This window comes from Ictalurus punctatus, chromosome 9, assembly GCF_001660625.3.
Source record: "Ictalurus punctatus breed USDA103 chromosome 9, Coco_2.0, whole genome shotgun sequence".
Lineage (NCBI taxonomy): Eukaryota > Metazoa > Chordata > Actinopteri > Siluriformes > Ictaluridae > Ictalurus > Ictalurus punctatus.
In genome coordinates, this window is record NC_030424.2 from 14,617,623 (window position 1) to 14,905,980 (window position 288,358).

The window sequence follows — 288,358 nt, forward strand, 5'->3', positions numbered from 1 at the left end:
GCCGGTGGATGAAGTGTGATGGTCTGGGCAATGTTCTGCTGGGAAGCCTTGGATCCTGACATTCATATGGATGTTACTTTGACACGTACCACCTACCTAAACATTGGTGCAGACCAAGTACACCCCTTCATGGCAACAGTGTTCCCTAATGGCAGTGGCCGCTTTCAGCAGGATAATGCACTATACCACAGAGCAAAAAATGTACAGGAATGGTTTGAGGAACATGAAAACAAGTTCACTGTGTTGACTTGGCCTCCAAATTCCCCAGATCTCAATCTGATCAAGCATCTGACGGATGTGCCGGACAAACAAGTCTGATCCATTGAGGCCCCACCTCGGAACTTGCAGGACTTAAAGGATCTGCTGATAACGTCTCGGTGCCAGATACCACAGCACACCTTCAGAGGTCTTGTGGAGTCCATGTCTCGACAGGTCAGAGCTGTTTTGGCAGCACAAGGGGGACTTGCACAATATTAAGCAGCTGGTTTTAATTGCTGATCAGTGTAGATTTTAAAGGGCTAGCTTAAAAAGACCAAGCCAATTGATTAAGACAATGTAAGTAACATGACCTGTTCATCTCAGTAGAAAGAAAATGGAAGAGATGGTTTCTCATTTATAAGAAGTTTACAGTCTAGTATATACTACCTGTTAATGCATGTTTTGAAATATATGCATTGTACTCTGTGTACACAAGAAATGTGTGTATATTCTCTCTTTGTTTTCAAACATTTATACATGTTCAGAGATCAGGTATACTGTGTTTTTATTTTTAATTTTTTAAATATTTAATGTCTTTATTGTGGTGCTGACATCATTAAATATTATGAGTGTGTCTCTATCTACAATATCTACACATTTTGAAATTTGAAATAAATGTCTTGACACTGTCTCATGTATGTGCATTAAAGTATGTGCCTCCGTCAGTAACCTTTTGGTTCTTCCCTTACCTTATTGAAATTGCATACATGTTTGAAGGAAATGATATATATATATATATATATATATATATATATATATATATATATATATATATATATATATATATCTTGAATATTATTTATGAGCGAGAACTCCTACCCTTCTTTAAATCAGCTAACAGCATGATTGCTAAGTTTGATGTGATAATACCAGCAGTGACTGGTACAGACCGATCTCCCAGATTAAGAGATTGTATATTAACTTCAAAGTCTCGGTCACCTTATTTTTATAATTAGCTTCTTATTAATAGTTGTAGCTTCTGTGGTGAGTTTATTTTATTGTCTTCTGTGCAACTGCATCTATCTATCTATCTGTCTAGCTAAATGTATTTAATGTAATATAAATAATATAACATTTTATATACAAGTCCTCCCCACACAAAAACAAAATGTTCATAGAGCAAGCATGGTGTAGAATGATTCATACCCCACTATGTGCAATAACAACTTTATGAAAGCTAAATGGTGCAGTGAGGTCACTGATCCACTAGATTAGATTAGATTTTAAAATTAAAATAGATTAGATTCTAAAATGAGATTTTAGTGGATCTAGATCCACTAGATCCATTAGATTTTAAACAATCTAATCTTATGTCTGTCAAAACTTTTTTTTAAAATGTCTCGTCACTCAAATGATATCCTTAGTATTTAACGGGAATTTAATATGTATGGAGCTGTGATTGAGGACTAGCATTCATTAAATTAAGCAATCTCACACAAGCAAGAGAGAATGGTTATCCTGAATATTGCAGGTAATCACAGCCATGCCAATATTCGGAATAACCGCACAATTTCAAATGCGATATTGCTTTTATACTACAGTTTTATAAACAAAGAAATTAATATCAGGTAAGTGACCTGTTTGACACAATCTGGCCAAATGTTCTGGGGTTTTTTTTTTCCTGCTCTGCTAGTGGAAATGGACGCCAATGAAGCCAGATTCACTTTAAACCATGTGGGCTAACTGACTAGCTAGCTCACAATGATTTGTACATTCCCATTAAAGATGCATCCAGTAAAATTGACATCCCTCTACCTTTTCATCTTCATCAGACGAGCTCTCATATTTGAAGTCAAAAGTTTAATTCCTGATGATTTCGCTAACACTACTGTAGGAAGCATTTTGAACTAGGAATTGGAATTTTATGTAGCAAACACAGAAGTGTGGAGTGATGAAACATCGCCGAGAGGTTACAGGAAATATAGACACTCTTGGAATGCTGCTCAACCAATCAAATTAAGAGGACAGGAACTCTCTGTTGTATAAATGTGTGATATATTGTTATATTCATGTGTACACCACTTGGCACTATGAAAAACTGTCTTAGTAACTTTATATACTCAGCAGAAAAAGAAACATCCCTTTTTATCCCTTTTTCAGGAACCTGTATTTTAAAGATCATTTGGTAAAATCCACATAAGCTTTACAGATCTTTATTGGAAAGGGTTTAAACAATGTTTTGCTCGTTCAATGAACCATAAACAATTATTGCACATGCACCTGTTTAACAGTCTTTAAGACACAAACAGTGTCACAATGACTTAGGACAATAAAGAGACCTTTCTACTGACTCTAGAAAAACACCAGAAGTAAGATGTCTAGGGTTCCTGCTCACCTGCGTGAACATGCCATAGGCCTGCTGCAGAGAGACATGCAGATGTGGCCAAAGCATTAAATTACAATGACTGTAATGTAAGACACCTTAGACAGTGCTCCAGGGAGACAGGAAGGAAAGCCGGTGGTCCTTACTGTGGAAAATTACATGTAACCATGTGTCCCCCAAGATGTGATCGAGAACTTGCAAATACCTTGGTGGAAGAATGGAGTAACATCTCGCAGCATAAGCTCGTACTCATACTCACACTCACAATCACACCGCGAGAGAGTTCAGGCAGGAGCAAGGACACAACACTCAGTGAGGAAACTCTCACCACCAAAGGACAGGGACCGCTAGTGTCCCTACCCTGGGGCCAGTCGGCTCCTTAAAAAAAAACAACCCATACATGCACATTAATCACAGTCAATGAAAAAACACTTTACCTCAAACACAATTTAAAAAAATAATAAACTGAACAACGTCAATAACTTCAAATCAATACACAATCATTAATAACAAAAGGAAACAAAAGTAAATAAGGAGATCATTGAAACACAAAATACAATGACATACAAAAAAAGATCAAAACACAAAAGGAAAGAACAAAATAAAATAGTCCTAAAATATCTTTATCTAGATTTAAAATAATCTGTCTTCCAAATCAAAGATTAATGTTAGACCTGAAGTAAATGTGAAATTTAAATGAAACTTCTGAGAAGACAAGTTTAATTTAAATGGAATGCTGTCAGATTAAGGACAGCCATTATTTATATTGTGTTAAGAGCATATTTGAAGAAGAGCAGACATAAGCACACAGACAATTGTTCACGGACAGGAGGGACCTACTACATGATTTGGAGGACATTATCTTTCGGGATTTTTCCATACATTCAAATGCATAGTGTAAATGCAGTGGAGCTTGTTTTTCTTTTGTGGCCCATACGATCGTGGCATGTGGCACCATTTATCATGAAACTGGAGATTCAGGTGGAGTGAGTGAATCAATAGTTTGTTTAATTCAGAAAGGCAATTTCTAAATGTTAGGCAATTACATCGAGTTATCTGATGCTCCAGCCTAGTCTACTCACAAGCTACAAACTACCTAGGAGGGACATGCCATATTCATGTCCCTTTGTATCAGACTCTGGTAAAGGAATTATATGGACTGGTTTTCCATTAATGTTCATGGTGTATGCACTCCAGAATTACATTTTTTCACTTATGATTACCTAAACTGTCTCTACTTGCTCAATTAGAACCTTTGCCACTGGCACTACATCCAGGTTGATATTTGTACAATTTCAGTGTCAATTTCAGTGCTTTCAATGCAAAAACATTATTAGTGGATAAATAAGTAATTTAATTGAATATAGGCAAATTTATATTTTTATGTTTTATTGTAATAAAACATCAGATTATGATAAAACAAGTATAAGATTATTAAGCCTATTTCTAGATAGTTTTAATAGTTTAAAGATTTTGTTTTTTTTATCAGTAGATCTTTCACAAGTCATCTTCTCATATAATAAGAAAATGTCAAGAAATACTTGGAATAATCCTATACACATTTTAAAGGGTATAATTTAAGGATTGGATTATGTATCATGGTTATGAAACTACATGAGAACCATTATGGGGAACATTTCTCTCACATTCAATAGCTTTAGGCAATATCTGGATTTTGAAATGCAGTCCCCTTTTTAACTATTGGAAGACATTTGGGTTTGAGATCTAAAGATGAATATGAGAAGAGAGTTTAGAATTTGAACTTTTATTTCCTGGTATTTATATTTAGATGTGTTAAAAACATAACACATTTTATATCTGACCACCCAATAGGTAGGTGAGCAAAAATATTGGAACGTGTCTGAGAGGTGTTTCTTGTTACCCAGGTGTGTCCTGTTAGACTGATTGTTTAAACAATAGCTCTGAACATCAACTCTTGGTTTTAGCCTTCAGTTTTAGAGTGCATTTGTTGTTAGAAAGGATAAGTCATGAAGATCGGAGCCGTCTATGAGAAAAAAGCAAGCCATTTTAAAGCTGCGAAAAGAGGGAAAATCAATCAGAGGCATTGCACAAGCATTGGACATAGCCAATACAACAATTCAGAATGTCCTGAAAAAGAAAGAAACCATCGATAAACTGAGCAACAGGCACTGAATGGGTCGGCCAAGGAAAACAACAACAGCTGAGAGAATCACTGTGAGAGCTGTGAAGAAAAACCCAAAAATAACAGGCAGTGACATCACCAACAACCTCCATAGGGCAGGGTTGAAGGTATCACAAGCCAACAATCGAATAAAACTGTGAGAGCAGAAATTTAGAGGCTATACCACAAGATGCAAACCACTCATCAGCACTAAGAATCGGAAAGCCAGATTGGAATTTTCAAAGAAATACAGAGATGAGCCACAAAAGTTCTGAAACCAGGATTAACCTCTACCAAAGTGATGGAAAGGCCAAAGTGTGGAGAAATAAAGGATCTGCTCACCTGTGAAACATGGTGGAGGTAGTGTCATGGCTTGGGTTTGAATGGCTGCTTTTGGAATGGGCTCATCTTTTTTTGGTGATGTAACACATGGTAACAGCAGAATTTCAGAAGTTTACAGGAACATTTTGTCTGACTATTTACAGAGAAATGCATTAAAAATTAATTGGGAGGAACTTCATCATGCAGCCAGACAACAATCCAAAACACACTGCCAACATAACAAATTACTTTATCGAGAGGGGGAGGGGGGAGTGGATGATTTTAGACTGGCCAAGTCAATCACCAGACCGTTACCCAATTGAGCATGTATTTCACCTCCTGAAGAGGAGACTGAAAGGAGAAACCCCCCAAAACAAACAACAACTGAAAGAAGCTGCAGTCAGGAAAAACTTCAGAAAAGAACAACCAACAATGTGGTGATGTCAGAGAGTCGCAGGCTTGATGCAGATATTGCAAGCAAGGAATATGTAACCAAATATTAAGTGTTATTTACTTTAAATTACTTCAAGACTTGTCTGCTCCTATACTTTTGTTCACCTAAAAATTGTATGGTCTGATACAAAAGATTACATGTTTTGTGCTGTTTAACACATCTAAATGTAAATACCAGGAAATAAAAGATTAAACCCTAAACTCTCCTATCTTTTTATCTCAAACCCAAATGTCTTTGGTGTGTAGCACAAACAAATAAATTGGCCTTGCTGTTCCAATAGTTTTGGAGGGGACTGTATCTGGCAGTTGATGCATTAGCTTTGCTTTAACTTAATGTTTGAGAATTCATTTGGACAGAGGGTGGTCCTGTTTTATTTACAGTCAAATATGTCTCTAGGGATTATTACTGTTTTTCAAGAAAATCACTGGTTTATAATGTATCCCCTGGAAGGCATACCTAAAAGTAAAATTTCATTTTATTGCTCATCTCCTCCACAGACATGTTGTTAATAAGATTTATTGAGCAAGATCATACATGTTGCAAACTAACTCACTCCCCAAAGTGGAAAAAAGTGCTGTTGCATCATTTCCTCTGCTTTTCATCAGAGGAAGTTGATAGAACGTGGTGTAAAATCATGCATGCATTGCTGCCTCCACTGATTTTAACTAGGACACTTACCCTACATTTTCACTTATCAGGTCATAGTTTAGTGCATAAGGGCTCTGGTCGTCTCTGTTTCTCTTCTATAATGAAAGGGTCTATTAGACAGTGCATAAAACTTTCTGAGTGGGTGACGGGAAAGATTTACTATGTACTGCAGTGGAGGTCATAATTTAACAGAGCATGTACACTCACTATTTAATTTAATGAGAACATCTGTACATCTTTATGCAGTTATCTAATCAGCCAATCAGGTGGCAGCAGCACAGTGAGTAAAAATCATGCCGATATAGGGCATGAGCTTCAGGTAATGTTCACATCACATCAGAATTGTCAGAGATTTTCACACACAACTAAAGTTGAGTAGATCTAGAGTTTACACAGAATGGTGTGAAAAAAATCCATCCTGTTTGTGAAGAGTTTGCAGGTTGAAACCTTGTTGATGAAAGCTGACAGGAAATCTATAGATCTCTATAAGCATTCTTTACAAACAGAGTGAGCAGAAAACGTCTCAGAATGCGCATCAAACCCTGAGGCGGGTGGGCTACAACAGCAGAAGACACATTGGGTTCCACCCCTGTCAGCCAAGAACAGGAATCCGATGCTAACATGAGCATAGACTCACCCAAACTGGACAGTTGAAGACTGGAAAAAGACAAGGTGATTTTTTTTCCCCTAATCTTCAACTGTCCAGTTTGGGTGAGTCTCTTCCCATGATAGCATCGGATCCCTGTTCTTGGCTGACTGGAGTAGAACCCAATGTGGTCTTCTGCTGTTGTAGCCTATCTACCTCAAGGTTTGATGTTTTGTGCACGCTGAGATGCTTTTCTGATCATCACAGTTGTAAAGACTGATTATATGAGTTATTATATCCTTCTTGGCAGCTGAAACTGATCTGGCCATTTTCCTCTGACCTCTCTTAACAAGGCGTTTCCACCCACAGAACTGTCGCTCACTCAGTGTTTTATGTTTTTTGATGTTCAAATCCCAGGAGATCAACAGTTTCTGAGATACTCAAACCAGCCCTTCTGGCACCAACAACCTTGCCATGATCAAAGTCACAGAGATCACACTTTTTCTTCATTCCGATGTTTGATCTGAACATTAACTGAAACTCTTGACCTGTACCTGCATTATTTTATACACTGTGCTGCTGCCACATGATTGGCTGATTAGATAACTGCAGAAATGAGCAGATGTACAGGTATTCCTATTAAAGTGGACAGTGAGTGTATATCTTATCGCACAATGAGCACCGCTACAGCACTACCACTCATAACATTTAACAAGTTTGGTATTTTGTTCTTATTCTGAATGCAATTGTGTTAAGTCTAATGGTAATTGTCTTGAATTGTGCAAGGCATGCATGTGGAAAGAAACAGAAGAAGCAGTAAACTGTGACAGCTACTGAAATGACATAGGCAGACTGAAAAAAATGAAAAAGGAGGATGTGAATGTTAGGTTAACATTATGGTATTTCAGTGATGACTTCTAGTGGCTATGGTGATTATATCTTTGCTTGGGGCAAGGTTTGAAGTGGGCAACTAAAAAAATATAGAAGACCTACAGTCATGTGAAAAAATAAGTACAACCCATGGAAATTGTTGCCTTTTTGGACATATTTGGACAAGCAAACATTTGTTTGAATCAATTCCTACTAATAAAGTGGACACACTCTATCAAATGACATGTAAAATCGACATTTTGTAGTAACTTTCACAATTTAAATGAACAAAAAACAAAGAAACAAAGAAACAAACAGATCAGTCACATGGAAAAAGTAATTATAAAGCTACATTTATCACACTTTCACATCCCTAGAATTAGAATCAGGTGTTCGAGATTGTGTGCCAGTGATTAGAACCTACTTAGGGAGTGCAGGTGGAACCTGTCTTATTTATACCCCTCTCATATCTAGTGTCTGGTGTTCCTTTTGTTATTAAGGTATGGCACAGATTTCAAATGGCAATTTGTCCAGGACCAGCCGTCCCAGGAAATTTAGCCCAAGAGCAGACCATCTGATGCAAAAAGAAATATCAGAGAACTCCAAAATTTTATCACAGGATCTGCTAGCAAGTCTTGAAACTGTTGGTGTCAAAGTGCATGCTTCTACAATCAGAAAGAGACTGCACAAATTTGACCTGCATGTGAGGCATGCCAGGAAAAAGCTTTGCAAGACTACAGTTTGCCAATGAGCATATAGGCAAAGACCAGGCCTTTTGGAATAATGTGCTCTGGACAGACGAACCAAAGATAGAGTTGTCTGGCCAAAGTAACAGCAGATATGTTTATTTCAGACCAAAGACAGCTTTTCAGGAGAAGAACCTCATACCAACTGTGTAGCACCATGGTGGGAATAATATAGTTTGCAGTTGCTTCACTTCCTCAGGGACTGGACAGCTTGCATTCATTGATTCAAATATGAATTCTGCCTCATATCAAAGAGCGTTTGAAGATAATGTGAGGCCATCTGTCTGAAATTTGAAGTTGAACTGAATGTGGCACTGAAAAAAACAAAACGTTTCTTTTTATTATTACATCATTTCATTGCAATTAGTTTAAATAACCAGACTGGTTAAATTGTGAAAATAAATAAGCAAACAAACAAATAAATAATACATATAAATAAGTATATAAATATATAATTTATATATATATTAAAAATTAAAAGAGTTATCCAGAAATGGCACTATAGTGCCTGTAATCTAGTGAAGTGGCAGTGATGTCTTGTGTACTGCTGGCTGTGAAAAAGAGGCCATCTATAGCAGTGGTTCTCCATTTCAATCAATAGAAATCAATGTGATGTTTTCTTAAATTTCACCCAGCTCATCCACTAGTTACAGTATCAAGCTCTCCAAGAGTCAGGTGTGCTAGAACAGGGTATACATGAATATATAGCATATTACATGTGTGATGTACTGCAGAAATTTGTGAGTTCTGGTTCCTAAAAAGCCAAAATATGCAAAGAAATCCATTGTATGGTGTTTTTGTGACAGTAAAGGTTATCTTCTAATGTTGTTATAGGATGGATTATCGAATGTTAAACAATATAACTTTTAAAAATTCATTTACAGTTGGTGCTTGTGAATGATGTATTTCTACTTACTTTCTTTTTAATAATGAAAATAACATTACAGGAAAATTGACTAAAAGTATGGCTTTATTCTGTTTTTAAATGAAACTTTATTAAATAATTTTAACACTTATTACAATCACTCATACATAAATATCATACTCATACATACAAAATAGAAATACACATATCTGTAACATTCCAACACAGAATATACATATATTGCACATACATTCATATATATATATATATATATATATATATATATATATATATATATATATATATATATATATATATATATATATATGATATATATATTTACAGAACATTTTAAAAATATTTACACAAAGTAAATAGACACAAACTCCCCAGCAAAGTATGCATGAAGAAAAAAGGTGTTATTCCTCCCCAACAACACCCCCATGTACAAAAATACCTCAAGTTGCACTAGTGAAAGAGTCTTGTGCTATCCTGCCATCAAGTGGTCAAATAGTACAAACAAAATGTTGTAAAAGCAAACAAACAAACAAACAAACAAATAAATAAATGTGTATACACTTTATGCATGTGTAGAAATAAAACTATAGGTTTAATTCAGGAAAACTGGTACAGTTTAAATCTGCAGCATTTATTTTCTTTCCTGAGAAGTGAAAGTGTAAATTAATGTTACTAAGCTCTTGCAGTTTTGCAGTGCTTCATAGAACATGACTTAATTCATGTAACATGATTTAATAGGGTATGGTATGTGGTAAGCATCAAACAGGGAGTTGCCCCTCAAAAAATCTGAATTTTAAATTGAATAAATATAAATTTTCCATCCATCCATCCATCCATACCTCTTGTCCTTCAGGGTCACGGGGAAACCTGGAGAATATCTCCGGAGCATCGGGCACAAGGGGGGCACACCCTGGACAGGGTGCCAATCCATCGCAGGGCACACTCACACACACATTCACACACTATAGACACTTTGGACATGCCGATTAGCCTAGCATGCATGTCTTTGGATTGGGGGAGGAAACCGGAGTAGCAGGAGGAAAACCCCGCAGCAGTGGAAAACATGTCAACTCCACATACACAGGCCAGCGGCAGGAATCAAACCCACAACCCTGGCAGTGTGAGGCAAACGTGCTAACCACTAAGCCACTTTGCACCATATATGATGATGATGATGATGATGATGATGATGATGATGATGATGATGATGATGATGATGATGATGATGATGATGATGATGATGATGATGATGATGATTATTATTATTATTTAACCAAACATGGGTTGGTAATTTGATATATCATGGTTATTTTTATGACAGTATTAAAATGCGATACGTAGAGAGAGGAAAAATTAGGAAACACCCCACAGCTATGGTTAAATGGTGATGGAGTCTATGTATATTAAATTGTGTTTTTAGGAAGCATCTTAATAAGCAGGGGAATAAGGTAGTCTGGGAATTATATAGTGTTTCTTAGGCCTGCTACTTACGATGCAGAGATTTTTATTTCATTTGATAAAGGATTGATCTTGAATTTGGAAACGATTGTTTCTAAACCCTGCCATTGTCGTTACTGCTGAAGTGAATTATAAGAAATCAATAATCCTTAATGTTTAAATGTGATTCACCGGTGACATGAACAAGTATGCTACTGTATTTTCTTTTAATTGTCATTGTGTTTCAAAGAAAATGCCTAAACCACTGAAACTCCATGTTACAAATGACCAAACATACCATCCTAAACTACCATATCACTTTAGTCAGTCTTGATAAAAAGGTAAGCCATATCTGTTCCTGTTTTTCCCATACAAAGTATATTCAGGTGTAAGTCGATAATTATGTTTGCTCTCACTCTTCATTCATATTTTTTTTTTTCGTAATAATGTGACACAAATACCACATTAGCACTTTTTAATGCTCTCAGCCAACGAGAGACTGGAGATCCAGGCCCATTTCCATATTTATTATAGGAATGAATTCAGTGTTTACAATCCAAATGACCCTATTTGCAGACAGAAATGATCTAGAACACCGAAATACTTATTAAAGCTACCTTGTCCAGGAGAAAATGGAAAAGCAGCAATGGTCTGACTGGCTAATTTCCATGTTTTAAAAGAATTATGACTATGTACTATCCTTGGAATTGTACATTTGTACTTGGAATTGTACTTGGAATTGGAATTGTACATTTGTACACATTCACATATGTGAATTTCCTATAGGGAATTTCACTATCCCAACTAGAATTTAAAGTTTGCATAGTTAAAAAATAACTATGCATACTAGAATTTTACGAATACTAAAAAATTCTAGTCTGCATACTTATTTTTTAAGTATGCATACTTAAAATTCTAGTATGCATACTTAAAATTCTAGTATGCATACTTATTTTTTAAGTATGCATACTTAAAGTTCTAGCATGCATACTTAAAAAATAAGTATGCAAACTTAAAATTCTAGTATGCATACTTATTGTTAAGTATGCATACTTAAAAAATAAGTATGCAAACTTAAAATTCTAGTAAAATTCTAGTATGCATACCTATTTTTTAAGTATGCATACTTAAAATTCTAGTATGCATACATATTTTTTAAGTATGCATACTTAAAATTCTAGTATGCATACTTAAAATTCTAGTATGCATACTTATTTTTTAAGTATGCATACTTAAAGTTCTAGCATGCATACTTAAAAAATAAGTATGCATACTTAAATTCTAGTATACTTAAAATTCTAGTATGCATACTTATTTTTTTAAGTATGCATAATTTTTTTAAGTATGTATACTTAAAATTCTAGTATGCATACTTATTTTTTAAGTATGCATACTTAAAATTCTAGTATGCATACTTATTTTTTAAGTATGCATACTTAAAATTCTAGCATGCATACTTAAAATTCTAGTATGCATACTTATTTTTTAAGTATGCATACTTATTTTTTAAGTATGCATACTTAAAATTCTAGTATGCATACTTATTTTTTAAGTATGCATACTTAAAATTCTAGTATGCATACTTATTTTTTAAGTATGCATACTTAAAATTCTAGCATGCATACTTAAAATTCTAGTATGCATACTTATTTTTTAAGTATGCATACTTAAAATTCTAGTATGCATACTTATTTTTTAAGTATGCATACTTAAAATTCTAGTATGCATACTTAAAATTCTAGTATGCATACTTATTTTTTAAGTATGCATACTTAAAATTCTAGTATGCATACATAAAATTCTAGTATGCATACTTATTTTTTAAGTATGCATACTTATTTTTTAAGTATGCATACTTAAAATTCTAGTATGCATACTTAAAATTCTACTATGCATACTTATTTTTTAAGTATGCATACTTAAAATTCTAGTATGCATACTTAAAATTCTAGTATGCATACTTATTTTTTAAGTATGCATACTTAAAATTCTAGTATGCATACATAAAATTCTAGTATGCATACTTATTTTTTAAGTATGCATACTTATTTTTTAAGTATGCATACTTAAAATTCTAGTATGCATACTTAAAATTCTACTATGCATACTTATTTTTTAAGTATGCATACTTAAAATTCTAGTATGCATACTTAAAATTCTAGTATGCATACTTATTTTTTAAGTATGCATACTTAAAATTCTAGTATGCATACTTAAAATTCTAGTATGCATACTTATTTTTTAAGTATGCATACTTAAAATTCTAGTATGCATACTTATTTTTTAAGTATGCATGCTTAAAATTCTAGTATGCATACTTAAAATTCTAGTATGCATACTTATTTTTTAAGTATGCGTACTTAAAATTTTAGTATGCATACTTATTTTTTAAGTATGCATACTTAAAATTCTAGTATGCATACTTAAAATTCTAGTATGCATACTTATTTTTTAAGTATGCGTACTTAAAATTCTAGTATGCATACTTAAAATTCTAGTATGCATACTTAAAATTCTAGTATGCATACTTATTTTTTAAGTATGCATACTTAAAATTCTAGTATGCATACTTAAAATTCTAGTATGCATACTTATTTTTTAAGTATGCATGCTTAAAATTCTAGTATGCATACTTAAAATTCTAGTATGCATACTTATTTTTTAAGTATGCGTACTTAAAATTTTAGTATGCATACTTATTTTTTAAGTATGCATACTTAAAATTCTAGTATGCATACTTAAAATTCTAGTATGCATACTTATTTTTTAAGTATGCGTACTTAAAATTCTAGTATGCATACTTATTTTTTAAGTATGCATACTTAAAATTCTAGTATGCATACTTAAAATTCTAGTATGCATACTTATTTTTTAAGTATGCATACTTAAAATTCTAGTATGCATACTTAAAATTCTAGTATGCATACTTATTTTTTAAGTATGCATACTTAAAATTCTAGTATGCATACTTAAAATTCTAGTACGCATACTTATTTTTTAAGTATGCATACTTAAAAAATAAGTATGCATACTTAAAAAATAAGTATGCATACTTAAAATTCTAGTATGCATACTTAAAATTCTAGTATGCATACTTATTTTTTAAGTATGCATACTTATTTTTTAAGTATGCATACTTAAAATTCTAGTATGCATACTTAAAATTCTAGTATGCATACTTATTTTTTAATATTCTTATAGGATGGATTATCGAATGTTCAACGATATAACTTTAAAAAATTCATTTACAGTTTGTGCTTGTGAATGATGTATTTCTACTTACTTTCTTTTTAATAATAAAAATAACATTACAGGAAAATTGACTAAATGGCTTTATTCTGTTTTTAAATGAAACTTTATTAAATAATTTTAACACTTATTACAATCACTCATACATACATATCATACTCATACATACAAAATAGAAATACACATATCTGTAACATTCCAACACAGAATATACATATATTGCACATACATTCATATATATATATATATATATATATATATATATATATATATATATATATATATATATATATATATATATATGATATATATATTTACAGAACATTTTAAAAATATTTACACAAAGTAAATAGACACAAACTCCCCAGCAAAGTATGCATGAAGAAAAAAGGTGTTATTCCTCCCCAACAACACCCCCATGTACAAAAATACCTCAAGTTGCACTAGTGAAAGAGTCTTGTGCTATCCTGCCATCAAGTGGTCAAATAGTACGAACAAAATGTTGTAAAAGCAAACAAACAAACAAACAAACAAATAAATAAATGTGTATACACTTTATGCATGTGTAGAAATAAAACTATAGGTTTAATTCAGGAAAACTGGTACAGTTTAAATCTGCAGCATTTATTTTCTTTCCTGAGAAGTGAAAGTGTAAATTAATGTTACTAAGCTCTTGCAGTTTTGCAGTGCTTCATAGAACATGACTTAATTCATGTAACATGATTTAATAGGGTATGGTATGTGGTAAGCATCAAACAGGGAGTTGCCCCTCAAAAAATCTGAATTTTAAATTGAATAAATATAAATTTTCCATCCATCCATCCATACCTCTTGTCCTTCAGGGTCACGGGGAAACCTGGAGAATATCTCCGGAGCATCGGGCACAAGGGGGGCACACCCTGGACAGGGTGCCAATCCATCGCAGGGCACACTCACACACACATTCACACACTATAGACACTTTGGACATGCCGATTAGCCTAGCATGCATGTCTTTGGATTGGGGAGGAAACCGGAGTACCAGGAGGAAAACCCCGCAGCAGTGGAAAACATGTAAACTCCACATACACAGGCCAGCGGCAGGAATCAAACCCACAACCCTGGCAGTGTGAGGCAAACGTGCTAACCACTAAGCCACTTTGCACCCTAACCCTAACCCATATATATACATTTTATTTTATTAATTTATGATGATGATGATGATGATGATGATTATTATTATTATTATTATTTAACCAAACATGGGTTGGTAATTTGATATATCATGGTTATTTTTATGACAGTATTAAAATGCGATACGTAGAGAGAGGAAAAATTAGGAAACACCCCACAGCTATGGTTAAATGGTGATGGAGTCTATGTATATTAAATTGTGTTTTTAGGAAGCATCTTAATAAGCAGGGGAATAAGGTAGTCTGGGAATTATATAGTGTTTCTTAGGCCTGCTACTTACGATGCAGAGATTTTTATTTCATTTGATAAAGGATTGATCTTGAATTTGGAAACGATTGTTTCTAAACCCTGCCATTGTCGTTACTGCTGAAGTGAATTATAAGAAATCAATAATCCTTAATGTTTAAATGTGATTCACCGGTGACATGAACAAGTATGCTACTGTATTTTCTTTTAATTGTCATTGTGTTTCAAAGAAAATGCCTAAACCACTGAAACTCCATGTTACAAATGACCAAACATACCATCCTAAACTACCATATCACTTTAGTCAGTCTTGATAAAAAGGTAAGCCATATCTGTTCCTGTTTTTCCCATACAAAGTATATTCAGGTGTAAGTCGATAATTATGTTTGCTCTCACTCTTCATTCATATTTTTTTTTTTCGTAATGTGACACAAATACCACATTAGCACTTTTTAATGCTCTCAGCCAACGAGAGACTGGAGATCCAGGCCCATTTCCATATTTATTATAGGAATGAATTCAGTGTTTACAATCCAAATGACCCTATTTGCAGACAGAAATGATCTAGAACACCGAAATACTTATTAAAGCTACCTTGTCCAGGAGAAAATGGAAAAGCAGCAATGGTCTGACTGGCTAATTTCCATGTTTTAAAAGAATTATGACTATGTACTATCCTTGGAATTGTACATTTGTACTTGGAATTGTACTTGGAATTGGAATTGTACATTTGTACACATTCACATATGTGAATTTCCTATAGGGAATTTCACTATCCCAACTAGAATTTAAAGTTTGCATAATTAAAAAATAACTAAAATTCTAGTATGCATACTTATTTTTTAAGTATGCATACTTAAAATTCTAGTATGCATACTTATTTTTTAAGCATGCATACTTAAAATTCTAGTATGCATACCTATTTTTTAAGTATGCATACTTAAAATTCTAGTATGCATACTTAAAATTCTAGTATGCATACTTATTTTTTAAGTATGCATACTTAAAATTCTAGTATGCATACTTATTTTTTAAGTATGCATACTTAAAATTCTAGTATGCATACTTAAAATTCTAGTATGCATACTTATTTTTTAAGTATGCATACTTAAAAAATAAGTATGCATACTTAAAATTCTAGTATGCATACTTATTTTTTAAGTATGCATACTTAAAATTCTAGTATGCATACTTATTTTTTAAGTATGCATAAAAATTCTAGTAGGCATACTTATTTTTTAAGTATGCATAAAAATTCTAGTAGGCATACTTATTTTTTAAGTATGCATAAAAATTCTAGTAGGCATACTTATTTTTTAAGTATGCATACTTAAAATTCTAGTATGCATACTTTAAATTCTAGTATGTATACTTATTTTTTAAGTATGCGTGTAATCTTTGTGTCCATACTTAATTTGTGTACAACTTTTAAAAAATCATACATATTTTGCATACTTATTGTTTAGTATTTGTACATTTGCTTAAAGACTTCAATGTATCAATAAATTAGGTAAACGTTCTTAGTTAACTAATCCAAATGGTAAGCTAGTTAAACTTTAGCTGGCTTATGCAACTCTGACCAGGATGAATAAATTGGATGAATTAAGCATTTCAGCATGATTCAGATGCTCAAACTGCATTATTTTTTCACTATATAAGAATAAGTAAAAACCTACGGCTTGATAAATGACTGCAATGGTGAGTCGGCATAATGGGCAGTGTAATGGGTTCAGTTTCCAAGGATTGTAGGTTCAATTCTGAACTGTAGTCACTTCTATAGTGTTTTGCGGTTCTTCCTGACCCTGTGTGGGTTTCCTACAGGTTCTCTAGTTTTCTCCCACGTCTAAAAATTTTTGTATGCATACTTATGTTTTATGTATGATGCATATAAACTTTGTGTATATATTTAGTTTGTGTATAAATACTAAACAATAAGAATGCAAAATATGTATGCTTTTTAAAAAAGTTGTACACAAATTGAGTATGGACAGAAAGTTTATATGCATACTTAAAAATAAGTATGCATACTAGAATTTTAAGTATGCATATAAATTTGTTTCCATATTCAATTGGTGTACAACTTTTAAAAACGCATACATATTTTGCACACTTATTGTACAAATCACACTTGATTTATAGTATATATAAATCATGGTACAGTAAAAAGAAATATAACTAATTGATGATGTACGATCATGTGCAAACCACCAGTCTGTATCTAATCGACACTTAGCCTTAGTTATCATCAACTAACATTACAATGATCAACCTCCTATGCTTTATATGACGGTGTTCGCTGTTTTGAAAATCAATTTAGTTTCAAAGACTTTGATTCACGGTATTTGTATGAGTTTCTGTTGTGGAGTAAAATTCGGTATTATGTTTAAAACATTGGTTGGAAAAATATTGTGGTGATCTCTTATAGACATATGATACATTCCCCAGTTAACAAGGTTGATTTCTTTGCAGACAAAGACTGAAATCAATTTGATGTAAAGTACAATTAAATAAGACCAGAAGAAAAGCCAACACAATGCCACAAAATACAACACATATAGTAATGGCCTGTGAGTGCACTACAATTATTAAACACACAGGGGCGTTAGAAGAGCACAATGCACACCATCAAATATTTATAAACTGTAGAAGTTTAATTTGTGTTCATACAATTTTCTTATGATTCAAATATGAATGATAATATTTTGAATAGTTTATTGCTTCACAATAAAATGCGGTGGTTGGATACATCCATTTATAGCAAGACAATACATTCAAGTTAAACACTGTTGTCATACAGTATCTTTTACATTATTATCATTTTCATCAGTGGCTTGGAAAGCGATCCAGCACACCTTTTACCTCCCACAGTGCAGCAGGTCACAGTCTATGCTACAATAAGATTGCACATGTATGTGCCAACAAAAGTGAGTGCATGTGCCCTGTATGTGCGCACCTTCATGCAGGAAAATAGATGTACTGTAGATTTTAAGCATCTTCATTCACCTTAAAATGTTTATCCTGAAGAAGTATACAGTGGGTTTTTCTGTGCATACAGAAACTTCGGTTCATGTCAGAATGCCACCACTTGTAACAAAGATGCAACCTCCTGAGTGATCCTTATCCCCGAAAGGAAGAAAACAATAATCCGGTCACTCAGGTGGCTGTGCACAATTTATAAAATACAGCTAGAGTCAAAAATACTTGATTTTCTGTTCAAATGTAGTAATAATAGCCATTATAATAACAGACATGCCACAGGAACAACTGGCTTCAGATTAGATCATAGAAATGGCTTATTTACAGTGATTTGGTATGATTTGTGTTTATTAATTTATTATATGTACTATAGTAGTCTATTTATGTTACAATAACATAAACTAAATCTTGGCCCAATAACAAAATAGGAAAATATTTGCATATATGTGAAACACTTAATTCCATTATAGAAATTGAAACAACGTAAACAAACAAGTAAATCTTGTAATTTCTTCGCTTTCTTGAAACAGACTATGTGTTACTAGCAAACTGATGAGTCACCTCCAGTGACATTCATTAACCTTGAAACAATCTAAACACATTATCCCATCTGAACACTGATCAACTACCATCAGGGGAAAAAACCCCAAAAAACAACATCACACCACCATACCGCACAGCACACAGCCATGTAAAAAGAAGGTGCATTCCTCATAGCACTAATAATGTAAGGTATTATGAATATTTGCATGCATGAGCAACAAGGGTATTTAAATATAACCAGCCTTTCTGATTACAGCCTACTGGTTACAATTTTCACTTATGGAGATTGCATATGTCCTTATATACTGCACACATTGAAACACTGCACACAGCTGCCTTTCCACATGGACAACAGCGACGGCAAACTTTTAGCACTGAACGACAACACCTGACATTTCCACAACTGGCACAGACACAAACACATCTGCCCTTTACTTGGATTAAGATCTCCTGAGCCTCTTGGATTTGGTGCAGGATGGAGTGCTAGCTGCCATTTTGGGAGATTAACAGTGATTCTTCGACCCTGCTGTGTCAAATCATGCGTCACAGACAAACAGTACAGAGACCCAGAAAGGGGAGCTGGAGTGAACGTCCCAAAAAGAAAAAAATAAAGTAATCGTTCCAGTCATGGATGTACATCCACTCCCCCTCCTCTACACCTATAAGGAAGCACTGGTTCAAACAAGAGGACTGTTACCGTTATATTTATGCATAAACAGTAAATGTAACATCAAGATCTGTGTTTGTGGTCTTGTCAGTAAATTAAATTCTGAAATTTGTCTTCCATACCATTAAAGAGCTTGGACCCAGTTTTTAAAGTTTCAATTGGTCCTTTCTAATTTAATAAAGTCCTCGACTGTCAGTTTGGGTGTACAGAAGCCATGAGCAGACAGGAAATCTTATCATTTCAGAATAGATCTTCCACAGCAGGAGTCTCTGAGGAACTGTACAGTATATTTATCTCTTGTTCTCACAGTCCTTCTGTATCGCATTGCTGCCTTCACAAAAATCTCATATTCCTTCACGCTTCAAAAATAAAAAAGGATCTCTCATGAATTAATTGACATTAAACACTGCTTCTGTTTATATTGCTCCTTTATTGCATTACAGCAGAAAAGAGCTGATGTCTTTCCTTACTGCAATCATAGTGTGACCTAGAGTCTTCACCTGATATGTCTAAAGTGCATTTTTGTTTGATTTTATTTTTCTCCAGGGAAGAACAGATGAAAGCGTGTAAATGTGATGCATTCATTTTGTTTCACTGAGTAGCATTCCTCTTTTTTCCTGTGTGTATATATATATTCGGGCTGCGCCCATGCAGAGCCAATTTAGACATGCTATGCTGCTAAGTTGAGAAGGTCCAGTCAGAGCGAGTGTTGCCAAAGACATAAGTCTAATTGTCTGAGATCATGGACAGAGAACTGAATCCTCATTTCCATGGACAGATGGAGCAGAATGTAATGTCTTTGATTGCAATGAACAACTGATGTGGGACATGGTGGGTTTCAGTAACAATAAAATGCTGAAAAAAATGTTGTAAATCTGATAGGGATTGTGGGTGGTAGGTCCAGTTTGGAAGTGATTCAGAAACTAAATGTTTCAGACCTCTTGACACATGGGCAGATTGACAAAGGTAAAAATGTTGTACTCGATCAAGATGGAGAAGCACAGGAAGATGGTGTACAGCAGGAGCACGTACACACCCAGCTTTTTGTCCAGCTTCCAGCTGTTAACATGGATCCCCAGGACCTGTGCAGAAAGAAAGAGTATAAATGTACACAAACATGATAAATGGCCTGCACTTATATAGCGCTTTTATCCAAAGCACTTTACACTGTGTCTCATTCACCCATTCACACACACACTCACACACCAGTGGTAGCAGAGCTGCCATGCAAGGCGCTAACTTGCCATCGGGAACAACTTGGTGTTCAACGTCTTGCCCAAGGACACTTCGGCATGTGGAATCATGTGGGCCAGGAATCGAACCGCCAACCCTATGATTAGTGGACAACCCGCGCTACCACCAGGGCCACAGCCGCCCGTACAAACATGTAACGTGTACTCAGATGTCTGTTCATAAAGGTCATTCAGTTATAAAAAGGTAAGGCAACTAAACTTGTGGTATTTGAAGGTATTTTGTGACTCATCCAAGGGCGACATCACTACTTCATGAGCTTTGCAATTCCCTTGAATGAGTGGCAAAACATCCTCGAGATTATACAAGTTCAGTCACCTTTTCATTCCACACTGGGGAAGACCAAGGAAGCTGTGGGATGGGCGGCCAAGGAAGTTTAGCAGTCCACTGGTATGTAGATGAAATCCAATGGATCATTTTCAACTTGCCAAATGAGTTAATATTTTCTTTATTTTGCTAAATAGTTTGGTCTGCTGCATTTTTGTGGCCATATTTAACACTTATAACACTACATGAATAATCACGTACAAATACCTGAATTAATACTTACTTAAATATGAACTAAAGATGAGTTAAGGCATGTACTAATTATGAACTAATTAAGAGCTAACCTTAACTACGATGCGAGTCTTATGAATTCATGAGTAAATAACGACCACCTAAAGTACAAGTTAGTACATGTTTGTTAATGTACTGTATTAATTAACTCATAGGGGTAAACTAAATCAAATATTAATCAAACATATAATAAAGAATATGAATTAAGCATGCATAATTTAAAATTGTTTATATAATTTGCCATATGCAGCGGCACACACAAACATCATAGGATGGCACTAGATTACTTTCATAATTTACATTGATCCTCCTTATTGAATGTAGAAAGACGCCCTAATAATAAACACCAGTAATTTCATCTCAACCCATTTTGCATCATTCTCCATCCATTTCTCTTCAAAATCCCACTGTAGTACTAGTACTTGACTGAGGTGGATAGGGCCTGGGGCACTGCACCTTTGCCCACAAGTGTGAAATGAATACAGTAACATTTATTAATTTAACAGACACTATTATCTATTAACATCTATTATCATTTAAAATCAGTGTTTTATAAAATTATTTTCCGCTTTTAGTCGTAGATGTCGTTGTGTTTATTTTGGCTGCTTTACTGCATCTATGTCAACTAGCTCAACTCTCCTGGCTTTAAATCGTTATGAACAGTTGTGAACCCATTTCTCTCTTGTGCTCTTGCTCATGTTTTGGGCCACTGCCCCTAAAAATGGGTGAAATTATTGGTGTTTATTATTAATGCATCTTTCTACGTTCGATAATAAACAAGTTGAAATTATTCACATTTAATTCATATTCTTTCTAATAGAGCATGTTTGATTTAGTTTACCCCTACATGTTAATTAATACATTAACTAACAAACATGTATTAACATACACTTAAGGTGGTCGTTATTTACACATGAATTCATAAGACTCACGTCGTAGTTAAGGTTAACTCCATGATTGTAAAGTACATTTTGTGGGTCTCTGGCTATTAGTTACTTTCATGCAAGTTTGTGTGTTTCATTGGGGGCCCTTATAAAATGGTTTGTTCCAGGCCTTGGAAATAAGCATGGTGGACCTGCACACTGTAGTATACATTACATTAACTTACAGTCAAAGCCACTGAGCCCAGAAGCAGCACCACAGAATACACCAATCCTCTACTGTTGATTTTCACCTGAGACAAGAGTAGAGAACTAGAATTTACCATTGCAGTTTTTCACATTTACAATGTCAGCATTGCTGCACTCCATCCAGTTCTCCTCTTTGAATATGTGTGGGTGTGAGTATATTCGTAAGGGAGAGAGAGAGTGACAGATACCACAGATCCGTAGTTGACAGCCATCGTCTGGAGACCCCAGGGAACACCGAGCCCAACCAGGATATCAAAGACATTACTGCCGATTGTATTGGAGACAGCCATATCGCCCAGGCCTGTGGAGGTAAACACATAATACATCATAGATAAACAGATACCAAAACCTGGAAAGATTTTGTAGTAATTGTCAAAAATGGTCCGCTCCTAAATTGAGTATGAATTCACACAAATGATACCTTGTCGAGCGACTATAAGGCTAGCTATACAGTCTGGAACACTAGTGCCGGCTGCAAGAAAAGTGATGCCCATTATAACATCAGGTATTCCCAGTGTGTATCCGATAATCGTCACCTGCACAAAATAATAAACAAACACTATTAATTAAACATGTCAGAATATTATCAGTGACATTGTATACATTCTTTCACAACGAAATTGCAAAAACTATGTTCTTTGCTCCAGAGCTGCTCAAGTGCTGTATTAAATAGACAGGTGATGCTAAAACTCAAATACACTCACCATCCACACCATGAAGTATGAGAAGACAGCTATCCACAGAGTGGAAAGAAAAAAGGAGAGCATAAAGAAATTCTCCCAGCGTGGTTTCGCACAGTTCGGCACGGTTAAGTACAGCAACAACAGTATAGGCCATGAAATGATGAACTTCACTCTGTTCATAGCGCCCCCTGCAGGTACAAGGAAATAACACTGCACCTCATTCACTGTGTCATTATGGCAATAGGCTCACTGGTGAGATTTGCTTGCACAGAAATACTTTTAATCAAAAAGTTTGATACATGCCCTGTGGACTGTGCAATAGCTTTAATGAATGTCTGGCTCACAAGAAAACACATACAATGTCCATATTAAACGTGACTGGTGCCTCCAGAAAAGGTCCACGAATGTTAAGCTGATAATCTTTAACAATAAGTCCTAGGTTCCTTTTCCAAAAGGATTTTGTTCTTCTGCTAACAAGAGAAAATTAGACAGGCATTACCTTCTTGTGTGTATTTTTTTAAAATACTTATGCAAGAGCTTTAATACTAATTTACATACTAATAGTAATTTATTTATCAGCAGATTTTTGAATGCATAGCTGAAGCACCATTACTAGCCAGCCATATATTTTAGAAAAAATTATAAGATTGTTCTCCTAAGTCATAGTCCCTCTGTATTTTGTAAGCAAGATTTCTTTAGCTGTACATATCACTGAAAGTAAATAAGAATTTTTTTCTTTCACAGGAAAGAGGCAGCCAACTGTCAACTGTCAGGAAAGAGGCACCCAACTGTTAGCTGTTCGTTGCAGTCAACCAACCACAGGCTTTTTTTTGGAACCAGTGATTTTCACATTTAGTTGCCATCAAAATCTTGAACCCCCCCCCCCCCCCCCCCCTCGAAAAAAAAAAAAAACCTGAAATGATGCCATGAACTTTCTGTGACCATACCTTGCTCAGAAAATCGATTAAAACTTTGTTTACCTCTTGGAAACTGGTGGATGTACAGTATGTGTGCTTATACAGAAGTGTGGATAGCCAGTAAGAGTGCAACCTTTGAGATTCTGAAGTGTACCCTATACCCTGTACAGGTGCTCAATCACACCTGACTCTAATAACTCAATCCCAGTGATTGAAAACACCTGACTCTAATTTCACCTGTATTATACTGCTAATCCTAGGCGTTCACATACTTTTGCCACTTACAGATATGTCATATTTGCTCATTTTCTTCAACAAATAAAAGACCAAGAATATTTATTTTTGCCTCGTTTGTTTAATTGGGATCTCTTCATAAGATTTGTAAACAGTCCTAAAAATAGATAATGTTTTAGGTCATATTTATGCAGAAATATAGAAAAATCTAAAGGCATCACAAATTTTCAAGCAGCACTGTATGATTGTGAGATTCTCTAACCAGGTATGGTGAAGGGTGAGGACATCTCATTATCCTCCTCCTCTGTTAGTTTGTCCTCTGGTACGCTGCCGTTCTCCATTGTTTCTGCTTTCCCATCAGCCACTAGTGTGCCATCCACCCCATTAGATGCCTGCATTAGCCGCTGTTGCTACAAAAAAACGAAATTTTAGTAAATGTAAAGGAGTTAGTATCTCACAGCTACCGAGTCCATAGTAAGATTTGAACCATAAAAGTAATTATTCTGTTTTTATTGAATGTGGTTTTGTGGAATGTACTTTCTATCCTTTTTAAAGTAGCTCAATCAGATTCACATTCAAGAGTGTATGTTTGCCAAACAAGTATCCTTATTTTTACACATATTTATAAGTACACTATATGACCAAAGGTTTGTGGGCAGCTGACCATCAAACTCTTATGTGCTTATTAAATATCGCATCAGTCACAATGGCATTAGTGAGGTCAGGCACTAACGTCACATGAGAAGGTCTGGAGGGCAGTCAGCATTCCCGTTCATCCCAAAGGTGTTCAGTGTGGTTGAGGTCAGGGCTCTGTGCAAATCAACCAAGTTCTTACACTGCTACCTTGGCAAATCATGTCTTTGTGGCACTCCCTTTGTGCACAGTTGTGTTCTTCCAATTTTGTGGCAACAGTTTAGGATAGGCCTATATATGGCTGTGATGGTCAGGTGTCTACAAACATTTGGCCATATAATGTATGTCTGTGCATATTTCAGTATTATTATTAAGTACAGAAGAATTTAATAAATTGAACTGGTCAGCCTCTCACACGTGCAAGGTGTTTCCTTAGTGAAAACACGGAAAATACTGAAAGAGCTCAGCTCATTGGACTGAGGAAGCCTAACAGGTGATTTCTAAATCCCAGTGGAAAATCCGCAGTGAATGGAAAAAGCCCCTTTTAATGCACTCTACTTCTGCTGTTTCTGCGTCAGTCTTAAATTCCATTCTTTTACTGCCAGTCAGTGGAAAATCACAGCAACCAGTTAAATCCCTTTTTATCTCACGCTTAAGACTCCTGCTGGCAAACTCTGGCAACTCCACTTCTTAACAATGACATGCCCATTAGTAGATTTGAAGGCTGCACACCTCATTAATGATGAGTCGGCTCGCCATGCGCAGACGGGTTTTAGGCCCAAAATGGTTGGTGATCATGACTCTGAGGCCGGCCTCCGGGAAGCGGTAGTTTGGAGGACTAGAGTTCATCATCTCATCCACCATCACAACTGAACCACGAGTGTACATCTTACTGGGTTTTACTAGAAACAGATGAGAGATATGATGAGAGAGATGACAATATGCATTGAATTTGTAAACTAAGTTCACATTTGTAAACAAAACACAGAAATCTGGACAAATAGTAGAATGACACTGACCTTTCTAAACTCTACTAGTACTAGTAGCCTCTTTTTATGCCAGTATACTCACCACTGTCACCATTCAGACTTTTTGTATTAAATATTAGAATTGGAAAGTAAAATGCTTGGTGTTGGATCATAGCATATATAGTCACAACTCTAACTCTGCTTTTCTTTCTCTCCATAAACTAAATTAAAAAGCTGGTCAATTGAGTATTTTGTGCTACACTACACACTCAACAGCTTTAATCATGTAGAAAGCATGTGGTCATTTAATGCAAACCCCAAAGGGTCATGCTGTCCTATCTTGACAACTCATCTGAAACACTTATCTTAAGTTCAAAGTGGTGATGCAATTCGGCCTGCAAATGTGAAATCTAAATCTCAAAATTTTGATTCAGAGCACCCTGGGTAAATACACTGTTATACACGCACTCTTAAACACAACAATAGTAATAATAAGTGGAAGCTTAGTAGATAAGGATTTGGCCTACTAATCAGAAGGTTGTAAGTTGAAATCCCAGCACCAAGCTGCCATGACTGGATCCCTGAGCAAGACCCTTAACACTCAACTGATCAGTTTTATCTTGGGCCAAACGTAAGTCACTCTGGATAAAAGAATTAGCCACATGAACATGTACATCCAAAGTCTGGCAAATGATAAAGTATATTATACACACATTATCTGTGACAGGACACCCAACTATTTTTGGTGCACTCTGCAGAACCACCGACTAAGTAGTTGATCTGATGTTGGGAAAAGTTTAATATTATAGCCATTTGTGGTCAAGAAGTCTAGGAGCATATAACTGGCCTGGCTGTCTCGATGAGAAGGATGTCATTCTCACTAGTAAACAGTTAGCCTATATGGAGGGAAGAGGGCACGTAGCACTCTCTTCTCCAAGTGCTTTCAGCTTCCCTATGACATTGCATGAACAGCAGCTGGTAAAGTTGCAGTGGAATTGGCCACAATTAAATTGGGAGCAAATGGGATGGAATAATGGAGGAATGAATAAAAAAATAAATAAATGACGACCCATCATCACCTCCTAAAAGCACATCACCACTGTTAAGGACACTGTGACACAAAAGTGGCCTATGTAGAGTAAGAAAAACTCCTACAACATACACCATGACATCAGGGGAACCACACAGCAAAACAGTTTAGCACGGTAGGTCAAGGCTATTTAACAATACACACTTTGATGAACATTACTCATTGATATTTATGCCTTTTAGGCCTTATTACTTGAGCATACACACACATATCACTCGCATGCACAAAAATATTAAAATACTATATGCACACACTACAAAGCAAACAAAAATCCTCTTTACAGAACACACAAAACATGTGGTAAGGTTCATAGTACATCACACTCTCGCTCTCTCTCACACACACAAAGGGCTCTGGAGGTAGAAGGAGAAGGTAGTAAGTATTTAGTAAGGCTAAGCAGACAGGCTTCACAGTAAATGTTAGAGGGTTTCTAATGGCACATTCTGAAATAAAGATACATAATCTATGCAGAAGGCAAGCAGTGACTCCCTCTCTACTTTACACACTATTAGCATTAGCAGCTAGTTTGCACATCTACTAAGAGGAAAAGCTCCAACGTGACAGGAAAGAGGCAAGAACATGTTGTTAGTCTCAGCTGTAATCATTGTGAGTGTTTGTTGATTTGAGCAGAGGCAGAGCAGAAGGGACGAGCTGAGCTGGCGCAGAGAGAAGCCTGTCTAATTACCCTTACCTGAGCTGAGTAATGGCCAAGAGGGATCATCCCAAAACTGCTCATAATATGCATTACCGTCCTCCAGCTCGCTGAGCACTGCATTACCGTTGGCAACACCCTTATCTTCTGTCCCAGAAAAGTAGTTCTGTATGCTGGTGTTAAACCTGAGACAAGGAGAAATCTCCAGCTGAGCCTTGCTATTTATAATAATTCAATATTTATTCAGTAAAAATGTTTTCTCTCTCTCAATAATATATACTGACATCTCTATTTTCTAAAAACATAAATATATTTCATAAAAATTATATTTAAAATGTAGGTTAATTACTGACCTTGCCTTGGTGTCAAAGATTCCATCAGTAAAGGAGCCATTTTAATAAACAATACTGTAAATTGTAAAAAAAAAAACACTCTTCCTGCAATCTTGCTAGCTTAGTGTGCTTTTCTCATACGATGGGCCTCATTTATCAATCTTTTATTTGTAAATGTTTGCATAAGCCATACTAAACAGTAACACCGCATTGAGAAATGTTTTGGATCCTTTGATTTTCTTTATACTCGTGTGAATATGTTGATCAGTGACACCCACAAATCTCCATAAAAAGCAAAGCTCACACAGCTGAAATGATGAGCGAAAGGCAAAAATATACTTTCTCAGATGTAGAAGTGAAAGTGATTTTGACTCTTATCTTTGCCAGTAAAAAATATAGAATATTTAACAGCATCAAGTGAGGTGAAACGAAAATGATCTGACATAAAAAATGGAGGGAAAAATATATCAAGTGTACCCAGATGATAGTGGACACCAAGCACATTATACAGAGAAACAATGTTTAATTGTTTCTTATTCAAAACAAAGTGTCTTGACGACTCTCGGCCTGACAACATGTTAAAAAAGAAGAAGGGCATGCGTCCACAGCAAGCAAATGGTCTGAAGCACACTAGAGAGAATACGACAAACTGTAGCTCGAGACCAGATCAGACACTTATTGCTGGCTGTAATAAAGTGTTACACAGCATTAAAAAAAACATGCCGTGGCAAACAGAACTGACTTATACACCTCTTGAGCCCATCCTCCATTTACACAGTGGCATTTCTAATTGAATGACAATGAAAATTTATGGATTTATTATGGCTTGCTTTCTTTTTTTTTTTCATATTTAATATTTATTTAATTAATGACATTAATATAAATGACTGGGTTTAAATTTGTGTGTGTAACTAAAAGTACACAAACTATTTAAACTTGACACAGTAATCCATTTATAAGAGTGCAGTAACTCATTACGATTTATCTCGTTTTTAGCCGATCAGTCAAGGTTCATATTAGTTAGCTTTTTTATATGTAAATTTAGGATACAAATGTTTTTCCAAAAGTATGGGATCTACATTCATTTACATACAGGATTTACATTCATTACCAGCTTGATAAAGAATACATTAACAGATTGGATAGCCATGGCGAAATGAACATAAGCATATTAAATTTATTTCGTAATCAGATAACGGCTGTCCGAATGTCAGCGACGTCATATAATCTAATTGTGTATTTTGTCAAATTCATATTATTGCTTTTTTCTCGTTACTTCTCATGACAGTCATTTTCTGCTATGTTTACATAATGTGTTTATGATATTTGTATATGCACCAAGGATTCTATAAATGCACCTGCGTTGACTGCCTGTAATGTCTCAATAACCAGAGAATTACAAAACATCTCTACTGTGTGGAAGAACTCACTTCATAATGATTATGTAGCCAACATACATGAGCATGAGCACCAGACTCTCCCACCTGTAGGCAGAGAGGAGTAGTCAGTATGTCATGATTCTGCAGCTGAAAACAAAACACAAACACTGTTTTTAATAGTACTGGGACACTTACCATATAATCTGCCCATCATAGATGAACTATAAAAGGAGACACACTAAAGTGAACAATCATTAAATAAGTCCTTTTTTCTCAGAACATAAGAATCATCCTTTGTGTGATCATGTGTTTTTGTGAAGCTGATCCTGACAAATATGCTTAAGTATTACACAGAGGACACCCTTGCAAATATAACATCATTGTACCTGTTTGCTCACAATATTACATCTTCTGCCTAAATTACTTTTTTCTTTTTGCAATTATAAAATTTTGTCATATGATATTAAAATGCATTTGCTTTCACAGCTGTCTTGAAATGATTTAGGGTTTACAATATACTGAAAGCATTCCTTTCAGAAAAACACAATAAACACATATTTATTATCACTAATAATATCATACTTACTACTATAAGTGCTACAACAGACAGTGTGTAGTAAAGGGAGTCCCGAAACACAGAAAACTTGGTGAGAAAGACAACCTTCAGAAAAGAGAAAAGAGCTTTCTAAAGGCAGTCGTTAAATTTAACATTGCATTAGATTCATTGTTCATCACTATGTTTTACTTTAAATATTTTTTTCCTTTTCCCTTAATTTGGTCACCTACCAATTCCCACCCACCAGCCATAGCTTCCCTATCCACTGCTACCAATTGGGGAGGGTGAAGGCTAACATGTGAATCCTCTGAACCAGATGAAAGGAGCCAAATGCATCATTTCCAACTGCTGCTCATGTGTAACACACTCAGAGGTATGCATTATCTGCTCTGTTCTGCATACATATGCTCGTACTGTAGATGCCCATAATTGGCTAGTGTCTCTGTGATTGACAAGGGTGAGAGAGTACGCCATCCCTCTCACCCAGAGATCACGGCCGGTTTTGCTCCCTTGGTGCTGGCCCCATGATGGCTGTGGCATCGTCAGGATTCAAACTCCGAAGTCTTCGAACTCTTGCGATTTCCCCAAATATAGGGCAAATGCTTTCTGTTGTGCCACTCGACAGTCCTTAACAGATATTTTTTATTACAAGCAAACCAATTTTAAAGAGTAATAGCACAGCACAATATTGTTACTCTCCCATTATGTCATTAGTAGGTAGGGCATAGTTTAACATGCTGTTGAGTTTGTTACACGTTTTTCACAAGATCTAATCCATAAAGATCAAACCAGCTTTTATTTTCAATTAGTGAGAATTACAGGGTAATATCTGCCACATATCATGAATCACATAAAAAACATTGATAACACAGGTAGATGTTGACCTGCTATGGCATTACTGCCCATCGCACCTCCTCCAGTGCCCACAGGATTACCACTCTTCCTTCATCCTTCTCACCATGCCTAACGCAACCAAAACCACACAGGCCTCCCCAGTGACTAAGGCTGTAGCAAGCCCCACTGGCACCGTTAATGTATGCTCAGTGCCACTTGTTTCATATGGTTTTCTGTTACACCTAATACCACTCAGGCATGCTTGCCTAACACAAGCAGAGCCACACAGACCTTCCCAGTGGCTAAGGCTGTGACCGGCACAGTTAGTGCATGCTCAGTACAACTGGTTCCATACGGCATGGTCAGCTGTAGGGTCGTCAGCCTGGTACTACCGCTCAACAACTTATAACGAAAGTGAAAGCAATGGTACTGTTCAGCAACTGAAAATCGTTTCATTCATTTACTTCGAGCTAAGGCAGTTTAATGTGTAACATACCTCCAAAATTGTAAAAAAGTAAACATAAAAAAGTAAAAGGCGAGAGAACAACTGAAATAGACAAATAATGCAGTTACTATTTCAGAGGGAGGTTCACACACACCTGTCCAGCGAATATTCCACACACACCAATGATACAGAGAATGTTGAACACAGCTGACCCCACGATCGTACCCACACCCACATCTCCGTGTGTTATGAACACACCTGCAAAAAAACACAATATTTATTCCCTACAGTAATTCACAGGAGCTTACATGAATGTGTGTGTGTGTCTCACCAATGATGGAGGCAAAAAGCTCTGGAGCTGAGCTTCCAGCAGCCATAAATGTTGCACCAGCTACATCCTCACTCAGATGCAGTTTCTGACAGATGACAAGAGAAGACAGAATAGAGCATGCAATATCAGAGCAGGGGTGAGGTGATGGGAGTGAGCTTGATGGAGTGATTCTAAGTGGAGGCTGGTTTCAGAGCTTGAGCTTGAGTTTAGAGTTAAAGCTTCTATAATCCCACTTACTTCACAGATCTTCTCTAGAGACATAACAAAGTAGTCATCACACACGATAGCTAGAGCCAGGAACATGTAGACAGCCTAAAGCAAAAAATATATATATTTAATGTCATACAAACATTGAGGCCATTAAAAATTTTATATCATTTCTATTTTATATTTAATGAAGCAGAACTGTGCCTAATATAAATGTAATGTGCTTATGGGTCCTCTAGAGTCACTGTAGGCTTGTTTGTGTTTTTATTCATTTATAGATTTAGGCACTATAGACACATAGGGTTTTCAGGACAACCGGTCACATGGCACAATGAACGGCTGACAAACAATTTATTATGATCATAAAGTTGTCAGAGCGGCTTCATGTATTCTGAATGACAGGGTCAATTGTGGAGAGCAGCCAGGCTTTGACAGCACAGTCACAGACACTGAGTTTACCTACAGCAAATATGTGTAGCAGGACAGCTCCTCGTGTTCGCTCTCGGTTTGTGAACATATCCTCAGGGAACTCATGGATGGCTGAAATGAGAATACATGTTAGATGCAACATTCACTTCTTTTCATGGGATTATAAGCACAATTATGTTTCCTTGAAGATGGGTTTCCTTTTGAGTCTGGTTCCTCTCAAGGTTTCTTCCTCATAGCGTCTAAAGGAGTTTCTTCCTTTTCACCGTCACTTCTGGCTTGCTCATAAGGGATAAATTCATACATTTAAAATGTATATCCTGAATGTATTTATGTCTGCAAAGCTGCTTTGTGACATTGTCCATTGTTAAAAGTGCTATACAAATAAAGTTTAACTGAATTGAATATATATATATAAATATATATATATATATATATATATATATATATATTATATTATATATATATATATATATATATATATATATATATATATATATATATATATATATATATATATATATATAGTATCTCACAAAAGTGAGTACACCCCTCACATTTTTGTAAATATTTGATTATATCATTTCATGTGACAACACTGAATAAATGACACTTTGCTACAATGTAAAGTAGTGAGTGTACAGCTTATGTAACAGTGTAAATTTGCTGTCCCCTCAAAATAACTCGACACACAGCCATTAATGTCTAAACCACTGGCAACAAAAGTGAGTACACCCCTAAGTGAAAATGCCAAATTGGGCCCAATTAGCCATTTTCCCTCCCCGGTGTCATGTGACTTGTTAGTGTTACAAGGTCTCAGGTGTGAATGGGGAGCAAGTGTGTTAAATTTGGTGTCATCACTCTCACACTCCCTCATACTGGTCACTGGAAGTTCAACATGGCACCGCATGACAAATAACTCTCTGAGGAGCTGAAAAAAAGAAATGTTCCTCTACATAATGATGGCCTAGGCTATAAGAAGATTGTCAAGACCCTGACCCTGAGCTGCAGCACGGTGGCCAAGACCATACAGCGGTTTAACGGGACAGGTTCCACTCAGAACAGGTCTCACCATGATCGACCAAAGAAGTTGAGTGCACGTGCTCAGTGTCATATCCAGAGGTTGTCTTTGGGAAATAGATGTATGAGTGCTGCCAGCATTGCTGCAGAGGTTGAAGGGGTGGGGGGTCAGCCTGTCAGTGCTCAGACCATACAGCACACACTGCATCAAATTGGTCTGCATGGCTGTCGTCCCAGAAGGAAGCCTCTTCTAAAGATGATGCACAAGAAAACCGGCAAACAGTTTGCTGAAGACAAGCAGACTAAGGGCATGGATTACTGGAACCATGTCCTGTGGTCTGATGAGACCAAAATAAACTTATTTGGTTCAGATGGTGTCAAGCGTGTGTGGCGGCAACCAGGTGAGGAGTACAAAGACAAGTGTGTCTTGCCTACAGTCAGCATGGTGGTGGGAGTGTCATGGTCTGGGGCTGCATGAGTGCTGCCGGCACTGGGAAACTACAGTTCATTGAGGGAACCATGAATGCCAACATGTACTGTGACATACCGAAGCCGAGCATGATCCCCTCCTTTCGTAGACTGGGCAGCAGGGCAGTATTCCAGCATGATAACGACCCCAAACACACCTCCAAGACGACCACTGCCTTGCTAAAGAAGCTGAGGGTGAAGGTGATGGACTGGCCAAGCATGCCTCCAGACCTAAACCCTATTGAGCATCTGTGGGGCATCCTAACATCCACCAGCTCCGTGATGTTGTCATGGAGGAGTTGAAGAGGACTCCAGTGGCAACCTGTGAGGCTCTGGTGAACTCCATGCCCAAGAGGGTTAAGGCAGTGCTGGAAAATAATGGTGGCCACACAAAATATTGACACTTTCGGCCGAATTTGGACATTTTCACTTAGAGGTGTACTCACTTTTGTTGCCAGCGGTTTAGACATTAATGGCTGTGTGTTATTTTGAGGGGACAGCAAATTTACACTGTTACACAAGCTGTACACTCACTACTTTACATTGTAGCAAAGTATCATTTCTTCAGTGTTGCCACATGAAAAGGTATAATCAAATATTTACAAAAATGTGAGGGGTGTACTCACTTTTGTGAGATACTGTATATAAGTTAATATTCATTTTAAAAATATTTTTTTCAAGCTTAATATCTTTCATCAGTAGATTTTTCCACAATTTATATTTTCTGAAGCCTTCCTTGGAGGGACAAACTACACTAATGTCTACCATGACTGATGTCCTTTAATGTCTAACATGGTTGTACAGCAGCCTAATTTAAAATCTATATGAAATGTAAAAAATCTAATTTTTAATTGTAATTCTAAATTAAGTTCAATTTGTTGGAAGTAACTGTAATAACAGTTTCAAATAAGATTTGAGAAAAAAAGTGATAGTCTTGTTATTCCACTAGTGCACAGGCATTTTTCCTGCAATAACACACCTCACTTAGGAAGGACTAATTGAGCTAGATGTGCTGAAGCAGGGAAAACACTAAAAAGTGCAATGCAGGGGGCAGGACCAGGGTTGCGAACCTGTGTACTAAGGGGCAAAATATGACATATAATTAAATTCATTTGTAGGTTGTAACATAAAATGTGGAAAAGTTCAAGGAAGTGAAAATTACACAAGGCCCTGTATAATTTGGAACCATCATGTGAACCATGATTTTCTTTTCGTAATGAACTGCAGTCTGTTCACCTGTCTTATACGTCAGTGGTTCCCAAACTTTTCCAGAGCAAGGCCCCCAAATGGCATTAACATTTGACCGAGGCCCCCCTTTTCCAAGATGTCTTTAAAACACATTAAAAATTCAGACTTCTGAATATACCCCCCCCCCCCCCCCCCCCCTTTTTATTATTAATAATGACATCTTTCATAATTACATTAGATTAGATTTGGAATTGATTGTGTCTGTGTGTGGTTGTCCGAGAGTGACACAATCATGTATTTATTTATTTTTCACACAAAATTGTTGAGGCCCCCCCGGCGGCCCCCACTTTGAAAACCACTGTTATAGGTGATATATCCATTTGTATCCTCAAAATGCAGCTTTCAGATAAATGCTAATAAATGAACACATTACAAAGGAGTTGTTGATGTGTTACTGTTCATTAAGCTGTTTTTTTTTTTTTTTTTTTGTCTGGCCCACTTGACACTGCATTAACTTTAATGATAAAATGAGCAATGATGTAAAATGAGTTAGACATCCCTGTTGTAGAGGGACCTTTTCCACTTTCATACATAACATTTCAAACATTGTTATTCTTAGGTTTGTGCATGTAGTCTGTCCTGTTCATTTCACCGGGATGATTTTTCGCAGCATGCAAAACGGTCCGTTTAACGCCCCAATGGCTGTCAATGGGAGTGCTCACACCCAGGCGTAAACAGTGTGGCCTCAAAGCATCAATTTTTTTAATATCGAGAGGTACGGGTTTTTTTTTGACGCGCCACGTTAAAAACTGGCCGACCAATGAGATTCACACTTTTGTTCACTTGCCTGGAGCCGCTGACGTTACATAAAAGTATAACTTGAAGTACAAAAGTGTCTTACCAATGAAGAAGAAGCCGAAAAAGAAGAGGAGGAAGAAGAAGCAAGCACCCACCATTTTAGTGAGAGTGCATAAGTGACATACCTGAAATAAAATGCTCACTGCTAATAAATCCTTCTGCCTACACACATAAACAAGGTGTCCTTTGAAAGCACCAGATTCAGAATTATACACTAAACACTATATAAGTGTATTTATTATGCTGTGGCTATTTTTTTTGACGACACTGAAATGCAAACATATATTCTACATGATCCATTTAATTATTTCAGTATTGTTTTCTACATTAAATAGCATCATTTGTTTCTTTGTCTTTTCCCTGCAAATGATAATCCGCTGCTTGATAGTCCATCGTATGTATTTTGCACCTGGCATATATATGCATATAAGCATTCTTGAACTCTCATTCAAATAGCGAAGTGCCCCATTGAGGCATTGTATTATCATATTGACCACAAGAAAGACTCATATTCAACACTTCATCAATCTGCAGGATCATTAACATTTTTGGTCATAATAATAGTTGCTTTATACCCCCCACCAAAAAAACCCCCAACAACAACAAAAACAATTTGATAAAAAAATAAAATAATAATAATAAAAAAACATAATCTGGGTCTTCCCATAAGTGTGTGAATGCTATTGCTATGACTGACATAATTCAAATCATTACTTTTTTAAAATAGTATAGTGTTTAAAATTAGAATTTTATTGATTTAGCTTTAAAGAAGTATTTGTTGCAGTAACCAAATCACCAAAGACCATTTCATAAAAATCTATACATGCTTTAGCGAGTTTGTAAAAAGTGTGTTAACGGCTTAAAGACGTAAATACGGCTCTTTTCTTTTTCTTCGGCCTCTTCTTCTTCTTCTTCTCAGTGATGAGCGGGTGTCAGAAACGGAAAGCTGTGCAGCGCCACCTTATGTACCGGGGTATTTCTGCTTTTCAATAAGCGCCATCTAAATGAATTTACACTTTCATTCATTGAGTTTAATAACTGGGTGTGAACACAAAAAAAGCGTTGAAAACGGACCGTTTAAAGCCTTGTTTATACTTCCGCCTGCTCCGCACCGCGAGTCTCCGCTGACTGCGCGCGCACCTCCCCAAACGGACGAGGCGTTTATACTTGACGCGCTCTCCGTTGTAATATTATTTGAAACGAAAGGGGGCGACTCAGAGTAATCTTCCTATAAACCAACAGGAAGTAGCTGAGAGAAGAAGTAGTTTGTCAGAACAACCATAGCAACGCTTACAAACAAGGCGTCTCTTGTGTACAGTAGTTGCTGAATGCTGAGAAGGAATTGCTGTGTTTGTTGTGGATGTTTGTTTTCAGTAAACTTCACAAAATCCCACAGCATGAAAAAAGCAAAGAATCATATAAGAATTATATAAAACTCAACAAACCTTGAGATTATCACTTGACACATTACAGCAAAATACAGTTATAAACATGAGAACATGTATTAAACTAAATTGAACAACCTAAATTGTTTTATTTTATTCATTTCGTTAAGATTTTTTTTATTAAACATGGACCTTTACTTTCATTAAATAGACTTATTATTTATTGTAGGTTCATTTTGTAAATGTTAGCAATTACCATAGACATAAATAAAAAGTGGGTGCTTCCTGCAAATGTTATTTTTCACATTTACAAAATCAGGTGATTATGTTCGCCCATCAATGCAAATGTCACTTTATGTTTAGAGACAAAAGAAAGTTAATACAGAATGATCACTCTGTATGGCCGCCCATCCATGTAAACGTCTCTATGTATAAAGACAAAAGAATGAGGTTTAATCACTGTGTCTGATAGTGTAGTGTAGTGACTGGGTTTATTTGTAAAGATACTGATGAATGAAAACATGGTGAACCGCCCAAAAGACGTTCAGCTTTGGCTTTATTATTTCAACAGTATGTACAAAGCAAATCAAAATAACTATTTTTAAAAACCTTTCCATGAACGTTGTGCCATCTGGCTATCTCTATGGTCCCGCATGGATGGATCATAGAGATGACTGTACAATTGTACCTTTCGCCAAGAGTCGCCTCGAAGTCATTCATTTTTGGATGTGGTGCCGCGCAGCAAGTTACAAAAAATGCCGTGCACTCTGCCACGCGGAATGAGACCTCGCGCACTCAACATGCTCGACCGCCCACTCCGCGATGATGTCATGATGCGGACGCATCGGGTATAAACCAGGCTTAACGCACTGCGAAAAACGTCCCGGTGTGAACAGGCCCTTAGAGTTCAAATCCAAAGTGTATTTTGTAAGAATTCTGCTAGAAAAATCGACATGATCATAAATTAGAACAAAGACAGGAATATTTGAAAAGACAATGTTAACCACAAAACCTTGATTTCCAAATGGTGTAAAAGCTGATAGTTATATGTGATGATGTTGATATATATACAGCATACATGAGCAACATTATGAATTATTCACAAGAAATACGTGAATTCAGTTTTTGGAAAGAAAGGAAAAAATGAGCAAAAGTTATAAACTACAATTTTTGGCACCATTAGTAAAGAAGGGAAAAATGTGACAGATATGTATTTTTAACAGTTGTGGGGATATTGGCAGCAACACATATTGTCATGTGTTGTTCAAGTTTAATCTGGTGGATGACATCCTGATGTCTCAGACCTATAGACCCAACCCAACTTTTCCCTGCTGGTGCTCTGTCAGGCATATAACGCAAACATTTTCAGTTCCTCCTGGTTTTGGCCATTTTGTTTGTTTGTTAACTGAAGCAATAACTTCATGGTTAAATGGATGAGGTTAAATAACTGACATTGCCAGTTGACATTCCTTGCTTGTGAGCTTTAATGTATTTCCTAGGATTTAACCAGTTAACAGACCTCTGAAAACATCAAAAATACTCTATAAAATTATGTGGCTGAGCTGCTGTGAGTTACCATGCATACATCATATGCTAGTCCAGACACGACAAATACTGTATCATCACACCTGAACTTCCCCTATAAGAGTCCGTTATAATCAATTTAAAAAAGTGACTGAGAGACAACAGCAGCACATGTGCAATGTCACATCTAGAATCAACACTAGATAGTTTCTTAGCTCTCTCGTGCAATGATGTGCAAAGACACAGCTGGCTAAGAACCACCTGAGCATATATCTGAGCAATTATTTTTGGTCTCCTGAAATGAGGACATTGTAAAAAAAAAAAAAAAAAAAAAAGTAAAAATAAATACACAAAAAAGGAACAAACAAATAAAAGTTTTATGCTGTTTACCCTATATGGAACTACACAGGCTTGAAATAAAGCAGATATTATGCACTTTAATATCTTGGCTATTAAGCGTTTTTATGTTTGCTTTTTAATCTAATAGGCCAAGTGATTTCCCTAAAAATATCTAAAGAGAAAAAAAAGACTCATATGATGTAACTATAAAGCACAAATAAAGGAACAATTCATGTATCAGTGAGAAACTGAACACAGCATTCTTTCATTCATTGGGATGCCAGTCCATCACAGGACAGCATGCACACACATTCATGCATAGAGGGGTGATTTTTACCAAATGAATCCCACATGAACATGCAAAACAGCACAAACAATAACTGTGGAGCTATGAGGCAGCAAAGTTTCCTGTTGTGCTATCAAAACTGAATGGAAAGTACATAATACATTTTTACACACAGAAAAATATATCACAGAGCTTCATGTGGTTCCTGCCTGTTCCAAAATAATACAGTTTTTTAAAACCTAATGTTGAGTATCACTTTAAAAAAATAAAATAGCTAATATAACACAAGCACAAGTCCACATACACCTGAGATTTTTGAGCTAATACACTAAGTGGTGCAGAAATAATACAGTCTCAGGAGGATGATTTTTAGGAATAACTCCAGCCTGAGGTTGTCCCTATTGGCCACTGACAGCCTCAATTGCACTGAACCAAATTTGGATGCCTCCACTGTCCATCTGTCACCCATGGTTCTGGCCCTCTGAGCCCTGGAACCCCATGTGACACTGTGACTATCTGCCTCATCCCGTTCTGACAAAGACACCACTGGCCCAAGTAGCTTTGTAGTGCACAATCAACATCCAATGCTTGGATGACAAAGCTACACTGTACACAAAGCTACACTGCCCATCCCTAAGTACAATGAACGCTATCCACATTGCCATCTGCTGGAGTGTGGATTCAGTTCAATATGATCTGTAGGTTCTAGTTCTACACAATTTTTTTGTGAAAAAAATGTCTATATGTACTTCAATACCAGATGACCTTTCATATTCCTGTACAATTATGAGTCCTAAAATAGTGCTAGTGAATTTTGGGATGTTTCTTCACTGTTTTCATCTGCCTCTTCCTGACTGCCATGAGCAACAGGGGGAAGTACAACAGAACATCGATCACATTTCTCTATTCACAGACAGCCCCCACCTTATCATACTAAGGGAATAGGAGATGATATGGATTGGAGGACAGCCTCAAGGTCATGTGTGGGAAAAAGGATCTCATACATCAACACAATTTATTTGTGCACAAATGCACGCTTATAAACATTTGCATATCCATAGCTGTTAAACACACAATTATGGACTAACACCATTCTCCTGCTGGTAAATGGATTTCATACAGTAGCATCTTATATTCTAGGTGCTAATTATTGTTTTATGTAAAAAAGGAAAACATGTTTGGAGCACAAAACAGTGTTTGGCATATAAATATGTTCCTTGAGGAACATAATTTATTACAACAAAAACTCTGTAGAAGACATAATCATACGATATCACCTGAGCACTTGCAGTCAGAGATCCTGAAGTTCTCTGTATGCAGTTTGCATCATTCCTTATGGAGCCATGGGTGAGCAGGTGTCTGACAATAAGGCATTTCAATTAGACCTTCAAGCGCCATCACAGGAGCTGACATGAGCATCCTTGCCACTGAGCTCCTGGTTTCAGCCTCCTATATTTTTACTGTTGGAACTTCTTCCCTCCACACTGAACAGATTACTCAAACTCCAGCTGGTGAATCATTAAAAGTGTTCACAAGCTCTGGCATGCAAGTTTAATAATTAATAGCAGTACCATTACAACGTCCCAATGTCTCCTTGGCTTTTTTAAGTCCTCTATGTGAGAATGTACCACGTACTTTTCCCATACGAATCTGTGACTGGGTGATTATCATTTGTTTCTACAGCATATGTCAGGACCATTGCTTAGGCTTATAAGTCTTTATACTAGTAGAAATTCAGACACTGTGAGTCACTATGAATAATTATCCCTGAACCTGGCTAGACTTCACAGTGAAACTTCTGCCATTTTATGCTTTGAGACCCATGCTCAGGTCCAATTCACTCAATTTTAACAGTAAATTAAAGGTTTGGTCAGTCCCTCCAGGATTTTTCGATTTTGCAATCGCAGAAATGAATACAAAATCAAGCAAACGCTGCAATATTTGGAGGAGCTTGCCATTTATTTTGCAAAATTAACACAGATATTTCACAGGTTTGAGCCAAAAGGCATCATGTGACATCATCACAATGCACTTTCAGCCAAAGTATTCTCTGATTTACGTACGTTGAACATGAGTACAGCTAAAAGGTCTAATTTACAAACAAACACCACTGCAAAAGACCTGCAATTGCAATTTTGCTAATTCAAGCAGTTTTTCACAACCCCCCTCCACAAACAACTCTGCTTAGCCGGCTTTAGTTGGGGCAAGAACAGGGGTTGGGAGCCTATTGCTCACGAGCCATATATGTCTCTTTCAGTAATTAATTATGGCTCAACAGCAGCAAACCACATGAAAACAATGAAATACATCAAATAAAAAAATAAAAACAATCACGAATCATGAAAGCTAGTGTGTCAATTCAATTAAAACACTACATGTTACACATTTTAAAATATTACATAATTCATAATCAATGCCTGTTTGTCATGTATACACCAACCAATTGTGATGTGGCACAATGAGCTCAAGTTTCATTGAACAATGTGGAGCAGAGTGGTAATTTCCCAGTCTAATTCATAAATCCTTTTTTTAACAAACGTGAAATGGCTAAAAGAAAAAAAAAAACAAATGTTATTCTTTCCAGGCCAAACGGACAGACAAAGTTTTGGAAGTCGCATTAATAAGTAGTGTTCAATTTAATCTTACTTACATGCTGCATTTTGTATTTATTTACCATTTGATGAAACTATTATAGATGGTTAAATGAAGTCCAAATGCCACACAGACAAATTGCTAGACTCTCAAAGATCCCAATCACAAACACTGGGTAGTTCTGCACCACATATCGGAGCACTTACAGCATCTCACAGATGATGAAAGCTCTTTACAAGAGAGCATCAGCAATTTCTGACTCCACTACACACTGCAAAATATCCTAAAGCACATCACAAGCCCTATTAGCCTGTGTAATTACTCCTCTACACAAACCTCCAGGCTTTTCTTTTACGTTATTTTTGATGAGTATGTGAGAAACAGTCATTCGATACTGTTAGGGTCACTGCTGAGATGGAAAACATGACTAAAAATAGCTTCCAATACCTCCAGTTATACTATGCATGAGGCAGTTTCAGCTCCAGAAGATTTCTTTGCCCCATGACTGCAAATCTTTCATAATCGCATTCCCTCAGCACACTGGCTCTTTAACAGTAGGGAATAATACCCGAGATCAGGATTCAACAGGCAATGGCTTAATTTGCCATTTGAATGCTTCAGAAGGAAATGGTACAATTGACATAGGACTGAGTTTATCTGAATGATGCACTGACATGAAGGTTACAGTTTAAATGTACCTGTAAATTTCTCAACAGAGACCCATTCTGTTCAACTGAATTTGAACCAAAATATGATCAGCTCTCCCTTGGTGGCAAGAATGACATGGAATTCACCCATTACTAAATCAAGACAATTACCACACTGTGGCACAATTACTGAAATAAATTATGTTCTTTTAGAGCTAAAGGAGAGAATAATGCATGTCCAATTTTACCTGGTTTTGAGCAGTTCTTTTCTGCAGTCTCATTGTCTATCACGGTGGCCATCAGCCTACGGCCCAGGTGGTCTGTGGGTCCAGCAAAGTGCTCCTGCAACATAATCCCATGACCTGATGTGGACACACACACACACATCAAAATCAAAACTTAAAAGTCAAAATCACAGTTTTCAGTACATCACAGATTTAATTCCTAAACATTATTTAAAAGTACAGTCATGGAGCACTTTATTAGGAATTAAAAAATTACAGAACACCTTTGGGACATGGTAGAATGAGAGATTTACAGCATGAAAGTACACCTGAAAAATCTGCAGGAACTGCATAATGCAGTCAAGTCAACATGGACCAGAATCTCAAAGGAATGTTTCCAGCAGCTTGTGGAACCCATGCCATGAATTTAAGTAAATTAAATTCATGAGAGTATATTTAGAGCCATAGAGCTTTCTGTCCCTGAATTGCCACTGACAGAACACATTATGTCCAAGTTGAAATTATTTGTAGGCCTATTTGTAGACATTGTTTGCTCACAGCTCCAGGCTCCGGGGTTCATTCCTGAACTCAGGTTACTGTCTGGTGCAGAGTTTCTGTGCACCACACCTGGAAATATTGACTTTTGTGGTGTCACTATAACAGTGTGATTTTAGATTAAGTAACATAAACTTAACTTTATATTAACTAGCATCAAGTTAGAGACTCAGACTTAAGGTACCTGCCTGATAACCTGATGACTAAAAATTGAAGAATATTAATGGCTTAATTTACTAATTCAAAATCCACTGAGAGGTTTAGGGTCACCTAACAACATGAAATGAAAGAAAACCTTATTTTATTGGGCATTTTATTTCATAGTTAAAGTGCATAAAAAGAAATGGTTAATACAGAAGGTTTGGAGGATGGTTTGGGGATTTCCAAGAAATCTAAGCTCTAAGAAATTACCTGACATTTGTAAAACTCAATAAAGCTGAAATGTACAGTATATAAGGCCAATTCTTTGTAAATATGAAAGTGTGTAGAGTGCAGAGTACAAAATGTTTCACCAGTAACAAACAAATCTTATAATCAAACCTACTACTTTTCATGTTGGTTAGTAATTATTTATTTTGACTTTACAGAAACTGACATTCATATAAACTATGTACAGTTACAGATCATTTACATTCAGCAAAATTATCCAAGTTATATGTTTAACTATAATGCTTCAAGTTAAATTATTATTTATACCCCCCCCCCCCCCCATTTATTTTTTCCAATCCATGAGGAAAACTCTATTTTTACTAAATGAAGTTACAACAAATATTGCTAATGACCCTGGTTTATTTTTTTCTCATTATGCACTGATTTTTTAGATTTAATAAATAAGGCATGATTAGTAGATGTGTCATAAGTGATCATGTACCTACTGTAAAAGCAAGGTGCATTCTTCTGCTTAAGCAACTTTCTGGGAAAATCCTTCCATAGTAGGGGATCTGCTTACAGGCATACTTTTTAAATTAGCCAAGTACAACCTCACTGGCAGGGCTCCTTGTGAGCATGTGCAGTTTTTTAGGCTTTGACTCAGCTGGTTTGAAAATGTCCGCTGTCTCAGGAAATCGAAAAATCCTGTACACATTTAAACCTAGTCCACCATCAGGCCAGAAACACAGGCAGAAGCATCTACACTGTTTATAACTCAGCAGGACCAATGGTCAACCTTGTCCACATGATATGACACCATAATGATATGAGATCTCACAAGATTCATTATTACCTCACTTTTTTAAAGTTTAAGTAATTTTTAGTGGCATACCAAAAAAACAAAACAAAAACAAAAAAACAACTAACCACCACCTACTGAAAATATAGAACTGTATATAGACATGATTTCCCCATTTATCAATAGGAATTGTTTCAATAGGACTCAATCAATAGGACTATTGTTTCAGTTCAATTTTCAGTACTTTTTATATATATATATATATATATATATATATATATATATATATATATATATATATATATATATATATATATATTAAAGCAGTTCAGTAATGGTATAAATAGAAATCTATTTAAAAAAATCACTTGGTATAATGTGTAACACTATAATTAAGATTGGGAATGTACATAGGGTTAAAGTCTGTAAGTCTGATTATTGTTCTTCAATTGCAATTCAAATTTATTGCTTTCTTTCACGTTACAAACTATCCTACTGTTCTCTACAAACATTTTGGTTTTGTTGCAAATCCTGTAACAGTATATGCCCCCTCACCCACTTTGTACAGATGGGTTACAAATAATTTTGACTCCACTTGTTTCTTAAAAGGGAAGGGTCAAGGAAAATCAATACAAAGTTATTCTGACTGATCACTTTTATCCTATGATGAAACATTCTTAATCCTGCTAGGAGTGGTCTCTTCCAGGATGGCAATGCCCCTATCAGCGGGGAACAATTGTTCACTGAATGGTTTGATCAAGAAGAAAATTATGTCAGTTATATGCTATGGCATTCACAGTTAGCAGAGATTTTGGTCTGACATGTTAGACAGCTCTCTCCATCATCAGAACACCAACTGTGGGAATATCTTTTGGAAGAATGGCGTTAATCTTTCCAGTACAGTTCCAGAGACTTGTAAAATTCTGGTGGCTTGTGGTAGCCCAACACCTTACTAAGATGGTTTGTTGTTTGTTTCCTTTAAAGTGAAATGCAACCCCTATCCGTTCCCATGTACTACGTCATTGTGTGTGTGTGTGTGTGTGTGTGTGTGTGTGTGTGTATATATATATATATATATATATATATATATATATATATATATATATATATATATATATATATATATATATATATATATATATATATATATGTGCACACACACACACATATACACATATATACACACACACACGCGCGCACACACACACACACACACACACACATATATATATATATATATATATATATATATATATATATATATATATATATATATATATATATAGCAGCACATAATATAAAACGCTTTATGTGTAGCCTATATAAAATGTACATGCATTATGTTGTTTGTATGAGTGAGTTGAAGAGCATTCATCTACTATATACAAGACAAAAAAACCCTTAGGGATTTGAGGACTTGCTTACAGCTGTCTCAGTCTCAGCTCTATCTAACTCCGTTTAGGCCAGCGAATGGAAAAGGGACTTGTAAAAACAAATTGATGAATGCACAGAGATCGTATACATGTAGACATATAGACTGGGCAGGATGTGTAATATGTCCTATAGGAGTTCCAGCAGGTCTGCTGTGTACACACTGCGACACCGGTCAGACAGGCGCGCGCACGCAGCCAACATACAATCTAATGTCCACATCCGATGATGCTGAATTATACAAGACAGCCAGAGCATTTCTCCGCAAAGTACGGCTAAATAAACGGTCCTCTCCCAGCAACAAAACCACGTGTATTGATTTGCATCCAATCCCCTTCAGTCGAAATCTTCCGAAATGGGATGAGCGTCCCACACAGACACGGTTCCACACCAGTACTAATAACTCGCCACTGTCCCGAAACGGTAACAGAGATCATACATTTCTGCCTAAACTGTGAATATGCAGTTTGAATCTGCAGATGCGTGTGAAATGTGATGAGTGAAAAACACTCCATCACTGAGTGACCGGAAGATGTCGGCCATCCCCATCTCCATGCACTCACCTGTTTTGGTGAGGAGCGCTGACATGCACCAGGCCGCCAGCAGCACTCCGCACACTACACACACTTGCGCCAGGAGCATCTCCCTCCGCTTGCGCACTCTGAAATGCTCGGTTATCATAGTCTTTTTGGATATGGAGCAACTCCGCTCCAGGTCCGACATGGTGGCCATCGTCCGTGCGCCTTTAGCTCCAAAAAACACAGCCGCAGATGGCAGCGATCAGTGGGATATCGGTGATTTGTGGTGTCACGCCGTGCAGGATCTGTCTGCGCTCCTCATTTCGCGTGCAATTAAACTCTGCCGTAACCGGGGTGTGTGTGTGTTTGTGTGCGTGTGTGTGTGTGTGCGCGCGCGTGATCGTTTTGTCCCAGTCGCTGCTCTAATGCAGAGCTACGGTTCAGATGTCAGATCGTTAAATAGCCTGTGAGAACGATGCCCGCGGTGACACAACCAGGTAAAATGTTCATCTGCGATTTCAGTCAAGTCTGCACCAGCGCCCCTGCCCGAGAGCTTCCTATGGGCTATTCCTATACATCTTTTTATTTTTTAATAATGGCTAAATAAAATTCAGTAATGCCTACAAATATAGCCTACTTCCATGCATTTTTATAAATGCTGCCCGTCACGATCTATTACAGCGGTCACAGATAAACACGAATGCACATCACTGACAGGAAGCTTTTTACTCTGCCCCCTCTCGCTCGGATCTTCCACGTGACTGGTTGTTCCGATTGAACACGTGACCTGGGCGCGAGATTGTCCCTTGTAGTGCTTTGAAATGTCAGGCGCGTTTACTGCCGTACTCCGTGTGACCAAATTAGTACGCTGTTTATTATAATACTACATTTATAAGAGGAATAATGAAGGTGTAATATAAAAGTTATAATAAAAGGTACTATGGTGTATAGTACGTTAGTAAGCGCTTCCGATGTTGCCAAAGCACAGATTAGGTCTTTTAATCGTTATCGCGATATTGGTGTTATCATGAAAATGTGAAATATGAATACAGCTAGATTACATCATTAAGTAGGCAAACACATGCACTGTGTGAAACGGTATGCTTAAACATGTAAGGCTGCTATATATATTTTATTTCCAACAAATTTAAGTGATGCAATTTTTCTTCAAAAACCAGCTTCAAAATTATCCCCCACAAATATTTGGTGAAGCTTCAGAGTCTTGTAAAGTCTACCAAGTTTTGAGACAATTGTAAGGGATTTTTCAAGCACAATTGTTTATATGCAGAACAATTCAAGCTCCTTCCTATTCTTACCTTTGTATGTGTGTAATACCCCTTCAAAGTTTTCAATAGGGTTCAAAGGTGGAAACTGAGATGGCCTTTACAATTGTCTGTGTTCCCACACTCATTCCTGTGTTGATTTGGATGTAAGTCTTGTATGAAAGTTCCATCTATGATCAAGTCTTGATCTCTTGGCAGACACAACCAAGTTTGAGCTACAATATCCTGGTACTTAGTAGAATTCATAAATCTTGAGATCCCCAGATCTACTAAAAAACTGCCTCAAAACAACAGTAATCTCCAGCCAGCGGGTAAAAAGGTTTCAGCAAAATCTCAAAAGCCACCCAAAAACTAGGCCAAAAATTTCTCTCAGCCTTTGCATGGAGAAACAAGTATTTTACATGTACTGTAATTCAGACATTGTCCACTGCATAATTCTCCTTTCCCTCTCGCTATCGTTGCAATATATCTTACACTAGGAGTCTGTACATTATAGACACTTACATATTGCCATTTTTTGGACATTAATTAGAATAAATTCAGATTATTTTCTTTAAAACATAAGTTTATTTTTAAACTCATCCAATCTGGCAACCCTGCTATTAACTCATTAACAGTTCTGTCCTGGCCAACTACACCTCTGTTAATGCTTGTTGCAGTTCCTATTTTCAACCAATAATAACTCTATGGATGCTAAGTGGGGAAGTGAGCATGCTGCTCTACAGTTTCATGTGACATAGAAAGGTGAGCCATTTAATCGAATTATATATATATATATATATATATATATATATATATATATATATATATATATATATATATATATATATATATATATGTAAAATCATTGGTTACTTAAAAGAGATAATTAGTATTTAAACAGATTAAAACAAATTAAAATGTCAGTGATTTGTAGAGGAGGTGGCTGCAAGTGCAGATATTTAAATAAAGTACAGCCAGATAACCAAAACCATAAAACAAGAACCAGAATTAGAACAGAGAATACAAGGCAAAAACATCCAGGCAATAAATGGAACTGTGACACCCACAACAACAGATCAACATGACAACAACAGAAGCTTGACAGTGAAACACATAGAAACCAGAACTTAAATAAGGGTGAACTTTAATAATATTAGGAGTAACACAGAACAGGTGTGAGTGATCAGCTAGACGACATGGTCAGATGATGTGCTGGGGCTGATGGGTAATGTAGTTAAATGCCAATATCGGCATAACCGTGACAGCCCCTATGGAAGAACCACTGCTCACTACTGTATTTTACAGTTGGTATTGGTGTTTTAGCAGTTCACAGTCCCCTCCTTTCACTAAACATAGGTATGTTCTGTAAGGCTAAAACAATTTAGTCCAATCTGAGTGCAACACAATACAGTAACATTTATGCTTGTAGTAGATGTCTAAGAGTTTATTTAGGAGTCAAGTAAATTGTGCAACCCTAAAACTGATCCTTACAAAGTTAAAATAACAACAACAACAGCATCAACAACTGTGTTTAATGCTTTTGTAAACTTATTATTAGGGGGCCAAGCACTGAAGGTGCTTAGGCACCCTAGTGTTATTCTACCTTTTCTTCTTCTTCTTCTTCTTCTTCTTCTTCTTCTTCTTCTTCTTCTCTTCTTCTTCTTCTTCTTCAAAGTTGTGAAATTTGAGCCTAATTTCCAAGTACCTTTATTGTCATAACTTTTCTTTTGAATGTGTCCAAAATGTAAAAGCCAGGCATCCCTGGATTCCCTTGGTTCAGACGAGTTCAACACACTCTATAACGTCAATTTCTGCCTAAATAGATTCTCTGCCGTCTTGGATTTTGTCAAAAAACTGTTTTTTTTGCTACTCCTCCAATAAATTTTGTCCAATCGTCATTAAATTTGGCAGACAAAATCTTCAGAGTAATAGATATCAAAAGAATTTTGAATATTCCAAACATTTGGACATTTGGACACTCCAAGACCATGCCCTGAGGCTATGCATAAAATTTCGTGACAGCGTCACTTACTGGTCAAAAGTTATAATAACATGCTTCCATCTAAGTGCTGTTTTTGATAGTCCCCCAATCTTCACCAAATTTGGCTCAGATCATCTTGAGACCCGTTTAAAGTTGCACAAAGTGGGGAAAAAAGCCCAAACTGATGAGGGAAAAATCCCATAAATACCTTAGATGTTTTTAAATTAAAAGAAGAAAAGAAATCTCGACCACAGGTTAAAGTAGCAACAGACAACACCACAGGTCACAGCAGTAGTGGCAGCTGCAGCAGAAATGCCACCCTGCTTATCATTTGTTCATCTAGACTTTTTCTCCTACAGGGAGAGAATTCCTCAATTCAAAACCTACATATACTGAGTGAAACTACAAATCAGTGGATACCTTTGCCAAAAAATTATGGCTCTGCTTTCCTGTGATTGCTAAGGCAACAATTGTAGCGTATCTGTAAAAGGTTGGGTGATTTTGGGGGGTGAAAACGCTGCTTGCAACTTTTCTTCTTCTTCTTCTTCTTCTTCTTCTTCTTCTTCTTCTTCTTCTTATTATTATTATTATTATTATTATTATTATTATTATTATTATTATTATTTTTACTGATTATGTATCTATTTTTATCCATTGCTTGATTTGTACTGCTCAACAATCATCTTATGTTTGTATTGAAATTCCTTTGATTTTCCTTTGCCACAAGTTGTTTGATGTGAATCACTGTAACATTTACAAGGCATACTTCAACATCTATCACTGTATTTTAAATATTGCATATTCTTCCTATTTGTGCAGCTGCACTGTGCCTATAAGCTTTTTATGAAAGATTAAACCATTACTCTTTTGTTTGAGATTTATTTTGGCAATAAGGCTTTGCCTGACAATATTTTTAAATAATGCCAGATTGAAATATTCAGTCTAACTATTATGCAGATTTGCTATTGACTCCAAATAATGTTGAAGCTTAAGTACCTTTTTAAGAATCAAGGCATGCCTAGTCAGCAGTCGGAGCTCTGATTCCAGTAAATCATGGCAGTGAAAAGTGCTTGTCATCTTAATGATTTTGTGTACAAAAAATAACCCTCCCTTTGTTGAAGAGGCTGGCAACCCACCAATCTAATGAAAAAAAGTATATAAACTGAGAAAAATACAGAAGTAATACAGCAATCATGTTGTTAGGAGTCCCTAGATATCAAGCAAATCATGTGCACTAGCTACACTCAAGTGGACAAGTGCTCCTGTAAACTCCAGATCAGAATAGAGCCTACACTCTCAGAAAGGATGTGTTAATATCCTACACACTTTTTGTATTATTGATATTACAACACATGGTATATTAAATTATCAAATAAACATGTAAAAAAAAAATATTCACACGAGTGACCATCACAATGTATTAAATTATTGTCCAATCATGTTGCAGACTGCGACATGACTTGTAGACTTGACTTGTGTTTAAACAAAAATGTATAAAGACAAGGTATTTGATGTTTTACCTAATCAACTGCATAGTTTTTGAAGATAAATGTTTATTTTGAAATTGATGCATGCAGCATGTTCCAAAAAAAGTTGGGACTGGGGCGATGTAGGACTAATAGTGATGTGACAAGTTGAAATAAGAAGGTGATGTGAAACAGGTGAGGCAATCATCTAATCATAGTATATAATGACCCTCCAAAAAAGGCCCAGTCCTTCAAGAGCAAAGATGGGTCGAGGCTCGCCAATCTGCCAACAGATGCGTCAGCGAATAATCCAAAACTTTGAGAACAACATTCCCCAAAGACAAATCGGTAGGATTTTGGGCATTTCACCTTCTACAGAGTACAATATAATTAAAAGATTCAAGGAATCCAAATCTTGGTGCGTAAAGGGCAAGGCCGAACACCAGTTCTGAATGTACGTGATCTCCAATCCCTCAGATGTCGCTGTCTTAAAAACTGTCATGAGTCTGTAGTGGATATCCTGACATGGTCTCGGGAATACTTTGGTGGACCTTTGTCAGTCAACACCATTCGCCGTTGCAACCACAGATGCAAGTTAAGGCTTTTCTATGCAAAGCAGAAGCCGTCCAGAAGCGCCACCGACTTCTCTGGGCTCGGTCTCACCTGAGATGGACAGTAGCACAGTGGAATGGATGAATGGAGGAAAATTAAGCTTGCTAAACTTAAGCAACTGGTGTCTTTAGTGCCCAAATGCTTAATAAGTGTTATAAAGATGATGTTACACAGTGGTAAACAGTCGACTGTCCCAACTTTTTTGGAGTGTGTTGCAGTCATCATATTTGAAATGAGTGTATATATTTCAAAAATAAATAAAATTCACAATGTAAATCATCAAATAATGTGTTGTCAATATAGTACAGGGTGAAATTAATTTTCAAATGACTCTTTTTTGTTAGTTTTTTTGCATTTGCCATACTGTCCCAACTTTTTCGGAATTGGGGTTGTAGACACAGAGGTGTGTTAAAAATGAACACATGATGTGTTAAATATTTCCACACAAAGATGTGTTAAAAATAACACACAGCATGTGTTAAATGTACTAACACACCGATTGTGTTGCTTTCAACACAAAATATGTTGTCCTTAACTGGACACGCAGATGTGTTAAAAATTACAGTAACACATCTGTTTTGAGTGTACCTTTTCTTAATTTGCACTGATTCTTATTTCACATTTGAAAAATGTGGTAGACCTCAGTAGGTTTGAGTCTTTGGGTCTTCACATTCAGACATTCTCAGGGCTGGGTGTTTTCTGATTTCAGACATGAGTTCAGATACATTACAGTGTGATTTCCATGGTATTTACCTGTGTGATAAAGATGTGCAAAATTCATGGATTCTATTTATTTCCTTTTTGGTGTGTTACCAAGGGTGGCGATATTAGTGGAGGGCACTATACGTATTTGCTTAGAATAATCAACATACAGACATGTCCACTTGTTAACTCTAAAACATTGACTCTACTTTGCTGTCTGAGGAAGAAAATATACATTATATAAAACTAGCCACATTTAGCTGGATAGCTTGTTGCTAGAAAGTAGTCATGTGCAGATAGATTTTGCAATGTGGACAGTAATAAGAATATTTAAGAATACCTGGGCTATGTATTCTCTAAATGTCCTCCAAACCACAATGTGACATGTATTGTTTAATTGTTATTGGTGACTGTTGAATTAAACAATGTAGTTACAAGGGTCCTGGGAGTTTGAGGGATTAAACAAAAGGATTACCTCTGGTAGTTTGCAACAACCAAATCACATGTTTACAATATTTGAACAAAACTTAAAGCTAAACCCCTTGAAGGCTTTTTCAGAAGTCTTAAAGGTTCTATGTAGAATTCTAAATGAGAGTGTTTCCATTTCACTGAGTTAAGAAACCTTACTGTCCAAATAACCTTGATTATCCCCCTTTAAACTAATGACACAATATTAGCCTAAGCATTTTAATGCTAAGCAATATAGCATTTATATAACTTTGGGTGTGGGGGAGAAGGGTGGCTTAGTGGTTAGCCTGTTTGCCTCACACCTACGTTGTTGGGGGTTAGAATTCCACCTCTGCCCTGTCTGCACGGAGTTTGCATCTCCTCCCTGTTCTTTCAGGGTTTCCTCCGGGTATTCTGGTTTCTTCTCACAGTCAAAAGAAATATGTTGATTGACATTTCCAATGTGACTGTAGTTTGGGAATATGTGTGTGATTGTGCCATGCGATAGGTTGGCACCCTGCCCTGTGCCCCGAGTTCCAAGTGATAGGCTCCAAGCTCCCCTGTGTAGGATAAGTGGTATGGAAAATGGATGGATAACTTTGGGCATGTTTTATAAAATGTTAAAAAATGGACAAAGTTTATAATTGTTGATGATAGTGTGGAAAGCCATAATATAAATATATAGATATATATACAGTATCTCACAAAAGTGAGTACACCCCTCACATTTTTGTAAATAATTGATTATATCTTTTAATGTGACAACACTGAAGAAATGACAGTTTGCTACAATGTAAAGTAGTGAGTGTACAGCTTGTGTAACAGTGAAAATTTGCTGTCCCCTCAAAATAACTCAACACACAGCCATTAATGTTTAATTAACCATGATTGCTATATATATATATATATATATATATATATATATATATATATATATATATATATATATATATATATATATATATATATATATGGTATAGCAATCATGGTGCTTTTGTCTGACAGGGTTGGAATCTCATTGAACACTATACCCTCTTGAATCTTCATTGCCCTGAAACCCATTGCACATATCAATTGTTATTGTGCACTTATAGACTTGAGGAAACAACCGCAACACTGTCTCTTTGTCATTTTGTAATCCCAAGGTCGACCTCTGTAGTTAGGTTCAGACATTAATTGCCTTTTTGAGCGGTGTAAAATTGCAGTTATTTCACTGTTTCCACTTGAATCCCTTCTATTCTTGTATTATTGTGAAGAAGTGAGGGATGAAGTCCTTTCAGGAGCTTTTCATTAGGGCTGGGATCCAGACAACAAGCTCAAGTATTGCTGTGTTACTATGGGGAAAGTGTGTCTGAGACCAGAACGTAGCAGCTCAGCGAGGCCTGCTGACCGGCTGCCTGTGTTCACGTGAATAGTCTGAATTCTCCTGGAGCATGTAAGAGTACATGTGATTAAGAAGTGTAGTGGAAATGCTCTGAGTCATTCTCAGTGGGAAAGGTCAGTTGACAGGGATTTGGAGTGTGAGTCAGCAGGCAAGATGGTCAGCTGAGGAGTGAAGAATGATCACTTGTTAATGTTTATGCATATGTGTGTGTGACTAAGTAACGCCTAATAATTCCAGCACAATTAAAAAGAGAATACTTTAAAACAACAACAACAACAACAACAACAACAACAACAACAACATTCCAGTGTTATAATAAGACCTGAATGGAAATTGCACTGAAATTGCACTGAAAGCTCAGACTTGGGTAGACTAGATGTTTTAGTTTTCTTCCCACATGCCCAATTCTCAAGCATATACAGTAATTGAGGTTATTTAATAACAAATGTAACGCAGATAAATGATTAAGTTCCACACAGTCTCCTCTAGCTCTACATACCATACATCAAAAACCAGCCGTTACATTAGCAACATCAGCTGCCCCCCGGAGCCCCATTCATGTTAGTAATTATTAAAAATAAAATGTTATGTTTAAAAATTTAAAGGCTGGCTAACTGAATCAGATGTAATGTGATGTGGTGGAACAAGTATGCTTCTACAGACAGAAAGTGTGGGTCCTTTGGCTCACTCTCTCTCACTTTTTTGTCAGAACTGAGTCACTTGTTATTAAGGAGTAAGTAAGCAGATTAAGATGATGGATGTTTCGGACATGCTTAGTCAATTAGGAAATTGAAAATGGTCAAAAGGGTAAACGCCAGGAGCCTTGTATATAATATATATATATATATATATATATATATATATATATATATATATATATATATATATATATATATATATATATATATATATATATATATATATATATAAATCTACTCCTGTTTAACAAGTATACATGCAAGCATGCAGACTCACACATATTGTAATTCACCACTGGAGTAAATGGGCAGATATGGAGAAATATTGTAGGGAGTGTTTTTATTTGATTCTAAAATTCGTAGACATTTTGATGCTCAGACTTGCACACCTGGGTAGAACTCACAGAATTAATTTTTTTTTATCCCTTTGAGTTTGGAATGTATACACATTTAATGAGCAGTTTATGGGCTGATATGTATTCCCCCTGCCCATGCATGCAGCATTTCCCCTTGCAAATTAGGAATATATCAAATAATATCAACACTATAGTACTTTGAAATGGAAGGGACATTGCACTGGACACAAATTAGAGGGTGCATCCTCCCCATGATTGTATTATTTTGGCCCATTATTTTCTGTACCAAGGCCTATTTTTCAACAATAGTGCTGTGTGACAAGGAGAAATGGAATGAGAAAACAAATCTAACTAACCCTGAAACACCTGCACACAGAGACAGCAGAACACTGCACATCTGCACGGTCAATGCTCACCTATCCCTATGATGGGCCTCCTCTATTATAACTGCACACACATGTCTATGGATTAGCACACTGCTGAATGTCATATGGCATTAAATTTGACCAACTGTGTTGTTAGTAATATGGATGAGACCAGTATACTGTACATCACACATGCATATTCAAATTTTGATACACAAAAAAGCCACCAATCTTCTCTTCCTTATACTGGAGGTAAGTGAAGCAATAAATGATGCAGGTGTGAAAGGTCACACACTTTCAGATGGTACTATTTATATACAATATATGGCCAAAAGCTTGTGGACACCTGACCAACACATTCATGTGCTTCTGAAAATCCTGTTCTAAATCTAGTCTTCCTTTGCTGTTATAATAACCTTCACTCATCTGGGAATGCTTTCCTCTAGGTTGTGGGGATTTGCCCAATAAGCCACAAGATCATTAGTGAGGTCAGGCACTGATGGAGGAGGAGGCCTTGTATGCAGTCAGCATTCCAATTGACCCAAAAAGTTATAAAGAGCTCTGTGCACACCACTCACATTCTTTCACATCACCCTTCTGAAACCCTGTCTTTATGGACCTTTATTCGTGCACAGGGGCACTGTCATGCTGGAACAGGTTTAGGTTAGGCTCTTTAGTTCCAATGAAGAGAAATTTGTATGCTACAGCATGCAAAGACATTCCAGAAATTTCTGTGCTTCCAACTTAGTGGAAACAGTTAGGGGAATGCTCATATATCAGTGTGAAGGTCAGGTATCCACATACTTTTGGTCATATAGTGTACATTACATCTTATAGCCGTACTGTAGGTCTCTTGCCAGCCTCCCTGATAAGTTTTCGTCTTGTCCTTTCGTCAATTTTTGAGGAACTCCTGTTCTTGTGAATGGTTAATTCTGAGCACAGTCATGTCACACGCCCAATTATAAAAAATATTGTAAGTTGTTTTTCCCCTGAAACTTTTTTGAAAATCTGTATTTCACTTGAATTTGGTTGGTTGCTATATCACATTAAAGGTGGAAAAGATCTGACATGATTTATCTTCTTTTTTTTATTTTAAAACCTGCTATTTTAACAGGGGTGTATAGACTTTATTTTTATATCTACTGTATGTCTTAGTTAACATTTACAGAAATCCTGATTTCATTCTTTGATTATACCATTTGGGCAAAAAAAAAACAACAAAAAAAAAACAACAACAACAACAACAAAAACTCAAACATCATAGCTCTGTCTCCCCTCTGTGGTTATGTTGGGTATTTGTCAGAAGGTTGTACAGTATATTACCAACCCAAGAGACAGTAGGGAGATTTACCAATCATTTTACCAAAAAAAACCTCCAAGGTGCTACTTTTGTTCCAGAGCTGAAAGCCTGGAACGAAGGCAAGTAGAATTTTTTGTTTTTTGTTTTTTTCCTAAAAAGGATGGTTTCCTTTTTCCACTAGGGTTTATTCCTGTTTGCTTGTTTCCAGGTTCTCATGACCATGACCACATGTGGGTATCCAATGCCACACTCATGATTTTTCCTATTCCTGTTTTATTGAGGAGCTGAAGAAGTGGATTCAAAGATGTTAAGTATAGTAGTCTAATCCTTGCTAATCTTATTACTGCTATTGTTAAAACCTGCACCAACAGATAGAATGTAGTTCTAATATTTGAATAATTATTAATCTCTTCACAACTGAATGTTACTGAACAAAACATGTGGTCTGTTTGAGTTTCCATGTATATTCATAACAAGTCAATAAACCAATGTTTTGTATGAATTCTGGAAACTTTATAAACATTCCCTCTTGCATATTTCAGGGTTGTGAACTGTTTGTTCTCTGATGGAGTTGGATGATTGACATGATCAAAGTGTTTGTGACCTGAACATCTGTCACAGGCACTTGGAGAGCCTTTTCCTATCTGGAGCATAATGCAGTTAGTGATGTCTGACTGGCTCTTCATCACTTCTGGAGCTATGCTGATGGAGCAAGGAGTGAAGTAAGCAGAAGATATAGTTTCAGTGCCTGCTGGGAAATAAACGGAAAGCTCCTTCACTGCATTTCAGGAACAGTAACAGAATCAGGTAGAAGACTCAGCTAATCAGTCCTATGGAGAAGGAAGAGGGAGTGCAATTACTAGAGGAGCTTGCAGATGGCATGGGCCAAATACAAGAGTAGTTAGTGGGAATGCAACAGCACAGGGCCACCTTGCCCTGATGTGCTATCAAGGTCTGAATCTCATCCTTTGAACTTGAGGTTCACTTTGGTGAGGATTGCTGATAGCTCCTCCTCAATGTATCAATGTCAAAAATGCAATATCTTCTTAAAATAATGGTCAATCTATATGCTATGCATAAAATACACAATGCAAGTGGTGAACAAACATGACTCAGTTGTAGATCTGATGGATGTGCATTTTGCCATCCCAACTGCTGAGGAGCACAGGCAATTCCTCTGCTTCCACACAAGTGGACTTATATCAGTTCAACGTCCTTCCCTTTGAGTTAACTTTAGCACCCAGGGTGTTCAGAAAATGTGTGTGAGTTGCCCTAGAGCCCCTGCAATGCTAGGGTCTGTGCACAACTGATTGGTGTGTGAACAGTGCCAACAACAAAGGACAAGCCAGACTGTTCTGTTTTGACCCTTGCTATTGGACTTACAGTTGGAAGTTTTATGTTTGAAAGTCAGTTATGAGAAGACTCCCCTGACAGCTGCATATACAGTACTGTGCAATTCATATTCATAAAACTTGACTAGAGGGTGCACGGTGGCTTAGTGGTTAGCACGTTCGCCTCACAGGGTCCGGGGTTTGATTTCTGCCGGGGCCATGTGTGTGTGGAGTTTGCATGTTCTCCCCGTGCTGCGGGGGTTTCCTCCTGGTACTCCGGTTTTCTCCCCCAGTCCAAAGACATGCGTGGTAGGCTGATTGGCGTGTCTAAAGTGTCCGTAGTGTATGAATGGGTGTGAGAATGTGTATGTGATTGTGCCCTGCGATGGAGTGGCACCCTGTCCAGGGTGTACCCCGCCTTGTGCCCAATGCTCCCTGGGATTGGCCCCAGGTTCCCCCGTGACCCTGAAGAAGGAGTAAGCAGTAGAAGATGGATGGATGGATGGAAAACTTGATAGTGGGCCTTAGAAACTTTTTTGACGGAACATCACAAATGTCTTTATCACAAATGCAGTCTGAAAATGATGAGTGGCCGCACACTGCCCATGTACTGTACAGACTTTCCTCGTCTGGCAGGTTGTTGACTGCTGCTTTACCAAAATTCATGTGCTCTTTGAGTTTGAGTAATACTTAACTCACTTATGAACTTGGTTGTTTCACTAGATAAAGATTGATGATTTTAATAATCATTTTGATAACCCAAAAGAGAACAGTGGTTGTGTCCATTCTAGATTCAGTTGGGGTCAATCAGAATGTAATAGGACCCACTCTTAGTGGTGGTCATACTCTTGACCTTATACTAACATATGGATTAAATATAGAGACTATAGACACACTTCCGCAGTCTGAATCTATCTCAGACCATTATCTCATCTCATTTAAATTGCTTATTGATCAAAATATTTGCACCTTGCCAGGCTACCGCATCAACTGTACTTTGACGTCATCTACTGCACAGAGTTTCATCAATAACCTCCCAGAGACATCAACTATAATTGGATCACCGATTAAAAGAAAGAACTTAATCAGGCGACTGAATGCTTAGAGTTGTTCCGCTACACGCTAGATAAGGTAGCCCCACTTAAAAGGAAAATAATTATAGAGAAAAAGCTAGCACTCTGATATAACGATCACACACGCACCTTAAAACAGACCACTCGACAATTAGAACGTAAATGGTGTCAAACCAAATTGGTAATATTTCAAACAGCTTGGAAGGAGAGCCTTCTGAACTATAGAAAATCTCTTAGTGCTGTTAGAAAAGTATATCTCTCCACCCTAATTGAAAATAACAAAAATAATCCTAGTTTTTTATTCAATACTGTAGCAAAATTAACTAGGAATAAGCCCACCACAGAAACATTCACACAATCATTCTATAGCAGCAATGATTTCATGAATTTTTTTCATTAGCAAAATTGAAAATATTAGACATTCAGAAATTCAGACTATTAATTTAAAACCAGACAAGTCTTATAACTAACCCTGTACATAATAATATAGCAATATAAGATCAATTATTAGAATGTTTCTTCAACAAAATCATCAACATGTATACTAGATCCCTTACCTACACGTTTCTTCAAACAGATTATTCCTGACGTAATCAAACCCCTTCTAAAATTAATCAATTCTTCCCTTAGCACTGGGTTTGTACCTGAATCACTTAAATTCGCAGTTATTAAACTCCTGATTAAAAAAACTGACCTCAACCCTTGTCAATTCTCCAGCTACAGGCCAATATCAAATCTCCCGTTTATCTCCAAGATTTTAGAAAAGGTTGTAGCACAGCAGCTATGCTCATACCTACATAGGAATAACATTCATGAAATGTATCAGTCGGGGTTTAGACCTCATCATCGCACAGAGACAGCGCTGGCTAAAGTGATAAATGACCTTAGTGCAGCATTTGATACCATTGATCATGCTATTCTCCATGATAGACTAGAAAATGTTGTTGGCATTAAGGGAAATGGCCCTCTCCTGGCTCAGGTCTTATTTGACTGAGCGCTATCAGTTCATATATATGTAAATGGCAACTTCTCCACGCATACCGAGGTTAAATTTGGTGTTCCGCAAGATTCTGTTTTAGGCCCACTGTTTTTTAATTTATATATGCTACCTCTGGGTCAAATTATTCATAAACATGGAATTAGCTTCCACTGTTATGCTGATTATACACAGCTGTATGTTTCAGCAAAGCCAGATGACAGACAGCAGCTTAATAAAGTTCAGGAATGTGACAATAGACACTGGATTCTTATTAACTTTTTCTTTCTTAGCTCTAACAAGACAGAAGTACTTGTACCAGGACCACACGCAGCTAGAAGTAAGGTTTCAGATCACATAGTAACTCTGGATGGCCTTTCTGTTTCATCATGTGCAGCAGTAAAAGACCTTGGTGTGATTATTGTCTCCAGTCTTTCATTTGACATTCATGTAGATAATATTACTAAGATAGCCTTCTTTCATCTCAGAAATATTGCTAAGATAAGAAATATAATGTCACTATCCGATGCAGAAATATTAGTTCATGCTTTCGTCATCTCTAGGTTGGATTATTGTAATGCCTTACTATCTGGATGTTTCGGTAGGTGCATAAACAAGCTCCAGTTAGTCCAGAATGCAGCCGCAAGAGTCCTTACTAGAACCAGAAAACATGACCACATCACCCCTATCTTATTCACACCGCATTGGCACCCAGTAAAATTTCGCACTCATTATAAAATACTACTATTGAGCTATAAAGCACCGAATGGTCTTGCGCCACAGTACCTGAGTGAACTTCTGGTCTTTTATGATCCGCCACGCCTACTTCAATCAAAAGGTGCAGGCTATTTGTTGGTACCTCGAATAGTGAAGGCTACAGCACCAGGGAAGAGCTTTCTCTTACAAAGCCCCACAGTTGTGGAACTGCCTTACAATTAGTGTTCGGGACTCAGAGACAGTCTCAGTATTTAAGCCCAGGCTGAAAACACATTTGTTTATTCAAGCTTTCCATGAATAGACGTTTTTAACGCAAAAAAGTACACTGTCTTATCCAATATGGGACAATAAGCATACCTAACAATCTCTCCTCTCTTTCCCTCCCCCTCCCTCTCTCCTTTTGTCGAGCTACACACTGACTCTTTCTGCTCTTCGGACCTGCCTGATCCATCCTGATGTTTTACTTCTGGTTGGAGTTCTCATCAACTGGAAGCTACATTCTGCTACTAAGGATGGCCCCATGTGGTGCAGCTTCGAGATTGCTGAGATTGCTGAGGATAGCGCCACTTGAAGTACCATGGAATGGTTTTGGACCTCAATTTCACATGGAAAATTTGAATGTGGTCGCTGGGACTACAGTTACTTCTATGGCCTTAGGACTGCTATTACCACATACAGTTTTGAACTCAAGTCTCCTTTAGTGAACAGTAGATCAGTTCAACAAAACAGACGTCATATAAAAATTATAATGAACTTCCCTTTACTTTCACACTATCCGTTGTTACCGGATAGATGAGGATGGGTTCCCTCTTGAGTCTGGTTCCTCTCAAGCTTTCTTCCTCATATCGTCCTAGGGAGTTTTTCCTCACCACCAGCTTGCTCATTAGGGATACATTAAAAAATTTAAAATCTGTATCCTGTGTTTATATGTTTCTGTAAAGCTGCTTTGAGACAATGTCCATTGTAAAAAAAAAAAAAATTTGAAAAATTGAATTGAACTCATACAGTATTAAGACTCTGCATGATTGGTATTCTACATAGAGAGAAGTATCAGAATGTTGATTGTTTCTTATCCTAAAGTAAAGAACAATATCAGCACTAGAGTTGTATAGGAAGTTGTATTAACACTTTGCTTCTCATCCTCAATAAAGTATGGTACTGACACCATTTGAGTCCTCTGCTATTCTCTGGTGAAGTGTAACATCAGGACATGTTATGATCCCTTGTGACTTTAATATATATCAGTCACTAGTTGTGAAGAAAAGGTATGTCTTGAAGGTAAGGAATAAGAACGGATTGGTTACGTATGTAACGGCACTTCTATGGCCACCAGGCCACTTGGGGCACTCAGGATGACAAGAATGGATGAAGTAGTGGGCACCATTTATAAGCTACTAACATGAGGTCACAAGATAAAAACTTGGTACTCAGCAAAGAAAACAGCAAACAGGAATACTTCACTAGTTCAAGTGGAATGCTCCCTGGAGGTTGTCTGCTCGGTCATAGGGCCACCGTTACATAAATAGACTTTGGTTTGTCAGGTTCTTTAATACATTATAAATTATATATGCATTTCCACCACTGTTTTTGATATCTAAAGAATCGAATGCCAGCAGAATTCAACCATCTACTACTGCAATGCAATTATAGCAAGAAAAGTTATTTTCAATTTTTGGATTATTCATTGTCACACAGCTCCTCAAACCAATTGTTTTTTCTGTACTTTATGTACCTTGAACTGCTTTGAGCAACAACACATAAAAAGAAAAATAAATAAAAAAATACAAGCAAGAATGACATGAGGATGAAAAACACACCTGTTTTCCCAAATCAACACAAAAGGCTTCAACTATTTAAAAAGTATTTATTGTGCTGCGAAGAAACAAACAAAATAATACAAGAAATTGAAAAGATCTGCTGTGCTACAGGAATTCTGAGTCAAATCTTCATCTACCCTCTTTAGAAATCTGCAATATCATTACCAATATCGACAATTCTTACTCTTATTATTATTATTTTTTTTTACATGAGCATACAACACCAGTAGTATACAAAGTTAAAAAAGGCTCTGTGTGTGTTTTCTGTGGACAGACTGGGTAGGAAGGAAGAGATCAGGAGAGAAATGTCTCCAAATTTATTCAGCTTACTTAGTGGAACAGAGGACCAGGCCTGCCTGCTTTTCCCACATGGAAAGAGCAGTGTTCCAGGAGAAGAATAAAATGGGGAGAGGGGGGAAACAGCCTAACAGTAGAGGATAAGTTGTGTCCCGTATCATCAAGTCTAACCATTCTTAAAACCTTCTTTGAGAGACCAAGACAACACCAAAACTGTCGCAAGATTTCAGCTGTGTCTTTGATTCAAATTCCTATATGCTCAATTGTTCTGCTTGTAAATAAATTACTAAGGTATTTAAAACAATAAATTAAATCTTTAAATTTTTTTACCTCTTTCCAAACTTTTTGTCTTTTTTTTAAAAATATGTTTTGGCGAGTGACACTCAAGTATTTACAACAATACTTGAAGGATGCACTGAAAAAATATTTAATAAAAATAAAGATCCTGCGAGACCCTTTGAACAGGCAGAACTGCTGGAAGAGGAATCAGTCAATGGTTCTCTTCAGTCATTAGATCCCAAAGCCACATCCCAAAGTCAATATGTCTGCACTAAAACAGATTTGGAAATGATAGGTAGTAGTGGTGTAGCCAAAACCTGTTCAGGAGTACTAAAAAGTAAATGTTGCTTTGTAACAGGCAGTGTTGAATTTGAACTTGAGTTGCATATTGATGCATACTGATGAATAATGCATATTGATGAATAATGCAAACAATTTTAATACTCACTAAAAATGGTCATATCAAGTTGTTATTCAGCTTTGTGGTTTTAGTCTACAAAACAATTGTTTATGTCGCGCTGTACCGCTGCTTGTTTATCTCGAGTCTCTTCACTGGCCGTGACTGAGACTCAGAAGGTTCAATAAGCTGCAGTGTTTACACGGTAAAGAGAATGCTGTGATTTGACCAGAGGGAAGCTGGTCTATAGCCCTCTCTCTGTCTACTCTGTGAAGATAAAAAGTAAATATTCCCATTTTGTTCAGTGAATTCCCCATCACAGTAATCCCAGGTACAAATATAACCACATGCTTCCATAAAGTTTGAGAGCTAGTGTGTGTGTGTGTGTGTGTGTATGTGTGTATGTGTGTGTGTGTGTATATATATAGACACACACACACACACACATACACACACACACACACACACACAACACATGACACACAGCTCATTGCTGCAAAGGGTCCCGCAAGGTTTTAAGAACACAAAAGGGCAACTTTTTCTATGAAAAGCATTTGTTAGAAAGAAAAAAAAGAAAAACCCAGAGGTTACTCGTTAAACTATATAAAAGTGCCAAAAGTATAGTTCTACAAACATTATCAGACAAGATATTTTAGACACAACCAACAAGAACTAGTCCTAAGCCCTGCCCCTCCCCCTCTGTTCAACAGCTTATGGTTCAATCCTGATTGGCCCCCAACTGCACAAGGTACGAACCAGTGGCTTTGCACCCTATCTAACAAGGGGCCTTGTTTGGGATTCAACATGTTTTCCAAGGTTCCAGTAGTTCTGACGCATGAAGGGTCCTGTGACTGAGAAAACAATGGAGCTGCAAACCAACAACTCACACTATCAGATCAAAACACAGAACAAGGAAAGAGCAAAGAGACATGACCTGCAGTACAAAACTGTTTTCAACATGCCCTTGTTGACTTGCACTTACCTACATCAGAGGTGGTATGCGAGTGTCCACTTGTAGCACAAGGGTTGGAAGTATATTGTTTAATTAAAAAGCACTTGGCCTTGTCAGGGAGCACAGTGCTGTTCAAGCAATTTACATAGTCATAATAGCTTGCCAAGTAATAGTGGAGTAAAGTACTGTAATTATGCACATTGTCATGTATAGATGGATTATCTGGCTACCATAATAGCCTATTTAAAGACTACAAATATAATGTCCTACTTCCTTACATTCAGGACTGCCAGGGTTTCCTTTGGGACTAGTGGAGCATTTCTATGTGCTTGTTTACTTGCCATGTACCAACAGCAAAGTCAACAACTTATGACTGTGACACTTGCGCTCTAAAAAAAAAAAGTATAAGTAAAACTATGTCCTGCTATGCCATGCTTGCCATCTTTCTCATTTTCATTTGGAGTACTCGAGGAAATGGACTTGTTATTGTTAAATCTGCACCATCAAATGAGTGTGTATTACTGCACAACCTGACTGCACACGTGACAGTAATCCTAGTGGTTGAATTTTTAGTATTCCAAAAAGTCAACTATGGTTGTCATACCATGGATGTTTGTTGTGCCAGGCACTGATGGTATTGGAATTATGGGCAACGATCTGTACCCAAATTGTTTGAAATTAAAGCATAGTCCACAACCACTAACAAAGCCTAACTGCAAAATCATACCAATAGAAATGCATGAAGTTCATAGTCTATGTCTCTGTGAATACTGATGACCATTCTTTACCTTTATAGAATATAAACAAGAAACACAGCTGCTGATGTGTCTAGAATGAAAAGGTAAGCTCCTTTGCTCTGTTTTTGATGCAAGACCAGAAACAGGCAGAAGGCTTGTTTTCTCAGACCCCTAGAACCAGCAGATGCAGAGATAGTGTATTTCAGCTTTTTTACTGGCCATCACTATGGCCAGATCATTCAGTGAATTGCATACATTATCGGTTAGAATGTGGCTGAATCCAGCAGAAATGTGCATTGACACCACAGCATATTAATAATCCTATCAATCTATTTGCTCAAGACAGGTTAGTATGCATATTCAAAAGCAGGCCAAGAATCGACAAGTGCCACTTTTGGACAGTTATGAAGCCGTGGCATGGTGCTCACGTATACGCCTTTGCCAGATTTTGCTGTTGAGCCTACTGTCAATAAAAAACACAATCAGCACCTCAGCAAGTGAGCAAGTACATCCCGGCAGTCTTGCATTTACTCATAGGACCATCGTTACATATGTAATTTTTTCCCCCTGGCTCATTAAGATGGGCAAATCAATGAGGGCCTGTTTAAAACAGTATGGGGCTGGGTCAGCTGAGGACCACTCCATTCAAAACAAAACAAAGCAAAACAAAACAGAGGAAGGAAGAGAGAAAAGCCACTGGAAAACAAACCAACAAAACAGGAAACAACAAATAGAATGAGATGTTTGTCTTTTCTTTCTGCCTTTTTTCTCTGTGGGTCCGTCTTTCGACTTACTATCATACAAACTAGGCAATGGAATGCCTGTTATGATCAGATTTCTGTAGATAGAAATCTCTCTTTTTTAAACTCAGTCATAAATACATTCAGTAAGAAAAATGAAACAGAGAACTTTACAGGTGAAGCAGAGTCAATGTGCGCATGCATGTGCGTTTGTGTGCACACACGTACATACATGCTAACACAAACATACACACACATATATACTCACACAATATCTCATGTCTATTCATTATAGCGTTAATATGTACATAAAATGTTCCTATAAGGTGTGTAGGATTTTCAAGCCAATTTGGAAGCAGAGTTTTTTCTTTTTTCTTTCAAGCAAGGATTAACAAAATATGCTTCCACAGCATTTCAAAGCTTCCAGAGAAGGAAGCTGTTTCATAATCTGTAAGAAACAAGGGGAATTAATTAGAGAGCATTTTTGGCCTCAAACAAAAGTCCTCTAGCAAAAGTCTTTTTATCGTAATGTTTGATTGTGTTTCCTTGCACGTTTCCCAAGGATGTGATTGATACTACAGCTCAACCTGTAGAAACCAAGGCCTACAGCATCAAAGCAAAAAAGCAGCACTTTTAGCACAGTCTCATCAAACCAGTATAACTACCTCTTATATTTATCCCATTAACAACCCTTTATTCTCCCTTTATCACAATGTATATTGTTGCTGGGAGGGTGAGAAAGTGTCTATTTGCTCTGTCATAGAATAAAATAATAAAATAAAAAGACTGTAATGTGAAAGGGGGAAAAAGCTTATAATTGTAAGCAGAGGGACCAACACCATTCCACCTAAGCAGGAACATCTAATTTCCACTGAGCTGCTTTCTCAGTTGTCCTCCATTCCTCTTTTAAAGGGGCTAAAAAGAGTTGAGCCCTGTCATTGTAAGAAGAGGAAAACGTCCTAGCAGGTCTGCTCTCTCATTCTTTTTCACCATGTTTGTGTGTCTTTCTCTTCTCACGTTTTGCCTCATAGTCCAGTATCTTCTCTACTATGGAGACTCATCTCTCTCAGAGAAGCTTTGGTTCAACATTCACACCAAGCACTTGATTCGAGTCTCTCTCTTTTTTCAAATAGCTTTTTTTTCTGTGTAAAAAAAACAGGAATGCACAAAAAATATCACTTTTGAAAACACCCCAGTCTGCCCTAATTCCAAATATGTATGTTTGAGCTCATTAACCTCCAACCACAGACACACACACACACACACACACACACACACACACACACACACACACACACACATTCTCACTATAACACACACAAAAATATCCCAGGAAATGCATTCAGCATCTCCCATTCAAATAAATACACTCCTGCAGTGACTGACTTGGCAACATGATCACGTCCTGATGAGACCTTTAGTCGTCTGCGTGCGTTTTGGAGTGGCGTTTGATTAATGTGGGTATTATGATTATTGTGTTTTACCAGGATCTCAACTCTCTTCTCTGGTTGCACTGTCCATCACTGGATTTTCTTAGCCATGATAATAGCTTTTTAATTATAGTTCTCTGTTAATGTGCTCTCTAGGCATGGCGGCTGACCCCAGTCTCTCTGTCTCTCTCTAAATCTCTTTCACTCATCGCAGGCTGCTCTCGCTCACGCAGTCTGGTAGAAGTTGTCTGCCTCCAGGTTGTTATGTTTCTGCATGCTGTAATAACCACTGTAGCGTGAGTCAGGGTCGGCGATGCGCAGCATGCGCTGGGAGCTGTCCACTTGTACCTTCGTCCCTTTCTGGCAGTCAACGTACACCAGTTGGTTATTCAGACATGTGGGCTATACCAAGAACACAAACAGACACAAAAATAGTGGGTTTTCTCACAAGTATATACAAACATCCTGTTTACAACCATTTCCTAAATTGAACAGTTAAATAATTGCATACTCATACTATGTAATAATGAACAGATATGCCTATAGAGGCACTCTCAGAGATGGACAAATCGCTCACTGGGCACCAAGAACAAGCAGACATGTCAGTTTTTTATTCACAGTTGCCCAGCAGACAGGCAGGTTCACTAGGCTGTCGTATAATAATCACCAGTGTTTTTCATTTCACATATTCAACAACTAGAGTTTTTTTTGAGATGGATAGAACGTAACATTTGAGATGGATAAAACGTAACATGCTTTGACTTGTCCATATAGCTTCTCAGTAGCACAAAGTAGTAAATAAATGCTTTGCAGCTGCACTATGCACATGAGCCGTAGTAGAAACTCTTTTTATTATGCATATTAATTAGCATGAGGAAATGCTGGGCTCTCTTTACAGAATCAGGAATACACTTCAGAATGTAGATTCAGTTACCATGCTGAGCAAAATACAGATTATGGGGAAAAAAATATTTCAGGAAAGATTATGGGGATCCCAAGGATTCAAGTACTGGCTAATTTTCCATAGTCACTGTGTACAATTGAGATAAATTATGCTGCTTTTTAGCCTAGTTAATTGAGTTTCTGGGTAAACATTACATGAGATGGGACAGCACACTGGATATCTCACTCACTGCCTGGTAGACTAGCTAATATATTTATGATTTGTTCACCCCTGTGTCTTCTAGTACTTTATTCTTGCACTCCTACCTTAGAGGGTGCGTGGTAGCAAGGTACATGCATCCACTGCTTCCTCTGGTTGACTAGCAGCAGAGTGGTGATAATGAGCACCATCATGAGGATGGGCAATGCTACCCAGGCCCAATGAAGGCTGGCATCCTCACTGAGCATCGGTGTCTTCCCATCTAGATACGGCATCTGCAGGCTGCCAAAGTTACCTGCTACAAGCACATGCCGATTAGACACAAATATGCTCTCATCATACCCATTAATGTTTGAAATGAATGTACATCACAGTATGTAAGCAAACTATTTTTAAAATTTGAAAACAGAACATATTTTACACCAAATAAGTTTTTTTTGTATCCTATTGGTTTTAAGTGAGTATAAAATGTCCTAATTTATTACAACTGATTTAATTAATCACACCAAGTTAATAATCAAGTATACGTATTTGAATAGAATTGTTAAACCCCCCCCCCCCCCCCCCACACACACACCTGGTTTATGCAAAAACAAATGAAGAACGAGTTGTACACTATAGCTTCAGACCTCATTTGTTCTACACTATATGACCATAACGTCCTAATCTGTCCTCGCTCATCCCATTCCAAAATCATAGGTATTGTGGATTTAGTCCCCCCTTTGATGCTATAATAACCTCCACTCTACTGGGAAGGCTTTCCACTAGATTTTGTAATGTGGCTGTGGGGATTTGCCCATTCAACCATAAGAGTGTTACTGAGGGAATGCTCTAATGTTGGGTGAGAAGGCAGGATGTGCAAAAGGAATTCCTGTTCATCCCAAAGGTGTTTAGTTGGATTTAGGTCAAGGCTCTGTGTAGACCACTCATGTTCTTATACACCAAGCTTGGCACAACTTGCCTTTATGGAACTTGCTTTGCACACAGGGGCACTGTCACGCTGGAACAGGGTAAGGGACGCACGTTAGTTCCAGTGTAGGGAAATCTTAATGCTACAACATACAAGGACATTCTAGACAATCGTGTGCTTCCAACTTCGTGGCAACAATTTGGGGGAAGATGCACATATGGGTGTAAAGGTCAGGTGTGCACATACTTTAGGCAATGCTAATAGGCTTATTCATGTATTGATTATCACATAAAGTGTATGTTTATTTTTTTGTAAGTTAATGTCGGTTTCACATTTGTAACATATATCAACTTAGGATTCACTTAATCACCCGGTATGGTGTCAGTGCAGGATGTTATTTAAGCTGCAATCCGATAAAGTTCTCTTCAATATATTTTCATCTTAAATAATAAGATAAATTATGGTTTATGATTAAGGAGGTCCTTCAAATAATACAATAGGTAATGCACTTCTAATGCATGTTAGTCACAATCGTCTTTCAAGTGGAGCTATTTGGTTAAAAATGCAAACATTGTTGACATTTGCATCATACACTTTGGTCATCAAGTCTGTAAATAATGAAGAAAAACCCCTGACTGCCACAAATGTAGGAATATGTGAGGACAATTCCTTCATAATGATGGTAAAATGTGTTTTGAACTCTGACCTCTGAACTGGGGCATGATGTCGTTCTCACTGTGAGTAGGCCAAGCAGGTCGTTGTTTCAGTCTGTCTCCATGCTGGTCTGTCTTCTCTATAGGCACATTAGTGGGGACAATCTCTATAATGGAAATGCACATTGTTTTATATCCAGTTTCCAAAACCATACGATCTAAGTACAAATTTCTTTAGCGCTTATACGTACTCTGCTACCTAACTAACTGTTTATAATAATGAAATATTTCCACACATGATGCAATAAAATGTGATAATGCTATATCAGTGAAGTACATGTTCAGCGTCAGATGGACTATCAGAATGAGAGAGAGAGAGAAGCACAATGTGTGCTTTTTATGAAATGGCTTGAAGTAGATTTGGGGCTCTAAAACCTGCGTGACTGCAAGGTCACAAACACATTAAAAGCTCTGTTTCAGTGATCCAGTCCAGCCGTATTTCTAATGCTTTTAAATTATTCACCAAACCAAGTCCATGCTCAGTAAAGCCTGACTCAATTAGAGTAAACACGTCTTTATGAAAGACGGAGCGAGACACAGAGAAAAACTGAGAGTTGTATGAATGACAAACAGAAGATTGTAGCTACAGGACACCAAGTCATACATGCCTTAGCCTCATACATGCCTTAGTCTCAGCCTCAGACATGCACTGTTTTTTATCAGTCTGAATAGGAGACATCATCCTTACCACAACGGCGTGAGATATAGTCACTGGATTGAAAAAAGTTTGAGTCTAAGAATCCAAGTAGCTCAGTCTCAGATTCTCTGGATGAATGGCTTGCGAGACTAAGCCTTAGTAAACAATTCTGTTCTCCTATATGTCTTTTTGAGTCTTTTTCAGTGTCAGTAAAATGCCCTCGTCCTGTAAAAATAGGCTACGCTGGCCACGTTAAGTGACCAAAATGACCAGTGTCACGGTTTGCCTTATGCTTAGACGTTTTAGACACTCCAGCAAATCTGAATTAAGAGCTATGTGCCCACATTTGGACTGTTTTACAGTGACAATATTATAGTACACAGCAAACTCTGCACCTGATAAATGTGTGGCATGTGGACAGTATTCTTTTCATCTGGTTTTACTTTATCGAACTCTGCATGGCATTCCTGGGATAGGTGAGGTATAAGATCTTTACTCAAAGGCTCATCCGTCTAGCAGTGCTGGGAGTGAACCCACAACCTATTCCTGACTCTCACAGAACCTTAACCACTGGGTTAACTGTGAATTTCAAGATTCAAAAGCTCTTTAAAAACTTATCTTTTCAGGCTTGCATATTCTCTGTGACATAATAATATTGTATAATGTGTGTGTATATATATATATATATATATATATATATATATATATATATATATATATACATAAAAATTGTGTTTTAGTGTTTTGTGAATTGTATTTGCATGTTATATTTGTGAAGTGATCTTGGGTATTGTGAAAGGCGCTTTAAATTTTTTTTTGTTTTATTAATATTGTTATTAACTCCAGCCTAAGATGAATGCATCTACATATGAAACAGGTGTGTCTATAAAGTGCATATGACAGGCCATACTGGTCTCTGGTATCATAAAGATTTTAATGAGATGTAGCTGACCTGGGCACAAGGGACAGCAGCTGCCCTCCACTGTGATTGGCTGGTGGCAGGGGAGGGCAGGGCAACTGACTGTGGAGCAAAGCGTCTGGCCTTGCAAGCAGTAGCAATGTGTGCAGCTGTCAATGTCCCAGCGCTCCTCATCCACGTATGTTTTCCCATTGAAGTGGCACACAGCTCTCGGTGTGGCATCTACCAGCAAGAAACAGATGTTAAGAACTCCCATGTATGATCGGCCTGAAGCCAATTAACGTCACAGCTCTATTTGCTCTACAGTGTTAATACATACAAACAGTCATGAAAGCATGTGGTGTAAGATACAAAGCTTGGCATATCTGATTAGTACCTAGACAATAGGGGCAGCACTGGCCCTTGCGCAGGACAGGCCGGGCACAGTTGACCGGAGGGCAGGATTCTGAGAAACAGCTGATGACTCCATCCACACACACACAGCTGGAGCAAACGTTTGGCTTCCAGGACTCGGCTGCCAGAAAGATGTCTCCCTCCTCGTTGCGGCAGTAGCTGGGCATGCTGTTGTTGCTGGGGGCCGGCGGAGTGAGCAGTTCATCTGGAAAACAACAACAACAATGATGTAGAAAATAAATTATTGTTTATAAAAACACAAATCAGTGACCTTTAGGTAAATTATCTGCATTGTGTAAAGCATAAATCATAAATAACACGGTTTTAAACAAATATGAAATATGGCACAATTATACAGAGATCAGCCTTTGAACCCACTGCGCCATAGCCAGAAGGATGCACATATTGAGTGACCTTTAAGAAGCAGCTCCTGTTTACTGATAAGCATGTTGTATACGCGTTTGCAGCTCCTTTGCAGATATAGAGCTTATCTCCCGTTAAAGCACACAATTCATATCTTATTTTTTACATCTTATGTTTATGAAAGATCACTTATTGGATTATGAAGTGTAATTAGAAAAAGCACCAGGACACGAACAAGATAGATACACAGCAGTTAAGATCTGAGATTTATTGTGTTACCCAGTGAGGACAAATGTTCATGTAATGACCAACACGTACAACTCTTTTCTCTCTTCTTAACATAAATGTGTTTTGCTAAATTATAGTTTGATCTACAAATGTGACAAATGGCTGAAAATGATAATAACAACTGTTTTGCTCAAAAGAGAATTCATGAATATTTATCATAATTATTCAGCCAATTTAGGGACAAAATATTATTTGCATATTATTGAGAAAAAAAACAACCCAGCCTGCTCTTCTGCATTGTGCATGATAATACTATATTCATTCATATGCCTGCATAGAAATAAGACTTTCAGATTACACTCTAAATAAATACATTAATAATTAGATAAACAAACATTTGCGTCATGATTTAACACACCAGTCACAAAAAAAAACAACACATAACATCAGCTAATTAGATCCCTTCTGATAGTAACATATAATTAAGAGTACATCTCTAAAGGTATGCAGGCATGCTGGTGAATGTAAGCCTGCCTCTGCCTCTCAGCTTGCCACCTAGACGAGTGCAGTAACACTAAATAAAGAACATGTAAAGGTTGTTAGCCCACGAGTGAGTGCGAATATGTTTCCTAAACAAAGCCACGACCCTTCGTCATTCAGTTCCCTCTTGTCACTCACGCTCCACCTGCCTCCACGCGTCTGACTCAAGCACATCAATATTCATGAGCCCTCAGTGAGTGCATCACCTTCCTGCGGATCTTTATTCTCTCGTTTCGGCTGGAGAGCACTGGCTTATCTCAGCACAAGGAACGATGTTGAACAGAATGGCCAGACTGGAGGAAATTAATCTGTTTGTGCGTTTTCCAGCTCCTCTCCTGCAAGCTGCTGTATTATCACACTGCATCGCGATGAAGCATCTGTATGTCTGACATGTACCACTTCCTCCAGGTAGTAATCTTAAGTACTTCGCTTATGCATTATGCACACTCATCTTTTTCACAATCTTTTTTTCAGACCATGGCTTACTGTGTGACATCACCGCAGCTGTCAAAAAAACAGCTTAAAAGGATATGTTGCCGTTTGACTACTCAAAAATGTAATATTTACTTCTGCCCTCTCAAAAATACATGAAGCTGGACACTGATATAAAATCCTGCTAGCTTTAATAATGAAATAGGACAGGACAGGAGCAGGGGTTGTGGAAAATCTCACCTGGGCAGTGTGGGCAGCAGGAGTCCTGTGTTCTGATTGGGCTCTGGCAGAGCAGAGGAGGACACACCTCGGTCTCGCACAACACGCGGCCGCTGTGGCAGGTGCACTGTGTACATGAGTCAATGTTCCACGTCTCTCCTTCCACAAAGTACTCTCCACCCGGGGCGAGACACACAGACGCCTCGCTCAGCTCTGGCCTGTGAGAGCCAGACTCATCTAGACAAGAGGTAATGCATTTTAGCACGTTATACAGAATTGTTTCCAGACACCCAGTCACAGACCAAAAATATTTGCTGCAATGGAAAAGATCTTTAGGCAGTTTGAATTCGTGACTGTAAAAATAATGCAGTACTGCAGAATGCTGTACTTAGATTTATGGGTAGACTTGTGCGATATAACAATATCATTCTCCACATATACTCTTACACTATCATTGACCCTGATTATATTATGTTACTGAATTATGATCTGTTATGGTTAAAATTCAAGTCAAGTAGTAGCTTTATTGTTATTTCAAACATTTACAGTTGGTATATAATTGGGGGAAGAAAATAGCGGACCGCCACTGTCATCTATTGTGCATGGCGGCAGCTGAACGTAACATACTTCTGGGAAAAAGTCATCCATGGTGAGGAAAATCCACTAGTTTACTAGTTTTACAGGAAGACTTTTCAGCACGGTGGGCAATATAAGTAGTGTTCTTAAACCTGAAAGGGTGAAGAACTGCCTAAGAACCGTATATCAAGACTTGGATGCATAGCAAAACATTTTTGATGCCATGTAGCCTATAAAAACAAAACTGTCAAACATAACTATGGTATGAATAGTCTATAGCTCATATTTAGCTTGCATTTGTTTTAATATTTGAGGTATGCCAGCTTATAAAAGCCTGTATATTTTGTTTTAAAAAGCATGTAATACCTGAATAAATTATCCATAATTGACTGTTGAAACATTCGCATTCATTTATATTCAAACTGATTGTAGATGACACTCTACTGTGCCACTCAGTGGGCTGTAGGTCAATTTTTCATGTTTTGTTGGCATTTCAGACAATTAGACCATTTAAAGGTCACCAGCAGAAAAAAGTCAACATCATACAAGCTAGCTTATAAGACACACTTACAGCAGTAAAATAGCAAATACATACTGTCATAACAAGGTAATAAAAAGAGAGTGAATGTAGGGTTAAACCTGGGCAGGAGGGACAGCACTGGCTGGCGCGGATGCTCGGGTTGTCACAGTTAGGCACAGGGCAGGATATTAGGGCACACATCTCTCGGCCATTGTGGCAGTAGCACTCTCTGCAGCCATCGTGCCAGCTTTGGCCATTCTCATGTCTCCGACCATTCATAGAGAGACATGAGCCCAGCTTAACGGAGGGGCCAAGAGAAGACGAACCCTGGTCTAGAAGGACAAAGAAAAATACCTGCTAACCCACCAAGCTATTAAGAGTCACTCATTAGTGTGATTTAAGTGTGCACCTGATTTTATGATCTAACTTTCTTGGAATAAAAGTATAACTTGGTCACAGTAAAAGCAGTTAGCGCACATCTCAATAAGTCTTTCACATCCTTCAAACACATGAACATGATCGCACACACTTTTTCTGCCAGCTCTATCTATATTTAAATTTGTACCATTTGACCTAATCAGTGAGGTGCTTTCTAGACCCACTCTAATGGCTGTGGACCACAATGCAGTGTGCACTGCCTTACACCCGGGTCCCCGGTTCCCCTTGCACTCGTCTAACCTCATTATATCTGCCAGAAGATACACTTTTCATGAAATCAGTGGCAACAGACAGCTGAGCCCAAATCATTACCATGGAGAGAACTCACTTTGATTAAAATCCTGTCATTAGATATGAGGCGGAGATGCATTTTCAGAATTTTAAAGAAAATTGGATCGTAAAAAAAAGAAAAGAAAATTGTGTTTCTTGTTAATCAGATCGCAGCTTGAGGCTGCTCATGAATATTTCACGTGCAGGAACCCGTTATTTGGGGCACATCAAATGAAAACGCAAGACACATAAGTGCGTACAGAGACTGGGAAGGAATATGCACTTTATGAGCAACAGGTTGGTTTGTAAATAAAAATGAATGAGTTGTGTGTGTGTGTGGATGTGTGTGTAATGTACAATACACTCAGCAATAGTTCGGACTGCAGCAGTCTCACCAATCAAAGGTGTACAGCGATGACCTCAGTATGTGAGGATACATAAGGTCACCGCTATTCTCTGGATAATGTGAACTGGACATTACAAGGTTCACTTAATGCCTGTTTTATTGGATTCTTGTAAGCTTAGATAAATCTCTGAGGAGTGATTTAGACACCGCCCTTAAGAACAGTCTTTTTTGTGTTGAGGATTTACATCATTTATGTTACATGAAGAAGAAGTAACACAAAGAAGAAGTGTCTCAGATTCATACTGAGCTGTACACAGAGAACGGTTCTTGCTGTCTTTAAAGAGCCTTTTTTTTTTTTTTTTAGGATGCCTTTACTTGAGCAGATCTTTTGGAACATTTGGAATGCACTTTGGACAAATTTTACTCCATATTTTGTTTATCTACATATTTTGCTAAATTACAAGAATGTCTTTTTACAAAAAGTCTACAATTTTGTGGCCAATTTTAGGGACTTGTCTGCACTGAATGCTGATGTGTACATTAATGATGTTTAGTTTCATCAGTGTAAATTCTAAAGGAAATTATTTAGAATAATATGTGAGTGGACATTGTCACTGCTAATGTATATACTGATGCATGCGTACTATGCATGTGTACCACAACAGGTGAAAAAAACTGAACTCTAGAGCCCATAACTGCTGGTAGATAAACAAAATAAAAATGAAATAAATAAAATTATTAATGCTTAGTTTCACTCTCCAAGCAGTAATTAAAACAGAAGCTTACCTCTGCACTGGCAAATCAGACAACCCTGCTCATCCTGCTGGAAGCCCACTGGACAGGATTTGTCACATGGCAGTTCAGGGCATTTTTTACAGCGACAGGTATCACAGCCATGCTTGTTTTTACTGTTAGAGGAAGAAGGAAAGACTACACTTACACAACAGAAATACTGTGAGGTATTTGAAGTCACTAGGAAATATACACTATATGGCCAAAAGTATGCATTAAGACTTTCTTTCACTGGAAAAATAGAACCCTGATCTAAGCTGCACTGAACACCTTTGGGATGACTTGTAATAACGGCATTTTTGTTGCTGAATACGCACAAATCTCCAGAGCCATATTCCAAACTCTAGTGGAAAACCTTCTCAGAGAACAGTGGAGCAGCAAAGAAGGAACAAGGTAATAGTAATGTATGGTTTGGAATGGGATGCTCAAAACACGGGTGTCCACATACTTTTGGCCATATAGTATATCTATCAATGTATGTGTATACATACACATACACACATACATACATACATACATTTAACCTCCAGCTGTTTCTTTTCAGTAACACTTACTTTTCCAGCCATTTGGTGCCCCCGTCCCAACTTTTTTGAGACATGTTGCGGCCATCAAATTCAAAATTACCCATATTATTTTCTTAAAATTGTACAGTTTAAACATTTGATAGGTTTTCTATATTCTATTGTGAATAACATATGGGTTTATGAGATTTGCAAATCATTGCATTCCGTTTTTTTTGACATTTCACACAGAGTTCCAACTTTTTTGGAATTGGGGTTATAGTACCGTGAATAGTATTGTAGCATTAGCTAGTAATAGGAGTGGGTCATATTACATATGAATATATATATACACACACACACACACACATATATATATATATATATATATATATATATATATATTACAAATATGAACATATCAGTGATTGATTTTTGAAAGGATGGACATAAAGATCTGACAGAGAGAGAGCGAGAGAGAGAGAGAGAGAGAGAGAGAGAGAGAGAGAGAAAGAGGGGTTGTGGTTGCTGAGATGGAGATCAGTGATGAGATCAAGGTATGAATTATAATAAGCTAATATAACCTTTAAGTTAGACTTTGTCATTGCTTACGTATATACTAATACATTCATATTGTGCATGCGTAACACACCAGGTGCTGAAGACAAAGCCCAATGTCATCAGTTAACACAGGGCAGAGAGGGAAACAGAGAAAAGAAGAAGGGTTGGACCCTTCATGAAGGCATGTCAGCAGATGGCACATTAAAATTGACTAACCAAAGAAACATACTGAACATTCACTTCATCCAGGCATCTTTGTTCAGCACATACTCTCGGCCGTCAGTTTATTGGCTAGAAGCGCCACAGCCCTCGGCACATACACGCTATTCACTTGTCCATCCTTCCTCTTATCTCACAAATAATAGCCATGAAGAACAGCCATATGCAATGCACATTTGGTTTGGTGATAAGGAGCTATCAGGTGTGATTTCCCTGCTGTGGAGTAGCAATAGATTGTGAGAGAAATGTGAGGTAGATTGCATGTCTCTTCATGCATTATTCACACCTGGTGCTGTGCAGGCCCGAACAACTGCCATCACTTTGAAGGAGCATAAATAGATATCTAAAATTAGAATCTTCGAAGTGAGCATGCTAGCACAGGGGATCCTATATGGCAGCAGAATTGACAGAGTGCCAATGACGACACTTGGATGATCAGAGGAAGCAGTTTTACACTACGACACGGCTGAGAAACTCATTCTGTGGAAGCTTATATAGACACTCTGCCTCCTTTGTGATCTCTGGCTTTGGGTGGTTGCTAATTCATCATCCCAAGAAAGATGTCATGACGTGAATCAATAAAACTGCTCTGTGTCTGCCATCTGAAATTTAGCTGATCTTGGGTCAGGAGGCTTTCTCTCTATATGATAGCTTTCTAAATGATTCCGCAAAAAATTGCCACTATATCAGTTGTCATGTTTCATATCTGAGGTGTTTGATGGCTTTAAGAAAAAAGTACAATAGCAATGTAGGAGCTTCGACAAACCTCTTGACTTTTTAAGACATTGTGGATTACCACCATTTCGGATTGATCAAACAGCAGTTTGTGTGTAAACAGTCAAGCCAGGGGAACTGGCTTTAACCCTAAACAGAACCAAAGAGAAGGAAAGTTCCTTCTGTCAATCAATCATTTATTGTGTTGCTTATATGAAGGACAAATATATGAATATGTGAATGACAAAAATACACCTCTGATCAGCTATACTGCTACGTTGCTAACTTATGAGAGCCGATAGAATCATCAGTTTTTTAGATTACCAATAAAATGGTACAGGAAATATGCTAAAATAAAAAGTTTTTCCTAAAATGTCTTGCCATAGCTGATGTGGGTATATGCTCTCACACTCATTGAACATTGGGTTTATTTGCAGTGGAGTGTGAACTCGCTGTCATGGGGATTAGGCCTTCAGTTCCACTATTCAAGACTGTCCTTTAAGTGGACCAATTGCCTGCGCTGATCTCAACCTAGCCTAATGAGCTGTCAGTCGTGTACCTGCAGCTGCCCGCACCCTGAATGAGCATTTAGCTAGTCAAAAACCAAACTGAGCATTCAGGAAATTCACAGGGAGGCCATTTAGCTTGTTCTGGTAGCAGCTGCAAACGACACAGGAGCTCGAAAATGAAGCTGTGGTAATAGTGGAAAGTAGGAGAACAGATTGTCTCCTAGATGAGGATATTAGAAATAGACTGGGGTTGATGAGGAGACAGAGATGTAGGAAGGAAAGTTTTAGAGGGAGGACGAAAGCACTTTCTACTGAGTCTTACACAAAGCCGAAGGGGCAGTACTTGGCGCAGGCTACTGGCTTGCACTTCTTGTGGCGATGCCGGCACTGACACATGGGACAGCCATTGCTGTCTATCTGGAAGCCGAGTGAACACTTCAAGGAGCAGCCCGAGATAAGAGCACTGCACAGCTCCTCTCCTAGAGACAAAAGAATCAGACAGGATTATTTTTTCCTCATTGGATAAATCACTGATAGCCAGGTTTAAGCTTTATAAGAATGAATCACAAATCAATATTTGGAAGAACTAGCCTATAAAGTAAAGTAAAGTGAGAAATTGGCAAACTCCAGACCCAAATATCTCTACTTACACTGAAAACAAACTACTTTCCCAAACACTCTAGCAACAATAAGGATTTCATCCACTGGAAAGACAAGCAGTCTAATGGGGTTAATTGCATTTGTGCCATTGACAATCTCATTAGACCCAGTTGTCACATCTATCCTTACAAGCTCAGCAGTGAAACTAGTTTGAATAAGTCTTATAGTCCTGAACAAAAAAATAAATTCAAGTCTCCTAAGTTCACATTTGACATCCCTGACCTATGAAACCAAGGTACAACAGCAAAAAGAATGGTCAGCAAACACACCCCACTAGCATTTTCTTCTTAATATCTTCTCATATGGCCCTTGATGTGGCTCAAGAACATCAAATAAAGTCTTTTGCACTTCCCCTCCATCAGCTAAAAGAGCATTACCCTTCTTTTCCCTTTGATATGCATCAGCCTCAAATATCCATTCCGCCCTTTTAGCATACTAAGCACAGCACTATTCCTGCAGCACTGACTGCATTCTCCTCTCAACTACTCTCTTGAATCCACTTTTGCCTGGAAAGCTTCCAGCTAAATGCTCAGTGACAGCTGGCTGTCCTGATCTGGAAATGAGGATCTGAGCGACGATGCTCTGTTTAATGCTCACTTGTTTTGCAGCTGCAGGTGCGGCATCCGTGCGAGTTGAGCCGGAAGCCGAAGGCACAATCTTTCTCCGTCAGCGTGCAGTTCTCCAGCAAGCTGCAGCCAGGGGGCGCCATGGTGATATAGGTGGGCTCTGGAAAAAAAAAAACACACACACATTCCCCTGGCAGAGGTGAGTCAGGCTGAGTAACTCAGAGTGAGTTAGTGAGTGATTGTGTGCGTGCGTATGTGTTTTTGAGAGATGGTAAAAGAAAGGCAGAATGTGAAGACTCGTCCGGGACTGGGTTTGTGAGTCATGGGAGTTGAAAGCAATTTAAACAGAACCCTACTTCCTAGCTTCTGTTAATGGCCGACAGTGAGACGACACAGAGCATGACAGCAGGACAATGTAAAAGAAAGGAAGAGCAGAGTGAGAGTAAGAGACACACAGACAGACACAACATAAGTGGATAGCCCCTTCTGTACCCTCATCTAATTTTAAAAGAAATTCTTAGTGCTTATAATTTATTTGTTGCAGTCCATTAAAAGATTATAGGGCTTTTTAATATAGCACAGTGTGTTGTATATCAGTGGCGTGCACACCGCTGTGTGGTTTAGGTTATGACAGCTCTGACATGCTGCAGCGCCATCGCTGTCATTCCTGCTTTAAATCAAGCCACCCTCTGAGCTCAAGAAACAGAGTATCGTTAAAAAAAAAAGAAAAAAAAGTTGAGATCACCATTCCTGAGATCCTTTAGTGGACTTGCCATGAACACATAACACTTACTGCAAGAAACAGAGGAAAAGCTTATAGGACACAGCCCTGTACGCAGAGTTATAACAGGACACTTTTAAGCAAACATGGGGAGAAAAAGGGGCGGCGGTCTGTAGTGGCATGTCTTGGGATGACAAAAGGCTTATGTCATGCGTCTGCTGTGGCCAAGAGGCTGCTGAAGCATTGCAGCTATTTCAGTTTTGGTCAGAGGTCGTTTTTTGTTGATAATTCCCACGGCTCGCTCACGCAGAATGAGAAGCAGGGCTGAAGGCAGATCAATGCCTATTATTTTTAGGGTGAGAAATTTAATTAAGCCAGATCAGATACAAGCTGAATACAAGCATTCTTCCATTCTTTCTACCTCACTTTTTCCCAATGTCTACCACCTTCTCTCATTTCATCTTCCTGTGCCCAAGGTTATTTTGTCTGAATATATGGTTATTATGAATTAAAAATGAGCTTCCTTTGATATGGACAATCCTACGGCAAGTCTTCATTTTCTAATTCATTAAGAAATCTGCTTCACATCGTGGCGTCAGGAGTACTGAATGCCCTTTTCATGCTGGAGCCTATCCATCTTTGTATGAAAAAACAGGGAGAAAAATCCTGAACAAAACACACATGCACCCAAATAAATGCAAGCAAAGACTGATATTTTGCTAGAAATACAAGAATAGTAGGAATAAATACACATAATTCAGGAGTGGATCCCTCAGAAGCCCGGGGCTGAGCTTCACTAAACATGCTGCAAGCTCACAGTGGCTCGTCCTAGTCTGACAGACTTCATTTACTTAATTACACACTCAGCATCTGGCACAAGAACCTCCCCTGGCCTGAGAGAGTGTGTCACCTTGAACAAACATAATGATCAGGGAATAAAACTGCACTGACCACTGAGGAGAAGCTGTGGAGCTTTAGTGGCTCTTAAACAGAATATTTATGAAGCATTTCTTGTTCGGCTCTATGTTAAATCAAGCACAAACACATGATGCCAAATTCATCTAATACACAAAACTGATCAAAATTAATAATATATATATTTGCCAACAAATTTCATCAGCACTTATTCTGTCTGTTATGAAGAACTACGTCACGTCACTTTAAGTCGCACAACTATTCAAATCGACTTAGCTTATAACAAGTTAAACTTGATTTTTCAACATTTTTGTCAACCCAATAGTGTTGACAAGAGTTTATTGTTATTAACATGGATAATATATTTGTACTATACATTGTTTATCAAGTCATCAAGTCCTTTTGATATATATTACCCATATTCCATATACTTTTATGTCCATATTGAAGTTACTGGGAGTTGATGCCAAAAAAAGTAGATTTCCTGACTCAAGGCATTAACCTAAGACTCTCAACCCTGAAGCTTTGGAGTCAATGTCACACACTGAAATTGATTCAATTTGCACAAATATGGCAAGCAAAATGAAGCTGAGTGTTTCAGTTAGCAAGAAAGACTGTGGATATTTGCCTTTGTTTTGAATTTGAATGGAGCAAATTGTACAAATCAAGGTTTAAAATGCAGGTGAAAACTTTTATTAGTGATTGAGGCCACTGTTCTATAGTGTAAAAAGAATTCCCAACATGCTGCTACTTTATGGTGTATTTGGTGACCTTGGGTGTCCGATTTGATATATGGTCAACATAAGTGCTTGATAATAGTCTTATGCCATAACAGATTGTCTAATAAATATCAGCATTATTGCACTGCAGTTAGTGACCTGTTACTTAATTAAGCCTACTTAAGAGTCTGTAGTTGTATTTAAAAATATATATATATTTTTAATCAAAACTATATTATCAAAATAATCATTAGTTGATTATACAAAAAATTGTGAACACACTGTGTATTGTTGTTATTCCATCACAGATGCTTCTACATAATAAGAACTTACCAATTTAAAAAGCCTACCTTGTCAAAAGCCTGAGGCTGTGAAACAAAAACAGACTGAAACACAGATTCTTAAGTGCCTTTGTGGATGCAATTTTGACCAAACTATCATTTCTCTCATTGTCCTCTCTCACCAGCTAATGTACAGAGCCGCTAAAAGCCTGTGGCGATCTCACCACCTCCTTCCATGGCGTAGTCTCACACAGATGCCTTATGGAAATGAGCGAATGGAATGGACAAAGAGTTCTCTAGTCCTTGCCAACAGGTATGGCTATTTTTAAAAGACATCTGTCTGGGTGGGAGAGGGGATATCGCTACACCATGGCTTTATTACTCACTGCCTTGTGCTATAATGGGCTCACGAATGGGAGGCCTACATGCACGGGGGCTTATAGCAAAACATAGCCTTTCCCCGACCTCCTCTCCTCTGGGACCACACAATAAATGGCTCTCCCTCTGTTTGTCTGCGTTACTATGAACAAAATAATCGAAGAGCCAGGTCAGTAGAGCACGCCATAGCACCATGGCGCATTCAATACACAGGTAACATAATACCACCAACGCCCAACAAAATCAATATACCCCACCTTCTATATGAAAGACTTCTTCAAAATTTGAGTGCACAGACCTGCGCCTGGAGTGGAGAATATGGTCTTTAAATTCAATGAGGGTTATCATTATTTAAACAGCTGTCTTTAGCTCCACACAAGATCTACCCAAATACAAGCTGTCTAAACGGACTGTGAAATATAGGGTAGCATGCTCACATCAAATTACTGAGCAGCACAGGTACGACTGGAGTCAGATGAGCGGTGTAGAGGCCCGCAAAGCATGATGGATCTAACTTTCCACCGAGGACAATGACTCAGAGCTAGCCTGACATTCTTTGATCTGAGCCAGATGGTAAGGAAAAAGAGAGAGAGAGAAAGAGAGAGAGAGAGAGAGAGAGAGAGAGAGAGAGAGAGAGAGAGAGAGAGAGAGAGAGAGAGATACAGAAAGGTATATAGATTATAATGCAATTCTAGGACTGTATGTATGAATTGTCCTGTGGTCTGACTGCCAATCTGTGTGTGTGTGCTCATATCGTATATGTGAAGGTGCACTACACAGTCAGTAAGTCCCACATCTCTAATTGCTTCACGAATGGACAGCCGCATAAAAGATTAATTGAAAAGTGGTTTGAGTGAGAGAGAGAGAGAGAGAGAGAGAGAGAGAGAGAGAGAGAGAATCGATGCTGCCCACGCACATAAAAGAGGACGCCTGTGGCCATGCTGCTGCCTCCTTTCCTCCTTTCATTCATCCTTCTCTTCTACTCTCATATCCCTTCTGCCAACTGGAGTTCTTCTCAGTAGACCAGTGCATTTCTAATTGGACCCTTTGCATTCTGATTATAATGGAAGGATATGAACAAGCGTAACATTTTGCTGATGTGTTCTGCGAGTGTAATATTAATTTCCAGGATTTCTTCATAATATATTGATCTGCACAGTAGCCTAGTGAATTTGCACAGATCTTTAATTGGAAGAAGTAGACAGCAGAACAGACAGACAAGAACCCTATTACATACACCTGCCCAGAGACATTTAGGTAGGAGCAGGGCTTATAATGAGATGGATCCCAGTAGCTGTTAGAGGAGGTTTAAATACACCACCAGACCCCTCCAGACACAAAGCATTATAGTCTTTATTATTGCTTATAGTCTCAGCTGAAATGTCTTATTTTTAAAACAATATTACGCCTAATTTTCCCTTCTTCAGAATCAATATGAGAAACCCCAAGCACTGCACAATTGCATTTTTTTTTTTTTTGCCAGACACATCTCATGGGCTAATAAATAGCATTGTTTGTGTGTTTATCCTGCTGAAAGAGTAAGGTGAGAAATGCACAGGGAAAATGCAAGTTGTCCTCATAATCAGAACTGAGGACGGCTGCATTAAATAAGAACTGATTAGAGTTTAGTCACACTCCTAAATCACGGTGAGGAACTGTGATTGTGACCGTGCGGAGAATAAAGTGGAAACAAGCCACTGAAGCTCCAGGTAGCACATCTCGCTTATATCAAATCTATATTCTCCAGCTTGACCTGAGAGACGATGTTTCTGGGACTGTGGTGCAAGCCAATCCCAGAAGAGATTCATCATCTGACGGAGCTGTCACTCATCCGTCACCTGTCTCTCCGTGATTTGCGTGTGGTGTCTGTGGCGTAGCATCATCAGCGAGTACAGTCTGTCTGAAACCTTGCCTTCAGCACTCACCAAAATAAGACCCTAGATTCAAAGAATTCAAGCAATCCCAAATGTCTGGGTGGAAATCTATACACAGATCTGCTTGATCAAAGCTTACCATTTGCTGGAAAAACAACGCAAAGCTCTCACTTGTAGCCTTCACTTAACAGGCAGACAAGATCGGTGCGGCGTAAGCATCAGGGACGTGCAGGGGTTCTGGGGGCTCGAGCCCCTGCCCTTTTTCTAAATTATTTAACAGTGTCCCTCTCAAGATTAATTAAACAAGTATATTATGTAAAAAGCATTTAATTCATATTAACACGAGAGCGTGCACAAAATAGTGGCAAATTAAATCACAAGAAAGTCTCCCATCAGATAGTGATTGCTTCAACTGCTTCAACATGCAGACAGGTATGTTGAGAATACTAGCTCTTCTGCTAACCTTTTCGCAATATTAGCAGCATTTTATATGCTTATCGCCAGTAGTTTTCAAACTGATTGAGAGGGAATGTGTTGGTAAGTACTAGCTACTCAAATTCGTTAAATTTCCAGACATGAAAGTAACCTTCTTCTATCATATGTATGTTATATAGTCAGTAAATGCCAAACAGGCAGAGACGGCAAAAAATTAAAGAAAAACTGAAGAAGGAGGCAGCGAAAAGGACAGCTTCCTTATCAACATGGGTGAAAAATGGTGAGCTAATATGAGAGAGATAGTTGCAAAAAAGGCACCATATGTTTACAAAGAGTTAGGCTTGCTGCGATAGTCGGTGTTAGTCGGCCCCTGCCCCTGAGGAACTCTCTGCACGTCCTTGGTAAGCATGTGCACTTCAGGCCTGCATTGCTGTAGCTAATACAGATCAGTGGCAATAACCACATGCTGTGGTGTGAACACTGAGAGTCATTATTTCATTACAGAGACAAATAGATGTACAGAGAGAAAATTAGCAGGGTAAAACTAGTCTTAGTGTTTTGTATGAATATTTTAGCTGATGTAATTAGATTTGCGTGGATTTTATAACAACCACTACTTTTAGTGTCTGTTAAATCTTTACATAAAGAGTTTCAAAAAGCACTATTTGGTACAAACTAGTTGCAAATTCCCCACATATATGAACACACGCTGACCTACATACAAGTATATTAGGAACAATGAACAACAGAGAAGAGGGAAGGTGGGATGGAAAGACACAACAAATAAACACACACACACACACTCACTCTGTCCTTACCCTCACACACAGGACAGCATTCTCCAGGCACTGTGACCGGATGGAGGCAGTTATGGCCGCAGGCAGCAGCTACACAGCGGGCCTCGCCACTCACACACTGGCAGAATGTGCAGTCGTCCTCTCGCCAGTGATCCCCATGTGCCAGGATCTGGCCATTCACATAGCAGCCGGCAAAATTCAGCGCAGGGAAGATAGGATCTGCAGAGAAACAGAGAGAGGGAGGAATTAAAGGAATTAATCCCTGACGTTGCCCTTGCTCTTTTTATGGATCAGCCTTGTTACTCTTACTCATATACTGTCACTAATTCTTGCCAAACTATTACACTGGAGGCACAGATTTACTAAAGTTGTAAAACAACCACAATGCATTGCACTAATCCTGAAAACCACTGTTGGAAAGGTAATTGTGTGCACAAGTCAGTATGACCAAAGGGCAGGTATTATATTTGCAGAAGTCTGTTCCCACTAGTTGAAGACAAAATGAAACCAGGTTTTAATATTTGGAACATTTAGCATAAGTATGCCTCATGATCTGAAAATGTTAAGAAAGTTTTTCAAATATCATCATGGAAAAATTGGTTTCATATAAGATATTCACTGCATATTTCACACCACCAGTGCTAAAGCATTTAAACAGAGATTGTTAGACAGAATAAATTTTTATTCACGCCTATCTTAGGAACAAATCATACACGCTTTACAGTAATTTTGCATTCATACTGCATTTTGAACAGTTTTTCACCATTTAATTTGTGGGGAGATCTTGACTTGCCTCGACTATCAAGAATAAAAAGATGCTTTTCCTACTACTTTGCATATGATGTAATTTGCACACTTGTTCTTTGTAAATCACCCACAACATATGTATACCATTGCAGCTGCTAATTAGCACTCATTACTCATGATCTTACATGTGGATAAAAAAAAAAGTGAAGTAATACAGTTGTATAGAAACAGCACCTCTAATTTGAATAAATTTGAATAAATTATCAGAGGTAGCAACTAAGTGATGGAAGACTGTTTGATTTATTTAAAACAATCATCAGATCCATTTGTATACACACCATACGCTTTGCCGGAAATATAACTGCCTTAGATGTATAGAAATCCAGCTTTCCACATGCATCAACATTTCGCTCACTTATAAATTTCATAGCAATGAAATTACCCAGACTAATATTGTGGCATGTAATGGGGACTTCATCTTAATTAAGCATAGTGCTGGAAAAACATTACAAAACTAATCTGCACATAAAAATAATCCGATAATTCTAATAGTAGCAGTCAAAAGTAAGGAGCTAATATGAGGCAGTAATATGGTGGGATGAAGGTCTACCCAAGAGACATGCAAAACAATCCAAATTACATGCTCCCAGGCACACTGTGTTTGGTTTGTCTATAAAGTAAAACAACAAGCAGTTCCCTGAACTAATTAACCCAGGATGCCTGCTTAATTGGGAGAATAAAAATTAGGCAAAGAATTCATCATGTCCCTGTGAAAAGTTCAGATGATAGGGTCTTCCCTCATGATCCATTTTAATGTATTTCATTTTTTGAAAAATTCCTGCTGCCATCTAATTGCCCTACCAGCTTGTTCCAGGGGTGCGGGCATTTATTAGCATTCTTGCTTGGGTAATCATCATCTGATTTAATTTCAAACAGACATTAAATAGAAGATGCAAAAAAGCCCCTGAGTTAAATTGTTCATTACAATTCTATGACTGCAGATTGATAAGTGAATATTTTTTTTAAATAAAAATGTCAGTACTAATTTGCTCTTCTTTGCTTTTTTTGCTTCTTTGCTTCTTTGGAAGTGGCCATTCAGTCTAATATTGCATGCGGATCCAATGAAAACTCTTTACACAAACTCAACCTGCTATTTATGGAGTTACTGGTTCAAGAGCCTGTTAAATGGCTGTTGTGTTGCTGCTAATAACATGTAGTTAGAGGTAGGGCTGGGTCACTTTGATCACACTGTACATCTAATGACTGTGCTTTGAGTGTGTAGACTTGCGGCTTTGCTGTGTGTGGTTTCAGTACAGTATGAGTATTACTTTACCTTAAAATATGCAAAATATCACCAACTTGACAATGTGAGTATCTGGGTCATATTTATCAATTCACTGGTTCATTAGCTCCTAATTACAATATTCCCCATTCATTCTTAGTAACGTTAGCAATTCTTCAAGTACTATAATAGCCACGTGATTGTGGTCACCTTCACAGACAGGACAGCACTCTCCCTCTGGTACATAGTAGCGTTCGCAGTGGAGGACACCGCACTGTGCCGTGAAGCACACTGATACACCGCCCTGGCAGCGGCAGAAATGACAGGCATCCATCCTGAACATGTCACCATCATGATACTCCACTCCATTGAACATACAGGCTGGCTTAGTCTCTGTAAAACATAATCTTAATCATAATCATAATTTTAGATTTCTAGATGTAGCACATGCATATCACCTACAAAATGGAAAAAAAAGGAAAAACAAAGACTGTAGAAAAAAAAATACAAGGGTCTAATTAGTATACAAGGGTCTAATTAGTAGTTTAAATATACAAAACAATATGTAACATACTGTATATAACATATACAATATATACAACAGCATTGTTCAATTAAAAAAATCTGATTAGTCACAATGTATAACAGCAGAGTGCCGGCTGCAAGGACAATCACATCTACTGTAATACATTATCATAATACATTATCACAGGCACTAAAAATGTGTTGTTATTTAACAAAAAAAATTATAATCGTTCATATGGTGAAGCTTTCTGTAAAGGGAGGTTTATTTACTGTAACATTTATGGAAGGAGTCTCCACTGTTAGCACGTTGCAAGAGTCAGTAGGTTTTTCTGTCACAGGAAATTCTCAGTACAGACTTTGTACTTTTCAGTTTCACAGTAACATGACAAGCTGTACTTTTTGTATTATTAATACAATAAAAACAGAGAAAAAGATAAGCTGATGGGGGAGCAACCGATTAAACTGTCCCCTCCGAAACTACTGGCAAGGCGAATTCATTTGTTTGTGCTATACACCAGAGACATTTGGGTTTGAGATCAAAAGACAGATATGAGACAAGAGTTTAAGATTTAAGCTCTATTTCCTGGTGTAAAAAAACATAAATATAAAACATTGAATCTTTGGTATTAGACCACCAAATTTTTAGGTGAGCAAAAGTATAGGAACAGATAAGTATTAAAGAAAATTAAAGTAAATAAAACTTAATATTTGATTGCATGTCCCTTGTGGATTGTGATACCTTCACCCCTGCCAAGGTTGTTGATGTCACTGTTGTTTTTGGGTTTTTCTTCACAGCTCTCACAATGTTTCTGTCTTCAGCTGTTGTTGTTTTCCTTGGTCATTCGGTGTCTGTTGCGCAGTACACCAGTGGTTTCTGGTGGCTTCATTCCAAATTGTTGTATTGCCTCACTGTTGGCCTCACAAGACAGTATTGCCCCCTTTAGCAGAAATAACTTCATGTAGGCATTTTGCATAATTGTCCACCAGGCTTCTGGAATTTTTGACCACTCTTCCATACAATATTCTTTCAGCTGCAAGATGTTTGAGGATTTTCTTGCATGTACTGCCTGTTTCAAATCCCCCCACATTTCAATGGGATTAAAATCCGGGCCTTGACTAGGCCATTCCATAACCCTCTATTTCTTCTTTTTGAGCCATTCCTTGGTGGATTTGCTCATGTGTGCTTAGGATCATTATCCTGTTGAAAGGTCCACCTTTCGGTTCAACTTCAACTTTCGGACAGATGGCCTCACATTATCTTCAAACACTCTTTGATATGATGCAGAATTCATAGTTGAATCAATGAATGCAAGCTGTCCAGTCCCTGAGGCAGCAAAGCAACCCCAAACCATAACATATCCACTACCGTGCTTCACAGTTGGTATGAGGTGCTTCTCCTGAAAAGCTATCTTTGGTCTGCACCAAACATGTCTGCTGTTACTGTGAACAAACAACACTATCTTTGATTCATCTTTCCAGAGCACATTACTCCAAAAAGTCTGGTCTTTGCCTATATGCTCACTGACAAACTGTCATCTTGCAAAGGCTTTTTCCTATCATGCCTCCCATGCAGATTAAATTTGTGCATCTCTTTCTGATTGTAGAAGCATGCACATTGACACCAACAGTTGCAAGATTTACTAGCAGATCCTGTGATGAAATTTTAGGGTTCTTGGAGACTTCTTTTTGCATCAAACAGCCTGCTCTTGGGCTGAATTTGCAGGGACAGCCAGTTCTGAACAAATTGGCATTTGAGATCTTTTTAAATCCTTTGCCTCATAGGCATCCACAACCTTTTTTCTGAAGGCCTTATAGATCTTTTTAGATCTTGACATGATGACACCACACACCTTAATACCAAAGGAAACACCAGACACTAGATATGAGAGGGGTATAAATATGACATGTTCCACCTGCACTCCCTAAGCAGGTTCTAATCACTGGCACCCAATTTTGAACACCTGATTCTAATTTTATAAATTTGAAAATGTGATAAATATAGGGGTGTACTTACTTTTTCCATGTGACTTATCTGTTTTTTATTAATTTAAATTGTGAACATTACTACAAGTTGTAAATTGTATGTGTCAATTGATAGAGTGTATCCCCTTTAGTAATAGACACTGTTTCAAATAGGATCAAATGTTTGCTTGTTCAACTATGTCAAAAAAGCCATCAACTTCCATGGGGTGTACTTATTTTTTCACAGGACTGTATTTATTACTTCATCAAACAATCTAATAGGACACACCTGGGTAGCAAGAAACACCGGTCACCTACTCGCCTACACACTGGGTGGTCTGACATAATATGTTCTGTCATTTACCACATCTACAAATAAATATCAGGAAATAAAAGCTGAAATTCTAAGCCGTCTTCTCATATTCATCTTTTGATTTCAAACCCAAATATCTTCAGTCTACAACAAAAACCAAATGAATTGGCCTTGCCGTACCAATAGTTTCAGAGGGGACTGTAGCTGATATAACATAAGTGATAACAGGCACTAACTTGTCTTACAGATGTTCCACAATATTAAATATAATTATAAACTGATAGAATGACATTCCATACTTTTTAATTACTAAGGAATGTAATCGCTCGAAATGCTATAGTATAAGAATACTTAACACACACAGGGTGTGCTGTCATTCGAAAAGAATCAACTTCAGGTTGGTGACTGTAACTATGCTTCAACATGATCACATAAGGAACTGAAACTTACAGTAACAAAAGTCGAGTGAAATGTACAGTCATTTTTTTTTCATCTGGAAATTTAAATGTTACAGTGGAAGCAGATGATAATTTTTTTTCAAAATGCATAGTAAAATTGTTGTTTAAAAGAAGGTGCAGAGTAAGTCTTCCAAGATGATTCCCAAAATGATGTCCTAGTTCATCCTGCTGCAACACTGTGATGCATCATCTACTATCTCTAACACCTTCGGGGGCCCTTCTAACAGGGATTATGTACAGAAATTGCAGACTGGAGTTTTTCTTACATAATTATTAAATCGATTCCTTTCATCTATTTTGGCTGTGTGGTTTATATCTCTGTGTGGCTGTATTCCTCCGGTTCAGACAGAGATGGGCTACGTGGAGAACCTCTCCATCATGTATATGTCTCCATTGGCTTTTAGAGCATAAGGGGATTGGTGTGCTGGTCACCATGGCAACGCTAGGTGCAAAATTCAACTCTCAGCCAATGTGTTACGATGTCTGCCATTTGTACTAAACTCAAGAGGTGCACATTCATGCTTGGGAAATAAAGCGATTATGTTCTCCAGCATGCACCTCAAAAGAAATTTGCACCACTATGTAGTACCAGCAGCAACTGAATTTAAAGATCATTGGTGGAACCGAAATAATGTTAGTAAACAAAATTCTTTAAAATAATTGTTGTCAGTTCATTTCCTTTAGCTCCCTGGGCTGATGAAAAAACAACAACAACAACAACAATATCCTGCGCATCAGGAATCATACATTTCTGTATAACACTGTGCCTCTGTGCATTCAGCACATTTCACATTTCAAACAAGTTCAATGTGAGTAGTATTATTAGAAACTTGTTATAAATAAAAAGCTCAGCTCAATTCCATGTGAGAATAAGCATTGACATGGTTTCAGACTAAACAGTGTCTATCTTTATTTCCAAAGACTTGTTTGCCACTTAGTGAGGACTTAATGAATTACAATCACAACTCCAAAATAGTTGGGTCCCTGTGTAAAATGTAAGCCCATATGTTATTCACAATAGAACATAGAAAACATGTCAAATGTTTCAACTGAGGAAGGAAAAAAAAAGGTCATTTTGAATTTGATGGCCACAGCACATCTCAAATAATTTGGTATGGGGGCACCAAAGGCTGGAAAAGTAAGTGTTACTAAAAAGAAACAGCTGGAGGTTAACTGTCAACAAGTCAGTAATATGATTGGGTATAAAAAGAGTAACTTAGGGAGGCAGAGTCTTTCAGAAGTAAAGATGGGATGAAATCTGGATGGAAGCATATGTTGCTCTAAAATCTGTATATACCTTTCAGCATTGGTGGTGCCTTTCCAGATTTGCAAGCTGCCCATTTCATAGGCACTAATGCACCTTAAAATTGAATGCACCTAAAACTACCTTATTTTATCCTTAAAATGCTACATTTCCTCAGTTTAAACATTTGATATGTTTTCTCTGTTCTATTGTGAATAACATATGGGTTTATGAGATTTGCAAATCATTGCATCCTGTTTTTATTTACATTTATTTACATGTTACAAAGCGTCCCAACTTTTTTGGAATTGGGGTTGTACACAAAGAACCTGTGAGCCTGCACAACTGTCACACCAGCCAGGTACCAAACATCAGGGTAGGGATTTGCTACAATTTATAATCAAAACGTTGTATTTTTCATCGGCTTGCACTTCTCTTTCTGTCTCTGTCTTATTTTCTTGTCAAAATGACAATTGGCATGAATTACAGGAAAGTGCAGACAAAGCTATTATTAGCCAGACAGCTGTTGTGTAACAGGCAGACTGCGACTGATGTGTGTTAAAATCCATCATGTACTTCAGAGGAGAGGTTTGTTACTAACAGTAACAGATCAATTCACAATGAATTAATATGTACAGTTGCATTGAGGAAAAGCAAGACTTTATAAACCAGGTAGGAATATAAAACTGATGCACATTACAAACTTCTGGAATACTGTAAACCTGCACGTTTTTGTGAACGACAATATGTAGCACAAGATGTCTTAATGATAAACTACTGCAAGGTAGAGCGCTCCTAATGAGTTTAGTGCTGGGGGCAGTCCAGCATGGCCAGTGTGTGATAAAGGGTCAGGTCAATTAGAAGGATCCTGAGCAGTGCCAATGCAGTTATCCCAAACCATCCAGATGTTCACCATGTGAGTTCCAAGCTCGCTGGTGTAATTATTCATATACTCCATTATTCAAGTCTCCACCATGCAGCACAAAGGCTTCTATTAGACCTTAATAGTAACCAGTGAAAAGATACATTTTTAACACAACTCAGAGGTTCCATGTTTAGAAAGCAGACATTTCTCAGAGAACAAATAGTATCATGGGTCCCATCTGCTTTATCACTTGTTTTGACCTATCCATTAGACATGGGGAAGCTCTGGCCTCAGCATTTCTCTAGCTGCATTCCTGTTTCTAAAGGACTTAACATTAACAGTTGCTCATAAATGATAAGCTCAAAACCATGCCTGGTTTCTGACTTATTATTTCCAGCACATAGATGACCATCTTGGTAAACAATTATTCTACATGTGTTCAAACTGCAGATTACTTTTTATCCACTCTTTATACAAAGTAGCTATGTGAACTTGAAAGAGTTTTAGAACTAATTGCGTCATTGTTTTAACTCTCTGCCTTGGTCATGAATCTTCTTTCTCTACAGATAGTGCTTCATTTAGAGAATTTTTTTTTTTAATACACTCCGGCCAAAACCTTTATGAAGGTTTTCAGTTATTTTGAAAAACTAGTCGTAGTAAGCCAAGATCACTCATTAACCTTTACAACCCAGAGAATGTATTTTGCTGGTATTTTCACGCACTGTGCACAATGTTTCAGTTTTAATGTATATCTGAGTAAACTTTTAGCCTTGAGATGAAATACCATTCCAAATAACTTCAGAATTATTTAAAGGGGAAATTGACATATTGTATGCACATATTTGGCATACTTCACTCACTGAGAAATAAACAAAGCCATGTATGATAATTTGTAGAACAAATACACTCATAAATGAGTGTAAGCAACTATACTAATACTGGGTAGGGCTTCCCTTTGCTTTCAAAACAGCCTGAATTCTTTGTGGCATGAATTCCACAATATGTTGCAAACATTACTTTGAGATTCTGGTCTATGTTGACATGATGGTAATTTCAGGCGCACTTTCATGATGCGAATCTTTCGTTCTACCACGTCCGACAGGTGTTCAATTGGATTCAGATCTGGTGACTGTGAAGACCCCTGAAGAACACTCTACTCATTATCATGTTCATGAAACCAGTTTGAGATGACTTTTGCTTTGTGACATGGTGCATTTTCATGCTGGAAGTAGATATTAGAAGATATGTAAATTGTGCCCATTTACCAAGGGATGCAAAAATATTCAGATAGGCTGTGGCATTTAAGTGAAGACTGACTCGCATAAATGGGCCCAAAATGTGCCGAGAAAACATTCCCCACACCATTACACCACCTCCACCAGCCTGGACTGTTGACACAAGGCATATTAAGTTCGTGGATTCATGCTGTTGGCACCAAATTCTGATCCTACCATCTGCAGAAGACCATGTCAGGTTCCACTTCTGTCAGCCAAGAACAGAAAGCTGAGCCTGCAGTGGGCAGAAGTGCTGCAGTTACTGTAGCCTTTCTGTCATCTCGAACAAGTTTGGTCATTCTCCACTGACCTCTCTCATCAACAAGGCATTTCTGTCTGCAGAACTGCCACTCACTGGATGTCTTTTCTTTTTTGCACCAGTAAACTTTAGAGACTGTTGTGTGTGAAAATCCCAGGAGATTACAGAAATACTCAAACCAGCCCTTCTGACACCAACAATCATGCCATGGTCAAAATCACTGAGATCACATTTTTTCCTCCATTCTGATGGTTGATGCTAACATTACCCGCAGCTGCTGCCCTGTAAATGTATGATTTTATGCATTGCACTGCTGTCACACAATTGGTTGATTAGATAATTGCATGAATGAGTAGGTGTACAGGTGTTCCTGATAAGTGTTCAGTCAGTGTAGATTAATTGAAAAGAAATGCTACAGTTAGTACAGGAATTTTAATAAGATAATGCTGAAATTGCAATAAATACATTAAATATATATATATATATATATATATATATATATATATATATATATATATATATATATATATGTATTTTGTTTTTGCTAGTCTACTCTGCTTCAAACCACACACACACACTAAGATGCTCCTACTATGTCTCTATCGATAAGGTGCTGTAAATAATCCATTACTCAAATAATATCTGGTCAGTAGGGATCCTACAGAGGTCCATTTTCACTAAGAGACTGGACAGAGGCAGGTGGACAAATGAACAGATGGGTTATAATCATTAACTATACACCTACAATGGGACGTACTGTATATGGCAAGTGGACCTGATAAAAGGGCCAAGGTCTAGTATTTTTAAAAATATATACATTTCCACTACAATATACATTTAAGGCTTTTCCTGACATTTATTGTGATAAGAAATAATGTGTTTGCATTAGAAAAAATGTTTGTGAACACAATAGTCTATTTATAACTCAGGAAATACCCCTGAGAATTGCATTTTGTTTAATATGTTGATATCTATACTTCTCAGCATGCAAACAGAGGATGACAAAATTTAATCAAAGTATGAATGCCTTTTAGAATTATAATTCTAATTTACACGGGTTTACAACCTCTACACCTGAATGCTACCATCTTACCTTAGAACATTCTCCAGTAAGCTCTGGGAAATCACTACTATCTGATTTCTTTATTTCTTTTTTCTCAAGGACATCATAAATCGGCTTGATAACTTAGCTTGTGCTTTTCAAAATAAACTGACCCTAACATTCCAGAGATATGATGACCTAAATTTATGGAAAATCAAGGGTAAGACATGCAATCTGCTGTAAGCAGAGACAGATTTGAACAGATTTGCACTTGAAGGGTTAGTAGGATAGTGAAAACAGAACAGTTGTATTAGCAGAAGACCACTATATGTCCAATCAACACCTGCAGAAGGCTAGTTCTATGTGTGATGGATGCTGTGGAGTGCGGCGTCTCCAAGGGGCTCAGCTGTAATCACATAACTGGTGCACTACAGTGGCCAAAGGCAGGTGTCCAACCTAACACACAATTTTGGCTACAGAGTGGATCTGGCGTGATTTAATTAAACGCAAAATCACCTTTATAAACACCTTTATAATCAATTTTGCAGTTTCAGCATTTGGCATTGCTGATCAACCAAGACTGCCAAAGGCAAGTGTTCTCAAAATTTGGTCTCATTCTGCCATCTGACTTTAGTCCAGTGAGAGGAACCATTATTGTAATGTAATAGTGAGGGGTTCTAGTTTGAAATACACCTTGCTTTGTAGTCTATCTCTAACATTTAATGGCTGATGTATATCTTTACCTATTATTCAGTTGCTCTACAAGCCTTATCTGCTGCTGGAGAATGTTAATGTTAATGTAATCTTATAGTAGTAAGCTTTTCTTTAAACATAAAAAATTCTGCTTCATTGTCAATTATGAGGGGTGTCCATAATTTGAGTACTGCAGACTTTTTTTTCTCCAGCTATACAAATGTACAGTCCTTTCTAATTCACATATTTGTTTGTGTGAAAGAATTGCAGGTGAGGCAAATGAACTATGTGACTCGTTACTCTTCTTTTGCAATGTCATTCATATGGAGAAACAGACACAGCCACCCACACACAGACAGAGCTTATCTACAGACAGAAGGTATCTGAAGCAAAAGGAAGCCTGTCTCATTGGTGTTGGTTCACAGGGCTGTGTTGAAGCAGCCTCAGCCTGTGAAATTCTTTAGCTAGAGATTAAAAGCACCTTTAGACCACAGCCACATAGCCACAAAGCACAGGTTCAAAATAACACTGATTGTGACCCAGAAGCCACTAACCTTCACAAGGGAGCAGATTTATATAATATTACCTATAATGTAATTAGGAAAATGTTGCTTAAAATCATTTAAACACACCTTGTAGAGTGGAAACATACAGAAACTAAACTGGAGTTAAGGGTCGTGAATTACACTTAGATTCAAACAATGAACCTGTAAAGGAAGCCTTTTTAAGATGCAAGCAAACCTTCATACAACTTCAAGCAGTATGCCCACACACTTTCTTAGCACCAGGTCCAAATTTGTCTGTAGACACTGATGACTATACAAAGCTTAAAGTGACCGTTATTTTGAGCTCTTTAATAGCCAGCGATTTTCCAACAGCCCTGTGTTTTTCTATCCTCCTCTGTGGTTCGGGCAGCAAGCAGCCCATCAGACACTGCCTCCCAGTCGCCTGCTTCCCTCCCCTATGCTGGAGCCTCTCTTGTTTTGGCTGCAGCTGCCGTGAGACAGACTAAATAATGTGATAAGACGCACAGAGCTGCAGGTGTGCTTCGCCTTGGCAGGCCCAAGACAACTATGACCATGCAAATCATTCCCCCCCTGCAAAACAATACCAATTGTACTAAAATGCCCTGTGCAAATGTTTTAGCAGTCCTAATTATGTGTAACATAGCAGCTACTGAACATAGCTAGTTTTGCTGAAATAAAGAAAACACCACAAAAAAAACAAACAAACAAAAAATGTTAGGGAAATTATGCAGCTGGAGAAATGAAAAGTGGAGAACCACTTTATAGAGCTGTCAATCATGGCAGGATTTATACTACAGCTGTAATACTGTTAGCCCCCTATGTGACTTGTAAACTAGAAGAGCCTTAATATCGCTCTTCACTTCCAATAGAGGAAAATTTCCTTTGCCGTTCTCTGAAAAAACAAACAAACAAAATAAAGAGAGGGCAGGTAGGTGAAGGGACACAATTTTCTATACACAGCATGATCTCTTTAAACTGCCAATCAAACATGCCATGCACACCATCCAATAGCAGTCCATGTGGTTTAAGGTTGATAATCTCTGGGCTGTTTAAGCCCAGAGTGCTTAAGCCCAGCACTTCACAATATCTTGTGGGTTTTAATCAGAGTCCAGCCTCTGAAAGAGGTTCACTTGTTCTCGAATTTCCACGTCTCTTGAATGCGACAGAACAACAGGCATTTAAAGGACTAATCTCAGCACTTACTGCTTAGAAGCCACCAAGTTGGGGATCCTTCAATCCTACAAGATCACTCTCCCCTCAATGGGAAGTGGAAAAAAAGAAATTTTGTGCTATGGCTGCAGCATGAAATTAGGACTTCTGAGGTCTCTATACTGTATCTTTTGCCCAAAGCTTTTCAAGTGGCTTACATAACCGCCAATCATCCTCTTGACAATGACAGCCTTTCTCTGAGCAAAAACTAGTGTAATGACTGTGTATGGTTGGGCTGGGGGGTGCACACACTGACAAATGGAATGGTTGGTGGGGTGGGTGGGGGTGGGTGTGTGTGTATGTGTGTGTGTGTGTGTGTGTGTGTGTGTGTGTGTGTGTGTGTGAGTGCAGAACAGTAATCAGAGCCCTAAAAATATTATTATTGACACTGAAATCAGAGTGCAACAGAGAGAGGCTCGAATTCAGCAGCACTCATGGACCTGTTTGTGTATTCACTTGTAAATAACATTATCTCCCTTCCTCTGAAATGGAGTGATTCTAAGATAAGTGGATAAAGACAGCCAGAATGACAAAAGTGGAATGCAGTGATTTTTATGAGCAAACAAATGAAAAGAAAAAGCTCTATTATTAAACAGAAAGGATGTGAGTTATCGGGGATAGCAAACAGGCCTAGCGTAGACATGTGCACTGCTTGTTTACACCAGGTAGAGGCTTGTGAAGACATAATTATGAGGCAGGAGAAACTCATATAAAGAAGAAACAGCGTGGCATTTAAGCGTTTGTGTTCAGTGCGCAAACATACACACAAGGTTGTTTTTGTCACATACGATTATAGATGCGGTATCTCATATATGTAATAAGAATTTACTACACCCAATCCGAAATCAAAACCTCACACTGAACATAACCTCATTAACCAGAAATGTTTTTACCATTTCAGTTTAAAAAAAAACAGTGCAGCTTTTATAAACAGCCATTTTATGCTGTCAAGATTTCAAAGCTTTTTTTTTTTTTTTAAAAACAAAAGAAGCACATTTACTCATGTGGACAAAGCTGTCAGATATTCCTATTCTAGTGGGGACAACACACATACACACAGACACAAGCTAATCAGCCCCTTATCTATCTCCAGCTGGGTGACATCATCGTCTGAATGAGAAATCTGGTGAACAAACACACTGTCTGAGAATGCTTTCTCCCTCACTGTCCCAAACACACATCCTCCTGTGCCAGAGTGCGCAAAACTGTGCTCTGTCTCAAGCAAACAACTGCCGTCGATGGAGTAATCTAGCCGCCAGTTTGTTTGCAGATGGCGCAGCTGATCCAGACACCATGTGGTAGGGTGCTCGGAGCCTGCACGTCCTTCCTGATGATGGAAGGTAACAACAAGGGTTTGTTCAAACCCCATCAGCCCCATCACAACACAGAGAGATACACACTTTCTTAACCCTCGTGCTGTGTTCGCTAATTAGCAATGGATGTGCTAGTGAACCATGCCATCTCTTTTCGTTTTATAGCAATATACACTAACCAAGCACTTTATTAGGAACACCTGTACACCTACTCATTAATGCAATTATCTAATCAGCCAATCGTGTGACAGCAGTGCAATGCATAAAATCATGCAGATACAGGACAGCAGCTTTGGGTAATATTCACATCAATCATCAGAATGGGGGAAAATGTGATTGCAGTGATTTTGACAGTGGCATGATTGTTGGTGCCAGACGAGCTGGTTTGATTATTTCAATAACTGCTGATCTCTTGGGATTATCATGCAAAGCAGTCTCTAGTTTACTCAGAATGGTGCAGGAAAGAAAAAAACAGAGAGAGAGAAAAAGAGAGAGGTCAGATTGGTTTGAGCTGACAGAAAGGCTACAGCAACTAAGATAACAACTCTGTACAACTGTGGTAAGAAGAAAACCATCTCAGAATGCAAAGCATGTCGAATCTTGAGGCGGATGGACTACAAAGAGCAGAGAACCACGCCGGGTTCCACTTCTGTCAGCCAATAACAGAAAGCTGTAGCTACAGTGGGCTCAGACTCACCAAAACTAGACAATTGAAGCCGTGAATCATGTAGCCTGATCTGATGAATCTCAGTTAATACCAATAAATCATTGCTCGAATGCTACAGCATATTTGAGTACTGTTGCTGACCATGTGCATCCCTTCATGGCCACAATTTACCCATCTTCTAATGGCTACTTCCAGCATGATAATGCACCATGTCACAAAGCAAAAGTTGTCTCAAACTGGAAATTATCATTTGGAAATCCTACCTTTAATATTGCCCTAGTTAAAAATGACATGAAAAATGAAAAGGCAATGCTTATTTACACCAGGGTGAAAACGGGAATGTATACCATTTGCACAAAAATCTAGTCATTACTGAAAGGGTGATGGCTAGCACACTTAGCTACGGGTTTTTATCATACAATGCTCAGTGTCATCTTCCTCACTAGAACTGTTACTTGCAGTTACACAGTTTAGCTAAAGTTAGCTAGCACTTGTACTATAATGTTAGCTAGCTTTCTACTGAAATAAAGATATATATATTTAAATAACAAAATATGTTTTCCCGTTCTAATGTTATTTAGCTTGCCAGCAAAACGTGCTACTAGTTTTCATTTCCCAGTATAATACTTAGCCTAATGTTAGTTAGCTTACTAGTACAAGTTAATTACACAGACTGTATAGTTAGCTGAGCATTAGCTGGCTTATTAGACTACTATTAAAATCTGAAGTAATAACATTAGCTAAATTAGCTCCAACATCAGCGCAGTGCTAAATCAGGATATGGCACTTCTTTTACACATTCTTGTACAGTTTTTTGGTGTCTAAAGGTCAAATAGCTGTATTGCCTGGGTGCAAATAAGACACTCTGAAATCAAAATGAATGATTTTAATCTGAACAAAACACTACGGTTAGTGACACTAGTCACAAGACAGAAGGGCAAAATGTGTTGCAATATTATCAGAGCCATCCTCACATTTGGCCGTTTCACTTATTAACTCAAGTGTGTGTAACACCTTGCAGTTCAGTGTGGGCTCACGAGTGGATGTATCATGCAATGCTCTTCATTTCTTTTGTAAGCTGCATTTTCATGTGCTGATGTGATGAAAGTATCTTCAGATGGGAAAGTGGGATGCCAGGGGTTGCAACACACAACTAATGATGTAAGCAGGACAGCTGTTTCTTATTGATTGTGTAGGTTCACACCCACAGAGATGAGTTCATCCTTCCTCTTTTGTGCTCTCTCTCGCTCTCTCTCTCTCTCTCTCTCTCTCTCCCTCTCTCTCTCTCTCCCCTTAGGCCGTGTGATATTAATACAGGCTTGGTGCCCAAACGTAGCCACCAGTGGCCAGATGTTCAATCAAAGTGTTCCTGTTTCCGGGGCTTTGATGCTCCCCTGAGCTGATCTTGAGCCCTGCCTCTTTGTTCTCTAATCAGCCGCCAGACACAGAGCTACTTCACAGCGCGCCACTGAGATGACACACACCCTGGCTCCTCATCATAGCACAGATGTTTGCGCTTGCTGTGTTGCGTTTGCGTGTCTCTGTCTGTTAATATATGTATTGTGTGTTCATCATTTTCTTATCCTCCAAACAACAAGCACGGGAGGCTCTTATTAAATGCTCTCTCAAGTGCAGCATGTGCCTCAGGCTTTACTGTAGGATAAACAGGAAACAAATAAACACCTGCCAGGAAGGTGCAATCATTTTAAAACATACCTCTATCTTGTTTCTCTCTATATTGATGCTTGTGATGCTCATTTTTCTTTAGTTTTTATTTGATCTGGCCTCTTCATGCTGCCTTCCACTATCTCAGGAAGGTATTCTTCCTACTTTATTCATCTTCCCTCGATCGTTAAATATAATAATAATAATAATAATAACAATAATAGGAGTAGTAATAATAATAACAATAATAATAATGACAATAATAATAATAATAATAATAATAATAATAATAATAATAATAAGGATGACACCTAATTCTGCAAATGCAAGCTTTGTCCTGTAAATACAGTCAGGTCCATAAATATTTGGACAAAGTTCTTGTTAAAGTATTTTAGCTGTGTATTGAAGCTCAAAGTGCAAACAAAGTGATTTGCTGGCAAAACTGAAATCAGAACATCCAAAGAACAAGTCTTGCAGTCTTGTCATTGACTGCAAACAACTGAATTGGACAATTTAATTTATGATTGTTAATTTGTCCAATGACCTTCGGTTCCTTGAAAGGAAAAAAGTCCTGTAAATCCTACATTGTTCACCCAATTTGGATGTAAAAACACTGAAATGTAATTAAAGTCTCTAGCCAACAGCAAAAACAACAATAACTTTGTCAATGTCCAAATATTTTTTGGACCTGACTGTATCTGTGTAGCAGTCTACTTAAAACTGTCAGATATCACTGTGCCAGAATTCTGGAAAACAACCAAAAAAAGAGGGGAAAATTGAGGGTTTTTTCCTTTCTTTTCTTTCTACAATAATCTTTGACATACCCCTCTGAAAGTATTGGAATGGCAAGGCCAATTCTTTTTCGTTTTTGATATACACTGAAAACAATTTTGGGTTTGAAATCAAAAGATCAATTTGAGACGATAGACCAGAATTTCATCTTTCATTTCATGATATTTATATCTGGCTGTGTTAGACAACTTAGAACATGGCAGCTTTTGTTTAAACCTACCCATTTATCAAGTGATCAAACATATTGGAACATGTGACTGACAGGTGTATGTTGTCCAGCTGTACCCTGTTAGATTGAATGTTTATACAATTAATAGCTCTGCATGTCTACTCTTGGTTTGAGCCCTGGGTTTCATCTGTGAAGACAGTAATACAGTCAGTCTGCCTAAAGATGGCTAAAACCTTGGATAGTTACATACCATAGTGAAATGGATATAAGCCTACTCAGTGAAATCTGTAATCGGATACTGACTGTCAAATGAATTTTATGCTCTTGCACCATTACATCATCATCAAAACACAGAAGAATGCTTACACACTCTGTACAGATGAGAGCTGACGGTTTAAAATGTTTAAATGACCTAATAAAAAAATAATTAATAACAATAAAATTAGTCATCAGATCTGAATGAATGAATCAGCCAGCCATTATTTCACCACTCATGTTAGTTTGAACAGAGATCACTTGAGGGAAGAGACAATTTTCATGTTTAAATGCTGTGAGTGACTTTTACCTAAGATCTTAAGACAGAGCCTGATGTGGATGATTCTGATAACTCATTTCCTATTGTCTTACAAATTTGGCAGTAATATTTTTTTCCATAAGTAGATTAGGTTATAAATGTATATGTAGGTGGGGAGGCTTTCAGTGTAATTGGAAAGGAATCTTTAAATGTGCTTCCTCCATTTTTACTTTTTGGGGGTGACCAATCTTTAAAATGCTGTGCCTTTATTTCTGGTTGAGATACATGCAAATGAGAAACATACAGTATCTCACATTTTTGTAAATATTTGATCATATCTTTTCATGTGACAACACTGAAGAAATGACACTTTGCTACAATGTAAAGTAGTGAGTGTATAGCTTGTAAAACAGTGTAAATTTGCTGTCCCCTCAAAATAACTCAACACACAGCCATTAATGTCTAAACCGCTGGCAACAAAAGTGAGTACACCCCTAAGTGAAAATGTCCAAATTGGGCTCAATTAGCCATTTTCCCTCCCCGGTTTCATGTGAGTTGTGAGGTCTCAGGTGTGAATGGGGAGCAGGTGTGTTAAATTTGGTGTCATCGCTCTCACACTCCATCATACTGGTCACTGGAAATTCAACATGGCATCTCATGGCAAAGAACTCTCTGAGGATCTGAAAAAAAGAAATGTTGCTCTACATAAAGATGGCCTAGGCTATAAGAAGATTGCCAAGACCCTGACACTGAGCTGCAGCATCTTGGCCAAGACCATACAGTGGTTTAACAGGACAGGTTCCACTCAGAACAGGCCTCGCCATGGTCAACCATGGAAGTTGAATACACGTGCTCAGCGTCATATCCAGAGGTTGTCATTGGGAAATAGACGTATGAGTGCTGCCAGCATTGCTGCAGAGGTTGAAGGGGTGGGGGGTCAGCCTGTCAGTGCTCAGACCATATGACGCACACTGCATCAAATTGGTCTGCATGGCTGTCGTTCCAGAAGGAAGCCTCTTCTAAAGATGATGCACAAGAAAGCCTGCAAACAGTTTGCTGAAGACAAGCAGACTAAGGACATGGATTACTGGAACCATGTCCTGTGGTCTGATGAGACCAAGATAAACTTATTTGGTTCAAATGGTGTCGAGCAGGTGAGGAGTACAGAGCCAAGTGTGTCTTGTCTACAGTCAAGAATGGTGGTGGGAGTGTCATGGTCTGGGGCTGCATGAGTGCTGCCAGCACTGGGAGCTACAGTTCATTGAGGGAAGCACGAATGCCGAAATGTACTGTGACATACTGAAGTAGAGCATGATCCCCTCCCTTCTGAGACTGGGCCGCAGGGCAGTATTCCAGCATGATAACGACCCCAAACACACCTCCAAGATGACCACTGCCTTGCTAAAGAAGCCGAGGGTGAAGGTGATGGACTGGCCAAGCATGTCTCCAGACCTAAACCCTATTGAGCATCTGTGGGGCATCCTCATACGGAAGGTGGAGGAGCACAAGGTCTCTATCATCCACCAGCTCCGTGATGTCATCATGGAGGAGTGGAAGAGAACTCCAGTGGCAACCTGTGAGGCTCTGGTGAACTCCATGCCCAAGAGGGTTAAGGCAGTGCTGGAAAATAATGGTGGCCACACAAAATATTGACACTTTGGGCCCAATTTGGACATTTTCACTTAGGGGTGTACTCACTTTTGTTGCCAGCGGTTTAGACATTAATGGCTTTGTGTTGAGTTATTTTGAGGGGACAGCAAATTTACACTGTTACACAAGCTGTACACTCACTATTTACATTGTAGCAAAGTGTCATTTCTTCAGTGTTGACACATTAAAAGATACAATCAAATATTTACAAAAATGTGAGGGGTGTACTCACTTTTGTGAGATACTGTGCGTGTATATATATATATATATATATATATATATATATATATATATATATATATATATATCTTTGACCACAATGACAAAAAAATTACATATTAGCAAGTGAAAATATCTTGAATATAGTCATATTTATCTAATACTTCCTATTACAGGATTATAATACACTAAATATATGAATATTAAATCTATTTCTACATTTTAATTTCTAGCTTTGGATAGTCTTATTCTATTGGAAGATCATTTTCTCATTTCTAGCATATATTTGTAGGGAGAAAGATGATCTGCCAATAAAATAAGACAATTTTAATGAGTAAACACATCTAAAACAGGCTAAATTTGCCCATATTCAAAGAGTTTCACTTTATAAGATAACATTTTTTGCAGTGAACTTAAAGGGTTTTCCCAGGCTAACAAACTTATGTTTTGGTGACAAAGCAAATGGCCACATAACAACAGTGGTTTTATTGTTGCTAATACTTAAGGGATGGGATCAAAATACCTACAGTGCTAAAATCAACATGAGCTAGATATGATTTATTAAGACTGCATGGATTGCACAGGAGTAACAGACCTCTCAGAGACTGAGAGTGATTTGAGGTTAGTTGGGCTAGCAATTGAAGAGGCAAGGTCATGCCCCTGCCTGTCTGTTTCCATTTCACTCACCACATAATTGTACAAACAAAATCTAACTGCATTAATTCCAGAGTTCGCCATAAAAGCCACGACTGCAAAAAGACTAGTGTGTTTTCCTCAGTCAGGTACAGGAGTTCAGCTCATCACCTCTCGTTAAAGGACATACTGTATTCCTTCAAGGATAACATGGTATAACTTAAAGCAACTCTGTGACTCTTTGTTTCCTTTAAATAAATATACAGCGGGCTTTTCTGAGCTGTCTAAATGAGCTTGCTGCTGTGTGTTTACACTCCTTAAGAAGCTCATTATTAGGGACAGCATTAGTATGTTTGCATACACACATCACACACTCTGTCCTCTCACTGCAACTCAGTCAACAGACTCTGCTCTTGGCCTCTTGTCCAAGCTCAGTAACATTCTATGTGCACTCTTCACCTGTGAACCTCTCCTACACATACACACAGCCACACACACACAAACACTGAGCTAACAAGACCTACCATTGACACACTCGTACACATCACAGCACCGTCCCGGTGTTCCATCACCACGGGAGACCAAGTGGGGCTGTGTTCCTGCTGAGCACTGTGGGAAGGTGCAGACACCAGGCAAACACTCACACCTAACAGCGAGAAAAAAGCAAGACAGAGGAGATGAGAAAAAATATAAAAATATAAAAAGTAGACAGGGGTGTCAATAACAATTCAAGGTACAGTTCAGAATGTAATCCCATCACTCATTTCTGGCAATTTATAGGCATGTGTTTCACTAAGCACTATAAAGCTTGAGTAAATAAGAGTATTTTAAAGCAGCATAAAGACACTGTTACAGCACAGCCAAGCATAATCGAGATAAATGAATAGTGAAGTAAAGGATCATTGTCCTGGCTGTGAGAGCTGTGCTGATGAGACAGAGAGGTATGACAGAGATGTGATGTGTGTGTGTGTGCGTGTGTGTGTCTCACCTGGTGGGTAGTGTGCAGCATCCGTCGGCTGTGAGCCTGACCTGCGTTTCGTAGCTGTCTGCTGGACACTGCATGGGCTGTATGGGAGGACATTCCACCGTGCTGCAGTCCACACTGAAAACTGCCCACACAAACACACAATCACTAAACGCGTTAACACAATTTGTCAAATCCTCATGTAGGATTGCAAATAATTTGCCTTTGATTTCACTCTCAGAGCAGCTCAATGCTGTTTAAACCAGAATACACAGAGGCACAAGGCTAAGTGCTGAAAACACACACACACACACACACACACACACACACACACACACACACACAAACAAAAGGAAACAATTCCAGCACCTGTCACTTTGTTTACTGCAGCTGCCAACGTGCGTTGTCAAGAAAACAAACAGGGGCCACTATCAACTGCTTTATGTGTATATATTCAAGTTGATACACTCTCCTTCATGTTTTACTTCAGGGGTGGACAAATCAGCAGCCTAGTCACCCAAGTAGGTTTAACAACCAGGAAAAAACCTACTCCTTATTGACTTTCGCAAAACAAAAATGTTCATATTCAAACTTAATTCACTACACAATGGTGTGATTTGCATCAATACTGTAATTACAGAGTGAGCTACTCATTCCAAATCCTGCCACCTGCTGCACTAGACACATTGGCCAAGGCATGATCTGTTTGATGGTGGAATGATTTTTACTAGGTGGATTAATTAGCATGCATGTAAGACAGACTATCCTGTCAGAATCAGGAATAAGAATACACTTCAGCACAAAACTACATACACACACAGTATACTGCAATACATATAGAATTTACTACACAGTCACCTAGCAGCAGCACGTCAACAGATGCTTGCCACACTCTGAGATTATTTTTTCCGTGTGATGTCACACCACAGCGCATTTGGTGAGGTCACAAACATAATGAGTTACATTAGCAACTTTGTTAGAAGATGTTAATAATCATAAACTTTTTTGTTTCTCTTAGCACATACTAATGCACTTAACTAGCTAACTCTATATATGTTATTACATTATGTTGCTACCGTTTTTACCTGGTTGGTTTTCTGGGCAAATAAAACATGAGATTGGACAGCACACTGTAAATTTTAACTGATCAATGTATCATTTGCCCTCTCCTGTATATGTCAATTGTGAAATGTGTATGCTCTGGTATCTTTCGGAGGAGTTTTGCATTCTTACCTGGTTTGCACTCGTACAGGTCGCAGCATTCTCCAGGTTTGCCAGAGCTTTTGGATACGAGGATGTTGAGATAGCCAGGTTGGCATACTTTTCTCAGACACCCAGAAGGACTGCACACACAGCGACTGGGCAGAGGGCAGCATTCGCCAGGTGGAGCGTAACCTTCAATCAGCACTGAGTCCTCAGGACAACGGGGAGAGAACTGTACCTCACACCTGGCTTTAGAACAGTCCGGCCTCTCCTCTATAAATTGACAGAGAGATAAATGTGGTCTGAATGAGGTTGATACAGATTATTTAATCTTGATTTAAACATATTTTGAAATCACTGACCTCAGCTATGTTCTTGCATTGGTTATTTGTGGTCATTTATATTTACATTTAGTCATTTGCAAACACACTGATGGACTTGATGCAGTTAGGTTTGGTTAGACAAATGCATGGCCTTGCCACCTCACTTGCACCTCTCCAACTGAACTCGAATCATACTGTACCTCTAAGGGATTGCCAAATGACAAAAACCAGAGAGACAAAAACTGTAAACAATTCAAGATGCAACGCAAATACAAAGCGACCAGCAAATTCCTGTAATCCAGTGTAGACTAGAGCTTGTATGAGAATTTTTTGGCAGTGAGAAATGTTGTCTTCCTCTGATGTTGTGAAGAAACAAATCTGCCCGGTCTGATGGCTGATGTAATGTTGCAACACTAGCTGGTCACTCTCTCCCATGAAAGCAAATGCACAGTGTGGTATGGTATGGTTACTAATCTAGAGCGATCCAGAGCCTGACCAAATATCTGTGTACCATTTTTCACCGCATAATGGTACATGTGAAAGTAGGAGGAGCTTTCTGGACAATAGTATTGTGCTAATCTCCCATGCCACATTATTGTTAACAGTATACACTAACAACAATACGAATGGACAACCTTAAAGGTCTGCATTTGGTTATAAGTGGACCCAGCAGACCAAACAGAACTTTTCAGGTTTTCAGTTGTACACAGCAGGAATATTATCACACAAAAACAATTCTAGTCAGCTAGTGTTTTTCAGAATGGCAGACCTGATTGAGTCATATGGCAATAAAATTAGCAACAAAATGTGGGTCCATGGGTGGCATGATGGCAGCATCTCCTTCACAGCTCCAGGGTTCCTGGTTCGGTCCCGAATTCTTGTTACTGTCTGTGTGGAGTTTCTGTGCATGTTTTCCCTGTGTTCATCTGGGTTTCCTCTGACTGTCCAAAAACATGCAGGTAGACAAATTGGCTATACTGAATTGCCCCTATGTATAAATGTGTGTTACCCTGCAAAGGTCTGACTTCCCATGCAGTGTGCTTTCTCCCAACTAGTGCCAGTGTTGCCAGGATTGGCTCCATCACGACGCTGATCTGGATAAAGCAGCTACTGAACATGAAAGAATAAATGCGGGTTCATGGATTTGTTACTGTACTGTACCACACTCTCTGGTGAAAAAGTGCTTTATTGTCCTCTGGGGTCAAAGTGCACCTCTTTTATAAACACATTCTTGACATTCAGGAGACTGCTTCCACACATTCAATCTAAAGGTAGGAGGAATGAAGGACTAATAAAAACAAAACATGGAAAGAAAAAGAAAGGTAAAAACAAATGTCAGTAGGACAAGAGAAAACACCAGGCATTTTTTTAAATGATTTTTTTATGTAGGAAGTTATGAAGTTCTTCTGTGTGGAGCAGACAGCCTCACAAAATACCACATCGTTTTGTATCCCTCAAACACTCAGAAAAACAAAACAAAACAACAACTAAAGGAACTGGGAACACAAGGGTGTTGATGCTGAACAAAATCAAATTGCAAAACTTTCATCACTTGTTGTAGTCTTAAACTGCAACATCAGTTCATAACATATAATGCTAGGTCTAAGTTCTGCTGTTTGTTTGATATAAACCATGCAGAAAGACAATTGCATCTAATGTACCTATTATGTAGAGACAATATGGCCCATTACTCCCTTTTGATGTGTGAGGAGAGAGAAGTCCTTACTGGAGCTGCTCCTTTCCTAAGCAAGAAAGTGTAATTACCTCCAATGAAGGGTAGCAAGAGAAAGGAGAGTAGAGGGAGAGCATAATGCCCGCAAATACACAAAAAGAATAGCAAAGAGACAGCTATTTAAAAAGCAGCTCATATTTAAGTGCAGTGTTTATGTGTCATTATGCGAGAGCATGTCACTGCGTTTTTGTTTTGTTTTTTTTTGTTCGGGAAGAGAAAGCGGAGAAAATGACGATAGAATTATGACTTGAATTTGAAATGACTCAACAGGCAGAGAAATAGCATGCAAAGATGAAGAGTGGCGTGATTAAAAGTCAGCTCTGAGAAAAGAATAAATGTCCAACTTCGTTAAAATTGCAAGAACAAGCAAGTGAAATAAAGCGGTGTCTAACATGGTGAGAAAATGAGACCTGCATAAATTTAGTCAGTTACAGCCTACTGAAGAAGATGTGCTCCGATAAAGTGCACCAAACCAGGCAGAAAAGCCGACCACATGCACCATTTTGCACTCAGAGGAAACCATTCAGAAGTGCTTCTATGTTTGAACGATGAATTCGGGAGTACGTTTGAAATGGGTTTTTTTTTTTTTGGTGAATAAAATGAGCGCCTATGTTGAGGCTATAAATCTTTTCTAAGTCCTTCTTTCTCTATCTCACTCCTTCTCTCTCAAACCTTCACGATCCCTTTTCCATCTGCTCTTTCTGCCTGCCAAAACCCATCATAATGTGCTCAAAAGCTACACATGACCATCAGTGGACAAATTCACTTTGTACGTTCCATTTCTTGCTGATGTACCAGCTTGGACTGACTTTTAATAAATTTGATCAATTTTCTCTTGGGCACATGAACAACAGCTCCAGGACATGGCAATGACCTGCAAGAGCCTCTCAACATTTCATAGCCACGTCTGCTCGTGCTCCTGCTTACCATGGAAGGATTGTGGGTAATGCCCTGAGCAAATTTTCCCCATTTATTTGGAGCAGAGTATGGGCTCAGAAGAGCAGGAATATGGAAACCTTAATAAGCAGACATTATGACACAGAAATGGCTGTGCCCGGGTCATTTTCGGTGCTGGAAAGTCAGGGGGAATGAGCACCGTTAATGGAGTATTCGTGAAAACATGGAGCATGTCAACAAAAAGAGAATGATAGTAGTCCACGGTAGTAACCCAGATGCAAGAGGAGGTTTTTTTAAAGCTTGTTTTTCTCTTTCACAACATTTTTTTTGTAATGGCCAATGTTTGCCACTATTGCCATCATTCCAGGGATCTGCGAGCAGCTGGAGTGACACACGTTCAGCCGGCAGAGAGGAGCCGCTGCCTGCACAGTAATGCACAGTCCAGACACACCTGGCACTACTGCCGCATGAGACACAAATAGACCTGGCACTTCTGCTTCAATTTATAACTTATGGTAAAAAAAAAAAAAGAAGTCTGACCTGTTTATCCAATATATAAAGTAAAATTGACAAAGATGTCACACACTTGCCTATTATTGTCCAACTAAATGATCCAGTAAGTCCTCAAATGCATCATCTTAGGGGCAGTCATTATGAGAGGCACACTTCTGGCAAGGAATGATTAGTTTTACACAATAAAGTCATTATTTGATATTCCAATGTGCCAATGCAGGTCACACAGACAAACCTAAATAATGAAGAGATTGAGGCTGAAAGGAAACAAAAAGTGAGAGACCCTCATGAGCTAAATGTACAAAAACACACACTTTTCCTGGCCTCTGTATTTGTACTTAAAGCTTAAAAGGGGCTTACTTTATGGGCTTATTTCAGGTTATGACATGAATTTGTGCTGTGCCAATCAAACTGATCATGTGAGGGGCAAATAAAGAAAAGTGCATAGAACAAAAAAGACAAGATTGGGCCAGCGGATTTATGTATCAAGTGATACCAAGCAGAAATCACATTCAAGATGCATAAAGCAAAATGACTTGTATCAAATAGGCCCAGATGTGAGACCATGTAAGAAATACTATAAGCAAGAGTGTTTAAGCTGCTGGTTAAAAGGAAATCATTGGTAGGCTCGACAGATACGGATGTAGCTAAAGATGCAAAAAAAACATTGACTATATTCTTAGCCTTCTCATGCATAGCATCACTTTTATAGATAAACTAATAAATGATGCAGATTATTTCTTCAATATTCATTGAAATAAAAAATGAAACACGAACCCACAACCCAAAGCAAATTACTATGTACCTAATAACGGCTACAAGTAGGCTCTCTTTGCATTTTTCTTGCACTATAGAGCAACACAGTAAGAGAAATCATGCTGGCTGCTGTGAAACATGACTCCTAAGCGTGAGAATTGCTCAGAGCCAAGCTGCTGTAATAAAATGGCTCTCTTCTCCCATTCCCCTCCTCGTATTTCAGCCAGCTGTGGACGCGCCATGCAGACGGAGGCAGCGGAGGGTATCCATGGCGAAGGATGGGATTAAAATGAGCAGGCATCGATATGATCCTCCATTGACTCATTAACAACCATGCTTAATCTAGTCTGTCAGAGAGAACATGCTGCAGCCCAGCACACACAAACACACATTTCACTGAACAAAAGGCTCTACAGGGCCTCAGATGAATTACAATGGTACAGACATTTACGGTAAAGGCACAGACATTCAATAAACTTTCTAGAGGGCAAAATTCTCCACTGACCAATCACTACCTGCTTACAACACAGTAAAGCCAGATTTATCGAGTCACTCTAACGGTTTATGGAAAACAACTGCCTTAATACATCTGACTTGCCTTTACTTAGCTGTGTAAAATTGGTACAAATAAGTACCATACATACATGCATTTAGTTAAAGTGATCAATACCCAATTTCCATTAAACATCTGAATGAACTCAGGTTTTACCATGAATTGTCTTTAAAAAATAGGAAGCTGGTATGAGTTATCACTCAATTTCTCCCAATAAAATGGGGCATGAGTCAATCAACATATGAATCTGGAATGATTTGCGCAGGTATTTTGAACTCTGCAATAATAACCTGCACTTCCTGGAAGCCACGCCCACTTCCTCTATCTTATGTACTCACAACTCATGGACTTCCTAGCTTTCTGCAAACATGGCACTTTCGGTTTTCAGCCGAAAGAGAAAAATGGAGGAAGATTTTGCTCTAAAGATGTTAAATAGGCCTAACAGATCTACCAGTTTTTTATTGATGGTGATAAATAGAAAGTGATTAAAACGTGCTTTTTTTGACCAGCCCTCTCCTGCTCTGTCCTGGGTCAGTCACTGTAGATGCTCAAAAACTCAAAGTAGAATCAACAGTGAAAATGTCGGCCATGTGAGCACTAGACTGCCAATTTGTAAAAGGATTATATAGAAAATATACTGTTGCCATGATATTTCCTTTTCCACTTGTTTCTCTGCTAGCCAAAATGGAGTGTTCTTGCTCATCTTTCCAGTACAGGCTCCTACAATGGCTCCTCCAAATGGCTTTGTGCAGTTGAGAGACTGGAGCACGAGGCCAGTGAAAGTGGCCTAGAGAGAGATCTGTACTGAACACAGAATCATTAGACAATGATGGACTGTCCTTTCGTACCTTATTCAGATACACATCCACCACAGGAACTACAGCCGCTTTAACGACTGCATTATCAATATGTCTGAGATGACTTTCTACTGCTTACATCTGAGATTAGAATGTAGGCTAGAGTATTACATTAGTGCACATTTATTATTAATACACAGAAATTCCAGCCACTATATATTTTAAGTTGTAAATTGCCAAAAACATCACTTTAGATTGTTTACCCTGTTTTGTCCAAGGACTTTTCCACCACAGTTGGAAATCACCTGAAAACAGTCCCAGCCAATATGTTAACCACATATAATTAGATTTTTTTAAAAACTTTATTTTATTAACGTTATTTTATTTTAGCATTAATAGGTGAATGATTGCTAATGTTTTATTAACTTTTTTCAGTTAAACATTGCTTCTTAATAATAATAATAATAATAATAATAATAATAATAATAATACATGGTGGCTTAGTGGTTAACATGTTTGCCTTGCACCTCCGGGGTTAGGGGTTTGATTCCTGCCTCCACCCTGTGCACGGAGTTAGCATGTTCTCCTCATGCTTTAGGGGTTTTCTCATCCAGTCCAAAGGTTTGCATTGTAGTCTGATTGACATTTACTAAATTGTCCATAGTGTGTGAATGTGTGCACACTTGTGCACTGACATGGGTTGGCACCCAGTCCAGAGTGTCCCACCACCTTGTGCCCCAAGCCCCCTGAGATAGGCTCCAGGCTCCCCGTGACCCTGCTTAGGATAAGCAGTAAAGAAAATGGATGGATGGATGGATGGAGTGTGGGGTTAAAGCACCCTTTTTAAATAGCAAAGGTGTGGGGTTAAAGCACCCTTTGTAAATAGCACCCCAGTGTCCAGTTCTTACCAACTTAAATAAAAATAAAATTTCTGTTCAAGGTTTGAGTCAGTAGTTCAGTGCTTATGTCATGAAATGCCTAGTGATTGGCTGATGGCATCCGTGTTTTTAAGTAAAACACTCACCATTAGAAATACACTTTTAAAAACGCCGTTTCTGTGTCATAAAAACGACATTAGTACACCAAATTTTGGCTGGATCTGACTTAATGTTACTAAGAAATATCTATTCAAACTTAACCCTGCCTCCCACTTACGACAATGGCAAAAAAAAATTGCACATAGCCTTGGAATCTTGTCTTGAACATGTCTTCCATGTTTCATTAAAGTTTCATTAAAATTCAAGCACTCACTTATGAGTTACAGCTGCTCGAGGAAATTAAACTCTGCCCTCAAAGGATTGATTCCCATGGGTGAAGAATTTTTTTGTGTCTGCCCCTTTTGGTCAGAAATTTTAATTGATTCATTTAGTAGATATAATTGTGATGCATAATTGTCATTTATACCTAGAAATTTCCTCTAGAATTATACACAAATATTTCACTGGAAATGATCCTTGACAAGCATTATGACAGTGCATCATTCCACCCACCATATTATTTATTGAGCACACAAGATAACAACATACCTGCTGGGCATTTAAAGAATGCATTTGGGTTCCCTGTGGAGGGAATATGTTCTCCAAAGCATCTTTAATAAACCACACGAAGAACTAGACTACATCTAAACCAAAATAGAAAGCATCTTGGTTAATATGGAAAGATAAAAAAGAATGAAATGAAGAGTCTTAGAACATTTCCTGAAGGACATATTGAGATTGGAGGGATCACCAGATCCTCCACCACCTGCTCCAGAGGGTCAAGCAACCACTACAAACCATTTTTATCCATTTTCTTCTCTGCCATGCTAGTATAATTCAGTTTAGACTAACTTTATTGTGCCTCCTCAACAGAAGCATGTATATCTGCCACCATTAAGCACTCATTAGCTCTTTCAGTAGCTCTCTTAGTGGAGAAGTGTTATATTAGCCCTGGGAGCCTGGGTTTTGTTCAATAAAGGCCCCTCCACACTGCCATCAGTGCATGGAAGAAGCCTTAAGCATGAAAGGAAAGATAGAATAGCTTGATGAAGAGATGTATACAATTTCATGACAACCCAAGGGCATATAGTATGATTCAATAGCTTATAAACAGAGTCAGTATAAATGTTAATTTCAAGGAAAGAGATTATCAGGTCACCATTGAGCACCAGCTCTTGTAACTGTGATTATTGGATTTGACGATTATTGGATTTAACTCAGAGACTGACAATGTACGAGTTTTCTTTCTCCACATCTAGCCTGTCTGTTAAATATAGTAACAGACAGACCTAGGAAGACAGACCTGCGGGGGAAAAAATACAGATGAGCTTAAAAAATGTTTAAAACACGTGACTAAAAGAGAACCTCTGGAAGGCCACCATGTCGAGATGCCCATGGTGAAAGGGACGTTCTCTGATGCACTGATAGCTGTGCATGTCATTATAGAGTCAGTATAGCCTGCAGGTAAAGCTACAACTTCATCTCATTCAGTTAACACTGTCATCCAGTTGACAGCTGAGCGACTGTCTGCATGACAAGTCAAAGAGAAAGTGTGTGTGAAAAAGATATGAAAAGAAGAAAACGAGCATAAGGCAAGATGAAATCTGAAAAGCATAAACCATGGTTAGAGGTGAAAGCTAAGGGAAGCACAGAAGAAAATAGAGATGGACAGACGAAACAAAAGAGTGAAAGTCAAAAAGATTTTTAAAAATACCAACAAAGTAAGGTGAACTCGTGAGAGAGTTAGAGAGTGCAAACCGCTGACCCGTAGCCAGGAAGGTTGAGGATCGATGTGTTTCGGGTTAGGAGTCAGATGCATGAGTTTGCATGAATAATGCGTCTTTCTCTTTCTTGTATTCTGGGATCTGCATATGGAGATGTGCTCAAACACACACTGCATTATTTAGGTATTTATTTGCTTTATTTCACAGCAGTCGTGTGTGTGTGTGTGTGTGTGTGTGTGTGTGTGTGTGTGTGTAGCGTACTGATTGGTTATATAAAGGAGGGAAATGAGTAAAAGCAGGCTGTAACTGTGCTCATTCTCTGAAAGCATTACAGAGAGAGAGAGAGAGAGAGAGAGAGAGAGAGAGAGAGAGAGAGAGAGAGAGAGAGAGAGACGTCTAGCTAATTAAAAGCCTGCTAAAACACCAGCAGGAATTAAAAGTTGCTCTGTCCGCTCACCATGCTGGCGGCACACAGCCCCAGTGTGAGTTTACTCATTCTCTAAAGATTCATGTGGCTCTGAGCTTAAAAGTATTGAGCTAGCTGCTAATTTTAGCTGGCTAGCTAAAAATTAGGAAAAGAAAACCCTGCCGAAAAAATCAAGCTTATTCTGTCCAGCTAGGTCAAGCTAGTAGAAAAGAAATCGCTTCTGAATAACCACTACTACTGCTACACTATATGGCCAAAATTATGTGGACACATGAGTTCTAAACATCCCATTTCCAAAACCATGGGCATTAATACTGAGTTGTTCCTCCTTTGCTGTTGTAACAGCCTGCACTCTTCTGAGAAGAATTTCCTCTAGACTGGCGAGAAGTTCAAAATCCAGTTCCAGAAGCGAACCTATATTATATAGAGGCCCCAGGTAAAATAAATACATGAGGCCCATCTGCCAGATTTGTGTTATTTTGTCTTTGTGTTACCTAGAGATGTAATTATACAATGTACATTTAAAAGTAGCCATAACACATCTAACAGAACATAAAGTATTTATTTTTAGCTGCTCCTATTTTACAAAAAGGAGGTTAAATATCAGTGTGGAAGCAAATTGTCAATGTTTAACTAATATTAACTAATATCAATTAAGCATTAAATAATGTAAAGTATTGGTTCACGGAAGCAGCAGACATAGTACCGGTACTTGCCAAGCGGTGCTGCCGGTGTTGTGAACATCAATTCCGGTACCTATTGCATTTCAGCGCATATTAAAAAATTTTGTAGGATTTTTTTCTCTCATGACCCAATTAAGAACTGCTAACCCTATCTAACTCTTCCCAATAATTAATCTTATAATAAGAGGAAATTGGATTTGTTTGTATTTAATCTTTAATTCATTCATCACTATCTCTATCACTTACAACTGTCCTGTTTCCTCTTTTCCTCCTCTTCTTGTTTTCTCTTACCCTTCTGCCAGCTAGGTATGTCCTCTTCATTTTCAGGAATTAAAGCTTGCACAAGTCGAGTGTGAAGGGGTGGCACAGGAGCATAAACAAAGTCTTCAAATGAGATAGGCCCCCTGTGCTGAGCATTATTTTAAGATGAGAATTTTAGATTATTTAAATGATCAGCCCTCAGGGGCCCCTCACAGAAAGCGGGGCCCCAGGCAATTGCCTGCCCTGTAGATATGCCTCTGTCCAGTTCATCCCAAAGGTGTTCAGTGGGGTTGAGGACAGGGCTCTGTGCAGGCCACTCGGGTTCTTCCACCCCAACCTTGGTAAACCGTATCTTTATGGACCTCACTTTGTGCACAGGGGCATTGGAACTGCTGGAACATGTCTGGGCCTCTTAGTTCCAGTCAAAGGATTATGCTTTATAACAGTTAATGCTACAGAATACAAAAATATTCTAGACAATTAAGTGTTTCCAAGTTTGTGCAAGACTCTCATATAGGTGTGATGGTCAGATGTGAACATGCTTTAGACCACATAGTGTACATTGTAAATAAATCATTTTTAATTGGATGGTGGATTTTTAAATTAATCTGCGGTTATGGCCAAGAAAACCATGAAAAACACAACACGGTACATTTTCTATATATCCTTTTTTAAAAGCTATCTAATGTCCACATGTCCGACAATTATGATCTGCTCTTTGGAGTAGGAAGTAGCTTGGGAACTCAATATTTTGTAGGAGTTTTTCTCTCATGACCCAATTTTTAACCAAAAAACTTTAAACTAACATGATTTGTCATTTTCCCTTTTATTTAGACACAGTGTTCAAATATGACCCCCCCCCCCCCCCCCCCCCCACCGGCAAAACATAAACGGAAACAAGCAGCCTGTCAAACCAAGCGCCCAGTCCTTCCCACTTCACCAGTCTAGCATCTTTGTCTGATTTGGAGCCAGGAAGAACCCTGGTGTTTGTGTGTGCATGTTACAAATGAGATTCCTGCACCTCGTGCTGACTCTCTGCCTGACAAATAAACACGAGCCCCAATGACACAGCGAGAGAATGAGCTCATGAAGAAGGAACCCTTGCTTCAGAACACAGTGTTAGTGATCCACCCTTTATCTGTTACACACTGATACACAGTTACACACATTGAAGCACTTCTGTTGTTTGCTATACAGACGTGTAACTGCCTTCTTTTTTTCACTTTTCATCATTGTGTGCATTTTGCAAATAATGGAACATTTGCTATGAACAGGAAAATCCATGCCAAGTGACCGGGGCCATACATCAACTTATTTCTGTCAATAGCCACGAAAAAACCCAATAGAGCAAAATCAGGGAGAGTTACAGCTCAACAATTCTGCTGAGCTGAAATCTGTAGGCACGTCTACCAAGTCTGAGGATTATTGAGAGCTTCGGAAAAGGAAAAAATTTAAATCAGAATAAACTAAAACAACACCTAAGACTCTGTCTACCTCATTCTGTACCCAACTATATAACATTCACTTTCACTGTCTTTCATGCTTTTGTTTTATTTACTGTGACCTTGCTTTTGTGTGTGTGTGTGTGTGTGTGTGTGTGTGTGTGTGTGTGTGTGTGTGTGTGTGTGTGTGTGTGCGTGCCTGCAAGGGTGGGGCTCATCAGGAGACAGAAGGATTAGAGCACTGCTATCTTATTAAAAACCTTCAGTTTCTGGAAAAATGTGCCGTGTGTGAGTCTCCACCTATAGCAAACACGAATGCTGGATTAGGCTAGATGTGCAGTGAGTAATTTCATCAGCAGCTAAAAATGTCTTTCATCACGTTCTCAATGTTACTCTCTTCAGCGAACAGATAAAACACCTGCAATGTTTCCTCACAAACATCAAAAAACAGCATTCCCCAGAAACAGTGGTTTTCAAAATTCGCAGATTACAATTCACAAATCAAGAACAATGGAAAAGTAGAACAATCAAATTCACCCCCAAATGTCTAATCCATGTTCATGGACAAGTCCATGATATAAAACATGATTAGTGTGAGTTCAAAGCCAAATTCTTTGGAGGATTAAGTATGTCTGGTGTGAAAAAACAAAGGTGATGATGAATGATGGACTTGATTTTTACACTGCCTGAAACACTGCAGAGGGAAACAATTTGAAACCAAAAGCTAAAGCTTATGTACATCATCATTTTATCTTTTGCAGATTTCACAGTGCATCACAGCTTGTCTTATTAAACACCGCATATATTCTCAGCCTTTACAGCTTTAAAGTGCATCTATTCATTGATCACAGCTGTAGGGTCAGTGCAACACCGACAAGTTGATGGAAATCTCAGCATTATAGATGTTGTTTGGTTTTCAGCCTGAATAACCCCAGCCATATGATGAATAACTGAGGATAAAAACACAAGGTGCAGCGGTTTTGTCACAAAAAAATGTAAACACATCTTTCTCTACAAGGATTCCCACAAACACAGTTTCCAGGTTATTTTGCCCACTTTTGTGCAACACATACTTCTCTCTCTCTCTCATGGTATCTCACCATGGGGTCATTAGATGGATTAGGATTAGAGTGCTTCCAGCGGAAACACTGTAATTGGTGCCCGTTTGGACTGTTCGCATCTCTCCTTCTGCTGAGCATTGGAAAAAAGTGGCCATTCTCACACACCTCCGCATCCCTCCATCAGACAGACAGACAAACAGGAGGGGAGGGAGGGAGAGAAGAAGGAAAAGCAGGAAAGGAGGAATTCTTACTGAGTGACTCGGTCCTCAGCTATGCACTCCACCCACACAGGCTGGAAATGGCTAGATTTCGAGTGTTTAGGCCAGGCTAACACCCACCTACTCTCGCTGTCTCATATCCTCCTAACCAGCCTGCCTCGTGTGCGTTTCAGTAAGCTTTGAGGACCAGTCTTCCAGAAGAGAAACAGAGAGAAAGAGAGTGTGAGCGAGGGAGCCGTCTGAGCTGAAATGAGCTGGTGTAAGATGAGTGCTTCAGATGGAATGGCAAATGAAAGCGCCCGTCCAAGCGAGCGAAATAAATAACAAGGATGTGGTCCAGATGAAATTGCCACCAAGTGTGGAGAAATGACTTGAAAGATTAGTGTGTTTCTAACATGAAAAACAGGCAGGGGCGATGAGAGGAAACGAAAAGAAGCTCAGGCATAATGACTTCATCTCCATGCTCCATGCTTCCCTAAGGAAGGTCCGTAAACGCAATATGAATAATGACTCGGCTTGTGCTTCACTTGTACTTTGAGAGAAAATCTTCGGTTTCATCTTAGAATCTGGCATTTAATCCATTGCGAATGCTTTTTACTAGTAATACTGCAACAAGAACAAAAATAAAATTTCAACAAACTGACCACTAATGATGTGACAGATGCAGTGTAGACAAAAATGCAGTCTCAGACATCTCACCTCCAGGTAGTTAGTAAATGATAAGGACAGTGCAGTTATGAAGTGTGTCTGATCATTTTTGTGTGAAAGTTAACAGGAGCATCGGCTTCATCGAATGCCGTTCGGGTTCCAGCGCTCCCCTTATCCAATAATCTCAAAGACAAATACCATTAGTCAAAGATGTGCTGTGACGTGAGCCTTCAAAATTCCAATCTGCCACCTCGAACAATCTGCACTTTCTCTCTTTCGTAGCCTTGTGCTCTCCTCCCTCTCGCTCTGTCCGTTTTTCAGGCTGTCCTTGAGGCACTGGAGGAGTGCGACATTCCGCTGTAGAGTCGCGCTTCCTGCATTCCTGCCATAGCACAGTCAGTCATGCAGAACCCCACACAGCAAGGGTCCACAAATTATTTCCCAACATGTGTTCTACAGGGTTATTAATAAGCAAGGCAGCAGAGAGCTGTACACAGGACATCCATGGGGGAGGTTGTAAAAGGCTGTAAAAGGGCTTACATGCAATGGAAACAAATATGGTCTAAATAGACATAGTGTTTAGTGTGTGTGTGTGTGTGTGTGATGATCCTGCTGGCAATAAGTAGACAAATGAGGTTAAACCATGAGGTTAAACCATGAGCCTTGCCCTGCCTCATGCAGCACATGCACTAATTTCATCGAACAAATTTACTGTGTGTAATTCTGTCGCAGTGTGACCATAGCTGATGGGTAGATTTTGTCTCCTAACAGGTCAGGAAACAGAAATGTAACAACTACTCTTCTTCTCAACATCATTACATCAGCACAGTGACTTGTGAGTCACAATATCCAGGCATGCTTGCATTTTTTGTTGTTGTTTGTTGTTTTGTTTTTTTGCTCATGGCATTATGCTTGTACTTGGTCCTGCAGGTCAACTAAACAGTGTGTGGAACTTGCTTTGGGAGCACAAAAGGTCCCAGCATCCACATGAACAGCAGCTGCAAACGAGGCATGGCCACAAGCGTTGCCCAGAAAATGCTAAGTACAGCAGTGAGTTATTATATCCCATTCAAAGAGCTTTTCACAGCTGACATTATTACAATCTGGGATCTATGTAAAGTCTGAACTGCTCATCCACTTTTCAATAGCTTTGGAGCATGGGCCACCATATGCAGGATTCACTTCCCAGCACACACACCAAATCATTTATCTGCATTGTCGCAATCATGCACATGCATACTGTACACACACACGCAAATACATTCAACAATCAGTCTTGCTGCTGAAAAAAAAATAAAACAGCTCACAGCTCAGGAATTAATCATATGAATAAAAACCCAGCAGGTGGCTTGAGGGAGATTGATCAGCTGATGGCCAGCATATTACCTGCACAACAATATAACAAAAAGTCTCTTCCTCTCATCTTGTCTTGTTCTTTTTGTTCCTCTCTATTTCTCTCTATTGTGACATTTCCAGTATCTGGCTTTCTAACTGAATTGTAAAAACATAAAAACACTAATATGTCTCTCCTCACATCCTGTAGCTTCAATACAAATTGCCTGAGCAATACAAGTCTAATAAATAGACTTTTTATTTATTTATTTTTTACATAAAAATCCATCATTGAACATCAATTCTGTATGATGTTACGCTGCTTTAGGAAACTTGCCACTGTGGGTTGTTTATTTTTATTTTGCTGTCTGTGGTTTCAGGCTTTATTAACCTCTTAAACACCCAGGAACCTTATGTGTACATGCCTACATTCCTCCCAGTTGTAATGACATACTTTTCCTATTAGCTTAACTGGAGTAACTGAATAATTCATAGTAGACACTGAATACTGTGCTTTAATATGAATAACTGAATAATAAGTTGGAAGTTTAAGGGGTTAAGGGTTTCACGAGTTCAATCCTCACTGATGACTCATAATACCTTGAGGTGATATATGATAAACTGCCTTGGTCTGAAAGGAGCTTAAAATTACTGGCAGGGGTAGAAATCACCCCCCCCCCCACCCCCCCCCCCCCCCCCCCGTTTGTCTTACCACCCTTGTGGAGACTTTCCACTGACATAATTATTAATGCTATATAATATGTAATGCTACAGTATGCTACACCTAAATGGAATGCTCTTCTGGTTAAAAAAACAAAATTGTCCCAACCCCCTCCATCCCCACAGTGCCCTGCAGCAGTTTTGATGGATCCATGTCACAGCCATTAGACAGATGTAAGAGGATATCATTTCAAAAAGCCCTACAGTTGTAACGAGACCATTCATGAGACACGCAAGTACTGTAACCTCACCCCTGAGAGTATTCAATACCTCATCATAAAGGAGATAAAACTTTGTGTTCATGTCTGAGCGACCGTGATATCTGCAGCTATTTGAAGCCGATCACAACTTTCATAGAAACTCTCTTGCAGCGATCTTGAAAAATACCACGTGCAAGAGTTAATCAGTAAATATCTTCATAAACCATTAATCTGTAGCATTCAAATGCACACTGTATGCTTCTATTAATCTCTTCTCACAGTATCTCTCTATTTATGACAAGCTGTGTCAGAAAGTATTAAATGCACCATCTCAACACACTCAGAGTGTGGGAGCAGAAGATGATTTCTCCAAAAGGATAGTGAGGGACAGATAAGAGCATCTGACTAGCCCACCGGCTTTTAAAAGGTAGTGGTTCTAACAGTGGAAGCTCTCTCCTCTGCGTCACGACTCAGTGGTGTCAAAGTCCCCGGGATTTACTGAAGTACTGGATGTTAACCTGGGATTACACACATAATCTTTAATACTTGCAACAGTCTGTATTTGGCACTTATATCAACTGTCTGACCCATAATAGTTTATTAAATATGACCTTGAATACATTACACAGTCCGTACAAGATTTCACAGAGTCTTTTGTGATTGTTGCAGCCAAAAATGCTTGATTTAGCTGCGGCTTTTTTCAAAATTTGCGATGCGACTTGCAGAGGTTTTTTTTTTTTTTGTGAAAACTACTTGAATTGGCAAAATTGCATTTGCATGAAATTGTTTTGCACGGACTTCCACAGTGATGTTTGTTGGTAAATGAGACCTTTTAGCTGTACGCATGTTCAACGCATGTGAATCGAAGAGGGCTTTGGCTGAATGTGCATTGTGAGGATGTCACATGACGTGTCTTGGCCCAAATCTGCGGAAATGCTCTGGTAATTTTGAACAATTCCAAGCTCCTCGGAATATCGTGGAGTTTCCTTGATTTTGTGTTAATTTCTGATTGCAAAATCACAAAATCCTGGAGGGACTGATTAAGAACAATTTACATGTAAAGTAATTTTGTTATGTCTCTTTATGGGTTGTTCTTTTTGCTGTGATTTTGACTTTCAACCAAATCTATCATGAGTTTCATCTTCTCTAAAGACTCAAAAAAGGCAATTTATGGTAAAGTAGAAAGCTAGTTTCAACAAGATGAGATGCAGATCATACCATCATTCCACGTGCTTATGTCTGCACTCATTTCCAAGCAATTTTAATAATGGTCTTTGTGTTGGTCGTCTTACACTGCAAAAATGTGCAGAGGCTTTTTAATTTTAAACCGTATGTATGAAATTAACATTTAAGTGGGATGCCTTGACTGTAGTTTAACATGCATTAAGTCTGAGTGCTACTTCACTGAGAATGTCCAAAAAGAAAAATTATACTGCCATCAAATAAAATCAGTGCACAAATTGATCATTAGTGTACAACATGTTGTGGAGTAATACAGACACATACAGACGAATGGCCTGGATGAGAGTAGCACATCTTTTTTTTTTTATCCTTAACTGCCTTATTTTCTCCCACAGAATTACAATAACAGAAAAATTTTGTGACCAATAACATGTAATTACTGCAATTTTCCATTATTGCCATTATCTTGATCCAACTTTACACAACAACTATAGGCCTATTTCCAAATTGCCTGTTATTCCGAAGTTGCTGGAAAACATTGTTATATTCTAAAAAAAGTTATATTCTCATTTGAATTTTTCAAATATTTTAGACAAGTTCCAGTAAGGTTTTAGATCCTTAAATAGCACTGAATCTGCCCTGTTACTAATGATATTGTGTCACTTGCGCTGTGTTGGTCTTACTGGATCTTAGCACTGCCTTTCTATTAGGGCTGCACGATTACAGCCAAAATGATAATCCTGATTATTTTGATCAATACTGAGATCTCGATTATTTATCATGATTATTAATTGATTTTAGTGACAACATATTTTTATTACACTTTCACATTCATTAAGTTTTCTCATGCCACAATATAACACACAAGTAGGCATGAGAAAACTTGAGCTGATCAATTATGACAGAATTTAGGAACATAGTGTGGGCCATGACAAATTAATTTACCTTCTGATAAACCAAATTTAACATTTTCAGTTAATTTTACAGACTGTATGCAAAAAACAACCGTTAACCTGTTCTACCTTGTAAACAAATACAATAAACATCAATGTTCAGTGTTTGAAGTCGGCACCCCTTAAATATATTTAACGCTACACTATTAGACATTTTCCACTGTCATGGTTCTGGGCTGGAGTCAGTTCTCGAACTGCTCTGTGTATATTGTGTATATATCTGAATAATCTCATATAGGATGTGATTGGGTGAGTTCATTTACCCGTCAGATAGGAAGCGCTTTAGTTTAATGGTGTTCATTACTGATGCTCCGTTAAGGATTTTTACATCCGATACCGATTCCTTTCATCTTGATCGACTGATCCAGATACCAATCTTTTTTTGTTTAAACTTTAATCAGGAGGTCTGTCATAAACAGTTAAATGTAAGCTCTCTGCTCATGGTCACTGTTAATTGAGTTAAAATAATAGCAATGAGATACTGTTGGTTAAATGATAAATAAACAAGCATAAAATATTTATTTTTAAATATCTTAAAAACAATAGAGAGTCCTAATTAAAGGTAGACTAACACAAAAATGATCCATATTAGGAAAAAGGCTAATAGCCTTCTAAGGAAATAGCTTACTAATCTTAAGGTCAAATTGATATTAAATGCAACCCATAGTAATTAAACATTATTTCATTTCTCATTTTTTATATTTAATGAAGTTATTATAATATCTTTTTTTAAAATTAAATTATTTATTTATAACTAAGCACATTTTCTGTCTTTACATTTTAGTAGTTTTATTTTTGTTTGTTTATCAGTTTTAGATTAGCTCCTCCAGTACAGTGTCCATGTCTGCTGATAATATTGCGTTTTGGGGGGATTAAATCAGAACATGGAAACTAGAATTGACTTTTCTAGTGATATCTGGCAACCGTGACTTTAAGTGAAGTGAATTAGCGTTAGTGAATGGAGAGCTGCAGCGTACTGTATGTTTACAGACTGAACAGTTGCTACTTTTGATTATGATTGGTGAGGAATTTTTTTATTAAGAGGTTTAAATTAAACCCACCTTGTAGCGTTAGCATTTTTATTAATTTACTCTGCGTGAAGCCGCTGTGCCTACACAAGCAGGTACAAGTTCAGGTCATTTTGCGGGATCAATAAAAGATGACGGTTTGTGAGATCGGGAAGTTGAAGTAGATGATGTACAAAGTTACTTGTCATCATAATGGCTTCTCTGCAGTATTTACACACTTGTTCGGTTGACTGAGTTTCTCTCTAGAAAAGACCTAGAAACTGTGATTCATACTCTTGTTACATCATGGTTGGTCTTTGTATGTTTGGCCTTCCTCAATGTGCCTCAATTATCTTGTCTGCAGCTTGTGCAAAATGGACAGGGACCAAAAAGAGGGATCATATTTCCCCTATTCTGGCATCTCTTTACTGGCTTTACCATCAAGTTTAGAATTGATTTTAAAATTCAAATTTATGTATACAAAGCTCTTTCTGGTTCTGCTCCACAGTACATCATTGACCCTCTTCACCTTTACTCTCCTACTAGAGCACTGAAATCAACTTCTTTTATCTGTCCCCCATTGTCGTACTGAGACAAAGGGTGATTGAGACTTTTCTCTGGTTGGTCCCAAACTTTGGAACAGTCTCCCTTTTCACATGAGGTTCGCTCCATCTTTAGCTATTTTTCAATCTTCTCTTCAAACTTCTTTTTATTCTTTGAGTTATAATGTTATTTAATGTGATGAATGATAATGTTTTGTACAGTACTTTAGATCAAATGCTGTTGTTAAATGTGCTTTATAAATACATTTGACTTGACTCACTGAGAGAGAGATGGATCATGAAAGAGTTTTACATGCATATTTTTATGGGAATATTTTTTTAATGAAACAGTCTCAAACAAACACACGTATTGTGCACATCATGCTAGCAAAGGTGATGGACAGCATCATCTCCAGTAATATTCAGCATTGAAATATGCAGCAGCTTTCTCTTGTCAAAAGCCTTCTTGTCAAGAGAAAATCGGTCACTCGTGACGACAGAGCACCATGCTATGGGAATTCATTTTGCTTCTGCCAGTGGCCATATTCTTCTTCAATGCCCTATATTCCTCAAATGTTTTTTTTCTTGTTTAGAGCAATCCATCTCTAAATTTAAGCATATCAAATACAGTAAGGCAGATATCGTGCCAGATTAGAAGTGCGAAACCAATGCAGAAGGTTTATTCGTAGTAGCAGATGTGTTTGGGAAGGCAGAGACCTGCCTAGCATTTAATATTTTCCAGAGACTTTATCTGTTTAACTTAGTGTGCATTATAAACAGGGAGTATCCCACAAGGGCTTGCTTATTTTGAGGCAGTTAGCAAGTTTCAAGCCTGAGCTGTGTGTGGCCTGATGGGAAGTGGTATGGGATCACCAGAGCCAGCTGCTTTCATAAGGATGAGCATGACGATGTTCATGTGGAGGTGTATGAATCTTCCAGGTAGCAGTATTTTCCTGTTGCTGGTGGAGAGAATCACCCAATTAAATAGGACAGGGAATCACCTGAACACTGAAGTGGAGGACTGAGATACATGTTGGCTCATATCAGATGTCTGACTAAATAAAGAGCATCAGAACAACCTGAAAGCACAAGAAACTTGCTAACCGAATGATGCCCATTAGTGTTGGGCTTTCATATTCAACTATTGGGTCAACTAGTCTGTCTCATCCCCTCTTACACTTTCACCATCCTAGCTACATGTGAAACAGTACAGACAATTCACAGTATTATAATTGCACAATCCAATATCATGGTTTAAGATTGGTACTTTATAACTTTGTGGGGGGTTTTTATTAGACACCAACATCATCATCATCATCACCCTCATAATCCCAGTCTCAGCTATCATTTCCAGTTCTAGTTCCCATCAGAGAAGCTAATAACCTTCACCACCAAATTCCTCCATACAAATGTATGACCCAAGCAAACGACTGCACAAAGGCCTTTTTTCTACACCCCCCCCCCCCCCCCACCCCCCCGTTGCTATAGCTGGTGTTGCAGATGGGCAGGTGATGGATGCAGGCATGTGGAGCAACACAAAGCCACCATGCAACCACCAAAACCAACTGGCTCTAGGCATACAGTGATCAAAGAAGAGTGACATGAGGGAGAGCTGGAGCTGACAAGCAGATAAGCACCACTACAGCAGGTCTATCTATCACACATCTTTACCCACCCACCCCCACCTACAACCCACTAACCACCACCCCACCCACCACTAACTGGTTTCTTCAGAATTATAGACACCTACACATGTCCTTCCAAAATGTTTCTTTTTTTTTGTTTTGTTTTGGCTTCCATCTGCAGACCTTTCAGCTCTAATAGAGAAATTCAGGCCAAAATGTGCATAAGATACACACTGGTGTGAGACGGTGAGTCTAGTTGTATTTGAATAGTGCTTATGCTCCAATTGAGTTACAATAAGTACTTAAAAGCACTTAAAAGGATCCAGAATTAAATTAGTCAGTAGGGCAGCTTGGGCTCTTTGTAATGAGCTAATATGGTTATACAATAAATTCTGAAAGGCAAGTATGAACCACTCATTGAACAATTTTTTCTTGGCATGAAAGATTCCAGGTAACACAAAAGAACATAAAATTACCATTTGCAGCTTTTAATGCATTTCCGCATTTTATGTGGATAAATGAATAGGAAATAAATAGGAGCCATTTTGCTGAGCCTCAGGAGACCAGCGGTTATGTAGGAGATGGAAGAGAATTTTATCTTTCCATAAATCACGTGAAAGTCACAGCAAAAGTCTCTCAGGGCTGTTTCATTTCTTCTGTTAACATAAGCCTTATTTAGCTGACTTGGTTGATTCAGCAGTTTCTCTGTCACAGCTTCATAGTGTAAACACTCTATATAGACAGATAAATCTATTCCTAGCCATCTGGCATTTGCTGCTTGCTTGTCTGTCAACCCTGGTAAGTCAATATTGTTTTTGACCTTTTTGATGGTCACCATATTGAACACTTCATCTACAATCCCAATTCCAAAAAAGTTTGGACTCTGTGTAAAATGTAAATAAATGTAAATAAAAACAGAATGCAATGATTTGCAAATCTCACAAACCCATATGTTATTCACAGTAGAACATAGAAAACATACTTTAGTTTAAACTATAGTTTAAAAATTTGATATATGTTCTATGTTCTATTGTGAATAACATATGGGTTTATGAGATTTGCAAATCATTGCATTCTGTGTTTATTTAAATTTATTTACATTTTACAAAGTGTCCTAACCTTTTTAGAATTGGGGTTGTAATAACACAAGCAACCATCCTGAATTATGGAAAGAGAAAGAGAAAAAATGGCTTCCCTCAAGGCGTAGATCTAGAAGGTGCAGTGGAGCATTAGGGCTTTGAGATGAGTATGGCTACTTTAGACTCTGGAAGGAACTTAAATCCACAATGCCACTCAATCACTTTCTGGCTTGGTTGTGTTAACAGAGCACACACTCTTATGTGATAAAAAAGATGGATTTTCGTTGGTGGAGTGGATCACTTTCAACTCCCTTCTCCCCATCTCCAATCTCCCAACATTTTTGTGAAGGACCTATCACCCAGTACTTGGCCATGCTGCCTTTCACCTTATGCTGCAAATATCTGAGCTCTCCAGACAAGAGGCCAGTTTGACTTCTGTAAGAATAGTGGTTTTGTGAGTGTCCTTGTATAACAAATTGGAAAAGAAGAGAGAAAGTGTAGTTAAAAAATGAGTAGGCACAAGACTGAGAGAAGAAAAGCGCAAACAAGATGAAAGAATGAGAGGGGAGGGGGGAGAGATGAAGCTAGCTTTGAAAAAGAAAGGACTAGATAGAAAGAGCTCTGCTATGCCAAACATTCCAGACGATAAGTCCAAACACGCTCTCCAGAGAAATATTTGCGACAAATATTCAGTTACGTAAGGCATGTAACCATTAACCATCAACATGATTGTGTTTCTGCAAAAACCTAGGGGGGAAAATGATTATGATCACCATGCGTTGAGGCATGCTACACAAACAACACTGAAGCCCATAAAACTTCTGACACCCCTAGCTTTTTCAGGAACATATTTGATGGAAAATATCTCTTTAATTTCAACACTAAATAAGCTTTCAGATACAGTTTGTTTTAGAAGAGACTTGTAGCGCTGTACCTGAATTTCCAACCAAGCAATGTCATATGTAAATGTATGGGCTGTAGTCAATTTGCAGCATCACTGAGGTGCAAAGTTCCTCTTTCTGCCTCAGAATCAGAGGCCCTGTGTTCTTCTAAAACATCCTGCTTCCTCCTCTCAAGAATAAGCACATTCATGAGCAAGCACACACAGAAGTGTGTCTCTTGTTCTCTTCCTGCACAGAAATTTTGTTGTGATGAAACAAGCATCTTTCCCGCTCTCACAATCCTCACTTGTTGTGCGACTGCCAGTCAAAACACTACATGACCCTCTGGGGTCCTCCACAGTCAATGGACAATAAACTCTTCTTTTTTTTTTGCACATTTCGTCTTTTTTCCCCTCTCAGAGTTGTTTAGAGTTTTTCTGCCCTAAAAGTTTTCTGGGAGACACAAATGCTGCAGCATTCTTCCTCGAACCCCCACAAATGCTTATACTCACATTTATGCAACAAACACAAGCAGCCATATTTACAGATTAAACAGGGCAGGCTAGCCTCTCCACAACTGTGGTGGGTTGACAGATGGTTATTTGCCAAATATTAGCACTTCGTGGTAGCATATCACATTTTCCTATTCCTTCATCTCTTTGGCTTTGGAGAGGTCACCACAAAAAAGGCTAAAGTCAACTCAGTGAAAGCATCGTCTCTCCTAAATGCCAGCTCCACTCAGAGGTGTAGCTAAATGTGATAGTCAAGGTAAGAATGAATCGCAGAGTCTCTTCTGCTTTTCTTTGTTCAGGCATGGAGATATCTGATTTCTTGCAAGAAACAGAACAATAATGGCCAACAAAAAGTATGCAAACCTCTTACCTGTTCTACAGAGTGAGTCATGCAGAGAACCTATTTGTGCGTTAAAAGCAGAATCGATGTCAGTCATAGAAAATATTTTCGTTAACTAAGTGTTTGCTGTAGTCATGAGATTGTTTGCTCAGGGATGTTGGATTTTGTGGAGTCCATGCCTTGACCAGTCAGAGCTGTTTTGGTGGCACAAGGGGGACCTACACAATATTAGTCAGGTGGTCTTAATGTTATGGCTGATCGGTGTGTATGTATGTGTGCATGTATTTATGTACAGTATGTGTGTGTACGTATAAGCATGTGAAGCGAACAGTCAGTTCTCAAGGCTGATGTGTTGGAAGCAGGAAAAATGGGCAAGCGTAAGGATCTGAGTGACTTTGACATAGGCCAGACTGTGATGGCTAGACGATTAGGTCAGTGCAACTCCAAAATGGCAGGCCTTGTGCAGTGTTTCTGGTATGTAGTGGCTAGTAACTACCAAAAGTGGTCCAAGGAAGGACAAGTGGTGAACTGGTGACATGGTCATGGACCCCCAAGGCTCACTGATGCACATGGGGAATGAAGGCTAGCCGGTATGGTCCGATCATACAGAAAAGCTACTGTAACACTTGCTGAAAAAGTTCATGCTGGCGATGATAGAAAGATGTCAGAATACACAATGCATCATAGCTTGCTGCGTATGGGGCTGCGTAGCCACAGACCAGTGAGAGTACCCATGCTGACCCATGTCCAACGCTGAAAGCTCCTACAATGGGCATGTGAGCATCGGAACTGGACCATGGAATAATGGAAGAAGGTGGCCTGGTCTGATGAATCACGTTTCTCTTAAATTATCTGGAGAGCTGGGTGCGTCGTTTACCTGGTGCAGAGATGGCACAGAGATACACTATGGGAAGAAGGCAAGCTGGTGGAGGTACTGTGACGCTCTGGGCAATGTTCTGCTGGGAATCCTTGGGTCCTGGCATTCATGTGGATGTTACTTCGACACGTACAACCTACCTAAACATTGTTGCAGACCAAGCAAATGTATAGCACTCATTGTCTTGCACTGATTGTCTTTCTGCCACGTTATGCTTTCTTGTCTTTTATTATTGTCTCATGGGTATATTCCTTAGTCCTTTTATCTCTGGCCCATGTTCATAGTTCTTGTTTTATGTTTTGTTTGTTTCATTAAACTTTCATCTGCACTTGCATCCTACTCGCCTACCGTTAAATGATGAGTGTCTTTTATGCTCTGTGATTTTTGTGATTTCTATATGCAAAACCCTTTTATCATTGTTAAATGTTTTGACCAATAAATGTTTTAGGATTATGTTTATTGCCTTAGTTGGCCCTCAGGCAAATGTTTTTCTTTTTGGTTCATTCAATTATTTGCAGTGTGAAACTGAAAATAGAAAATTAACCAAATCAAATAACAAATAGATTCAGACTCCAGAAATGGACTAAAGTGTGAAAGCTCCCTTAATACAGAGAAGACCTAGAGGTTGATTTCGAAATGCAACAACAGAGATTTCTAATAGACACTGAAAGTTAATCTTATATACTATTACTTGTCATACATCAATGTATATTCTTTTTAGACTAGATCAATGGAACTGAATACTAAAACATCCTCATGTTCATAAAGAGAGCCCTGATTTAGATGCTGTGCAAACAGCAATGTAATTAAGAAACAAACACAGAGGGCAAAACAGTTTTTCCTAAAAGCTTTCCTATTATCTTTTAACACACAAAAGATTGACACTCATGAGTGTTTCTGAGAGTGATTCATTGTTATCAGTGCCACACCTTCTGCCATCTCCTGCAGCCTCAGCAAGGGATCCCTGAATGTCAACATCTGCCTATCAAACAAACAGAACACCTCTGTGCCCCCAAAATTATCTGCACATTTGCCTTTTCATGTTTGAAATCATTCGGTCAAATGTCTCCACTTGGTAATCTCTGGATAGAAAGTAGGAGCTGAGGGGAAACGAGCTTATCACACATCAGTTTCAAATCATAGCAATCATAGAGAAAAGGGAACGGGAGTAAAAGAAAGTGGCAAAGTGACTTTCTGTAAAGGAGGCAATTGTCACGGCAATCACAGGCTTAAATGTCAACCTTTCAACAGCCCTATTTTAAGTAAACTCCATCTATTTTTCTGTATCGAGGTGTGCCCCAGAGTCTTCCACTGCTAAACATCGGTGGTTGTGTAGCACGGTGGCTTCTATGACAGTCAGGCTGAATTTTCCTACTAGAACATATGTCAGCTTTTGTACTGCAGGATCATTTTAGTGAACAATTGTATCAAATGCCCTTCAGATGTTATCCAAGTACCCACAGTGAAGATAAAATGGACAGTACAAGTGAATGCAATAATTCTCTGGGCCAAAAACACAAAAACATATAACACAAAAACAGTGTTATAAGATAAAGCTAGTCCAATGAGCACTGATCCAATGCTGAGTACTGGTATCAGGAGTAATACTTGGCTGAACCATTGGATTGGTATCAGAACAGTCCTTTTATGATAATTTATGTTCTGTTTTGTTTGAATGTGTTGACTGACCCTGCACAGATCACACCATCATATCTGTGATGTTTTGAATAATGTGGCAACAGCAACTTGCAGAGAATCAGCTTGGTTACTGAGAGGATCAAATCAGCATTAACTACAGTATCTCACAAAAGTGAGTACACTGCTCACATCAGACCAGGCTCTTTGTGTAAATATTTGATTATATCTTTTAATATGACAACACTGAAGAAATGACACTTTGCTACAATGTAAAGTAGTGAGTGTACAGCTTGTGTAACAGTGAAATTTGCTGTCCCCTCAAAATAACTCAACACACAGCCATTAATGTCTAGACCGCTGGCAACAAAAGTGAGTACACCCCTAAGTAAAAAGGTCCAAATTGGGCCAAATTTTCCCTCCCCGGTGTCATGTGACTTGTTAGTGTTACAAGGTCTCAGGTGTGAATGGGGAGCAGGTGTGTTAAATTTGGTGTCATCGCTCTCACACTCCCTCATACTGGTCACTGGAAGTTCAACATGGCATCTCATGGCAAAGAACTCTCTGAGGATCTGAAAAAAAAGAATTGTTGTTCTACATAAAGATGGCCTAGGCTATAAGAAGACTGCCAAGACCCTGACACTGAGCTGCAGCACGGTGGCCAAGACCATACAGCGGTTTAACAGGACAGGTTCCACTCAGAACAGGCCTCGCCATGGTCGACCAAAGAAATTGAGTGCACGTGCTCAGCGTCATATCCAGACGTTGTCTTTGGGAAATAGATGTATGAGTGCTGCCAGCATTGCTGCAGAGGTTGAAGGGGTGGGGGGTCACCTTGTCAGTGCTCAGACCATATGCCGCACACTGCATCAAATTGGTCTGCATGGCTGTCGTCCCAGAAGGAAACCTCTTCTGAAGACGATGCACAAGAAAGCCCGCAAACAGTTTGCTGAAAACAAGCAGACTAAGGACATGGATTACTGGAACCATGTCCTGTGGTCTGATGAGACCAAGATAAACTCATTTGGTTCAAATGGTGTCAAGCGTGTCTGGCGGCAACCAGGTGAGGAGTACAAAGACAAGTGTGTCTTGCCTACAGTCAAATATGGTGGTGGGAGTGTCATGGTCTGGGGCTGCATGAGTGCTGCCGGCACTGGGGAGCTACAGTTCATTGAGGGAACCATGAATGCCAACATGTACTGTGACATACTGAAGCAGAGCATGATCCCCTCCCTTCGGAGACTGGGCCGCAGGGCAGTATTCCAGCATGATAACGACCCCAAACGCACCTCCAAGACAACCACTGCCTTGCTAAAGAAGCTGAGGGTGAACGTGATGGACTGGCCAAGCATGTCTCCAGACCTAAACCCTATTGAGCATCTGTGGGGCATCCTCAAATGGAAGGTGGAGGAACACAAGGTCTCTAACATCCACCAGCTCCGTGATATCGTCATGGAGGAGTGGAAGAGGACTCCAGTGGCAACCTGTGAAGCTTGGTGAATTCCATGCCCAAGAGGGATAAGGCAGTGCTGGAAAATAATGGTGGCCACACAAAATATTGACACTTTGGGCCCAATTTGGACTTTTTCATTTAGGGGTGTACTCACTTTTGTTGCCAGTGGTTTAGACATTAATGGCTGTGTGTTGAGTTATTTTGAGGGGACAGCAAATTTACACTGTTACACAAACTGTACACTCACTACTTTATATTGTAGCAAAGTGTCATTCCTTCAGTGCTGTCACATGAAAAGATATAATCAAATATTTACAAAAATGTGAGGGGTGTACTCACTTTTGTAAGATACTGTATATCAGCCAATACTCAGTGCTTTGATATTGGTATAGGATCATAAATGTAATAATTGGGATAGGTGCATCCCTAGAAGATATCACATAAGTTGCATATTGTATGAAATTTTAGCTGCTCTGAATGAAGTGTAGGCTTTTGGCAGGTCCACTGACAGTGCTACTTTTATATAAAAACTTCCTTAATAGCTTTCACAGACCAGATTGGTGAAAGCAACTCACCGTATTTGTGTCAGCCCAGGGATACACTTGTATGTGTAAGCAAGATGGCTGCTGCACATATCCTGTATTCATTTGGTGCATTAAATGGAAAAAAAAACAAAAAACAGATTGTGACACATGCATATTGTGCAAGGTCAGTATGTAAAACAATGCGTTTGGTTCATTGGTAGGACGTAAGAAATACACTCTCCACTTCGAAACATGATTGGTTACGAAGTATGACTGCCGCATACTGTCAGATGTCAAGTATAACCCTGGCCTTAGTCTTTACCTCATACCTTCATGGCACTCAGGGGTCAATGCTCAGCTATTGGCAGCTCTCCCAATGTGGAAGTCTGGACACATTACTATTGATCTGATTGCCTTTGTTCCACATACAAAGGACAGAATGCCTTGGCTCAGAACGATTGCACTTTCATTCGATGGTGCATTGAATGGCAAAAAATGCAGTTCTTCTGAGACTTCCTTAAAGCATCTGAGTTTGATGTAAGCTAATCTCAAACCCTAAAATCTCTCAATCCTGCAAATCAATTGAAATTCTGGGCACAAGTATCTTTACAGCAGAAAGAAAAACACCTTTAAAGGGTTTCCACAGCCAATAGGTTTTTAAACACAGATAGATTATCAACACCATTACCATTCCCCCTCTGCCCTTTCAAATGTCTTTTCCTTGCTCTTCGTTGTTTGTCATACTTATTATAATGAATATTTTCTAGGCTAGTGGTACTGAAAAACAGTGCAACTTATGGACCTCTGGTGAGAGCTTTGTAATGAATTAAATTTAAATCCCTGTGTTTACCTTTGAGAACATTAAAAGAGAATGAGCTAAGAACAAAAAGGTCACACAACCTGCTGTTGGAATGTAACCTTAACCCTAACCCTAGATTAAAAAAAAAAAAAAAAAGCATCAAAAATAGGGAAAAAAACCCTACAAATTCAGATTTTTACTTTTTTTAATTTTGTAATTTTAGTGTTTAGTGCAACATGTTGAACATGAGCACACACACTACCATAATCAAAAGCAAGTGAATTAGGCCAAATTTCCTAAGTGACAAACTCTGAGGGAAGTTTTACTAATAGACTGTAGTTCTTCGGCCAAGACCGCTACTAGGTATAATGGAGGAATTAATGGTAATGTCACTAATCTCGAGAGAATAGAGTAAAATTCTACTAATATCCTGAGCTTGCTGGCCAGAAAAGGTGAAGCATTATAGTTGTCAAAACTCTTGTGTACAGACTGATGAGTTTTATGTAGCGGCAATGGCTCTTAACCTTTTCTCTGTTATGATTGGCAGCGGAGACGGATGCAAATGCAGATTAGGTTTGATAAAAATACAAAGAAAACACAAAACAGTATCTATAGAATTTGTAGCGAAAACACTAAGGCTAAACCAACATAAACCAACGACCATAAACACAGCAACAGAAACAATGGCAAAGACACACAAACATAAGACAAGGAGTGCAGTGCAAACTGTGACTATATATACACGAGTACTTGTTAACACCAGTGTGAATCAGGTGCAGTGGTCATATGACAGTAATTCAGTGGGGTGCTGTGGCTGCTGGGAACTGTAGTCCAGAGTTCGTTCCAGCATATCCATGACATTCTCCAGTAAGGTGGACCACACTCATGCTGAATAAATAGATGTCCCCAAACATTCCCATGTGCCAAAGTCAGGGGAGGAGAAAATAACATACAGCAGGAATGCTAAGGATCTGTTTACAAATCTTTCAATAGCCACCAAGATTAATTACACTCAGCCCCCACAAATAATCAATTAATGTACACACCAATGGACAGCAATGGCCATATATAAACACTAATGGAGCTTTAACTGTTTCTTCAACTGTTTTGGAATGGTTGACATCAAAAAAGTTCAGCCCTTTTTGAAATGTGCTGTGCAATCCTCCACAGGATAAGAGTAACTCCCTCCACTCTCCAATGTTCTCCTTGAAAACAGGACATTGTTGAGCCGAACAGAAACATGTTGCTTTTGGCACGAGCACCTGCGCTCTCCCTGCACACAACGGGACCTGCAATTAGCATGGCCGGCTCCCCAGAACAAATATCCTCCACTGTAATCCTGCCATAGCGTCAGAGACACAGCTCTGTAGCAGGAATGCTAGGCATTTCCTTTAATGTGCTTTGGCCTAGCTGGGCCAGAGGAACCAAATTTCACGGCACAGCAGACTCCCACAGAACAAAACTTCCTGTCTCTTGCACTTTCTTTCCCTTTCTCTTACTGTGCCCTAATAATTACTCTCACTCTTGTCTCATATGTCAAATCCAGTCTCTCACCATTTATCTGCACATCTCATCCATTTAAAATACAGTTTCTTTCTTTTGCACAAGGTGACAGACTTCCACTTTAATATCAAAAGCCAATCCTATACTCATAATCACTGCACTATCAAGTACTGGTATCTAAAAGTAGATTCAGTATTTGACAAATTACACAAAACTCTGTTTCAGAAGACTGGGTCACTGGAAGACTACCATTTACCTCCATGTTAATTTCAAATACAGACCCTCTGGTGCAGTCACAGTGGTTCTTCAATGCTCGCCAGGTCTCACTGATATCAAGACGTATCTCATCACCATGAAACCGAAGAAATTTATACCACAGCATCCTTGACTCATTAAGAGGATTGTTTAAAGACACATACCAACAGTCCAAAAAAAACAATATTCATGTGTCTTTCATTTCAAGTCAAGTATAGAATACTGGAATCTCCGTTCTGTGTCCAAAGGTTCTCTCACTTTTTCTTCAAAATTTTATTTTTTTGTTCTTTTCATTTTGTAGTTTCTGAATTATAATGCCTTGGTTAAATGTTTAAAACAATTTCTCTGGAAATACTGGAGATAAACTTATGCAATTCAGTCAGAGAATCCCGAACAGCATCTTCAAGTAGTCTTACCATCCACTGACAGGTCTAACTATGATTTACCACTCTGACATTTTTTCACACCTTGAGAAAAATCTAGTTAGCTATCAAAGGTCAGCATATTATTCCAGTTCTACTGAGGATTGATTTCCCTTAGATTCCTAGTAGGAATGGTCCAGAGGAAAATGTTCATTAACAACTACCAAGGAAAGGCAGAAAGCATCCTTAACAGTCTTCTTCTCCCCTTTCAGATGTCTGTTCCTTTTTGGCTTTTATAATTATTACATGCTATATTTACTCCACAGGTTATAGCACCCATCAACAGTAGCATTCACCACAAATGTTATAACTTCTCTGTTGAGTATATGCACACAAAATTCCTGAAAAATGAAATTCCCTCAGCAAGATTAGGTTTTTGGATGAGCCAAGATGACTGACCTTTAAGGACAAACCTATATTCCAGCTGATTCCAAGTGTTGTAGTCGCAAGTGTAATAGTTTAAATGCAGTTCTGTGTTTTTCCTCCCCTCTGCTACCAGCAGTGCAAAGAAAAGTGAATGTGGGATTAGGAGACAGGCCTTAATCACATTATAGAGAAGGTTCCAATTCTGCATAACAGAAGTGATTGCTTAAGGTAGAATCAATAAGCTTTCACCATGTCTTCAGACTCCCAACACAAAATTATGGGCTAAGCTGATGGATCATGGCAGTAATGTTTTTCTTATGTAAATAATAACCACCAAAGACATGGTGCAAAAATGTGTCCCAATCCCCAAACAACACTGTAGTGATGTCCAAGGAGACAAAAGCAGGTAAAATACAGCAAAACAGCAGCCAAAACTAGACGCGTTTTCAGTAAACAATAGTGCATACACATACATACAAAACAATAGTCCAAGCTAGACATAACATCACAATAAACAAGTGACAATTCCAAAACAATCCAAATCAGTCAAAACAAGATAACAAGTACCTATTATGATGAAACACAGCGGGGACAGCTTAAAAAGAACGACAGCCTGCTACAGCTCTGACGAAAGTACACCTGCCACAATAAAACAAGGGCCATCAACCATTGCCAAGACCGCTGTGATAACAAACATATATTTTGGAGTTTAATTGCAAATGTGCTGCCAATCCAACCTGAACACACAGGCTCAAGGGGAGAATTTAGTGTGTGTCCATCAAGAACTGCATTCTTCAACGCACCATTTGCATTCTGATAACTCTTATCAGCTTTGGGAAAGTAAAGCTGTTTGTTAATCACAGGCATTCTAAAGAAACTTACAAACCCATAAACAACATGTTCCCCCCCAAAAAGATAAGGAAAACATTCACTCTCCTCACCACACCCTTTGTAAAAGAAAAAGCACCATATCAAAATAAGATAAAAAATTATTTGGCTCTAAAAAATTTCCAGGAAAATGTTGTGCAGTGGTTGAGCGAGAGCAGAACGGTTTAAAATAAAAAATCTGTGTTTCCACGGATTGCCGAGCTAACGGACTACTAGTTTATAAATAAACAATTTAGCTGATCGAAATAAATATTTAGAGAAGGAAGGAAAAGTAAAACAGAACAGGAATATACAAACTAATCTTATATTCCTATATAAAGTCCAATCCAAAAGAAATCATTTTAAGTGCATGGTTAAACTTTCATTTTAATCAATATGAGCCCATTCAATGTTCTAAGTTCAGCATTGTGCACTATATGTAACCTCATAATCTACTACAATGTTGTGATCTTGCTGGCCCAGTAACCTAGCTGCAGAAGAACTAGTATAGCTGCTAACAGAGGAGCTGATGTATATGTATATTTCTGTCTGTAGAATTTATTCAGTGGAACTGAGTCAAAAGCCATGTGGTTTGGATAGATGGCTGTTTACGCTGCACTCACGTATCACTGACATGTCACATCTGCTGCTGATCCCAAGTTAGCTCGCGCAAAAACAGAACATGACATTTCCATCCCGCTCAATCTAATGCCTATGTATTAGACCAGAAATGTGATTAATTCCCTAATGCCTAAAGTAGATCATAGGTTAAGTCACTCTGTAAATGATTCCCAGAGATTATTGCCTGTCTGAATCATTTATGAGCATCTTAGAATTAACAAGGAAGCCCATTTCAATTACAAGGTTAATCACAGATCATTTAGTTTGGCAAAAGTGTATATTATATTCAGAGGTAGGAAGTGCACCAGTGGAGTTTTACACTGGAATATTCTAAAAGCTATGTTTAAATATGGCTACACATGGATCAGTTTCTGCACGAGAGAGTTGAAGACAGTGATTTTACCTTCGATCTTCTTCAGGGCTGTCTGACAAGCCTCCTCGCTGGCAAACTCAAATGGGTTGTTGCATGTTCGTACGCTGTCACATTCACACCTCCCATCAATTATGTTACAGCCTGTAACCAAGTTCTCGTTGCACGGTTCAAATCCCAAGAGCTGGTCGTCATCCCAGTTTTCATCTGAGCAAGGATCAAAGGGAAAGAAATATTTATCAAGCTAGAAGACAAGTAAATTTACAGGGTCAAAATCTAATATTACCTACATTTGTTTGCAGTTATAAAAGGAACAGCACAGTGATCACTGTGCATTAAGCTTTAGCTGGTAATAAGGTTAGTTAATAGCACATACGCAGATGCAATATTTAACTATATGTGACTGAGTGACAAACAGTATCTGGAAATGACAAAGAAAGATACTCTAAAGTCCCATCATGTTTGGAACACTAAATAGTATTGGTTTTATACTAATTCTGAAATAAGAATGACCCTTAACCTTATGGCAATGCAATATCGCAGCCACATTATGAAGTGTTATTTACAGTGCAAATACATATAACTGATATGTGGACTGGTGTTCCAGCTTGCTGTGTGCTCACCTTATCACTGTGTGTGTGTGTGTGTGTGTGTGTGTGTGTGTGTGTGTGTGTGTGTGTGTGTGTGTGTGTGAATGTGTTCAAATAGGAGAGAACATACAATATATGCACATTGTACAAGTGCCTGTACATGTATGGAAGTGTATGTACTAGCGGATGTGTAATGTATGCACTTCCTTCAGTCTCTGCCTCTGCCGAATGCAGGCAGTAAATAAAGGCCCATAGATTCTATGGACACTTCCTTTCTCCATGAAGGTCATTGACTTGTCTAGTGAAAGTCTCCTTTCTTAGTAGCTAATATATAACAGTGGAAAACAGTACAGTATCTTACTGCTTGGCAACTATGTAATAAATTGCCTTGTGCATGATTTTCTCAAACAAAGCCAACATCAATCTTGCTTTTGGCCAGGGTTAAATCAGATATATGCCATGTCCTAATCTTAAACTTGGTGCTGCATGTGGTACAGTGCCTCACAGCTCTGGTTCAATCCTGAGTTTGGGTAACATTCTGTGCAGAGTTTACATGTGTACTGACAGCTTTAAATTGTCCCTAGGTGTGAATTAGTGTGAGAATGTGTTTGCATGTTGCCCTGCGATAGAGTGGCAGCATCACATCCAATGTGTATGCCCATGCCGCGCCCAGCGTTCCCAGCATAGGCTCTGGATCCACCACAACCCTGACCAGGATAAGATGAATGGTACTAAAAGCACTGGAACCCCCAGGCTGATCACTTTAAATACTTAAAGTATTTGAGTGAAGATAAATAAATGGTGGACAACAAATTCCCTTTTGCATTAGGGACTGAATGTGTGCATGGCTGCTGGTGATATGGCTCTCAAAGGCAGCCCAGCCATTCAGCCACTGGGATCAAACATGCTGGGTGTGATCACAGCTGCACAACACAATGCCTACAGTGTGTGCAGCAGTGTACACAGAATCTGTATTGTCCTCCAATACTAACACAGCTTTGCAGTGCTGTATATGTATAATGCAAAATAAAGAAGAAGTGAAAAATATGCATTCGTATAAAAAGTGAAATTAATTTTGGCACACCAGGTAACATTGTGCATGTCTTCCAGCGATTTTTGTGAGGCTGGATTGCCTGGAAGCAGCATCCACCTGTCTTCACAATGACCTTGAATAGATGCTGCCAACAGCCGCTACTCCAATAACTAAGCAAGGCTCTCCAGACTAGCTGTGGGTCATATAGCAGGGTGAGGAAGTTCAAGCCGGAGCACTTCTGGCCAAACATGTCTGCTTCTAGCCTGGCATGGGGCTCGTACAATAAACACTCTCCTGGTGGTCTGAGCCACACGCAGAGCCTCAGCTTGGCAACAACACCAATAGATATGTTACTGAGTTCCCTCGCATCTCTGATTCTTTCACATGAGCTGCTTTTGACGAACGGTGCCATTTCATGTCCCAGAGCCTTGGTACGTTCCAAAACAAGTTGTATATAGCTGCCGAGATTGGATTTCTGTTCTAAGAGACCGGGGGAGAACATCTTTTAAAAGCATGGTTGTGTTTTGACACTGTTCCTGAGTCAAACAAGTTTAAAGAAACCGTCTGCTGCTGTATTCTGGGGATAGTACAACAATTCCATTAGTGTGTTTAAGAATAAGGTGATAGTTTTAAGGAAAACTCTTATATTTGGGTTCTCCAAAGAAATGACGCACCACTTCTTCAGAGAAATAAATATTCTATAATTCTATGATAAATTTAAAAAAATGATTCTACTCAAATCTGGAATGTTTACCATTACTGTGACTTAGAAAGGTAAACAATGAGGAAAACTGTGACCTTTCACATTACTTAATATAGATGAACCACTAAGCAAACAGGCAGCTAAAGCAGCCTCATAGAAATTATGCAAATAGACCTCATAAAACAAACCGGCAAACGTTATCTACATTCAACTGTAATATATCCACTGAATTTGAAATAATTGTGTAGTTAAAGCACAAATGGAAGGCTTTTACAGCAGTCCTCAAATTACAGCTCGTCCTGTTATGGCGGCTCATTTTGCTTCTGTGCCCACAGTGGCACCCGGTTGTTATCCAAGCTAGAGACCTTCCTGAAGCACAAAGTGTTTACTAATTTGCATCGACAACACTTATTAATTAGCTCACTCTGTAAAGAATAGCCTTTTTTTTAACAGAGAAACCATAATACATAATAAACAATAGCAGGAGTGTGCACAAAGGAGAAAAATATACAGATTGAGACTGTGTAAAATTAAGTTAAGAAGCAGCATCCACCTCTCAGCATACACGCAGGGAAGGCTTTTTGCCAAAGTCCCACTTCTCTATCCTGGGGCTTGGGAATGATAATCACCAAAAACCCCTGCATCTCTCTCCTCAGTCTCCTACACTGCTCTGTGGTAGAAGAGAAACTTCCAAAGAAAGAGTGACAAAGAGGCTGCTAAAGGGGAGGAAAGCATTTCCGCTTGTCTTCCCTGACTACACAAGACAACCTGTGTTCGCTGACAAAAGTAATCTGGCCCTCACTGTCCTTTTTTTTTCTTCCAGGGGACAAAGTAAAAAAAAAAGACAAGGGCAGACATCCACAGTTGCATTCAATGTAGAATGGAGAAGAAAGGAAGTTGAAAGCTTCAATCTAAAGAGTGTTTTTAGGACCTAGCCCAGAGCAATTCATATCTGATGGCATCACAACAATAGAGGGAAAAGTGGAGAGGTAAACACACAACATGATGTATAAAAATATAGAAAAGGAGCAAATCCAGGTAGTGTTCAGTAATGTAAAAAAACAAAACAAAAAAAAACAAAAAAAAAACCACCTTTTTTTTCTCCAATTAAATTCAGCAAGAATATGCCTAACCCCTGTTTTAACAGGTCATTTAGCATTTACCAAAAGAATTTCATACAAAATTTGTCTTACAGACATTGATTAAGAGCAATATGGTGCTCTATTATTAACAGCAGAAGCCTGGAGATTGACATGCCTGTGCTATTGTCTTTGAACAGGCTGCATGTAATTCCATGTGCCCTTTGTCCACTTTCTAGTCATTTATGTAATAAAGACTGCTGATTATTCTCCCAGCCAGACAGTCTGTGATTTTAGTGCATGACATTGTAATGCTGGGAGTAGGGACTCTGCGCAAGACTTTGGATGCATAACATGCAAAGAGGTCCAAGGCCCTGGTGCCAAACTCAACACTGATAATCAGCTTCAAACCACGATGCACTTATATTCAGGAAAGTTCCAGTCATGTTTTACACACACATACAGTTGCCATGTCAGAAATGCACGCTATGTGTGATAGACTGGGGTGTCAAGCTACACAAATAAATCCCAGCCGACTCCCCATGCCATTGCATTCCAAGGTGAACTGTCAATAGAAGCTTGTGCGTGAATGTTTGACAGAATAAGCGAGTAAATACCCATGCTTCCCAGGCGAGTGTAAGTGTCATACACGCTCTTTCAGGATTAATATATGTTGTTTTTAAGGCCCTAAATTATTTGGCATCAGACAGCTGGACTGACACGCAGCCAGAGGGCTGAAAACTCAGATAGGCTGCAACAGGCCGAGCACACACATTCCTCCGATACACTGCAAAAACAAGGGAAAAGGAAGTGTTTGTGTGTGCTCACTTTTTATGCTCCTTCCTGGCTCAGCACTAGCCCTGCCTACAAATGGTTTTGGGGATAAACAAAGGCATATGTAGACAGTTTCTCTCTTTCTGATGTTGGCAGTAATTCTTTAAAAAATATTTGTTCAACATAGGTAATGTCAAAGTTTTGTCAAATTTGGAGAGTTAGCAATATGTTTTAAACTTTTAACACTTTCAGATGTTATGTATTGGGGTGTAATAAAGCCTCAGTGATTAAGGCTCAGGGCTACTGAGCAGATGGTGGTGACTTCAAGCACTGGTGCCAATAAAGTCTATCTTCTAATCTTCTCTCTTTTTTTTCTTTTTTGGCTGAATTATTTTTGATATATGTACAGTATCTTACAAAAGTGAGTACACCCCTCACATTTTTGTAAATATTTGATCATATCTTTTCATGTGACAACACTGAAGAAATGACACTTTGCTACAATGTAAAGTATTGAGTGTACAGCTTGTGTAACAGTGTAAATTTGCTGTCCCCTCAAAATAACTCAACACATAGCCATTAATGTCTAGACCGCTGGCAACAAAAGTGAGTACACCCCTAAGTGAAAATGTCCAAATTGGGCCAAATTAGCCATTTTCCCTCCCCGGTGTCATGTGACTTGTTAGTGTTACAAGGTTTCAGGTGTAAATGGGGAGCAGGTGTGTTAAATTTGGTGTCATCGCTCTCACACTCCCTCATACTGGTCACTGGAAGTTCAATATGGCACCTCATTGCAAAGAACTCTCTGAGGATCTGAAAAAAAGAATTGTTGCTCTACATAAAGATGGCCTAGGCTATAAGAAGATTGCCAAGTTCCTGAAACTGAGCTGCAGCACGGTGGCCAAGACCATACAGCGGTTTAACAGGACAGGTTCCACTCAGAACAGGCCTTGCCATGGTCGACCAAAGAAGTTGAGTGCACGTGCTCAGCGTCATATCCAGAGGTTGTCTTTGGGAAATAGACGTATGAGTGCTGCCAGCATTGCTGCAGAGGTTGAAGGGGTGGGGGGGTCAGCCTGTCAGTGCTCAGACCATACGCCGCACACTGCATCAAATTGGTCTGCACGGCTGTCGTCCCAGAAGGAAGCCTCTTCTAAAGATGATGCACAAGAAAACCCGCAAGCAGTTTGCCGAAGACAAGCAGACTAAGGACATGGATTACTGGAACCATGTCCTGTGGTCTGATGAGACCAAGATAAACTTATTTGGTTCAGATGGTGTCAAGCGTGTGTGGCTGCAACCAGGTGAGGAGTATAAAGACAAGTGTGTCTTGCCTACAGTCAAGCATGGTGGTGGGAGTGTCATGGTCTGGGGCTGCATGAGTGCTGCCGGCACTGCGGAGTTACAGTTCATTGAGGGAACCATAAATGCCAACATGTACTGTGACATACTGAAGCAGAGCATGATCCCAGCATTTATTCCAGCATGATAACGACCCCAAACACATCTCCAAGACAACCACTGCCTTGCTAAAGAAGCTGAGGGTGAAGGTGATGGACTGGCCAAGCATGTCTCCAGACCTAAACCCTATTGAGCATCTGTTGGGCATCCTCAAATGGAAGGTGGAGGAGCACAAGGTCTCTAACATCCACCAGCTCCGGGATGTCGTCATGGAGGAGTGGAAGAGGACTCCAATGGCAACCTGTGAAGCTCTGGTGAACTCCATGCCCAAGAGGGGTAAGGCAGTAATAATGGTGGCCACACAAAATATTGACATTTTGGGCCCAATTTGGACATTTTCATTTAGGGGTGTACTCACGTTTGTTGCCAGCGGTTTAGACAGTAATGGCTGAGTGTTGAGTTATTTTGAGGGGACAGTAAATTTACACTGTTACACAAGCTGTACACTCACTACTTTACATTGTAGCAAAGTGTCATTTCTTCAGTGTTGTCACATGAAATGATATAATCAAATATTTACAAAAATGTGAGGGGTGTGCTCACTTTTGTGAGATACTGTACATACTGCTATTTTATATTCCCAAAGGAACTACTAGTTTCTTAATTTACAAAAACAGTGTCCTTGGTGCAGTCTGAGGATTTGGTTTTTATTTTTTTATTTTGCTGTGCCGACAACACATAAAATCTATAAAAGCCTAAATGATGACAGAATGTTTTTTAACCATCTTCCAAATCATAACTGTGTAAAAACAGTTTCTTATTATACAAGGAAAACCACACTGGGCTAAAAGCATTACATATCTTTGACTTATCATTATCAAATGCCTTAACATAAGCATCTTGTGCAATGCGCCACTTGCGTTTCATTAGTGATCAGTGAAATTCACAGCTATTAATTGATGTACAGTTGTAAAAAAAATCTAAATTGTTCAGCGTGTCTCAGAGCCTCAGACCACGTGTGTGGCCTTCAGAGCCCAGTATACTAAACAACAGCCTGTGTATTTTAGTGTTATGTGCTGTGCAGTGTGCTCAGAGCCTAGGCTTAATGGAATTTCTCTGTTACAGTGCTATAAAGGCAGTGTCCCATGGGAACCTGTGACTCTTCTGTTAACACAGGACCTGAAACGTCAGCTCTCAGAATGGAGTACAATGGGCAGATTATCTCATTGAGATGGATGTGTTGAGTACACATGAGACGCTTGGTGACATTCTGACATAGCTAGCAAGGTTTTAGACATATTTCGGCAGCCTGTTTTACCACTGGCAAGAAGTAAATAAAAATATTTTACTGAAACATATTTATGCTTCCTTATACTTGAAGTGTCAAAATTTGTTACAGACAGAAAAACACAATTTGGGCCAAAACCTGATCTTTCATCTTTTCTGCCTGATCGCCAGAATCCAACCACAGTGACATCTAATAGGTTTTCCCAGACTGCCACATACAGGCCTGTCAGAGAACATGAAGCGCAATAAGAAAGCATGTCATGCATAGATTAGAAAGCATTTCACTAGAATGACCCTGATCTCAGCTTGTAATAAGGTTAGGGCTGGGTCACCATAGCATAGGATATTACGGCCAAAACCGCAGGTCTCCTTGCAATCCTTGCTTTGATCTTTTGCATTCCTGTGGCAGGCACTGCTTTGACACTTTATCCTGTTCTGTTTTCTTGGCTGGATTACATTAGATGTCACCTAAGAGATTACACGCAAAGCAGCCAAGACGCCTTCGGCATGTTTTCATAATCAGTTGTGTTGAAATCTGACCCACAGCATTGAGCTGTGGTGAGCATTCTGATCATGACCAAGACTGGTCCCAATAACAAAAACAGCAGGCCTCATTATTGGTTTGCAGTCTAACACACTGTCAGAAAAATTTTTTACTAAACTGTACCTTTTCTTGTCACTGCGGTGGTAACTCAAGGGTACATCTTTTGCACCTTTAGTGTGTACCTTAAACCTGGAAAGGTGCCCTTAGTGCACCTTTAAAATATTACAATAAAAGCTAATTACAGGTATAAGAGTGGACTGTAAATCACCATATAATAGATATACAATAAAGGTACAAAAGACCACCCCAGTAGGCCTGTCACGATAATTACATTTTTGACTTATTGTACAATATATGGACATGACCTCAATCATTTTTGCTGACCTCAATATTGTTCATATTGTTCACGTGCATGTTTGTTTACATAAGAATGAATGTGACCAACATTTTATCCATTCACATGTCAAATTAAAATTCAAACTTCAAATATTCGTCAAATTTCAAAAAAAGTAGAATTCACAAACTGTGTGCATTCGAATTTAAGGTGTGTAGCAAGCACTGATTTTAATTAAAACGTACTGTTGAAAAAAATGACATGGAAGTTATTAACAATGCACTAAAAATGTTTTTTGAAGACAAAAAATCTAAAAAGAATAGTTGTAGTATTTCAAATAACCCAGTCATAGTCAATAATCTCGGGGCTTGACACAGTTAAGGGGATTGACTAAAGATGAACATTAAATGAATACCGGTAAACTGAAGTGCTTTACTAGCGGGTTAATTAACCCAAACCCAAACCTAAACCCAAACACACATATACATAAGATATTAATTGGACATACAGTATACATGCTCCCTGGGATAGGCTCCAGGTTCCCCCGCAACCCTGAAAAGGAGTAAGCGGTTGAAAATGGATGGATACAGTATACATAACATAAATATAATATTACAACTTGCTTCTGCACAAAATGACATGAATGTGCAAGTGAATTTGAACGTAAGTAAATTGCTAGGTACAATGGAAAGTCACGTTGTGAATACTCTCTTTCCATCCATCCATCCATCTTCTATACCGCTTATCCTTTTCAGGATCACAGGGAACCTGGAGCCCAGTCCAGGAAGCATCGGGCACAAGGTGGGGTACACCCTGGACAGGGTGCCAATCCATCGCAGGGCACAATCACATACATACTCACACACCCATTCATACACTACGGCCAATCAGCCTACCATGCATGTCTTTGGACTGGGGGAGGAAACCGGAGTACCTGGAGGAAACCCCTGCAGCACAGGGAGAACATGCAAACTCCACACATACAGGGCCATGGTGGGAATCGAATCCCTGACCCTGGAGGTGTGAGGCGAACGTGCTAACCACTAAGCCACTGTGCGCCTTACTCTCTTTCCCTAACAACATATTAAAACACAGACGATGAATGACTAAAGCATAAAAAATTCACAATATTGTACTACAATGTCAAGATATTCTTAAGAATTAAAAGTCCATTGTTCTTTGAAAGGGTGTACTTGCATTATTATAATCATGTAGCATAAAATGGACAATAATATCATTTACTACAATTATTTCCGGGGCAATATATCATCCAGCAAAAGTAGTTAATCTGACAGGCCTACACCCTCGGTGACAAGGAAAGGTATTTTTTTCTGAGAGTGTAGCCATGGTTCTGATTTGTCTGAACATATGACATATCTGCACATATCATTTGAGTTCTATTACATTTAAAAACGTTAATGATAAAAATCATGATATCACCCCTTTAAGCACTTAACTTGTGCTTTGTGATGACCAACGTCTTCCTGTTCAACAGGTGGAAAATTAAAAATGAATCCTTGCATCAGATTAGTCATCACATTAGTACTGATAATGACATAATAATAATGGTAGTAAGACAGACATGGGGGTGGGGCGACTTGTGACACTTGTGATTGGAAGCTGTCGTCCTTCTGTGCTCCGGTGTAAAACACACGGTAGGACGCGCGAGCTCAGCCGCATAGCCGACATTCTGATGAGGGGGGGGACCCAACGAGCCTAGGCGGAAGGATGATGGCACGTCGTCCCAAAACAGCACGGAATCCGTTCGCAATCATATCTCAAAGAAATGCAAACCCGACACACTGCAAACACATTAACTGGCCCGCTCACTTCCCCTCTCTCTTTCTCTTTCCTCTATGTAGCTACCGTAAACACTCCGAGGGAAGCATGTTTACGGTAAACAGCTGTACCGTCCATCAGCACTCAGGTTATTTTAGATCAGCATTACACTGTGTATAATCATGATTCATTAACTGTCTGTTTACTAGAACTTCGTTTTGCGTAATGTAGCAGACTATTAATGCAGGCTAGTTAACAACCATAATATATAGTTCAGTCTTTCTCTAACTTTGAAGTTTCAGTTTCAGTCAGTGCGAATGTAATTATTGTAAATAAATTGTCATATGACCATTTTCTTGATTCGGATTGTCATCGTGTGAATCAGATCGTCCGATTATTATTAATCTAGTTTAATAACTTGACTGATGCGTGACGTAGGTATACTGGTTTGCTGTTTTTGTTTGTTTGTTTTTTTCCTGACCAGCTGAATAAACTGAGAAAGACAGCATATGAGAACTAATGAGGGTTAAAATGGTGGTTAAGACCATGAGATCGGACTTGAAGTAAACCCAAGCGTGTGTAAAAACCAACTTTCCGCGAAGAAGAACTGCGTTCAGGGCAGACCTCGGGCTTGTCAGTTACCTTCGCAAACTCCGACTTCGTACTGCGTGATGGAGCCGCCGTCGAGCGGAGGTCTGATCACGCACCGCAGCCCCGCGTCGCACGTGCCGTACAGGCCGTACACACCGCCGCAGCTCTCGTTCTTCTGCTTGGCGCACACGGAGCAGCAGCCGCATATACCAGGCACCACGGCGCCGACACACTGCTTCGGCTCCTCGCACTTGGACTCGTCGCAGGGCAAACACAACAGCGCCCGGCCACTTCTCGCAAGCAGCAGCAGCAGCGCGAGCTGCGAGATCAACACGCAGTTCAGAAGAACGTGCATCCTCAAGGTGAGGAACGATGATGAAGAGACCATGGGGGAGGAGAGAAAAAAGCAGAAACGCAAAAATGTAAATCCAACCAAGTTGTCTCCCTGGTTGCAAGGTATTAGAGACGCAGAATCCCCCAGCGAAAAAGCTTGCGAACAATGGCTCTAAGAGAGCGCGTGACGGGATCCGTTTCTACCGTCCGTCTTCTGTAGCATGAGAACAAACCCCCGGTAAACTTTGCAGAGGTCTCCGAAACCCCTTCAAAAGCAGGACACGACGCGGCTATCCCACGCTGTACAGCGCGTGCATGGTTCACGCGTGGCGATTTCAGCCGAGTTCATTTGCTTTTCAGACGGGAAAACTTTCCTCCTCGTACTCACGCACCGGAGTCTTTTCGGTCTGTTTTTTTTTCTTTCTCTTACGCAAGCAGGGGAATTTCTTCCTGCTCCAATGAAGATCCAGCAGCGGCAACAGCACTGCGTTCTGCGAATAATTCCCTTTTCAAATAAGTAGAAAAGCGAGTTGTCGGTCAGGAATTCGCTCGTTTCGCTCGCCTTAAGGTCGCATGAATAAAACGTTTCCTGCTTCTGTCGCACAGCTCTTGTTTTGTCGCTCTCTCTCTCTCTCTCTCTCTCGCACTCTGTCGCCGTTGCTGCGCGCGCTCCGCTCTGTGCCTCTCCGTGACCTCATAACGGAACCACTCCCATCTTGCATTGCTCCGCTCCGCTGGGCCGTTCACTCCACATATGGAGCACGCGGGAAGCGCGCGCACGCACGAGCCGGACACGCAGAAACGGCGCAGGGGGCGCGCGGGTCGCGCTGTTTATGGCATGGGGCCCCACATAGACCGTTGTTTGTTTGTTTTTTTCTTTCACACTCAAACCATATTTGTGAAAAATGGGAGAGATGAAGGGGGAGAAAAAAACAGTTGGCCAAGTGCCACCTGAAACCAATATAAAAAAGAAAGAAAGAAGAAAAGAAAGTTGAATGAGATTTCTGACAAAATTATTTTGCTTCTTTTTAGGTGGTGAAAAACCTTGTGTGATCGATGTTAATAATTGTTTTTAACCAAGAGACTAAAAGAATCCTTAAGAGAGAAATGAAAAAGTCTTGTAATACTGATATTGCTCAATTAAAAGATTGTTATCAAAGCACAAAGGTGTCATAAAAACAAATTTATTACAGGATTTAGGACATTCTTCTTTAGATTTGTATTCAATATAGTGCATATGCACAAGCGATTTTCGCCCAACTTTTCTCACACAAACCCTGAAGCTCTATCAGATGTAATGAACCTGCAGGTGTCGAGTGATAATCATGAGTATGGGGCAAAACACAGCCTTCTTTCTGCCTTAAGAAACAATTAGCACAAGCATCTCTGGTGCCAGATACCCTTGAACTGTATGTGCTCTACACTTTCTTGTCCATTTGGTGCCTGACACAAAGTCTTGTTTTTCCAGCTACTGTAGTCAGGACCTTTGAACTATGTCATGTATGCCAGTGTCAGATGCAGTTGCAGCTAGTACTGATGAGTAGGTAGGTTAGGTGTGTGATAACTGTCAGGCCAGTGTTGTATGGGGCCACCAACATAATACATTTCTTAATGTAGGATGAACCTTGACCATAGATTTGACAGAACAGGAGCATTGCAATTGATTTTGAAATGCTGTCTACAAATCAATAAAACACAATCTTCAGCACCTTCAAAGTATGTTTCACCATGGGTTTTTCTTGTCAGATCTATCTGACAAGTATTGAAAATCTCATCACAGGTTTTGAGGAGTTTTCTTCCTCCCCACCTTGATGACAGATACAGTAGCTCAGGCCTTCAGATACAGTGACAGAGAAAACATGTCTTTGGACCAGTGCCAGGGTTACAGTCAAATTACAGATCTATGATGACAAAACAGTGGAAACATTTTGGTATCAAATGACTAGGGAAGGGTTTTTCTAAAAAAAAAAATTCCAATGCACAATCAAATGTCTCATAACATTTAAATGGCACACTTATATAGTGCTTTTATCCAAAGCGCTTTACACTGTCTCATTCACCCATTCACACACACACACTCACACGCACACACCAATGATAGCAGAGCTGCCATGCAAGGCGCTAACTTGCCATCGGGAGCAACTTGGGGTTCAGTGTCTCGCCCAAAGACACTTCGGCATGTGGAGTCATGCGGGCCACTACCAACTGAGCCACAGCTGCCCCATTTCTGTTATTATAATAACATAAAGGTATCATGGTTGCACAGAATACAGCAGAGGTCTAAGACTCCCATCATCTACTGCACATCAAATGATCACGACACTCACACCATATGACTGTTTGCATTAATGTTTAATGACCATTAGTATTTAATTCATGTTTTGTACAGCACTCAGAGTCTAACTTTTGTTGTCATTGTTTGTTATCGTTGTAACCTAATTCATGTTCATGTTGTTACCTTGGTTATTCCTTGTTTTGTTTCATGGTCTTTATTTTTCGTGTGTTTTGTGTTTTTTAAATCTGCACTTGCATCCACCTCCTCTACCATCCCGTGACAGAAAGCTAGACCTCTCCATGGATGTGGCAGATTTTTTTCAAGGGCCAACAGGAATTCATGCAGAAGAACCACTTCATGTGGGAACAAAAATGGAAGGGAGAATGGGTCAGCACCATGCTGAAACGGCTGGAAGCCATGTGCCCCTGAGGATTTTTTTTGAGGAGGGGGGCCCCTGACCAGGCTGAAACCATCTCCCACCTTCCCTGCCCCACTGAGTATGTCACTCTTCCTCATTGCTCTGCTGAGGACATCTCTCTACCCCTCTGCCCTGCAGAGGACGCCATTAAGGCTCATGGTCTCGCCATAGGTATCACTCCATCTCCCTGATCCGCCTCTGATGTCAGTACGCTACCTGGCTCTGCTTCTGATGTCACTCTGCCTTCCTACTCTACTGAGGTCTTTGCTCCACCTCCTTGCTCTTCTGAGGATGTCACACTGCCTCCTTGCTCCTCTGAAGACATTGCTCCTTCCCCCTGCTTTACGGTGTATATTGCTCCCCCTCTTGCTTCGCAGAGGATGTCACTCTCTAATCTGACCTTGCAGAGGATATCATTCCCCCCTCTGGTTCCGTGGAGGATGTGGATCCCCCATCTGGCTCCGCCTTGGGCTTCGCTCCCCTTGCGGGCTTCGCGGTGGCTGTTGCTCTGCTCTCAGACTTTGCCTTGAGGGTCACACCACTGCTTAGCTATGCGGAGGAGATCACTCCGCCTCACTGCTCAGTGGAGGACATCGCTTCTCCAGGCCGGTTACACAAACGGTGCCACTCCTGATTCAAGTTTTTGTTCAATGACCACTAGTATTTAAGTCACGTCTTGTACGACACTCAGTGTCTAGCTTTTCTTTTGTTGTCATTGTTTGTTAATGTTGTAGCGTAATTCATGTCATGTACATGTTGTTAACTTGCTTCATTATTCCTCATTTTTTATCATGGTCTTTAAGTTTCATGTGTCTTCACTTGTAATAAACTAAATTTGCACTTGCATCTGCCTTCTTTACCATTCCGTGACAGAAAGCTATCCTCGATTCATTTTTGGGAGTGTCACATGTTCTCCCAGTGTCTGCCTGTGTTTCCTCCAGTTTCCTAAAACTCTTTTGACCATGCTAGAATGAGTGTGTGTGTGAGTGTGTGTGTGTGTGTGTGTGTGTGTGTGTGTATGTGTGTGTGTGTGTGTGTGTGTGTGTGTGTGTGTGTGTGGTGCCCTGCAATGGAGTGGAATACCATCCAGAATGTATGGATACCCCCTCAGGTCCAGTGTTCCTGGGAAAGGCTCCAGATCCACCCTGACCAGGAAAACACAACCAATGAATGAATAAAGGCTAACTAAATCATTACCATTATCAAAAATGTAATCTATTTTCCTTATATCAATAAAACAATATACAGTATGTAAGTTTATAACATCTGCTTTGCTTCTGTTAGGGGTATAATTTTTCATTACTGTAGCCCATTTAGAGAGACATATTGGCAATATTTGCCAGTGTTTCTCATTACAGGGACCTTTCTAAGGAAAAGGCAATGACATTGTCAATAAGTTAACTCCAGCAATGTTCTGTGTCACTTTAATTTGGATGTGTCTAATCATGTAATGATGTTAGGCGCCGGCAAATTTAACACCCACTGTTCCAGCACCACTGTGTTTGTTGTGATAGTTACCAAGGAGAGAGCCACAGGTGCTCCTGTGCCCTATTGAATTAGCTTTGATGAGCCATGTCTTATCAGTCATCTGACTGCAGTGGGAGTATGACCCCTGCAAGTCCTCTCACAAACCTAAAAACATGTAGATAACCACGAGGAATGTGTCTCAAGCCCAGGGTTCTTCAATCAGAACCATCTCAGCACTCATGCACTGTATTAAAATAGAGGGAGTTCGGCAAATGCCATGAACACATTTTGGATATTTGCTCATGTTTAGCTGTTAAACTATGCCTTTCATTTAAGGCAGTCTCCTCAAATCATTTTTAGCAATCAACCTTATTATGCACCGCCACCCTCACTGAGTAGTGAAATTAGATTTTATACTAAACAAAAATCCCAGGCAGAGAACTCATTTTAGTTTATTCCTATTATATTGTGACAGCACTGCATGGAGACGCTGACATGTTTTCCTCTTCGACCTGTCGTGATGAAATCAAATGATGCTGGGCACCATTACTCTGTGACAATGCACAAACCTGCACCCACTGGGATTCAGGCATCTTTCATCTGCTGTTTTCCACCAAAATGTCCAAAATGTATTGCTCTCCCAGCCTGGTACCAGCATGTGGACTGAATGCTTGCATACTTGCATTCAGTAATCATTAAGTGTTGTTCCCTTTTTTCAATCCTTTTTTGGGGGCACTGATTGAAGGCTTGCCAGTGCCACAGATTTACCCTAGTGCATTCTTTATCTCTCAGAGGACACATGGTGCTGTAAATGCTAATCTCTGTGGCATCTGCTTTTGTGTGTGCTGCTACACTAAAGTCAAATTTGATATTGTTTCCTGGTGACAGCACTCTGTCAGTTTCATAGAGGTCAGTGAGAGTAGAGATGAGGAACTAGATAACATTGGTGTTTACTTTATGTAGACTCTGTGTGTGTGTGTGTGTGTGTGTGTGTGTGTGTGTGTGTGTGTGTGTGTGTGTGTGTGTGTGCCTGATCCCACCATTAGGGCTGTCACAAAATGTTTTGTTCTCTCTCCCACACCTGTACACTCTATCATGGTATTTGCGTTAAAGAATTCTTAGTACCTTTGCGCCCTCATACATACGCTGCCTCAGCTGATTAGAAGCCAACATCACTAAAGGCAATTGTTCTGTGTATCCTATCTGTAGGCGTTTTTTGCATTTCACAGTTTTTCTCTGGCATTTACTGCTTCATTGCACTGTTTCCTCACACTCTGAAACAATTGCTTAGATTAATGGTATATCTTAAATTAAATAAGCCAGTGCCAATAGACTTCACTCTCAACAAAGGGTAAAGGACTAGAGACCAAAAAGACAAAACAGAGAAGCCCAAAAAATTACAACAAATAATTAATGTCCACACATGAAGTTACTTACTGAGATTCATGAGGTAATTTAATTCCCTTGGCCACTGGAGTGAGCGGGTGCCATAAATGTGGGACCAGGAGCACTGCCGAAGTGCGTAGAAGCTCTGATGACGACCAGCAGAGTCATTGTGACTGGGGCATCAGCACTACAGGCAGTTGGCTAACTGCACCATTAATCATCAACACAGACAGAGCATCATCCTCCAAATACACAGAAGCAGTTGTTTGTTCTATAATGCCTTGAAATTTTGAAACTGAGTTTGGCCTTATCCCATTCTTTTTATTAGCATCTGACTTGTACATGTTTGTTTTTATATAATTGTGATGAGGACGAGGGAGGGGCCAGGCTGTGAGGATGAATGCTTGGCATTGAGTTGCCTAATCAGTGGAAGAGAGCAATAAAGGAGCGGCTGGAACTGCCAGATGGAGAGAGAGAGAGATGCATGTGTGCTTTATGTTTGAGTTTGGTGTGTGTGTTTTATGTTCTGTTTATGATTAAACATTATGTTTACATTCAGCTGGTTCCCGCCTCCTCCTTTCCCATCTTTGAAGTGTTACAATAATATTTGCTGATTGCTTATGAATTATGGCTGTGTACACAGACTGATTGCACCTTTTAATAGATAGTGTTTGACACACTTTATTGAACAGGCTGCCGAGGTCCTATTCTGAGCCATTTTTGCTTCATCAAATGTCATCGGTTTAATTGGATTGTTTGATGCAGAACTTCTTGCCAGCAGAAGCCCCCATGTGGCCAGTCCAAAAATACCTTTGGTCTTACTATAGACTGGATTCATTTTGCATGGCTGAAGTATCTCTGAAGTACATGGAACAACAGCCAATCAACTGAGAATAATTACAACCAAAACTGTCAAAAGAATCCGCATTGAATGAAAGTTTGACAGATGAATTATCTGATAATTGAGTCTGCTCAATTTTTTGTCTGTGAGGCAAAAAAGTTGAAGTTAATGCCTTTCATTCAGCTGACAGCTAACATTCATCGGCACTCCTCAAAGCATCCCCGGCATCTCAGCAATTCCACATCTTTCTTAAGATTTTACACTGGAATGCAAGTAAGATGAGGATGATAATTTATAGTGTAACTTTGTGTTTTTTAATTACAGACTACATAAAACATAATAATTTCTTTTGAACAGTTTAGATCTTCTTCCAGACCTAATAAACAGCAGTTTCTGTTCCTGTAATATGGCAACTGACTTCGGAGTTCATGTGACACACGAATGTCTGATTCAAGACCAAGACTGCAGCGAGTAGGCGCCATAACTGTGAAACAACCCTGTGGGAGCATTAGACAAAAGTTCTCCTTGAATCGGCCTGTCAAACATTAAAATGGTTTTTACCTTTTATGCAATCTAATATATTTATAAATATGTGTGACATAGCAGCATATTATGCTCCATATATTAAGTAACTACTCAGAAGTATAGGCGCATGGTTTCATGTCAGTCGTTCCATTCCAGGATTTCATTGCCCAAAACTATTTAGTAATATATTTTGGTTTTCTGGGATTGGAGGGCTCAGCTTTCTAGGTTACCTCAAGGGCAAATACATATTTAATCATCATTCATTTTTGAGTAATCTATACACCTCTAGGCACTGACATAGGTATGCACACACTTTAAACCACTCTCATGCATTACCCGGGTAAAAGGACACATGAGAAATTCCATACCTTTCACAAGCATTATCTATCAATTTATGAAACTTGACCATATAATCACAGTGATACATTCTGTTTGCAGTCTAAACAAATGTAGTTACTCCTCTAAATGTCCCAACAGCCTCTCAAAATAACTCTTTTCCACATGCACAGCCGACTGTAATATTTCTCTCATTCTCTTCCTCTCTCTTTTTTTCAGCGTGTTCTTTTTCATGAGCACATGACAAAAGAATGCATGGAATGTCAGTGACCGGCGGGCCAGCAGTGTTTCCAGTAGCACAAGCCTGTGAGAACTGGGAGTGAGGGTAAGGGGGCTGGCTCTGAAGTCTTGACTCTTTACTGTGTTTGGGGAAATTATGGGTTTTTTTCCATATAAAGAAGTGCATGCCACAGCCTGACCAGCAAGCCTAATACTCCTCTCACTATGAAAAGAGATACACAGAGAGAGAAAGAGACAGAAATGGAGACAGAGAGACAGAAAAACAGTCAGTGATAGTGACAGAGGCAAAGAGATAAAGGAAGAGAGACAGGCAGGTGGATGAAGTGAAAGAGAGTGAGATAGGAGAAGAGAAGCAGCAATAGTCTCAGGACACAGTAAAAGGAGTCACTTTCAGCTTTCTCTTGCTCTGATAGACTAAATGGAAAAGGAAGGGGGTGAATTCAAGCCTGAATAAGGGCTATTCAAAGCAGAAAGTCCAAGGGAAAGGCAGTGAGTGGATTAACCCCATCACTGCCTAACAGACTGCTTCCCCACGTGCACTCAGAGGTCACAGCATCAGACACAGACTGATCTGCTGTTGTTTTTGCATTGTATGTTTTAGACTTCAAAGCCAAAATGCCATGGCTCAGCAGTAAATCTGGGTGTTACAATCACACATTGTTCTTGATCATTAGGCAAACAGTCTATTAATAAGCAGCTGAAGTGTAAAAGTGCACTTCAGCCGAGGTGGTAATAAATTCAAAATCCACTGGAGGACTCAAAAGATACACAGTGGTATCATGACTGATAGCCTCAGGCACTCTGCTTCAACTCCTCTTCAGTAGACCTAAGCATGGCTTCATTCAGGTTATCTTTCATTTCTAGTTCATTCCTTTTCTTCTTCTTCTTCTTCTTCTTCTTCTTCTTCTTCTTCTTTTTACTAACTTTTCTTAATTTAGCACTTGGACAATATATTTTCATGCATAGATTACTTACCTTTTAACCATAGTTTTTTTTCTTCTTCTTTGCTACCACAAGTGAAACAGCAAACACAAGACTACACATGATAATACACATACCCTTATTTAAACGTCCCTCAATTAGGGTACACTGTATAGTCTCTGAACATCACCTATATTAAACATAATGCATGTGCTCTACCTGTATGATGAATTATTTGCATGGCCATCTTCCATCTGGTTTCAAACTTGGTGCTTAAATGGTTCGGCTTTCTCTAAACCTCTGTCAGCATATAAATGGCTGGCAAATAGAAAGAAAAAATATGGCTCTGTTATACTGTACTAATATGATGAAACATTTCTCTCTTCATGGGAGTGGTCTCCCACTGTCTTCTGGGATGACAGTGTTCACATCCACAGGAACCGAGGGCTCACTGAGTGGTTTGATGAAAATGACGTAAATCATATGCTATTGCCTTCAGTCATCCGATCTCAACCCATTTTTTTGAAAGAATGGTGTTCATCCCTCCAGTACAGTTTCAGAGACTTATAGAATCTATGACCAGGTGCACAGAAGTTCCAATGGCTTATGGCAGCTTTACACCTTACTAAGACATTTTATGTTTCTTTATTCGTTGTTGCCCATTTAGAACAGAGTTGCTTCAACTAAGAACATAAAAAATAACCTCAAAAGGGAGGTCACTTGTTTGGCTGAAGAGCCATGTAGGGGACAGGCAGAAAAGGGCATGATGAGTCACCATTAGAGAAATCACAAGGGCTTATCCTTCTCCCAACACTTAATGAACATTGGCAGCCAGGCTCAAACCCATAATCTGCTAGTGTGTTTGGAGCTTTCATAGCAAGCTCCAGTGAGCAGCCTTTGTTATTGCATTTTCTTTCTCGTTTTTTTCCCCCCTCCACAAACAAAGTGTCATCAAGCTTCACAGCATAGAAACTGAAATGAATGAGACCACTCAGAGTGATGCTGTAAGATCATGGGCTTCTGCTTCATTCTGCCATATATCTTGAAAATGTAATAGAATTTGCTGATCATCAGGTGTTTGTTTTAATTAAAAATCTTGCCTTATTGTTATTCCTAGGCACCACTCATCCAAAATCAGGTCTGTGTTGTACAGTATGAGCCTAGAACACATTTACAAGTGATATAGATGGTGCATGAACCCATGACCTTCATGATCTATGGTTGCAACATCCAGTTGCTATGACGACCACTGTGCACATAGTCAAAATTGGTCTGTTGATTTTAGCCTCTATCTGCGGCCACTTGTCAACATTGGGGATTTGCCTACATCATTGCTATTTGCTTTTCACAAACAGAAGCACACAGGTTATCACGGCTGAACCCAGATTTCTGCATTTCATCTTCCACTCACAGTATGCTGCAATGACAGGGCTAAACAATCAGTATTCTTTTAGCACCCGTTAGCCAGATGGAGTAAGCACTTCCACATGCATCTACCCCATGTCACTGTTTAAACTGTCATTTGCTCACAGTCATTTATTTCTCATTCGTCTTCATCGCTTCATCCCATCTGTCCTCCCTGCTTTTCCTCCCACTCTGAAATAACTACACTGACTTTGGCCTGTTCTCACACCGCTCCATGTGAATAGAATTCATCTCAGCCTTGGACTGAAAGAAACAGCATAATGTCCTCAGTTGTCACAATGCGTGGATGTGCGTGCTGTGGCTATAGATGGTTCAAGGTTAGAAGGTTTTTTGCAGCACCTGGTTTCGGATGAGTACCATAAGACTAGGTACATAGACATAAAGGCTGCAGTGAAATATAAAGTATATGAAAAAAGGCATAAAAGCCCTCAGTGCAGTAGTGCAATTATATTCCTGAATAGTATTCTTAGTCATGTGACCTGTATGTTTTGTATGTTGCATGTTCTCTATAATGAGCAAGGTCATTTTTGCATAAAAATGATGTCTGAGAAGGTCTTGGGATGTGATCAGAGCACTTAAACAGACATCACATAACTTTTACCTAAACTTGGACATACAGTAGGAAGAACATTGCCTGATGGCAAATTGAGCATTGCAGCTCTAAATTTTTATATCAGATCAGGCAAATAGACTATAATAAGACAGGAATCTTCAACTGTAATGTTACAGTCAGTAGGTTATCTATAGACAAATTGTGGATATGCTATATATTTCAGTATAGTGTTAGCATTGTGTGCATAAAACAACTCTAACATAAAAGCAGCATGGAAAATTGTGCTAAAAGGCTGACTGATGCTCCCACAGGACCAGGTGATCCAACCTTCATGTGCACCTGGTCAGGCTCAGCATGGGCATGAACAGCTCTGTTACCTACCAGACACAGTTTCCCTGACACACACCTCCACACATGCACATTAATTAATGCTGATGAGCAGAAAAGGGCTCTGTGTGTATATGTATTAGTGTTGATGGTGTGCATATAAGAGAGAGACCCTATTTTCATTTTCTCCATTACCACTGTGACTGTTAGTGACAGATGTCCTTGAACGAAATAAATATATGCATATCAACAGTAATCATGTTGATCCTAAAATGTCCCTTACAGTGTTATAGAGGTTAATGCATTTGGAAGTTTGTTTCCCTCTGCCTCGGTTTCTCTCATCCCTTATGGGGTATTTGGTAAGCCTGTGTTGTGATAAGCTGTGTATGATTTGATGAGGTTGTGGGTCGTGCTTGATGCGAGAGATGTGGACCCTGAAGGGACGTGGAGCACGTGTAAGGAATGAACACCAAGTTACTACAGTATGTCTGACCTTGCAGCATATTTGTTCTGAGCTCATGAATATATGCTGCCTCATACATATGGTCAGAGGTCTCATCCCACATCATTATCAAATAATACATTACTTTAGAGGCTTCATTGTTTGGGTAAAAAATATCAGAGAGAATACATTCAAAATAAAATAGGAGGGAAATTTAATTTAAAAATAATTATTGATGATGCCTTTTCCATTATAGACCACACAACTTCACAGCTTCAGCTGCAAACAAAGCAACAAAAATTATCTTTGTAAATAATCACATTTGGCTAAATAATTATCCAATGGCTGTAATAAAAGTATTAAAAGCCATTGATGCATTGAGCAGAGAATGGTGTGTTATTAATCTACATTTATGCACAGTTTAACAGTAAGTGTTGGGAAATTAATGTAATAATACAAGACTAATTGCAAAGTCTGTATGAACCACTTTGCTGCTCTTCTGTGATGAACCGCTTTTGGATATAAAACAAATTATGTTAGACTGAGGAATTGGCTTGAATTGGGTTAATGCTGCAGATGTCTGCAAGGATCCAAGGATGCTCTGATTTTCATTTAAGGATGTCACGTTCTCAGTGGGTATCATTAGTGTTTCAGGTAACATACACTCTACACATTTCATCATGTTGCTGGTATAGTGGGACATAAGGTAAATTGGTACCTGCTGTCCCACTATACCAATAACATGATACAGTGGGACATCAGGTAAATTGGTACAGTTTAGCAGCATTTATTTTTCAGCCTGATAAGTGAAAGTGAAACCATCCATTCAGTGGGGGAGCTACAGTGCTGAAGCCCCAATGAACCTTTGATAAAAATAGGCAAACCCCAGGAATCATTGCATTTCTTTGACAGTCTTGTTTTGGGGCCAGGAGGTCACTGCCTTCACTTTGCTCTGGTACAGTCCCGATTCTCTTTCATTGTATTGTAGCCTAAAAACCTTTACATTTCTGGTCAAATTAATTTCCCCTCCCCCCAGTTGACATACAGATTTTTCTTGAAGAGTTTAAAAAAAAAAGTTTTTCAATATAACATATATTCCCTGAATTCCCTGAGTACCTCATTTATGAAGGCCTGGAGTGCATTGACTAGCCCATTTGGCATAACCAGGTAATCATAATGTCAGGTGTTGGTTATGAAGGCAGTCTTCCATTCAATGTCTTCTCTAATACGGATCAAATTTCATCCACTTTAAAGTTCAAGTTTAGTAAAGACTTTATCTCTTCTTATCTGTTCAGTGGCAGATGGTAACAGAGGTATTTCACCAGGACCTTATTCAATCCCCTACACTTGAATCCCCAACAGGCCTGAGTCCACCATTTATCTTTTACCAGAAGAAGACGTCCATAGCAGCAGGTAATTTTGCAGGGCGGATGTATCTTCAAGCCAAGGCTTCAGCAATGTGCTCTTCCATGGCTTTGGTTTCTGGAAGTGAAAGCAGATACACACATCCACTAGGGGGTGTAGTGCAGTTCAGTTGAACAATCCCTAGGACAATGTTGTGGTAACTTGCTTTTGATTTATTGAACACTTTCCTCAAGTCAGGCATATCCCTGTACAGCACATTTTAACCTGGTCTTTTTTGTTGGCATTTACAGCACATATGAATCTTGTGTTTTCTTTTGAATTTGAAACAATGATGTTTGATGGCAATAACTTTAATGTGGAGGATGTTGGTCATTTCTGTGTGATGTTCTAGTGCTTTTCTTAAATGTTCTGGTCATTGTGTTTTCCTACTTTGGCCTGGTCATTACAAGTTGGTAAATTGCCCTTGTTAGTTGTATACCAGTTCTGAAATGAACAGAGAACAAGGCAAATATGCATATTGATATGGTAATTATGGCTAGTCTTGCCAATGTAGTACAGTAGGTGAGTTATTTATTAACTATGGATTACATACCAAATCATTACTTTACTTCATTTCAGTTCACTTCATCTGCCATTAATGAAGACTTATTTTCTTAATATGCCTTTGAGTAGGAAAGAAATAATAAAACACAAACTTTTTGTCCTTTTAAATTGTACTCTTTTTTCCCCCATCTCTCTAGCTGAGATAAAATGTCTGACCAAATGTGAAACTAATAAGTTATCCTTTAAAGACTACATACTGATGACACATTAACACTAGGCTTCACAATCACATGCTCAGGACTATGAGGTTCTATTATGAAACTAAATGTGACTAACAAAAATGGCTAGGTCGTCAGGAACAGCTCTCCTCTGGTGTCTCTTTGACAGGCGCAAACTCTTATTTAACCAATTCAGTTCGTTGTAGAGGTGTTTGGTGCATCACACTCTGCTGGTCTGACTCACTGACTACTATTCTATGTATTCTGCAGAAAGCCCATGACAGACTGACCCTTTGCTATAGAACTACTGCATCAGCTGAATTAGTTTCACAAGCCATTCAGCAAACCATTCAGAAGCTTCTAGTCAGGTGTCTTTATAATTTACGGCATAATCTTTTAGTCATGTTTCTCAGGTGGAGGGTCACTGTGAATCAGCTTCAAACTTTGGCATAATCACTAGATGCATGAGAAATGTGCATTATTAAATTACAAAAAAAAAAACAACAACAGAAAAAAGCAAGGCAATCAAACAGTATTATTATCTTGCCTAATACACAGGTGTGTCAATGTATCAAGCCTCCAAGCCTCAGGTCCAAGGTACATATTTAAAATAAAAGGAATAGTTATCAGTTCTCAAAAGAGAGCATACTTCCCACAATTAGTGTCTTCACAGTTAGAATCATGCGGCTCTATTTTCCTCTGTGGCATTTACATTAAAACTAATCCTCAGAACTTGTTGCATACAGTGCTTATTGAATTATAATTCTAACTATTACAAGAGGAATGCAATGAATTTCTGAAGGGTCTGGTGTGATATTTCACTAATTTGTTATTCAGTCATTGCAGATACTGCTGTAAACATAGGATGCATGAGTGATAAGGGAGAATTATTCACTAAATCTTATCCACTGGCAATTATACAGATTTTTAAATCAAGCAATGGGATACATATATAATCATTTGCTTTTGTCTTTTTTAGGTAGTCATTGTACGGTTAACTCTAGAAATAGTGACATCCTTCATGAATATGAACAAAATTGATTGTATAAAATGAACAAATAAAAAATACCATCATGGGAAAAAATAAGTGGACATATAAGGACAAACAAACATTTGATCATCTTTGAAACAGTGCCTATAATTAAAGTTTATACAGAAATGACACATAAAATTGATATTTTGTAGTAATTTTCACAAATGAAATCAACAAAAAAAGATCAGTCACATGGAAAAAGCAAGTACACCCCTACATTTATCACAACTTCAAATCCATAAAATTTGAATCTGGTGTTCAGTATAGGGTTCCAGTGATTAGAACCTGCTTAGGGAGTGCAGCTGTTATTTAGACCTCTCATATCTAGTGTCTGGTGTTCCCTTTGCTAATGAGGTGTGTGGTGTCATCATGCCAAGATCTAAAGAGTTCTTTAGAAAAAAGGTTGTGGATACCTATGAGTCTGGCAAGGGATAAAAAAAAAAAAAAAATTGATGAAAAATATTATTTGAAATACATCATTCCACTGTAAGAAAAAATCATCTACATGTGCCATTATTATCTACATGTGCCAGTATTAGTGAGGCCGGCAGGGGTGTTCACCCTGTGGTCTGTGTGGGTCCTAATGCCCCAGTATAGTGATGGGGACGCTATACTGTATAAACAGCACTGTCTTTCGGATGAGGGGTTATCCTGAGATGCTGACTCTCTCTGGTCATTAAAAATCCCCTCCATTGGCCCTTATCTATCATGTCCCCCAATAATCTCCATCCCTGATTTGGCGATATCACAATCCTCTCCTCTCCACCATTAACTGGTGTGTGGTGGGCGTTCTGGCACACTATGGCTGAATAGCGCATCATCCAGGTGGATGTTACACACTAGTGGTGGTTTCAGGAGACCCCCCCCCAATACAATGTAAAATGCTTTGAGTGTATAGTAAACTGATATACAAATCTAAGGAATTATTATTATTATTATTATTATTATTATCAACATTATTCTTATAAGTGGCGCAGATTTCAAACAACTTCCAATTAGTCCAGGACTGGCCGCCACAGCAAATTCAGCCCAAGTGCAGACTGTTTGATGCAAAAAGAAGTCTCCAAGAACCCCAAATTTTCTTCATAGGGTCTGCTAGTAAGTCTTGCAACTGTTGGTATCAAAGTGCATGCTTCTACAGTCAGAAAGAGATTGCACAAATTTGACCTGCATGGGAGGCGTGCCAGCAAAAAACCTTTGCTATCTAAAAAGAACGTTAAAGCAAGACTACAGTTTGCCAATGAGCATATAGGCAAAGACCAGGCCTTTTGGAATAATGTGCTCTGGACAGACTAATCAAAGATAGAGTTGTTTGGACACAGTAACAGCAGACATCATTGGGGCAGACCAAAGACAGCTTTTCACCGTGTGAAGCACGGTGGTGGAAAGGTTATGGTTTGGGGTTGCTTCGCCGCCTCAGTGACTGGACGTACCCGAAGACTTGAGACGTGAACTAATCATTTCTGTTTCCGGGGAACAGACATGACAAATGTGACATGACAAAAGAAAGAACGACTCTGATCCGGAGGTGAGGTGAACTAACAGACTGCATAGCCTGAAGACCAGCTAAACTATTAATTAATCATAGGACTGCAACTAACAATTATTTTCATAATTGATTAGTTGGCCGATTACTCGGATTGGGCGGGGCAAACTTTCAGTACCATTTTTTCCGTTTATTTAACATTAAATCCAAAAACTGAGTGTTACAAATATAAACTTCAGACTAAAACTTTACACAACTGCTTGTCTAATTATTTAAGACTGAAAAGAACCCAATACACACAGACACACACCAGAATATATATTATAAATTTAGGACTGTACTTTATTTCAGTGCTTTTTGTGCATCCATTTAAAAAATGCATAAATACTTATATATATATATATATATATATATATATAGTACATATGCATTACTTTTTCTGAGTGAAAAGTGCTGAATTAAACTACAGTCCTAAATTAATAATAAAATCTCAGTTTCACTGCACTTTGTGGTTTCTGTTACTCACTGCCCTTAGACATATTTTACTTCTGTTTACTTTTGATCATAATGTTTTAATTAGACATTACAGATCTTACACTCTGTATCACCGCGTCTACACCGCGCGTGATCAGCAACGCGGCCTGGTTACTAATAGATCACTTCCGTTATAATAAAGAACATAAGTTACACTGATACAGCGTATAATATCAATGAACTTAAATTAAACTAAACCTTTTAAGCAACTCGCGACAGCATCACATCGCTCATGCTACACAAACTCCGCTTTATAAAGTTTTATCTTCTCCGCGGTGTTTTATATAAAATACTCCTCTGCCTTAGAGGACTTAGAGCTCGCACATTTCCTTCCTCAGACACTTGACGATTTCGCCTCCGTCTGATGATCATTGAGAGAGAAGAAATTCATGTACGATGTCTCTGTGTGTTAGGCTAAAGCTAGCGCCGTCGCATTACGTGCGTATGACGTCATGCGCAGTCGACTTGGAAGCGGTTTATACTTACGGTTAGTGAAAAACCCGCTAGTGTTCCATTTGAGATGATATTACCTTTCTAACATCCACACACTAGACGGTAGAGTACGCAGCGCATAGTGTAATTATATAGTACGTAATTTGGGATACAACTTTTGTATTTACTCTCCGAAAAGTGTTTTCGGAAGAAAAGTAACGTAATGAGTAAGTCATCGTGCCGCGCGAAGACCAACTAATCGATAATAAGATTCGTTGATAACGATTTTTCATAATCGATTATTACCGATTAGTTGTTGCAGCTCTAATGGATCATTTCTGTTTCTCATAATTCGGCCTTGGTTGCATTAGCCTATAGTTTATGACGTTCTAGATATGTTGGGAAATTTAACATATAACATTTTAATTATATTCTGCTGAAATTATCGAAAAAACTCGAAAAAGATCCGTTCATTTTGCTGAACGAGCTTCAGAGATCCGAATCAGTAAAATGATCCGAACTTCCCATCACTAATATACACTGCTGATTGATGAGCTGATGAGAAGCAGGTGAGTCAATGATTCGATCAGACAGCCTGAGAGGTGGAGCGCCACACACACACACACACACACACACACGCACAAACACACACACACAAAAACACACTCACACACACACACAAACACACACACTCTAACTAACAGAAACACAAGGGAGGGAAAACATTGGAAACCTTGGGAAGGGAAAAAACAGGAAAACGCACGGGTTTCTGACTGGATCAAGACACAAACTAAAAATTCCACTGGATTTACAAAAGGTTTGGAAATGCTAATTTACTTCATGTTCGTGTGCATATGCTGATGAATGCTAATCATCCATAAATTACCAGGTGCATGTACAACACAGCTGATTTGCATTTAATGATGCCCACAAAACTCCATAAAAGACAGAACTCACTACAGTAAACTGACAAGTAAACAGCAAATATGATTTTTTTCAGAGCTAGAAGTGAAATTTATTTTGACTCTCATCAAAGGCAATAAAAATATAACAACCCCTTGAAAAAGACAAATTACAAAATAGGTTAACATTAGATGTGATGTAAGCAAGGTGAAAGGAAAATGGTTTGACATGAAAGCAGAGAAAAAAAAAAAAGTACAGTCCCAGGTGGTCATGTGCACCAAGCACATCATGTTCGGAAACTGATTTTTTAAATTATTATTCAAACAAAGTGTCTGGACAACTCTCGGACAGATCTTTGGCACACCAGTATACACCAGTGCTGTGCTGGAAAAAAAGGAGAGTATCATAACACTGCCATGCAGAACACTGTGCAATTTATGGCACACTGCATCTTGAGACATACCAGATGGGGTCATTTATTGGTCATTTATTGCTGGCTCTAATAAAGCATTGAAAGAAGATGCTATGGCAAACAGAACCAACTTGTATGCATAGCCATTGCAGTGCATTCTCTTTTTATACAGCAGCATTGACATGTCTTATTAGTCTTAATGTATGGCTTTATATTGGCTTGCTTTCTTTAATTTTTGCCATATTTAATATTTCTTTAGTTAATGCCAGTAATGTGAAATGACTGGGTTTCACAAAATATTAATTAATTTATTGTGTGTAGCTGAAATACACAAGCTATTTCATATAATCATATAATTTGTGATGAGTTTAAAATACAAATTATGTGATTTGAAGCCAATCAGTTGAGGTTTCCATTAGTCCTCTCATGTGTAAATTTACACACAAACTCACGAACAAGAATGGAACATGAACTTTTTTTTAACGAAAATATGGGATTTTCATTAATATCAAATTTCTTGTGTAAATGCTTGTATGAATGATTTATGAATAAATCCATTCCTATCCAGCTTGATAAATGGGGCCCAATCATCATACTAGAAAAATGGTAGTTTTCTCTCAGTCTCCAGCAACTCTAATGTGGCAGTTTCTTCTGTTAACATAAATATGAGGTTGCCCATGTACAGTCCCATTTTTAAACCATCACCACAAGGAAATCCAAAGCGGTTTCAGCACAAAAGAGTCTGATGGATGCTGATAAGTCAGGAAATAATTCACAAATAAAAGCATTCCTGAGCATGACTTGTAAAATCTGCACCCAAACATCACTATTGGAACTACACTTTTGAATTTTCTGTGCACAGCATTGGCATAATTACTGAAAAAGTGGGCAAGTATACATGAGAAGATACCCGATACAAATTGCACAATATTATGTTGGATCTCTGATGCATTGGGACTGTTTTGCAGCTAGTGAACCAGGGGCTCTTGTGAAAATTGATAGCATTGTGACTTATAGTCTCTGCTAGGAGGATAAGATTTGGCAGTAAGGCAGAAGTTTACCAGCAGGGAGAGTTCTGGCAACTTTGGCTTGCATATACATGGAGCATAACTTGATGAATATTTGAATATTTGCCAACATAGTTTCTCACCAATATTTTGTCTCCATCAGTTGATGGCTAGTGGCCACTGATGCTTGGGCCCACGTGATGAACTTCTAGTGGACATGCTGGGTACATATATTAAGGGCGTTAAGGAGGTACTGGATGATGTAATCTAGCTTCAGTGATTTCTTGGTTCCCTTGTCAGGTTGTGATAATGGCAGAAGTGTGAAGTATATTTTCTGGGGATTCTGGTTTGACCAATACAGGTTATAGTCTGAAGATGGCATTTAATTTGCAAGAAACTGTAAACTTGTAATGGGAGAAAAACAGTGCCATTTTTCTTGATGAGTGTTGTCATTTGTCAGTTTTCACTACTTTAGGTTTCAATGTCTCCATTCCTCCAAAGTTTACTGCTAGCACCTCTCAATTTCCATTTGAATTATTTCACTGAGTAGGGTATTTATTTGCATTACAAAAACACTGTTTGGTATAATTTCTTAGTGTTCCTGTGGCATCACAAAAGTACAGCCCTTCAACTAGTTTATGGCAGTGTGTGTTAATGTAAACAGGTGATTCCAATCAGAAGTCCAGTGACGGTGTAAGATGATAAGGATCATGTGATGGGTCATGTGATGCAGTAGTGGTGTTCAACATTGAATTATATATCCTTTCAATTTATTAAGCTCTGAATTTATGTTATTTTTTGGGCATTCTCATGAAGGATGTCAAAATTCTGTAATTGACTGTATATTGTCTGGCATATCTTTTTTAAAGAAAATGACTTGGCTAAAAATCTTAAAATAGAAGTTAATGTCTTAAACTTACCACGCCTTTTTTTTTTTTTTTTTTTCAATTCTGATAGGATATAAAAAAGTTTTAGCAATTCTTGCAGCTTCTACGCTAAAACAATTGACCATATATGATTCTGATATAACCAGAAACTGGTTGTATTCTAAAAGACCTTTCTAACTTTGGTAGCCTGGAAAAAGCCCTGTTAATCTATGCACACTAGGAAAATCTGGAGTGAATCAGTTACAATAAAACAGTTTCCCAGCCAATGAGAATAACAGAGGTTTCCTGATAAGAACAGGTCATGACTAAGGCACTTCCTGGTTTTTGCAGCTGACATGCATGTGACCTCACCCAAACAGTGCAGCTTTACTTAATAGATAGCTGTTTCATTTTAGAAATTGAGAACTAAAGAGAAATGGAGTCACTGCTTGTGTGACCTTATATAACACATATCCTTTTCTTGTTTGTATATCCTTTAACTGTGAAACAGAATATGCCACAATGTCTGGAGAAGCTGAGGAGAATTATTACAGTGGAGCCGGTGATTTTCTTTTACATGACCAGCAACTTCATCATGCAGCCAGCTTATCAAAACCTGGTCATGGACAAGGTAGGCAATCTAAGTGTTGTGTCTGTTCCTTTAGGCTGTCTGTGTCCTACAACAGCTTCAGAGAGAAGAGGGAGAGGGAGAGAGATTAATCAAAGTTAGTTCTATGGAAGTGTTTAGCTGTCACCTAAAAAAACAGGTCAGCAGAGTGCAGTGCTAGAGAAGTTCACATACAGGAGAGTGCGCACATGAGGTGCAATGGTGCTATGTTACACTCAAAATCCAGAATAACAGCAAACATTAATCAAACTGAAATGACCATTACTCACAGGGATCTCAGAGCAAAATAAGAAGATTTTGTAATTGTTTTTGTTCTAGATTCAATTACTCTAGATATACTGGCTGTCATTTAACTGTTTAACTGTTGAGCATCAAAGTTTAGATTCATATAGCGCTTTTCTAGGCACACAAAGTGCTTTACATTGTATGGGCAATCACCTCAACTACCACCAGTGTGTAGCATCCACCTGGATGATGCGACGGCAGCTATAGTGTGTCAGAACTCCCACCACACACCAGCTGATATAAGTGGCATCCAATTCAACTTTACCTGTGTTAATGGATGAAAAAACCATAAAAATGTCTTTATGCATTTGTTTTGGGTCACTGGAGAACCAATATGTCCTTGTATCTTGTGTTCAAAGCTGTATCTTGTGTTTTCTGTATCTTAAACGGCAGAAACTGACAGTCACCCTCCTATTCCTTTTCAAATCTTTTACCATTCCAGGGAAGTCTTGTAGGGCTGCACGATTATCGCCAAAATGATAATCGCGATTATTTTGATCAATATTGAGATCTCGATTATTTATCACGATTATTCATTGATTTCAGGGACAACTTATTTTTACTGCACTTTCACATTTAAATAAACAGACCACTGCTTTCACTTCCATGTTGTGCTACATTCCTGCTAATGTACAAATCTTTGCATCAAATTAGACTGATCCTTAAAGTGCATCATCTCGTAGAAGCAAAATATAAATCAAATTGTATCCAAAATATAGGATGAGTAAAAATAAAAATGCCATCAACCAAATGAAAATATGTGATTTAAATATAACAATATGCAACTAAATGAAAACAATTCAGGCCTGTGCAGAAAAGGCAATACGTGTTTACAGGAGGAGAGATGCAAGACAGTTTCTTTTAGGAGCGCTTGTGAACCTAATTACAAAAATTTGAATTTTTTTAAAATTTGGAGCACAGTTTAAGTTTTTTTATTTTATTATTATTATTATTATTTTTAGAGATGGTAACATTAATGTGCCATTAATGTTACACGCAGGTAGTCATGAGGAAACTTGAGCTGGTCAATTATGACAGAATTTAGGAACATAGTGTGAGCCATGGCAAATTAATTTACCTTCCAATAAACTAAATGTAATATTTTCAGTTAATTTTACAAACTGTATGCAAAAAACAACCGTTAACCTGTTCCACCTTGTAAACAAATACAATGTTCAGTGTTTGAAGTCTGCTCCTCTTAAATATATTTAAAGCTACACTATTAGACATTTTCCACTGTCATGGTTCTGGGCTGGAGTCAGTTCTCGAACCGCTCTGTGTATATTGTGTATATATCTGAATAATCTCATACAGGATGTGATTGGATGAGTTCATTTACCCGTTAGATGCAATGCGCTTTAGTTTAATGGTGTTCATTACTGATGCCCCGATCAGGATTTCTATGACCGAAACCGATCCAGATACCAATCTTTTTTTTTAAGCTTTAATCAGGAGGTCTGTCATAAACAGTTAAATGTAAGCTCTCTGCTCATGGTAACTGTTAATTGAATTAAAATAATACTGTTGGTTAATTGAAAAATAAACAAGTATAAAATATTTATTTTTAATTATCTTAAACAATAAAGAGTCCTAATTAAAAGTAGACTAACACAAGCATGATCCATATTAGGAAAAAGGCTAATAGCCTTCTAAGGAAACAGCGAACTAAGCTTACTGTCAAATTGATATTAAATACAACCCATAGTAATTAAACATTATTTTATTTCTTATTTTATTCGTATTTTATGAAGTTATTATAATATCTATTTTTTATCTGTATTTGTAGATTCATTTTGTACTTGCTGTAGTTTTTATTCCGATTGTATTATACAACTCTGAACAGGTCACTCGCACTGGTGTGAATAAATATTTATTACTGTACTGTTCAGTCGCAAAAATTCTGTTTAGTCACAAACGTGAGTGAAATGTTCACACTGTAGAGCCCTGAGTTTATCTGCAAAGTTTTTTCCTGTTCGGCGTGATGAGCTTTAATGTCCCCAACAACCTCTGTAGTGCCATTTAGCATCATGATTTCCCCTTGCGCAAGCGCTGGAGCTCGCAGCGAAACTGGCTGCTCGAGTGCTAAAATGCTAACACCATTTCCGGGTTTGGCATTACAAAATGACGTCATCCCTGCGCCGCTCTATGTGATTGGCTGTAAGTTTAGGAAGCGCTTGATTTAATCTGCAGCACAGTTTTCTATGAGCGGAGGACGGACTTGAAAAGTTAATATGGCAGGCGATCATGTTCATTTAATCGTGGACAGTCAAAATCGTAATCGCGATCGATATTTGATTAATTGTGCGGCCCTAAACTCTTACCTGTGATATTCTGTACATATGTAACAAATATATTATATACTTATACATACTACAATGGGTATCTGAGCATCAGAACTGGACCATGGAAAAAGGGAAGAAGGTGGCCTGGTCTTATGAATCACGTTTTCATTTACGTCATGTGGACAGTCATGTGCATCGCTTACCTGGGGATGATGTACTATAGGAAGAAGGCAAGCCCACGTAGTCAGTGTGATGCTCTAGACAATGTTTTGCTGGGAAACCTTGGGTCCTTGCATTCCTGTGGATGTTACTTTGTCACGTACCACCTACCTGAACATTGTTGCAGACCAAGTACACCTCTTCATGGCAGCAGTATTCCCTAATGGCAGTGGCCTCTTTCAGCACGATAATGCACTCTATCACACTGCAAACCATTCCTGAACAATTTTTGAGGCACATAACAAAGAGTTCACTGTGTTGACTTGGCCTCCAAATTCCCAAGATCTCAAACTGATCAAGCTTCTGTGGGATGTGCTGGACAAACAGGTCTGATCCATGGAGTCCTCACCTCACAACTTACAGACTTAAAGGACCTGCTGCTAATGCCTTGGTGCCAGATATCACAGCACACCTTCAGAGGTCTTGTGGAGTCCATGCCTCAACAAGTCAGAGCTGTTTTAGTGGCACATGTGGACCCTACACAATATTAGGCAGGTGGTTTTAAATTTATGGCTGATTGATATATGTTTACATAAGGGCTAAATATTGCTGAGGAAATAAATCACCACTAAAAAGTACAATAAGAATAGAAAAATAAAATGCATACATTCACAAAGCTATATAAATGTTCAGGACAAGTACAGTCACATTTTAACAAAAACACTACTGGTAATCAAGCAAGAGGAGTTGCATGTCCTACCCATAATGAAGACAAACAGTTACAAAATAAATACTCACTCACCTGTTTTTCTGAATATCTGTAGGTTTGCCAAGAACTATATAAGGACACATCCATATGCAGTGACTCCGGGCAGAGAGAGAATGAGGAAATCGAGTCACGGTCCTCCTACATCCTGCTGCTCTACACAGCCATGACCAGTTTGGTATCTATCCCCCCAGCCATAATGTTGGGCTCCTGGTCTGACCATGCTGGCCGCAGGTCAGTGATGATCCTGCCTTTCACGCTCTCACTGCTGAGTGGTGGAGTGCTGATGGCTATGGTACTGGTGCAGAGCCTGAGCGTCTACTGGTGCCTGCTGGCAGCCGCCTTCATTGGCCTAACTGGTGGCCATGTTTCCATCTTCCTCAGCTCTTTCAGCTTCTTAGCTGACATTACGGTGGAATCAAGCTCTAGCCGCACTCTGCGCATGGCTATAGCTGAGTCTATGATCTTTGTAGGGGGCATGGTGGGCTTTCTCCTGGGTGGCTTCCTGGAACAGGAGGTTGGCTTGGCGGCAGCTTTTGGAGCCTACATTGCCTGCCATGTTTTAGCCATACTCTATATCCTGCTGTGGCTACAAGACCCCAGGCCAATCAACAGCCCTTTAAGTTTCCTTTCTACTGAAAATGGAAGGCAGGAGTCTGGAGCATTTATTCTGAAGTATGCCAGGCTATCCTTTAGGGCAGTGTTCAAGAGAAGGTCAGGTCAGGATAGACTGAAACTGCATCTCCTCATCCTGTGCACCTTCATAAACAACCTGGTAGCTATTGGTGAGGACAAAATACATTTTTGGTACAATAAAACAGGCCAAGTTAAGTTATATAAGCAAATATACAGTGCCCTCCAGAATTATTGGCACCCTTTATGAAAATGATTAGCACATGCAATAAGTGATATTTTCTTTTTATTCAAACAATTCTATAAAGAGAATAACAGCACTGAGTCTCTTCCAGTAAGAGTTTAAGAAAGTTGGATACACTTTTAGATGGATCTTGATTCACTACTCAACGCAGAACATTTTAAGTTTCTTTATATACAAAATATTGTCGATTTATCTCTTTAATTCAAATTACAGGTATTCACAAGGGTTCCAATCTGATCCTAGACTGAAATGGTGATTGCAGAACATTGATTTTGTGTTCATTTAAGCATTTGTTTGTTGATTGGGCAGTATGTTTGGCTCATCAGCTTGTTGAAAACTATTTGTGGGCAGGGCTGAAATACTCTGCTGAATTCATAAAGTTTTCAGTCATGACAATCATACATCTGACCACAACACGCAATAGCAATTATCGTTCTAGTGACATGTGGTGAAGTTCAGGTGCTGCATTTTGTGAGATGCTCTCAGGAAGTGCTTCTTCTTTGCAACACTTTCAAACAGCCTGTTGTTATGAAAATGATGTTTAACAGTTGATGTTAAGGCTTGACAAACACAAGAATCAAATAAACTGTTTGTTACTTTATTAATGTATTACTATAGGAGTCAGTCATTTTTGGCACACGTATATTTGAGAGAAAATTATAATAATTTTGTTGTTGTTAGAAAAAATATAAACAATATTTAAAAAAAAAAAAAAAAGATATCTTTATAAAATTATCTTTATAAAAAGATTATCTTGGTAAAAATTGAAATGTGTGTAAGGTTTATATCATACAATAATTTTTAGGAAGGGTGCTGTGCTAATAATTCTAGAGGGCATTATATGTTGGACTTTTGCAATGGCTTTATTCAGTGAATAACACTGAAGTGATTTGAAGATCTAAAGATCTGAGGTAAATGCTCTTTGATTTACAAATGGACCTCTAGTGCTTAGAGCCTAGTGTACATCATTCTACACGTCATTGTGAAAATTATTATATTATTTGACCAGCATATGTTTTTTATCACTTCATCTGAAGTGAACAAGAAACATTCCAGCTTTTATGCACAGATTTTGTACTGTATATCACTAAAGAATGTTCTGTGGTTCTGTGATAGACATTTAAGTGAAGGTTTTTTTTCAATAAGGCACATTTAAAAAGAACTTTCATCTACCAAAGTAATGTACAGAGGTAACATGAAGTCTATCACACAAAAAGTAGTAGTAGTAGTATTAGTAGTTGTAATCCATCCATTTTCTATACTGTTTATCCTTACTGGGTTGCAGGGAGCCTATCCCAGGCAGTATGGGGCACAAGGCAGGGTACACCCTGGATGGGGTGGCAATCCATCGAAGGGCATGAACACACATTCACACACCCATTCATACACTATGGACACTTTGGACATGCCAATCAGCCTACAATGCATGTCTTTGGACTGGGGGAGGAAACCTGAGTACCCGGAGGAAACCCCTGAAGCATGGTTAGAACATGAAAACTATGCACGTACAGGGCCGTGACGGAAATCGAACCCTCAACCCTGGCGGTGTGAGGCAAACGTGCTAACCACTAAGCCACCATGCCCCCCCATAATAATAATAAGAAGAAGAAGAGAAGAAGAAGAAGAAGAAGAATCATCATCATCATAAAAACATTATTATTATTATTATTATTATTATTATTATTATTATTATTAAATATAAATAAAGTACGATATCATTTCAAATTTGTTAATTCCTAAGAGCTCTACATTACATATATGTGCCATGTGTAATTTACCAACCTAATTTTCTGCCATTAAGACAATTCTGACTCTGGCAATTTATTAGTCAGGCTAATGTGAGTACATTGGCTGAGCTGCCTGTTTGTGTTGATAATACTTCTAAGCTCTTTTGAGGAGGGTTATAAATGCTCTCTCTGGGTGTCAGTACTTTTGAAGCCAGAGAGAGAGAGAGAGAGAGAGAGGTAACAATATGTGCCTTTATGTGCTTATGTCTCCCCAGGGGATAATTCTGTCTTACTGCTCTATTTGATGTATGAGCCCAGAGAGTTCACAACTGCAATATTTGGAGTGTTTAACTCTGCCAGAATGTTCTTGTTGGTAAGTGGTTTTGTTTCCATGTTCTCCCTGATTAATCGTCCTTTTTTTTTTTTAACCAGATCAAGGCATGGATCTCAACATATCTTCAAAATGCCTGCAGTGGTCCACAGCATGGCTTCAGGCATCCATTCATATGCCAAAATAAATTTCCCTTCCACTCTATCTTTGTTTGCTTTTTTAAATTCTGGACAAATTAGCAAAGGGCATTTTGGGAACAGTGGCCTTAATTTAATTTTGCCATGTAATTTGTAGACTGGAACTGTGAATTTCTGTCTTCCTCGTGGAGACACAACCTGGATAGAGGTGGAATTGAATATTCATGGGGTGGCGTATAGCAGGCCCTAGTTAAAAACATAATTATAATTTAGTTCAAGATTGTTGGGCCACTATACAGCTGAAAATGGTAAGAATCAATTAAAAATAATATTAATAAGTTTTATTTATATAGCGCCTTTCCTCAAGCTCAAGGACACTTTACATTTCATACATTTCAACGGAACTTACAATCTCAATTACAAAACATGAAAGAAAACATCAATCAGTAATAGACAGATTCTCAGTGCGCTGAGAAAATATGTGTTTTAAGCTGAGTTTTAAAGATAGAAATAGAGGAGATGTCATGTAGGCTTTAAGGGAGAGAGTTCCACAGTTTGGGTGCAACTACACTGAAGGATCTCCCACCAAAAGTGGATAGATGAAATCTAGGGACAGACAACAATTGGGAATCAGAAGAACAAAGAGTGTTTGCTGGTGTGTATGGATGCAGAAGATCACATATATATAATGAGGTGCCAGATCATTGAGAGCCTTGTATGTCACGGGAAGAATTTTAAACTTAATACAGCATGAGACCGGCAACCAGTGAAGACTAAACAAGATGGGAATAATTTGTGCAGAATGCTTGGTGTTAGTGAGAAATCTAGCTGCAGAGTTTGGGATGTATTGTAATCGAGCAGATAGGCCAATAAAAAGTGAGTTACAGTAATTCAGATGTGATGATATGAAAGCATAAACTCATGATTCTGCATCCTTCAACCTGAGAATGAGGCGAAGTCATGCAATGTGACCTAGATGGATGAAAGCCATTTTAGTGATGGTTCTACTGTGAGATTCAAAAGTAAGAGATGGATTGAAGGTTATTCCCAGATTCTTGATGGTTTTAGAGGGTTTGGATGGTTTGGTCAAATTTCCATCAATATTGAGATAAATGTCAATATTTCTTATAAGTGTTTGTAACCCAGAAATAATGATCTCAGTTTTGTCAGCATTGAATTTGATGAAATTACTGTTTAACCAATTTTTTACATAATTGATACAGGCAGTTAATGAGCTGATGGCATGTGTTTCATCAAAACTTGAGGATGTATAAATCTGGGTGTCATCAGCATAGCAGTGATAACGGAGACCATGACGACAGATGATCTGACCTAGTGGGAGAATGTAAGTTATGAACAGTAGTGGACCTAGTACAGAACCCTGGGGGATACATGAGAGGAGCAGTAGGGGATTTGTTTTTTATTTGAGATGAAATATTGTCTGCTAGTGAGGTAGGAAGAAAACCAGGATAGAGCGGTGCCAGTAATACCAAAGAGTGTTTTGTGGCATACAGTGTCAAAAGCAGACCTACACCATGTTTCACAGATGAGCTTGTATGTTTTTGATCATGAACAGATACTTTCTTTCTCTACACTTTGGCATTTCCATCACTTTGGTAGAGGTTAATTCTGGTTCCAGATCTTTTGTGGCTCATCTCTGTATTTCTTTGTGAATTCCAATTGTGTTTTCCAATTCTTACTGCTGATGAGTGGTTTGCATCTTGTGGTATAGCCTCTATATTTCTGCTCTTGAAATGTTCTTTGAACTATGGATTATGATCCCTTCACCTCTGCTGTCACCGATGAAGATGTCACCGACTGTTGTTTATGGGTATTTCTTCACAGCTTTCACAGTGCTGCTGTCATCAGCTGGTATTGGTTTCCTTGGCCGACCCATTCGGTGTCTGTTGCTCAGTACAATTGTGGTTTCTTTCTTTTTCAGGACAGTCCAAATTGGTGTATTGGCTATGCCCAATGTTTCTGCAATGCCTCTGATTGATTTTCCCTCTTTTCTTAGCTTCAACCTTCTCAGACTTTCCCTATAAACCAAGGTCTTTATCTACTATATCAAGGACCTGCTTCTGTTTGTCTTTGTCCAGTGACAAGAAGCTGTAGGGGGCTCTGTTTTTCCCAATGTGATGGCAGCCTTGCACATTGATTTCATCAATGAGAACAGATCGATACCGTGTCTTAGAGTGACACTTAAAAAAAAGCTGCTCATTAAGGAACAGACCTTCCTGACCAGGCAGGTGATGCCTCTCCATTTACAGCATGTTGACTCAAGTGGTGTGCAATGCACCATAGGGGAGTTGCTCAGCTGCCTTTTGTGAGGCAGGTAGAGCCATTGATTCTGAGAAATACTATTATACTCTATGTCTGGAGGAGATGGCTGCTGGAGATATCCTAACTAATGCACAAACACTTTGAAGGAGGATTAACCAACCACCAACCAGACAGATTTGGGGGAAAACATCTTGAAGAGAGAAACAAAGAGTCTTTGTAATAATTTTGTTGCAAGTACAAGATGGTGCTGTATTATTAAGAGTCATGGCAAAACTCTGACTTACACAGATCTTAGTTTTTAGCATCTACACCAACAAAACCTACTTTAGACCAAGATGCCAAGGATGAGTTCAGGGTTTGTTGCTCATACAGTATATAAATGTCTGTAGGATTCTGATTGACATATTTATAGAGACAGTGAGAGTATTAAACTCCACAAATCTTAATGAGTAATAAACATCAGTGATTTTTTTCACTAAGTGGTGGCACTTCCTATAAATACATTTTTCATAATGCATTAAAATGTTATGAATGTATCTGCAGGTATCCGAATGTAAACATGTAATGCATTATGTAACTTGATTTCATAAATAGATGCATTATAATACATGATGCCTTATAGTGCATGGCATAAGTATGTAGAAATGCTCATGATTTGTTATACTGTATTTATATAAATCTGTAACAATAACTACTGAGTTCCTTTACAGACTCATGCAAGGTCATTTGTATGCTATATAAATGTGTATAATGCACTATGAATACTGGCTTCATATAGTAAGTGTTAGCAGAAAATGTCATTCATTCTTTTTCCTTTTTAAAGGAATACAACGAAATCTAATGACATCAGCCAACTACTACCTGAGGATTGGGGCATAATCACAAACTATCTTGGATCATAGTGGTGACATTGTTCTTGACACATGCACAACCACTTACTGTGTATTTACACTCAATCACAAGCAATTGCTTATAAATATGTTGTACTCTGACAAGCTGATTAATACATTTATAATCTTGATTATTTCTGATATTTTCATCAAGTGCAGTCTGTGAAGGTTAATTAAGTCACAAGTTTGAACCATAATGAATCTAACAAGCCTGAAATATTTATAGCATTATTGTTAATGAATGGCCAAACAAGACCATTTAGAGCAAAACAAAACTGCACTCAAAAAGAGTATCCCCAGGCTTCATTAAATGTTCATGCATAATATTTTGTTAGCCTCTGAGCTCCACTAAATTTACAAAATATATACATGTATCTCTTGTGAAATTCTGACCACTACAACATATTATACAGGTACCAATTAATTTTAACCTACAGTATACTGGACGATACCATAGGGAACTTGCCAAATGTGCTCCAGTTTTTCCTTCCCCACCTGTCGACAAAAATCTGCCATCATAAATATCTTTTATCATTAATCTGGAAATTACTCGTGTTCTGTGTGCAGGGAGTTGGTCTCTTGGGCCTGTTCCCTTTGCTGATGCATTGCTTTAAGGAGATGACACTGGCAAAACTCAGCATTGTGTTTAGAGTTGCCTCTTATGTTCTGCTGGCTTTTTCCACCAACACATTGATGGTCTGTTGGGGTAAGTGCCCATCAACTAACTTTTTCCCCTACACATACTGTATACACTCATAGCATTTTGCATGATGATGTGCAACAATTTTATGCCGAATATACTATATCACTAAATCAAAATGTGTCAAAGTCTCTGTGCAACCAACATATCATAAAGGTGTCATATGACATGAGCACTTAAACGGCAAAGTCCATTATTGTATGTCATGTGTATCATATAACTGTACCAAATGGTACTGTTATTACACTCCACTGAAAGGTTCTGTGATAAAAACTTGTTCAGTTATGCCTAGTAAAATTCTATTAAAAATAGAAAATGGCTCACTACATCTCCATAATTGCATAATTTTCTTGTCTTTTTGCTAATATTTTTTTCAACTAAAACTACGTCTTTAAATGATTGGCAAAACAGCCAATTTGGTAAAATTACCCATCTTACATGTTTGATATTTATATATATTCTGAATTCAGACTTCTGTCCAAAGGGTTTTTTTTTTTCATTGTTAGCACCTCTGAGATACACCTCTACCAAAAGCACCTACAACACTGTATCATTCATTGCAGATAGCCAATGAGGGGGAAGAGGGACTGATCAATATTGATACCTTTAATTACATAAATTGTTATGGAGACTGTTATTCTAATCGACCCTGAGAACTGGAGCAATTTGATAGTGAGATGAGTGGCGGCTCTGGTGAATAATCAGCAGCTGAAGGAGACATCTGCATTCTGCTCTTGCCTGAGATAATGAGGGACATTGTGGCATCATGCAGAAGTCACCGCCTCAATTTCAATGCAAAAGCACATGTGTGTGAGTGTGTGTGTTCCACATACCCATGGCAATATGCGAGCATTCTCTATGTCATTTAAGGGAACTGCTGCTGCTGCATACTTGAACAGTTTTACCAAGGCGGCTGTATTTAAGATAAAATTGGATTTGGTGCTGGGTTAAGTCTTTGGAATTACATGAATTCATGAATTATTGAACATCCTAATTCTGACCAATTTGAACTTGTTATATGATACATTCAGCTCTCAGCTGCACTTACTGCACTTACCAACAGTGGTAACTGTTGACATAGCTGCACTGCATATGTGTAACACTATACAAATATATGGAGTTCAGCCCTGCCAAGAATATTGTGGTGTTTTTTTTCTTCTCATGTTTACTGTTTAGTGGCTATAATAGGCATGCCAGGTGGGATCACACAAGCAGTGATTCGATCATTGTCCTCTGCCATTGTGGGACCTGATGAACAAGGTAGGCTTTTGAAGTACCCTACTTCACCCACACTTTTAGTCTAGCCAGGGCCAGCAATTATGCCTGTTCCTTTGAGTCTACAAAAGAGTCCTACATTCAAAACTAACTCTAACCGCTACTATCATCAGCAGATGATTAGATGATTCATGTCTGCATTGTAAATCTATAGTTTGCTTGGCCTGTGATGTACTTAGAACTGAAAGCACATGATATTAATAACCATTTTCCACTCATTCGCCACTCTTTAATGAGAGGCAAAGTTGTATAGATTGAGTAGATGACTGAATGACTTTGTTTTTTTTTTTAGTTTTTGTCTTTTTAAATAATGAAATTGCACAGTTTAATTCTGTCACTCATCAGAGTCAGTGTTTTACAGAATACAGGATGCAGCCTGGAATTGTTTGTATTAGATATTGTATATGAATCACAGTAAATGAAAGAGAAATATATTTTCTAGGGACCAAGCACCAGCTACTGGCAGTTGGATGTCAGTCAAAATTAATGAACTCAAAATTAATTAGTAATAGCTTGTGTGGCCAGAGACTTTTAATCTGGATTAGGAAAGGTAGGATCTGTCACCAGCCAATATGATATGCATAAATGGGCACATCTCACATTAGCAGATCTTAAATTATGCAATTTTAAGCTTTTAGGAGAAAGAAATCAGGACATTCAACCCCTGCCTCCTTTATTTTGGTCTATTAAATGGCTTCAAAAACAGAAAACATTTGGATGGATTGACTGTCAAAATGAGAGGTAGCATTTCTGTAATCATAACCTATGTGTGTACTATGTGTGGGTGCTTTTGTTCAAACATGGAGAATGGAGATACAGCTTTTGATTGTCCCCTGTTTTTCAAAGCACTTCATATTTGATGAATTTGAAATGATACCATTTCTTGTGATAATGTCTTTGCCACAGACTCCAAGACACAATGTTATCATTATCTTGGGTCAATGCGTGCATCCTCCAGCTCCGTAGAAGAGCCATGGTGATGCTCTGACTTTTCTCTTTCACATAGATATGCTTTCTCCCAGCCTACAACTTAAAAAGCTAGCACTTTTATGTCTTCTGTCTCTCAGCTTGCATATCACCAACACTTCAGATTTAGCATTCAGAGGCACTTTCTAGCTCAAATCAATAAGGATTCCCTGCTAGAGTCACTAAAATGCTGCTCTCATGCACCATGCACCCCAGCTCATTCTGCTCCAGTTAATAAGAACTGCCCCAGAGTTGACTACAGCCTGAGTAAATGTTTTATCAATGCGGACATTTATCAAACCAGTGCTTATGTGTCCCTCCAAACACTATTGTATGGACTCCAGTGAGCACAATGGTTATTTAATTGCAACAACCAGCATACTATGGATAAAAATAGGATTAAGATCTCAGATCTGAAGCAAAATATAGATGATAAACAGAAGCCCCAGAAGCCAGAAAAACAAATGTTCATATCACTTGAATGAACACTTTATATTGTTTACAAACAATATTTCGGCTAATGGCCTGACCTTATCTCGACAGGTGCCATGTTTTCCTTCTCAGCTTCAGTGGAGGCCACTTGCATCCTCATAGCTGCCACCATATTCAATGGCCTGTACCCTCTGACCCTGCCTACATTCCCTGGCATGCCCTTCATCATCATGGCTACATTTTCCATCATTGTCTTCATCCTTATGCAGTAAGTCCCATTATGAGTGATACAGACAGAAATGATTCTTGCTATATTAAGATGCATCAATGGCAGTGGTACCATACTGACTCATAAACAAGCTTTTAATGTTTGTTAGCATACACAGCAGCCCTGGTAACCCTTGTCAAATGAGGCAAAACTGTAATTATCACATATAAATATAAATGTGGCTGGGCATTAGGAATAATTGCACTACATCACTAAACACTTTAGCAGGGCTTTAACCAGACTTTTATATAGTTTTCCAATGGAAAAATTTAAAACCAACACCATGCAATATCTCTCAAACACACACAGATTTTCTTTTAATATCCTTGCAAATGACCTCAGTGTAATATTCATAAAGAATATATAATCACCTCCTAATGTGCTGTAATTGCACTGAGGCAGAATTCTATGCGCTCATTTCATTTTCCTCAAATGTGGGCTACACATGAGCATCATTTCGTCTTTATAGCAAGTAATATCTTTAGAAGCAATTGTTTTTGTCTGTTTGCCTCATGTGTCTTTAGTGCTTTTATATCGTCATTCCGAAACACTGATGGTGACATATTTATATATTTGTCTAAATATAGATAATATTTATCTTGATTAGCATGCAATACGGCACATTTTCATACATTAGTGTGGTCACATCAAATGGAGGTGATAATAAACAGCATGATACAGCCACGGCATTCTGCTACTGTTAAATGTGAGGCACAGTTATGTTACTCATTCCTGAGCAGAGTAATGAAGACAAGGGGGAATTAGTTATTGATCTTTGTCTTGTATATATCAGTTATCAGCCTTCTAAACAAGAGACAGATGACAATGATAACAAAGAAAAAAATTGTGATTAAAAATGGACACTCAGTCATGGATTAAGTAAAATAACGTTTTTGTGGGTGTTTTTAAGAATGGCATTAGATTAAATGCTTAAAAGGACATATAAACCAACAGGAATATAGTAATCCCAAATGGGTCACTGTGTTTGGATTATGAGTGTATGACAGTGCTTTTCTCCGTTCTGTGTTCATTTACTATATAAACAAACATCAATTCTAGTAATCAATAATGTCTAGTAATTTAAGAAATAATATAATATACAGAGCTATGTCAGGGTGATAATTAGCACCATACTAGCTATATAAATTCACAATGTCAATACTTTTCAATGTCTTTACAATGTCTAGGATTGATGCTTTTGATCAGTACATCCTGTTTCACAGTAATGTACACAGACCTATTGATTCATGACTGAACTTACACTAGTACTAGTCCACTGAGCTCAACAAATAAAGAGCCTGTGACTTTCTCTTTAGGAAGCATCTACTCTGTGTTTGATGCTGAACGGATATGGCAACAGTACTTTAACTGTAATTAGACCGTAAATTGATTTTCATTGTTTCAAGCGAGGCAATCACCAGCACTCTGTTCTTGCTATAAAAAAATGCCAGTTCTTTCCACAACATTATGCTATGTGTTAATATTTGCTTAGTTACCAAAATAGCTTTGACTGCTGGAACTTTACTAGCATAAAGTATGCATCAGGATGACAATTAACTGTTCTTCTATTCTTTATTACCAGACTCTAAATTGATGTTGACGCACATTTGATGTTCTATAGACTCTATAATTAAGTGATTGTCTTTCGTAATGAAGGTATTAAATAAAGCACTAGCACAGTAAAGACTTGGTGCAGCCATTCTTGAAGTGTGGCATGGTTATCATACCCTGCCTATAATTGTACCACTAATGGACTGCTCCTTGGCTCTGGGGCTGGTTCAGCCTCACAGTTAGATCCTGTGAAACCTGCAGCCCTCCATGCTACTATTACAGGACAATCAAGTAAGTGGCAGCCACACATACCCCGTAATAAACCCTGGGGGGTAATAGTGTGCAATCAGTGATTCAGGCACCAGATTAGTGCATATTAAATATTGTGACAGTATTAGTAAAGCAGACATAGCAATGCTCCATTTTGTCACTCTACATTCCTGAAGTGTTTGTATTTTTTTGTGTGAAGTTGAGTGTAGCAAATCAAGTGATAATGGTTGTTAAAATTACCCATGTTGAGGGAAGTATGCGCTAGTGTCATATTAAATTTGATGTAATAAGTAAATATTGAGACGTCAATACATTGTCTTATGAATGCTTTAATTAGAATAGTGAGAGATCAATATATTTTCTTTCGAATGGCAGAGATACCACTGTTTAATCCTTTTCTTATCAAGCGTTCCACTGAATTCAGTCTTCTGGAGTGTATATAATTTGAAGCACATTAACGTGAGCATGCCTTTCAGACTATTAAAAAGCCCTAAGGCACTCATGAGCATAATGAAAAATGGCATTAGAAGACATTATTGTCAGAACTTTTAGATACTCTTCCAGTGGCTATGAAATTAGGTTTTTTTCTCTCAGTCAGGTTGTGAATGCACATGTACATGTGGTGTGCATATATTTGTATATGTCTGTGCCACAAAAGTTCAGTGCCAGAGAAGGTGTGTGGGTCTTCCTAAGGCTGACCCTTTAGAATATTGATGAGCCATGAGCGATAATGAGAGAAGTAATGATGGCCAAGTCAGTAGGGGTGAATAAAGTATAGAGTGGCTCAGTGGTGTGAAGCACAGCAGAGTTTACACTGCCACAGGAGAATACACACCTAAAACCAGACTTAATTCATCCATCAAAGCATCATGCTCATTATCCTCAACAATTAACTCTACCCTCTGCTCTCAAGTATTTAGATTGGATCAGGCTAAATGCTTGTGCTCTTCTTTCATCCTCCATGTATTTTTTTTTTTTATGTACAACTACATTTGCAAGTATGCAACTGTATTCACAAGTGAGCCACTGATGCGCATAAAAGTAAGTCCACACCATCTGCTTTTAGTTTGTGAAGCTTTATGAGATTCTTTTCCATTTTCATTTATACATGAATGAATTCGCTACTGGTGTTGTCTGTGGCAGCAGTAAGACAGTAAAAACCAATTAAATTAATATGCTGTAAAATGATTCTGTTATCAAAGCATCTGTGCTCTGTTGGAAAGTCAGACTTTACAGCTATGATTTGAATGTCTTTACATAGATCACTACATTGGTAAGAGTTCAGAGGCCTTTTTGTCTGAATGTTAGGTTAGAGCAGTCTGTACAGTATGTTCTAACCAATAACTGAATGTCCTTTTTTCACTGTGCTTAGCAATGGTACAGTACACCTTATAACAGCAGGGAAGAATTAAATGGCTTTTAGTGAATAGAGGAGTGAGTTACATACACGATGCCAGTCAAGAGCCACAAATGCAAACTAATGGAGATTTGTTGAATTTCTTGCATTGGCTCAGACACAAGATTGATTCAGTCTGCTAAGTACACTCTAAATCCACTTTTGGAGCAAGCCTGTTATACAGCCATGCTTCAAGCAGCAACAACAAAAAAAACTATATACACATGGCAGCCGGTCAATATTTTTCTCTTGTTTAATTGTTTATTTATTTCTCATTCCCATTGAAGAAGCAGGCTATTGGCTTTAGCCTGGAGGTGAGTACAGTACTTGGATGAATGGCATCACAAAACCGGTTTCTACGGGTGCACCATAAATATGAGTGACACATTGTTCAGTGAAAGGTGCACATATAGTGTCTGAGGTGCAGAAAATCTCAGCTCAATGATTCACGGTTCTTCACACTGTCTGTATCTTGAGTATCTGTTCTGGTGTCTCAAAATTCAATTTGTCATGCGAACTTTTGTTCAAATGAACCGTTCTCTTCAAAATTGGCACATGACGTGCAGTATATTTCAGTTAGAATGCAGAGAATGGAGTTGAGTCGAGATTAAATATGCACAAGATTGGAGGCTGTTAGTTGGTAAGATTTTGTTCTTTTCGCATCATGATTAATTACACTCTCTTTCTGCAACAGCAAATGGGAAATATATAGATGTGTATGTTTGAGTCTTGTACATACCAAATTTGCATACATATTCAGTGGACCTTGTATCAGGTGGTACTACATGGTAGGTACTTGTATTTGGCATCAGCATGCTGAATATAAACACACAGACATAATCAAATAGCTCTAACGCTTGCTGTAAAAATGACACTGGTTGCTAGTAACAATAATATGAATTGTGCGTAGACATGATATGATAATAAATGCTCAAGTTTGAAACATTTTTAAACACATTTTACATGAAACGAAGTACAAAATATAAATCCACCCAGAAGTGCAGCATTACTCTTGATTTATTGTGCAGTATAGCCTTTTCAGTTCACATTGTCCATGAAGCCTGGAGGGATTCAAATTAGATTTGTTGAAGCATAACTTTACTGTTGTGGCAAAATATTATCCGGCAAACACATAATTAATCATTTTATTTTAAACGTACCTACATAAGAAATATTTTATGACTACTATAATGCTTTAATTTTAAAATTGCCCACCCACGTCTCAATCTAAATAGCTGTACTCAGTAATGGCTAATATTTTAACATTAAATACTTTGTACTAAGTTTGATCTTGGTAAAATTGGCATCAGTGCACCTGTATAAAAATAAAACTTGCATAATTTTGGTATAAATGGTCTTATGAGTTTCTTCATTCCATTTGGTTTTGTCATGCAAAAATAGAACACAAGTAAGACAGTGCCAGACTAGTTAAGGAAACAGACACCATCCCTAGCCATCATTATATTTTATTAGATAAAAGCTGAAGTCTCATCTCTCATAGGCTCTTTCTGTGTGGCTGTGTGCAGTCTGCTGTGGAGCTGCAATTAAGGATGAGCTGCTTCCCATGATTCTGAAATTAAGCCTTAGTTAGGCCTTGGCAGTGTCTGTGGGGGAAGAACAACAGTAATGGAGTATTAGCAGTGATGCCTGATATTGTTCCGCATGTGTAGTCTCTCATTAAGAGTGGAAATGAAGGCCCACCTCACTGCCTGACAAACCCGCAATGCACCCAAACAGAAAGCAGTGGCACGCCTGCATATTATCTGCCAGCAACAATTAGCGACCAGCAATGGAGCCCACTTAAAACCCCTGAAAATGACAATTAATTACATATCACAATGTTGTTTTTAATAAGATGTCATCCTAAAGTTATTGTTAATGGGTCTTTCTCTGTTGGTGGGTAGTGAGTGTAAAGTTTCTCATACTGTATCAATGATGCATAAATACCAACCACTAATATGCCTTTTCTTTATCTGCACACATCTCTTAGAGTCAAATAATTGGCAAAATTTGGAAATGGAAATACTTGGCTATTCATGACTACCTTTTTGGCCCTCTACATTCCTGACAACCAACAGACTATAAAGACACTGACACACAAAGGCAATGAACTCAAAGTATCAGAATGCTCTCTGCTAGTGAAGTGAGAAACTAATACCACGAGTATTGCTGTGTGTTATAGATTACTGTATGGAAGTATTACTGGAGAAAGCTAGCAGCCAGTGCAATAAAGCACAGAGCCAAAATAAACATGCACTGAATGCAGTTGCTATTTACCTTGACCTCTGACCTCCCTGTGAATTATTTAAAGTTTTAATATTGCAGCTAGCACAACTAATGGTATTCTTAGACAATATTAAAAAAGTGATGAAAATAAAACTTGAAAGTGAAACTTTTTTTTCTCCACAAAAGGCTTTGATTTATTGTAGCCTTAGGCTAGAGATTGAAGAATAAAATTTTTGAAAATGTCACAACGCAGCTTTACAAAAATCCGGATGTAGATTCAGAGCACTAATGAGCAACCCAGAGGCAATAGTGGCAAGGAAAATCTCTCAGAGAGGACATGAGGAAGAAACTTTAAGAGGAACCAGATTCAGAAGGGGGTCATCCTCTGGATGGTGTGATAGACCATTACAGTATACAGTCATATATATCAAGTAGGGAAACAATACTAAATATTTATCATTTCACAGCAAGCCTCTGTTTGTTTTACAAACCGGGCAAATAGTTCCCTGTGATATAAAGTAACACAAACCATTATATGTAATAGAAATTTTTAGAATGGGTCTACTGTAGATTCACTGCCATACAGATGAGAATAAAGTAGTTAGTGAAGATTAAATAATTAATTAATGCTGTGAATTATTGATATTTTGCTGTCTGTATCCCAGTATTTCTCTTCCTCCTACCCCTCTATCTCTTTCTTTCTGTTTCTCTTAATAAGTGACCTTTCTCTCTCTCTCTCTCTCTCTCTCTCTCTCTCTCTCTCTCTTTCTCTCTCTCTCTCTGTATGTCTCCCTGTTTTCTTACAGGTGGATAAGTGAAATGCCAACCACTCAGCCTCGCCTGATGCTGCAAGACGGAGAATCTCTCTCACGGTCATCCTAAAGACAGCTGTTTTATGGTGCACTGAAGATAAATCGAAGCAAATTTTACTCCCCACAGGGCCTTTAATTGACCAAAAACATGGCTAATTTTGTGCCACTCTTGTGCGATAGTACAACATGTACTGTATATGTACAATAGTCATCCATTTATTGTCATAAGTATCTATGTACAGTATATTAACACCTCAAATGCTTATAATAAAACTAAAACCAAAAGAGAAATTGTCATGTAATGAATTCAGTCATGTACAATTAGCATATTCTGAATGCCTCTAAAGAACAGGCACATAAAATAAGAGAACATTCCTCCCTGGTTGAAATGTTACTAATGTAGAGAACCATGTGGAGTACTCAGTAGAAGTCCTTTGGAGCAGTATGATTTGATTGAGTGTATAAAGAGCGTAAGCCATAATAACGACCATAATGAAATAAGAATACTGAAAGGTCAATGGCATATCGAGGAGAGGTAATTGAAAATTGCAGCTTTAAACTGTTCTCCCTGATAAGCCATTCCACAGCTAGAGCTCAGGGACCATCCTCAATATTTTCTTTCACCTCTAGAGTGGAGGCCTGAAATTGGTCTCCAATTAGGGAGATTGTATTTAATCATGGGCCAAGCTATGTTGAAATCGTTCCTCCATTGGCTGTTTGTTCTGTTAGTGTGCCCAAATCACACCAGAACAGACTGGCATTGTGATATATGCTTGCATATAAAAAACAAGTGCTGAGTGTTTAAAATATGTTGAGGCAGACAGAGATAATAAACCTCCTTGAATGAAGTAATTAACATCAGTAAACTCTGTTTAGGTGTAGGTGGGTAAAGTTGCACAAGATTTTATCTGACCTATCAGAGCATTATCTGAAAATCTTTATCAAGACCATATCATGATCATACCATTTAGAGTGGGCCAATCAATCCCAAAAAGTAATTTAGCTGACATTAACTGACCTTATTTTCAGTAGCTTGTGTGGTGTTGGTGCTAGGACAATCAGACCAAGCAATATGAGCACATTATAAGCCACATGACAGTAGATGATTGAAGCAATGAATAAGTATGTCTAGCAAGTGTAGTACACATAAAAAGCCAGTATGTAGTATTGTTCCTTTAGTTGTAAGTGAGGTTATGAACTGAGGTGTAGTTAAGAGTAATCGATGTAGGTGATGGCTTTACTTGAGGTGCTAAGGCTCTGGATTTCTGAATTTGTAAATGAGGGCAAGATCCAGTTGTAGCTCTATATTAACCTGCAATATGTGAAGTCCTGAGGAAGAACTGGTGTTTTACTGCTTGGATTGTCAGATAAATTGTCTGAGACACACTGATTGGAGTGTACTTTATTGTTGACATAGACAACTGCTAATTAAATTGATGCTTGGGCCATTAATGTGCCCAAGGAAGGGCAAGTGATGATGACAGCTCCTACGGGGTCAAATACTCACCAAACTCAAAAGGCAGATAATGACAACCACTGCAGATACCATTGAAACTAATAGACAAAGTGATGTGTGATAGTCTTTTGGGGAAGCACTGAGACTGAGAAGGTTGCCGTAAGCCAGGATGAGAAGAGGTTGCAGTATGGTACCTCAGAGTTAGAAATTAGACAGTGGAGCCAGCTTTGGTATGAGGAAGGTAAGCTTGGACAGGAATTCAGTAGAGGAAAAGATGATAGAAAAGATGGAGGAGAAAGGAATGATTTGGATGTAAGGTGGGTTTAAGGTAGGACTGAAAGGGGGTTGTTAGGATGAAAAAGGAAAGTGTTTTGAGGAGACTATATTGGGCTTAGAATTCCCAGAGGGATTACAGTATGTAAGGGAGTGTGAGGAGGGACAGAAGGAAAAAATATAGGGGCAGTCTGGATGGTAGACAAGATCATAAGTTAGTGTGAGAACATGGACAGGGATTTGGGCAGCCAACTGGCACCAGACCAGGGGCATGCCAGAGTGAGAATTTGTGAGAACTTTAAGGATAGACAAGAAGCAGCTTGCATAAAGAGGCAAAGTAGATCAGTAGACATTTGTGGCTGTTATATGAGGTGGAGGTGGTTAAAGGCCACATAATAAAAGGGGCAGAGGAAGCAGGTGCAGGCAGATGAGTGGAGAATATAGCACAATATTTTATTTTAAAATATAATATAGTTTGAAATGTTTTATTTTCAAAACATTGAATAATATGGAGTGTATTGAGGCACATTGGTTTGGGGGACAAAGAGTGCAAACAAACAAACAAAGTGGATTCTCCTGTACTTTAAAACCTTGTCACTATGAACAGAAGGGAAGTTTCTCCCAAACTTCAATTATTTTGTAAATACATTTTGTGTTACAGGAGACTACTCTCCTGCCCTTGGTGCCCAGAGGCAGATGATGCTGACTCCCATAATGAGAAATATAAGCAGCTTACTAATGGCCCTGCATACAAACCCTCCAAAAAATATATGTTTGTTATCATAGAAAAATCATTATTTTTCAATAGACTCTCCTTATTACCACCATGATCAATACACACCAGCATGGATGAATGAATATTGGACACTGGAATATTGGACTGCTGCATGTGGCTTTATTGTATCAAAACTGACTAATAAAAATAGAGTTTAGCAATAAGAACCACAGAGCTTTCCAAACCTAACACATTCTTTCTGCACTTCTAGCATCATGAAATGGTGCATAGTTCATTACTTGGTGTTATCAGGGCTTATTTTGTTGGCATTATATAGAGTTTATTGCCAGAATAGAAGAAGGTATTAATAGAAGGTATTAATTTCATGTTACACTCACTCCATACTCTCTCCCCCAAGTCAGGATCTTTCTCACACCCCTTTCATCATATTCATGCATCTGGCACTTGTTGTAATATTTTTTTTCTTTAAAAATGTGGCAGAGAGATTGAAGAAAGAAAGAAAGAAAGAAAGAAAGATCATTTTAATATTATCTTCCAGGAGCCACAACATGTTGGATAGCATTTAAAAATTTAATTGACTTAAATGCAAATACTTGTTATGCTTTAAATGTATCGAAGCTATATATATATATATATATATATATATATATATATATATATATATATATATATATATATATATATATATATATATATATTTATTTATTTTATTTTTTTTTAAATTGCTTGAATGGCTGATGATTTTTTTCAAAGCAACTTACAATAGAGACAAGATATTGAGCAGTTTGAGGGCTAAGCACAAGGACCCAAAAGTGGCAACACTGATATTTGAACAGTTCCAAGCAATAGCCCAAAGCCTTAACTACAGAGCCACCACGTCCCCATTTCACAGCAAAAATAGTGATATACACTGCTAATTGCCACTACATTATTTATTAATTAACCAAGCTAGCACAGGCTCTTTAGGCATCAGCAAATGTTTTTGGTTGCCAAATCATAAAAGGATTTATTAACAATTCACCTCTGATGCATGATCCCATAGAAATGTTGGGTTTTCTTTATTGGGCCTTGGTAATTTATGCAAATTTGACCAATTGTTGGCTACAGCCACCAGGACAAAATTTTAGTTATGTTAAGTGCGTCCATGAAAAAAGTCAGGAGTGCTATGTTAATTTAACAAAGATAGATTGCATTTAATTGAATCTCATTAAGTGTTAAATGTAAATCAGCACAGTTTGCAAGCTACCAGAACATATTTATTTTATTCAGCATCTCATTCGTAAGAGGCTTCAAGAGGCTACTGTTTCTGTAATCAAACAGGCTACAACGGACTCATCATTGTGATGCAAGTTCATTAGAATAACTGGTGAATCACAGGAGGGAAAAAAAAAATTATTTGAGGACTCTATTCATGGGTTTGATTGCTTTGCACGTTCACTGTCTATCAATATTGCATGTATGTTGTATTAATTGCCACACTAGTGTAATGTATGTGGCTCTTAAGGTTTTATAGAAAGAGTTCAGGCAATTTTTGGTATGTAGTTTGCACAATGCTTAATGAGACTGTAAGTCTCCCTTACTTTTTAGCTACTTGAGTAAATGCAAATAACAATAACACTGTCATGCAGCAGAGATGGTGGCTGGGAAGGATTAGCATTCCATGGAAACAAGAGAGGTTGGTAGCCGAGGACGCGTTGGAAGAAAATGAGCTGTTTGGCCAAGTGCCTCAGCACGTTCTGCGCAAACTCATGGCAGGAAGCAAGCCCAATTCTCCTTGTTATTGGTGCAAAATGACCTGCCAATTTCTTAGTTAGCTTGCTCCACTTGACCATTGTCTTGTGGGTGACTGGCTTGTGGCTGATGGCCACTCCCAGTTTTTCCATGTAGCTCTCCAAGCCATGGGATGTGAATTGTGATCCCCAATCACTCAATGTCCTCTGGTAATCCAAAGTATCTGAACACATGGTGATATAATAGCTCAGCAGCTTAACAGGCTGTGGATAGCTAAGACAGTGGTATCAGGTGGTGGGACTTAGATAATCTGTCTATGATCGCCAGGATTTCTGTCTTTCCTTGGGAGTCCAGTAGGTCGGTCATGATATTTAGATTAAGTGTGACCACAGGCATTACAGGACTGGTAGAGGTACTAATTTACCTGCAGGTAAGGTAAATGGAACCTCGGACTGGACACAAACAGTGCATGATTATATAACTTGATGTATGTCAGTGAGCATATTTGTAGTGCCAGGTGAAGTGCAAGCCCAAGTGCTGAGTTTTATTCACAAACTGAGAGGAACAGAGGTTTTTCCTTTGGTACAGGACTCAGTAGACTGGAGTTGGTTGGCTCGGGCAATTTCTCGATCCAGATCCAAGGTCAGTGCACCCACAACACATGATTCAGGGAGAATGATTTCCTCAGTTTCAGGAGAGGTTGAAGACAGAGCTTGAGATTTTCTGCGATGGGTGTTCAATGACATTTCCAGCTGCACCAGAGTCAATCAAACTGAAGGGTAGAAACACCTTCTGAGGGACTCACCATAGGTGGTCATGGATTGGTGGGAGCCCACTCCCTCAGTGTTAATGCTGGATGTTGGGCACTTGGATACTTCTTGTTGATCGCTGCCACAGTAGAAGCATAGTCCTGATTTTTTTTTTTGTCATTCACATTCGAGGGCTGTGAGAGCCCTGGGTTTAAGCCCTGGTGATATGCTGTCTTGAGTGCAGTTTCATTCAGGCCACTACCTGCGGCGAGTGTTCTGAAGTCCAAGGTGTACTCAGCAGTACTACGATTGCCCTGGGTCACTGATAGGAGTTGCTTTCCAAGCTCTTTACCTTCAGGTACATGATGAAATATGTGGTGAAATAATTCAGTGAATCGGTCTTAGGATGAAATGTGAGCTGGGTTACCAGAATACTTGTTAGGGTAAGTGATGAGAGGGGGAGCCAGGGGAAATACTGCCACCATAGTTGTCACTAGTGGCATTGGCGTGGTGGATAGTTGTGCTGTTTTGGTGTTGAGCTTGGCTGTTGCTCTTGCTCCCTTACTAAGTGGCCCTGAGCCACTAATGCTTGGTGCCAGTTGAACATTCCTGCTGCCTCCATGTTTCAAGCGATGTATACTGTCAGATGACAGAGACGGCTACAGTTGCAGTAAATTCTTTTAAAAATACTAACAAATACAAAAAACCCCAAATCCACCACACTAGACATAATCAGGGTTGAGAAACAGGTGTGAGGTCAGGCAATGAACATACTGGGTATCAGAGATCAAGACAAAATCACAATCAAGGTAAACAATCCAGAATCAAAAACCATGATAGCCATGAGTCTCTACGAAATAGATAATGAGGAAATTTCAGTTGTTGTTGTTGTTGTTGTTGTTGTTGTTGTTGTTATTATTATTATTATTATTATTATTATTATTATTATTATTATTATTATATTATATAGCTGCCCATTTTACATCCTGTTAGTCATGCTTATTGCTTATCTTCTACCATTTCTGGACACATGGATGTCTTCTCATGTTGTGTGCCAGGATTTTTATGATGTTTTATCTTTTGTCCCTAGCCTATTGACCATTGTCCCTGCTAATGCTGTACATATTCTTCTAGAACTTCTGATGTGAATATACTGTAATCCATTCCATTATGATCATGCAGATCACTGACATACAACCAGTGTAGCTGGTATCCTTTCCAGCATTTGGTCCCATATAGCTGCTCGGCTCATCAGGCCTGTACACAGTAAAATCCCTAGTGTTGAATTAACACCTAGAGTGTTCATTTGATTCCAGTGGACTTATATAAACAATGTATGGTGTAAATTCAACACTCTGCGTGTTAAATCAACACTGGCTATTTTGCTGTGTGGGTCCTAACGAAATCTGTGCCTGTAGGTCTTAATGAAATTTGTACACTCTTTGTGTAATTTCCATTCTGAAGCTCCATGTAGAGTTGTGAAAACAGTACAAGAATGGTACACTTGCACAGGCCACTGCTCAGAAGCAAGCTGTACATTTCTTCCACGTCAGCCCTGAAGAATTAAGTTAAGCCGAGCATCTTGTGAAGGCTTTATGATTTTCACACAGATATCAGGATCCATTTTGTGTATACATCATGTGTCGTGGTGCATGAAATTGCTTCCGTCTGCCTTTTCTTTTACAATATAACGCTGAGGTATATACAGTCTGGGAAAGAATTGGGGAGGAACAGATGAGCCAGAACCTTTGATTATGGCTGGAAAGAACGAATTAGGAGTGACAAACTTTTCACCTGTGGTACCATTTTATCATTAAATGTATTTGGTGGTTTGTTTTGTTTTGTTTTATATTGCAGTGGGATGTTGTACCTTAAATTAACTGATTAATTTCCAATTCCAGCCAAGAGAAAATTACTATCTTGCCCTTACTGGTGTAATATATATAAGCATCTCCATATTGTTTTGCACCTCCACCTAAAGGGACTTTGATCTGTTCTGTTTGTGCAAGTAAAAAGCAATCAAACAGAGCAATGAGTTTGTGGCTGTGCCAAATAAGGACACAGTGGCAACTAGGTACCAGGGTCACTGGTGGACAACAGATATGCTTCTGTCTGTGAATTTGACCTTAAGGCCAATTGTACCTTCACCTGGCATTTGTAAATGCAGTAAATGCATTTCCATATCTTTTCCCTTTGATAGCTTATACCATAAGTTTACAAGCAGAAAAACGCAAGTGGACTATTCTGATTATATTTCATGGCTTTTTACAATTCATAGACTCTGAGATTCTGGTGGTGCCGCAGGTAGCATTGCTGTCTGAAAGTCCAAGGTCCCATGGTTCAATCCTGAACCTGTGCAGAGTTTTGTAGGTTCTTCCTGTGTTTGCATGTGTTTCCTCAGGGTTCTCCTGTTTCTTCCTACCTCCCAAAAACATTCAGGTAGGTGGATTATTACAGTAAATTTCCACTAAGTGTGAATGGTGCTCTGCAATGGACTGGCATCTCATTTGGGGTGAATTCCTCCTTCTTGCATGCAGTGTTTCTGGCATAGACTCTACCAAAATAAAGCAGTTAGTTAAGATGAATGAAGGAATGAACAAATGAACAAATGACTGAGTTTATGTATGTATAATTACAAGAAGGACAGGTGGCAATGTACACCAGCATTGTGATTCACAAAACTCATTCAGTGTTGCTGGCTCCAGATCAACTACAAACCTGAGCAAATTAGTGTGGTTATTGAATATGAATGAATGCATGAAAACTGGCCCCTCATTATTACATAATTTAGCACATTGTTTCAGTTCAACACCCCACTACACGCACTTACATACTCAAGAACTCATCAAACCATCCTCTTTTGCTTAGTTCTTTAAGGCTAAGAGACAGAAACTTATGTAAGGCCCACTTAATACTCAGAATCTGAAACTTGTTAGGACACTTCTGTTCTGGTCATATGACAAAATGGTTTCTTTAATCTGAAAAAAACAACTCTGCAGGGAAAGTAAAAAATATTTGGTTGATATCTTGAGCAAATTGCTGTCCTTCAACTGATAATGTTTCGGATATTCTCCTATTTAGTAAGCAGACAGCAGCATGTTCTTTATGTCTTTGTCTCATGGGTTTTTGCAGTGATATCTTAAATTTCATGTTTTCTAATACTTTTATTCTTAACAAAGCAGATTCTTTCCCCATTAATTCTATATTGCACAAAAAGAGAAACCCATGGGGGATTTATTTAACATCTTTGAAGCTTTGGATTTCTTCTGTCCACACTGAGATGTGTGTGCTTCTAATTCGTCAGTATGAATCAGAAGACTATAGTATGAATTTTAAGTACTGCATGTGCATTGGAGAAACGTACAAAAAAAATAGCATATATATTGTTTGACACAGATGAATATATGTATTTTTGTTGGTCCATGCCATTAGCATAAAAATGTGATTCTGAGGAAATGGTAGATATTATTATTTATACCAATTTACATCAGAAAGGATGGGTTACAGAGACTTGAGACACAGATTTGGGACAGGGGGCCTTCAGATGAGCAAGGATTAAAGTGCTTTAGATGAACATCAAAGAGAGCTGGAGGCCTTCTTCTCAGTGTGAGAACACGAAAAAGAATTTCCTCATGATGAGGCTGCACCGCCGTCCATTATGGCACTCTCTCTTAGAATTTTAAAAAGCTCTCTCATGCCAGCAATGGTAGTTTATTGTCTTAGAGACTAATTTAATACGCTCTGAACCTGGCTGCTAGAGGAAGGATAGCCCTGTCACTCCACTTTCACCACCTTTTCCACCTCACTAAAGTCAGCAATCCACTTTACTGAAGACATGACCATGTTCTGTTATCAGCGCCAGGTTCATATAACATATATATATATATATATATATATATATATATATATATATATATATGTGTGTTTGTTTGTTTGTTTGTTTGTTTGTTTGTTTGTTCAAACAACTCCAAGTTTAGTTTGCTCTGCTATAGGATGAACCCATTCTGTGAAAATGAAGTTTAGTAATGTGACAAGTGAGATGAATTTATGTAAAGAAGAGGCACTAATGGAATTAGATGAAAAGGCTGCCAGCAATACATGTTTAAGCACATGTTTTCTTCTCTAGAAGTCATATATCAGTCATGTCCCAGAAATGTGTGATCTGCATAAAGTTATTCATCTGCATAAAAAATTTAGGTCTTTAAAGGAGGACTGGGGATGTAATTTTAGATGTTGTAGTGCTTTTCATACTTGACAGTGAAATGATAAGACAAAGCATGTAGGTTGCAATGTGCTTTATGGTGAACTTCTGGAACTAAGCAAAGCACCCCTTTCTCTGTTCATGTCCTCTTATCCTCTCGTTTCCTTCCTTATATTGTGTTTGACCCTCTTCAGAAGGTCTGTTAAAACTCGTCTAAGTGAGTGAAGAAGTGAGAGAATTAATTAACAGAATTAACAAGCATGAAGGCATTTAAAGAAATACAAATTTAAATAAAATGTAAATAAACAAAGTGCAACCAAAAGCCCCTTAAAAAAGCTACTCACAAAAATGCCAGTATTGTGGTTTTTTTTTTAGCAAGTGGGGCAGGGGTGGAGAGGCACTTTCAGGAGTTTGTATGTAAGCTGCCCTGAGGGCTTCTCAAGCAGAAAATGTGGAGAGCTGCAATGTGCTATATCCTTCTTGGATGCCCTGGGAGCACCTGACAGGGCTGCTTCAGATCGGTATAAAGTGACCTAGTTATAGCAATGCCACTGAGTTATCCCCCTGTGTGGCCATGGGCTGATGTTCCAGCTCATTGCAGTGACTATCACAGCTTCTTAGCAGGTGCTTGGGGCAGTGGCATGTGCTGAGTTTCACTTAGCATGTGCGGCCTTCTGCAGCAGGAAAATAGCACGTCTTTTTACGGCTGACTGAGCACCAATCCTGGAAATATGATACTTGCTGTGTGGTCCTCGAGAAAGAAATGGCAATGACTGCTCCAGGCATTTGTAGCTGGTGGTTACCTGTAGTCCTTCAGATCTGAGATCCTCTAGAGAATTAATAAATCTCCCCTAGAAAGCAGGGGTTTCAGAATTGTCTTGGCCACTGCTATTTTCCAAGATCAGAAAAAAAAGGCACTGAATAAGTGGAGCAGCTTTTCTTCAGAAACATGCAATGAAGAAAAGTAATACAATGTCAATCCAATTTTTTGTTGAAGGAAAATCATTTAGAACACCCTCTCTAAGGATGAATGTGACAGTTAGCTAATAACTACCTTAAAAGCAACTACTGTTTTCTTTTCCTTATAACTCAGAAATCTTTGTGTAAGAAAAGCAATAGGCAAAGCCAGCTTAACAGATGGAGCTAATAATCTTGTTACAGTATGCTATTGAACTGCCAATCAAAGTGTATGCCTAAAAACAGTAACCTATTAACTAGTGGAATAGATCCCTATTGTTATCAACATATTAGTCATCATGCGTGAACCCTTCAGTATTTTGTCATGGGGAAGCAAATTATTTAGTAGTCTGTTGTGTTCTTTGAGCCATTAAAAATGAAATGTGGGATTCAATTATGGTTTATCACTTTATGAAAGATTTTTGTGATGCATTGCTGCCAGTGTAGAATCTTTGCTTTCCCTTTTACATATAGTCTACAGTGGATGCCATGTCTGATCCGTCACATTGCATCTCATGGCCTCTGAAATGAGGTTATCTGATAACCAAACAATAAAATTAGGCTTTCCTGAGAACACAATCAATCAGACTGTCAATCTGAACTTTTTGGAGGGCCAAGAGATATATGAAGATGAGAGAATTATCTGGCAATAAAAGCACTCAACTGAAAAATAAGGAGACGACAAAGGGCAAATATTGTGATGCGCTAGCATAGACATAAGGTTTAGCACACACTAAAGGTTTTTAAGCTATGATATTGGGGTCCAGAAGTTTTTCTTTTGTTGTTTTTTTGTTTGTTTGTTTTTATTCTTAGGAAAGGTAGGAAATCTCTGCTTGCTCCAGTGACTGACCTTCACTTAACAAAAAATAGACAGAAGTTTTGTGATCATGGTTAGGGGATTCCAGATTGGGTTGTAGTGTGGACTTTATAACAACTATAGGAGGCATTCTTAGCCACTGAGCTCTCAGCACTACAAAATCATACTCAAGGCTTTGAAGAAGACCAGAAATCAGGTGCCTGCTATTGAAGCTTTTCAACTTACATATTGAACATACCATATTCTATTGAAAGTGTTCCTCTCATAAGAACTTATTCCCACTTTCAACTCTCTTTGAAGAATTAGCAGATTATTGGATACTTGCCTTAGAAACTGGTTTCTCAGATTTCTCTTTTTTTTCAGTCTTCTTTGCTTCCATAAACAAAAGTGCACAAAAGTTCTACTTCCAGTTGTATATTTCTATTATATTACCTTCTGTACCTTCATCTATTACATGTGTATCTCCAAAAATTACAATATTGAGGAAAAGTTCATTTGTTCCCGTAATTTAATTCAAAAAGTGGAACTTTTCATATATTCTAGATTCATTACACATAAAGAGAAATATTTCAAGCCTTATTTGTTTTAATCTTGATGATTATGGATTACAACTCATGGAAATCAAAAGTCCACTATCTCAAAATATTAGAATAAAGAATTTATAATACAGAAATGTCGACCTGAGAAGAGCTCTAATCAGCTAATTAACTGTGAACAGTGCCTTTCACAAGGGAAAGGCACTGTTTCACAAATTTCCACCTCAAACTATTGTATACTTCCTTAAAAACTGGATCTTTGTTGTTGTTTTTTTGTTGTTTTTTTGTCCTTTTTGTTTTCCTGAACAAATGTGCACAAAAGTTCTACTTCCAGTTTTTTTTCAGTATATTTCTATTATATTATTATCCTGTGCCTTTAGCCACATTAAAGTGGTGCACACATCAGCACTTACAATGATGCAGCACATGCCAAAAGGATCTGGATTTAATGGGCACAAAGAATGGTGAAAGATCTGTGTATTTAACCATCATCTGTATATTTTATAGAGTGTGCACTATTATGGTGGAAAATAAATCGTTAAATGCATGATGCTTTCCAATGCTTGGATTTTGAAATACCTCTGGGGTATGTATGGCCTAGGTTTTATTTTCTGTGAGATCAAAGCAAACAGGCCACAGTTGCTCGGCCATGCTCTGCCTTCAGGAGATGTGTTTTCCGTAACCCATTAGGCAGGAGTAGGGGGCACCGCAGGCAGATATTTTCAAACAGCCGCTGATGACACTCCACAGCCCACAGCCATGGTGACACGGGGACCATCATCCATTTTAACATGCACAAAAAAAGAGAGCATTTTACCCAGTCTGGCCTCACCAGACGAGTTAGTAGAATACTTATGAGGGCACAGCTAGCAGCCTGAGTTCCCACAAGCTCAAAGAAAACTTTTAATGATCACTGTAAGTAAGAGGGTTGGAACTCCCAGGATGTAAAAACCATTAGTTCAGAAATATTGTATTGTGACAGAGATGCCCCAAGCTAAGGGTTCTGCAATAATTGTGCTGTGTGGTCTACTGCTTCAGGAGTGTGACAAATGACATTAAGAGTTGGCAAGAGATCAGGTTGTGTATGAAACCTCTCTATTTGACACCAAGCTATTGAGAACAATAAGAACATTTTAGGGAATATTTTATGCATGGTGGGTATTTGGCAGGAGCTTCATAATGTGCAACCATACAACATGCAGTTCTTAGTTGTACTAAATATGCACAGCTTTGTTTGATTTAGAGGATTAACAGGTAAGGTTTAGGTCTTAGATGGCAGCATATGGTTTGGGAATGAAATCTCATACATAGAAGCATATTTGACATTTGTGTTTGTCAGATAAACATTATCATTTTTACATGAGTATTAGGGGCGTAACACAAAAATCTTGGCTCTCTACATAATCCTTACTTTGTTTTCTTTCTTTTCCTTTTTTATACCTTCAAATGTATTGCTTTGTTATGATTCCTGCATCAATCACAATTAGCCACATTTAAATAATGAACATTTGTGCCATTGAGAGTATAAATAAACTTCAAGCATGCCTGCAATATTTGCTATATATTTAAAGTTTAGTCTAGTATTGTTTTATAGTCAGGTCCATCGGTAATTGGAAAGTGACACAATTTTCGTTCAACCCAATTCCAAAAAAGTTGGGAAAGTATGAAAAATACAAACAAACAAACAAACAAAAAGAGACATGTGAAAATTCAATTCACCCTGTACTATAGTGAAAACACATTATTATCACATTTTTTGATGCTTTACTTTGTGAATTAAATTTATTTTTGAAAATATACACTGATTTCAAATCTGATAACTGCAACACACTCCAGAAAAGTTGGGGACAGTCGACTGTTTCCCACTGTGTAACATCACCTTTTCTTTTAATAACACTTATTAAGCGTTTGGGATTGAAGATGCCAGTTGGTTATGTTTAGCAAGTGGAATTTTCCCCCATTCATCTATTATGCATTTCTTCATCTGCGCAACTGTGCGGGGCCTTCGTTGCCTTATTTTGCACTTCATAATGTGCCACACGTTCTCAATCGGAGACAGGACAAGACTGCAGGCAGGCCATGCTAGCACCCCCACTCTCTGTTTACGCAAGCATGCACTTGTAATCCAGACAGAATGTGCTTTGGCTTTGTCCTGCTCTGGATGGCAGCATGTGTTGCTCCAAAATGTGTACATATCTTTCTGCATTAATGGTGCCCTAACAGATGTTCAAGTTACCCATGCCATGGGCACTGACACACCCCCATACCATGATAGACGCTGGCTTTTGGACCTGGCGCTGATAACAGCTTGGATGGTCCTTTTCCTCTTTGGCCCGGAGAACACAACGGCTGTTTTGTCCAAAAAATCTTTGAAATGTTGACTCATTGGACCACAAAACATGATTCCCCTGTGCTACTGTCCATCTCAGATGAGACAGAGCCCAGAGAAGTCAGTGGTGCTTCTGGACAGTGTTGATGTATGGCTTCTGCTTTGCACAGTTAACTTAACTTGCATCTGTGGATGCAGCAGCGAATGGTGTTGACTGACAAATGTTAACCAAAGTATGCAACTTGTCACATGCATCAATTTCAAAATAAACATTTATCTTCAAAAAACTATGCAGTTGATTGGGTAAAACATAAAATACCTTGTCTTTATATGTTTTTTGTTTAAATACAAGTCAAAGTAAATACAAGTACAAGTCAAGGTGTTTAACAAAAATATTGCATTAGCCATTTAGGAATTACACCCATTTTTTACAGAGTCTCTCCATTTTCACAGGCTCAAAAGTAATTGGACTAAAACAATTAGAAACATAGGGATTATTTCTAATACTTGGATGCAAACCGTTGCAGTCAATGACTGCCTGAAGTCTGGAACCCAAGGACATCACCAAATGCTTTTTCTCCATTGTAATGCCTTGCCAGGTCTTTACTGCAGCTGCCTTCAGTTGCTGCTTGTTTGTGGGTATTTCTGCCATCTGTTTTACCTTCAGTAAGTGAAAAACAAGCTCATTTGGATTGAGGTCAGGTGACTGACTTAGTCATTTAAGAACATTTCATTTCTTTGCCTTAAGAAGCTTTTGGGCTGCTTTCACTGTATGTTTTGGGTCATTATCCATCTGTACTATGAAGCACCGTCCTATATGTTTGGCAGCATTCGACTGAACCTGAGCAGAAAGCATAGCTCTATACACTTTAGAATTCATCTTGCAAGTTCTATCAGCAGTCACATCATGACTAAACACCAGTGACCTAGTTCCATTGGCAGCCATACATGCCCATGCCATAACACTTCCTCCACCATGTTTGACAGATGATGTACTATGCTTTAGATCATGATTCCTTCTTTTCCTTCTTCATACTTTTCTCTTCCCATCATTCTGGCACAAGTTAATCTTTTTTTCATCTGTCCAAAGAATCTTGTTCCAGATTTGGGCAGGGTTTTTTAGGCTTTCTTATCTGGCCTTTCTATTCTTCAGTGTTACCAGTGGTTCGCATCTTGGGGTAAACCCTCTGTATTTATATTCCTGAAGCGTCTCTTGATTGTAGACTTGACAATGATACACCTGCCTCCTCCAGAGTGTTCTTGACTTGGCTAGTTGTTGTGAAGGGGTTTTCCTCCCCAAGGAAAGAATTCTGCAATCATCCACTTTTGTAGTCTTCTGTGGTCTTCCAGGCCTTTTGGTGTGGCTGAGTTCACCAGTTCATTTCTTCTTTTTAAAGGGTCATGAAACCTCCCTCTTTCAGCTCAAGCCTACCTCTCAGTGTTTCTGAAAAATGCAGCTTAAATGGGTGTGGATGGCTGTGCGAAGAAGGGAGGGGGAGTGGGTGTGGCAGGGAAAGGCAGGGGAGGAAGAGTGGAGCGAGCCTTCAGAACCCTCACAGTAAAGATGGATAGTGATAAAAAGTTTGCAGTGGCAGCAGTACGCAGGTCTCTGATGAGGCAGAGGACTGCTCTCCTCCTAGATCCCCGGGGCTAAATGGAGACACACTAGATAGCAGTGCAGGTCCTATGCCCTATCTATTTTAACCATTAGCTACTGGTGTGAGTATGGAGCAAAACAAAACAAAACCGGATGCAGCACGGATGGGAGAAGTGTCAGAATGGTAGCTAGCTAATAGGCTTCAGCTTTTCATGAACAAAAAGGCGCAGGCTCGTCCCGTCAATGCAGACTCTCGTTGCATAGTTTTGCACGTGATGGCCCGTCGGTGCCCATGGAGCTTCAAGTGGCTTAATTAGCTCAAAAGGCAAGTAAAACAGTTATGGTTAAAAATTAGACACATACCTCATTTGAAGAGATGGAAAAGTCCTCAGGACTTAGTACCGCATCATTGTGTAGACGTATACTGATTTCATGAGCAAGTCCAAAGTCCACCTTTTTCCAATTCTCATAGCTCTCCAGAGAAAACACACTCTAACTCTTACACCACTGAAACAAACATTTGCGACCCATTTGAGCGCCTCTCTCATCTACTACATCTGTGGGAAAGCACCATGTGCTGTCATGAATAACTAAGAGACAGCATCTTCTCATAGGATAAGAGCACGCAGGCTCATGAATAATTATGAGCCACCGACGCGTCATCGATGTACTATAATATATTGCCACATCACTGCCTGTGACGTGTGACATAACGAGATTTTAAACCTGAAGATGAAAATAGCGGAAAGAAGCTAAAAATTAGCCAGTTTACTCCTACAATTAAAATTAACGGATGCTAAGATTGTCTTTTATTATGTGTGACATGAGCGCCTCTGTCTAAAATGTAGTTTAGTGTTTCATGACGCTTTAAGAATGTACCAAATTGTTGATTTGGCAGCTCCTAAAGCTGTCTCTCTGATAGGTCTGTTTTTTGCAGCCTAATAATGGCCTCCTTCACTTGCATTGACACCTCTTTGGACCACATATTAAAAGTTCCCAAGAACAGCTACTAAATCTAACTTCAACACTTCAATCAACTCCAGACCTTTTATTTCATTAATTTATAATGAAATACAGAGGAAACACGCCACGCCTGGCCATGAAACTGCTTATCAGTCACTTGTCCAATTACTTTTGAGCCTGTGAAAACAGAGGGATTCTGTAAAAAAAAAAAAAAAAAAATGGTTGTAATTCCTAAATGGTTAATGCAATTTTTTTTAAAACCCCTTTAATTAAAGCTGAAAGTATACTATTCAATCATGTCTTGATTGCTTCATTTCAAATCCATTGTGGTGGTGTACAGAGGCAAAATTACAAATACTGTGTATGTAATTATGATTCCATTTACCTAGAAACTTTAAAATTCAGGTTCAAATAAACAAAGGCCCTGTCCTTGCTGTGGACCTGATCAGTTTGACTTTTTCTTGGTGTTATGTTGTTATAGTAGTTTAGTATTGTGAGTGCATCTGTATTTGTGTGCTATTCTACATGTTTGCTCTGTTCATTACATCTGGGTAAACATCAGACAGTAATGAACCAGCAAAAGTAAGAAGCACAATGGTTAATATAAAGCAATTCACCTAGGCTTTTACATTAATTTCATACAAAGGCTCCCAATTCAGACCACTCTAAATCCTGTGTCACTCAGCCCACTGTAAACCCTGCAGCAACATAGCTTTAGTGACACATACAGGAAGAGTGAACTTGCTGCTTTGGTTCTCAACCTGTCCCACAGCTTCAAATCTTTTCAGATACATTCGTCACCATTCGATAATATTCAGAACAGCTTAGGTGACCTTTAATTAACTGTGACTTGCAACATTGTAACAATTATACCCTGTGCATGCTTCACTAGGTTTCATATACCACAGAGAAGCAGTGTTATAGCTGTTTATAATTGAGTGTGTGGAGACTTTTGAGAAACCTCAGTTATCATTAATTAGAAGTGTTTATTATTCTTTTTAGACCTACATGCTCCTTGCAGCAAACTTGAGAATACATGATATGCCTCTTGCTTTGTTTCATGTCAGAACAACCTATTCACGGTTTCTGCTCTGAAATATGTTTCTGCACTTTACACAGCACTGCACACACACGAAAACAGAAAGTGTGTGTTTTTCCTGTATAGGAGTGTAAAATGGGGTAGATTGTCATGCATCATAAAATTGGACAATGATCCTAAACCTCTACCTCCCCCATACAGAGCCATATTCAGCTACCTTAAAATGTCACACAGTAGAGTTCTGCTCTTTATCTCAGAAAATGTCACATGTTCTCATCAGGCTTCTGTAATCACACAACACACAGCCTCAAGTTAGACTACAGAATTTAACACATTCTGTTTAAAATGCAGTCACTTCTTATTATACACTTATCAATAACACCCACAGTATCATCATATGTTGCTATGTTAAATTACATAGTTGTAATCTTATCTGTCTGTTCCCTTCTATGTTATGTTATACATTAACTTCTGCTAGTCACAATGCAGTGCACAACATCAGTGATCACTATTCTCTTTAATGCTCTCCAGCTTTCTTCTTATTGTACCTATGATCCAATTTCATGCCATGCCATCCCCCACTTCCTGCACATCAGTATCCCCTTACATTTAGTAATGCACCATTCTATAATAACGTAGTCTTTTAAGCTTCCCTGTAACCCTTACATACACTGAGCTTTAACATATTACCGACTGTTGTTCCCTAAGTACATTCCACTTCTACATGTGTTTGGAGAAATTATGTCACCCAGGCCACCTGCAGTATGAAGCAATAAGTACTCAGAGGATACACAAAATTTCAAATACTATTTCAGGTTATAAAACATTTTGTTAGACCACAGTGACTGTGAACAGTTGCCCAAGGAACAATCTCCATCTTCCAAAGTGGCTTTTCATATGTTTTTTTTTTTATGTGTGTCAACAGCCCTTAGTGCCATCCACTCCCTAGGTGAACCATGACAAGCATCCTCTGTCCCTGCACCATATAGTAGCTTATACAGTAAATGCTGGCAGGTGTTCCTGAAAGAAGACATTTTCACCAGTTTACAGTTTACATTTATACTGTTACCCAGAATTAAATGACATCAGTGGGCACACACTATTAATATTTTCTTTCATGTACAATAAAGATATCAAGTTTTAACAAACAAATGTCAAACAGATTCAGAAAAATTACAGTGAAGCAACTGAGCATGGAATTGCCAAAACAATTAAATAAACAAACCAACAAACAAATTAATAAATAAAGTTCACTTTGTTACGAAATGGGAGTAGAGACAGAAGCAAGCGCAGATCAATGTCTTTATTTTCGAACAGAAATCAATAAACGAAACGCGGACTAGAGAGGAATAGATGATCTAGGTTTAAACATGGAACTGGATGCGAGGCATGGAACAGAAACCAGACACGAAAACAAGACCGCTGAGCATACTTAACGCATTCACCATTACATTCACTTGTTCAAGGAATACTGCACAACGTGCACAGTAACACGAGGGCTTTAAATAACAAACCTAATCACTCTTGACCATAGACAGCTGGGACCAATAATGACACACCCTCGAACATCAACCAATGCTTAAACAGGAAGAGAACAAAATCAAAACAAAGGCTCATGTCCATAGGAAACAGTTCCTTCCGTAATATTGTGCATCCGCGCGCTCTGCAGCTGCCCATGCACGTCGATGCCGCAGCGCCATCTGCCAGCGAGGTCATGACACATTTATATCCACAATGCTTTTTTTTTCTGTATTTTTTTATTCTTTGGATACTTTTAAACATGTGACATTTCTAAATAAATAAATAAATAAATAAATAAATAAAAAGAAGAAAGAAACATTTAGATCTTTATAAAGGACAGAAAAACAAGATGCAGTAGAAAATATTAATTTAGGTTGTCACCACTCAGTTTGAATAATTAAATTTTGTTAGTACATTATTTATGTTCTGCAACGCTCTAGGAACTGCTGTAATAAAGGAAATTTTATCATTCCAATATGAGCACAAATGGCTTAATCAATGCATGCTAGATCTCCCAGTTAATCCATAATGACAATTGAACAAAAGCTCAATAATGTCCCCAATTAGCATTTATGTCACATTCAAATCATTCCTAGGGGTATGCAGAAAAAACTCACTAAACCTCACAGATTACACTGAAAATGATCTAATAAAAGTTAAACTGTATTATGTCTTCATTCATATCATCTGAGCCATTTACGCCTGTCTGTGCAATACAATCAGCAGATCCCAGTGGGTGTGACACTTAAACCTTTTTTATTTATTTATTTTTTGATTTCAGACTAGCCTGATATGAAAACAGCCAGGGGTTTCAGCATGCTTGCCTGAGCCATGACATCTGTATTTTGCAGCATTAACAAAGCAAGCTAGTCACCCCCTTTCCCTTATCCTGTCTAATAACCTAAGTATAGAATAGAATAGAATTGAATTGAACAAACCACAATAAAACAAAACAGAACAGAACAGAAGAGAAAAAATAGAAGAAAACAAAATAGATGAGGAGAGAACAGAAGAGAATGAAAAACACAAAAACAAATCACAGGCTGGAATAGAATAGAATAGAATTATGATATTATTATTTATTGGATGAGATATGTTAATGTGTTAACTCTTCATTGTTAATGTTGCAAATGAACTGTCAATAAAGTGGTGAGTAGAAATATACACTCAATGTGATGTTATAGCGATGTACTCAGCATTATTAGCTTCAGGGAAGAGTTCAGTGTGAAGCCACATTTAGCAAGTACGTGTTCATTACACTGATATTATTCATCTGATTACAGAGAACTTTCTTATGTGCTCTAATCTCTTCTAAACATTCTATTATCAGCTTCTTGCTTCCTACTTTAGTGTTGTACAGTATTAACTAAGGACTTAATCTCTTTAATGATTCATGTAATCTCTATAATTTACCCCTCAATCTTCAAACAAGACTGAAGCCAGCCACAGCAATCGTTCGGGCGAACGGGCCAAAGAAATTTCATTAACCAAACCTTCATTTGTTTGAACTCTAAACACATTATTCACATTTCTTTTCATTCTGTTCAAGAGCTGATGCATTATTTGTCTGCAAGAATCAGATTTGTAATTGTGTTTTAATTAACTCAAGTTAATAATTAACAGCTGCTCTTGCCTGATAGCGTGGAACATTGCAGAGCTCTTATCACTGTAATCTCAGTAAGAGGGCTGTAATTGGAGCTCTGGCATGAAGATCTCCTGTGGTGAATGTGGCCATTCTGCATTCAGCATACCTCCAATCCAATCAGAATAAAACAGCTGGATAGAAACTGATGTTGTAAAAACAACATAGCCCAGCTGTACAGTCTACCAGATTCCTGAAGCAACAAGATTGTACTAAATGCTTTTCTATGACAAATCCAACAAACCACAGGACTCATTGCCATAAGCACATTTCTGAGTTGATGGGCAGTTCTACATAAGCATGGATTCATATGTAACCTACTGATGTAATAATGAAGGCCAAGCTGAAGCCTGGCTGAGGGCTATGGATGTTTTGTTATTCTGTTTGCCAGTATCAAGTCACACAAAATAAATCTGACATGCAGAGGTGGAACAGAAATGAAACACGATGGTTTGTGAGAAAAGTGGACTCCTGCAGCACGACATACTGTATGTCCCTACTTCAAATGAAATGGGTCCAGGTTGGTATTTAAGTACTGTACTGTATATCATAGCATTGGTGGTGTTGGTGTTGGCTCTTTTCAAAGCTGAAAAATTTATAAAAGTAGTTATTTTTAAAAACATACAATGGGGTCCAAAAGTCTGGGATTTTAAAAAATAATATATAACAACAATAATAATGACAATAATAATAACAATAACAATAACAACAACAACAACAACAACAATAATAATAAGTATTATTATTATTATTATTATTATTATTATTATTATTATCATTTGTCACGAAAATTGTTGTATTAAATAGAAAAGAATGCAAAATAGAAGCATTTTCACTAGTGGCCTCAGACATTTGGACCCCACTGTATATAGTGTATCTTTTAGATTTTTATTGATTCAATTAGGTAGTTGCTAAGCCCTTCATGAGTTGAACCAAGTTGAACCAAGTTGAACCAAGAAAATCTGCAAAAATGTGTAATGCTTCTAAGGACTTCCATGACAATAGCCAATAACTACTGCATGAAAGGTATTTGTAGTCTAAAATAATCTAAATCAGCTATTACACAAATTACATCTTACATTAAAGAAAAAAAAAACCTGGGAGCTGATACAACTATGGTAATTGCCCTGAACTGGCCCAAACTGGCCATTTTAACCAGCTTAAGATTAAGTGTTAAAGAGCTGCAGGTTATAATGTCCCTTCCTCTTTACTGTGATATATCACTCACATGTGAAATATGTTAAAAGTGTTTTGTGTATCCTTAGTGTTAATAAATCATGTTGGTTCTTGAGACTATGTCTGACACATTCAAAATCCAAGAAAGGTTCGATTTTTATATAAATTATATGCACAAATGTTTCCAGACACCATGAGCCAATTTTATTGGTTGCCCCTTACCAGGCTCTTCCACTCTAACAGCTCTTCAACAGGCCATACCTTCCATTAACATCTAGTGAGAAATTCAGTCCTAGGGGCATTAGTGCAGTCAGGGACTAAGATTACATAATTCTAGCTTGCAAATGGTTTAAACTTATCCAAAAGGTGCTTGATAGTGTTGAGGTCAGGGATCTCTGTAAACCAGTCTAGTATTTCCATTCTGCTCTCTACACACTCTCCAAACTATTTCCAGAAAGTAGATAATACACAGTGATCCTGAATGCCATTGTACACTATTGGTCTTAACATAAAAAGAGCCTAGCCTGAACTCTGTTTCCTGAACTATGCATTTGAACCAAGTAGTGTTCTCCAGTACCATCCATCAGACTGCCATTCAGTGAAGAATGACTCATCACTCCACAGAACGTGTTTCCACTGCCTCATAGTCCAATGGCAGTAAGCTTTACACCTCTCCAGCCAACACTTGGCATTGCACATGGTGATATTAGGTGGTTGCAGTGCTCGGCTATGGAAACCCAAGTTGTTTAGCTCACAATGAACTGTTCTTGTGTTGACTTTGCTTCCAGAGGTATTTTAGCACTTGGTAGTGATCATTTCAATTGAATCCAGATGATTTTTAAGCTCAGCATGCTTAGGGACTCTATGGCCCCATTCTGTCAGTTTGTATGGTTTGGAACTTCACTGCTGAGTTGTTGTTGCACCTAGTCATGTCCATTTCGCAAGATCACCACTTACTTTTGACATAAGAAAAAAAAAAAAGAAACCCTGCTGAACAGACTTGTTGGAATGGAATGGAAGAGCACGCTTAAATTGTTACTGAACTGAATGTCATTAAAGAGGACCTATTATGCTCCTTATTACAAGCAGTAATATAAGGGTTAGGTTAGCGCAGGTGAAGCACGCTTGGAGGGAATGATACGCGGGAGCAGAGCGGGAAAAGAAAATTGAGTTTTAATGCCGAGGTGACGAAGTTTGTAGACTAAAGTACTGTTACAGTAGTGGTACAAATATCATTTTGTTCAGCTAAGAGTCGTGTGCAACTAGAAGTTGGTAACTTTGTGAACCGTAGGTTTAAGTGAAGTACAGCTAGGTTATCTGCGTTTGTTGTTTTGCACTAGCTTGAAAAGGGCTAAGTATAAACTGTAAGCCGTGGACGTTTAAGCTAATGTCGTCGTTTTGAGAAATGGACAGCTGTAACCGCCAGCCGCAATTTTCACCGTGGAACTGAAGGGACAAGGACTGTGGAGAACTGTGCTAAGTAGCACGGTAACTACGCCTGTGTAAGAAGGGACTCTACCGCCAAACCTGCATCGCTGAATCGGCTATTGCCTGCTGGAACCTCGCTTGCAGCGGATACATTCACTCAGCTCGTTGTTTCCAATCCAGCTTATTCTTCTCTTTGAGAGGCGTGAGTAATGGAGAGTTTTGAGTAGCAGTTCATTAAAGGAGCCAAGGAGTGTTTTTTATTTATTTATTTATTTATTTTGTATGTGCACCAACTCATGGGCCCCAACGGGGGAAAAAAAACCCAGAAACCCAAGCGCTTGGTAAAGTTTTGAACATTACAAAAAAAAGGATGAAGTTCTTAAACCCAAAACTATATTGTTAATTGTGTTAAGCTAAAACCATCGGAGGCAGTGGTTAACTCTGGTATGTTCTTTTGTGAGGAAGAAATGAGTATTTGAGTTTACTTGTATAAATTTGTCTACTATACATTCATACTGTTTGAGTTTTTGAGACTAAAGCATAAGGGGATTTCCTAAGAAAACATAAAAAAAGGAAAGATTTGAATACAGCACAGAAAAAAACAGAATATAGAAAAATAAATTTATTTTTGTTATACATATTACTTGGCTGCTTTGAACTTTTCCATTTTAATAAGGTTTGAATATATGTGACATACTTGATATTTGTTTCTGGGGAATACCCATATAGCTCATAGTGTGTGAGTGAGGTAATTCTTCAGTGGAGGCACCACGCTGTTATTTCTTGATTAAATCATTTCTATACATTTATGCCTGTGATAACATCTACTGGTACATAGAGCTTAGCCAATTCACCATCAACTGCTAAGTACTCAGGATCTTGTTAATTAAAACCTTTTAAAGTAGTAACTTTATCTAATATTACACTTCCAGCGCCAGGAAGGGGTTACATATATAACACACTACGTGAAAGGTAATATCTGAAAAACCATAATTGGGGCACTTTAAGAGGAAAAAACCCGAAGGTTTTGTGTCCGTTTTTCAAAACTGATAGAGGATGGACACCAAACTTGGAAGACAATACATGAATAAAGTGTGCCTGTTCAACTTTTTTTTTTTTTTTTTTTTGTATTGTTCAACTATTTACCAACATTAAAAAAGAGAGAGTAGGGTAGCTAAAAAGTGAAATACTTAGCACATTAGCATAATGTGCAGAGATGCCATATTTAATGCTATGCAATTCAGTTTAGAAAAACAACTTACTACGTTTGGTATTTTGTAAGAGGTCACATGGTTAGTTATGTGATATTAAGACTGCAAAGTGCACTAAGTTTAGACTTACAGGCACAGAACAGTGATTGTTTTTCGTGGCATATTCGAGCTTGTTAGGAAGTGACAAGTCATCCATGATACAGCAGCCCTGGAACAGAGAAGGTTAAGGGCCTTGCTTACTGAAGCTTGGCAATGCTGGAATATGAACTCATGACCTTCTGATTAGTAGGCTATATCTTTAAACACTGAACCTTAATTACTGTACCAGCACTAATGACCATTCAAACTCCCTACCCACAACAATGCAAATGTCCATTTTGTCTGCATAAAATCATACAGAACTTGGTGTTTGGTTAGCAGCAAATGTTTTTAATATGTCGGTGCTATCCATATCACTGCACATATATATATATATATATGGTTTAACAGTTTAGCTTGATTTCGTAATGAGCTGAGTCAGGTGTGTTGGAACAGGGCACACACCTGTAATGATTTGTGCTAAATATAATCTCAGGTTTCTGTAGTTAATCTGTGGGCAATTACTGCATAAATGTAATGCAAACTGCTACTACGTTCAACAAATGAGAACAAAAAGGCAAGAGGATATTTTCCAAAGAAAGGTTCTATGACCGAGGATTGGCATATGATATTTTGGTGGTGGATCCATGTCTATAGGATTGAAAAGGAGAATAGCTGAGGGAAAAATAGAAGCTGCATCCCAATAAACATCACATTCGATATGGAGTATTAGAGCTTGCGAATAACCTTCTACAAATAGGCCAGCTTTAATCTTAATCTTTTATGAGATGTCAAGCTCCTCAGGGCAAAGAGTATTTTTTTTTGCCGTCACTCTAGTGTGAAATAAGAAAGTGTAATGCCTTGGCTAGAAAATCATCTCTGATTCGCATTGAATGTGCTGAAAAAAGTCTCTACAAAATAAATCTTCTGTCACGAGCAGAAAGCCATCTGTGCCAGCAGAGGCTTCAAATGAAACAGCAGTGTGCTCAAGGAAACATTTCTCCGGTACAGAGCATATGCATTCTGTAATGAACTTTGCAATGGATAACCATTTCACCATGCTAATCAATTTCAGACATGGATTCACCCAAAGGAATTAGATATCCTCTGTTTTACATATTATAATTCTGTGGTCTCCTTTTTCAGTTGGTCACTCATGACTGTGTCACACCTGGCTGTGCTGCTCTGTGGCAGAGATAGTCTCAGTTATTCCACTCAGGCTTCTGAGGACATCTTAACTTGCTGCATTCATGAGCACACAAAGAGGAAGCTCATCAGTCTCTATAATGTGCATTTGAATTTTAGGTCCTCGCTGCCAAAATCTTTAGACTCCATCTGATCAATGTGCAATCTGATGGCATCCTGCACAGCATACAAATGCTCGGGAAATGCACAGGAAGATTTCTCTGATTTTAGTGAGAGATGATCGCACGTGCTGTGGATGTGTAGTTTGATAGCTGTGCTAAAATTGCTGTCAGTGCTTCAGGCAAAACTCTTTTGTCCTGTGCATCTGATGCAGGCCTTCCTGTGATGGGTGGAGAAAGGGAGAGAGGATGAACGTTATATCAGAGTTCAGCTGCAGTCAGTGCACTGGTCCGTGGAATCTGCTGTCCTTGCAACCACAGGCCAATTAATCTCAGCTTTGTTCCAAGAGAAAGCAGGATAGTGTGGGAGGGATGAATTTCATAAGTTTGTCTATACTGCTCTCTGATCTCCTAAGGACAAGCTGAGGTCTGATGCCATTGCCATTATCCATTTACTTCAGCCTTCAACATTAGCCAGAAGAGCAGATAATTATTCACTGTATAGAATAACGTCAGCCTGATAATGGAAAAAAAGCTATGATGTTATGCATGATACATATTCTAAATGTGGCTGTTTGAAGGTCATTTCTGTTCTACTTACATTTAAGTGCAGTGTATCACCCTTGCTATATTCTAGTAAAAATCAGGGCGCCCAGACTTTTGTATATAATTAAATAAAAGCAGATGGCATTTGTGTAGCTTCACTGTACTGAAAAGTTAACTATTTCCTCTGTATCACTAATTATATTAATTATATAAGTGAAAGAGGTACAAGGACTCGAAATAGGTTTTGCATTAGGAGGCTGATCATGCTGCAAATTTGGACCTTAACTTTTACATTGAAGCACAGGATTCAGCAAGAACCAGCATCCCTTTTTAAAGCATTTGCCAGTATTCTCAGACAGAATATAAAATTCTCATGATCACTTAAATGCAGCAGGGGGGCCATGATACCTTACAAACAGATACTGTATTAATCCTCACCCAGATGTTAATTCAAAACATTGGAAAGTTTACAATTCAATAAGAGCTAAATGCTGTTACTTCACTCTTGATTCTACGGTGTTATGCATTAATTTATAATCTGCCTGGTGCTTCAGAGTATGGCTGTTATTAATCAAGCAGTTAATAGCATCCAAATAGCATCATTTCTAATCAGAAGACAAAGAACCGAGGAGGAAGTGAACACTGTCATTGCAACAGCCTCAGAAAGGAATGGGAAAAAATCGCTGCATAAAAACAAATACACTTACAACATTCCAGTCAATATTAAGTCCAGAAATGCTGTCTAAAACATGTCACTAATTTGTTAAAACGTGCTTAATGCTTAAAACAAGCACATTCATTTTTTTCCTACCGGGATAAATTTGCTAACTGTGGCAAAACTGTGCTAAAGCACTTGTGGTCTACCTCTGCTTAACTGCAATTGCTCAGCTGATGAAGTACATTGGGCTTCAGTGCTCTTTGACAAAGTCATTTGATGAAGACAGATGGTGGAGCAGTCTGCCAGCCGGCCTGCTGAAATTCCATTAAAACCTCTTGTTCCCAAGCAATGTGTTATGATATATGGGAGTACTAGTCTTAAGGAAATCACACCCAGGACTGCCCTTGAACCTCAGCATTTGGGCCTGATTTCAGTCGCACTGTTCTTCAATTCTGTAAGATGCCACGAAGCCCAAACTTTTCACTGATGCTTCAAAGAACTGACCACAGTGAGAAGAGAACTGACATGTTAACACCCATAGAAGGTGTTCTGTCTCATTACAATTACTTCGAGAATTTGTTGTCATAGCAATAGTTAAACAGTTGGAACTACATTACACTGATAAACACTGAGCAGATGTACAAAGGTTATTCAAATATTCACAAATTATCAGTTTTCTTGTGTTTATAACCCATATTATCTGTACACATATAAATAGATATGTTTTCTCCATATTTGCAGCAATATTCAAGGTGAATTGTTTCGTGAAGATACTACCAGAACTGTCTCTCCTTAAGTTCACAGTACAAGGAATGAAAAGGTCATGCTTACATAAACACTATAATGATTTCTTTACTGCTTACTTGTAGCTACTTTGAATTCATGATAGCTTTTCAATATTTGCATCTAGGAATTGCCTCAAAGGTCCTCTGCAAATATTTACTAAGCTTTTTTTTCACTTTCTTAGTGCTGGAAATGGATACAGGCTGACCTTAACAAGAGGATGTAATAATGTTTTACAAAGTGTAAATATAATCTTCATATTAATATTTTATCTGTTTAACCTAGAGCTGGAGTCACTTCCTTGCTTATATTTGATTGTTTAAACAGAGTGTGAAAGTTCTACAACCCCTGCTAAAAATTATGGAATCAACACACTCAGAGGATGTTTACCTGTTTTTTTTATTTTTTTACTTCGTAGCAAACAAACAAATCACAGATATTTCACAAAACAATTTTTGCTTAATAGCTGAACACTCTGGCTAAGTGAAACATACCTCAAACAAATGTAATTAAATTGCTTTAATTAAGGCCATATTTTTTTCCAAATCAAGTAGAGGAAAAAATTATGGAATCATCAACAACAACAACAACAACAAAAAATCACAATTAGTACTTTGTTGCTTCTCCTCTGGCTTTTATGATGGCCTGAGTTTTTTATTTATTTATTTCCACCATAAATTTTCAGTCGGATTGAGATCTGAAATGTTTGCTGGCCATGTCATTGAGTTGATCTGCCTTTCCTGAAGAAAACCTTTAACACTTTTTGCTCTGTGGTAAGGTGCATTATCATCCTGAAAAATTACTTCATCACCAAGGGCCGGTTCTAGACATTTGGAGGCCCTAGGCAAAATTTATATTGGAGGCCCCTGTCCTATGACAACATGTTTTTTCCAATTACTGTAAAATGGTACTTTAACTTCAGTAAACTTTTGTGAAGTCAGTTTATTATAATTTAATTAGAAATTACTTATAAAGCCACACTGACTAAAAATTTTAAGGCATCCAGGATTTATTTCTTTTTTCTTTTTTTGCAGTAATTTGTTCAGTAATTTATTTACAGTAACACACCCACCCTCTATTTGGGATAATGAACAGTTTTGCCTACTCTGTAAGGTCAAATTGAAAAACATACAAGACAATATAATTACAGATGAACACTTGTTGGACACCACTTTAGTAAATGAACTTCAGTGCCTTTATCATTTTTTCCAAGCTGGGTATGGACAGGATTGCCCCCTCCTATTGAACCAATATAGACTATAAATATAGTTATATTATGTGTTGTAGTGCAATACCTTAAATATGCACTATATACACAAATCAACTGCTAGTGGAAGTGAAAGTAATAAACAACTAAGCAGAAAGAATAGTTCATTTCTTCATAAAATTGTATGCTTATTTTTCAATAAATAACAGTATTTATGATTTGAAAACTAAAATGAAGTACTACATTAGAGCAGTAATGTAAACATCAGCAGAATTTAGAATACATACAGACAGTTGATGTACTTGTTTTGACACATTAAAAAATGCTCTAGTGTGTTTGCTCTTTGACTTTGAATACAAACTTCTTTACTTTTATTTTAGTATTTTGCAAGTCAGCTCCCGATGCGATGTCATTGTATACACGAATTCAAAGCGACAGTCTCAATGCGTCAGTGGTGCTCGCCCTCTTTTGAACTCAAAATAAACTTGCAAATGATCTATCCCGACATGACGCTGATCGACAGAACAGTTTTTTTTTAGAATGCATTACAATCACTCCAATATGGATGATGACAGCTTACATACCTGCATTATGAGCTGCATTGTCTTTGCATGCCTGTGTAGCCTTTCGCTTAGCAGCCTACAAAGGATGTGTTTATTTCTCTGCCATCATAAGTCACTGGTTAAAGTCAGTCAGCTGCAGAAAAGTTGCATTTTTGAATTCTGTTTATTGTACCCTATCTCTTGATACATTCAGAGGGTGGGACCCACTTTGAAATGGTGACATTAATTGGTTTCACTAATGGTGAGTGACAATTCAGCTATATCCAATGGACAAAGAGCCTAGTCTTTTGCTGTCTGGCTTGGTTGGTGGACCAGCGTGTAGGGATGCTACGGTTATGGAGGCCCCGCCTCCAAGCCAGAGGACCTAGGCAATTGCCTACTCTGCCTATAGGTAATGCCAGCCCTGTCATCACCTACTGTCTATCGATTAAACGAGAAAAATGTCCAAAATTTCAACGTACACCTGTGCATTGACTGTTGAGGTCTCCCTGGTCCTTTGCCTGACAGGCAACCCCATATCAAAAATTAGTGGGGAAATTTGATTGTTTTCAGGCAGTCATGTTTCATTAGGATGACTCCAGACAAATGTCCCATCATCATCTCCTTGGCCAGCACAGATTCATGATTCATCACTGAATATCACTTTCACCTCTTTAACCTTGCTCCCTTTTTAAAAGGGAATTCAACATTGCATGAGCTTCATGCTGTGGGAAGCGCCCTTGCACGTAACCAGTATCTGGAGCGTGTGTGAAATCATGCCTCGTGCTCTTCTCGGCCGAAGTGAGTTGTGTTTCAGAGCCTTGCGGCAGCAACAGTCAAGTCCCCTCAAGTCATGGGGATCTTGTATGGATCTGGAAGAGGAACCGCTGCTCTATCTCTTGCTCTGTCTTCCGGGTCCGGCTCTCCGCTGGATTTTGGAGCTTGCTTTGTGACTCCTCCTTCCATTATGGAAAGCCAAAACACCCTCTTTGACACTGAGGAGCCAGAGGGGGAGCCATAGCACCAAAAATGGAGAGCAGCTCTCAAGCATATAAAGAGCTGCTTGAAGTGATTACGTTTTTCTATTGCCCTAGTAATCTAGACTGGCCCAGGGAAGAGGAAGTGGCTTGTAGCAGTCTGGACGAGCCCTTTCCCCCAGTATAAATAAATCTCCCTCACACTGCAGTGTGACTCCCATTTTTTCCAGAAATTTCATGAAATATCATGTTTCTTGGAAAAACCATTCACTAGCCATGTTTATAACCCAGCAAGGACAGATTATTCAACCATCATGGGGAATGAACAGCATGGATATTTAGCTATGCCAAAGGTGGAGAAGGTGCTTGCGAGCTACCTCTCCAGTGATGGCAGGAAATTTAGGGGGGCCGGCCATTGCGGGATAATTTGCTTCTTCAACCTACATTGACCCTGCTAGCTCATAACTTCAAACTATAAAATCAATTACAGGTGCATCTAAAAAAAAACTGAATATCATGGAAAAGTATTTTTTTCTGTAATTTAATTCAAAAAGTGGAACTTTCATATATTCTAGATTCATTACACATAAAGTGAAATATTTCAAGCCTTTTTTTGTTTTAATCTTGATGATTATTTCCCCATTCCGCTTTATTTACTTTTGATACTTCTTCCATCAAGGATAAGCGACTATTATCATGGGTGAGTGAACGTTTTAGCATTATCTACTCTATACTGTGTACCTACTGTGTCCCTATAGGCCTTTATGTTTATTCTGTGTGTTTTTATGGTCAGACATATGGTCAAACTCCACCAACTCTGGATCACTAAAGACGGTTGATGTGGCTACACAAACATATAAACAAGTGTCTCTGTGAACTCAGACACCACCTCTCTTGTCTTTTTCCAAGTGTACCCAAGCAACCTAGTGCCCATGGAGGGTTAATAAAAGGACTTTATGCCCTATGTGATATACAGTGTAACCATATTCTGTAAAAAAGTAACTTGTGTAAATGTACAAGCTCACCCTAAACCTCATCCCTGTGGGTGTGTGTATTCTTTTTATTTGTGCATGTGTATTTATTCACGAGTGCATCCACGAGTGGAGCCAGGATCAGAAGGCGAGTGTGGCGGCCCGCTTCCCCTGAGGAGATCCAGGGGGACCAGGTGGCCACAGTCTCAGCCTGCTAGTAGGCCTGATCTGAGATTGATCATAAAGGCCAAGCAGACAAAGAAGGAGCAGTCCTGATGGGCCATGGAGGAAAGTATCAGGGGATGTGAGGTATTAGGACAGTTACCCCAGGTATTACTGTAGGGCCTCCCCTATCCATTGTTGTCCCAAGTTTTCAGTCTTCTCTGGTCAGCGAGCTGTCACAGGGCAATGAAAATTTTATGCTTTCCCTCCAACAAAATGTGGAAGAGTTCACGTCACTGAAAGACAATCTAGCCGCATGGAAAGACAAATGTGTCTCCATGGGTTCTGTCCACCATAGAAAAATGGTTAATGGGTCCAGTTCAGAGCTCAAAAGCCCCCCCCCTGCCCCCCCCCCCCCCCCCCCGGTTCAGATTTGTTCTCACCACAGTAGTCAGCACAGAGCAAAGCCCAACATTAGCACAGGAAGTAAGATTCCTCTTGGACAAAGGGGCCATAGAAAATGTACCCCATTCCCTGAGGGAGGGAGGTTTTTACAGCCATTACATCCTGGTCCACAAAAAAAGATGGGAGTATTTTGGGATGAGATCCACAATGGGGGAGGGAGGGTGGGAGATGGTTCCAGCCTGATTGGAAGGCTCCCCCCTCGGCTTCTACCTCTCGTACAGGGACCTTTGGACCCTGAAAAATTCCGCTACATTCATGATTAGGTCTCACATTCTCTCACGAATTGAGGGTTGAGACGGAAGCAGGTGTAGAATTTAAGGTTTTAATAAATAAGCAAACGAAATACAAAAGACACTGTGACTATGATATAAAACACTGTGGCAAAGACAAAACGTAAACTAAAGAACAGAAATACGGCTACAGAGACAAAGGCAGAGAAGACTAACGTGAGACAAAGAAAGCAGTGCAAACTGTGGCATATATACACACGAGTGCTCATTAACAAGAAAGTGATTCAGGTGCAGGTGGTCATGTGACTGATGAGTAAGGTGCAGTGGCTGCTAGGAACTGAAGTCCAGAGTTCCTTTTCTGATACATGACAATACCGGTCACACGTGCGGGTGCTTCCAACAGCGTGAAGCTCATGTACCGTTTTGTTCCCTTCTCAGGGAATAGAGTTACATGTGTAACCCAGATGTTTTCTTCTGTTTAGGTGTTAGTGCTGGTTTTCATTTAGCTTTTCCATATGTAAATCCCATTTCATTCAGCCGATTTCTTACAGTTCTATCACAAACGTTGACTCCTGTTTCCACGCATTTGTTTTTCATTTGTTTTGTTGTGCATTTTCTGTTTTCAAGGCATGTTGCTTTGAGATTTATTTAAATAATGTGCAGCCAGATAACCAAAATCGTGATAAAAAGAACCAGAACAAGAACAGAGAATACTATATAAAAACATCCAGACAATAAATGGGACTGTGGAATGCACAAAGACACATGAACATGAACATAACAGTGTGCTGGGGCTGATGTAGTTCAATGGCAATTTAGGCATAACCATTACACCAGTCAGCTGTGTCTAAAATTTGATGCAAGTATAAAGGTTTTGAAAGAAAACATACAGGTAAAATCTGCACTTGCATCTAGCTTCACTTGCGTTTTCATCCTGATAACATGACAGAAAGCTTGACTGAATTATGGCTGCAACAGATTTTTTTTGCCATTCTGGAAGCCCTCCTACAGCAGAACCGCCTGTAGTGGGAGCAACAAGGAAGAGAAATAGATGCCATGCACCCCCTCAAGAATTTTTTTTTTGCAGAGAGAGCCACTGACCCAACATAAACCATCTCCCACCCACCCTGCCCCACTGTGGGCATCACTCTGCCTCCCTGCTCAGCTGATTATGTTGCTCTGCCTCCCTGCTATGTTGAGGACATCGCTCTGCCTTCCTGCTCAGTTGAGGATGTCACTCTGCCTCCGTGCTGCACTGAAGGTGTTCCCTTGCCTTTCTGCCCAACAGAGGACACCATTACAGATCTCAGCCTCACTATGGGCATCACTCCATCTGCCTCTAACACCTTGGACATCACTCCACCACCCAGCTTCACTTCGGATATTGCTCTGCCTTCCTACTCTGTGGGGATGAACTCTCAGCATCTTTGCTCTGCTGAGGACATCTCTCTGCCTTCTTGTTTCGTTGTGTGCATCAATCCCCCCTCTTGCCATGCAGAGGACATCACTGCCCCCTCTTGCTTTGTGGGGAATCTCACTCCCCCTCTGGCTCCACAGAGAACATCGCTCCCCCCTCTGGCTTTATGGAGAACGTTGCTCCCTCCTCTGGCTTCGTCTTGGTCTTTACTCCCCCAGTTGCTCTACACTCGTGAACCGCCTTGGATGTTGTGCCACCCCTAGGCTGTGCGGAGATCACTCCGCCTTATTGCCTGGTGAGGGGCATCGCGTCTTCTGCCAGCTCCGTGAGGGATGGTGGTCCTAAGAACTCCTTTCCATTGTTTCAATTAAAAACACTCTTGTTGGGGCCATGTTTCCTTTCAAAAAGTCCAAGCTTAAGGTCTGTAAGCACTCTTGTAACTGCAGACTAATTTGCATTTTTAGACTTGTGCTGGTATTAAATTACAAGGTGATTCCATCATTTTTTCCTCAACATTGAGTCATATGCCATTAATTAAAATAATTTAATTTAATAGGTAATTGGTATGTTTCACAAAGCCAGAATGTTCAGTAATTAAACAGCTATTAAAAAGTTATTGTTTCATGTCATAGATGTGATTTGTTTATTTGCTGCTAATTTAAAAACTGGGTGAACTTAGAAGATCTAAGTGTGGTGATTCCATAATTTGTCATGGGTTTTATTTGAGTATAATTCGTGTAAAAAGAAGAGACATGATCTTTTGTTTAAAAAAAATCTAACAATTGCATGGATATCAAACAATTGTAAACAAAAAACAGGTTTGTTAAAAATATCTTTGTTAAAAATAGGTGTGCCACAATTATTGGCACCCTTTTAGTCACTACTTTGTGCTACCTCCCTTTGCCAAGATAACAGCTCTGTGTCTTCTCCTATAATGCCTGATGAGCTTGGAGAATACATGCCAAGAGATATGAGACCATTCCTCCATACAGAATTTCTCCAGATCCTTCAAATTTTGAGGTCCATGCTGGTGGACTAAATCTCTTCAGTTCACCCCATAGGTTTTCTATGGGTTTCAAGTCAGGGGAGTGGGATGGCCACGGCACGACCTTGATTTTGTGGCCAGTAAGCCATTTTTGTATGTTTTGGATCATTGTCCTGCTGGAAGATACAACCATGGCCCATTTTAAGCTTTCTGACATAGGCAGTCAAGTTTTCATTTAATATATGTTGATATTTGATAGAGTCCATGATGCCATGTATCATAACAAAATGCCCAGGTCCTCTAGCAGAAGAACAGCCCCAAAACATTAAAGAGTCACCACCATATTTAATCGAGGGCATGAGGTACTTTTTAATTTTGGTTTCATCTGACCATAGAACCCAATGCCATTTGAAATTTCAGTAGTGTCTGACAAACTAAAGATGCTTGAGTTTGTTTTTGGATGAGAGTAGAAGCTTTCTTCTTGAAACGATTCCAAACAACTTGTGGTGATGTAGGTGACTTCAAATTGTAGTTTTGGAGACTTTCTGACTCCAAAATGCAAATAACTTCTGCAATTCTCCAGCTGTGATTCTTGGAGTTTTTTTGGCCACTCAAACCATCCTCTTCACAGTGCGTTGAGACAATATAGACACACGTCCAATTCCAGGTTGATTCATAACATTTCCAATTGAAAGAGGAAGTCATGGTTGAATAATTTCCTGTTCCTAGCCACCCAGGTGCACTAAAAACGAATTAAATATCAATGGGAATATACTTCAAATATGTTTTTCTCATATGAATTCATAGGGATGCCAATAATTGTGGCACACCTATATTTAAACCTATATTAAATTGTTTGATATCCATGAGAGCCAAGTATTTTTGTGAATTTTTTAAACAAAATATCAAAAGGTGAAACAACAAAGACATTTTTTCACAGCCTTCTTTGCTCATTTTTACCAAGGGTGCCAATATTAGTGGAGGGCACCGTAGCCAGATATACTACAAGTTACAATATACATGCTATATTTTGCAGTGGGGTCACAAAATTTGCCAGTTCCAACTATCTTCACTTTGCTAGCACGTGCTTCCTTCGAGACACATGAAGCCAGCCAAACAAATCTTTTCCTAATGAATCTGCTGCTCTTGCTGCATCATGGGGCTTCATAACATATTCTGCTATCTGCCCTCTTCCACACATGAGCTCATAGACACTTGTGATTCGCTAGCATTGCTGTGATTGACAGAGGACATGGAGTAATGCCATTCCTCCCACCCAGTGAGCATGGCCAATTTTTCTCTCTAGACTGCCAGCCATGGAAGGCTGTGGTATTATTGGGATATGAACTCGCAATTTCCCAACAATAATGCAAGCATTTTTCCATTGAAATCATGGAAATATCATGTTCCTTTCAATCATTTCACAATATTTTGTAAGCTATTTCATCTTAGCTACATCTCAAGAAAAAAAAAAGCTCTGTAGTAGCTTTGCAGAAGTCTAAAGAATATATTTATTTGTTTCACAGTTGTGCAAAATGGGTTAGACATTAAATTATGTTGGATTTTATGTCCATTCCTGTGGCATGGTTGGAGGAATAGGGTGTGGTGTCTCTCCTGATTCTTGCTACATTTATATTTTCATTTGCTAGGTTGTGATGTGACAATTGTAGGTAAGTGGTAAATAGTGTGGCGTTCATCTGTTCATCTGCCATGGTTCTTATTGTATTTTGGAGCTGCGGAGGACCGCACAAGGCCTGTGGCTGAGTAAGCACAGGGAGGGAGAAGATGGAGGAGAGGTGTATTCTTCATGACACATACAGCAAAAGGGAGGAGATAAAGTTGCCACCCATTGATTTTCTCTAATTAAAATGTTTACTTCTCTGTAGGATGTCGCTTTTTCACAGAGCAGACAAATGCAGCTGTTAACAATGATGGTGCAAGTGTTTATATCCAAATAATCTCAAAGCTGTATAATAAATGATGTTTGCTCCTCTGAAAAGAAAAAAAAGAAGGAAGTAAGGGCTAAGGAAAAGGGCATATAATTAAGATGCATTACAGAACGCTCTTCGTATTGTACATATCTTTTTAATTTATTTTTTATTTATTTATTTATTTATTTTTAATACAGGTGCTTCTAACCTATACAAGGCATTTTACAGGTCCTCTCTTTTGTGATTCTCCCAGAAAAAAATCAGGGGGGAACTCTCTAAACCCCTCTCCACATGTTAGTTCTTCAATCATTTAGATCAACTGTAAGTATCATACAACCCCAATTCCGAAAATTTGGGACAGCATGGAAAATGCTAATATAAAATAAAGAGGAGTGATTTGTAAATGTACTTTGCAAAACTGTATTGCATGTAAATGCACTTTGCATAAAATGTACTTTTTTTTTAACAAAAAAACTTTTCAAGACAAGGTTTTTGATGCTTGACCTAATCGTCTGCATAGTTTTTTTTTTTTTTTTTTTTTTTTGAAGATAAATGTTTATTTTGAAATTGATGCATGCAACACTTTCCAAAAAAGTTGGGACAGGGACAATTTAGGACTAATAGTGATGTGACAAGTTGAAATAAAAAAGGTGATGTGAAACAGGTGAGGCAATCATCTAATCATAGTATATAAGGACCCTCCAAAAAAGGCCTAGTCCTTCAAGAGCATGGATGGATCTGCCAACAGATGCATTAGTGAATAATCCATTGGAACAACATTAAAAACCATCATGAGTCTGTAATGGATATCCTGACATGGGCTCAGGAATACTTTGGTAAACCTTTCCCAGAGAACATCGAGCACAGGGTGGGGTACACCCTGTATAGGGTGTCAGTCCATCACAGGGCACAATCACATACACAGTCACACACCCATTCATACACTACGGACACTTTAGACAGGCCAATCAGCCTACCATGCATGTCTTTGGCCTGGGGGAGGAAACCGGAGTACCCGGAGAAAACCCCCGCAGCACGGGGAGAGCATGCAAACTCCGCACACACGTGGCCCTGGGGGGAATCGAACCCCGGACCCTAATGTGTTAATAATGTGTTTTCAATATAGTACAGGGTGAACTGAATTTTCAAATGACTCTTTTTGTTAGTTTTTTTTCCATATTTTCCATATTGTCCCAACTTTTTCAGAATTAGGGTTGTAGATACATCTGTCTAAAAAGTAGATAAATAAATTTATAAAGCTCATTTTACCTCACCGGAATTCATTAATCAGCTCTCCAACACTGTAGAGAATTTCTGTAATTTCTGCAATTACTGCTGTAATCAAATAAATATGGTATTTTTAAATTGTTTTGCAGCTCAATATTTTCAGAAAAATTTTACAGTAATGCTATATACTGTATGAAAGTTATAAAACATATTAAACTTAATTGTATACTCTAGCTAAAGTAAAACTCCTGTGAATTTTTTTTAATAACACTAAAGTAGGTCATTTTTCAAACTTCCATTTCTTCCATTAAATTTTCATTGTAGATTAAAAAAAATTTTTTTGTTAGGACTCTTCTAATATATATATATATATATATATATATATACAATAAACAATAAAAGTGTGTTCTTTACAGTACAACAACTCTACCAATATGTAGTCCAGTTAATATGTTAATCTGTTTTGCACTCTGCTTAAAAATACAGTGCCAATACAATGCAAAAAATGTGCCAACAGTAAACAACCATTACAGTATGAATGCTTTATAGATTAACTGCAGTAACTACCTGGCAGAAAAATTAACTACCTACCTGTAAATTTACATGGAATTATTTTGTACCTGTGAGAATGTGCGAAGTAATTTTGAATTTCTTTCCCATTATTTCTTCCATCATTCTCATAATGTTACACCTAAACAGAATAATGTATCCTAAACTCCCATAAATACACCATTCTCTCTAAGTTGCCTTTATTGGACAGCTGTATTCCCTGATTTCACCACTTCATTTAGAAGCTCCATTCAGACTGCAATGGAATTCCATTTGTGCACTATGACATTAGTATAGCTGTCATCTCTCATCCAGTCCTTAATCAAGACAAATTACACATTGGAGACTGGAAAGCCCCTGGCAAAATTTGCCTTTATCTATACTGGGAATGAGATCTAAATTAAATTCAATTCTGTCAGAACACCACAAGCTCCTCAATATGAAATGAAGAACATGGGAAAAGAACATTTTTTGATTTGATAGAATAAATAAGCTGTGTATATGATGTAGCTCAGGAATTGCAACTGTTGCATGGAAGAAAATTTCAGTAAAAGAGCAAAAAAAAAAAAAAAAAATTTTTTGAAGTGGTAATGATAATTTTACTACTTGACTGAAAAATCTCCCAAACAACAGTGCCATTGTTGGACTTCTGTGATATTTCAGCCTGATGGTAGTTGTAAACTTCATCACTTAATAGTCAAATCTTCACACAGAAAGTCTTTATGCATTTCTTCTCTTTAGAAATGTTGTTATGCCATCATAAATACATCAGTTATGATCAGTTTGCAATCCTAAAATTATCATCCTTTTCCAAAAAGCTTTGCTTCTCCAATTTGGCCAATATTTTTAACATGGTCTGAAAACACTTGACTCCATATGTTCTAATATACAATTCAAGACCAATATGAAATTCTTTAAAAAGTCTTTTCAAAAGTCATGTAATGACTGGTAAAGTGAAAGTAATTTTTTTCTTCTGAAAAGTAAAGTTGGATACTTGCAGGAGAACACCATGCAACGATTCCAACAAAGCAATCTGTTACTGGAGTGCAAAGAATCTGAGGTCTTAGGGTACATAGCAGAGAAGGAGAGTAAATAGCATTCACTCTAAATAAGGAAATATTAAGAACTACACAGTGTTCAGTAGAACCTGCAGTGAGCCATTGCAAATCAGCCATCACACCTACCTCTGGAGGACACACTGGCTTTGCAGGCTAGCTTCAAAAGTGACTCTCATGTACTGCTTCCTCAGTATTTGCGTTACACTACTAGTGTCATGTGTTTATGTTGGCTGTGAAATATATACTGAGGTTATTTTATAATTCTCTAGATGTGCATGAGGCTCCGAGTTAAGGTTAGCTAGCTGGTTGCTGTCACCAATCACAGTAGGGATGAGTGATGCTAACCTAGACGCTCACCAGAGTTGATAACATTACTTTAACATACAGCTCGCGGTTATGTTAGACATTCTCATTCCCTTTTTGAAAGTTAACAATAACCTAGCATTACTGCTATTCACCATGATGTAATACAGAGAGTGGGTTAACGTTAACTACATTTAGCAAGTGTTTTGGACAAGCAAGCTGTAGCAGTTAGCATTAGGAGGATGGGTTAGGGCCGTGTTTCTTCACGTATTCGGTGAATGTTAATACTGGATAACAGGTTCAGACAGTCAGTGACTTGCTAGCTAGCTCAGTAATGTCGAGGCCAAAGGTTCTTCACAAGTTAACATGACAAAAAGAGAGGTTGGGGATTACAGAAGATTGTATTGCTTTCCACTATCTCTATAATGTTGGTTGACTTAATTAGGTTGTGCGAAGAAATTAGTGGTGAGATGCTAAAGGCTGGAAAGAAAATATTTTCCACATTAATAAATATTTTTCACATTTCCAAAATGACAAAATTTGCGATTCTGTAACGCAATTTCTCAGTTGAAGCCCAAAGGCATTTGTCCATATTTTGTAGTCAACAACTAACCAACACACGTTTTGCTCTTTTACATCTTTTCAAATGGATGGGAGTGGGACTCTTGTCTTCGTGGATGGCAGGAAGATTTCTAAGAAGATGCATCAACTCCAATTCTTACATCTGTCAAATGTTTAAATGATTTTAATAAATGTCACCTGAATTTCATGCAATTGTTTGTTTATTTTGTGAGCATTTTAGTAGAAGTTTAGCATAAAAACAAACTGCATTTTAGGATAATTATAGGGGGAAATGTGTAAACAACACATCTCTGTGTTGTTTTTTGTTTTTTTGTTTAACACATCTGTGTGTGGAAAGGTACTAACACAAAGCATGTGTCAAATGTACTAACACACTGATTGTGTTAAAAGTAACACAAAATGTGTTGTCCTTAACTAGACACACAGGTTTGTTCAAAATTAAAACGTGTTATTTTTAACACATCTGTTTTAAGAGTGCAGCTCAAGCTCACATAAATAGAAAACAAACCCTACATTTTGCACTGAAAAACAAATACACTTCCACACTAAAGTAAAACACAATACATTTTATTTTCTATCAACATTTGATATATCCATTAAGTACTGATTTGTCTTCCTGGTGTATCATTTACTGAACCAGGTAAAAAAATAATTCATTTATAAATACATTTAAATATGTGTTAAATAGTAAAGTAGTTTTTTTCTTCAAATCATTTCAGCCTAGGAGATAAAATTAATTTCTGTCAGCCTGTGGGAAATGCTTCTCAAGTGTTATTCAAAACAAGAAAAAGTGAGCTTTGTAATTATATATCTGTTTGGTATTGTATGCCTGCTTTACAGCCTAATCCTATAAGCCTTTTCCTTGTGTAGTCACTCAGCTAGCACAAAGCAGAAAGGAGTGAAATGACAAAATTAAACTATATGTTACATCCCAATGGATTCTCATGGGAGAATCTATACACTGGGGGGAAATTAGAATTTGGCCACTTTTGTTTTTTGTTATTTAATATACTTCCAGTACCTACATACACTTCAAATGTACACACATTGTATTTTGACTCCTCTGATAACTGTCAGGTCACCTCCGTTTTCAAACTCCAGTTCCCAGAACACACCGCTGCCTACAAACATGGCTGCCACAGACTACAACTTCCAACTCCGCACACCAGCACGTCCTCAGTTGCCGGAGCTTTAATCTCACACACACACACACACACACACACACACACACACACACACACACACACACACACACCACCCTTTAAATAGAGACTTTGCGAAGTAACACTCAGCAGTGCCTACTCTGATTTACCTTACCTTACTTACATTTGATTAGTCTCTGTTTTTCCTGTTTTTTGTTTTTTTTTTTACTCTGTGTTAGTTCTAGTTTTTGCTCTCTGGTTTTGCTACTATATCCTGTTTGCTGATTGCCTGACAAACTAAACTGTACTTTGGCTCGAATCTTCATTTAACCATTATTAGGAATTATTGGGATTATTTGTTTGGATGAGTGGGTGGGCCTAAAATACTGGTTGCTCCTCATTGGCCAACCTGCACAAGGCTGCAAGCCCGCTAGTCAAAATGAGAGTCGAAGACTGTTAAACTTCACTAGATCATTTTTATGCAGACTGCCCAGCATTATTTGACAACACACTTTAAATTACATTTACATTTATTCACTTAGCAGACGCTTTTATCCAAAGCGACTTACAAATGAGTAAGATAAAAGCAAAGCGATATATCAAGCAGAGAACAATACAAGTAGTGCTACCATACAAGATCCATTAATTGAATTCCAGAAGAAACAAAGTGCACAGTAGAGGTGTAAGTGCAATTGTTTAAAATTTTTTATTTATTTATTTATTTATTTATTTTCATTATGAGTTGGTTAGGTGTTCATGGAAGAGATGGGTCTTTAGCTCTTTTTTGAAGATGGTGAGAGATTCTGCGGTCCAGATTGAGATTGGAAGTGCATTCCACCACTGAGAAACAGTTAGTGTGAAGGTTCTGGAAAGGGACCTTGCGCCACACTGAGTTGGAACTGCTAAACGTCGATCGCAGATTGCGAGAGGGAATGTAGGTCTTCAGGAGAGAGTTGAGGTAGGAGGGTGCTGTTCCTGACAAGGTCTTGTAGGTGAGCATCAAGGCCTTGAACTTGATGCGGGCAGCTACAGGAAGCCAGTGGAGGGAGATGAAGAGGGGTGTGACATGGGTTCTCTTGGGGTTCTCATGGGTTCTCTTTAATTAACATTAAAAGTGTGTTGTGTGTTGCCTGTCTTGACCTTGAACTTGCCTTACATTTTGGATTTGTTAGCTGATTTATTAAACCTACTTCTATTGCATTTGTATCTGTCTCAGCCTCTCCATTGTGACATTAACACAGCAAACCTACTGTAATACAGTCCACTCTGAAACCAGGAAATAAAGTCAGAACTCTTAAACTCTTGTCTCATATCGATCTTTTGATCTCAAACCCCAATGTCTTTGGTGTATTGCACAAATAAATTAATTTGCCTTGCTGTTCCAATAGTTTTGGAGAGGACTGTAACACCAATCGTTTCAATGATATGCAATGGTTCCAATAGTTTCGGAGGGGACTGTCCTCTACATCACAAGAAGTGCAAAGTTGGAGAAAATAGACATAACAGGTGGATATGATGAGTAAATATGGTAACTGGGTAATTCAAGAAAAAGAATCCTCTAAATAAATAATTAAATGTTTTAAAATGCTTATTGTTTTTGTTTATTATTTTTATTTTAATATTTATGCAACATTAAATACACTTGAATTGAAATAGTCACTTTTACTAAACACAGACAGCTAATTAATTTGTTGAGTATTTATCACACTTCTATTTTTTATGTTCAGTCTCCAGCAATTGAGCCATGAGCTATTGGATTGCCAATGCAAGTCAGTCGTCTCCATGGCTACGCTCAGAGCATATAGTCAGACAGACAAGCAGTCACTCAGAACAAGTGTAGGAAAGCTCAGATTAATTTTCCTTTTGTTCCTCATGGGTTTGTTGATAAAAAAAGTAATGAGATCACTATATATGGTATTTTATATATTTGATGTAGCACTAGTTTCTGATCCATATTAGTGTCCCTTCTGTAAGTATCAAATCTTGTTAATCTCGAGAGCATTTATAGCATAGCTATTGTACTTAGCTAAGAAAATTAAACATTGTTCTCCTACCAATATAGCACCGGAAAGTATTCACAGCGCTTCACTTTTTCCACATTTTGTTATGTTACAGCCTTATTCCAAAATGGATTAAATTCATTATTTTCCTCAGAATTCTACAAACAATACATCATAATGACAACGCGAAAGAAGTTTATTTGAAATCTTTGCAAATTTATTAAAAATAAAAGACAAAAAAGCACAGCCTTTGCTCAATACTTTGTTGAAGCACCTTTGGCACCAATTACAGCCTCAAGTGTTTTTGAGTATGATGTTACAAGCTTGGCACACGTATTTTTGGGAAGTTTCTCCCATTCTTCTTTGCAGGACCTCTCAAGCTCCATCAGGTTGCATGGGGAGCGTCGGTGCGCAACCGTTTTCAGATCTCTCCAGAGATCTCTCCGGATACTTTCCGGATGCACTGTAACTGGCAACAGAACATATAACAATTGGCAACACAGATAAGCAAATAGACTGCATTTACTTAACTTCCAATATTATCTAAAAAAAAAACCATTGCTTTGGAATAACTGTACAAAAACAAAGGTTATAAGGTTATAGAAAAGTATTGTGTTATTTATTTATTTATTTATTTATTTATTTATTTATTTATTTATTTTAGAAATTAAGACTTTTAGGATGTCTAGCAAATATAAAACCTTACATATCATTTTGATGCCCATTTTACCACCAACGTAACCCCACATATATTTTTGTCATTTTTGTTAAAAAAAAAAAAATGCATTATGAAAGTATTCAAACACAAAGGTTTATACAGCAATTATTCTTTTATCATTCTTCAAGCCAACACCCAATTAACTGCGAACTACTGTACCACAGCAGAAATGTGTTCAACCAATAATTTTAATCTTTACAGTTCTTCAGAACTGCTGGTACACAGTTACCACTATGGTTCTAGAGAAAAAGTAATGAAACAAGTGAAATGAAAAAATATGCTAATTGTAATTTGTAAGTAAATGTGAACTGTCAATATGCGTAAAAAAAATTAAGATATTATTTTATGACCTTATGATTTTACAATACATTTGGCTATGTAAATTACAGTATATAATTTGCAAAGGGAAGATTAATAGTTTTTAATATTGTCCTGGTTTTGACATGCAGAAAATCTTGGCTGCTGCTCAGATGTTCTAGTAATGTCTTGAGTAAGTTTAGAGAAAAAAAAATTTATTAGGAACTCTGAAGGCACACCTTAGGTCCGGAGATCCCCAGGGGCCCGTAAAGTATAGGCAGGGGGTCCATGAAATTATGTTTGCTTGTTTGTGTATTTATTCATTGGCCACTCAAATACACATATATCTATAGTGTATAAATAATTGTACCTAATGTGTACTATTGGTGGAAAGTTCTGGTAATAAAAAGCTCTTTGGTTCCAGTAAATGTGATTATATTATTGCACACATTGTGCACAGACTTATTTTATGAACCTAATCCAACTATTTGAATTATTGAATTAGCTTCATAAAATAAGTCTGTCTCTGCAAAAAGTTTGAGAAAGCATGATCTAGACACATACACAAGATAAATAGTCAGCTACATTGCTATTAAGGTGTAGGCATTAATAAATAATAAATTTACCTTAATTTATATATAATAATAGAACCTCTAGAACCTGTAAATGCCTGAACTAAAGGGGAGTTTGCTATTGCACTGAGATTTGAATCCTAAATGATTTCCCATTATGTTTTGGCATATTTTATGCTCATATGTACAGAGCAGGAAGGCACTTGAGATTCAACCTATTCTCTGGGCTGATGACCCTTGTTACTATAGAAACAGCTGTAAATAATGTTGACATCATTGAGTCTTTCTTTGGCTTGTTATGGAGAAACATGTATGTGCAATAGCCAGAAAATCTTTTTGGTGCTATTGTGGCCAGGATAAAATTTATTTATGCCCTATAACAGTGATTTCAAATCTGTGTTTAAAATATGATCTTGTTGTTTTATGGGTCTCTCCCCATTCAAGTGGATATGGTCTTGTAAGATGGAAATAACTGCCTGGGAACATTCCAAAGATGTCCACAGAGTGAATAGAGTTTAAGAACTGAGATTTGCATGAGTCAGCATGAGAAATGCAAATCATTCAACAGAAATTCCCTCCTATCTTCCCAACACAGATTAATCAGACAGTTGTGAGTGACATCAATAAGCATCCAAGGACTGTTTAAGATTATGGACTCAACTGGTCTCAAAACACCAAATAAACAATTAGCAAACATTAGCTCGATGGCTATAAGACAGCATGGTGTGCAAAAAATCACAAAATACAAACATTATATAACTAAATACACTGAAAGCATCCATGTTTTGTCTTCCAAAACATTAACCCATAATCCTAAAGCACACAGATCTTTAGAGAGTCAAAAGTAGCTCTTCCTGAATCTTGGCTTTTAGAGTGAAATACTGCCCCCATTCAATTTCCCAACTAAGCCACACACTTGAAAGCCATAGAGCACAAAGCTATCTCCACGAAACACATGCAATCAGCAAAAGAACATGATATACAAGACAGAAAAGGAGCTCATTCTGTCCCTCTTTTTTTGTCCCTCTCAATGTGTGTGTGTGTGAAATATGTCCTCAGTCAAGTCATTGCTACCAGTATTTCAATCTAAACAATGAAAATGTCAAATGTAAAAATGTAAATAAAAAATAATTTATTTATTTTTTAAATTCCAGTTGGCAGTAGTTGGCATTATGACTATAACTGAATATTGGCATGAAGATGTCTTCAGGCCAGGATTCATATCAAACATCAAGTTTTGGGAAGATTAGGCATTGTATGTAACTTCCTGTTTAATAGAAATAATATCACGCTTTATCACTTAGCTAAGTGTTGCTAGCATGTTTTAACATGTTTCTAGTGTGTTGCTAGCATGTTTAGAATTTGCTGGAATATTTTTATATGTTGCTAGGAATACATCAGTTTAAAACATGTCACTTCCTGTTGCCAGCAGGTGGCGATATGATGATAGCTTAATATTCACATCTAGATGTGGGGCAGGATTTGTATCAAATATGTGAAATTTGGTGCAAACTGAACATTGTATGTTTAAGTTATAACAACTTCCTGTTTCATGGCAACCGCCACACCCATGCCATGCAGCGTAAACTCAAAAGCCTCACAATTTAGCATTATCAAGGCCTTTAGATGAGAGTGACTGAATATGATGGCGATCTGATGAAATCTCTAGGCGGAGTTCGTTAAACTAAGGCCTGGAAATAGCAAAATCTGAGAAAAGATTTAAAAGATAAATCAAAATGACTGACTTCCTTTTGAGTTTAGGGCATGGGTTCAAGAGATTATTTGTCCATATTGGCAGGTTATACATATGTACCCAATTTTGTACATGTCTGTGAAACGTAGCACAAGGCACACATCATTGAACTATTGCAGGTGGTGCTATTGAGCCATTTTGCCACACCCAATTCTAAAACCTGTATTAGATGTTTGAGTTATAACAACTTCTTGTTTCATGGTGTAACATTGAAATTTAACCGCCACGCCCACACGTGCTTCAGCTGGAACACATTAAATAAACAGGCTAGGGGTTTGTTGAGTGTACGCTGCCTGTATGGGGCAGAAAAATGAAGTTATCAATGGCTACAACAAGATGCTTATGTCAAAAGTGGTATGCTTATGTCACCTATATGCTTCACCCCAACAACATAAACTGAAGAAGCTCCATTCCTGCTCAGTGCACTTCTTTTTACAGACAATGAGGGAAACTGAATATACTGTCTATACAGTAGTAGTGTTTTAGCAAAGTAGTTAATGTGATCATAACGAATAGCACAGCCTCAGGCTTTTCCTTTATTACAGCAAAAGGAATAGGAATTAGCAGTGTGGATGTACTCTGACAAGATAACCACAATCTTCAGCAGTCATTTTAGACTATGTGTGGTGCTGTAAAAGGTAGACTGAGTAATTGATGTTTTGTCTCAGTATGACCATTAAAGGTGAGGACAGTAATGCTGTTCTGCTTCTGCACCACTTCAGTACAATGATTTATTATATGTAGCTTTGAAAACAGTTAGAGATAGAAAGAATCTCAGATTATATCCTTCAGTCCTCCGTCAGCCTTTTCAGCCTTTTTACTTCTCTTAACTTTTAGTTCTGTGCTGCTATGAGCTAGAAAGTGTGATTGACCGCAGAGTGTTTAGGCGCCTGGAGAGTCTAAATGAACACACACGCTGACACATGCTATTCACAGAGACTTCCAGTTTATGTCGTCTAGAACCGGAGTATTTATACACATAGATAACAGCATTGCGTGGGCGGGTTTCTACTTATGCAGGTGCTAGACAAAGCACACAGCACATAAAAATAAGTCACAAAAATAAGTCTTTTCAAGGTATAGAAAATACATGTGTCAGCTATAATAAAGGATGGCAGTTGATCAGCTTATTCAAAGAGGTAATTAATTGAATACATTCATCATAGGTATTTGATAGTACAGAGACACACAAACAGAAACTATAACCCAGTATTCCCCGTATGTAAAGTGTCTTAATAGCAGTTCATAATATAAGAGAGTACATGATATAAGATAATTCCCTTCAAAAACTATGTGGAAGTGGTGAAGCAGCAGACAAGTGTGCTCAAACATTAAAGTTTTTTGCAGTGGTGTCAGTATAAATCTCAGATAACATTGTCAATTTGGCTGCTTTATAATGCAAAAAAAAAAAAAAAAAACCTTTAGAGAGGATCTTGTTAAACAGATTCAGATTGTAAGCACCATACACTGTTTTGCCTGTTACATGGTCACACATGCATGATGCAGTCTAGACTACATGCAGGAACAATGTTCCTGTTCATTTAAGAATGTTCCATTTGGGCATGTAAAAGGTGAACAAAGGAGTACATCTTCATTCTATCAGTATAATCAGCCATAATTAATCCCTCTGTTATATTTAAGTGTTATTAATGTATCAGAAGCAGTTTTGCCCAGACTTCTCAGAGCATTAATAGTGACTGGTGATTGCATGGATTTTAACCCTTTCATGCATGGTGGTCAGTACAGTGGACAGCTATTTAAAAGTCATTATTTTAGATAGGCATGGGTTTTAATATCAAAGTTAAATGCTAGCCTTTAGAGGACGTTACTCAAAGACACCATTACCACAATATACATTGGTGCTTGAATGTTTGTGATCCCTTTAGAATTTTCCATTTTTCTGCATAAATATGACCTAAAACATCATCAGATTTTTACCTAAGGCCTAAAAGTAGATAAAGAGAACCCAATTAAACAAATGAGACTAAAATGTTATATTTGGTCATTTATGTATTGAGGAAAATTATCCAATTTTACATATGTGTCAGTGGCAAAAGTATATGAATCTTTGCTTTCAGTATCTGGTGTGACCCCCTTGTGCAGCAGTAACTGCAACTAAATGTTTTCAGTAATTGTTGATCAGTCCTGCACATCGAATTGGAGGAATTTTAGCCCATTTCTCAGTAAAGAACAGCTTCAACTCTGGGATGTTGGTGGGTTTCCTCACATGAATTGCTTGCTTCAGGTTCTTCCACAACATTTCTATTGGATTAAGGTCAGGACATTTAACCAGGCCATTCCAAAACATTAACTTTATTCTTATTTAACCATTCTTTGGTTGAATGACTAGTGTGCTTAGGGTCATTGTCTAGGCGGGGTCAGACCCTTGCTAGCGGATCTCCTCTCCCGCTTCCAACGTGTGTTCGATCATTCCCCTGATGGCTGGGAGACCAGTCAAGAGCTCCTTGCGATATGCAGGGCTACTGGGATGTGGTGGACTACGCTCTGGAGTTCCGCACCATTGCTGCTAGGAGCAGGTGGAATGAGCCGGCACTGAAGACCGCGTTCCGTCAGGGGCTCAATCCCGAGCTGGTTGGAGAGTTAGCGTGCCGGGGTGAACAGTTAACCCTCGATGATCTCATTGACCTGGCAGTACGGCTGGACCGCCTTCGCCATACGAACTGTCCCGCACTGTGGAGCCCCATGCCAACAGAGCCACTACCTCCAGCGGAACCCATGCAGCTCGGTCGGGCCCATATCCGTGAGGAGGAGAGAGAGAGACGACACAGAGTCACTGTACTTCTATTGTGGAGAAACCACCCACGCCGTTCGCCAGTGCCCGCATAGGAGGTCACGGCGACCGAGCAGAGCATAGCCAGAGGTCACTCCCCGACCGAGGTCACTCCCCGACGGAGGGGAGCACAGCCAGTCAACCTTGTCGTCCCTGGGTGAGTCCATTCCAATTATGTAAACCTTGTGTTTTTGTCTTACCTGTGGTGCTTGAATGTTCAGGTCAGTATGTTGTACTTACAGCGCTCATCGACTCTGGGGCAGCCGAGAACTTCATAGATGAGAAGACAGCGCAGACTCTTGGCCTCCCCATTCAACCCCTGCTCCAGCCTCGGGAGATGCATTCCATCGATGGGTCCCCAATAGGAGGCGGGGTCATATCACACTGTACAGCACCAATCACCCTGAAAGTCACTGCCCTCCACTATGAGACCATCGTCTTGTATGTCACGGTTTCCATTCGCCAGCCCATCATCCTCGGCCTACCGTGGCTCGACCGTCATAACCCTCAGGTATCGTGGGTGGACAAACAGGTGACCAAATGGTCCCCCTACTGTCTACGACACTGAATGATGGGCCCTACGGTTCCTGTGGCCACCACCACAGTGGAAAGCCCTCTGTCCCATGTCCCTGTCACTGTTCCACCAAAATATCATGACCTCCGCGAGGTGTTCAGCAAAGAGAGAGCAAGTGGCAAGCAAGAGGCAAGTCTATGACTGTGCCATAGACCTCCTCCCTGGAGTTAGCCCACCACGGGGTCGAGTATACCCGCTCTCCCAAGCAGAACACTGGGCCATGGACGCGTACATTCAAGAGGCTCTCCAACAGGGGTATATTCGGCCATCCACATCACCCGCGTCTGCTGGGTTCTTTTTCGTGGAGAAGAAGGGAGGGGGCCTATGACCATGCATCGACTATAGAGGTCTCAATCAGGTGACAGTGAAGTACCGTTATCCCCTGCCACTAGTGCCAGCAGCCCTTGAACAGCTGAAGTCCGCGACCTTTTTCACGAAATTGGACTTATGCAGCGCTTACAACCTGATCCCCATCAGGGAGGGTGACTAGTGGAAGACGGCCTTTAGCACCACCTCCGGGCACTACGAGTATTTGGTTATGCCGTATGGGATTGCTAATGCTCCCTCAGTATTCCAAAACCTAATCAATGACGTTCTGAGGGACCTACTATGGCGATGTGTCATCGCGTACATTGATGACATCCTGATATACTCGACGTCCTTTGAAGAGCATATCAAGCATGTCCGAAAAGTGTTGCACCACCTGATGCAACATCAGCTGTATGTGAAAGCTGAGTAGTGCGAGTTCCATCAACGCACCATCACTTTTCTGGGATATGTCATCAGTCCGGAGGGGGTCGCCATGGACCAAAGCAAGGTAAGGGTGGTGGTGGAGTGGCCCACTCCCCGAACCATCAAGGAGTTGCAATGTTTCCTGGACTTTGCGAACTTTTACCATCGATTCATTCGAGATTTTAGTAAAATCGCACAACCCCTGACGTCCCTCCTAAGGGGTAAACCTCGGTGCCTCCTCTGGATCTCTCACACCCAGGAGTCCATGGAGAAGCTTAAGTGGGTATTTACCACTGCCCCCATCCTCCGACACCCGGATCCCTCTAGACGGGTTTGTTGTGGAGGTTGACGTGTCTGAGACAGGAGTGGGGGCCATTCTGTCTCAGAGGTTTGGGGACAGACCCAAGTTGCACCCCATGCCCTTCTTCTCACGAAAGCTGTCGCCTGTGGAAGGTAACTATGATGTGGGGAACCGGGAACTTCTGGCAGTCAAATTGGCCCTAGAAGAGTGCCGGCACTGGTTGGAGGGTGCCGTCCACCCATTCATGATCTACACAGATCACAAGAATCTAGAGTACCTGAGGACTGTTAAACGGCTCACACCCCGCCAAGCACGCTGGTCTCTGTTCTTCTCCCGGTTCCAGTTCACCCTGTCATACAGGCCAGGGACAAATTACATGAAGGCCGATGCTCTGTCCCGCATCCACTCTCCTGCAGGGCAGACAGATCACGAAAAGTACATTGTGCCCCCCCTCCTGCATTGTGGGTGCCATAGAGTGGGCCTTGGATCAAGCCTTAGCTCGCCTCCCCAGGTCACGCATCCCAACGGCCTGTCTTCCAGGGAAACGATTCGTGCCAAGGCGTTACCGTCTAGAACTCGTCACCTGGGCTCATACGACGCGAGTGACGGGGCACCCAGGAGCCCATCACACTTATCTAATACTGGCTGAAAAGTATTGGTGGCCCCACATGCCCAGGGAGGTACAGCGTATCGTGTCCTCATGTTCCACCTGTGCCCAATCAAAAACGCCCCGTGTCCTACCAGTCGGGAAGTTGGTACCGCTCCCCATACCCACACGCCCGTGGTCCCACCTGGCTCTGGACTTTATAACGGACCTGCCAGAGTCACAAGGCAACACGGTGATACTGGTGGTCGTGGACCGATTTTCAAAGTCCCCATGCCTGATTCCACTTCCGGCCCTTCCTTCTGCCTTCGCCATGGCTGACCTAATGTTCCAGCATGTGTTTCGCTACTTCGGCATCCCAGAGGAAGTTGTGAGCGACAGGGGCCCCCAGTTCACGTCCCGAGTCTGGGCCAGTTTCATGGAGAAGATGGGGGTCACCGTTAACCTCACTTCCGGTTACCACCCCCAAGCCAACGGACAGGCACAGAGGGCCAATCAGGAAATCCTCTGATTCCTCCGAACCTTTTGCGCCACCAATCCGGGAGAATGGAGTCACTTCCTCCCATGAGCGGAATACGCACAGAACTCGCTGCAACATTCCGCCACCCAGCTAACCCCGTTCCAGTGCGTCCTAGGTTATCAGCCGACACTGTTTCCCTGGAACGCCTCTCCCACTGACTCCCCGGCAGTGGACGAATGGTTTCGCCGCAGTGAACGGGTCTGGGAACGCGCCCATCAACAGTTGGTGCGAGCCTCCCACACTGCCAAACGAAAGGCGGACAGGTGCCGCGGGAGTCACCTCAACTATCAACCCAGGGACAGGGTGTGGCTCTCCACGAGAAACTTCAAATCGCCTCTCTCGAACAGTAAACTGGGACCCAAGTATACCAGCCCTTTCCAGATCCTGAACCGGATTAACGAGGTCACGTACCGCCTGGACCTGCCCAAGCACAGCCGCATTGCCCCATCATTCCCTGTCTCCCTCCTCAAGCTGGTGACACCGGCCCCTAGTTCGCCGGAGTACTGAGTGCCAACACTTGTGTTCCATACAAGTTTATATAAGACCTTGTTAACAACAGCGCGGCGTGAAGTAAACGTTCAGTTTTCCAAATGCTGTCGTTATACCAAGCCTTCGTATACGTTTCGGACTTTTCTGGATTACAGACATTTGCCTCATGTTCGACTCACGATTTCCCGAATACCCCTTTTGATTATTTCGTCATCATGCCTGATCATAGTCTGTTGTTTCGGACTTTGCTCTCAGCTGTTTCCTCGTCTTCCTTTTGCTGCTCTGCCCGCGCTTGCCTCCTCGCCAGGTATCGCAACAGTAATTGACTGTTCAATCATTAGTCCATTAGATGTAATTGAACACACAAATGCAGGTTTCCTCCTGAGTGGACATAAAATAAATGTTTAAACATTCATGTATTTAAAAAAAAAACACAAACTAGGTTTTATAGAATTTTTAAAGAATTTCTTAAATAAATGGTGTACATACATAAAGCACTTTACACTGTGTCTCATTCACCCACACACCAATGGTAGCAGAGCTGCCACGCAAGGCTATAACTTCCCATCAGGAGCAACTTGGGGTTCAGTGTCTTGCCCAAGGACACTTCGGGATTTGGAGTCATGTGGGCCGGGAATCGAATCGCCAACACTACAATGAGTGGACAACCCGCTCTACCACCTGAGCCACAGCCACCCAAATCTTGAGTCCAGTTTATTCATGACAAATTGATTTGCAAGATTTTTTTTTCAATATGTATTTCTATATTCTATTTTATAAACCTATTCTATATTTTATGTTTTACATCATGTTTGAGTCATTCACTACACTGTATATTGTGTATATCTCATACCTTTTGTCCTCTACTGAGTTGATATTCAGCTGTGAATATAATTATTGGTATTTTTACTGCTTAATATAATCTCTTAAACTGTAATAGCACAATTTAAGGAGAGTGGCTCTCCCGTTAGTATGGAAGAATGTGTGGTTTTGATAAATAAACTTTTGGTACATCTGAAAGCTATGACTATCATTTTATATTCGAACAATAATTGAGTGAAAGGCAGTTGCAGAGAATTGTGCTCAGTCCTATTAATTTCTCTTAATGGGAGAAACAATTAAATGGTAAATGGCGCACTTATATAGCGCTTTTATGCAAAGCACTTTACACTGTGTCTCATTTACCTATTCACACACACATTCACACACCAATGGTAACAGAGATGCCATGCAAGGCACTAACTTGCCATCGAGAGCAACTTGGGGTTCAGTGTCTTGCCCAAGGACACTTCAGTATATGGAGTCATGTGGGCTGGGAATCGCACCGCCAACCCTACGATTAGTGGACAACCCGTTCAACCACCTGAGCGATGGCCACCCCAAATTAAGCACTTAGTACATCACCTTTTATTTAATAAATGAGAGAATCAGTGGCTTGTCCTGTTGAGATAATAAGGGCAGAGTTAGCAAAGCTAAATCTGGGATTATTTGCTCTGAGGCAGTCACACTTCCCACTGTCCCACACTTTTCCACACACAGAAGGAGAGTTTTTTGGTTGTTGAGGGTTAGAGAATATGATGACAGAATGCAGAATTAGCTAAGAGAAAATACAGTAAACATCATATAAATGCCGCTGTGGTATTTTGGTAGACTAGAGCTTTATTAACAGCTGTCTCATGGTGAGGTTTTTTTCTCCCAGAGTGGCTGCTTGGACTGCAGCAGAGAATGTTGTCATTTTAGTACATGGTGATTAATTACTGATTCTATTTTTAAAGAAATCTAATCTCAGGAAATAGAGTCTAAATTAGACTATCTCCTGGAACAGTCTCCTCTCTCCAAAGCAGCAGAAATTACAGCAGCTGTCATACATCAGACATGCTCTGTATTTCATATGGTAGTTGGTTACGATTTCAGTAATTCTTCCCTTTATTATACCTAGACATGTTTCAGGCTGAGAAAGGTGTGTCTGTAGTTCCTCAAAGAGAAGCACATCGCCATCAATTACTGCTTAATAGCAGTTATTTAATATGAATTATTACTATGTATTTAGTGACACATTTAAACGTTTAGTAAAACTGTTGTATTTTGTGGAAATTGAGACATTAGATATATGAAGTTGATTCTGAAAATATATGTATTTGATTTCTCACTTCCTTAGGGGCTTATTGTTAAAGAGCTGTCTTTCTTTTAAAAAAGAATGCTTCTTTCTTTTCTGCTGACAACTGAAATGTTTCCATTTGAGAAAGTGTTATTTTTCTTTCTGCAAACATTAAGGAATAAATTGTTGGAGACAGGCTTCTTTGGTAATTTGGCAGCAGAACTGTGAAATAACCTGCAGAGCAAATTTATCCACATGAAAAAAATAAAAAGAAGTACAGTATCAACCTTGTCTTTACTGTGACTAAAACAGATTTATTATAAAATATGTATCATGAGTACACTGGCTTTGTGTAAAATAAATAAATAAATAAAATATAAAACAAAAAAATGTGTCTGTATTAGTTTTGTTATAGAGATGTTAAGTTTGAGCCTGATTCTAAATTAGAAGTCAGATTGGCTTTCTTTGATGCAGACGTACTATTTGAGATCAAAGCTTAAAAAAATTAATAAATGCATCTTTATCACATATTTGGAACCTTAGTGCACATTAACCTCATTTGCATCTGGCCTCTGACAATGCCCATATGGGGTCTTCAATGACAATGCCCATATTGGGGGGGGGGGTCTTCCCAAACTGTTGCAACACACAATTGGAAATACACAATTGTGTAAAATGTCTTTGTATGCTGTAGCAACAAGATTTTGCTTTACTAGATTTAAAGGGCACCAAACTTGTTCCAGAATGACAACGCCATTGTGCACAAAGCAAGATCCATAGAGACATAGTTTGCCAAGGTTGGTGTGGAAGAACTCAAGTGGCCTGCAAAGAGCCTTGACCTCAACCCCAATAAACAACTTTGGAATTAATTGGTATGTAGACTTCGCCGCAGGCCTTCTCACCTGACATCAGTGCCTGACCTCACTGTTCTTATAGCTAAATGAGCACAAATCTCCACAGCCACACTGGAAAATCTAGTGGAAAGCCTTCCCACATGAGTGGAGGCTTTTATCGTAGCAAAGGAGGGGTCCAACTCTGGAATGGTGTATCCAACAAGTACACAAGTGAGGGTGATGGTTAGGTGTCCACATACTTTTGGCTATATACTGTATGTCAAATAGGAAATGGAATAAGTGGACAGGTTTAATGCATTACACAGAGTAATGAAATGTAGTACAGGCTATAAAATGCAGTACACACTTAAGTGTGGAGTAGTGGTTATGATAAGGTAAGTGTTACATCTGGATCCATCAGAAATCCAGAAACCTCAGCATATCATGTAAGTATCAAGCACAAAAGATCATTAAAGCAAATCGTACTCTTGCAAAACAGTCACTGAATGAGGATGTTAATTAACCATATTCACCAGATTATTAATCAGATGGTACTCTGACTAAACCCCTAGAGGCCTAAACAAAATCACTGTGAAGTATCGATACCCTCTCTCTTTAGTGTCATTGGCCATAGAACAGTTGAGCAACTCTCATTTCTTTCATCAAGCCTCCATTTTTTTCTATATATTTCCTTTATATACTGTATATACAGGAAAGTATTGGCAGTGGCACAGTGGCCATAAAGGAGCTTAAAAGGTTCCTAGTATTGGATGAATTCTACTGTCACATTATATGAAACTTCAGCACTGTCACATCCCCTCTAAATTTATTGTTACAAGGTGGAAAAACAAACTCAGAAGAAATTTTGCACTTAACCTGGACTTCCATAACCTTAAGAAGCGATTAATCTTGGGCTCTATGCTAAAGCATGCTCATCCTTCCATAACATTCATGCTAGAGGTCACCTTTGACATCGAGTTTGGAACCATTTATGTTCCTAAATTGTATCCTTGTGCAGTCACCTCTGATGTGGAGGTTGGAACCATTCGTGTTCCTAAATTGTATCTCTGGGTAGAAGGAGCCCTGCAACTTTTCTTGGTGTTAACAGACCATTGTAATCTTGAGTATATTTGGGTGGCAAAGTGACCTTATTATTTTCCTAATTTAATTATACCACATCTTACCAACCAAGGTCTAAGGATTGTAAGGCTGATGTTTTATCATCCATCTATGCAAAAGAACTCTCCAAATGTGAAACTACCATCATTATTCTGGCATCATGCATATTGCCCCTATTATCAGGAATGTTGGCAAGGAAAATATGCCAGACACAGAGAGACAGATCCAAACTCCAGCAAATCCATCTGGGAAAGGTGTATGTCCTACAATGAGCAACTACTGGTATGGGTACAAATGGCAGTCATGATTGGACCCCAAGATATTTCTGCTACTGGAACAACACAATTGGTGGCCTACTCTATGTCACACTGTGCAGCACTTGTATTACAATCTAGTTACCTCATTCCATTCACAGTGGCTAGCTCCTACCACTACCTATCCTGCTCTGCTCACACATTTAATTTGCTGTTGTGATGTTGTGTCAGGCCTTCTATTCTCCATTGGGTTCACAACTGTGGAACTTCTTCAAAATCCTGTAAACTAGTATGGCTCAGATCTCTCCCTATAGCCTTCCAGGTGGACATGGTGCTGTTTGAGCAAGAGTTCCATCACTACAGCATCCAACAGGACATAATCACAAAATCAACTGTAAAATGCACAGCAGGATCCACACCAATAAACACACCTGTACTGAATCTTATAGCATCACAGACCGACCTCCACAGAGAAGAGAACCCTGTGTGCCAACCTTTTGAAGGGGCTGTTGACAGAGGATCTTCATCATTCCCTGTCTTGTCAAAACTAAGCCCTAAATCATTTGTAGAATCAAAACAGTAATCTATTGGTTGCAGTTGCCTAATATATATAAAATCTCACCTTCCTTCCGTGTCCCTTTGCATAGACCAGTGGTTCCTGGACTGTTGGTGATGGTAACTCCCCAAAATCTACCAGCCCCTTTAACATTGATGTTACACCTGCCTACAGGTGTAATTTCAATGTCCATCATCCTGCTTATTATTGGAGTCACAGCAGTGGAGGGGCAGTCTTCAATACTTGATGAGGGATACAGCCCTGAGGAGAGGCTCTACAAACATCCTGGACCCTAATGTCATTGATGAATTCCATCATCTTCACTCCAATCACCCTGCAGTTCATCTAAATTTATTTATTCATATCTATTTACCTGATTAAATTGATTTTCCTCAGTTTGGCAGGATAACTGTCAAAAATGCTTAAAATATCATATTACTGCAGAATCAAGTTCTGTTTATCTGGGGGTTAATTTGTGGGATTTTGAGTTTGGAAGGGGCAAAGGTGTGTGTCCTGTACCAAGCGAAGCACAGGAACTTCACAGGAAAGAGACTGCTCTAATATTATTCATATGCAGCTCTCAGGGCAACACAGGTTAGATTATCCTTCTGTTTCCTGGGGGCTTGGTGTAAGTTGGTGATTTTGTAGACTGTATGTTCAGATTTAACCCACTTTCTTCACCAGGGAACACTTAGAAATAGCAGCATTACAGGCTCCATGTTTTTTCCAGAAACAGTATAGAAATCACTACAAAAAATTTTTTAATCAATTTGAATCCCACAGTTATTTTAACAATAGTTTAAGCTTCATAGTTTCCTCACATGCTGCGTGGAGTGTCTGATTCTTACTTGTACACATTAAAAGTACATTTTGTGATGGTCCCCAAGAAACTATTCAATTATTTTGGTACTGAAGCCACAAAGAGAAATTAGGTCTAATCTTCTTTCATCAAAATTTCTGTCTGTTTGTCCTCAAGGGTTTTTTGGTGTTTTGTTTTGTTTTATAGGATTCTATGATTATTCACATAACAAAGTCAGTATGTGCTTCATAAGTATGTGCTTCATGGACGTTGTACTGTAAAAACAGCACTGTCTTTTGGACGAGACGTTAAACCGAGATCCTGGCTCTCTGTGGTCGTTAAAAATCTCTGGGCACTTCTCGTAAAAGAGTAGGGGTATAACCCCGGTGTCCTGGCAAAATTCCCCCATTGGCCCTTATCTATTATGGCCCCCAAATAATCTCCATCCCTGAATTGGCTACATCACTCTCCTCTCTTCTCCACCAATAGCTGCTGTGTTGTGGTTGTTCTGGCGCACTACGGGTGCTGTTGCATCATCCAGGTGGATTCTACATACATTGTTGTGGTGGTTGAGGAGATTTCCCCCCATACAATGTAAAGTTCTTTGAGTGCCTATAAAAGAGCTATATAAATCTAAGGAATTATAAACTATAGTGCATTTTTCCTGAGAACTCTTAAGAGTTTTGTCAGATGGAACCCACTGGAGCATTTAAAGCTGATCATGTCAGAATAAAAGGTCACTGTATTTCTGTTACTCACACTATCCTGGGGGTCACAGTTCAGCTGGCAGGGCCTGGAAAACTGGCAGCTAATAAAATGACTAAGTTGCAGGTCACACTCTAGATGAGGCCAGTCATCTGTGGGAAGTTTTCAGTTGTGGATTGACAGCAGGCAAATCTGACCCTGACTTTGGGCAGTAAATAAATTAGAGACTGACCAAGTAGCATTAGTGTTTTAGGTTTTTACAGTAAACTTTTTGTGCAGCATATCAAAATCATTAACTGATGATTTGCAGATTTATAACTTACATCACTTTTTCATGAATTCCATCCATTTGAAATGAATTTCCAGCTGATTAAAACCCAGTAGCCCAAATTAAATAAGAGATTGATCTTTCTAGGCTGTAAAAACAAAAGTAGAAGAACCTGGACCCACTGAGATGTGTATGAATTCTTGAATAATCCAACAATCCCAATGTTGTCCCCATCAGATTTATTTGATAAGTAGGTATGGCAATAATAGTTTTCACAGATACAGACAAACATAGATTACTATGACAAACAAAAAGTGGAGAAGTAAAAATGAATTCAATTGAAGGAAAAGGAAAAATCAAAGCACAAAAACTGATCCATCATTGGCCAGAGAGTTTTCTGTCTCCTATTACTAGAAAAACAAAAAGACTCTTCAATGTCTCATGAGATGCATACACCTGTCCCACAGCCTCAAGCCATCACCACCTGCCTTGAAATAAAATATTGTTTAATATTTTAAAGAGAAATTGTGCCCTTGATTTTTGTTAGTTTCTGCCGTCTCAATAGATATGAAATGCCTACCATTGATGCTTTGGGTAGACAAAGCACTGCATCCAGATGTGCATTGCCTAAGTGTAGAGTGTAGGTGCACTGATGACTCACTGCGGAGGATTTACAATGTTGTATTTTGTGCAGCACGCACTGGCCCAATGTTAGCTATTTTGCTGCTAGCACTGAAACAGTCCTTCCAATCTGCAGACTTTGACTCCTCTGTAATGGAAAGGATTGACATTTCACTCAGGCTAAACCTGACCATGTTCATGTCTCTGTAGGCTAGATCAAGCATTACTCCAGTAATTCTATCCTTCAGCAAAAACTGTATGGATGTGTGATGAGTCCAAAATGATCTCAAGTCAATTCAGGTCTTGAGTCCAGGAGACTTGTCCAAAATGCTGTGCAGTTCAGATGTCTTGTGCAGGCATTGTGGGTTTGTTCCACTGCTGACATGACCCTTGATGGGTAGGCCAAAGGTCTTGGCACATTATTATGTTCTTGAGAAAAAACAACTGTCTACAGCAGTTGTTTGCCATTCTTTGAATATATTATTTAAGGCTGGCCCTGAGCCAAGTGTGACCATGGCCTGCTAAAAGACTGACAAAACCTCTAGAAAAAAAACTCTGTACTTGCTGGCAGAACTTTCCATAAACATTTCTTTCAGACGCTTAGCTAGTTTAGTAAAAAAAAAAAATATCCAAAAAAAAAAAAATCTTAGGGCCATTACTAATGTGGGAACAGATAGTTGTTGTTGACATTTGGAACTCTCCCCTCTTCAGATTGCCCACAGATGTGACTCAATTCTTTTTTTCAACCTTGTGTCTTTGGTCTTAGATATAATGAGTCTTTATTGGTCACATATACATTACAGCACAGTGAAATTGTTTTCTTCGCATACCCCAGCATGCCAGGAAGTTGGAGCGCAGGGTCAGCCAGAGAGGAGCTGAGAGAGTTAAGGGTTGGCAGCGCTGGTGCTTGAACCCCAGACCTTCCGACCAGTAACCTAGAGCCTTAACATCTAAGCCACCATGTACATTATATCCATTATATTAATGTATCAGATTTTTTTTTAAAACAAAATCTTTCTCACACTCATACACATTTGTGGAAAAATTGTGGGTGAGGCATAGCATTCCCTGTATATTTAATTTCCTCAAAACAAAATCTATGAAGCAGGATATATAATTGCAGAATAACAATTGTTCAGTGTCATTTTGCAGGTCCAACACAGCAAAGTATTTGGCTATGGGCTTTAGGAGCCAATAACATTTGGTAAAGTACAGCTGATTCAGTTTTCACATTCAAAGCAAGAAAATCAATTGTAAGTCTCTGTTGTGAGTGCTATGATAATATTGTACATTTTTGTTCTGTTCTTACTGACTCTATATAAGGGGAGCAACATTCCCTGATTACATGCTGTGCTAACAGATACTTTATTGTAGACTTAAAGTAAGAATGAGCTTCATTAGGATACTTGTGTTGTCTAGGTTGATAACACCCTACCATCATCATGCTTTTAAGGTGCAAAGACAAGCTCGTGCTTCTGGAGAATGCAATGCAAATTAGACTCATGTGCAAGCAAAGAGTCCAAATCAAAATCTTCACCACTCTTAAAGTTGAAGGCTTGAGAAGAATGAACATCTGAAATCACCTCCACTGGTCTGAAAAAAATAATTTGAATGCTCATCGGTTATTCTGCTTGTCTCATCAAGTTCAACCTTGTTAACATATTAATGGACCTCATTTTTGAATGTAAGTTCTATCAATGGTTCTTCCAATTACCTCCTAATTACTGCACACTAACACCCTTAACCATGGGTCTGCATTTGGTTAAAAAAAAGTCATCTCCAGTTCAATCAAGCATTGATAGGCCAAACAGTACATGAAATGATTAATATGATTGAGCCAGCTAAATTACTTGAAATTACTGCAGAGCTAACCTACTTAAAGCAGTATTTAAAGTTGCATTTAGCTCAACTGCTGTGGCTCACCCTCCACACCTGCCTGATTCATCCTGATACTCTATTTTGGCTTGGAGCTTCTGCACTTATATCTCACTCTCTTCTGTTGTGGATGATCCCATGTGGATACCCTTAAGATTTGCATGTGCCAAAAATAGTTTATGTCTTCAGATTTAATCTCATCTGAATAATGTGGATTTGCACCTATGACCTACTGCTATAATCATAAAGACTGTCTCGTGCCTATCCCAGAACTCAATCCAAATGAATCAGATCGAACATCCTTTCCACACAGATAGTACTGTTTGATTTGTAATATATGGTTGTAGAAGATTAATGATTTAAAAATCCCACAATTGGGCATCAAAAGAGGATGTGCGCCCTTCTGAGTCTGGTTCTTGTCAAGTTTTCATCCTTATGCCATCTCAGGGTTACCTGTTATGTATCTATCATTTTTGTAAAGCTTCTTTTTGACAATGTCTAATGTTAAAAGTGATATTAAAAAATTAAATTGAACATTGCTGGCATTGCGGGGCGCATGGTGGCTTAGTGGCTTAGCACATTCGCCTCACACCTCCAGGGTCCAGGGTTCGAGTTCCGCTGGGGCCATGTGTGTGCGGAGTTTGCATGTTCTTCCCGTGCTGCGGGGGGTTCCCTCCGGGTACTCTGGTTTCCTCCCCAGCCCAAAGACATGCATGGTAGGCTGATTGGCGTGTCTGTAGTGTATGAATGAGTGTGTATGTGATTGTGCTCTGCGATGGACTGGCACCCTGACAGGGTGTACCCCACCTTGTGCCCGATGCTTCCTGGGATAGGCTCCAGGTTCCCCGTGACCCTGAAAAGGATAAGCGGTAGAAGATGGATGGATGGATGGATTGCTGGCATTACCTCCAATTTAAGAAAGATTTGGCTGGTATGATAACTAGCTAGATAGCTAGCAGCGTGTCAGCTAGATACTTTGGGTATGTTAGGACAGCACTGTTTTACTGGAGTACACACGGCACATTAGTTATTATATTAGGAACAACACAGCAGATAAAGTGTCTTGTCTATGAAAAGACTCATGATGTAACCAAATACAAACATTATTTGGAATGAACAGATAAAGTATTTTTTAATTCAGATCCAAATACAGATACTAATTAGAAAGCTTGCCAGAAAGGTTCACAGGGAATCTGATTGAGACTAGAGGTGGGCTGGGAATAAGTCATGCAAGCAGGGAGTTTTTACTTTCGTGCAGGCATGAGCAAGATATCAAACATGACAAGAGGTCAGCTCACAGGACAAGGAAAGACCACATACAGCATTCATCCACTCATCCTTGGTAACTGCCTGGTCAAGGATGCAGTGGTTTAAATTAGGTTCATAGTTGGAAAGTCAAACCAGCTACATTTGATAGAAAATATAGCAGGCAGGTACAAACAAAAACAATAACTGTATGAGAGGGATTGAAAAACAATGCCACACATAATTGAAACTAATCTGAGGAACTTCCTGAGCCAGAATTAACAGACCATGCTGACAGAGCTGGCATTTCTACCTCTGGGTTTTTCTTGTGTTTTCCAGTGTTTCTGGGGGGCATAGTGGCAGGGTTCTGTCAAAAGGTTGGAGGCTGAGACTATAGGTTGCAGTTGAGAATATACAGGTGCAATTCTAAAAATTAGAATATCGTAGAAAAGTACATTTCTATAATTTAATTCAAAAAGTGGAACTTTCATATATTCTAGATTCATACAAATAAAGTGAAATATTTCAAGAATTTTTTTTGTTGTTTTAATCTTAATGATTATGGCTTACAGCTCATGGAAATAAAAAATCCAGTATCGCAAAATATTAGAATAAAGAATTTATAATACAGAAATGGCGACCTGAAAAGAACTCTAATCAGCTAATTAATTCAAAACACCTGCCAAGATTTCCTGGGCATTTCAAATTAAATTTTGCATTTCATTTGGAAATCAAGGTCCCAGAGTCTGGAGGAAGAGTGGAGAGGCACAGAATCCAAGTTGTTTGAACTCCAGTGTGACACAGTCAGTGATGATTTGGAAAATGAGAGACACCAGACCCAACAATACAGATGAGCTGAAGGCCGCTATCAAAGAACAGCGAATACAGAAATTCAAGGCTTGGTAAAGTCAGATGAATACACAAACTGAGTGTTTACGTCGCAGTGATAATGTGTCCAATATATAGTGCCGGTAATTATTAGTGACAGTCAGATTACTGTGAACGTGCTAAGGTGTCTGTAGCATCCATGTTTGTAGGCCACGGTGTGTTCTCGGAAACTGAGTTCGCTGACGGTGGTGTCCTGACAGGTTCATTATTAATCAAAAATAATAATGAGAATTTTTTAAACAAAAACTTTCTATCCACTTCAGGCCATGTTCACAGACCAATCAAGCTTTTTACGTTTGATTTTCACATTAATAATATGTCAACAGAACTTGCACAGGCAATTCTGAAAGTGCTGAAAGTTCTCCTACTGGGGAGAGCCACACAAAAATGTGCAACTTTAACCATTAATTCATCAGGATAATATCATAAATAAATAGGCATATACATCAAAAGGGATAGAGTCCTGATCAAAATCTCTAAAAAGGTAACATATAAGACAGGAATTATTTGGTTCTGTATAATTAACATCAAAACCAATTACCAGTTTCTAATGATATAACTTATATCTGTTGAAAAATCTGTGCAGAGCACAGCATTTTTATATTGATCAGGATTCAGTATTAGGTGTCTAACAGCTGTACCATCTCCAATCTCTTATTCTGATTGGTGATTCAGAAACATAAAGTCATTGTTTTGTCCATTACAGCTGAAGCAGTTGCTGCATCACTGTATGTTTCAGTACATGAGCACAAGGCATTCCGACTTCCTGACTGAAAAAACAAAAACTAGCAGTTGTGGTAATGGGAATGCAAAGAATGCCACTTCTTGTTATAAAAATGACTGACTTTTAGATGCTTAGATGTTAGAGTACTGACTCAGTCTGTGTGTCAGGTAGATTCAGCATAAGAGACTCAAAAAGAAATTGATAGAGAGATTAAAAGAGGGATGGGAGTACATATTTATTTACCAAGCAGTCATGTTTTTCCTCTGCTTTTCTTGAACAGTAGTGGCCTTCATCTCTGAGTACAGATGCCAGCATTTTTTTTTTCTACATGATCTAATAGCAAGTTTGGAAGTTATAATGGCAGAGTCAAGCCTCACAAACAGAAAATAAACTCAAACCTGAGTCTACAATTCAGCAGTTCTTCTCTGTCATGGTTTATATTGGAAACTGAGGTACAGTGAGAAGAGGGTGCTTTTAAATCAAGGGTTCTTCGGTTTTGTTGTTCTGAAGTTCCTATAAGATTCTATGTGTGAGTGTTTGTACTTTTCAGAAAATGTTCCCAGTAGAACACCTTTAGAGATGGAACCATCTAAAGAAACCTTGAAGGATTTTTTTCTCTAAAAGCATAGCAAACGGTTTAGCGCACTGTAGTGCATCATGGGTGTGCATCTGTATACATGTAAATGATTTGTTAATAAGGAATATTAGGGTGAAATCAGATATACTACATGGCGAAAAAGTATGTGGATCATGATCACAGTCGGCATTCCAATTCTTCCCAAAGGTGTTCAATGGGGTTGAGTTCAGGACTTGGACCTCTCAAGTTATTCAAGCTTGGCAAACCCATGTTTTTATGGACCTTGCTTTGCACACAGGGGCATTGTCATGCTCGAACAAGTTTGGGATCAGTTCCAGTGAAGGGAAATCCTTAATGCTACAGCATACAAAGACCTTCTATACAAATGTTTGCTTCCAACTTTATGACAGCAAGAGAAATGCCAAAATATGGGTATGAAGGTCAGGTGTCCACCTACTTTTGGTCAAATAGTGTATTGGAACAATTTTTAAATTTTCAAATTGTCTAATATCTACATATGAAGGGGGGGGGGGGGGTTATATCCTATTCTACAGAAGCATGTTTCCTCTCTCCACCTATTGTACATAAAGTCTGCCCCAAATAACCTGAACCATGCTGTCCCAAATGATCAAACCATGTTTGGATTACATCATGATATTTCTATCAAACAGATCCACTGCAAAGACTAAATAACATACGTTTTCACTTTCAATTTTTAGGTCAAAAAATAAATGTTGCTAATTTAAACTGTGTCAGTTTACATGAAAGCCTGAAAGTGCACATATTATAGTACATGAGCTTTCACTAGAGATGAACAATCCATTTTATTCAGATTTTCTCTATAATCTCAACATTTCCTTGCAATTAGAAAATTTAATGTTTAATCCAGATTGAAATGTAGCTGTTAAGAGTAATTAATTTACAGTTTATGCTTCACATGGGTTTCACCTATACTGTCCTGTATTTTATAAACTGTCTTGTACTTTATGCACCTGTTTGTCAAGTCAGTCATCGATCACATTTGTTTTTGTTTTTTTTAAGTCAATAGCCTGCTTATTATCATTATTGTTTCTTATTGAATTGTTTGATTGATTGACTTCTGAAGGGACCTGAAGGTCTGCACATGATTGTCTGATTATGTTTTTGAGCAAATTGGCCTTTTTTGAGTGAATTAACTCATCTTGTTAGGTGCAAGTTGGTCACAGCATCTGTCAGAATACAAGTGCAATCTGAGAATCTATCTGAGAGAGTATGTTGTATTATGTAGAATATACCCATAATAAATGGTGCCCACACATTCATATAGCACATATACAGCAAAAAAAACTAAACACTGAGGTTGTGTGTGTGTGTGTGTGTGTGTGTGTGTGGGTGTGTGTGTGTGTGTGTGTGTTAAAGTTAACTTTATTAATGTTATAAAACATTATTGACAAATATATTTACATTGATTGGTTCAATAAACGGTCAATTTATTCAGTAATTTAGCATTTATAATTTTTTATGTTATAGGCTTTACTGTACTTTTAGGGAAAGCTATCACCATTTGCATTTAAATTTATTCATTTAGCAGACGCTTTTATCCAAAGCGACTTACAAATGAGGAAATACAAGCAAAGCAATATATCAAGCGAACAATACAAGTAGTGCTACCATACAAGATTTTTAATTGACTTGTGCAGAGTAGAGGTGTAAGAGCCTGTGTAAGTGCAGAATGTTTTTTGTTTGTTTGTTTTGTTTTTTAAATATATAAGGGGGTAGGGGCAAGTTATGGGTTAGTTAAGTGTTCACGGAAGAGGTGGGTCTTTAGGCATTTTTTGTTAAGATAGTGACAGATTCTGGTGTCCGAATTGAGGTTGGAAGTTCATTCCACCACTGAGGGACAGTCAGTTTGAAGGTTCTGGAAAGGGATCTCATGCCTTGCTGAGTAGGCACTACCAGGCATTGGGTGTTAACTGATCGCAGTTTGCATGAGGGAACATAAACCCTCTAAATAAAGGAAAGTGTTGAGGTGGGGGGTGGGGGGGGTCCAGACAAGGTCTTGTACATGAGCATCAAGGCCTTCAATTTGTTACGGGCAGCTACAGGAAGCCAGTGGAGGAAGATGTGTGACATAGGTTATTTTGGGCTGGTTGAAGACAATGGGTGCTGCTGCACTCTGAATCATATGAAGGGGTTTGATGGAGCTGGCTGGGAGGCCCGAGAGTAGTGCATTGCAATAGTCCCATTTTGAGATAATGAAATATGGTTTGTAAAGGTTGTTTGTAAAAGTTGTCATCGAAAGTCACCCACAGGTTTGTGGCCTTCCTGGTTGGCTTGAGTGTGGTTGAGCCAAGCTGTACGGTGAGGTTGTGGTTGATTAAGGGGCAGGCAGGGAAAAGAAGCTCAGTTTTTGCCAAGTTGAGATTAAGGTGGTGTTCCCTCATCCAGTTTGAGACGTCATACAGGCAGGCGGAGATGCGTGCTGAGACAGATGGATCATCAGGCTGGAAGGACAAATAGAGCTGGGTGTCATCAGCATAGCAGTGATATGAGAAGCCTTGAGACTCAATCACAGGCCCCAGAGATGAAGTATAAATAGAAAACAGCAGTGGACCCAGAACTGACCCCTGGGGAACTCCAGTCCTGAAATTTATTATTGATTGAAAATACAAATTCATACAGAAACTGCAAACTCCAACTATGTAAACTATTATCTAAAAATAAAAAATAAATAGTTTAATTAAAATTTCCATACATTTTCTATACCTCTTATCCTACTGGGTCATGGGGAAACTGGAGCCTATCCCAGGGAGCATTGGGCACAAGGCAGGGTACACCCTGGACAGGGAACCAATCCATCACAGGGCAAACTCACACAAATTCATATTCATCAGCCTAGCATGCATGTCTTTGGACTGGGAGGGGAAACCGCAGTACCCAGGGGTAACCTTCTCATCACGGGGAGAACATGCAAACTTCGTACACACAGGGCCGTGGTGGGAATCGAACCACCAACTCTGGAGGTGTGAGCCGAACGTGCTAACCATTAAGCCCCTAAGCAGCCAATCAATCAATCAATTGATCAAGTGATTAATATACTGTATGTATATACAAATATACCCAAATACTGAAATATGCATAGACTGAAATATCAGTCAAAATATTCTGCATCTGGCACTGCAGTCATGCCCCTCCCATAGTTAGCATTTTTTTTTTTTGTACTTGCCTATGATATTTTCAAATAAATAAGTTAGTTTTATTCCCCAAAATATAGATAAAAATAAGTTAGTAAACTATAGTGAACCTGACCCTGATCCAAAATATAAACAAATTATTAATTTAACCCACAGTTTAAGTTAATAATTCATCCCCAGTAAGTGTTTTAACCAGGCAAACATTTAATGAAGATGAATGAATGAACATGGTGAATGCGTTACACAGTGCAATGTCCAATATGCTAATGAATGTGGCCTTTCTTCGACCTCTAGCCAACATTAATGTAAAAAAAAACAAAGCCAGCTGCCACATCTCTAGATCCAGCCCCTTTCAGTGGGGTGCTAAAGTGTTGAGTACTGAAGAGAGATGAGGCTTCAGGGCTTGCTGGCTTTGACAGTCATCTCCCTTCATCAAACACCTCATACCCGCACCAGGCTGAAGCCATCAACGTACATCAAGCAGAGAGCTGAAAGGGCATCAGCAGTTTATTGCAGTTTAAGTTGGATGGATGCATAGTGGACTTTGTCTTTGTCATCTGTAAACGCTCATGATTAGAGAGAGATTAGATCATTTTTATTGTCATTGTAGCCATACACAAGTATACAGTTGAAGGAAATAGCAATCTCCAAGGCCTTGGAGAGAAGACACTGACAGAAGTGTACACAGTCAATAACATGTAGTGCAAAAATTAGAGGGAGAGTGGCAGTGCACAGCAGACAATACAATAGATACAATAAAGAAGAGAGAACAATAAATGCATACAATTTAATGTAAAGAAATGTAAATGCAATGTAATTAAAAATACATATTTTCAGAAAATAAAGATGATATGGATCACATGAAGGTGTGGATCACATGTCTTAATGCACATAACACACCATTAATTTGTATTTTCAGATCTAAATTTTAAATTAAGCATTAACTCCACGTTAGATTGCTCTTTGAGAAAAGTACTTAATACTTTGCCCTCAGGTTTTTAATAATAAAATCAAATATGTAAAACATTTTGTTTGTTTGTTTGTTTGTTTGTTTGTTTGTTTTTTAAAATGGCTCATTACTGTATCCTTAATAATACAATAGCGGATGTTTTTCCTTAACAATTTGTCTTAATAATTACTATTTGATGATGTGGAATTAGCAAAAAGTTATTTCTCTCTCAATGGTGAAGTAGAAGAAATGTAAATGGCAAATGAAATTTTACCTTTGGGTGATTGGGGTTAAAATCTGACATTTGGATAAATAGATAGACAAATAGAGAGACATAAATATTTGCAGAGAGAGAGAGATTGACTGACACTTGTCTACATATCTATGCCAGCAGTCTGGTCTGTCTTCAGAGCACTTCTGAAGTAAAGGTCAAAATAAATTATAAGCACAAGATTCTGGTAGTATCATTCCTTATAGCTCATTACAAGGTGACAGCTATAATCACCTTGTAACTGACATCGACCATGGTGTAATTGCTGTTTTTTCCTCCACATATGTCTAAAAAGTAGTATTCATAAAGCTTGGTAAAAAGAAATTGTGCTAAATGTGTTACCTCTATAGCTAAAGTTTAAGGCTGAACTGTAAACATGCATCTTTGGGCTAGAAATAAGCATGAAAATCAGAGAACATCTCATTTCGGTTCTATCTATTAAGAAGTGTGAAAACCCAGCGGGAAATCCATGTGCAGAATTAGTTTATCAGCTTCACTGGTGTAAGTATGCTAACATTTAGCACCAAGCTTGTATAAACACATCCAGTGCTTCCTACAGACACACTACGTAAGTAGGTTTCTCCTTCTTTACCATTCTGCAGCAGTTTATTCCCAATGAGTCTGGCCATTTGTCTTGTTTAGTATTAGGGAGCTGGGGAATAAACACCCTAGAGCCTAAACAAATCACTCCAGCCAAACAGCACCATTGTGCATCATTTAACACTGTCTGTCTCTCTTGCGGCCTTATGGCTTTATGTCTCACATGGGATGAAGAGGATAAGTGTAAGTGTGTCTCTCTTGCAGTCTCTTGCTCTAAGACATTACTCCCCCATGCACAGACAAACTGAAATCCCTTGCCAGCATAGCTTGAACATACAGAATTTCATGTTGAGCAATGCAGTAAGAATAGATATTTTTTACAAACAGTGAGAGGCTACTGCGGGTAGCAGAGAGAAACAGGGAAACAGGCACAAAGAGTGCTGGAAAGGCTAAGGCTGGCCCTACAGTTAAGATTAATGGAATATAGGCAACTGAAGCAGCAGAGGCTGCATTAAAGGCAGTCAGGGATAAATGGTTAAGGCTTGTATGTGCTGTAAGCTTTATCAATTTGCCTCACCTGTACAAAAAACAGCAAAAAGAGCAATTTATAGAGCGACGGATCAAGTATGCCATTCCTCTCACCTGAACCATGAGGCTGGCCACATGCTCAATAATTTTCTTGTCCTCACAGGCCATGTAATAATGGGGGACATAAATAAACCTGGACTGAACATAGGCACTAACTTCATCCTTTATTACGTATGCAGTATACAGCTTACTATGTGCTCTGCTTGTCAGAACAGTTTGTTCCTTGGTTGCTTTATAGTACTGCACTCACACATACAGTACCTAAGGAAATAAAACATGTGTACACCCATTTAAAAAAAAAAAAAAAAACGTGTCCCAAATAATAATTTTTTTTTGCTGCACTAACTCATAGTGGGGTATGACCCATATCAATTATTCTGACCCTGGAAAGGTCAGGTCCATATTCTACAAATCTTGCCTCTTATGATGTATCCATGCTCTGGGGGAGCATTGCAGAGTCATGCCATCGGTGTCCTCCTTCTCCACCTCCTCTAACATCAGGGGCACGGCACTGTATATGTGTAGTAGTTTATCAACTTTACAATCAACTGGAGCATAGAACACTTGATGCTGTGGGAAGGGAAGCACAGGTGTCTTTTATAGAAGTATATACATATATGCATGTTCTGTTTAATCTGTTGCATCTGTTGTTCTGGCCTCCTGTTTAATTCTCCCCTCAAACGTAAGAACATCAAAAGACTTTTCTAAAATCAACAACTTTAGTAATGTCTACATTTAATATAAAAACATTTCATTGCCACATTTTAATAAAATCTTAATGGAAGCCAGACTTCCCATGTAGTTTTACAGTAATCACTTGTGACTTTGCTGGCTGTGAGTTCTAACATGCAATATGTGATCACCATGGTATCTCAGGATAGCTACTTGGTAGGAGGAAGGATCTGTGCCAGTCACCCAAGCCGACCCACACTTCCGTTATACTCTGAAATTCTACACACATCCCTATGTGGTTCTTAGAGGACTATAAATAATTAAACAGATAACAAACCTGTATAGCATATAGGGGTGACACCTACAACTCCAATTCCAAAAAAGTTAGGACAGTATGGAAAATGCTAATAAAAACAAAGAGGAGTGGTAAAGGTAAAGGAGTGGAATGGGGAAAGCTCTGCTTGCTAAACTTAACCAACTGGTGTCTTCAGCACCCAAACGCTTAATAAGTGTTATTAAAAGAAAAGGTGATGTTACACAGTGGTAAACAGTCGACTGTCAAAACCTTTTTGGAGTGTGTTACAGTCATCATATTTGAAATGAGTGTATATTTTTAAAAAATATTTAATTAAATACACAATCTAAACCATCAAATAATGTGTTAATAATGTGTTTTCAATATAGTACAGGATCAACTGTATTTTCAAATGACACTTTTTGTTTGTTTTTTTGTATTTTTCCTGCTGTGCCAACTTTTTCAGAATTGGGGTTGTATGTTATGAGGGTTACTTTATCTCATACTGACTGTTTGAGAGCCTGTCCACAAACCTGTGAATCAACTTTTTGGAACTAAAATACTGAATGTAGGTTTTCCATTCCTATAAAAGATATTTTGATCTTAAAGACTTTGTATCAGATGAGGGCATCACATCATTTAGCATGGGAGGGAGGTGTTTGGGGACTTTAGTTGTCCCGTGTACAGTATATTCACATTATCTCTCTGAAAAGTGTGTGTGTGTGTGTGTGTGTGTGTGTGTGTGTGTGTGTGTGTGTGTGTGTGTGTGTGTGTGTGTCGAACAATAGGCAAAGCCTAAATTGAATAAAACAAGTTTAACTTTACTGTTTGTTTACTGTGACAAGTGCAAAGCACAAATAAATAAATAAATAAATAATTTAAGGGTAATAATTTCACTATTACCCTTGGCCTGCTGTGTTCTCTGAGCTGTGTACTGCTGAGATTATTACAGGATTAAAAACAAAAGTTCAATCAACAAAAATGATATAAAGATAAGCTAAGGGTAATTATGTAAATACTATAAATAAGCACAGCAGATACGATACAGAGGTTGCAGGAACACAAGATAAAGTAACAGTGACAAAAACACAAAGCAAGACACCCGAGACTGGATTGCTTATTCAAGCTATGAATGTAAATACAAGATCACTGCCACACTGAACCTACCAAAATACAGGCCATGAAAGTCTACATTGGACACTGATCACTGCCTTCCTTTGAGGAAACTCAGCCCTCACATCATCAGATCCTTGAAGAAGATGTTGATACATGCCACCTCACACATTTGTGGTCAGTGGCCTTTGCTATGAGATATGGCCACCTCCAGTTTCTGGTGGATTGTGGGGATTGGGGGATATGGTCTGGAGTAGATACATGTTGGACACCCTCCTTAAGGCTGAGTTTTTTCACATATATGTTGAGTTCTTTTTATGTTGAGTACTGAAATTACAAATGGGCAGTGAACACAGCAAAATGATGAGACTCCCCCATCTAGCCAGTGACAACTGGTTTCCAGTGCAAGGAGCTCTTAGTTGCTCACACTGTAATTCTTTTCCTCCATAGTCAGCTACTTGTAGTAAAAGGCACTCTGGAGGCATTTCATTGATTGTCCTTTTTTGTGAATGCACATCTCTGACTTCCTACTTAGAAGCATCCATTTGACAAATGACAGGTGACAAGCCAGGATGATGCATGATGGGAGCTGGAACACTATTGAGTGAAGTGAATGCCTCTTTAACAGCTGGACACCTGAACAACCTGGGCAATGAACTGGAACAAGGATGAGCATTGGCCAAGCCAAATGTTATAACCAAGTATTCATAGTAATTTGCTGTAATGTCCAAAGAACCAGAGCAACACTCAAATTTAGTTACATACCCTCATTGCTAGGGATCCTGGTATAGCCAATCAGTGAAGAGGTAGAAAATTCCTAAAATGAGTTCTCTAACGTCAGGAGAACCTGCATGGCTCAGTTTTGGAATCTCACCCCCTTTAAACTTGCCTTGCAATACACTACTATGGCATGATCAACCTCTTCAGGACATCTAACACAAGGTTTTAAAACACTTCACTATAATATTTGGCTCCTAGGTTGCCTTAGGATCAGAGGTGGGTATTAACATGCTGCATTTACTTCATTACATTTATTTGAGTAAATTTAAAAATATATATATATATATACTTTTAAGAACAGGTTTAACTGGCCAGATTTATACTCAAGTTCATTTTTAATCAAAGACATGTGTTTTTATTTCGTTACATTTGGTGGCGTTTATATCACGTATATTAAGGTCGCGAGTCTCGAGATATGCTGCAGTGGTCCGAACGCATCTGCCAAAACAGCTTACTTTTTTAGCGGCTCAAAACTGGAAGATAATGGCCGAAGAGGGGGAAGAAGCGAGCGTGTTGATAGAGGCAGGATACACACACACACACACACACACACACACACACACACACACTCACTCTCTCTTTACACACACTATATTTTCTGTTCTGTTCCATAGTCTGTTCTTTTGTTCTCAGTTGTCTCATTTAAATGCAGATGTTGACAAGTTTGTGTTGTTAACATGTTGTGAAATTAAAGACAATCAACTGTTGGGAAAATGTTTGTTTTTGGATGTGTGTGTGAGATTTTGTGTTGAAAGTGACATGTTTTGTGTCCTGTGTTACTGGGATATGCTGCTTCATCTTGAACCCAGGTTTTATATCATATAAACAGACCAGACAGACTTTCAAGGCGAGGTGTAACTCACAGTTCTCCATGTAGTCTGAGATTCAGAATTAATTTTAATCAGATCTGAAGTAACTAGTAACTTGCTACTTGAATAGTCTTCTCATTAGATACTTTATTACTATTACTCAAGTAACTGTTAACATTATTATTTTTACTGTTTCTTGACTAATTATTTTTGTAAGTAAGTAGTTTTAAATTTTTGGCTACTCTACCCACCTTTGCTTCGGATCAAAATTCTCTTTAACTTAGGAAACTAGGTTAATGAGCCTAATGAATTCTTCAATAGAATTTAACATTTTGCATGTGTCCAAATTCGTTATCAATAATTTTGCCACGTATGGCAATCTCATCTACAGTGTATTCCTGCTTGTTTCCAGTGTTCTTAGGATTGGCTCTATACCTACCCCAAATTTACCAAGTTAAAAGTTACTGGAGATGAATAAAGGAATTATTAAATGATTAAAATTATGTTTATTTGTCACATTATGATAAACAACACTAATATTTGAGGAGTTCACTGTATTATTTGACAAAACAAGTATCAACAAAGACACATTCTGGTCTTAGGAATTAGTCCATTTACTTTTGTTGTCGATATATCACAAGCTTTTAGCTCCTCTAAAACATCCACTATTAGTGTATAATATATAATGCCACAGAAATCTTTGGAACAGCTTAAAATACCAAGACTAATCATTAAGTGTATTAAGTCAAGTCTTTTTTGACCGTCTACTTGTACTACACTTGAGTGAAGTCATGTGGTCTGGAATTAGAGTAAACTGAATTTGTGTGTGTGTGTGTGTGTATGTGTGTGTGTGTGTGTGAGTGAGTGTGAGCGTGCGTGTGCGCATGTGTGGGTGCCTTCGTGTGTGTGTGTGTGTGTGTGTGTGTGTGTGTGTGTGTGTGTGTGTGTGTGTGTGTGTGTGTGTGTGTGTGCATGCGTGTGTGTGTGCATGCGTAGGTGCCTGTGTGTGTGTAATGTTGACTTGAGCAAGATTATGTCTGAAGTTTTTTAAATGGCACCATTTCCTGCTGTGAAGAAACTGCTGTGAGCTAGTATAATTCCATTGAATACCCAGCATCATTTAATTACCCTCATCTCAAGCCCCTTTTGTTACTCCTGCTACAGTCAGTGAACCAAGAGAGAAGGCTCAACATTTAAAGCATACTGTAAATATATACTTAATCCAATGTGGTTACAGACATAATAATGCATCGCATTCAATGTAATTATCACTATCACATACCAACAATCAAAATCTCTTAAGCAAAATCATCAGTAAAGCCAATGTGATAAAACAATGTAAGCAGGAATATTACATTTTAATTAACTTTAGGAAGAGCAGCAATTTTAGAAACCACAGTACTTCAAAAAATATTAATTACACCATATTCTCCTGTGACACATTACCATAACTGTCAGCATTTTCTCAAACATCACTTTCATTCCTCATCCTGGCATATTGAAGGGTGAGATGGATTTTTCTCTCTGCCATAGCATCAGAATATTCTGTGCTTCCAGTGTGAGTTGTCATATGAGAGTCGAGGTCACCCAGCTCTAACTTAGTAATAACTCTATTCTGTGTTCCCGCACTTCTAAAAGTCAGAATATTACAGATAAGCACTGATATTGCCTTGTCAGGATTGTCTGAAACCATCTTCCACTCCAAGGCATACTGAATGCTGCATATGGTATCCTTGTCAATCTCTCCTTCTAACTGCATATTATACATATCAAATATCTCCAGGACATTACAAATGCATAAGTGTGGACATGATCATTTGTTTCTTTTCTATTTTGCAAACTGCTATCTGCCAACATCCTCATTATATTATGAAACTGACATTCCAGGTCTATCTGTGCTGCACAGCTTTATCACTGTGGTACAGCAGCTTCATCATAATGAAAGATATTCTCTATCTCATTCTTTATTGGCTCTTATTTGCTTGCTGCATGTGTGGTAAACTGAGTGTTAATTACACCTTACAGATACTACACACCAATAGACTTTTGATTAGTTGGATTATTGATTGGTTCAATTAGCCTGGATTAGCTTGTTCATCTGAGAGACTTTCAGAACATTTTCATATCCTAGAACATAACAACAGAATATATTTTGTAATTGAAAATTTCACTGTGCAGCAGATGATCATAAAAGCCATGATACAAAAGTAACAGCATGAATGTGCCAAACAAAAACATGATAAATGCATGGTAGTGTTCATAATGTGTTCCATAGGCAATGTACTGTTTCAAGCACTGTCAGTTACCTTTCATAAAGATTAGGCCCCTTCTCTGAGATTCACACTTTGCAAAAGATTGGACTTCATAAATCAGTCACTGTGCTTTGCATGCTGCTCAGGTTTTCAGGTGCTACAGCTCCCTCACATTTATGCTGCTTTCCTTGCAGCATTGACAGACAAATCTAATGTTAATATAATCCATTAGAGTTCATCCTCCAAGCTGTTCTGCTTAGCCCAATGGGGTGCACATGAAATCTGACTTACCACATGATTAAAGTTTTATACTAAACATTATCAATGAGGTTATTTTTCTCAGGATATATTAAACTAAGCATGTGCTGGTAATTCAAAATCCAAAACATTCTATCTTTCAATAGCTTAACTTCCTGTCATTACATTATATACAAACATTACATAGACTTGCCAGACCTCTGGTTGTCTGGTTGGCAATCCTAAACAATCTGTAGAGGATTTCACTGTGTTTTTTGTGTTATTGTTGCGGCCAAAAATGTTTGATTTTGAAGCACCTTTTTTCAAAATTTGTGATGCAATTTGTGAAGTTTCTTGTGCTTTTTTAGTGGAAAACTACTTGAATTGGTGAAATTGCAATTGCACGAAATTGTTTTCACTTTTGCAGTGATGTTTGTTGGTAAATTAGACCTTTTAGCTGTATTCATGTTCGACACGTGAATCAAAGATGGATTTGGCTGAATGCACGCTGTGATGATGTCACGTGGCACATCTTGGCCCAAATCTGCAGAAAATCTGCGGTAATTTCGAAAAATTACAAGCTCCTCAGAATATTGCAGCGTTTGCTTGATTTTGCATTAATTTCTGTGATCACAAAATCTTGGAGGGACTGCATAAACACTGATGGACATTGCCTATGTCAGATGAGAAAGTTGAATGCTAACTAGCTATTGACCAGCTGTTAGCTGGGCTGATGCATATGTCTTCCTATTTAGATCTACAGCTTTCATCTCACCAACATTTTGCAGCTGAGAAACAATATTTTTTGTGAGTCACGAGCCAATATTTTTGAATATTTGATATTCACGGGCTGATATTCATGAGTAAATTAGCCATGTCTAAGCATTATTTAATAATAATCACTGTTGTGAGTTGTATACTTAACATGGTTGCAAGAAAGTGCACAGTTGGAAGGGTAGTGTGTGGCTACCTGCAAGTTATGAGCTTGTGTTTTTGAATGAGTTACTAAGGTGAATGAATTTGTATTGATCCTTTCTATAATGTGAGTCTATAAAGTGCATGTATGTCAAACCTGATCTGGCCTCTTCAGTCAGTGAATCTTTTCAGTCACAGAGTTCAATGAGCCACTTTTGAGCTCATTTGCCAGAGCATAAGATTTGTTTGCATTTCAAATCTTCTAAACACAGACATACATGCACATTATAATGTAGCACAAATTAGCAACAATTCTTAGCTTTTTATACACAATCAAGCTGTTTGTTGTCTTCCAGAGACAACTGCACATTTGAGCAAATCATGTAACTGTACAAATAATAGTGAAAGAATCTGAACAAATCACATGAAACTCGAATCACTGAATAGACTCAAATATTGCTTCTATAGTTATGAGTTTTTTTCTCTTTGCTTACTTCTTTGTTGTTACACTGTGTCATCAAGACACTCACTGTGGATAATCTGCAAATCTGATAGCTATTCAACAAACAGTTCCGTTTTCAGATGTAATTTTGTCGTTTTGGACCTTACTCATTTTCCCTTTCTAAATAAAGTATTTGCATGTGCATAGTACCACAGCCTTAATATTTTGTAAAGCGGCAGTAACCTGGTAGCCCTTTTATGGCTAGAAGTACATTCACATTTGCAGCATTTGGCAGACACCCTTATCCAGAGTGACTTACAAAAATACTTTTTAGTCACCATCAAATCTATGCTAGTAATAAATAAATAAGTGCTAGTAGAAATAGGTCAACACGTAACAGTACTGTTGAGCTCTGTTAGAGGTGAGAGTATGAGATGGTACATGAAGTCAAGTTGTTTTTTGTTTGTTTGTTTGTTTTAATTCATGATTATTTAAGAGGTAGAAGACATAGGCCGTCAATCTTCTTTTGAAGACAGCCAGTGACTCAGCTGACAGCCGGGGGAAATTCATTGTATGATAGTACAGAAAACAGTCTTGATGCTTGTCTTCTTTGTGTGTTCAGGTCTGGTGGGTCAAGTCAAGCCATACTAGAGGCTCAAATGGAGTGTGGTGCCGAGCGGGTGTGATAAGTGCCTTCTGCTAGATGGGAGCTGGTCCCTTTTTTGACTTTGCAGGCAAGCATCAGTATTTAAATCTGATGTAGTCTGCTACAGGAAGCCAGGAAAGGAAACATAGCAAAGGGGTGATGTTTGAAAAGGGGCAAAAACTGAATTCTGTTCTGGTATAGGACTGGAATCTGATCCTGACCAGATCATCATGATGTTCTAAAAGCAAAATCAGCATGAATGTATGTGTTTAACAATGTGAGATGAGAAATATATTTGATTGTCCAGAACTACACCAAGGTTGTGTGCATTGTCAGATGCTTTAATCCAATAGTTCAGGGTTATACACAAGCTCAGTCTTGCTGGGATTTAGTTTTAGGTGATGAGCTGCATCATTGACAAGATGTCTGCCGGACACGCTGAGATCTGTATAAAAACAAGTGTCTGAGGAAGGAAAGAAGAGGGTGAGTTGAGTGTCATCATAGTAGTGGTATGAAAACAATGTGAGGATATTACCTCACTGAGTGAGCTGGCATAAAGGGATAATTAGTACCATCTACACCTACTAAACATTGCCCATCACTATTATAGCAAAGCAGAAAACAAACTTGGGTACTAAGCAACAAGTCATCCACACATACACAAATAATGGCATTTGTAACCACTTCAATATTTTTGGCAGCTATTATTGATTTATTTCAGCTGAAATTATTTCAAAGAACACAATATTACTATTAACTATTGACTTAAGATATTGATTTTCTGATTGGTCCATTTATTTTGTATTCTGTATTTATTTTTTGTATATAGTGCCATAAACACTTGAGCACTCACTGAGCACATTATAAGGAACACCTGTACACCTACTCATTCATGGCATTATCTAATGAGCCAATCATGTGGCAGCAGTGAAATGCTTGAAATCATGCAGCTACAGGTCAACAGCTTCAGCTTAATGCTTACATCAACCATCATAATGTTGAAAATGTTGAATGTTGAAAAGTTTATTTAAGTATTTAAGTTTTAGCATGCATACTTAAAATTCTAGTATGCATACTTATTATTGAGTATTGACTTAGAAAATAAGTATGCATACTAGAATTTTAACTATGCATGCTTATTTTTTAAGTATGCATACTTATTTTTCAAGTATGCATATAAACTGTGTGTCCGTAATTAATTTGCATACAACTTTAAAAGAGCGTACATATTTTGCATACTTATTGTTTAGTATTTGTACATATTTTTACTTTAACATTTCTTTGCTTAAAGACTTCTATATTACTAATCCATATGGTAAGCTAGTTAAACCTTCAAGATGAATCAGAATATCCCAGTCCTGCAGATCCTGAATATATACTGAATATATCCCAGTCCTGAATCTCAGACTACATGGAGAACTGTAAGATACACCTCTCCTTGAAAGTCTGTCTGGTCTGTTTATATGATATAAAACCTGGGTTCAAGATGAAGCAGCATATCCAGGTAACACAGAAAACAGAACCTGTCATTATCAATACAAAATCTCACACACACCCAAAAACAAACATTTTCTCAACAGTTGACTCTCTTTATTTTCCAAACATGTTAACAACACAAACTTGTCAACATCTGCATTTAAATAAAACAACTGAGAACAAAAGAACAGACTATGTTACAGAACAGAAGAGAAGGTGTGTGTAGACAGAGAGATTTTGTGTGTGTGTGTGTGTGTGTGTGTGTGTGTGTGTGTGTGTGTGTGTGTGTGCGCATCTGCGTGTGTGTGCATCTGCGTGTGTGTGTATGTGTATGCTGCCTCCATCAACACGCTCGCTTCTTCCCCCTCTTCAGCCATTATCTTCCAGGACTGAGCTAAAAAAGTGAGCTGTTGTTGCAGACGCATTCAGACCACTGCAGCATATCGAGACTCATGACCTCATTATACGTGATTATTAAAACAAATGTAATTAAATTTACTAATTAACTAATTAAATTAACTAATTAAACTAATTAAAACTGCTTATTACAACTACATATATTCATTCATATTTAACAGTAAAGGAGGAATGCCACTGAATGTAGCAAAATAAAGTACATTTTTGTGATTAAAAAATGCAAGAGTATAAGCAAACCTTCTCTTAAAAGTTTTTTTTTTTTTCAAAAGGATACTCAGGTAAATGCATTGAAGTAAAGGTAGCACTTTACTACCTACTGCTGTGAATTTCCATTCAAATTCCACAAGAATAGAAATAATAATGGAATATTTAATGAGGAAAAAGTCTCAGATAAATGTAAAGTTGTAATGCATTAGGTTCAATAGGAAATTGTCTAGAGTGGTTAAAAAAAAAAAGTTAAGTAATATAACTCCATATAGTGCTGTTAACCACATTTCCAGAGGAAATTGTGGCATCAGCTCTTGGGCCCACCAGCAGGCCCTGTTGCAAGTGCCTCAGCTGAACTGTGGTTGTTCCATCCCTGCTGTGCAGTAATTTTAGCCTAGTGTCATGGTAAATGTGCAAATGCTTCAGTCTGTGAAAAGAAGTGCTTTTTCCATCTGTGCCTGTACAAACTGTGAATTTTGCCATGTATCATGGCAAAAGGTAAGCTTTGGAAGGTAAGCTGCAAACAGGGTCAGACCTGGGTTTTAATTAAATTCATTACAGGTGAAAGGCATAAAATCCTTAGCAAGGCTTGGATAGTACAAAGTCATTTTGTTGCTCATCATCTGTATGCAGCCAACTAATTTTGTGGCATTAGGATGAGGACATAAACAGGGTATTACTAGCCCAGTTTGAGGGATTAGGGTTTATCAAAAATGCCTAATTTACAGTGTGAAGCAGTAAGTAGTGACAGAGTAAACTATGGTCAATGTAGCTAGGGAGTTTTTACCCAGTTGTTACCTCCTTGTTAGTTATCTACCTTTAAAGTTATATGAGGTAAAGAAACAAAGAGACATATAGGGTAGTTAGCTATATTAAACAAGCAAAAGAGAGAGTAATAGTGTTAATGACAATTCTTCGATACTTTTTCTCTTTCACCTATCAGCATTTCGAAATGTTCACATCAGTATCACTTTTGTTCACAATAACACCAGTGGCAAAGTCACATAGTGTTGATCATAATGTAATTTTATGTGTCTCAGTTCCTCTATGTGCAATACCTCTCGATAGATTTACAAAAATTTATTTAATTAACCTCTGCTCTCAAACGGCGCAATAGAAAAGGGGTCCCCCTATAGTGCAGAGAATGTGTGAGAATGGGAAATGATGTCATTACAACTTGCAAATTACTACGTACAAGGCACCACAAACACAGCATCAGTTGTTGTTGCTGTTATTGAACATCCCATAAATTAACTCACCACCTCCTGAGGATGTTGTAAAATTCACATACTGTGGATAAATACTTAACGTTTTGACTTACAATTAATTTTTTAGGCTTATTAGTGGGAGTTGAAAGATTTAAATATTATTTGAAGGATGCTTTGAAAATTCTAATATTAATATTGCTTGAGGTACTCAACATTATCAGATGTACTCTGCTTAACTTGGTTTAAAGCAACCTAATTATTCATGAACTTCTAACAACAAATGGCAATTAACTCGGTCTGCGACAGAAATGTTACATGAAAGAGATCATCTCTAGACTATTGTATTACCTCTAGTCTTCTGTTTGTAGGGACAAAAATATGTGATGGGAACTATAATTACCAAGGAATGTAATTTAGACATTAGTTTCTGCCTAGGGGTGCAGTGTATTCAATACTATACAGTATGGAGTTCATCAAAATAAGCGACAGATAATCACATCTACTATTTTCAGGCTGCATTTCTCAGCTGCTTGTATTTTATGCATATGCTGTAGTTTAAATGATTTTACCATATTTTATATTCTAATCAAGAACAGTACCTGAAATATATATTTGGGCTGCAATTTGGTTTTTATGCATGTATGCACTCCCAAATTAAGATGGTGCCTATTTTCATATGTTCATAGCTGGTGCACCATAAGGTGGTGTGTGTCATGTCATGGCAAACTAGTGACTCAATTTCTCAGAATGCACTGCAAACTACAAACATGGCAGACAATGACTACAACTCCCAAACAACACACAGACACATTCACCTTCTCCTGCAGGATAATCACACACACCTGTTCCCAATCACACTAACAATCACAGCACACCATGTAAGAAACTGTTCAGTCAATATGTCTTTGTGAAGTAATACACTCAGTTGCCATTGTCTCTGTTGTTTACCAAGTCTTGCTATAGTGTTGTTTATTCTGGTTACGATTCTGTTTTTGCCCTTGACCTTGATGTCTGTCTTACCTGCTCACCTGATTACCTGTTTACCTGATTGCCTGACCACTGTCTGTCTTTGTTTATCGATTTCTGCCTGAACCTTTGGATGTATGTTCTCAATAAACTGCCATACCTGCATTTACTTCCACCTCAGCCTCCATTATGTGACAGATTACTTTGCCTACAACATGGAAGCAGTAGGAGAGCAAGGAGAGCGCCATGCCAGGATCTTTATACCAGCATTTGATTCCGTGCGTTTTCCCCAGTGGTACCCCTGGATGTTCCAGATTCCTTCGATGGCTCTCAGGTATATACTGAAGGTCATCTCCTGCAATGCCAGTTTTATTTTACAAGCCTGGAGAACCCCAAGCCCACAGAAGAGCAGTGGCTGGAATTCAGACTGTCCCGGCTCACTGGCCCAACCCACAGTTGGGCCGAGTTCCTGATTACCAACCCAGTTGGTAACAATTTTAGTTCAGGTGTTCGGACATCCAGGGTTCAAACCTGACCTGGAGAGAATGTTAGGAGTAAACTCGGGATCCATGGATCATATTTCTACTCCCAGGAATATTTCAAAAGCAGCAGGCATACCTACAAATGGCTCCACAAGAGAGTAAGAGAAGAGCTCCAGCTTAATACCCATGAAGTGGTCTCATCAGCCAGAGGCCTACGTGGTGACTTGATCTCCAGAGCCACAGCCTGAGACCAAAGAGGTGGTCCAACCTGCAGAATTCTTTCCAGAGGTCAACGTGGCAACCTTGGATCCTGAGTGTCAGCTTGAGACCCATGAGGTGGTCTCCCCTACAGAGCTCCAGCCTGAGACCCAAGTGGCAGTCTCACCTGCAGCACTCCTGCCAGAGGTCAATGTGACAACCTCATCTCCAGAGCTCCAGCACAAGACCCTAGAGGTTGTCACACCTGCAGAGCTCCTGCTAGAGGTCAACGGTACGGCCTCCCATGCCATGTTCCTGTTAAAGGTCGATGGCATGGCCTCCCATGACATGTTCCTGCTAGAAGTCAACGAAATGACATCCCACGTCAAGTTCCTATCTGAGTTCGATGAGACAGACTCCATGCCATATTCCTACTTGAAGTCAAAGAGGTGACTTCCCAAGACATGTTCCTGCTAGAGGTCGACGGCACTGTCTCCCAAGCCAGGTACTTGTCTGAGGTCGAAGGCACGGCTTTCCACATCCTATTCTTGTCTGAGGTTGATGAGGTGGCCAACTAAGCTCTGAATACACTTGAGGCAGCTGACGTGGCCAACCAAGCTCTGCATACACCTAAGGCTGCTGACACTGCCAACCAAGCTCTACTCCCACCTGAGGCTGATGTCATGACGTCCACCCTCTGGCCTTGTGGAGAGCGTACCTGCATGGTGAAAGTCACTACCCCCTCAGGCTCTTCCTTGAGCTCCGTTCCTCCCACAGAAAGGCCGTCCAGATGGCCCACCAAGTCAAGCCCCTGTCTGAAGCTCACAACACAGCTTCCCAATCCTGGATCTTGCCTAGCGAACCTGCCCCAGCCTCAAGTCTGATTCTCTGCTCTTCAAGGAACCTGCTACTTGTTGGACTATGCCTGCCTTGGGACCTGAGGGGCTGTGTGAACATTGTGCCCAGAGGGTCAGGACTATCAGGGGAGGGTGCCCTATAGGTCCTACACAGACCTATTCCCAATCACACTCACAATCACACCACACAATATAAGAAACTGTTCAGTCAATATGTGTTTGCGAACAGGTACGCTCAGTTGTCACTGTCTGTCGTTTACCTAGCCTTGCTATAGTGTTGTTGATTCTGATTATGATTCAGCTTTTGCCCTTGACCTTGATTTATGCCTTACCTGCTCTAGTCTGTTTATTGATTTCAGCCTGAACCTTTGGATGTGTGTTCTCAATAAACTGCTATACCTGCATTTGCTTCCACCTCAGCCTCCATTACATGATAGTGTGACAATGTCTTTGCCTTGCTCCAGTGGGTATGGACCCTGATTAATGGAGCTAGTGAAAGGGTACAGATTCCAGTGAACCATACCCCACTTTCTCAGCTGCAAACAGAAACATCTAATTTGCGGTGTCAATGCATGGTCACCCAGCCACCTAGCAGAATGCAGCATGTTTTTCCTGATTTTGTTGCACTAGGTCATAGTGTTTTACTGTGCCATTGGAAACTATGAAATTAAGGTAGTGGTTCCCTTTAGACAACATCAATCATTCACTGTTTTGAACATCAAGAGTAATTTATCCAGCCTTAACCTAAACACTAATTGATTCCTTTATGATTTACATCTTATACCTGTACCTACAACCAGGAGGGACATCAGGGTCACTGGTTTGCTGAGATTAGTCAACCATGCAAATGATATGTGGTTGGAAGTGATCTCATAGACAGGATGTCTTGATGGACAGGGAAGATGGTGGCTAAGAAATTGCACAAAAAAGATGGGCTGCAGTAAGTAATTATATGCATACAATGTGCATATGTATGGTAAGTGTACCCAATTATATGCCCAGTGAACATACAGTATGTATTTATGATGTAGCTGAGGTATCATAACCCAGACTCATGGAAAAAATGTTCTCAGACAAGTAATTTGTATTGACTCCTGGGTTGGCTATCACTGGAAGTATTATCTAGCTTCTGTGTGTTTTCAAAGAAAAAAATCCAACATTTTCCATCAGTGTGACTAAAGTGTATTTTTTTAAGAATGTGTGATTGTTACACTTCAATGTGCCATTGTCACTTCTCTGCTTGTGACGTTCCAGGAGTCCTTTCACAGAATATTTCACCCATATTTCACACACATACCAAATTAAATTATCCCATACCATGCTCTTAACTTCATCACCATGGTGATAATGCCCAGTTGTTGCAGTGAAATGGCGTAAATGGGTAACATGCATTCGTTTTCATATGAGCTCAAATTATTTCCAACAGAAATGAGCTCCAATCCAGTGGATGCCAAGATAGCAAAGAGGAAGTCAAGTGGAGTGCTTTGGACTAGTGGCTGGTGACAGAGACTTCTGACTGACTGATCTGCACACTGTCTTGGCACATGGAGAGAAAAGCCCTAAGGTGGCTCAGAACTGTCTAATCCATATTCAGGCTGACACTTTTATAGTGACCATGCAGTGCTGTCATACAAAACTGGGCTTTTTTTTAAAGGGGACCTATTGTGCAAAGTTTATGTTTACATAAATGTTTGTCAGCAGTGTGTATACACAACCACCCTTTAATGGTAAAAATCCACCCACTCCCTTTTTACAGTGGCAAGAAAAATTATGTGAACCATTTGGAATTTCATGGTTTTCTGCATAAATTTGTCATAAAATGTGAACTGATCTTCATCTCAGTCAAGGATATTGACAAATATGATGTGCCTAAAATAAAAACGCAAAATAAATTCTGATCCCTCATGTCTTTATTGAACACACTCATTCAACATTCAAAATGGCAGTGGAAAAGTAAGTGAACCCTTAGAATTAATAAAAGGTTGACGCCCCCCCCTTGGCAGCGATAACCTTAACCAGGCGCTTCCTGTGGCTGTGGATCAGACCTGCACATCATTCAGGAGGAATTTTAGCCCATTCTTCCTGGCAGAACTGCTTTAGCTCTGTCATATTCTTTGGACGTCTCATGTGTATGGCTCTCTTCAAGTTATTCCATAGCACCTCTATTGGGTTGAGGTCTGGGCTCTGACTTGGCCCCTCAAAAAAGGCGGATTTTGTTTTTCTTAAGCCATTCTGTTGTGGACTTGCTCCGGTGTTTTGGGTAGTTGTCCTGTTGCATCACCCAACTTCTACACAGTTTCAGCTGACGTACAGACATTCTCACATTAGCCTGAAGAATTGTCTGATATACTTGGGAATTCATCTTCAGCTCAATGATTGCAAGATGGCCAGGCCCTGATGCAGCAAAGCAGGCCCAAATCATGATGTTTCCTCCACCATACTTTACGGTTGGGATGATGTTTTCATGATGATATGCCGTGCCCTTTCTACGCCAGATGTAGTTTTGTGTGGTTTTTCCAAATAGTTCAATCTTAGTTTCATCAGTCCACAAAACATTTTGCCAATACCACTGTGGAGTGTCAATGTGCTCTTTTGCAAACTTCAGGCATGCAGCAATGTTCTTTTTAGTAAGCAGTGGCTTCCTTCATGGTGTCCTGCCGTAGATACCCTGCTTGTTCAATGTTTTACGTATTGTAGACTCATGAACAGAGATGTTAGCCAGTTCCAGTGATGCCTTCAAATCTTTGGCTGTCATTCGGGGTTGTTTCTTTACCTCATTGATGAGTCTTCGATGTGCTCTTGGTGTCATTTTGACTGGGCGCCCACTTCTTGGTAGAATAGCAACAGTCCCAAAGTGTCTCCATTTGTAAAATGTTTTCCTAACTGTTTCTAAAGTCTTTGAAATCACTTTGTAACCCTTACCAGCTTTATGTAAATCAAAAATTCTTGATCATAGATCTACTGAAAGCTCTTTTTGGCAAGGCATGGCTCACATAAGCATGTGCTTCTTGTGCAGAGCAAACTCCAAAAGTTTGAGGGGTTTTTATCAGTCAAAGTAGCTGTAGTCCACACCTCCAAACTAATTTTCTTAACGAGACTCCAGGTATGCTAAAACCTGACTCCAATTAGCTTTTTTGAGGTCATTAAATCAAGGGTTCACATACTTTTTCCACAAGCACTATGAGGTTTTTTTGTTTGTTCTCAGTAAATACATGAAAGATCAGAATTTTTTTTTGTGTTGTTATTTTAGACACATTATATTTGTCAATACCCTTGACTTAGATGAAGAGCAGATCACATTTTATGAAAAATTTATGCAGAAAACCATGAAATTCCAAAAGGTTCACATACTTTTTCTTGCCACTGTATATATACACCATATATCATAAACAGTGTCTCAAAATGAGTAGCTTTCATTTTCTCTCCAATGTGACATCACATTAGAACAGCCCCACCCACTACTGGTGACGGACTCTTCCCTATTAACATGGATCCTCCCGTGAGTGAGCTACATACAGTCCGCTATGTTCTCCACACTGGAGCAGCTATAGTGATAAGTAGATATGTCTCAGCTTGGTAAGCTTTGTAAGTGTGAGGTGTAAGTGGAAGGGCTCAGGGAGGAGCAGCTCATTTGCATTTAAAGAGACACACACAAAAACAGTGTTTTTGTTCCACCCAAAAAGGGGCATTTACAGCATGGTATAATAAATTATCCATGGGGTAATTTGAGCTGAAACTTCACAGAAACATTCTGGGGACACCTGAGACTTAACTTACATCTTGTAAAAAGGTTCAAAATAGGTCTCCTTTAAGGACCATTCTTGCGGATGTATGTGGCAACTAATAAAAAGACTAAACATCTAATTTTACATAAATATTTTTTAAAGAACAAATTATATTCAGGCGGTATGCCTATATAACTGTCATTACCCCCACAAGGTTGGCATGCCTATTTTCTTTGGTTCCAGGTGGTAGATGCAATGCTTTTGGCCTAAAGCAAGCTGCCTGCTTTATGAGGTGGCAAATGAAGCACCAATGCAGGCACTAAATGTGCCAGCATCAGTGTCATAAGCACAGAACATGAAGACAGTGATTACAGCCTCATTGCGCTGTTAGTATGGGAATTGGCCAGCCATATTTAGAGAGCCATAAAACATACACAGACTGAAGGGTTTACAGCAAGTGGTTATTCCGTAATGGAAGCTCTTCACAGCACCTTTACTACTGTACAAACATCTATCTGGGGTGGGTATGGCAGAGAGGGATACACGATGTAAAGAGGATGTCCAGGTTCTGTCTGAAACATTTACGAAAATGATTGGAAATTACTCAAAGATTTTATGACATGATTACAGATGACAAAATGTAATCAATAATATGGCTTTATAGAAGCAACTTTGAATGTAGGAGGAGGCTCTTTCATGTGACTGAACTGAGGTAATTAACAAACGCACCTGCACTAATAGCAGTACATGAATTACTGTAGGTTATTAAGTCAAATACACTGCTTTCCCGAGGCACTGATTATTGCATTAAACTGTGCACAATAAAAAGTGTTTGTGGTTGTTTACAGGAACTGATAAAAAGGAACAGTTACAGTACAAGTGATATATTCATTCTAAATCTAAATTTGGATAAGTGGAAAAGCACAGCATTTATAATATTAGCTGAAAAATTTAAACTCTGGCTATTATAACCATATGAAATCTATGCTTTTGACATCTATGTCTGAAGAATTCTCAGAAGCTATCACTAAAACAACTTTTGGTGAAATGGGTTGCTATAACACTTAATATACAGTCATCATTACTGACTGTCTATTTTAACTATTTAAAGCATTATTTAGCATTGGATCTATTCTATAGTCTGTCAGGTTACTTGAAAATAAGGTAACTCTCTACAGTAAGATTCTCATTTAGCTTGGATTACTGTCTGTGCAGAATTTCACATGTTCTCTCCGTGTCTGTTTGGGCTTCCTCAGGATCCTCCGGTTTCCTCTCACTGTCCAAAAATACATGTAAGTAGGAGGATTTACTAAATTGCCCCAAGGTGTGAATGAGTGTGTAAAAGTGCATATGCATGGTTTTTTGCAATGGCGTAGTGTTCCATCCATGGTGTATTCCTGCCTTGCGTCTAGTGTTCTCCAGGTCCACTGCAAATCTGACCAGGTAAAGCTGTTGCTGAACATGAATGAAGGAAGCAGCTACAGTTTAATTAACCAGAGGCCTTTCCTAATCTACCATTAGACATAGACAATTCCTATTCCTACCCTATCTGGTCATGACCACACATAAACCACTGCACTAAAATTGTGTTTACAAAATGGTTAGGAATTCTAGATAGAGTTGAGTTGAGTTTTACTCAATGTAGCTCAAGAAAAAAAGATGCTGAATGAGTGGGACAGGAGTCTCTTCAATTTCTGTGGTTGAGGATAGAGGTATAAGGTAGGATAGCTGAAGTAAACAAATAGTTACTTGTGATTTGTTACCTGCAAAAGTAGTCCTACCTATCTCAAACCAGCCAGAAGCTATTGGCAGAAATAGCAGTTTAGAACCTCTTTTAAATGAAAAGACATATCATTCTTTCTAAAGAAATAAACTTGACCCTTGTTAATGAGTAATTATGCCATGCTGTTAAACACTTTTCAATTAGATTTAAGTGCAGGCTCAAGGCAATTGCATCACTCATTATCTTTACAAACAATGAGTTTTTAGGCCAAGGATTAAAATTATTTACTCAGATGAGCCAGCTCTTGAAACTCACTGTTTGTTTGGGATAGTACAAACATAGTCCTGGAGCATTTATTTTGGAGAGCTCCCATCCCACTAAACAAGAAAGATGGGTCTGAGGCCATTTCACACAAACCTACCAGATGTATGATGGTCTTCAATTTTACTACAGCAAGTGACTGAGGATGATAGAAAAAGAGATTGCTGCAGCATTAAACAAGGACAAGAAATGAATAAAGTTAAAGTGAGTGGCTGTCAAAAAAAAAAAAGTAAGCAAGCACATAGATTTGAAAGGATTTAGGAAGGAAGAAAAAAGAGGATGACGTGTTGTTCTTTACAGCTCCCTTTCCTGCATGAGCACGCTGCCCCTGACTGGTTTTCTCCATCCCACTCAAGAGAGCAGGAGCAGTCAGGGGGAAGAGCTGTTCAAACGGGTCATTAGCCTCCAATTCACCACAACACCCCAGCCACTAAGCAGCTCAGTCTGGGGCCAGCCAAGTGCCATTCATCTATACGAAGTGTATAAGAAGGTTTATACAGTATTTTCATTGTTCTATAGCACGACTCTATTATTATTGTTATTATTATTATTATTATTATTATTATTATTGTTGTTGTTGTTGTTGTTGTTGTTGTCTATTATCAGCTGCATCTGCGTACATTTTTTTAAATGCCTGTCTCCGAAATCTAGAGCTCTCTTATTAACCAATTCAGCTCACTCCAAATTCCAGTTTCCCCTGGTTGCCCTGTCTGTATGTCTCTTCCTCTGGGATTGAACTCTATATTGTGATGTGGAGTCCTGAAAGAGTCTCACATGCAATCACCTGAGGGACATTTGGCAAGGTGATGGTAGGGATTCCAGATGATATGGTCAGAACAAAAGGGTCTGTGCCACTGGCCAGATGAAGAAATGGAGGTAACACAAGATAGACAAGGTTATTACTATGACAAGGTTAGTACTATTACATCATGTTAGCAAAGAAATGGGTCATGTTAACAGAAACAATAAAATAAAATATAGGCATCACAGTGAAAGGTAAGTTTGGGTTAAATGTTGATGTGGAAGAGGAAATTTCAGAATTTATGAGATATGAATTGTATATGTGAACATGGAGTCATGCTGAGATAGAGACAGTACAAAATCTGTCTGTATAAACTTTTACTCCTGACAGATTCATTTTGTCTTTAGCCTCTCTTCCCGAAATACCATAAATTGACTTTTGGGAAAGAAGCCCAAGTACAGATGTTGCTCAAATCAGAAGATTAGAGTGAAATTCTGAATGGTTTGGGTAATTATGCATAACACATGCAATAAGTATCTTACATGCTCCTGTATTTAACTCACTGATGAGAATTATCTCTGCACGACTAAATGAGTGAGATCAAATACTGAATGATTTAATGATTTCATTCAGACAAACTGCATTTCATTTGCTAATTCGTGTGGAGTTTAAGAATTTGTTCAGGAAGCATATCTTAGAATCTTGATATGGGCCAGTGATACTGTATGTCAAGATGCATCTGGTAGTGTTTATGATAAATTGGATGTAACTGAAAATAAATATTCTGTTACCAGCTTGATTCTGATTGTAGGACTATTTAGCTTAATAGGAGTAGCTCCTCTGACTGACTGAGAGAATCCGAAAGCAGTGCTAGAGCTCCTTCTCAAGAGGCCAGATTGCTGTAATGAGCTCATTAAAGTCATGAAATCTGGTTATGAAGCATGACCAAGATGAAATTGCAGAACATCTCTTTCTCACACACTCTCTCTCTGATTCCTGGTGAGTGTCTGAAACAGGCACATATTCAAATGCTGTTTCTTCAGTGACCCTGACGAAATCTTAGGGATGATGTTTGCCTAGAAGCTGTTATGATGCGGAACATGAAAAAAAGTTTTTCATGATATCTGGTGTTTTCCAGGCATCAGGCTTCAGTAATCTGTTTGAAGTATATGGCCTATTTTTCAATAACTTCAACTTTTCAAATCAAATTATTTACTGTGAATTTAGGGGGGGAAACAGATCATACACTGGTTATTTGTGTACAAGAATACATTAACAGGAATTTATGTAATTTCAGTATTAATTAACTTTAACTATGACACCTAATTAAAATTAAGTTCTAATGCAAAAGGCGTTAAATGTCTTTGCGCAGTAAGCAGAACTGTATTTGAAATAAAACTCCAGGTCGAAATGGTTCAGCAGCGTTTTGTGATCAATTCCACTGGCAATTCTCCATCCATCCATCTTCTATACTGCTTATCCTTCCTTCAGGATCACGGGGAAGCCTGGAGCCTATCCCAGGGAGCATCGGGCACAAGGCAGGATACAGGCAGGGTACACCCTGGACATGGTGCCAATCCATCGTAGGATCCATCGCACACTCACATACACATTCACACACCCATTCATACAGTAAGGACACTTTGGACATGCCAATCAGCCTACCATGTATGTCTTTGGACTGGGGGAGGAAACCATAGTACCCAGAGAACATGCAAAACCCAGCAGCGTTCATTGTGTTTTTTGTCCAAACATTTTTCTGTAACATTTAATTTGTGCAGAAAAACTAATGCTTGTAAATCTAAACTGTGTTTGTACTGACTCGATAATGTAGAAGTCATAAAATAAAAATCTATAACAAAGTTTGTACTAAAAAAAATAGGGTACCTAAGACTTTTGCACAGTAGTGTATTTTATGCATTTCTTATTACTTTTAATTGTTGATTAAAATAAAAAGTAGCCTAAAAGTATCCTGATTTTAATTGTCATTGTATGTTGCATAAAATGTAAGCACCACAACATTAACTGTATTAAATTAATAGAATTTAATGTAATCTTGCAATTATACTATTCTTTATTTTATTTAAGTTCTAGACATATTAGCTTGTGATTAGCAGCATATGTATGTAGTACCATTAACAAATGCAACCGTAGACAAGCTAAATTAGGTAGTGATTGCCAAGGTAATTTAACATCTTATTAACAAACTGGGTTAAATAATGAAGGTAAGCATGAAGATAAAAAAGGCCAGTATTGTATCGAACTCTGTTTCCCCATCGGTAGCTATATTTCCCCCTAGTTATATTTTGAAAATGTGGTAACAGAAACTATATTTGTTGCTTTTTATGTCTTTATTAGCAGTTAACACAACCACCTACTGTTATATCTACCAATAAATTGTTTGTATGCCTGAAAAAAAAAATCATGGAGATTAATAAAGGCATGGAATGTTTTAGAGGTGGAATTTGGGGAAAGGCAGTACATTGCTCATAAGAAAATCAACATTCAATAAATAACTAAGTTTTGATTTTATGTTGACTTTTCATTTGCAATTAAATAATGTGTTTTATTTTGTAAATTTCGGGAAAAATTATATAATAGGTGTTTAGATGAGTGATTAATCTTTCTTTTGCAGTTTTTCTCGATTGATCTGACAAATTTTTCCAAATGAATGTACCTGCTCTCAAAACTAAACGGACTCTTATCTTGGCCAAACAGTTCAATTTTACTACAAAATGAATTCTAAATTTATTCTAATCTAAAATTATTCTAATAATGCATTTATTAAAAATAAATACTAACATCTAAACTACAAGTGTGTTCTCTGTTGATTTTATAACATATTCAGCTAAAGCAACACAAATACATAAATAAAAATACATACTTATCATTAATGAGTAAGTTCTTGGGTTTTCTAAAAAAAATAAAATTAAATTAAAAAAAGAATAATAAAAAAATTATAATATATAAATAGCAATATATAAATAAAAATATTTTATCGTCCCAAACAACTAAACGTGTAAATTTGAAACCCGTCCTTCTACCTCTCTTCCCTCCTCTTCCACCCTGATGTCCCTTCCTCTGTTTATGTCCTCTTTCATTTTTTTCTCTTGCTCTTTCCACTTTGCCCTCCAACCATCTCTTCTCCCTCTACTCCACCCCCTTCTTCTCTTCCTACACCCTAAACTCTTCTTGCTCCTTCTCTTCCTACACCCTCTCCTCCTCTACCATCATCTCTTTTTCCTCTTTTGCTCTTCCGTTCCAATTCTCATTCCTGTATCATGTGTTGTGCATTACTAACTCAGCAGATATCAGTTTGGGGTTAATAATTGAAGCATGTGCAACTGAGAGTTTAACAAATAACACTTTGGGGGGGGGGTTGCATTTGGAAAAATGGTAGATAAATCTTTGTGATTTCTGTTAAACCAATAAAAGAGAGGTTCTGGTTGGATAAATTAACTGTTGTGGAAACATTGAATAATTTGTGCATATTGTTTTGAAAATGTATGTATGTATGTAATTTGTATGAAATTGACAAAAAAAATCTATTTAGGACAGTTACAAAGTGTTCAGATGACTGTGTTAATTGTTTTAAGTGGAGTTTGGGGAAATGTGTCAAATTTATCTAGAAAAACTCAGTGTATTGCTAAGCTATTCAGATATCTAGAAAATATAGATTTGGGTGAGCTTAACTGGGTCACTTCTCCTAATCAATCAAATCAATAATGAATTTCATTTGATTAGTTGGGTATTTCCATTGTGGCAAAGATCTTCTATCTGTGACGTTACTTAAACTGATAAGCACATATTGTAGTTTCATGTGGGCAGGTTGAAACAGAATGAGTTATATGTTATACTCTTATGTTACTTTCTATATCATTAATAATATAATACAAATACATTTACATATATATTGTAGATGGATAGATAGTTACATAATTTTTAGGAAAAATTATGTAATCGCTCAATGTTGAGGAAAAAATTATGGAATCATCAACAAAAATATCACAATTAGTACTTTGTTGCACCTCCTCCAGCTTTTTTTCTTTGAGGCATGGACTTCACTAATGAAAAGCAATATTGTCCATCAGGCTGGTTCCAACTTTTTCGAA

General features: G+C 38.5%; 4 protein-coding genes across 10 annotated transcripts in view; 2 read left to right on the forward strand and 2 right to left on the reverse strand.

Moving 5' to 3' along the window:
• LOC108269457 (ovarian cancer G-protein coupled receptor 1) overlaps positions 1–927 on the forward strand; it is a 6,649-nt gene extending 5,722 nt beyond the window's left edge. Inside the window, exon 3 of the mRNA XM_047157638.2 lies at positions 1–927. This exon is cut by the window's left edge and continues 2,091 nt beyond it. The gene's annotated coding sequence lies outside the window, so the exon portion shown is untranslated.
• Positions 928–17,967: 17,040 nt separating this feature from the next.
• Positions 17,968–47,074, reverse strand: slc24a4a (solute carrier family 24 member 4a). 4 transcript variants are annotated; one of them, XM_017477169.3, is made up of 17 exons: positions 46,398–47,074; positions 42,705–42,818; positions 32,187–32,263; positions 31,754–31,828; positions 31,517–31,601; positions 31,340–31,443; positions 29,937–30,011; positions 29,546–29,571; positions 29,402–29,455; positions 27,679–27,824; positions 25,662–25,831; positions 24,559–24,700; positions 23,167–23,333; positions 22,884–22,998; positions 22,651–22,763; positions 22,441–22,506; positions 17,968–20,605 (listed from the first exon to the last, which is right to left on the reverse strand). In XM_017477169.3, the coding sequence occupies exons 1-17, from the start codon at positions 46,564–46,566 to the stop codon at positions 20,456–20,458; spliced, it is 1,848 nt and encodes a 615-aa protein (XP_017332658.1). In that variant the 5' UTR covers positions 46,567–47,074; the 3' UTR covers positions 17,968–20,455. The 4 variants fall into 4 exon arrangements, with proteins under 4 accessions (XP_017332658.1, XP_017332659.1, XP_017332657.1 ...); XM_017477170.3 differs by having other exon boundaries at positions 24,559–24,706; positions 27,736–27,824; positions 46,398–47,073; XM_017477168.3 differs by having other exon boundaries at positions 24,559–24,706; positions 46,398–47,073.
• A 15,801-nt stretch (positions 47,075–62,875) lies between these two features.
• Positions 62,876–153,317, reverse strand: crim1 (cysteine rich transmembrane BMP regulator 1 (chordin-like)). 2 transcript variants are annotated; one of them, XM_017476348.3, is made up of 17 exons: positions 152,353–153,317; positions 142,220–142,393; positions 109,140–109,382; positions 107,931–108,051; positions 107,467–107,588; positions 89,161–89,343; positions 86,943–87,140; positions 80,833–80,961; positions 79,898–80,054; positions 77,067–77,188; positions 75,346–75,558; positions 74,152–74,367; positions 72,332–72,553; positions 71,989–72,177; positions 70,393–70,506; positions 68,884–69,074; positions 62,876–68,076 (listed from the first exon to the last, which is right to left on the reverse strand). In XM_017476348.3, the coding sequence occupies exons 1-17, from the start codon at positions 152,687–152,689 to the stop codon at positions 67,900–67,902; spliced, it is 3,108 nt and encodes a 1,035-aa protein (XP_017331837.1). In that variant the 5' UTR covers positions 152,690–153,317; the 3' UTR covers positions 62,876–67,899. The 2 variants fall into 2 exon arrangements, with proteins under 2 accessions (XP_017331837.1, XP_017331838.1); XM_017476349.3 differs by having other exon boundaries at positions 68,884–69,071; positions 152,353–153,316.
• A 16,068-nt stretch (positions 153,318–169,385) lies between these two features.
• Positions 169,386–193,135, forward strand: zgc:174356 (uncharacterized protein LOC100137120 homolog). 3 transcript variants are annotated; one of them, XM_017475330.3, is made up of 8 exons: positions 169,386–169,456; positions 173,101–173,220; positions 176,768–177,494; positions 179,589–179,686; positions 183,522–183,660; positions 184,831–184,914; positions 186,439–186,595; positions 192,845–193,135. In XM_017475330.3, the coding sequence occupies exons 2-8, from the start codon at positions 173,104–173,106 to the stop codon at positions 192,918–192,920; spliced, it is 1,398 nt and encodes a 465-aa protein (XP_017330819.1). In that variant the 5' UTR covers positions 169,386–169,456; positions 173,101–173,103; the 3' UTR covers positions 192,921–193,135. The 3 variants fall into 3 exon arrangements, with proteins under 3 accessions (XP_017330819.1, XP_017330820.1, XP_017330818.1); XM_017475331.3 differs by lacking the exon at positions 169,386–169,456 and adding an exon at positions 169,819–169,970; XM_017475329.3 differs by lacking the exon at positions 169,386–169,456 and adding an exon at positions 170,009–170,218.
• Positions 193,136–288,358: the final 95,223 nt, after the last annotated feature.

Coding starts and splice junctions, on each gene's coding strand:
- slc24a4a (XM_017477168.3), bottom strand. CDS start 46,566: ATGGCCACCATGTCGGACCTGGAGCGGAGTTGCTCCATATCCAAAAAG. Junction 22,764..22,883: donor CCTTATAGTCGCTCGACAAG/GTATCATTTGTG, acceptor TTACCTCCACAG/GCCTGGGCGATATGGCTGTC. Junction 22,507..22,650: donor CTGTCAACTACGGATCTGTG/GTATCTGTCACT, acceptor CTCTTGTCTCAG/GTGAAAATCAACAGTAGAGG.
- crim1 (XM_017476348.3), bottom strand. CDS start 152,689: ATGGTCTCTTCATCATCGTTCCTCACCTTGAGGATGCACGTTCTTCTG. Junction 87,141..89,160: donor GTGCTGTCCTGTCTGTGAAG/GTGACCACAATC, acceptor GTTTCTCTGCAG/ATCCTATCTTCCCTGCGCTG. Junction 70,507..71,988: donor CTGCTGTCCCTTGTGCCCAG/GTCAGCTACATC, acceptor TTTCCATTATAG/AGATTGTCCCCACTAATGTG.
- zgc:174356 (XM_017475330.3), top strand. CDS start 173,104: ATGCCACAATGTCTGGAGAAGCTGAGGAGAATTATTACAGTGGAGCCG. Junction 173,221..176,767: donor AAAACCTGGTCATGGACAAG/GTAGGCAATCTA, acceptor GAATATCTGTAG/GTTTGCCAAGAACTATATAA. Junction 186,596..192,844: donor ATTGTCTTCATCCTTATGCA/GTAAGTCCCATT, acceptor GTTTTCTTACAG/GTGGATAAGTGAAATGCCAA.